Below are 288,358 nucleotides of genomic sequence, written 5' to 3' on the forward strand. Positions count from 1 at the left end.
GTTGAGCTTGCTGGAGATGAGTAGATAAATCCGCTTGTATCTTGCGTAACTACTCCAAACGATCCTCCGCGCACGGATTTGTGGACACCTCTGGGGTTTCAAGTACACTCCACTAGGGGTGACATCCCGTATAAGCATAAAATGGCATAACTTTAGTGGATGCATGGATAGAGTTGTTATAGGCAAATTCGGCAAAGTGGAGAATATCTGCCCAGTCATCTTGATGATAGCTGAGAAAGCACCCGAAACTCTAGAAGAATCCTTTCCATTCTTTGGCTATGTTTGGAAAGACAAAAACAAGATGACCACAATTCAGGGTATCCATCTAATACTACTGGGTCTCGGTGCCTTTTTATTAGTGTTCAAAGCACTTTATTTCGGAGGTTTGTATGATACATGGGCACCCGGGGGCGGGGACGTGAGAAAGATTACCAATCCTACCCTAAGTCCAAGTGTAATCTTTGGTTATCTACTAAAATCTCCTTTTGGTGGGGAAGGTTGGATTGTAAACGTAGATAACCTTGAAGATATTATTGGGGGACATGTCTAGTTGGGATCTATCTGTATTTTCGGGGGAATTTGTGGGTGGTAGCTGGAGGAGAGGTTACAAGTGACCTTGAGCATATTAAAAAGGTGCTTCCAGAATTCTGACACGAACTGGGCTCCACGGTTGCTGATGATACTATCGGGAAGTCCATGATGCCGACATACTTCACGCATGACAATTTCGGCAGTGTCTTCACTGGAGATCTCCTTAGTACATGGCAAGAAATGAGCCATCTTCGTATATCGATCGACCACCGTTAGAATCGCATTGAACCCCTTAGAGACTGGAAGATCTGTGATGAAGTCTAGAGCAATGGATTGCCACGGCTTGCTTGGAATTGGTAATGGTTCTAATAAACCATATGGATGATGCCTTGGCATTTTCGCTCTGCAGCATGTATCACAAGTCCGAACAAAATCCTCAACAAATTGTTGCATACAGGGCCACCAGAATGATCGTTGTACTAAATCTAATGTTTTAGTACTACCAAAATGCCCAACTATATATGTGTCATGACAGTTTTGTACTACTTGAAGGTAGCAAGAACCATTAGGAACATACAAAAGTTCTTTAAAGAAGAGTAATCCATCATGGTATTTGAATTGTTGATAGTCCGTACCTGGTGGTTGCGACTGTGAACACGACGCTCGAGAGGGATCAATTTGTGCTAGTATAGCTTGGGCGAACGCATCTGTCTTCAAGTCTTCACATATGGTATCGATAACGCAGGAATCCATGGGCATGTCAAAGATCTGTGTTGCTTATAGTCGTGTCGGTCCCAAAATGACTTGTTTTTGGTTATCGAAAGCTGGCTCGCCGGGACGGGGTGCTAGATACGAACGCTGTGATAATGCATCTGCCTTCCCTTGGTGCTTCCCCGAACGATATGTAATTTTGAAGTCGAAACGCGTGAGGAAGTGGGCCCACCAAGCTTGACGTCGATTCAATACACGAGCATCCTGAAAGTAGGCAAGATTCTTGTGGTCACTAAATATGGTCACTAGATGAGAGGATCCCTCCAGAAAATGCCTCCATTGCATAAAAGAATCCACTATTGCCAATAGATCCTTATCATGAATTTCGTAGTTGATTTTGGCGGCGTCAAACTTGCGTGAGTGAAAAGCCACAAGATGTAGCTTCTCATCATTCCCCTGTTGTGACAGAATGCTCCCCAATGCAAAATCCGATGTGTCAACTTCGATAACGAATGGTTTTTCCGGATCTACATGAGCTAGTATTGGAGCCGATGTAAATGCCTTTTTAAGACTCTCGAAAGCCATGTCCGTTTCTTCAGACCAGATGAACGGTTGTCCCTTCCTAGTAAGTTGTGTGAGAGGTAGAACGATCTTTGAGTAATCTTGTATGAACTTCTGGTAAAAATTGGCAAAGCCTAGGAAGCATTGCACATCCCGCACCGAACGTGGAGTCTGCCATTCTACCACCGTGTTGACCTTAGCTGGGTCCATGGAGATGCCTTCTGACAAAATGATGTAGCCGAGAAATTCCACTTGGTTGCACCCAAAACTACATTTTTCCAGCTTTGCATACAGACCATGTTCGCGAAGTCGTTTTAGTACTAATAGTACATGAGAATAATGTTCTTCTTTGGTCTTCGAATAAACTAGATCATCCAAATAGATGATCAAACAATCATCCAATAGATCTCGGAATATATCATTAGCCATGTGCTGGAAGACTGTCGGCGCATTAATGAGGCCGAAAGACATGACCGTATACTCGAAGTGTCCATATCTGGTGCAAAACGTGGTCTTCCATTCGTCTCCTGGTCGGATCCGTACGAGGTTATATGCTCCATGGAAGTCGATCTTCGTGAAGAACCTGGCACCATTAATCCATTCTAAAATACTTGAGATAAGGGGAAGAACATACCTATTCCTGATTGTAACCTTATTCAAGCCACAGTAATCTACAACGAGACAAAGTGATCAATCCTTTTTCTTGACGAAGAAAATGGGCGCGCTAGCTGGAGATTTCAAATGCCGAATGAAACCATTTTCCAAATTCTCCTCTATATAGGCCCAAGGACTTCCAGCTCGGTTGGTGACAAATTGTAGATCGGTCCCCATGGCGGCTCTTTTCCTGGTTGTAAATCGATGGGGCAATCGTACGGTCGATGATGAGGAAGTGTGTTGTCTTGTACTTTATCGAACACATCGGCGTAATGACGATACTTCTCGGGAAGTTGAATGGTGGATTCTTCTTTAGTGGTGCTGGAGGGGTTTACTGATATTGCAAAGAGGAACATTTCCTCCTTGCGCCCTTCTTTACGCAACTAAAATAGCGAAATGGTTGCCATCTTCTGAGTTGACCCTTGGGTTTGTCGACACCGGATTTCTCTTGTTCTCCAATCTATGTCTGGGTTATGTAACTCGAACCAGAGTAATCCTAAAACTATAGGATGTTCTGGGATACTAATAATATTAAATGATACTACACATGCTAAGTTATCTAGGACAATATTAATGGGCTCTGACTCTTCTATGATATTTCCGGAAGCAATGGGACGTCCATCAATGACTACTACAGAGGCTGGAGACTGGAGTTTTCTTAGGGATATCTTATGAGCTTGAGCAAATTTCTTATCCATAAAGCAAGAGTTAGCTCCAGAATCTAGGAGTGCTAGGACATGTACTAGAGGGGTACTTTTAGTACTAACTATTACTTGGGCTACGAACACATCACTAACTTGCTTAGAGGGAATGGAACCACTAATGGGCTGCACAGATCTAGGGCTATCCAACCAAACGGCTCCTATTTTGGCTGGACTTAGTCGTTTAACTCTTCTTCTAACTGACTAAGGACATTAAATTTGTTCGCTAGATCTGGGATATTAGTACTATTAGGACTATCAGATATCCTTACTGAAATAGGCTCGGGTTTAGTACAATTAGAACTAGCAACTATTTGGTTTACCTGTCTTCTTGGCCTATGGGGGGAATTTATTGCGATATGTCCTGGTCCACCGCAGTAAAGACATAGTCGATTTGTACGACATCACTGCTTTTCTTCTTCGGATAATGGCCCTCGATGACGTGTAGTGTCAATCTCCATCGGAGTCGAAGTATTCGTTGGAGACGCATTATATGACTCCCTCGGAAAAGGTCTTGCTACCACTGAGGCATAGGTGGGCTCTGATCTTGCCCTTGGCATCTATAGTTGTCGTTCCGAACGTCGCTCAAAGAGGCGGTTGTCACATCTCACCGCACGACCGATTGCTTCTGTTAAGGACTTTGGCTCTTCGGGGTAGGTCAAGAGTAAATCCTTGACGTCATTGTGTAAACCATATCGGAATTGCTCCATCAATGCTTGATCATCCCAAGGGATATCGGCGGCGAGTAGGCGAAAATCTGCAGCGTATGCAGAGGCTGGACGGTCACCTTGGCATAATCGCCGAATTTTGTTGATTGCGGTCCTGATGCTGTCAGTATCTCCGAAACATGCTTTAAACTCACCTAGAAACTCTTCAAAATTATTGAGTAACGGAGATTCCTTTTCTAATATTGGAGCGAACCATGCCAATGCTGAGCCACTTAACAAAGTGCCTACTAAACCCACTCGTGATGCATCGGTGGGATATCGGGAAGGATGCATTTGAATAACTAATCGTACCTGGTTAAGGAACCCTCTAAACTACGATCGCGTTCCATCGAACTTCCTGGGAAGGCCAATCTTGGGTTCTTTATGAATCCCTTCTGTTCCGGACCCTTGTTGTTGCATCGCTACGATGGTTGCTTCGAGTTGTTGCACGCATAACGCAAGTTCCCCATGCTGTTGTTGCGTTTGCTGCTTTTCTAAGGAGATTTGCTGAAGATCCCCCAACAACTGTTGGTTTTCTTGTTCCAAAGCATGGAACTTCTCTTTGAAGCATTGAAATTCCAAGAAAACAGATTGATATTCTTCAGCGCTAACAGTGGCCATGGGATGAAAGAAAAGAGGAATAAGAGATTAGTAGGAAATGAGAGAGACAGAAGGTAGGGGAAATTGGTTCAAACTGTTAGGAACAGTACTAAGACAGAGAAGGAATTAGTACTAAACGAAGGATTAGTACTATGAGAGGTGTAGAACTTCTTTAAGAGAAGGAAGAAGTGAGTGAGACGGAGAGAAAGAGAGAGATCGAGAGAGGGAGAGAGTGATGATAAGAAAGATATGTATTATGTGAAGAGAATATACAATGGTGGCTAAAAGGCTTAAGACTGGCGTTGAACCAATTTGGTTCAACATAATACCTAGTGCCCTCTTTTATAGTGTTTTCAGGAGTAATCCTGAAGCTTCTAGAATGTTCTAGAAAATCTGGAATATACATTAATTTCCTATAATAAAATGTAAATGAAAATAATATCCTACGTATTACAATAGATGATCTAATGGTCAAGAGTTCGACCCATATAACCTAAGATCATGGGTTTGAGTCTTGCCATATCATGACAATCACTCAGGTTCACCTTCATCAGTCAAGAGGATGTATTGACTACATACGTGGTCGGTGCTCTTCTTTCTCTGAGTGGGTATCTCCTTCTACTTGTTGTCGACTCTAGTTCGGATATCCCTACCGACCCTTCTCTTGGCTCAAATTCATACATGTCAATCGGTTGCCGAAGATTAGTCATCTTTGAATCTTATTTGTCGATAAATTTAATAGGTTCGCTACCTCCAACTCATCTAGTTAGTTGCTCCGAGTCGATCGACTCGGATTCAGCTGTGCCAACTAGCTGTCTCCGAACATCCAATTGTGTTGGTTCACTTGGACTTAAGTCGGTAGTAGTGGGAGTTGACTGGGAAGTCGATTTCGACTTCTGTTGCTTCCAGTCCTCCATCGTCTTGTCTTCCAAGAAGACAACATCCCGACTCCTCACTACTTTCTTATCGACTAAGTCCCACAACTTGTAGTCGAACTCGTCCTCTGAGTATCCCATGAATATGCATGGTTTCGACTTACTATCGAGCTTCGACCTTTATCCTTACCCACATGCATATACACTAAGCATCAACAACCTCGGGTGTTGATAGGAGACATCCTTGCTTGTCCACACCCTCTATGGAACATCATCTTTCAATGGTATTGAGGAAGACCTGTTGATCAGATAAACAACTGTATACATAGCCTCAACGGAATACGATTTCGGTAGCCTGGCATGTGAGAACATGCTCCTTACTCTCTCCATAATCATTTGATTCATCCTCTCTGCAAGCCCATTCAATTAAGGGGTCTTCGGTATAGTGTATTCGATTCGAATACCTTGGGCCTTGAAGTACTCCTCAAACTGCCCTTTATATTTGCCACCATTGTCGGTTCGAACAACCTTCAACTTCCGACCCGACACTCGTTTTGCCCTTGCCTAGAACTCCTTGAAGAACAATAGTACTTGGTCCTTCGACTTTAGTATGAAAACCCATGTCTTCCAACTATAGTCGTCAATGAACGTCGCGAAGTATTGTCCACCTCGATGCGATGGAGCATCTACATAGCACATGTCGGTGTGCACTAGTTCTAGTGGCTCATCCCTTCTTCTCGGTGGCTTTGAATGGAATGTTGCTCTGTTCTGCTTTCCAACTAAGCAGTTGACACACTTCTCCAAGTGTAGTCCTTTCATTTCTGGGAGAAGTTCCTAGTCGGCCAGGATGTGCATTCCCTTTTCACTCATGTGGTCGAGTCACTTATGTCATAACTCACCTTTTGAGTCGGTTGCCACATTCACTTCCGACTTGCATATTCGGGCATGCATCATATACAATGTGCCTTCTTTTTGTGCTCGGGCCACTATGAGGTTTCCACGGTAGAACTTCCACTTGCCGTTTCGACCATTGTAATCTTTGTCATCCAACCTTCCAGTCGATAACAGATTCAATATGATATCAGGGACATGTCGAACTTCTCTCAACATCAGTCGACAAGAAATCAACATCGTCATGCATACATTCCTATGCCAGTTATCTTGCACTTCCCATTATCTCCCATCTTTACATAGCCATGGTCCCAAGCTATGTAAGTCGAGAAGCACTCTCTCAACAGAGTGATATGGAAGGATGCACCGGAGTCGATCACCCAGGCACACTCTTCTCTTGCAAGATTTGTGCTTGCCTTCTCACAAATGAACAATTTCTCCTCTACACTCGTAGCTACGATTAATGTGCCCTTTTCATCAGGAATCTTCCTAGTTTCGACATTACTACCGACACTCTTGTCCAAGAAGACTATGTCTCGACTCCCCACTACCTTCTTGTCGACTAAGTCCCACAGCCTATAGCCGAACTCGTCCTCTGAGTATCCGATGAATATGCATGGTTTCACCTTACTTTTAAGCTTCGACCTTTAATCCTTAGCCACATGCATATATACCAAACATCTGAACACCCTCAGGTGTTAGTAGGAGACATCCTTGCCTATCCGCACCCTCTGTGGGACATCACCTTTCAATGGCACTAAGGGAGACCTGTTGATCAGATAAACACTATACACTTCTCCTCAAACCAATATGATTTTGGCAGCTTAGCATGCGACAACATGCTCCTTACTCTCTCCATAATAATTAGATTCATCCTCTCTACAAGCCCGTTCAACTCAAGGGTCTTCGGCACTATGTATTAGATTTGAATACCTTGGGCCCTTGCAGTATTCCTCGAACTGCCCTTTATATTTGCCACCATTATCGGTTCAAACAACCTTCAACTTCCGACCCGACTCTCTTTCTGCCCTCGCCTGGAACTCCTTGAAGAAAGACAGTAATTGGTCCTTTGACATTAGTACGAAAGCCCACAACTTCCGAATGTAGTCGTTGATGAATGTCATGAAGTATTGTCCACCTCGATGCGATGGACCATCTACATAGTACACATCCATGTGTACTAGTTCCAATGGCACTTCTCTTCTTCTTAGTGGTCTTGAGTGGAATGTTGTCCTATTTTGCTTTTCGATTAACTAGTCGACACACTTCTCCAAGTGTACTCCTTTCACTTATGGGAGAAGTTCCTAGTTGGCCAGGATATGCATTCCTTTCTCACTCATGTGACCTAGTCTCTTATGCCATAACTCTCCACTTGAATCAACTGCCACATTTGCTTCCGACTTGCACAGTTGGGCATGCATAATATATAATGTGCCCTCTTTTTGTGCTCCGGCCACTATGAGGTTTCCTCAGCAGAACTTCCACTTGTCATTTCAGAAGCTACCACTCTAGCCTTCGTCATCCAACCTTCCAGTCGATATCGGATTCAATTTGATAACGGGGACATGTCGAACTTCCCACATAGTCAGTTGACAACCTATCAACGTTGTCAGGCATGCACTTCCTATGTTGACTATCTTGATTTCCCCATTGTCTCTTACCTTTACATAGTCATGATCACCGGTTGTGGAAGTCGAGAAACACTCTCTCGATGGAGTTATGTGGAAAGATGCACCTGAGCTGATTACCCAGGTACACTCTTCACTTGCAAGATTTGTGCTTTCCCACTCACAAATGAACAGTATCTCCTCAACACTTGTAGCTACGCTGATGTGCCCTTTTCTTCAAAAATCTTTAAGGGTTCGACATCCTTACTGGCACCTTTGTCCTTCTTGGGGTGGCGGCAATCCTTCTGGAAGTGACTAGGCTTTCCACAATAGAAACATGTGAGCTTACATCTTTACTTGGATCTAGCATGGTATTTGTCCCTTCTTTGTGGACTTCTTTGCATGTTCCTTCCTCTACCGGTATGTTGAGTCAAATTTGACTCTAATTGGGACATGAAACCCTTGTCCTTCCTTCTTGTCTCCTCGTTCAGGATGCTTGTCTTTACAACTTGTAGAGAAAATTTCTCTTCTTGAAACAAGGTGTTGAGAGTCACCACCAAATTCTCCCAGTTATATGGTAGGGTACACAATAGTAGAATGGCCTACATTGCATCCTCAATAGGAAACTTGGTTGCCGCAATTTGGTTTACATACCCCATGAATGGGCTTATGTGCTCCACAATGCTATCTCGGTTCTTGTATTTCAACCTCACAGTCTTTCTCATCAAAGATGTTTAGTTGAGGGCATTCTTCCTCTCATATAGACCTGACAGCTTCCGCCACATCTCATAGGCATTTGTGCCATTCGCCACATGCTGAAGGACACTCACATCAACGCGCTGTTTGATGGTGGCCACCACCTTTCTGTTCAAAAGTTTGCATTTAGACTCTAATACCCCCATGGGTATTTCTACTCTATCGATGGGCTCGTATAGGTCTTTGACTATGAGAAGGTCTTCCATATTTATCTTCCAGTCCACATAGTTCTGAGAGTTTAGAACTATCATACCTAGGAAGCCACTCACACCTCCTTCCATGCTTGCACCTCAAGCTTTGATACCATTTTGTTGGGAGTTCACCTTAAGATCTATGAGAAATACCAACTATGAAATACACAATAACGCGGAAAATAGAAAATAACTAATGCATAGTACAAAGTGTTTAACGTGGAAACCCTAAACGGGGAAAAACCACAGGAGAACAAATCTTCCACTATACAATTGAGAATACAAGAATGGCTACAACTCTTCTTTGATGGTTAGAGGATAACCCCTTAGGGTTCTTGGCAGGTTCGCTAAACTCTACCACACGCACTCTCTACACACTTCACTAACACACTTTCTACAGTGCTTCGTTATGTTCTACCCTATTCTCTCACTACTGTTACTACTCCTCTTTTTGCCCTAAGTGTATTTATTCTTATACACTATATGGGCTATTTACATGCTACTATCATTCCTATTAATATACAAATAACAATAACAGTTAATAAGTTGATTGGTCGACTAGTGGATTCGACTAGCCAACGCTTATGTCGATTGTCCAGTTGACCCGATTGGTCCGCCTTGTCATCGACCATCTGGTTGGCCCGACTAGTCGATCATGTCTTCGACTTGGATCACTTACTGTATTGTCGACTACTTGTCATCGACTCTCGACTCGACCAACTGGCTACTCCTTGTCTTTGATTCTCGGCTCTCGGTTGACCAGTCGGCTCCTCCCATAGGAGGTACATGTTTCTAAGAAGTTCTTCTATCCGATCTATTTACCTTGTTTTTACTTTACTTTGATCTATTGATTAGTAATAGACTCTTAACAATTCCTATTTTGAGTAATAGGAATATTATAACCAGTTAGTGTCAAAAACTTATTTATGAGCATTAAAGTACTTGTTAGTACTTCGGTCCGCCCACTGTGAAAGGGGCTTCTATCAAAGGTGCTCAATGAGTACATTATGATGTATAGAGTATAGAACATGGTTGTAATAGAGATATTGTGTGTTGTCTGCACACCATGTCTCCCTCTCTGTATACTTATTGAAGAGGAGGATAAGCCGATTGTCGTAGCAAGAGAAGAATGGCCAACCTAGATTGTCGAGCCGGAGCCTATGGAACAGGGGCAGAGCAACAAGGAGGAAACACATTCGCCATGAAGGGGGTTCGACGAGGAATTTACGGAAGTAGCGATGCCGTGCCTTTTGGCGCCGGATCGTTGCCTGAGTCAGGTGGAAACCGCTGAGGTTATGGACTAGGAGGAGGAGAATTTTAAGGTTAATAGGAATATGAATAGATTGAAAGAGAAAAGATAGAAAACTTATGAATCCCACAAGTATAATGTATTATATTAATCACTCCTAGAACCTAATAATAGATTGGAATAGATTGATTGAAAGCTCATGAAGCCCACGAGTATAGTTTATTAGATTGTTAATATTTAGAACATTAATATTACCCGTATAGGTGTACGTGAGGCTTAAGGTGTAATGTGTATGGTGTGTAATGTGTAATGTGTAATATGAATGAGTGTGTGAGGATGAGTATGTGTATGAACACATGCACATTTTTGTGCATGTGTACAAAGGTGAGAAAGTGGGTAAGTAATGTAACTCCCTACTTGTCTCATTCTTTATTTGTAACGGTTACCTCTTGTACTATATAAACCCCTTATGGGGATGTAAGCGACATGGATTTTTCCCCTCTCATTTTGGTGTGTTTCTTTGTTTCACTCTCCTTCGCTCTCTCTCTATCGTAACCCCCTTGGGGGGGGGCTGGAGCCATTCTATGGTTCACCCCCCCACCCATTAACACTGGCACGCTTGAACGGCCGACCCTCCCTTGAGAAGAAGCCAGTCCCTCCCTCCCTCACTCTCCATCTCCATCACTGATCTCTCACTGTCCCTCTCAGTGAGTGTGGTTGGTGTGTGAGAGTAGGTCTGCGATGGAGATCTCAACACTACCCCATTGACAAGAAGTTCAGTTATGTCATCAAGTCTTACTGTTGTTTGAAGTGCGTCTGAAGAATCTAGGCCAGGTCGAGAGTTTATGAACGAAAAGGTGTAATTTTGAAGCTTGGAAATTCTTGCACCAGTGTCTTCTCTGAGTCTTTCCATTGGTGCACGGGGACATAAGCATATTCCTCAAAGGTTCCATCAGTCAGACGCTCATGCATCAGCAACAAATTACGGAGAGGGAGGCAGTCTCTAACCAGGTCAATGGAATCATCATGTAACCATCTTTGAAAGATGGAGCTATTCGAAGCAGAGACAATATGTATGGATCCGAGAAGACATGAACATCCATGTGGAAGGGTACCGTGTGTACAGAGAAGGCGATTCTTCATTGAGATCAGAGCTTATGAGTAGTAGTGAAGTTGTAGAAGCCTACAACGTTAGCACAGGGCATAATGGATCTGTTTTCTGTTATGGAGATACATGCACAAGGAAGACACACACTATGCTTGGAACCAGGGATTGGCAATGGCTCAACTCAAGCCTAAACCCTTTGTCTTAGACGGCTTTAAACGGCTTAGCGGCTCAGCTCGGCTTGAGTATCACCAAACCGTTTCAAGCCGTTTAGAAACTTTAGAGAGAGAGTGAGAGAGAGGGAGGGAGACAACAGACAAGAGGAAAGAGAGAGAGAGAGGGAGAGGGAGACTAAACAGACGATGGGAAAGAGACAGTGAGTGCGGGAGAACTACAATGCTCATTCGATTGTCTGACACTAACTACGAGACTATTAACTACCTAGCAGTCTAGGCTACTACTAGGTTTCCGATTACTGTTGGATCCGGCTGACCGACTCCCCAGCTCACCGGCTCACTTGCTCACCAGTTCACCGATCCGGCTCAGGCTTACTCAGCTGATCCGGATCTAGTTGAGCTTTCCGCTCAACACTTGACTACATCAACTTGTGGGTTGATGATCCACTTAGATCCATCATAAGCAAGGACCCTTATTTTAGAGAATGTGGCATATTGCAAGATCTCTGGATGTATCGTTCCTCTACATATAATGCCATCTTCCTCCACATCATAGTCTTGAAAGTGTCCACAAGGAAAATGTCCCCCCCAACACTTGAAGCCTCATAAATGTCCCTTTCCACTTGGCAAAATTAAAGGACCATACTGTAGAAAGTAGCGTGCGGAAGCAGGTATGAAGACCGAACAGAAGGAAGGAAACTTAGGTTCAATGGAGAGCTTGGGCTTACACGGTATACGCGGGAGAGACAGAGAGAGAGAGAATGCAGAAAACTATATTCAATAATAATACTCAGTCTGTACATAAGACGTGCTTAAGTGAACACTTTTATACAAGTCCTAGAAGGACTGACCGAAGTACTGACAGTACTTCAATGCTCATTAAGAGCTCCTACACTAACTCCCAAACATATTCCTCACGGAATATCTTTCCTAACGGCCTCCCGGTTTACGCACTCGGCCTAACCGATCGAGTCCTCGGCTTCTTCAGCCGATCCGGCCGATGTTGAGCTTGTCTCTCAACACTCCCCCTCAAGCTCAACTTGAGGCTCTTTGGGATCTTCACAGCGCCGGTTCCTCCTGGCTTCTCGCCTTGCTCGCGCTCCTCGACCTGTTCAACTACGCGCGCTTTGACCCTTCCGGTCTGCTTGTCTGCTCATGCGGCCTTTATCAACTCTTTTGCTATTGCGGTGTCGACACTTGTTCTGCGGCCTTTTCTTCCGCTTGGGCCTCGGTTGATTCAACATGTCTGAATCAAACATCCGAACCGACTCTGCTACCTCCGATTGGTTTTCGCTCTCGTCCGAGTTGGCTGTCTCCAACTCGTCTTCAGTCTTCTCACCCTCGATGGCGTCGTCTCCCCTATGCGTGGTTGGCTTCGGCTCTCTCTTTCGGCTGCTCCCCTTCTGTCCGCTTCCGAACTTTTCCGCGGGTCCACCCTCGGCTTCTTCAGCCAATCCGAAGTCGTCAACCGACTCAATGTCATGGTCTCCGCTCCTTTCCTGCTGCCTTGCTTGGTCGTTCGGGACTGTTCTCCCCCTCAAGTTTGGCACGTCGAGGTGACGCAATCTGAGTGCACCGGAGAATTGCCGCAACTTGTCCAGACCAAGGGGCTTAGTGAAGATGTCGGCAGTCTGCCGATCCGTTGGAATGTATTGAAGTTCGACTTCACCGGAAAGGACACGCTCACGGATGAAATGGTAGTGCACCTCAATGTGCTTGGTCCGTGCGTGGAAGACGGGGTTCTTCGCGAGCTGGATGCTGTTGAGGTTGTCGTAGTAGATCGTCGTCGGATCTAACACCTCCACCTGCAGGTCCTTAAGTAGCCGCTTCAACCATATGGCTTCGCATGTCACGACAGCCGCTCCTCGGTACTCAGTTTCGGTGCTCGACAGTGCAACTGTCGGCTGCTTCTTACTGCTCCACGCGATCGCGGCACTCCCGAGGGAGAACGCGTATCCAGACGTGGATCGGCGATCGGCGGCGTTGCCAGCCCAATCAGCATCGGAGTAGCCGACTAATTGCGCGGCTGCATCGGTCCGATATAGCAGTCCTCGGTCCTTAGTGCCGTTGACATACCGAAGTATGCGTTGCGCACACTGAAGGTGCTCCTCGGTAGGTCGCGCCATGAACTCACTGATCACTCCGAACGGATAACTGAGGTCGGGTCGGGTGATGGTCAAGTATATGAGGCTTCCGACAATTTGTCGAAACCTCGTTGGGTCGCATACCTTTCCCGTATCGGGACGAAGCTTGACGGTTCTGTCTAGAGGAGTCGAGACGGACTTACAGTCGGCCATCCCGAGTTTCAAGAGCATACTCAGCACGTAATGACGTTGGCTGATCAATATGCCTTCGGGGGTACGGATCACTTCGATCCCGAGGAAGTAATGAAGGTCCCCCAGATCCTTCATGTCGAACGATGCCGCAAGTTGGACCTTCACGTGGTCGATTTCACCGAGGTCGGCGCCGGTGATGACCAAGTCATCAACATATAGTAAAATACTAACCGGTCCGAGTCGACCTTTCCGGATGAACAGGGAAGAGTCCGATTTTGACGTGACGAAGCCCAACTGACACAGTTGTTGCGTGATCTTCGCGTTCCAGGCATGCGGGGCTTGCTTCAGTCCGTAAAGGGACTTCTTCAAGCGGCATACGGCCGAGGAGTTCGTTCCGGAGTGAAATCCAGGGGGCTGTACCATGTACACCTGTTCCTCAAGGTCACCTTGCAGGAACGCATTCTTTACATCCATTTGATGTAGGTGCCACCCCTTCGCCGCAGCTACTACGAGCAAAACACGGACGGTCGTCATTTTCGCGACCAATGCAAACGTCTCATCGTAGTCGATGCCGTGTTTCTGCACGTAGCCCTTTGCCACTAGCCGAGCCTTGTACCGGTTGACTGAGCCATCGGTGTTGTACTTGACTTTGTACACCCATCTACACCCAATCGGCTTCACACCCTTTGGTGCATCAATCAGGTCCCAGGTCTCGTTCTCCGCCAATGCGTGCATCTCTTCCTCCATCGCGGCACGCCAATTCGCGTCCTTCGCCGCTTCTGCGTAGCTCTCCGGTTCACGCACTTCCGCTATACGGGTCATGTACGCATAATGATGCGCCATGTACTCGTTGTATCCGAACCGCAAAACAGGATTCTTCTGGCGGGTAGATCGGCGTAATCTCTCATTAGCCGATGTCAAGGCCTTCTCGGTCGACGCGGTCTTCACCTTTAAAGACTTGTCACCGGTTCCCTCAGAGTCGGACTCGCGTCGGTCTGACTCGTTCCTTTCCATGCCGGAATCCGACACCCTCTTCTTCCCTTTCTCTTTGCGCGTAAGCCGTCTCCTCGGCTTCCTGCGCGGGGAATGCACGGCCGAGTCTCCACTACTCGTCGGCTCTTCATCGGACTGGTCGTACCGACTCAGTCGTCCAATCGGTCCACTTAATCGGAGTGAAATCGGACTCTCTTCGCGGGTCTTGATTTCAGGCTTATCCGGAGGCATCTCGGCCTCGCTGACCTCATCGTCAGAGCTCGGATTGGAGTTGGGGTTCGGAGTCGGAGGCTGGTACCAGGACGCGGGCTCGTCAAACACAACGTCGCGGCTGACACGCGCTTGTTTGGTGCGAGGGTTATAGCACTTATAACCCTTCTGCTCGTCCGAGTAACCAACCAAGATGTATTTCTCGGCCTTTGCGTCCAGCTTCCTCCTTTTCTCCTTCGGTACATGCACATACGCAATGCTACCGAACACCCTCAAGTGTCGCAAGTTCAGCTTCGTTCCGAAATATAGCTCGTGCACTGACACTTTGTCTCTGATCCGGTTCTGGATGTATACCGCGGTCCTTACTGCCTCGGCCCAATAGAACTTGGGCAAGCTCTTCTCCTCCAGCATTGCCCGTGCCCCTTCCACAACTGACTGATTCTTTCTCTCGGACACGCCGTTCTGCTCTGGCGTGTATCTACAACTGAATTCGCGCCGAATTCCCATTTGTTGTAGATAACCGTTGAATTGACCGGAAAAGTACTCTTTCCCACCATCCGACTGCAGACACTTGATCTTTTGTCCCGTTTCCGTTTCCACGAACCCTTTGAGGTCCCGGAAACAGTTGAAGACTTCGCTCTTCCTCTCAATGAGGTAGATCCACGTGTGCCGCGTGTGGTCGTCGATGAAGGAGACGAAATATCGGCTCCCGCCAAGACTAACGTTTTGTGCCGGCCCCCATACATCGGAGTGTATAAGGTCGAGCTTATTCCGGCTCCGATTTCGCTCGTTTGGGAAAGGAAGTCGGTGTTGCTTCCCGAGCTGGCAGGCTTCACAAATTTGTGCCTTTCGGCCACTAAATTTGGGCAATCCGAATACTACCTGTTTCGATTGCAGATCTTGAAGCCATTGGTGGTTGACGTGGCCTATCCGCTTGTGCCACAAGTCGATGTCTGACTCGGTCTTTTGTCCCTTTGCGAACATTGCGGTGCCGCCGTCAGTGGAGTCGAGGATGAACATCCTCCCGTCTCTGCGCCCTTGCGCAATCACACGGCCTTCTTCCTCAATGAAGCACCCGAGGTGTGTAAACCAAATCTTCATCCCTTGGTCGACGATCTGTCCGACCGAGACCAAGTTTTTCGTGATTGTCGGAACGTGCAACACGTTCATGAGTTTCCCTTTCTGCCCGACATGGCTAAGGGGAACTTCTCCGACATTCGCGATCGGATGCGGAGTGTCGTCTCCTGTTGCGACTACTCCAGGTTGTATCGGTTTTTCAAGGTACAAGAACCACTCCTTATGGCTCGTCATGTGGTTTGACGCGCCGGAGTCTACGTACCACACCTCGTCCGATCTCGGGGTGCTCTGTTTCATTGAGTTTGCTTCGTGTCTCATCACGAAGGCAGTCCCTTCTCCAATTCTCCCGGAGTCTTTGGCGTAGTGCGATCGCTGCCGATTTCCCTTGTCGGTATGTCTAGAGCCGCTCCCGGAACCAGTTCTTTCCGAATCGGCGCGCTTCTTCCAGCACTCACTTTCCCTGTGGCCTTTCTTGCCACAGTACCAACACTCCGCGATGGCCTTCCCTTGCCAGTTCTCATCGCTTCGACTCCCGGAGCTGTCGGCATCACTTCGGTGCCTTCTTCCTTGATCTCGTCGGCCACCTCCATTGCGCGCCGACTCGCCTCGTCCTCCACATCCACGGCGCCTATCTCCCTCCGTGCACAACATTCTGCTGTCGGTGTGCGTGCTTGTAGACGCACCCGCGTGGTTCTCCTCTACCAGGAGCATCGATTGTAAGTCGAAAAAGGACGACGTATTCTCCCGGGTATACACAGCCGTTCGGAACGCTCCGAACTTCGACGCTAAACCTCCGACACAGATCTGGACCATCTCGCTCTCCTCGATGTTCACCTCTATCGAGGCGAGGGAGTCGCAAATATCCTTGATCTTAGAGGTATAGTCCGCCACCGACAAATCGCGTTGTCGTAGGTTGCTCAACTCCTGTCGAAGCTAAAGCTTCCTGGCTGTGGTGCTCGCGGCGAAAATCTTCTTCAGATTTTCCCACGCACCCTTCGACGTCTTTGCATCCCGAACATAGCTCAATAGTTGTTCGCCCACACACGACGCGAAGCAGTATAATACCCTGCTCGCCGATTGCTCCCACGACGGGAAGTCTCTGAGTGTTGATTCGGGTGCCGCATCATTAGCTCCTTCGACATAACTCCAGTAGCCGTGTCTGAGCAGGTACTGGTGCATCTTGTAGGACCAAGACGCGTAGTTGGTTCTGTCGAGCTTCTCTGATGGAAGCGAGCTCGCCATGCCTCTATCCATCGTTCTTCTTGTTCTTCTTTGTCAAGTTGTGTCGACTGGAGAGAGGTTCTCAATCCTTGCACTCTGATACCATGTAGAAAGTAGCGTGCGGAAGCAGGTATGAAGACCGAACAGAAGGAAGGAAACTTAGGTTCAATGGAGAGCTTGGGCTTACACGGTATACGCGGGAGAGATAGAGAGAGAGAGAATGCAGAAAACTATATTCAATAATAATACTCAGTCTGTACATAAGACGTGCTTAAGTGAACACTTTTATACAAGTCCTAGAAGGACTGACCGAAGTACTGACAGTACTTCAATGCTCATTAAGAGCTCCTACACTAACTCCCAAACATATTCCTCACGGAATATCTTTCCTAACGGCCTCCCGGTTTACGCACTCGGCCTAACCGATCGGTCCCAACCGATCCAGTCCTCGGCTTCTTCAGCCGATCCGGTCGATGTTGAGCTTGTCTCTCAACACATACCGTAGAGGCTGAGTGCCCCAAAACCGACTTCACCTGGTCCCAGATAATCCAGCCCTCTCTCAAGGAAGAAATTTTTTTTGACATGTCATCTATATGTAAAGTATGAAAGGATTTCCATGTATCAACAGACGATGTTGACCCTGCATCGAGCTTGGCCCAATCCAATCTCGTACGGGACCCCGACATGAGCCCTAACGGTGTCGCGAAAATACGACGAGGATACGTAAACTTGAGGCAGGACCCCGGGGCCTTTGACCAGAAGATATCAGATTCGTATGCTTATATTTAACAATTAATGGAAAATGAGAAAGATTCACAAATTTCATTAATAAATAGAAAAGAAAAATTACAATCAATCCCAACATTGGGATTACAAAAGTTTGCTAATGGAGATGGCTAGAGTAATAGATTAGAAGAAATGAGATATGGATTTAATTAGAATATTAGGGTTTTTAGCTTCAATTCGAAAATTAGGGTTTTTGAGTTGTATGACTTTAAATTGGAAATTAGGGTTTATGACTTTCGTAAGGAAATTTAGGGTTCTTGGCTTCGATAAGATAAGAGAGCTCCCAAAGAAAAGAAAAAAAATTAAGATAATACGGAGAGAGCATGAGTGTAGGGAAAAAAAAATGGAATTTTATATGGAGTTTTCCCTTGATCATCTGCATGTCCACTTTTTGTTGCATGGCCTCTACTTTTAGTTGCTTAGCTTTTTCTTTTAGTTGCATGGCTTTTTCTTTTAGTTGCATGCGACCGTCCAGATGACCTTTACTTTTTGCATGCACTCCAACTTTAGTTGCTTGCATCCACATGGCCTTTACTTTAGTTCTCTTCACTTTACTTTAGTTTGTTGCATGATCCAATCTTCTGTCCGTCCACGTCCAACCTCGTCTGGTAGCCGGATCCGCCCAATCGCCGAATCCCTCGTCGGCTGGTTCCATTTTGCTTGCCGGTTCCAGTTCCGATTTTGCTTGCCGATCAATTCCGGTTTGATTACCGACTGGCTTCCGGTTTGCATACTGGCCGGTTTCCAGATTTGCTTACCAGTCGGTTTCAGATTTGCATACCGGCGGTTTTCAGATTTGCATACCGACCGGTTTTCGGATTTGCTTATCGGCCGGTTTCCAGATTTGCTTACCGGCCGGTTTCCGATTTTTGGGAACTTGGCCACCATCATCCATCAAGACAAAGTGGCCAAAGTGCTCTTAGCACAAATAAAAAATGAGGGAGCTCAAGGTGCTTATATAGCCAGGGCCTTAAGTTTCCTATCTATGTGGGATAGTTCTAATTTCCCTATCTTCTCAAACTTCATTTTCACATAACTTGATATGTATTTCTCCATTTTGTATATAGTAAAATACATTTTGAAGCTCTTGAGTATATCCATATTTCTATAGTAAGCTACTAATCTAATCTAAAATACTTATTTCATATTTTTTTTTACATAGTGTGTGAAGATTCACACGACAACAACAAACTCATATTCGGATTCCACACTAAGTATTGTCTCAAGTATTCCTCCTCACATATTGGTACACCATGTCCCCACCCTTTATGTACATGCTCCCAAGCTCTTAGCACATGATTGGCAACTATTGTTAAGAAAACGTGAAGAAGGCCCTCGGGCTCTTCTTATGTGCGCGGCGGATCGTGGTGTGCTAGATCGTTTAGTGCTCAAACACAGAAGGGAAGGGGGAAGGAGACTTACCTTTGTAGCAGCCAAAACTTCTTCTATTTCATTATACGTGGAGCTCTACTTGCTCTCGTCTGTCTCTCGCTTTTGCTCTCACTCTCAGAGTTCTTTCTCTCTATCTTCACTCTCTCTCTCGGAGTTCTACTTCCTATGTTTTTTTCTTTTACTTACCTACTCTCTTACTTTCTACCTAAGTAATAAGTTACTTACGTATGCAACTAATTAGCTGCCTATAGCTAATTAGCTGTCAGTCGCTAAATAGCTGTCAGTAGCTAATTAGCTGTCAGTCACTAAATAGCTGTCAGTAGCTAATTAGCTATTTCTCCTTTACGTTCACAAGTAGCTAAATAGCTACTATAGCTTATTTTCCAATAAGCATCACATACCATGTTGAGCTTGCTTCTCAACACTCCCCCTCAAGCTCAACTTATCCTTTCTTGGGGTTATCTACAACTTCTTTTCCATGATGCTTTTCAGCCATCATATCAATGTCTACAACTCCCATCATGTTCCGAAACTGTGTATGCTTTTCCACACTCAATCCCTTTGTGAGAATATCAGCAACCTGCTGATTTGTATTCACATACACCAGATCAACTTCTCCTTCAATCACTTTTTCTCTAACAAAGTGATAATGCACTTCAATGTGCTTTGTTCTTGCATGGAACACTGGGTTCTTTGCAAGCTGAATACTGCTCATGTTGTCACAGCAGATTGTGACAGTACCGTCTATATACTCTCCCAAATCAGCAAGCAATCTTCTGATCCATACCTCTTCACAAGTGGCTATGGCAGCTCCTCTGTACTCAGCTTCAGTACTAGACAATGCAATAGTAGCCTGTTTCTTGCTACTCCATGAAATACCTGCACTTCCTAATGTAAAGATATATCCACTTGTGGATCCTCTATCTATTTGGCTTCCAGCCCAATCAACATCTGTATATCCTTCCAAATTTATGTCCAAATCAGCCCTGTAAAACAATCCATAGTTCTGAGTAGCTTTTACATACCTCAGAATTCTTCTGATGCAGTCCAAATGCGGCTTTGTTGGCTGTTGCATAAATTGGCTGACTAATCCAACTGCATAACTCAAATCAGGTCTTGTTATGGTCAAATAAATAAGGTTGCCCACCATAGACCTGTACATGTTTACATCTTCTATTTTGGCTCCCAAATCAGCCCTCAATTTGCAGTTTTTATCTAGTGGCACTCCAATAGGTTTGCATCCAAGCATACCATACTTTTTCAACACAGTTGTTGCATATTGTCTTTGCAACATACATATACCACTTTCAGATCAGATGATTTCAATACCCAAAAAATATCTTAGATCTCCCAAATCTTTCATATGAAATTTCATTTCCAAATTTCTTTTCAGCTTACTTATCTCATCCATGAAATCACCTCCAATTATGAGATCATCAACATAAATCAGAATCACAACAATACAATCATCTTCCCTTTTAACATACAATGATGAATCAGCCTTTGACATTTTGAAGTCAAGTTTTTTCAGATAATCTAAAAGTTCTTTGTGCCATGCTCTTGGTGCCTGTTTCAGTCCATAGAGACCCTTTTTCAGCTTACATACATAATCTGGATGCTTCCTATCTTCAAAACCTGGTGGTTGACACATATACACTTCTTCTTCCAAGTTACCATGTAAAAAGGCATTTTTTACATCCATATGATGAAGAAACCATCTTCTGGCTGCACCTACAGCCAGTAATGTCCTCAATGTTGCCATCTTTGCAACCGGTGCAAATGTCTCATCATAATCAATTCCTTGCATTTGGGCATATCCCTTTGCAACCAATCTTGCTTTATGTCTACTTACATTCCCACTGGAATCATGCTTTGTCTTGTAGACCCATTTGCAACCTACCACATTTTTTCCTTTTGGTAACTTCACCAAATCCCATGTTCTGTTTTCAGCCAATGCATCAATCTCTTCTTGCATTGCATCCACCCATTTCTTCTCATTTTTAGCCTCATCAAAACTACTTGGATTAGGGATCTGTACCACCTTAGACATATATGCATAATGCATAGCCATATATGTATCATAACCAAATCTTTCAACAGTTTTTTTCTCTCTATCTGATCTTCTCAGTTTCTGATTTGCATCCTTCAATGCTTTTTCCATACCAGGGATTTTCAATCCTCTTATGCCAAGAAGATCATCCAATGACACATCTGAATCCTCATCTTCCATGTTTTTAGACAAGTCATCCAACATTTCATACTCTGGCATTTTCTATTTTCCTTTTTTATCATCACATTTTTTGTGTCCTCCACTTTTTCCACTCCAAGAATTCAAATCAGATTTACCATCTGAACTTTTTGATGGTCCAGAACATTCTGTTGATGTTGGACTTTGCTGTCCAACCTTGCTTCCATCTCTGTGGCAGTCTTCTACATTTTCAGATTTGTCTTTGTCTTCAATCTCATTGTCTTCATCAGTCTCTGGATTCTGTTTTGGACTATACCAGCTGGCTAACTCATCAAAGATTACATCCCTACTTGTCACAATCTTCTTTGTTACAGGGTTATAGCATCGATGCCCTTTTTGTTCTTCTGAATAGCCAACAAAAATACATTTTTCTGCTTTTGGATCCAGCTTACTTCTTACTTCTGTGGGCACATGTACATATGCAAGGCATCCAAACACTTTTAAGTGTTCTAAACTAGGTTTCCTTCCATAGAAACACTCTTCAGGAGTTGCTTCATGTACTCCTGATGTTATACATCTATTTAGAATATAATTTGCTGTATTTACAGCTTCTGCCCAATAGTACAATGGCATATTCTTCTCTGTCATCAAAGTCCTTGCAATGTTCACCAGTGTTCTGTTTTTCCTCTCAGCAACTCCATTTTGTTGTGGAGTATATCTACATGTGAACTGTCTTCTTATTCCCTGATTGCATAGAAAATCAGAAAATTCATTGGAGAAATACTCTCCTCCTCCATTAGATCTTAAACATTTAATTCTTGTACCTGCCTGCTTTTCTACCATGCATTTAAACTTACGAAAACATTCAAACACTTCACTTTTCTCTTTCATGAAATACACCCATGTTTTCCTTGAGCAATCATCAATAAAAGTTATATAAAATCTGCAGCCACCGATAGATGCATTCTTCGTTGGTCCCCATACATCCGTATGTACCAAATCCAACAAATTTTTACTTACATGTCTTTCATGAGGGAATGGCAACCTATTTTGCTTTTCATATTGACATGCTTCACATATCTTTCCCATTTCACAATTTTTCAGTTTTGGCAGTCCAACCACTGCATCTTTTCTCAACATATTCTTTAAGGTTTGCATACTTATGTGGCCAATCCTTTTATGCCACATTTCCACATCTGAGACTACACTCATTCCATTTGCAAACATAGCTGAAATTTGTCTAGGCATGTCAACATCCAAAATAAACATTCTTCCTTGTCGTTTTCCTTTTGCAATGAGCTTCCCATTCTTTTCTATATAGCATCCACTTTGCTTAGACTTTACTTGCATACCTTGCTCTACTATCTGTCCAACAGAAATCAGATTCTTAGCAAGATTTGGAACATGCATTACATTCAACATATATTTAGTCTTTCCTTTTTCTTCCCACAATGGGATGTCTCCAACATGTTCTATTTGGTGTGTACTATTATCACCCGTCTGTACATAGCCGGGAATCTCTGGTTCTCTTAACCTTTCAAACCAGTTTGCATGTCCAGTCATATGGTTAGATGCCCCCGAGTCTACATACCATGTAAACTCTTCATTACATTTCTGTGAGCTTTCAGCCAATGCTGCTATCTCATGTTGTACCACAAATGCACCATCTTTTTAGCAATCTTCACTAGTTTGGGCATAGTTATTCTGCTGTCTCTTTCCTCTTTGCTCATCATTTTGCTTCTTGTAGCATTCAACCTGTGTGTGGCCTGGTTTTCCACAATACCAACAACCATCATCATTTACATATGTTTGCTTACCTCTACCTCAGTTGCTCCCCCTGCCTCTGTTGTTGTTTCTTCCTCTAATGGTTTGTTGTCCTCTTCCTTGATAACCATTATTGTTGGTTCTTGCTGAGCCAAATCTTCCATGGCCTCTTCCTCGGCCTCTTCCAGCACTATTATATAGGGCTTGCCCCTCATTCTCAAGATTTCCTTTATTTACATCATCCATATGATTCCTTTCTTCTACTACAAGCATTGAAACCAGATCTGGAAAGCTTAGGATACTATCCCTTGTAAGCATAGAGGTTTTAAAGCTTTTGTATTGAGGTCCTAAGCCTCTTAAGCATATTTCTACCTTACCATCATCTTCTATCTTTACATTGATAGAAGCAAGTGATTCACATATGCTCTTTATTTTCAAAGCATACTCATTTATTGACATCTTACCTTTTTCTAAGGTATTTAGCTCAGTCTTCAACTCTAGCTTTCTAGCTTTTGTGTTTACTGCAAACAATTTTACCAAACTGTCCCAAGCTTCTTTTGGGAGCATAGCATCCTGTATGTGCCCAAGCATCGAATCTGAGATGCTAAGTGAGAGCCAATGCATTACCTTCCTTGCCCTTTGATTCCAATCTTTGAATGCTTTAATCTGTGCTACTGTGGCATTTTCTTCTGGAATCTCCGGAGCCTCTTCTAGGTCTCCTTCAATGTAATCCCAGTATCCTTTCCCCATTAGAAAATTTGTCATTCTAAATTTCCACGCCGGGAAATTGTTTTTATCTAGTTTCTCTGTAACTATTTGGCCCGCATTCTCTACAGCCATTATCTCTTCCAAACAAGGGTTTCTGCTACGATTACTTCAACAAGTACCTTTCTGATTCAGATCAGCAAATAGAGAAATACCTTTCTCAGATCTATGCACTTTTGTACTCTTCTTTATGAGCAACTCTGCTCTGATACCATGTTAAGAAAACGTGAAGAAGGCACTCGGGCTCTTCTTCTGTGTGCGGCGGATCGTGGTGTGCTAGATCGTTTAGTGCTCAAACACAGAAGGGAAGGGGGAAGGAGACTTACGTTTGTAGCAGCCAAAACTTCTTCTATTTCATTATACGCGGAGCTCTACTTGCTCTCGTCTGTCTCTCACTTTTGCTCTCACTCTCTGAGTTCTTTCTCTCTATCTTCACTCTCTCTCTCGGAGTTCTACTTCCTGTGTTTTTTTCTTTTACTTACCTACTCTCTTACTTTCTACCTAAGTAATAAGTTACTTACGTATGCAGCTAATTAGCTGCATGTCGCTAAATAGCTGTCAGTAGCTAATTAGCTGTCAGTCGCTAAATAGCTGTTAGTAGCTAATTAGCTGTCAGTCGCTAAATAGCTGTCAATAGCTAATTAGCTGTTTCTCCTTTATGTTCACAAGTAGGTAAATAACTACTATAGCTTATTTCCCAATAAGCATCACATACCATGTTGAGCTTGCTTCTCAACAACTATCACTATCCCGGTCAAAGATAGTTTAGCGTGGCTCCACAAGAATAACTTTTTCCTCAAAGTTATTCTAGGGCCACTCCAGGATATCGAACCGCAACTCCTCTTTGAGTCCATTAGAAGGTATGAGGTTGTGCCCAACAAGGCGGCTGCTCCTCGCTCACCCAAAATGCAACAGTTTTCTCCCAATTTAACTTAGCTCTAGACGCTATACAAACCTGTAACAAAGCCCCTTCTACTTGTTGCAAATTCGTTAGAGTCCCATCCACATATAATGCACTATCATCAACAAATTCCGAGTCCAATATATCTTGTCCCTGCATTGGCATCGCCGAACCACGCAAGCGTATAGATTGTGATGATATAAATACACGCATTGCTTCCACAAATAAAAGGAACAAAAATGGTGCAAAGCGACATCCCTGATGGACGGACCGAGTAATGTTAAACCAAGGTCCTAGTCCGCTTGCCAACAACACCTAACTATGTGCATTTCTATAAAGACAAGAATCCATGCCGTGTTGAAGCCAGGTAATGCTTAGTACCTTCCAAAAAGTTCCATTCAACCATATCATTTGCTTTCTCAAAATCCAACAACAACATGGCTAGGTTTTGTTTGTTTTTCACCACTACTATAGTGGCCTCCACAAACGTCAAAACATTATCCATAATACTCCCTCCCCGCATAAATCCAGTTTGCGATACATGAATTATCTTTGGTAATACCTCTTGTAATCGACAACTAAGCAGCTTAGCAAATATTTTATAACTAGTATTCAAGAGGGTGATCGTCCTCCACATACGAATTTATCTTCCGAAACCCCTTCTGTAAATAATCCACTCAGATAATGACTTGGGCATCTCTCCAGTTTCGAACATATGTTGATAAGCATCTCTTAAGTCTTTCTGCAATGTCCCCAATATTTCTTGTAGAATTTAGGTGTATGACCATCCACTCCATGACAACTATTGTCCAATAATGAGTGTAGCGCTTGTTCCAACCCCAACTCTGTAACAGGTGACATTAATGAATCTCCGCCCATACCTTCATTATATTTTGTCTGATATCCTCAGAAATAGACTCTTCTGATAAAATTTCGTGGCAATTTCCCTCACAACATTTGGGTTCATTTCAACTTTGCCATTTTCATTCCGCACACAATAGGTTACATTAGCTCTCTTAGGGCCTTTAATATTAGAAAATTGGCTCAAACATCTATCCCCAATTTGCGTCCATCTTGATGTAGAATTGTGTTAGCGAATTTGACTACGACATTCTTCCATATGTTGAACCTGTTTTCGAGCTTCTTCAAGATGCAAAGCTACCCATGCACACTCTGGTCGACCCTGTTGCAATCATTGCAAAGATATCAATGTTGCCCTCAACCTTCTTTCCTTCTCCTGATATTCCATATATTCAAATCTTGATTTCAACACAAAATATTGTGATAGCTCCGTCAAAGTAGAAGCCTCCTTGATTGTATTGGGAACATGCATATTATCTTTCTTTCGCCAAATATCTCTCGCTTGAATATACCAGTGATCATCTAACATTACTTTTTCGGGTATCCTAAATCGTATGGATGTCATTTTTGATTGACCAAAGGTTCTCAATATAACAGGAGCATGATCAGAGAAAATTGTGCTTGGCATAATCGTGATATTCCCCCCATTTAAGACAAAGGCCTCCCCCACATAAAAATCTATCCAATATTGAGTGATTGGTTCCACCAATTCTCCAATCAAAATGTGAGAAACTAAAGGAATCCTAAGATATATAGATATTAGGTTTATGCCATGCATCCAAAATACTCAATTTCAAACACATCCGTTCCCAGACTGCTAGTTCCTCCCCAAGTATCCGTTGTCACTCTCTCTCCTTTCTTAGCATCCGGGTTCTCAAGCATGTTACCAATGAGACACGTTTGGTAATGCATTTGTAATTTCACACCATAAGTGTTTCCTAGCTGATACATGATTTGGCACGTAAATATTCAAGTAACCCCTAGTTGTATGCATATCCTGTAACACAATATATTGTGCTCTTCCTGGCGCAATGATCTCTTTACATATAATACTTGATTTCCAGTGATGTGGAATTTCCATACACACCCTGCCTTGTGTTATTCACATATCCATATTTCCTTGGACCTTCACCATTGTTCCGATCCTCAAAGTTATCGATCCAAGCATCGGTAAATAGTCCTGACATAATCCCGGGAAGACAATCGTTAATGAAAATATCTAATCTCCTTTCCGTATTTAAAACCTTGTTTCTGTTGGGAAACATGTCCCTCTAGATGGGAAGAGAAGTACTGTGTTGGTGAGTATCTTGGCCAAGCCCAAAAGGCCGAGGCCAAAGCCGAAATCGAAATCGAAAACCGAAATCGTTTCGGAAGACTATAATTGTAAATAGTCTAAAATGCCCTTGTGAGCTATACTTGTAAATAGCTAGGAAGTTGCTTTTGTTTATAAGCAACTAGGGGAAACTTTAGCAAGGGTAGTTGATCATTATTGTAAAGTTAGAATGAGGTAGTTGCCTCTGAAACCGTGAGTGAGAGTGTAACATTGTAGCCCTCTATCAGAGGAAGGAAAACTCGAGGTCGTTGCCTCCAAGTTCCGTATTTGTACTTCCTCTCTACTATAGTGATATGTTTTCTCGGGGTTTGTGAACCCACATGGTTTTTCCCATTTCAGGTTTTCCACGTAAAATATCGGTGTCTCTGTCTGTGTCTTCACGTTTTTTTCGTCTGTGTACTAGCTCTTGGTTTCTGCACACGAATACGAATGAGTAACCGATTGTGGCCGGTCGATTCCTAACAGTTTCCAAGGCATCACAAATGCACGGGCACCTCTTTCATCAAGAGGACTATGTTCCAACATTATGGACACTAATTTGATCGTATACAATTCCACATGATAAAATCCTCTCCCCATAAATTGGACATCTATTATCCTACGAATTAAGCCATGCATAGAGGCTTGTAAGAGATCTTTGCATTCACCTCTATTCGGCCGAGTTGGGTTAGACGATGAACTTCCAACTTGAATTCAGCCTCCTCTTTAGGCAAGAATACTATCGACTGAGGCTTCTCCTCAGAATTTGTTGGTGGGGATACTTCTTTAGAGTTGCCCTGTTGTGTCGTTGAGGTAGTTGTCTGCTGCACTCTCTCTCTTCCTTGTTCCTCCATCTCGTAAAAAATCCATAAGATATGTAACTTGTTTGTATGTGTGAAAATTTGTAAGGGATATAATATGTAATCTTATGTATTAATATATGTGTATGTGTATATACATATAATATGTAATTTATTTATTTACGTATATTTTTTGTGTTTGGTATGTATACATGTATGCATTTGTATATAATTGTGTGTATAATGATATATGTGTTTAATATGTAATATATAAAATATGTTTGTAATAATGTGTAGTATATATGTATGCATATGTATATATATATAATATGGTTGATCATACATACATACATACATACATACATACATACATACATACATACATACATACATACATACATACATACATACATATATATACATGCATACATACATACATACATACATACATACATACATACATACATACATACATATATATACATACATACATACATACATACATACATACATACATACATACATACATACATACATACATACATACATACATACATACATACATACATACATACATATATGTATGCATATATTTATAAATGTAGTATGCAATGTATTTATGTATATGTATTTATATTTATTTTTCTGGAAAATATTTCATTAGTTATAAGAAGTTATTACCAGCATGTTAACCTACCGTCAAGCTACCATTGATATGTTGCATTCTTCCTTAGGTCCCCATCCCTAAAGGATAAATAGTATCAACACTCAACCACTCCATAACCTAGTTATGTGATTAGTGGTGGGAACAACCATACTGGTGGTGCTAAGCACCATTTGAGTCTTGCATTTTGTAATGTGAGAAAATGGGCATTCTTCTAATAGGTATTAAATTCGAGGCATTGCAACACTGCATCATTTGTCTCACATTTAATTTCATCATTACCGCCCTTTCAAGGTATGCCCCATTTGCATCTAGACATTCCGCACACTTTCCACTGGATGAACAATAGTATTACCAAACACCTAGCACACCTAGCAGTCCAAATAAAACACATTGTGGTGTTTTGCATAGCAACTCCCACACTTCTTGCATTGCCTTTAACATATAAGGAGCTTCCATATGACTTCTTTACACCATTGTTATCCTTCCTCTCTGAATTCTAAGAATCGTATCATTTGGACATGCCTCATATGGCTACATCATTTGTGCCACTGTAGCTCATACTATCATACCCCACAAAAAATTGCCATCCCTAAACATAAAGGTTAAAATTCGAAACACTCATCTCCAAACTTGTTGTGCAACTTGATATTCCAACAAGCAATGTTTCAATGTCTCCGCCTGTCAACTACACTAGATGCATGTGGTCGGTCCAACTTATTGTTGAAGCCACTGGCCGACTGGTAATGTTGTATGTATTACTAGCCATTGGAAGACATTTATTTTCATATCTTGCTTCATTTTCCATAATGCTCTCGAAAACATTGCTAGGAATTCGGTTGTGACCCCTTGATGGGTCCAAAATTGACTAGCCCGTGGTGTAGTCCTGCGTTGAGCTGCCAAAATGTGCCTTCCAATCTAAATTGAGTATTGAAAAACACCACAACTTTTCCCGCACGGTGTCATGAAGGATTTTGGCCATAGGAGGAAAATGGAGTTGGATGCGTGTGAACGAGGGTGTGCACAGATGCACGCAAATCTGACCTTATGTACAAATGGATGTAAATATATGTAGGGTATTTAAAATACTAGGTAGAGTAGAAAAGGGGACATTTTATGTCCCACACGTATAGAGGACAAAAAGAGGTTTAGAGTGGAGAGAATCGAAGGAAGATCTGAGAGAAAAGTGTCTGCCTTAACAACTTGATGTAACATCTTCTCTATCTCCTTGAACTATAAAAGGAGGGAGAGAGGACGTCGAGGGGATCGACGATTTGGGAGGTCGAAGTGCTATCAGTTTGAGAGCTGAACATTCGATTTTCTGTGTTCGTGTACCTATGCGATGTTGTGGAGTCCTCTGCTCGCGTAGGAAGCCCGAGTGCTCTCGACTAGAGGCCCACCAGTATTAGTGTCTGTGTGAGTGTGGGTATAGAGAGCTCGAAGTTCTTCTGCCGGTTGGGTCCGGTTATATCTCTTTTCTATTTCCTCTGATTAGTCATTAGTTTGTTGCTCCTCCTGTGTGTTTGGGCGTCCCTGTGCTTTATTCTTGCTCTGTTCCTGTTTCAGAGTGCGTTTCTGGGAGCGTGAGCCCGTGAGCTCATTGATGATATTCGGCATCCAGTTCGGAACAACATACATCTCTAAGCCCATGCGCTCATTGTTTGGCATCCGGGAATCGATCCGGATAGGATTACATGTTCGGACATCGTTCCGGTGAAGTCGTCAAGAGATCGATCCGGACAACCTTTCTTCTCGTGCCGACTCCTTGGTCCGAGACCTTGGCGGTCCCACCCCGTTCCAACATATACCTGTGGAAATCCGCGACAACCGTGAAGCGGATCTTTCCACCAAAATTCTCCTGGATCCCATTGCAACCTTATCAAAGGTTTCTTTTAAAAAATTCTCAATTTCCAATGCTCCTTGACTGCATCAATTTGTGGGTGATGATCCACTTAGTGATGCGTAAGTGTATGAGGATCTGTCTCAGTTCATACTCAGAAAAAAACACAGAAAAAGAAGCAAAGATATACACTGATTGAAGCTTTAATGGAAGCTCTATTACATTCTCTGTCTCACTCTCTTAGAGACTCGATATCCAATATATGGTCAAGAAGATATTCTTTACAACATTAGGCTATTGCTTCTATATTAAACCCTAACTATGTGGATGAGTTCACACTAGGATACAAAGTGGAAGGAGTCGGCCTTTTATGCCAACAAAATCCCCCATAAAAGGGCTACTCTTTTCTACACGTACATGTGTTTGGGGTTATCTCCTCCGTAAACCTAGATTACAAAATTAATCTAAATTTATATTACAAGTCAGTCGGCATATGGCCGAATCGGTAAAGGTATAGAATGTGTCATCATGGTTGATCCAATTAGCTCTCACCTTTTGCTCCTCATTCAACTTTCTTCTACTCGGTTGCTTGTTGTAGTCCCATATTTTTCCTTAGTTCTCCGAAGCGTTGATCTAGGAGTGGCTTTGTCTGGCAATCGGCGATATTCACCTCGGTGTCGATCTTCCGAACTTCGAGCTTCTTCTCGGTTACGAGCTTGCAGATGTGATGATACCGCACCTCAATATGCTTCATCTTTGCATGGTAGACTGGATTGTTGATGATGTGTACTGCGCTCTGTGAATCGCAATGGATGGTTGGTGATAGCCATCGTTTCTGCTTGTATCTGAGAAGTCAACAAACAGTTAGTGCAACCAAATTGCTTCCTTTGTTGCATCCAATGCCACTATGTACTCGGCTTCTGTGGTAGATAGAGTCGTGCACTCTTGAAGTTTTGACCTCCATGATATTGCACCACCACCATAGGTGAAGATGTAGCCTGATGTTGATTTCCAATTATCTATATTTCCAGCATAGTCGGAATCGGTGTAGCCTTCAACTTCGGTTGAGGTTGTCAAAACAAAAGTCAGGTGTGTATCTTCGGTACCTCGAAGACCTCCCAATGCTTCAATCCTGGGTTTGACATGTACCAGATGACCACCCCTACGGCATAGGCTAGGTTAGGTCGGGTCACCACCATTGCGTACATGATACTTCCTACGGCCGATGCATAGGGCATCTTTCCATTACGCTCTCTCTCCTTGTCCGTTGAAGGAGAGTCTTTGTCCAATAGTCGGATCGACGTCGGAAGTAGTGTTGGTGTTGGCTTCGCATTCTCGATGTTGATGCAGTTTAGTATCTTCCGGATATAGTCAGACTAGGAGAGTCAGAGAGTCTTGGTCATCCGATTTCGCTCGATCCTCATGCCTAGTATGTGTCAGACTTGTCCGAGTTCCTTCATCGTGAACTTGTCATGGAAGCTCCGCTTCAACTTTCTGATCTCTGCTTGATTGCTTCCTGCAATCAACATGTCGCCGACATATAGGATTGGAAAAATCCTAGACTCGTCAGCTAGTTGCCGAATATACATGCATGGGTCGGAGTCAGATCAGCGGTATCCAAGCTGCCTTAAGTAGGAGTCAAACTTTTGGTACCACATCCTCGGCACTTGTTTCAAGCTATATAGACTTTTCGTTAACCGACATACGAGGTGACTATCCTCCCTCGTCGGCGTGAACTGCTTCAACTTTCCGATCTCTGCATGATTGCTTCCTACAATCAGCATGTCATCGACATATAGAATCAGATAAATCCTAGACTCGTTGACCAGTTGCCGAATATACATGCATGGGTCGGAGTTAGATCGGTCGTATCCAAGCTGCCTGATGTAGGAGTCAAACTTTTGGTACCACATCCTCAGCGCTTGTTTCAAGCTATTTAGACTTTTCATTAACCGACATACGAGGTGACTATCCTCCCCCGTCGGCGTGAAACCTGCCGATTGAGACATATCGATGTCTTCTTCCAGATCTCCATGTAGCAATGCATTCTTTACATCCATTTGCTCGAGTTCCAAGTCTTTTATCGCAACAACTCCTAGTAGGAGTCAGAGGTTGGTCATCTTGACTATTGGTGAGAATATCTCGTCGTAGTCAACCCCGTGTTCTTGTTTGAAACCTTTTACGACAAGACGAGCTTTGTACTTGGGTGTCTCTGAGTCAGATACATATTTGTATCAGAAAACCCTTTTGCAAGGTAGCGGCTAGCTTCAAGCTGGTAGTTCAACCAGTTCCCATGTTTGATTCTTCTGGATTGAGGCCATTTCAGATTTCATGGCTTATAGCCATGTGTCAGTGTCCGTTGCAGCCATAGCTTCCTCATAAGTGCTTGGTTCACCCGCATTGGTGTAGTTGACATAGTCGAGGCTCGGTTGAAAAAACTCTGTCGGACTTCGAGCTCGTCCAGATCTCCTGGGTGCCAAGATAAGTGGTTTGGATTCTTCGATCGATTTAGTTGGGCGATCAGTATTTGTTGAACCATTTGTCTTAGGAGTCTTGTTAGGTGACCCATCCCCAAGTCAGGATTTCCGTGGTGTCACATTGTCGACTCGGTTTTGTTTCCTACTTGCATCTTGTTGACTTTGCCTACTTCGACTCTTGTCGAATCGGCTTTGTCGTTGATGGCTTTGTCTTCGAGTTTGACTAGTGGACTTCCTACCGATTTGGAGTCGGCACGTATGTTGTCGACTTGTTCGAGTTTGACTGTTTGTCGAATCTCTGAGTTAGCCCAGTGGGTCGGTCCTTCTATGACGTCTCTGTCGTCTTGGAAGGATACCTTTTTACCAACAATTTTCCGCTAAGAGAAGTTAGAGTCTTCATTAAAGACTATGTCACTACTCTAGATCAGTTTCCGGTTCTCAGAGTCCCATAGTCTATAGCCGAATTCCCCATCGGTTCCATAACCAAGAAATATGCATTTCATTGCATGGGGTGCCAATTTTATCCTTTTATCACTAGGGATGAACGCGTAGGCTTCGCATCCGAATATACGGAGCCTATCATAGGTCGGCAGTTTGCCTGACCATAGTGCTTGTGGCACTTCGAGCCTGATTGCTTTTGACGGCGCCAAATTTATCAGGTATACTGCTGTCTGCAATGCTTCCGCCCAGAATTCCAGCTTCAGTTCGGCTTGTTGAAGCATTGCCGTCACCCTCTCCTGGATCGTTCTGTTGATCCATTCTGCCACTCCATTTTGCATGGGTGTGTAGGGAACAATGTTTTGATGTCGGATCCCTTTGTTGGATAGGTACTGTTTGACGAATCTAGAGGTGTACTCACCTCCATTGTCGGATTTGAGTGTCCTCACTATGTGTCCTAACCGATTCTCCACTTCAGATATCCACTGAGTGAAGAGCTCGAGCGCTTCATCTTTGGACTTGATCAAGTAGGCCCAAACCATTCGTGTACAATCATCTACAAAGGTGATGAAGTACCGGGAGCCTCCTAGTGATCATTCTGGCATGGGCCTACATATATCTGTGTGCACGAGCTCTAGGGGCTATCGTACCATCTCGTAGTGAAGAATGTGCAGACTTCGGGTCTGTTTCCCATATCAACAATGCTCACAGAAGTCCATCTTCGCTTGGAGTTTTGGCATGTAGCCTACCACCATCAGCCGATCAAGTCCGGCTTGAGACATGTGACCGAGTCGGCCATGCCATAAAGTTTCAGTCGGTCTTTTCAGTTAAGTTCATGTCCCCTTCTGGATTGATTGCCAATAATGGATACAGGTTGTTGTACTTGTGCATGCCTCCTATCTTTAGGTTTCCTCAATTGATCATCCATACCGACTGACTTAGAGTCGCTTTGAACCCGTCTTCGGCTAGCATGCCGATGGAGACCAGACTCCTCTTCAGATCAGGTACATGCCGAACTCGGTGCAGGGTTATTGTGTTGCCATTTGGCAATCGGATGGGAACCTCTCCGGTTCCTGCAATTCTGCACTCATGCCCGCTGTCTAGACGGACTATGCTGTTGGCGTCGACTTAATATTCCAAAACCCATTCAATGTTGGGGGTCACATGGAATGTGGCATCGGAATCCAGTAGCCAGATGTGTGCATCCTGTGCACTGTAGAGGACTTCTCCAATCACTGAATCCTCTAACGAGAGAACTTCTCCTGATCAGGAGTCAACAACGTTGATTTGGTTGTCGATTGAAGAGTGGTCTGAGTCGGTTCGTCCTTGATTCCGCTCGGATCGCCGACCACTCTCTTTCCTCTTGATTGACCAGCAATCGAAAACATTATGGCCAGCTTTCATCTGATCGGCCCGTTCTCGACTTCGACTATTGTCGGTCTCCCCTCGTTTTTGATCGGTTGTTATTTTGACCGGTTCTGTTGGCTTGTTCTCTCGTACGTCTCTGTTGGTCGAACGGCTCAGATGAGTGATGGCCTTCTGCCGATTCATCGATGGTAAGTCCCATCGATTTTCGCTGAATTTCCTTGGTGAGGACTTGGCTGATCCTCTCATCTAGATTTAGAATAGGTCGACTACTGGCGTATGTCATACAGAATACCTCCCAACTCACTGACAAGCTCGGTAGGAGGACAAGGGCTTTCACTTTTTCTTCAAAGTTGATCCCTTGTGAGGAGAGTTTTGACAACACCCTGCTGAAGGTGTTGATGTGGGAGGTAGCCGGATCCATCTCTCTCATCTTCATGTTGAACAATTGTTTGATCAAAATCAGTTTTGAAGATTCTCGTACACGGCTTGTAGTTTCTCCCATAGTGAGAATGATGTCGTCTCTTTTGCCATGCTGAAGTAGACATTTTTGGCTAGGTGCATTCGAATGGTGGAGCATGCGATTGCATCCGTTGATCTCCACTCATTGCCTAACATTGAAGCAGGCTTTTCAAAGTGTCAAATGTCCTCGACCTGTCTTCAAATAATCAATACGTCCTGCATCATCTCCTTCCATAGGGCAAAGTTTTTGCCGTCGAATTTTCGGATCTCAACTCCTGTATCGGATGTTGATGCTATGATTCTTTGTAAATGAGATTTACTAACCTGGTCTTTTCTTTCAGCCTTTTCTGTTGTTTGTTGCCGCCAGGTAGCAGATCGTCTTTGATACTAGTTGATGCGTAAGTGTATGCAGAAACGTATGACGATTTGTCTCAGTTCGTACTCAGAAAACAACAGAGAAAAAGAAGCAAAGATATACACAGATTGAAGCTTTAATGGAAGCTCTATTACATCCTCTGTCTCACTCTCTTAGAGACTCGATATCCAATATATGGTCAAGAAGATATTCTTTACAACATTAGGTTATTGCTTATATACTAAGCCCTAACTATGTGGACGAGTTCACACTAGGATACAAAGTAGAAGGAGTCGGCCTTTTATGCCAACACTTAGATCCATCATAAGCAAGGACCCTTATTTTAGAGAATGTAGCATATTGCAAGATCTCTAGATGTATCAGGGCTCTACATATAATGTCATCTTCCTCCACATCATAGTCTTGAAATTGTCCGCAAGACAAATGTTCCCGTACCCCCACAAACACTTGAAGCCTTGTAAATGCCCCTTCCTAGTTGGGAGGATTAAAGGACCATACCGTTGACGGTGAGTGCCCCAAAACTGACTGCACCTGGTCCCACATAATCCAACCCCCTCTCAAGGAAGAAAAAAATTCTGACCTGTCATTTATATGCAAAGTATGATCAGATTTCCATGCATCAACGGACGCTCTTGGCCGTGCATCGAGCTTGGCCCAATCCAATCTCATACGAGACTCCAACATGTGCCCTGACGGCAAACTCATATTCGGATTCCACACTAAGTGTTGTCTCAAGTATTCCTCCTCACATGTTGGGACACCATGTCCCAACCCTTTATGTACATGCTCTCACACTCTTAGAAGAATATTAAAAAATTTGTCTTCCCAATTCCTCGTCATAACATGTTTCTTGTCTAGTATAAAGATTTATCTTATGCTATCACTCCATAATCCACCCATCATCGGAGTACAACGATACAATCATAGATTGACATATTCACATTCATGGGGTTTCCCATTCGAATGCATACGAATGCATCGTCAAGTATTCGTTTATCCCAAAAAAGAAGAAGGAGAGACTCCAAGAACTCCCTCGTTTTTTAATTTACTAGATAAAAAAACGGGACTTCACAGTAAAAAGGGACATTAAAAGAGGGACTATAAAAAGGAACATTAAGAGGTACTTCACACTAATAAAATTTTATAATAAATATAAAAGTATTCGTTTTATTTTTAATAAATAAATAAAATACAATAAAGGTTCATTAATTCCTCACTTTTTATACTCTAAAAAATTATAGATATTTTTATTTTGATATTAAAAATTGGACTTCACACTAATCATATTTCTATATTAAATATACAAATATTCATTTTAAAAAACAATTTAATTAATTAAAATAAAGGTTCATAAACTTCCCCATTTTTTATTTGACACTATAAAACAGAGTCAATACTAATCATATGTATATAATCTATTAATGAATGATTGTTCTTTTTCTAGTGAATTAAATTTATTTAAATAAAAAATGAATTAATTAATATTTTATATATTTTTGTAAAACGAATGGTTTTAAAATATTCTTGGGGCCATTTCATATTCTCGAATATTGGGAATATCACGCATGGAGAATATGACGAATATCACGCATGTGTCAATCTATGGATACAATCTTTGCATAAGTAATTGCTTGCAAGGGGCATGTCTTGGTAAAAGGCCATGAACTATTACCTTTGCTAAGAAGGCCATGGATTGGACTAATGGATCAATAATCCCCAGATCACCATATTGCTTCGGGGTTATCAGTTTACACCATGCCACCTTCGCTCTTATATGACTCCTATCCTCCAATGTCCATATAAAATTCTGAACCAGCCTTCGAATTTGTCCAATACATGATTTTGAAAAGATCCAAGATGAAGCTATATATCTATCACAAACATGACAATAGTCATGTCAAGCTTTGAACTCTTGACCTCTTGACATATATAGTCAACTGTTGTGTTTCAACCAAGAAATCCAAATATATGGCCATGTTATATATATCTTAGTAGATTATTAGTAGATTATCTATTTCAAGTTCTAGGAGTTTTTAGAAAGTTCTAGAACTAGAAGGTTCTAGAGGGTTCTACAATATTCTGCCGAATATTCTCCAAAATATTCTAATGCATGTACTTCGACTCACAGTATAAATACTTGTAACCTCCTTGGTCCTTTTCAAGGGATTCAACACCAGTCACTGACATGTCAATCTAATATTCTTGTTTAGCTCCATCTTCTCTCCTTGATTTACGTCTCTATCTTTATGCTCTTGTATTGTTCCTAGCATCTTAAGTTCCTCATCTCGTTGCTCCGAACTTCCCAAGTTTCTAGCCTCATCACATTGAGTTCCACGTTTGTAACCTTATCGGTCGTAGCCTCGTCATTCGTGCTTCTTCGTAGTCTAGGGTTGGTGTGTCCGTGACAGTTTGAATCCCTTGAAACTAGAAGCATTACCCATCTTCGTCATCGCCCTTCCTTCTAGAGTTACCATTGTCACTGTTATTGGTTCTAGAGTTACCATCATTAACATCCCTTCGTTTTCTATCTTCCTCACCATCTCTATCTCTTAGTTTCTTTTCATCATCGTCTTTGTCTTTTCTCTCCTAGTTTCTTGTCATCATCATCTCTATCTCTACACTTCTTATCATCTTCCATTTCCCTATCTCCTAGTTTCTTCTCATCATCATCTCTATCTCCTAGTTTTTTCTCATCCTTCACATCTCTATCTCCAAGTTTCTTATCATCATCATCTCTATCTCTACACTTCTTATCATCTTCCACATCCTTATCTTTGCATTTTTTGTCATTGTCATCCTTCCCCTTGTGTTTCCTACCATTTTCATCTCTATCTATGTGGTCCTTATTATCTTCGTCAGTTTCTCTACATTCCCTATCACCTTCATCCCTGTCTTTGAGTTTTCTATCATCCTCTGTATATATGTGTCTTTGTGTTTCTTCAGAACCTCAACATCTCAATCTCTATGTTTCTTATCCTCTTCATCTCTTTCTCTGCTTCCATCATTTCCATAGTCAAAGTTGTTGCTTCCAAAGTCGCTTCGTCAACATCATTGCCTTCATTGCTTCCTCTTTGACATCATCATCTTCAACCCTCTTGTTGTCTTCATCAACACTACTTTGCCTAACCGTCGTTGTCTTCAAGTGTTCCAGTTCCCGGTGAGGACCGTGCAGGGTCGCTCACATCCATTGGTGTTCGTGTCTCCTATGAGGACCAAACATGGTCGCTCATGCCCTTTGGTGTTCACGTCTCCGGTGAGGACCATACATGGTCTCTCACGCTCGTTGGTGTTCCAGTTCCATGTGAGGACTGCACATGGTCGCTGACGTCCGTTGGTGTTTGTGTCTCCAGTGAGGGTTGCTCATGCCCGTTGGTGTTCCAGTTCCTAGTGAGGACCGTGCAGGGTCGCTCACATCCATTGGTGTTCCTGTCTCCGGTGAAGACTGTACATGGTCTCTCATGCCTTTAGTGTTCGTGTCTCTATTGAGAACCGTACATGGCCGCTCACACCCATTGGTGTTCCAGTTCCCGGTGAGGACCGCACATAGTCGCTCACATCCATTGGTGTTCCTATCTCTAGTGAGGACTGCACATGGTCACTCACGTTGGTGTTCTAGTCTCCGATGAGGACCGTACATGGTTGCTCATGCTCGTTGGTGTACCAATTCCTGGTGAGGACCGTACATTGTCGCTCACACTCACGTTGGTGTTCCACTCTCCGGTGAGGACTGAACATGGTTGCTCACAAGATTTAGAAATTATAATGTACACTCTTTGATATGATTGAAAAATCCAAGATAACAAAGAGAACAATGAGGGGTGGTACGTTTTATTAAGAAAGAAATAGAGAAGTATGTGTTCATCATAAAAAATGATGAACATAAATGTTGCATATGGCTTGAAATAGAAACCCCTACTGATTTGCCAACTTTCGTAGTTGGATGTTACATTCCTCATCAAGTTTCTAACTTTTATGCTTATTTGGATAAAGACCAACATTTTTCCAATCTAGAAGATGATATTGCTTATTTCAAATCCGAAGGGGTAGTTATTGTCTTTCGGTGACATGAATGCCCATATAAGAAGTTTCCAACTTGATGCGCCACAATCTTTCATTCCACATATCTCAAGGATGCAAGAGGATATACAACATATAGTCTCTCTTCTATTGATGAAAAATATCTTGACCAAATTGGGAAGTTACTCCTACAAATGTGCAATAGTAACTGAATGCTTATTGCAAATGGTTTATCCTTATGGCCCAATGTTAATGGTTTTACATGTAGAAAACACAATGAAAATAGAGTGATTGACTATGTGCTACTTTCCAAAGGTATTTTGGATTTGATCATAGGACTTTATGTATTGACCTCAAATGTATGTATAGGTTTCATTATGAGAAGGCCATTGAAGATAATAAACAACTACCCTTGAGCATGAACCTTAAACAAACGGTCATGTATTCCAAGATGGTCAAGGATATGTTACAAATGACAAACATACAACATGGTGCCCCACTAGAATGCAAATTGGTGTTACAGTCTCCGGTGAGGACTGTACATGGACACTCATGCCCATGGGTGTTCTAGTCTCCGGTGAGGACCACACATGGTCGCTCACGTTCACCCGTGCTCCTATTTCTGGTGAGGATTGCTCATTGTCACTCACTCCTCAACGTACTTTGATTTTCTCTTTTAGCTCACCCCTACACCATGCTTTTGAAAAGGCGGCCATAAAGGGGAGGATAATGTCACAGACATGACGACACCAGTCATATCAAGATTTGAACTCTTGACCTCTTGACATATATAGTCAAGTGTTGTGTTCTAACCAACAAATCCAAATATATGGTCATATTATGTATATCTTAGTAGATTATTAGTAGATTATCTATTTCAAGTTCTAGGAGTTTTTAGAAAGTTCTAGAACTAGAAGGTTCTAGAGGGTTCTACAATATCATTGACACGTCAATCTAGTATTCTTGTTTGACCCCGTCTTCTCTCCTTGATTTCCGTCTCTGTCTTTATGCTCTTGTATTGTTCCTAGCGTCTTAAGTTCCTCATCTCGTTGCTCCGAACTTCCCGAGTTTCTAGCCTCATCACATTGAGTTCCACGTTTGTAACCTTATCGGTCGTAGCCTCGTCATTTGTGCTCCATCGTAGTCTAAGGTTGGTGTGTCCATGACAATATCACATCGTAGATAATAGCATAGGATTGGCAACTATGACTCTCCCGACAAAGATAGTTTAGCGTGGTTCCACAAGAATAACTTTTTCCTCAAAGTTAATAATAATGGTGCGGCATGTAATTCTTAGACCAAATAAATCCCAACCCGCACTCCAAGATATTGAACCGCAACTCCTCTTTGAGTCCACTATAAAGTATGATGGGGTGTCCAACAAAGCGGCAGTTCCTTGCTCACCCAAAATGCAACAGTTTAGGCCCAATTTAATTTATCTCCACGATGCTATACAAAACTATAACAAAGGCCCTTCCACTTGTTGCAAATTTGTTAGAGTTTTCATACATATATAATGCAGTATCATCAGCAAATTCCGAGTCCAATATATGTTGTCTATGCATTGGCATCGCCAAACCAGGCAAACCTATAGATTGTGATAATATAAATAGATGCATTGCTTCCGTAAACAAAAGGAACAAAAATGGTGCAAAGGGACATCCTTGATGGATAGATCGAGTAATTTTAAACCGAGGTCCTACTCCGTCTACCAACAACACCTGAGTATGTGCATTTCTATAAAGACAAGAGAAACCCTTAATCCATGCCGTGTTGAAGCCGAGGTGATGCATTATTGAGATATCAAGCTTAACTATATTTAGTTAGTTAGTCAACACACGTAACTTAAGTTACCTAGATAGAATCTAGTTAGTGTGTTGACCTTAAAGCCTTAAATAGGATTTTGTACTTGAGTGGGATACATTGTAGATCCTCCACTACCAAGTATATTTAATATAGGACTTACACCTTTGTACCTATATTCTACTCACACATGTGCACCTTTGCACATGAGCTGTATATATGCCTCATTGTGGGTATTTTTGTATTTGATGATGCTTTTTAATATAGAGGAAAGGTCTCCCATCTTGTCTCGTTGTTTATAAGTCTTCTTTTTCTCTTCCTCTCACACTCTCACACTCTCACATACGTACACACACATCACATAATCTTCCGCCACCTAATCACATCATTAGGTACTAATTAACCCGTAGTTAATTACCTAATTCTTAACCAAGTAATTCTTAACATGGTACTAGAGCGTGTGGTTTAGACATCCACTAAGCCCACCCGACTCTTCGTGATTGTGTGTTCGAAACGACGACAACAAATTCCGGTTATCTGCTACCGTAGTGCCGCTACGTAGCACGTGTACGTGACGGAATGAAGAAAAATGAAATAGGAAGACATTAAAATCAACATGAACACACAAATGGGTAGCTCGCTCCCTAGTGATCGGAGCAATTATTCATCTTGGCAGAACAAGATGAACCAATACCTAGTTGGCCAAGGGTATTGGAGCTACATCAATGGCACACTCGAAAGCAAACCCGACATCACAAACGCCAACTACCCAACGTGGGAGAAAGGACCAAGTTGTTAGGAAACAGGTCCCTCCGGATGGGAAGTGAAAAGAACCGGATGACGAGTACCCGGCAAGAGCCGGATGGTGAAGACCCAGTGAGAACCGGATGACGTGTGCCCGACAAGCGCCGGATGATGAAGGCCCAGTGAGGAGTGCTCACCGGATGAAGGGACATATTCGTAAATATGTTTATGAGAGTCCATCGGGGCTATATTTGTAAATAGCCGGAAAGTCATATTAGTATAAATATGACTTAGGGCAAACTTTGTTGTAGTAATCGTTGTCGCGTTTTGAGAGAGCAACTATGTACAGAGAGAGAGAGAGAGTGAGCTCGAGAGATAGAGAGGTTGGTGCCTCTGTTGTAACCGCTGCCTGTGGCGAAGATCGTGAGCACGAGGTCATTGCCTCCATGAGCTCACTGTTGGAATCATTGTGATATAGTGATAGTTTGGAGTCTGTGGACTCCCGTGGTTTTTCCCTCTCAGGGTTTTCCACGCTAATATCCTGTGTACTCTTCTCTCCATTGTGTCATGAATTCATTCCCGTTTTCTCTACGCTTGGTTGTGGCCGAGCGTTGTTCATCGGAGTGTGCAGTTCTTGTCAAAGTGGTATCAGAGCGAAAACGACACAGAAACTGGACGAATCGTTGGGAGGCATGTTCAAGCTCATTGGCTCCAACTATTCTGTGTGGAAGTCGAAGATGAGGGACATGCTCGTGGTTAAAGATCTTTGGTTGCCGGTTCAGTTCGAGGACAAGAGACCGAACAAAATCGACGCCACGATATGGGAGGTGATGCACATGAAGACAATGGCTTACATACGGTGATTCATCGACATGAGCCTATACAACAACTTCAATGAAGAGAGCAAGGCTCATGAGCTCTGGGAGAAGATCAACATTATGTTTCAGAACAAAAATGCTGTTAATGAGGTTTCGGTATTCCGGAAGCTAGTAAGACTCCGGTACCAAGATGGCTCCAGCATGACGGAGCACATGAATGCCTTCCAGGGGCTGATACACCAGGCAACATCATTAGAAGTACCTCTTGCCGATGAGGTACCAACGCTACTCCTGCTCGGTTCCCTCCCGGATAGCTGGGAGACGTTGGTTGTCATTTTGGGCAACGCCGGGCCGGAAGGGAAACGGTTATCCCTAGCAAGAGTGAAGTCGAGCTTGCTAGATGAGGAGGCGCATCAGAAAGATAAGGATACGAGCTTCGACTCCAAAGCGCTCCTTACCGAATCGGAAAGCGGAAGATAAAGGAACCGTAGTCCCCAGAACCGAGAGAAGTCGGGGACACGGTCAAAGTCAAGGGGAAGGCCTACTTGTTTCTATTGCGGCAAGCCGGGACACTTCTAGAAAAAACTGTCGGCACTTCCGAAAAGACAAGGAAACCAACGGCACCGATTCGAAGCGGACACCAGACCGAAACGGTAAAGACCGGAGGGGGCCGGACCGGAAGGGAACGACGGCAATCGCGGCAAGTGAAGAAGAGTTGAAGCTCATCACCGAGGAGAGTGAGCTAAACCTTGCCGGCGACGAGATGACCTGGGTGGTCGACTCCGGAGCGTCATTCCACCTTACCCCGGACCGGAAATGCTTCTCATCCTACTCAGCCGGTGATCATGGCTGTGTCCGGATGGGGAATGAAGGTACATGTCGAATTGTCGGTGTATGAGACGTGTCGGTGTATGAGACCCTAAACCCTTGGATGGAGACACACCGCAGAAGGTGTGGACCGGTAAGGAAGTGTCCTACCGGCATCTGAAGGTGTTCGGGTGTCTCGTGTACGTGAATGCTGTTAAGGACCGGAGAGGAAAGTTAGATCCAAAGACCTGGCCATGCATATTCCTCGGTTACAGCGACGATGAGTTCGGCTACCGAGTGTAGGACCCGGTCGACAAGAAGGTATTCTGGAGTCGAGATATTATCTTCATGGAGGACAAGACGCTTGCCGACTGGGAGTCGGAGAAGAAGATAATGAACTCCGAGTCGACCGATAAGGATCGATTCTATGATGGGCAGACGCAACCGGCAAGAGACCGGTTAGCACTCGATGAACTGGCCGATGACGGTAAGGAGACAAGACAGGCCGAAGAAGTAGAGGAAGCTGAAATCGGAACCGGCCAAGAGCCCGAATCGGATTCGGATGAAGAACAAATAGTGGAGCCGGTTGCCGAAAGCCAAAGACGGAGATATCCTCTCAGAGAGAGAAGGGCCCCCCAGAGATTTCCGGATGCAGAGCATGTGTTGCTGACCGATGAGGGGGAGCCAGAAAGCTTCGAGGAAGCTAAGAGTGACGCCCATAGCCGCAAATGGTTAAGCGCCATGCAGGATGAGATGGATTCCCTGCATGAGAACCATACGTACGAATTGGCGGAGTTTCCGAAAGGAAAGCGAGCACTCCGAAACAAGTGGGTGTACAAGTTGAAACTGGGAGATGCCAGAAATCCCCCGAGATACAAAGCCAGGATCATGGTGAAGGGGTTCAAGCAGAAGAAGGGCGTGGACTTCAACGAGATATTTGCCCCGGTAGTAAGATGACCTCCATCCGGACGGTGCTGAGTATAGCGGCAAGCATGGACCTCGAGGTAGAGCAGCTAGACGTGAAGACGACATTCCTTCACGGTGACCTCGAAGAGGAGATCTACATGCAGCAACCAGAAGAATTCGTGGAGAAAGGGAAGGAGCACTTGGTATGCCGGTTAAAGAAGAGCCTGTATGGACCGAAGCAGGCTCCCCAAAAATGGTACCAGAAGTTTGACTCTTTCATGACCAATCAAGGGTACCACAAGACGCAGGCCGATCACTGCGTGTTTGTGAAGAAGTTCGAAGGAGGTGACTTCCTGATACTCCTTCTATACGTGGACGACATGTTGATCATCGGACGGGACCAAGCCAAAATACGGATGCTGAAGAAGGCTCTCAACTGGACCTTCTCAATGAAAGACTTGGGTCCAGCAAGACAGATGTTGGGGCTGCATATTATCAGGGACCGGTCAATGAAGCAATTGTGGCTGTCACAGGAGAAGTACGTGACAAAGGTGCTTCAATAGTTCAACATGTCAGATGCGAAACCGGTTGGATCGACACTTCCGGCAAACTGCAGGTTATCCGGTAAGCAAAGCCCGAAGACAAAAGCAGAGAAGGTGGATATGATGAAGGTTCCATATGCCTCTGCTGTCAGGAGCTTAATGTACGCAATGGTGTGTACTCGACCGGATATTGGATACGCAGTCGAAGTGGTGAGCCGGTTCGTGAGCAATCCCGGCAAGGAGCACTGGAACACGGTCAAATGGATACTCCGGTACTTGAAGGGCACTTCGAACATGTGTCTCGGATTCGGCCCCGGTAAACCTCAACTTGACGGTTTTACCAATTCGGACATGTCGGCTGATGTGGATACCAGCCGGTCTACATCCGGGTATGTAATGACATATGCAGGGGGAGCTATTTCGTGGTAGTCGAGGCTACAGAAGACGGTTGCATTGTCAACCACGGAAGCGGAGTACATGGCAGCCGTGGAAGCCGGCAAGGAAATACTATGGATGAAGGACTTCGTCGGAAAGCTCGGTATCCGGCAAGATGAATACCGGCTCTATTGCGACAGTCAAAGTGCCATCCACCTTGCTAAGAACGCAGCGTACCACTCCAGGACAAAGCACATCCAGCGTAGGTATCACTGGATCCAGGAGCGAGTAGAAGATCCACACGGCCGAGAACGGGTCAGATGTGTTGACCAAAGTACTGATACCTGACAAGCTGGATGCATGTCGGAAGCGGATCAGACTAGTAAGACATCCCATGCTGGAGTGAAGGGGGAGTTTGTTAGGAAACAGGTCCCTCCGGATGGGAAGTGAAAAGAACTGGATGATGAGTACCCAGCAAGAGCCGGATGGTGATGACCCGGTGAGAATCGGATGACAAGTACTCGGCAAGAGCCGGATGGTGAAGACCCAGTGAGAACCGGATGACGAGTACCCGGCAAACGCCAGATGATGCAGGCCCAGTGAGGAGTGCTCACCAGATGAAGGGACATATTCGTAAATATGTTTTTGAGAGTCCATCGGGGCTATATTTGTAAATAGCCGAAAAGTCATATTAGTATAAATATGACTTAGGGCAAACTTTGTTGTAGTAATCGTTGTCGCGTTTTGAGAGAGCAACTGTGTACAGAGAGAGAGTGAGAGTGAGCTCGAGAGATAGAGAGGTCGGTGCCTCTGTTGTAACCACCGCCTGTGGCGAAGATCGTGAGCACGAGGTCATTGCCTCCATGAACTCATTATTGTAATCATTGTGATATAGTGATAGTTTGGAGTCTGTGAACTCCCGTGGTTTTTCCCTCTCAGGGTTTTCCACGCTAATATCCTGTGTACTCTTCTCTCCATTGTGTTGTGCATTCATTCCCGTTTTTTCTGTGTTTTGATTCTACGCTCGGTTGTGGCCGAGCGTTGTTCATCGGAGCGTGCAGTTCCTGTCACGAGTCGGGTAATGTATTGTTGGGCAACATTTGTCCACGATCACATGCTTAGCCACATTCGAGATGCCAAGACACCAAAAGAGGCGTGTGAGAACTTGAAGAAGATGTTCACCACAAACACGACCGCCCTCAAATTTCAACTCCGGCAACAGTTGAACAACAAAATGTATGTCTGTGTTGGACTACACCGACTACACTGCCAAGATCAAGAGAATTTGAGACTCGCTTGGTTCCATCAACATAAACGTCGACGAAGACGAGATGGTTCAAGTATGCTTGGGCAGCCTCGCACAATGATTTGACTCGTTAAGGATGACAATCTTGATGAGAGAAAACCCTCGTTCGTTCTTTGACCTTCAATAAATGCTAATGATTGAAGAGAACCACGTCAGTAAATAGACCAAGACATGGGAAGGAAAAAATTTCTTCTTGAATTCTGATGGTGGCCGAGGACGAGGTCGAGGCAGTAGAAGAGGTCGATTTGACTTATCACACGAAGGGAACTCAAACCTTCAACAACAAGATGGAAGCCATCGAGGAACCTTCGGAATAAGAGGAAGCTTCCATGCCGAACAAGGTCGGAAAACGAGGCCCCCAACTTGCAACTATTGCGGAAAAATCGGCCACTGTGAGTAGGAGTGTAAATCGAAAAGGAAGAAGTGAGTCAGTGTCAACAAGCCAACAACTCACAAATTACGCCACCAACTCCGAATACGACGACTATGGTGGGCTATTCGTAATGAGACATAGAGCGAACTCTATGACGACGTCTGACTCTACAAGCACCTCCAACTCGGAAGATGTGTGGTTCGTCAACTCCGGCACCTCACATCATATGATGTCACACCAAGAGTGGTTTCATGACTTAAGAATGCCGGATTGATCCGGCTTCATAGAGACGGGAGACAACACCACACATCCCATGCGGTACATCTGCAACAATGGCCAAAACAATTGCATCAAGAATGTCTTGCACGTGCCCAAAATAATAAATAATTTGGTCTCGGTTGGCCAAATCGTGGAGCAAGGTATGTAAGTTCGTTTCAACAACGAAGGATGCTTCATCGAGAAAGATGGCCAACTCATAGCTAAGGGATGAAGAGAGGGCCGAATGTTCATTCTCGATTCGAACGAGGTGAAATCAGCCATGTATGAAAAAGACCTCAAAGCTGACACCAACATAGAGTTGTGGCACAAGAGGATTGGCCACATCAATCTCAATAAACTCAAGACAATGCAATCGAAGGGAGTTGTCATTGGACTTCTGACCTTCCAGTCGAAACGAGTCGACTGAGTATGCGAAGCATGTCCACTCAGCAAACAACATCGCCTCCCATTCCCGAAGGACAACTACGTAAGGAAAGGCCTCCTCGATGTCATACATTTTGATGTATGGTCACCGGCTCAAACGCTGACGATCGACGGATGCCGATACTATGTCACCATGCTGTCGTGATGTTTTTGACACATAGTGTGAAACCACCCTGAAAAGAGAATAAAATAGTGGTCCAAATAAACTAATTTTCTTAAGTCAGCTGGAGTAATAAATGAAAGGATAAAAAGTTAGAAGAGGTTATCGAAAGTAGACAAAAATAGACAAAAAGATGGGAAAAGAAAAACTAGCCGTGGATATGAGGAGCAAGGTCGAGTAAAAAGCTCATAATTTCCTCGTAAAATGTCCAAATTAGAAATGAAAAGATGCATAAGAAAGCTAACCAAAAGAGATTTCCAAGATTATCTTGCATGTGAAATTTGAGGCTAGAAAACAGAAAAAGTGAGGAAAAGAAAAGTCGACTCATATAGAGAAGGTTTTTTTTAGGGGGGAAAGGCAAGCAATCCTAAACCTATAAATAAGAGCCTATTCTAGTGAAGAAGGGGGGGGAGGGAGAAGGAACGCAGAAGCTCTACTCAATTGGAAAGTGGAAGAAGAAGGATCAACAACATCGAGAGGCATCATCAACAAAGAAACTCCTTCTATACTCCACTCTCTTCTTTCCTCCACCTCTCTTCCCCCATTCCTTTATAAACAATCCTTCATATTCGCATCCAACCCATTCTAACATGATTCTCATATTATAAAAGAATCTATTATATTGATATAAACTAATGTTTTCTTTCATCTACTTGTCTTATGTGTAAATCTTGATTGTGTTTATTTGTTGTCATTTGTGCTTATTTGTTTGTGTGTCTTGCAACAAGGGAGCGTTTCGGGCTTGCCCATGCACGTCTCCTTTCACAAAGGCATTCAAACTTACGTGTCTTGTGTGTTAGTGTAAATCTTGCTTGTGTGTTCGTGTGACTTGTGGCAAGGGAGCGTTCGGGCGTGCCCATGCACCTCTCCTTTCACAAAGGTGTTCGAAATCGTGTCTTGCGTGTTAGTGTAAATCTTGCTTGTGTGTTTGTGCGACTTGTGGCAAGGGAGCGTTCGGGCTTGCCCATGCACCTCTCCTTTCACAAAGGAGTTCGAAATTGTGTCTCCCGTGTGTAAACCTTGTTTATGTGTTCGTGCGACTTGTGGCTAGGGAGCGTTCGGGCTTGCCCATTCACCTCTCCTTTCACAAAGGAGTTCGAAATTGTGTCTCCCGTGTGTAAACCTTGTTTATGTGTTCGTGCGACTTGTGGCTAGGGAGTGTTCGGGCTTGCCCATGCACCTCTCCTTCCACAAAGTCGTTTGAAATTGTGTCTCCCGTGTGTAAACCTTGCTTGTGTGTTTGTGCGACTTGTGGCAAGGGAGCGTTCGGGCTTGCCCATGCACCTCTCCTTTCACAAAGGCGCGAAATTGTGTCTCCCGTGTGTAAACCTTTCTTGTGTGTTCGCGTTGTAGTAGTGTAATTCGTACACTACGTGAAAAATTACATTTTTGGTCTCTCTGGATAGGACATGGAGTACCCGGTGAGAACCGGAAGAAGGAACCGGTAAGGACCAAAACCGGCAAGGAGACCCGGCAAGAGCCGGATGAAGAAGGCCGGTGAGAGTCGGTGAGAAATGGACAAAGAGATCGGTAAGGAGGTCCCGGTAAGAACCGGACAAAGAAAACTATCAAGCACCGGATAAAGCAGAACCAGAAAGAGCCGGATGAAGAAGGCCGGTGAGAGTCTCTCACCGGATGAAGAGACGTATTTGTAAATAGAAGAAAGTATAAAAATATATATATTGCATGCATAGGGCAATATTCGAACCTTGCACCTCCATGTTAATAATGTTAAGCCTTATCATTATAGTAGGGTATTATGAATTTTAAAGTTATACTAAACTTTATTCCATGTAAAATTTCTATACATGCATGGTACAAAAGTTATTCATGCATAGACACTCAAGTTAGAAAGAAAAGATGAGATAGAATGCTAATCATGCACATGCAGTGTGCATGAAAACTAAAGATAGAAAAAGCGTGATGCTTGCATGTGATAAACTTAGACTCTTCCAAGGGTTGATTAATATAAGATGTATAGAGGTTGTTGATTATTTTTACAAGGGTTGATTAATATAAGATAATTGTGGGATTCACGAATTTGTTAACTATTCTTTCTCTCTTAATTTGATTACCCACTACTACACTATACTCGTGGGATTCACGAGTTTTTCATATCTTTCTTTCTTACAATATATTTTATATTCTTAATTGCCTTAGAATTTTCATTCCTCCTAGTCCAAAACCCTAGCGGTTCCCACCCGACTCACGCAACGATCCGGAGCCGTAAGGCACGACAGCGTGTCTTGTAACAAGGGAGCGTTCGGGGCTGCCCATGCACCTCTCTTTTCACAAAGGCATTCGAAACTTTGTCTCTCATGTGTGTAAGTAAGCCTTTTCCTTGTGTGTTCGTGTTTCTTGTAACAAGGGAGCATTCGAGCTTTGCCCATGCACCTCTCTTTTCACAAAGGAATTCGAAACTTTGTCTCTCATGTGTGTAAGTAAGCCTTTTCCTTGTGTATTTGGGTGTAAGCCTTACTCACGTGCATTCATTCACCTTGTGACTAGGGGTTGATTCGGGCTTGCGCATGCACCTCTGCTTCTCACAAACACGTTCGAATACTTGTGCCTTGTTTGTGTAAACCTTCCATGTGTTGTGCATGTGAGCCCTATGTCCTTCCCGTCCATAACCTTGGTGGTTCTGCCTCACGATCTGCACATAGTGACAGATTTTCACGACAACGCTATGCGTGGATCTTCCCAATGAAGAAGACGAGTGAAGTGCTCTCCCACCTCCAGAAGCTCAAGGGCCAAGTTGAAAAAGAAACCAGTTAGCACATTTGATGCCTACTATCGGATGGAGGCATGGAGTACTTCTTCGACGAATTCATCTCCTACTTCCAAGGTGAAGGAATTCGGAGAGAATTCTCATGCCGACACAAACTCCAACAAAATGGAGTCGCTAAAAGGAAGAATCGGCACATACTTGAGTACATTAACTAACTCCATACGAGATCCTTGTCGGAAGGAAGCCAATCCTATCGCAGCTCAAGGTGTTCAGAAGCATTGCAAATGTACGCATCCCGAACGAAAACCAACAAAAGCCTGATGCGAAGTCAGAGAAATGTGTGCTCGTAAGATACTCGTCGGAGAAGAAGGCATACAAGTGCTATAACCCTTTAACCCGAGCAGATCTGGTGAGTCGAGATGTAATCTTCCACGAATCAACATCATTGTTGAGTAACAAGCTCAACATTGGGTGCGTAACATGGTGCATAACGTAGTGCGTAGACTAGGTGCGTAAAACAGTACGCATAACATGGCCATATTGGTGCGTAAACCGAAAGGCCGTTAGTATGGTATTCCTCGTATGGAATAATTTTGGGAGTTAGTGTAGTAGGCTCATTTATGAGCAGTCAAGTATTGTTAGTACTTGTGTCAGCCCGATAGTCAGGGCTTGTATAAAAGGTGCTCATTGAGCATGAAGTATGTACACACTGTCATTATTTTGAAATAGAACTGAGTTGTCTACTCTCTCTTTGTCTCTCCCTCTCCATTCCCATCTCTGCATTTTCTGTGTTTTACCAAATTGTCGTTCTCCGAATTGTGTACTCTATGTTTCGCATATGCTTCCGCGCACATATTCTTTTACATGGTATCAGAGCGCGAGAGTTGAAGTCCTTTGCAACCGACAGAAAAGCTTGCGACAAAGACATAGTTGAGTTGTTATTCTTGGTTTTCGGAAAAGATAAGACAACAACATGGACAGGGGAATGGAAAGCTCACTACCGACTGAGTAGCTTGACAGGAGAAACTACGCATCTTGGTCGTACAAGATGCACCAATTCCTGCTTGGTCATGGCTACTAGAGTTATGTCCAAGGAGCTAATGATACAACACCCGAATCGACACACACGGATTTTTCGGCTTGGGAACAAGCGGTAAGCAGAGTTCTCTACTGCTTTGCGTCCTCTGTGAGCGACCATCTATTGAGCTATATTTGGGATGCCAAGCCGCCAAAGGACGCGTGGGCGAATCTAAAGAAGATTTTTGCCACTAGCACAATGGCCAGGAAGCTGCAGCTCAGATAAGAGCTCAGCAATGTCCGACAGAAAGCTCTGTCTGTGGTTGATTACACGACCCGACTCAAGGAAATCTGTGATTCTCTCGCCTCCGTCAATGTGAACGTTGAGGTAGATGAAATGGTGCAGGTTTGTCTTGATGGGCTAGCATCAAAGTTCGGAGCGTTCCGAATGACGGTCTATACAAGGGAGAATACGCCTTCGTTCTACGAGCTTTAGTCAATGTTGCTTGTGGAGGAAAACCACGCGGGTGCATCGACGAGTACGCACACCGATGGCAAGATGCTATACATGGAGGAAAATAGGCCCCGTGGTCATGGTGGACGAGGCGGATCGGCGTGTAATGGAGGTGGCCAAAAAGACCAGAACGTACGGCATAATCGAAATGCCGGAAGCAATTCTGAACCCTCCGGAAGCAGGGGGAATCATAGTGGCGCCTGAAGCTAGCAAGATAAGAGCGCAACGGAATGATGGTACTGTGGGAAGAAAGTCCACAGGAACAACGAGTGCTGGAAGAAACAAGCCGATTCAGACAAGGCCGGACCGAGCGGGAGAGACGTAGGAAGGCGTCAAAAGTCACACTACACTGAGGACTCCAAACGTTCGTAATGAAGCACAAGGCCAATTCGATGGCTGTGAACACCTCAAAATCAAGCGCGGTGTGGTATGTTGATTCTGGAGCATCAAATCATATGACGAGTCACGAGGAATGGTTCTCATACTTGGAGAAACCGGAAAAACAAGTAGTGGTCGAAACCAGAGACGACACTCTGCATACCATCAGACATGTTGGTGAAGCTCCCCTCAGCCACATCGGGCAGAAAGGGAAGCTCATGAAAGTGTTGCATGTCCCAACAATAACCAAGAACCTTGTGTCGGTTGGACAAATCGTCGACCAAGGTATGCAAGTTCAATTCATGCACCTCGACTGCTTCATAAAAGAGGAAGGCAAGATAATCGTGCACGGACGTTGTGAAGGCAGGATGTTTATCCTCGACACTAATCAAGCCGGAACCTCGTTGTTCGCAAAAGGGAAGAAGGTCGAGTCGGACATCGACCTATGGCATAAGCGGTTCATCCATATTAACTTCCCGCGGCTTCGTGAAATGCAGACAAAGAACATTGTTTTCAACTCCCCGAAATTTCGGGGTTGGAATGGCGAAGTCTGCGAAGCCTGCAAGATGGAAAGCAACACCGAATTCTATTCCCCAACGAGCGAATGTGTGGGGACCATTGGATTTGATCCATTCGGATGTGTGGGGACCGACACAGAATGTGAGTCTCGGTGGAAGCCGTTACTTCGTAACCTTCATCGACAACTTCACTTGACACACGTGGGCATGCACAATCGTGAAGAACAGCGAAGTCTTCGCGTGTTTCCTGAAGGTCAAGAGCCTTGCAGAAAGGGAAACATGGCGTAAGATCAAATGCTTTTTTAAGATTTCCTAAAGTGTGCGGGAAAGAGTACTTCTCCGACCAATTCACAAATTATCTACAAAAGGAGGGAATCGACACGAATTATCGTGTAGATATACGCCGGAGTAGAACGGCGTAGCCGAGCAGAAGAATCGGACAATCGAAGAAGCGGCCAGGGCAATGCTTGAAGAGAAGCATATGCCGATATTTTATTGGGCCAAAGCCATGAGGATGGTTGTCTACTTGCAGAATCAGACTTCTGCTAATGGAGGAGTGTCGTCACATGAGTTGTATTTCAGAAAGAAGCCGAACTTGGCACACTTGAGGATTTTCGGCAGCATCGCGTATGTACACGTGTTGAAGGAGAAGAGGAGGAAACTGGATGCCAAAGCCGAGAAGTGTATCTTGGTCGTCTATTCAGACGAGCAGAAGGGGTATAAGTGTTATAACCCCCGAACAAAGGAAGTCCGCGTAAGTCGAGACCTCGTGTTCGACGAGTCCGCTTCATGGCACTTGCCCTCACCTCGAACACCTCTCCACTCCATTCTGAATTCTGAAGATGAGGTTAGCGAGGCCAAGATGCCTCTACGTGATGAAGAAATCAGAGCTCTGGAGGAGAGTCTGATCTCATTTTGGCTAAGTGAGCCAAATGAGGGGTTGGGCCAAGATGGCCAACCTAGTACGAGTATGTATATTACAAGGGAAAGAATACAACCCCCGCTTCAAGCCGGACCAAGGTAGGGTAGATCACAACAGCCGTCTGTTGCCAAGACGCCGATCGGGGAGCTCTTGGGCTTGTGGCGCCGAGCAGGGCCTTGCAGAGGAGACCAAGCAGAAGCAAACCCTACTGAACATACAAGCTCTTCACCAGACTAAACCCTAAACAGACGCGAAGGAGAAGAAGAACGCTACCAAAGAGAAACCCTAAACGAAATAAGAGTATGAGAACCTGCCTAACCTTAAACTATCGGTATACCCTCTAACACAAAATGGACAACCCCTCTACAAGGGACCATCCCTTCCTTTTATAGACCAAGGAGAGGGATGCGTTTCAATGTGGGATAAATCCCGATTTACATGGGATTCTCTGTCCCGACTTGACTCCCACTCAGCGCCATAAAGGCACCCCCATTATTCACATGTTTATACAAGGGTGAGTGCACATGATGCACTCCACCGATTCTCCCGATATTCTCTAATTCCTCCTAGGGATGGTTTTCTCCACGATGTCTGCCCCCACCTAACTGCACATCCACCGGTATGCGCCAAAATAGACTCTTGACGGAGAAGACCGGCCCACGCTTACCCTTCGTCCTCCGGATCCGCCATGTGCCATCTTCCACCCTTCATGTCCGGCACTGTCTGTACCGAACACTATCCCGTTCCCGTGCTTGCTTTGGTCCTCAATGGCCACACACACGTCTTTTGTTTCGTTTTCGGGTGTGCCCCTTTACGGCTTGGCACACCGCTCCTTAACCGGGTGTCCCCGGCAGCTCACTGGAAGATCACCCTTGCCACGTCCTGGCCCGTATCCGGTTCGTGGCCGCCTTTTCGCATCTGCCTTCGTCGTCCGATCACGTTTTCCTGCCGCCACCGTCCTTTCCTATAGGACTCACGTCAGCTCTCGGGCCGACCGCCGGATCGGTGTGAGGATCTCTGTGGGACCTCCCCCTTTGGCGCCTCGGTTGCCCGCCTTGCCGCCACCACCATTCTTCTCTCTAGGTCTTACGTCGGCTCTCGTTGTTGGCTACCGGAGTCTCGAGAATTGGTGTGTGTAAGGTCGTGGCTGCACCGCTTGCCGATTTCGCCGACTTCTACGTCGGTCACTTCTGCTGGTCACGTTCACCTGCCGCCACCGATCTCTCCTATAGGACTCATGCCGACACTCGGGCCGACCGCCGGATCGGTGTGAGGATCTCTGCAAACCGCCCATCCTGCTGTCACGTTCACCTGCCGCCACCGATCTCTCCTATAGGACTCACACCGGATCGGTGTGAAGATCTTCGTGGGACCTCCCCTTCTACCTTCTCGGTTGCCCGCCTTGCCGCCGCCACTGTTCATTACTCTAGGTCACACGCCGGCTCTCGGGCCGACTGCCAGAGTGTCTAGAACCGGTGTGTGTAAGGTCACTGCAGGACCGCTTGCCGTCTTCCCGACCTCTGTGTCGGCCTCTTCGGCTGGTCATGTTCACCTGCCGCCACCGATCTCTCATATAGGACTCATGCCGGCAGTCGGGCCAACCGCCGTATCGGTGTGAGGATCTCCGTAGACCGCCCATCTGCACTCCTTTGCCTTCGTCCGCTCGCCGCCACCATCCGTCACTCTAGGTCTCACGCCGGCTCTCGGGCCGATCGCCGGAGTCTCTAGATCCGGTGTTAAGGATCCTCCTCGGGCTTGTCGTTTCTCTGACCCTTATCCCGGGCCTTCCATCTTCGCAAGTCGAGAGGGTGGCTCGCACCACACCCTCTCCCATGGTACCGACATACCACGTTCCCGGGCTCTCTCTCTTCTTCCGGATTGGTTATCCGGAAGTCCGTTCCGCCCCGTTCTCATCCGGGTCCGCCTGTCATTCTCTGGATTGCCGGGTCCGGTTCTCCTGTCGCCACCGATCTCTCCTATAGGACTCACGCCGGCACTTGGGCCGACAACCGGATCGGTGTGAGGATCTCCGTAGGACCGGTCTTCGTTCTCCTCTTCATCCCTTGTACTTCTCCCAAACTCGTCTTCGTTGATCCCCTTTCTTGCGCTTCCCCACCATCTCCCTTTTCGGTCTCATGTTGCCATGTTGGCTTGAACTACCGAAGTCTCCGGTCCAGATGTGGGGACCAATTTCGTAGCGGTTCCCGACGACCCATCCGGGGCCACCGACCCTTTTAGTGGTGTCGGTGGATAGCATCCACTCTGTGATCAATCAAGCCTCGCCTGGGCTTGATTCTGCAATGTCTGGAGTTTCGGTTCCGATGTCGATCCTGCCGGACGCATTCCGAACCCTTGATCACCTCCCTTTCGATCCCCAACCTTCACTCGGTCGGTCTTTCTCCCTGTGTAAAAGAGGGTGGCTCGTTCCGCACCCTCTCCCATATCAGCACCCTCATGCCGATTCTGGCCCAGGTCAAACAATCCACAACCGGATCGCGCTCCACCCGAATCGGAGCACTGCACGGTTCGGCCCCCGATCGGGTCATTTCTTGTCTCCTCATCGACCTTCTCGTGGGCCATTTCCCATCCATCTTCGTTGGCATCGTGCCAGGACTCCTCGATACCGTCATCCATCTCCTCGGCTTCACATGGGCGTAAGGGCCCGAATGTCGAGTTCTCCGGAATCGGTCCCGAGGGCTCTTGTTCGTTCCTTCCCCGTATCATCTCGCTGGTGATTCTCGGTCTCTCGCCGTCGCCTTCCTCCTCTTGGGACTCAAGTGGGCACTCGGGCCCGACTGCCATCGTCTCGGGAGCAAGTGTGGGAAGATGCGAAGAATCGCCCGTCCATTTTTCGCCGTCGTTCGTAGCCACCGGCTCCTCGTGGTCGGTGGTTGTCTTCTTACCGATCGCGCAAACCCCGCCTAGGCTTGCTTCTCCAATGTCTAGGGTTTCGGGCTGGCGTGCCCGAAACCGCTGGTCCCAACGTTCCGATTCCTCGATCAGTATCTCGGCCTTGTCCTCGGCCGTTCTATCTCCGCAAGTCGAGAGGGCGTTTTGTTTCGCACCCTCTCCCGTGGTACCGTGGTATCGGTCTTCTGCCTTCTTGTGGGGCAAGTTAGTCTCCTCGGCCTCGGCTCGCGGCCTCGATCTTTCCTCTTCCTCGAGCATCACCTCGAGAGCTGCGTACGCCTCCGCAATCCTGGCCCCGAAGCCGAGCCTTGCCGACTCTCTTTGCTGTTCGGCCTCTTCCCGGTGTGATGGCACACCGTTGCGCGCCTTCCCCTTAGTCTTCTCGGCTCGCTCGTCATCTAGTCGTTGGCATACCCTTCTAACCTTTGACTAGTCCTCGGTGAGGCCATTTGCTCCGTCCTCGTCTTCGAGCTCAATCTCGATGACCTCCTGTTCCGCTTGGTCGATCGACTTAACGAACAATAGGACTTTGTCCGCCCCCACCAAACCTTGTTCCCGCTCCGGGAGTTAACCAAGTCGTAGCTCGAACTCTCGAAATGCCTTCGTTGCGCCTCGATGGGTGTTTGCCAATGCTACCCACTGGTCGAAGCCGCGTCGTCCCCGGCTCTTCCGCCGTCCCCCATATGCCTGCAGGAGTGCCTCTTCAAAGGCCTCCCACGAACTATGAGCTTTTCGGAGCTCCTTCACTTCCGCGTGCATACGGACGACGACGACCGGACAGAAGAACTCCAACCTCAATACCTCGGCTACGTCTCGCACCTCCATTTCCGTGTTGTAGGCTTCCAAGTAAAATGGGACTTTGTCCCCATTGAAACTGTAAAGAATCAAGAGATGGATTCTTGTGAAGTGGAATAGGTGTGAACTCTGTGTGTGTGTGTGTGTGTGTGTGTGTGTGTGTGTGTATGAGATAGAGATAGAGAGAGAGACACACACACGCACACACACAGAGTATACGCAAGGTTGAGTATATTAACAAAGGAGAAAGACACACCATTATACAAGGTGGGAGGAGGGTGCTTTATGTAGTCACCCTCTCTCTTCATTAACTACAAGCCTCACGGAGCATGGGGAATGTGAAAGCTCATAAGTTATGTGTCATAAAATATGATTCTATGACTCATACTAAATGCTAGAATACAAAGTGGTGACATAATGGTGACTCTTGACCGTTGGAGTGTCTCTTCACTCTCAAGGTGAGTTCACACACTAGACCAAGTTGAGCTTGATTCTCAACACTCAAGTCGGGTCGGTTTCAGATGGTATCCGAAATCTGCTTCAACTCGCGTTCCGGAGTCCGCGTGGTTGCGGAATCCACACGTTATTGCATAGTGTCTTTAGTAATCCCCCTCAAGCTTGGCAAGTCAGGGATCGTCAATCTGAGATCGGTCATGAATTGCCATAGCTTGTCGGCTCCTAAGGCTTTGGTGAAGATGTCGGCCGTTTGAAGATTGGTGCTAATGTGTTGTAGGTCGACATTGCTAGCCAGAACACGCTCTCGGATGAAGTGATAGTGCACTTTGATGTGCTTTGTCCGCGCGTGGAACACCGGGTTTAGAGGGAGTTGTCCGATTTTGACATACGGAAGCCGATTTGATGAGGATATTGCGTTATCTTCGAATGCCAAGCACGCAGTGCTTGCTTAAGGCCGTAGAGTGGCTTCTTCAGTCGACAAACAGCTTTCGGATGGGTGCTCGAGTTGAAGCCGGGTGGTTGGATCATGTACACCTCTTCTAATTCACCTTGTAGAAAGGCGTTCTTGACGTCCATTTGATGGAGGTGCCACCCTTTCGCCGCGACAATCGCTATTACGGTCTGCACCGTCGTCATCTTTGCCACCAGGGCAAAGGTCTCTTTGTAGTCGACGCCATGCATCTGAGCGTATCCTTTCGCTACGAGTCGAGCTTTGTAGCGGTTTACGGAGCCATCAACGTTATACTTCACCTTGTAGATCCATCTACATCTGATCGCCTTTTTGTGTGGTGAGGTGGGAACAAGATCCCACGTCTTGTTCTTCTGTAGTGCCTTCATCTCCTCGTTCATTGCTTCGATCCATTGCGGGTCCTTCGTGGCTTCCGAAAAGGTTTCCGGCTCCCGTATTGTCGCTACCTTCATCATAAAGGTGTAATGGTACACCATATACTCGCTGTAGCCGAATCAGCTTACGGGGTTCTTTTCACGAGTGGATCGGCGGAGCTCTTCATTTGCAGAGATGAGGGCTTTCTTTGCTCCGATTGGTACATCGAAGCCGCCGAACTCACTGTCGAGTGAGTGAGTCGATTCATCGTCGTCGAAGCGATCGTCTTCATATTTCGCCATTTTCGCCTTGCCTTTGTCCATCTTCGGGCGAGGCCGTGATGTGCTTTGATCGCTCAAAGGCTCTTGTGGTCCGCTCAGTCGGGTCGTGATCGGACTTTCTTCGATCATGCGCATAGGGCGATCTTCATCCTCGATCTCTTGTTCGGCAAATTCCGGGTCGAGCGGAGGCGAAGTTGTCTCTGGTGCGTACTAGGATGCGGACTCGTCAAAAATGATGTCTCGACTTACTCGATATTTTCGAGTTGAGGGGTTGTAGCACTTGTACCCCTTTTGCTCCAGTGAGTATCCTACGAGGATACATTTCTCCGACTTCGGGTCAAGCTTTTGACGCTTCTCATTGGGGATGTGCACGTACGCTATTGCGCCGAATATTTGGATGTGCGATAAATTCGGCTTCCTTCCGAAGTATTTTTCGTGCGGGGTGACATCATGCACGCCAGATGTTGTGCACTGGTACATTAGGTAGGTGGCCGTATTTGCAACTTCGGCCCAATATGACTTGGGGATATGCTTCTCGTTCATCATGGCCCGCTCTACTTTAAGGATGTGCCGATTTTTGCACTCGACTACTCCGTTTTGTTGCGGAGTGTGTTGGCAAGTGAATTCTCGCCGAATTCCTTCCTTTCGGAGGTACGCCGTGAAATCATCTGAGAAGTACTCCTTGCCGCCATCCGATCGAAGGCATCGTACATGTCGGCCCGTGGCTTTCTCGACTTCATTCTTGAAATTTTGGAAGTGTCCGAACACTTCGTTCTTTTGCCGCATCAGGTAGATCCAAGTGTGCCTAGAGAAGTCGTCGATGAAGAGCATGTAATATCGGCATCCGCCGAATGTAGCCATCTGCGTCGGTCCCCATACGTCGGAATGGACTACGTCGAGTAGACCTTTGCTCACGTTCCGCTCTTTCGAGAATGGGTGTCGGTGTTGCTTGCCGAATTGGCACGCTTCGCATACACCTTCAATCTCCTTTTCTTTGAATGTCGGGAGTCTGATGACGACTCCTTTCGATTTCATTGCTTTGAGTTTGTTGAGATTGATGTGGCCGATTCGCTTGTGCCACAACTCTATGTCGGAGTCGGCTTTCATGCCCTTTGAGAACATGGCCGATTTCATCTCGTGTGGGTCGAGAATGAACATTCGGCCCTCTCTTCATCCGCGTGCGATGAGTTGGCCCTCTTTTTCGATGAAGCAACCACCTTGATTAAATCGAACTTGCATCCCTTGCTCTACAATTTGGCCGACGGAGACCAAATTCTTCGGAATGGTCGGTACATGCAAGACATTTTTAATGTAATTTTGCTTACCTTCTTTTCCAAACGGAACATTGCCGATGTGCCGAATCGGGTGCGTAGTGTCATCTCCAGTTTTGACATAACCGGGTCGCTCCGGCTCTCGAAGTTCTTGGAACCATTCTTGATGCGATGTCATATGGTTCGAGGCACCGGAATCGACGAACCATACGTCTTCCGGACCAGAGGCACTAGTTGAGTTAGCGGCCGACATAGAGTTTGCTCTATGTTTCATCATGAACATTCTGCCACAGTCGAAGTTGTGTGCATACATTCTGCTATGATCTTTGTAGTCGGAGTTGTGCCCGTACATTCCGCCACGGTCGGAGTTGTGTGCATACATTCCGCCACGGTCGGAGTTGTGTGCATACATTCCGCCACGATCTTTGTAGTCAAAGTTGTGCTTGTACATTCCACTATACTCTTCGTAGTCGGAATTGTGCGCGTAATTCGTGAGTTGTCGGCTTGTGGAAGCCGATTCACGCATCTTCTTTCGGCACTCTTCTTTGTGCTGGCCGAGCTTTCTGCAAAATATCCGCATTCGGTTGCGTTTTGACGGCTCGGGCCAGAGTGGAAGCTCCCCCTTCTAGCGAAGGTTCCTCGTTGGCCTCCATTTTGCGGTCGAAATTGGGAGTTGTTGTCGTAGGTCGGACCTTGCCTTTTTGCGGTTGAATCGGCCTCTCGCTCGTCCACGTCCTCTTCCTCCGTTAGAGTGCGTGTAGAGCATGTGGCCTTCCGACTCATTGCTCCTTGTACGCACGTGGTTTTCTTCGACCAATAGCATTGATTGGAGCTCGAAGAAGGAGGGAGATTTCTCCCGTGCTAGAACGACGGTTCACATCGCGCCGAACCATGGTGCGAGGCCACCGAGGCATATTTGCACCATCTCATCATCATGTATACTTACGCTTATTGAGCCGAGTGAGTTGCTAAGCTCCTTGATCTTCAAGGTGTATGTCGTGATGGACATGTCCCTTTGTTGAATGTTGTTCAACTCTTGGCGGAGTTGAAGCTTCCTCGGGGTCGTGTTGGTGGCGAAAATCTTTCGTAGATTTTCCCACGCTTCCTTCGGTGTCTTGGCTTCTCGAATGTGGTTGTGAACACATGTCGCCAAACAATACATCACGCGGCTTGCGGCTTGCTCCCATGTCGCGTATTCGGGAGCCGCTTCGGCGGGTCGATCTTCATGCGCTCCTTTGATGTAGCTCCAATAGCCTTGTCCGACAAGGTATTGGTGCATCTTGTACTCCCAAGATGCGAAGTTGTTTCGATCCAACTTCTCAGTAGGGAGAGGGCTCCCCATTTGAGTATTCATTGTGTCGATTCTTCTTCTTCTTCTTCTCGCTTTGAATGCGTGGTATGTAGCGAAGCTACGATAGCGATGAGCCGGTTCTTGGTCGTCGGCGTGGAGCACAACACACGATCACAATGAGGTGAATGGGCTAGATCGAGCTACCAAATCACTCTAATACCATATAAAGAATCAAGAGATGGATTCTGTTGAAGCGGAATAGGTGTGAACTCTGTGTGTGTGTGTGTATGAGATAGATAGAGAGAGAGAGACACACACACACAGTATACGCAAGGTTGAGTATATTAACAAAGGAGAAAGACACAACATTATACAAGGTGGGAGGAGGGTGCTTTATGTAGTCACCCTCTCTCTTCATTAACTACAAGCCTCATATGCCACCCCTTTGCTGTAGCGACGGCTAGTAGAACTCGCACGGTAGTCATCTTCACAACCGGCGTAATCTACGCCGTGCTTCTACGCATAGCCTTTTGCAACTAAACGGGCCTTATAGCGGTTGACAGAGCCTCCGGTGTTGTACTTGACCTTGTACACCCATCGGCATCCAATCGGCTTTACACCCTTCGGTGCGTGAACCAGGTCCCAAGTCTCATTATCAGTCAAAGCGCGCATCTCTTCCTCTATCGCGGCACACTAGTTTGCGTCTTTCGCTGCTTTTGCATAGCTCTCCGGCTCACGTACTTCCGCTACTCGCATCATGTACGCGTAATGGTGTGCCATGTATTCATTGTACCCTACCTCTTTACGAGGTTCCTCAAGCTGGCAGATCGGAGTAATTCGTGATTACCCGACTTCACGGCCTTTTCGGCCGATTTTGACCTCTTCCGTGGAGGTTCCTTCTAAATTGGCTCGAAGTAAAATACGCTCCGATCTGATTTGGCACCGTCGAAGTCGTACTCCGACATCTTCTTCTTCCCCTTCTCCTTACACGTAAACCGTCTCCTCGGTTCCTTACGTGGGGATAATATGGCTAAGTCTCCACTACTCGTCGCCTTCTCAATAGGTAGGTACAACCCCCGGATTTCGATCTGAATGAAACACTTTGGCAATTTGCCGACTGAAGAAGTCACTCTACGAACTTAAGCAAGCCCTGCGAGCCTGGAATGCAAAGATTACACAACGGTTCTGTAAGAAGGGGTTTACGACGTTGAAATTGGACTCTTCACTATTTGTTCAGCAAGGTCAACATGGAACGGTTAGCCTTCTACTGTATGTTGATGATTTAGTCATCGCCGGTGCCGACCAGGACGAAATCCGCCGTGTAAAGTCTCAGCTTACGGCATCATTCGAAATGAAGGATCTTGGAGACCTTCATTACTTCCTCGGGATCGAAGTGATCCGCGCCCCCGAAGGCATATTGATCAGCCCACGTCATTATGCGCTAAATATGCTCTTCAAGTTTGGGATGGAAAACTATAAGCCCATCTTGACCCCTCTAGATAGAAACGTAAAACTTCGCCGAGATTCGGGAAAGGAGTGTGACCCGACATGGTTCCGAAAAATTGTCGTAAGCCTCATCTATTTGACGATTACTCGGCCGGACCTCAGCTACCCGATCGGACTGATCAATCAGTTTATGTCGTAGCCTACGGTCGAACACTTTCAGTGCACGCAAAGGATATTGCGATATGTTAGTGGCACGAAAGACATGGGGTTGCTGTATCGGATAGGCATAGCCAAACAGTTGGTTAGCTACACAGATGCCGATTGGGCCGGAAATGCCAGTGATCATAGATCCACATCTGGATATGCCTTCTCATTAGGAAGTGTGGCAATCGCATGGAGCAGTAAGAAGCACCTGACAGTAGCACTGTTGAGCACGGAGGCCGAATATCGAGGGGCGACTATCGCTACGTGCGAAGTCATTGGGCTGAAACGACTGTTATCGGATCTACATGTAGAGGTGTCTGATCCAACGATGATCTATTGCGACAAGCTCAATAGTATCCACCTTGCAAAAAATCCTGTACTCCATGCCCGGACCAAGCACATTGAGGTGCACTACCATTTTTTCTGTGAGTGGGTCCTTTCCGTTGAAGTGGAACTAGCATATGTTTCGACGGATCGGCAAGTTGCCGACATCTTCACCAAACCTCTTGGTCTCGACAAGTTGCGACATTTCTCAAGTAAGCTAGGTTTGTGTCACCTCGACACGTTGAACTTGATGGGAAGACATGAACAAGAGAGTGAAAGGAGCGGAGGTGATCATCACAACGGAAGTGACCGTGATGCGGAGTCGGATGAAGAATTCGATTTCGGGCCAGCTGAAAAAGCCAAAGAAGAGAGCAATGACTGTAATTGTAGGGAAGAGGCGAGGACAGTCGAATCAGGGGGAGGTAAGGCCAAGACCAAGACGTGGTTTGACATTGTCAAAGGCCTAAAGACTGAAGACGAATTAGAGACAGCCAACTCGGATGTAAGTGGAATTGAATCGGAAGAGACCGATTCAATCAAAATGTTCGATTTAGATATTACGAATCAACTGAGGGCCAAGCAAAGGAAAGGGTTGCGGAGGGGGCACCAACACCGCAACAACAAGGGAGCTGAGAGGGGCCAAATGAGCAGACTAGCCGAGAATCAACTGAGGGCCAAGCGGAGGAAAGGGTTGCGGAGGAGGCACCAACACCGCAACAACAAGGGAGCTGAGAAGGGCCAAATGAGCAGACTAGCTGAGAATCAACTGAGGGCCAAGTGGAGGAAAGGGTTGCGGAGGAGGCACCAACACTGCAACCACAAGGGAGCTGAGAAGGGCCAAATGAGCAGACTAGCCAACCAGAAGGGTCGAGGAATGTAGAATCGAACAGGTCGAGGAGCGCGACTGAGACGTGAAGCCAGGAGAAGCTGGAGTGAAGATCTGGAGAAGCTGGAGCTGGAGAAGCTGGAGACGTGAAGCCAGGAGAAGCCAGGAGAAGCTGGAGCATGTGGAACTTCAAGTTGAGCTTGAGGGGGAGTGTTGAGTGACAAGCTCAACATTGGGTGCGTAACACGATGTGTAACCCAGTGCGTAGACTGGGTGCGTAAAACAGTATGCATAACATGGCCGTATCGGTGCATAAACCAGAAGGCTGTTAGTATGGTATTCCTCGTAAGGAATCATTTTGGGAGTTAGTGTAGTAGGCTCATTTATGAGTAGTCAAGGATTGTCAGTACTTGTGTCAGCCCGATAGTCACGGCTTGTATAAAAGGTGCTCACTAAGCAAGAACTATGTCTAGAGTGTCATTATTTTGAAATAGAACTGAGTTGTCTGCTCTCTCTTTGTCTCTGCCTCTCCATTCCCAACTCTACGTTTTCTGTGTTTTACCAAACTGTCGTTCTCCAAATTGTGTACTCTGTGTTTCGCATACTGTTCCGCACACGTATTCTTTTACAATCATAGTATAAGCCCGATTTGAATCCACCTAACCTGACCGAGGAAGAGTTGAACGTCAACTTGGAAGACGATATTTGGACAAGTCCTCTAATAGAGGAAAATCCAAGCCCACCCAAGCCTTGAAGCATTCCAATCATGTTGCGGCCAAGTTTGAACTTGGACAAAGGCAAAGGTAAGATGCCCGAATACAAAGTCAACCACCTAGATGACAGTGATTCGGATGTGTCGGCTCGTTCACTAGATAGTAAGTTTGGTGTACCCATCATGCGGACACCCGGAGTACAAAAGGCACTCTTGTCTGCAAATGAAAAACTTTGACGCTCTTCTAAAGAGAAGAACCCCGACTCTAAGCTTGGCTACAACGAGTACATGGCCCATCATTATGCCTTTGCGATGAAGGTAGTGGCTGAACAAGAGCCCGAGAGATCATGACCCACGATGGGTGCAAGCACTCGGCCTTCGACCATTTAGCGCTACAAGCCTTCGTCACAGGCTTGAGGGGGAGGAACCGAGACTCCCGCCACGACGAAAGCCGCACAGAAGCCGACATCGAAAGTTGGACAGTGCCGAAAGAAAAACCGGATGTCGGATGCCTCACACTTGAGCTTGAGGGGGCATGTTGAGATATTTAGTTAGTTAGTCAACACACGTAACTTAGTAATTACCTAGATATAATCTAGTTAGTGTGTTGACCTTAAAGCCTTAAATAGGATTTTGTACTTGAGTGAGATATGTTGTAGATCTTCCACTACCAAGTATGTTTAATAAAGGTCATACACCTTTGTACCTATATTCTACTCACACATGTGCACCTTTGCACATGAGATGTATATATACTTTATTGTGGGTATTTTGGTATTTCATAATGTTTTTTAATATAGTTAATCATTCCCCATCTTCTCTCGTTGCTCATAAGTGTTCTTTCTCTCTTCGTCTTAGACTCTCACATACATACACACACATCGCATAATCTTCTGCAGCTTAATCACATAATTAGGTACTAATTAACCCATAGTTAATTACCTAATTCTTAACAATACCTTCCACAAAATTCCAGTCAACCCTATCATATCCTTTCTCAAAATCCAGCAACAACACGGCTAGGTTTTGTTTGTTTTTCACCGCTACTCCAGTGGCCTCCCAAAACATGAAAACATTATCCATAATACTCCTTCCCCGCATAAATTCAGTTTGCGATACATGAATTATCTTTGGTAGTACCTCTTGTAATTGACAACTAAGCAACTTAGCAAATATTTTATAACCAGTATTCAAGACGGTGATCGGCCTCCACTTACGAATATCTTCCGAAACCCCTTTTGTTTTAGGTATAAGATAAATAATCCCCTCAGATAACAACATGGGCATCTCTCCAGTTTCAAACATATGTTCGTAAGCGTCTCTTAAGTCTTTCTACAATGTCCCCCAATATTTTTTGTAGAATTTAGGTGTATGACCATCCACTCCAGGACAACTATTGTCCAATAACGAGTGTAGTGCTTGTTCCAACTCCAACTCTGTAATAGGTGACATCAATGAATGTTGCATTGCTTGAGTAACCTTGGGCTGAATTTCCGCACATACCTTCATTCTATTTTGTCTGATATCCTTAGAAATAGGCTCTTCTGACAAAAGAGTAACATAAATTTTCGTGGCAATTTCCCTTACTGCATTTGGGTCCATTTCAAGTTCACCATTTTCATTCCGCATACAACAATTTTACATTAGAGACTCTCTCGGGGCCTTTAATATTAAAAAATTGGCTCGTACATCTATCCCTGATTTGCGTCCATCTTGAAGTAGAATTGTGATAACGAAATTTACTATGGCATTCTTCCAGATGTTGAACCTATTTTCGGGCTTCTTCAAGATGCAAAGCTACCCATGCACACTCTGGCGACTCTGTTGCCATCTTTGCAAAGATATCAACGTTACCCTCAACCTTCTTTCCTTCTCCTGATATTCCATATATTAAGATTTTGATTTCAACGCAAAATATTGTGATAGCTCTGTCAAAGTAGAAGCCTCCTTGATTGTATTGGGAACATGCATATTATCTTTCTTCCCTCAAATATCTCTTGCTTGAATATACCACTGATCATCTAACATTACTTTTTTGGCTATCCTAAATCGTATGGATGCCATTTTTTATTGACCAAAGGTTCTCAATATAACAGGAACATGATCAGAGAAAGTTGTGCTTGGCATAATCGTGATATTCCCCCTATTTTAGACAAAGGCCTCCCCCACATAAAATCTATCCAATCTTGAGTGATTGGTTCCACCAATTCTCCTATTAGAACGTGAGAAACTGAAGGAATCTTGAGATCTATAGACAATAGGTGTATGCCATGCATCCAAAATACTCGATTTCAAACACATCCGTTCCCAGACTGTTAGTTCCTCCCTAGGCATCCGTTGCCACACTCCCTCCTTTCCTAGCATCCGAGTTCTGAACCATGTTAAAATCCCCTGTAACACACCAATGAGACACGTTTGGTAATGCATTTGTAATTTCACACCATAAGTGTTTCCTAGCTGATGCATGATTTGGTGCGTAAATATTCAAGTAACCCCTAGTTGTATGCATATCTTGTAACACAATATATTGTGCTCTTCCTGGCACAATGACCTTTTGACATATAATACTTGATTTCCAGTGAGGTGCTATTTCCATACACACACACCCGTCTTGTGTAGCACTACTGCAAATAGGCGAGATCCAAAACATGTCCCAACTACTAGGTAACATAGTGCCATAGTTCCTTATTCGTTGCTCATTCAAATGATGTTCTTGAAACATCATAATAACCAACAACCCATTCGTAAGACACTTTCGTAATGCTTGCCTTAACCTGCCTCTATATCTTTGGTAGAAGGGGCCTCCCAAGCCCTAAACATTCCAAGTGAGGAGCCTCATTAACAACCGCTAGAGGTTGAACCATACCCGAGCCTACGAGTCTTAGAGGATGGTTCCATGGAGCTTACCCCCCCTATCTCCCATAATCACCATTTGGCCTTTGAGTATGTCACAACCTTCTTTAATGAAACGCCAATGATGATGGGCCCGAGCCTTGGCTTGGCTTTTCAGTACCTCATCTTCATGAATATAAACATACCCAAAATCAAGCAACATGTTTGAAGTTACATCCAATACAACATGTTTGTGATTCTTGCATCCAAATATGGAACCACTAAACAACTTGCATTCTCTAGTCCGCTCAATAGTGCTTCCCCCAATTGAGGATTTTGCACATATTTGGCAAACTGCTAAACCTATCCTCTCATGGCCAATATCACATCCGGGTGATTCCATACATTTCTCTCATAACCACATAATGGAAAGGAGTAACCAACAAATGGGCTTTCCAATTGGTTTTTTCTAAATAAAACATGGACCCTTATTGCAGTGGGGTCATGAACATCCGTAACTCCCAGATGTTTTGTAAAATCATGCCCAAAGGGGGTTGCATAATCAAATATCGAAAAACCACCACTTCCGGTATCCTCCTTCAACATCCCACACGTTCTTATCGTGGCCGCATTACACAATTTTTGTGAACATAACGTTCTTTTTGAAGCAAATCTTCTAGTTACACATCGATCTTGTGGCTAGATGGTATGAACATTTTTCTCCCTTATCTCAGTAGTGGGTGTTGGCTGCTCTTGCATATTAGCTTCTATGTCCAATGCATTGTACGCATTAGGCGTGAGGCATGTCTCTTGCATAGGCACCGAATGTGTCTTGCACCCATGCTTAGCCTTTACATTGATCCATTTATTTTTTGTGTTTCCCCTTGTGCCCTTACACCCATACAATTTGAGTCTAGTTTGTCTTGGCAATTATCTACCTCAGGCCCGTCTTGTTTACAATACTTGTAAGAACTTCTTTTTTTCCGGGACCCCCACTTTAGCATTTCTCCTTGGACAATTCTTGGCTAAATGTCCCATTTGCCGACAATAGAAACATTGTCCAGGGAGTCTGGCAAACTCCACCTTTTGCTCTATAAAACCTCCATCATTTGGTAGCATTATGTTTGTAAGTAAGCTTTCGAGGGATCCTACCAAGATTCGGGCTGACTGAAATCCTGACATTTTAGTTATTCGCATAGCCATATTTTCTTGGACCTTCACCATTGTTCTGATCCTCGAAGCTATCGCTCGAAGCCTCAGTAAGTACTCCTTACGTAATCCCGGGAAGACAACCGTTAACGGAAATATCCAATCTCCTTTCCATATTGTCTCTATAGGATTAAAACCTTGTTTCCAAGGCATCACAAATGCACGGGCACCTCTTACATCAAGAGGACTATGTTCCAACATTATACCCACTGATTTGATTGTATCCCATTCCACATGATAAAATCCTCTCTCCATAAATTGGCCATCTGTTATCCTACCAATTAATCTATGCATAGAGTTTTGTAAACAATCTTTGCATTCACCTCTATTCGGTCGAGCTCTCACCACTCTGTAGATCACGGAGAGTTCGGTTAGCCAATGAACCTCCAACTTAAATTTAGCCTCCTCTTCGGGCGAGAATATGATCGACATCGGCTACTCCTCAGAATCTATTGGTGGGGATGCTTCTTTAGAGTTCCCCTGTTGTGTATGTATGTATGTATGTATGCTACTCCAAATTTGTATATATTGTTTGCTTAATAATTCTTTACTATTTCATTAAATTATCTAATATAAATATTAATTAATACCCTTATATATCAATTTTGTACCTCAGTGGTTAATTTAAACGGGTGAAAGCATGCAAGCATAAACAATTAGCTATGTCCTTGACATAGCTAATTAGCTATGCAAAAAGCTACTATTAATAAATAGTCATTTTTTGCAAAAAGCCACCATTAATAAATTAGCTATGCAAAAAGCTACCATTGAAAAGAGTAGAGATTTTAATTAAATAAATGAGCACCATAAATGTGCAACAAAAATTGATATGTGCACCATAAATTATATACCGAATTCCTAGGTCCATTATGCATGATCCTTTGCCACATCACGTGGGCCATCTTTGGTTGACTATTTTGGCTTAGATTACTACCATTGTTGCTAAACCCTATTGAGTCCACTCCTCCATAGCCGCCATTCTATACTCAGTTACCGACACTGAGTGGTCCAAGTATCATCTAGCACTGTTCGATTCAATGGATTTCACTCCTCCATTGCCGTCATTCTACACTCAGTTGTCACCACTGTTCAGTCCAAGCATCTTTTGTCAGGTTCACTCCTCCATTGCCGCCATTGTACACTCAGTTGCCACTATTGTGAAGGTCGTATATTGTTGCCACTTTTCGATCCGACGGAGTTAACTTCTTCTCCATTGCCACCATTTCTACTCTCAGTTACCATCAATGTGCGTTCCAAGCATCATCTACCACTGTTCGATCTGACGGAGTTCACTCCTCCATTGCCATCATTCTACACTCAGTTACCGCTACTATTTGGTGACCGGTCTTGGATTGTTGCCACTATTGTGAAGGTCGTATATTGCTGCCACTTTTCGATCCGACGGAGTTAACTCCTTCTCCACTGCCACCATTTCTACTCTCAGTTACCATCAATGTGCGTTCCAAGCATCATCTACCACTGTTCGATCTGACGGAGCTCACTCCTCCATTGCCATCATTCTACACTCAGTTACCGCTACTATTCGGTGACCGGTCTTGGATTGCTACCACTTTTCGATTTGACGGAGTTCAGTCATCCATTGCCATCATTCTACACTTAGTAACCACTATTGTTCGGTCGTGTATTGCTGCCACATTTCGATCTGAGGGAGTTCACTCCTCCACTGCCGCCATTGTACTCTCAATTGTCGTCACTGTGCGTTCCAAGCATCATCTGCCACTGTTCGATTTGACGGAGTTCAGTCATCCATTGCCATCATTCTACACTTAGTTGCCACTACTGTTTGATGGTTTAGGGAGCAGTTTGATGGTTTGCTGCTACACTTAGTTGCCGCTTTTCGATCTGAAGGAGTTCACTCCTTCTCCACTACTGCCATTCTACTCTCAGTTGTCGTCACTATGGATTCCAAGCACCATCTGCCACTGTTCGATCCGACGGAATTCACTCCTCCATTGCTATCCTTCTAAACTCAGTTGCCGCCATTGTTCGGTCCTAGATTGTTCGATCAAACGGAGTTCACTCCTCCACTACCGCCATTCTACACTCAGTTGTTGCCACTATTTGGCCCTAGATTATCGCCATTGTTCGGTCTTGGATTTGAATAATCATTCTGTCTATTGATTATCTTGTGTATTGTTCTGTATAATCTTGTGTATTGCGGAATATTTTTGTGTATAGTTGTTGCCCATAGGCATCTTTAATACGTGTCTTTTTTTCAGGAAAATTAGGGTTTAAACCCGTCAAGCCAAATGGAAGGGGAAGGAGGGTGTTTAGAATTACCCCTCAATGATCATCAGGATAGGGATGATGCTATCAGGACACAACAAGCAATATGAGAGTATTGGGTAGACAAAAAAAAAAGAAAACATCGTCAATTGTTGAAGGATATGAAATCCACACTCACTAAAGGTAAAGATAGTATTGGTTGGGATATAGGTCTAAATATCACTGAGAATGGAAGTAATGAGACTACTATCATAGAGAGAAAGGTTGTAGACTATTTCAATGTTCAAACCAAACACATCAGCAAAGAAGACAAGAAGGTAGTACTTTATGGAATATTAAATGATCCATCGATAAAGGAGTTAGTTGATTGTGATGGTCTTAATGCAAACATAACATCTGTACTAGTAAATAATCTCCGTAATAGTTTCGTATCCATGAGCAGGTCAAAAGATGATCTTGTCTTAAAAAGGTCTAGTCTAATGACGTTACTTAATAGTGATGTTGACGATATTAACATCAGTGTGCTATCTAAGGTAATAGGTGTTAGTAGAAAAAGTGTGTACAATACATTGAACCGAATAGTTTCCTCGGGTGAAGGAACTAGTCTGCTAAAGCTACCAACAAGATGTAAGCCAATGACACCCATAACATCAGAATCAAGGATATAATCACAATATTTTGGACTAATGAGAGTAGGTTTCCACCCAATAAGAAGGATTTATGCAGGAAACGTGCTGGAAGGAGTCAATACGAGGAGCATCCCATTCATCTTCTTGATGTACCTCAGGTATTTACATTTATCTCAACATTTGTTTTGACTTTTGAGCTTAGTTAGTTAGCTTATTAGCTACCTTTGAATATGACCATAACCGAATAGCTAATTACCTACCTCAGAATATGCCCATATCTCCCTAATTATATCAAAATAGCTAATTAGCAGAGTATGGCAGTAGCTAATTAGCTACTAGTTAGCTAATTAGCTATTGTACTAAACTATGGTAGTAACTAATTAGCTACCACTTCGCTAATTAGCTATTGTACTAAACTATGATAGTAGCTAATTAGCTACCACTTAGCTAATTAGCTATTGTATTAAACTCTGCTAGTAGCTAATTGCCTACCACTTAGCTAATTAGTGATTGTACTAAACTATTTAGCTACCATTTAGCTAATGTATTAAACTATGGTAGTAGCTAATTAGCTACCACTTAGCTAATTAGCTACTCAACTAATGTATGGTAGTAGCTAATTAGCTACCACTTAGCTAATTAGCTATTGTAATAAACTATGGTAGTAGCTAATTAGCTACTCGACTAAAGTATGGTAGTAGCTAATATGCTACCACTTAGTTAATGTATTAAACTATGGCAGTAGCTAATTAGCTACCACTTAGCTAATTAGCTACTCAACTAAAGTTTGATAGTAGCTAATTAGCTATTGTACTAAACTATGGTAGTAGCTAAGTAGCTACTAAACTAAAGTATGGTAGTAGCTAATTAGCTACCACTTAGGTAATGTATTAAACTATGGTAATGGCTAATTAACTACCACTTAGCTAATTAGCTACTGTACTAAACTATGGTAGTAGCTAATTAGCTACAACTTAGCTAAGTAACTACGCAACTAAAGTTTGATAATAGCTAATTAGCTACTGTACTAAATTATGGTAGTAGCTAATTAGCTACAACTTAGCTAAGTAACTACGCAACTAAAGTTTGATAATAGCTAATTAGCTACTGTACTAAATTATGGTAGTAGCTAATTAGCTACCATTTGCTAATTAGCTACTGTACTAAACTATGGTAGTAGCCAATTAGCTACTCAGCTAAAGTATGGTAGTAGCTAATTAGCTACCACTTAGCTAATGTATTAAACTATGGTAGTAGTTAATTAGCTACCAGTTAGCTAATTAGCTACTCAACTAAAATTTGATATTAGCTAATTAGCTACCACTTAGCTAATTAGCTACTGTACTAAACTATGGTAGTAGCTAATTAGCTACCACTTAGCCATAGACCTAATCAGTATGTCCATTTTATTACGCAGGTCGATTTATTTATTAGGTTTTAGGCGAATGCATCCAAATATCAAAGTTCAACTACAAACATTCGAGTCTCTTAAGCCACACTTTGTGAGATGCTCGAAGGATCGATACACATGTTGTTGCATTTACCATCTACAAATGGGTTTTCTCAAGGACTCTGTTAATCTACTACGTCACCATAGCGCCTTACCTAACAAATGTAGTTTGCACTTGTGTGTGCCCAAATTGCCGATTGAGCCCGCATGAGCACTGTAAATCATCTAAGCATGTCATCTCTTCCATGAGTTGTCTTTTAGATTCAGTGTTGTGTCCGACAGAAACCGAGGCCATCTTCCACAGTCATAAATGTGTCATGGGTTTAATGTCAAGATTGTGGCCCTAGTAGATTTAGGTGGTGACCAAATGAATTTAGTAGTGAAATACTAATCTCTGTCAAGTTATTTGAGTCAGTTGACACCAATTTCGAAGGAAAGGTGTGTAAAATAAAGGATCTAGTTATGAAGTCGCTTAAATGAGGGGATTTGGCGTCTCTATTTGTAGTATCTCTAGGAAAGTTCATTAAACACACTTCATTTATTCATGGCAAGCCAAATGATGTAGTAGACTCAGTAGTAGATTTTGCAGAGAATCTCTGTCAAGTTATTTGAGTCAGTTGACACCAATTTCGAAGGAAAGGTCTGTAAAAGAAAGGATCTAGTTAGGAAGTCGCTTAAACCAGGGGATTTGGCATCTCTATTTGTAGTATCTCTAGGAAAGTTCATTAAACACACTTCATTTATTCATGACAAGCCAAATGATGTAGTAGTCTCGGTAGTAGATTTTGCAGAGAATTATACTTTCAAGCAGCAGAATGAAATTCAATCTATGCATTGGTGTTCAACGCAGGTAACCATTTTTGTGCACATAACATATTTTTGAGTTTCAGGTGATGTTAAAAAAGTAATTCATTTTTTTATTTCTGATGATAAGAAGCATGACACCTTGTTCGTCCAACATTGTTTTAACTTACATTGGCAATGGTTATTAGCTAAATGTTTGGAGCTTACTCAACATTTTATTTTGTGGAGAGGTATCTTGCTATAACAAGTTTGGAGATGAGATGGAATTTTTTTGGGTCTGACCATGGTAAAGGTGAACATGATGGTGTAGGTGCTGTTATAAAGCGGGTACTTACCCATGAACAACTAAAGGCAGATGGTGTGCAGATGAATTGGCAATGGTTATTAGCTAAATGTTTGGAGCTTACTCAACATTTTATTTTGTGGAGAGGTATCTTGCTATAACAAGTTTGGAGATGAGATGGAATTTTTTTGGGTCTGACCATGGTAAAGGTGAACATGATGGTGTAGGTGCTGTTATAAAGCGGGTACTTACCCATGAACAACTAAAGGCAGATGGTGTGCAGATGAATTGTGCAACACATGTAGTTGAATTTTTAAGAGCTAATATGTCAACAAGTGCAACTGGTGTTTATTCCTCGCAGGTCCGAGATATCAAACGTCAATTTTGGGAAGTAAAGATAGATGAAATAAATAGGGAAAAGACTTGGGAGTGCCAAGGAATTCCCGAATTGCGATCTCTCCATGTTGTTCACGGTTATTCTAGGTTGGATGGTAATTGTATTGCGGTTAGAGAATTAACTTGTTTTTGCTTCCAATGTGTGCAAGGAAATTGGAGGTATTGTTTAAACAAAGCATATATTTAGAATTAGGAGTATCATACATTGAACAATAAGGAAGCAGTTGATAGGGAAATAGAAACGAATGTTGACTTCACATATCAAGCACGTGGAGATACTCTGAGTGATGTCTTAAATGTTGGGGATAATTTGGCTGTGAATGCAGAAAAGTGAAATTCAAAGGGTGCTGATTTCTATATATTGAAGTGCACAGTCAGTAAACAGTGTGCAACGCAGAATATATTAGATGCTCGGGGAAATGTTGTATCTACCGGGACATTCTACATTGAAGGTATTTTTTATGCAAGACCTAGATGATTACGATTATGTGTATAGGCTATTAGAAGACAAACCAATGGCGTACATGTACTCTCATTTGGTCAGGTGCATCAATGTCCCAATGTCGCAATACAATAGCCGCTCACGTTTATACACAGTTAATGCTAATGTGTATGAAACTATATACAATAGTATGCCATGGAATTTGTAGCTACAAGTAGCAATTACCAGTTTTCTTGTAAAACAAACAAAGCTCATGTATTGCAAATAAACAGTTAAATGGACCTATTTGGGAGTTCTTCTTTTTGTGCTTCTTCTATCAGTTTTCTATCTGATATACAGTTTAATAATATCGTTTAGGGTTCTTCTTTCTGAGATACAGATTTACTCAAGTGAACCATGTACAAGTTAAAATAGTTTGCATAATTTTAAGAAAAAACACTATCATGAAATTAGTAATCCTTAACATACTCTTAAAATTACATAGTAGATAAGTTACTCAAAACAAGCAATTTAATTATTCATTGATTAAGTGGTAGCAAATTACATATTTATAACATCCCATTGCCAATGTCTTGAAATCGTCTATAAACAGCTAAGCTCTTGCTGGTCAATGGAACTTCTCTACATATATGATCTGCATACCAAGCACGGTATGGAGTCCACAACCATGTAGTTAGTTGGCAGCTCAATGTTTTCACCAAATAGTGTTCAGGCATTTCATCAGGTAGAATGAGACAGCATCCGCGAATGTTGAAGTAATGTCGGAAATGTTTTATATCTAGAATCAACGTATTGTCAGCATTATAATCTGGCCAAGTGTCCCAAAAATCAAAAAGTCTTTTAAATCTTGCAACATCATTCTGCTCACAATTCTCTCGTGTCCACTGATCCTTGAAATGTTGTCGCCACTTCAGAGGGAATCTTGCTACACACTTCCACACATCTGTATGTGGTTTTTCGCTCCAAATAAACAAATCAAAATATTGCACAGCCCACTCCAGAAATTTATTTGCATCCCTCCTTGGTGTCATATATCGCACACTCATCAAGACTTTATCAAGCTCCAAGATCAAGGCTCTTCTTTCGACTTCTAATGGTTTAGGTTTCCATTCCTATAATTGAGCCTCTGTTACACCAATTACTGGTAGCACACGATCAAGGTCAATCAACTCAGGTTCTATCAGCACAATTGGTGTCATTTTCCTCTTTGAACCCCTGGTCGACTGTGTTGGGCCTGGCTTCACATTCTGGTGCTCTTGTGTTGTCGACTTAGTCATTGGCTTAGTGCATGTAGATATTGATCTAGTCGATATCAGCCCACTGGTATCACATGCTGCATCTACCTGCAAAATCAGATCATCTGTGCAACATGCTTGATCAACTTACGTGACCAGATCATTTGTGTCAGTTGCTACATCTACTTTCAAGATGTGGCCCTCTACACACGCAGCAACATCAACAGTTTCCACACTGCCATCGGCCTTAGGAGCAATAGATTCAAACCCTTTAGACTCTGCAACATCAGAAAACACCAACATATTCATAATCACAAAGTAACTAACAGTCTCACAAAACAACATAATGAACAAGGAATATTTTCCATCATAGAAACATGAACATAATTATCTTGGAGAAACATCATAGAGTTCCATTACATAATGTGGATCAAGCAACAACCAATCTGAGATTTTACTTGTCCAAATAGATCATAGTAAAAGATCATAAAACCCTAGGAAAATAGCTAACAATCATATCCCACTAATAAGTATTTCGCTCCAATTCAAGAGCCCCTTGACCGAGTAACTAATCTTGTCCCCGATCGTGGCCCCTTCTACACCCTTTTGCTTGCCCATTGCCCATTTAGCCTTGCTTCTTTGACCCATTGCGCAAGTGTGTCCTCCTCTGACAACCTTTCCATCACCTCAGTAGCGGCTTGCAGGTCAGCCGCGTCTTGCACTAGCTTTTCCAGTATAGTGGGATCTGTTTGGGCATTATCATTAGTTGGGATCAGTGGGGTGGAATCAAGGTTTTGGGATTCGAAGAAATGTTGCATCAAGTGTTCAAAAACACTATTGTTGTGAACCTTAGATTTACATGTTGTTTCCAGTATTTCATGGCTTTTCACATCGTTGCCTAATTCATTACCATCTTCCAAACGAATAGGGCGCCGCTAATCTGAAGGAGATGTGATAGCAGGACTCTTACTTTCAGCCACGTTAGCAACTATCTCCTCATCGGTTGCAGCTTCATCAGCACCAGATCGGTCATGCGCCCTCCTTAATCCACAAGATTCTACAACAACATGGTCGCTAATTAGCTACATCTTAGCTAACTAGCTATTCTTCAAGACTATGGTAGTAGCTAATTTACAACCACTTTGCTAATTAGCTACTATACTAAACTATAGTAGTAGCTAATTAGCTACCACTTAGCTAATTAGCTACTATACTAAACTATGGTAGTAGCTAATTAGCTACCACTTTGCTAATTAGCTACTCAGCTAAAATATGGTCGTCACTAATTAGCTACTCAGCTAAAATATGGTCGTCACTAATTAGCTACCACTTAGCTAATTACCTACTTTACTAAACTATGGTAGTACCTAATTAGCTACCACCTAGCTAATTAGCTAATTAGCTACTCAACTAAAGTATGGTATTAGTTAGTTAGCCACTATAACTAAAGTATGGTAGTAGCTAATTAGCTAAGTAGTAGCTAATTAGCTATTGTACTAAACTATGGTAGTAGCTAATTAGCTACCATTTTGCTAATTAGCTACTCAGCTAAAGTATGGTAGTCGCTAATTAGCTACCACTTAGCTAATTACCTATTGTACTAAACTATGGTAGTACCTAATTAGCTACCACTTAGCTAATTAGCTAATTAGCTACTCAACTAAAGAATGGTACTAGCTAGTTAGCCACTATAACTAGAGTATGGTAGTAGCTAATTAGCTACTATACTAAACTATGGTAGTAGTTAATTAGCTACCACTTAGCTAATTCACTACTGTACTAAAATATGGTAGTAGCTAATTAACTACCACTTTGCTAATTAACTACTCAACTAAAGTATGTTAGTCGCTAATTAGCTACCACTTAGCTAATTCGCTACTGTACTAAACTATGGTAGTAGCTAATTATCTACGACTTAGCTAATTAGCTATTGTACAAAACTATAGTATTAGCTCATTTGCTACCATTTAGCTAATTAGCTATTGTACAAAACTATGGTAGTAGCTAATTAGCTACTGTATTAAACTATGGTAGTAGCTAATTAGCTATTGTATTAAACTATGTTAGTAGCTAATTAGCTACTGCACTAAACTATGGTAATAGCTAATTAGCTACCACTTAGCTAATTAGCTACTGTACTAAACTATAATAGTAACAAATTAGCTACCACTTTGCTAATTAGCTACTGTACTAAACTATGGTAGTCACTAATTAGCTACCTCTCAACTAATTAACTAATGTACTAAACTATGGTAGTCGCTAATTAGTTACCACTCAACTAATTAGCTACTGTACTAAACTATGGTAGTAGCTAATTAGCTAACCGGTAGCTAATTAGCTATTGTACTAAACTATGGTAGTAGCTAATTATCTACCACCTAGCTAATTAGCTACTGTACAAAACTATGGTATTAGCTAATTAGCTACTGTACAAAACTATGGTAGTAGCTAATTAGCTATTGTATTAAACTATGGTAGTACCTAATTAGCTAAGTGGTAGCTAATTAGGTACTACACTAAACTATGCTAGTAGCTAATTAGCTACCATTTAGCTAATTAACTACTGCACTAAACTATGGTAGTAGCTAATTAGCTATTGTACTAAACTATGGTAGTAGCTAAACTAAACTATGGTAGTAGCTAATTAGCTATTGTACTAAACTATGGTAGTAGCTAATTAGCTACTATACTAAACTATGGTACTAACAAATTAGCTACCACTTTGCTAATTAGCTACTGTACTAAACTATGGTAATCTTTAATTAGCTACCTCTCAGCTAATTAGCTACTATACTAAACTATGGTTGTCGCTAATTGGCTAGCACTCAACTAATTAGCTATTGTACTAAACTATGGTTAGCTAATTAGCTACTTTGCTAATGTATGGTAGTAGCTAATTAGGTAACTAATAGCTAATTGGCTATTGTACTAAACTATGGTAGTAGCTAATCATCTACCACCTAGCTAATTAGCTACTGCACTAAACTATGGTAGTTAATTAGCTACTATCCAAAACTATGGTAGTAGCTAATTTGCTACCATTTACCTAATTAGCCATTGTATTAAACTATTGTAGTAGCTAATTAGCTAAGTGGTAGCTAATTAGCTACTGCACTAAACTATGGTAGTAGCTAATTAGCTACCACTTAGCTAATTAGCTACTGCACTAAACTATGGTAGTAGCTAATTAGCTATCACTTAGCTAATTAGCTATTGTACTAAACTATGGTAGTAGCTAATTAGCTACTGTACTAAACTATGGAAGTAGCTAGTTAGGTACCAATTAGCTAAGTAGCTACTGTACTGAACTATGGTAGTAGCTAATTAGCTACTCAGCTGAAGTATGGAAGTAGCTAATTAGCTATTATAGTAAACTATGATAGTAGCTATTTAGCTACTATTAGTACAACCATAATAGCTTAATAGTTTCCACACTTTATACAGCTTACCTTATTTGCAAAGACGGAACTAATTAGCTACAGTATGGTTACAAGCAACAATTTTACCTGTGTGTTTTCTCCATTCATCTGGGAGAGTTGTACTACAATCCCCCAAACAGAATGCAACAATGTGACAGGTATATTGAAAACAAACGATATGGTATGTGTGTTGGTATGGTTGTAAGTGAACCAACAGAGTAGCAAATTTGTCCTCTACATGTAATCCACAAGCGATGCAACGTGCCTGAACAATCAATATATCGTTTCCTGGTTCTCCTTCATTTGGTAAGGGAGCAAGAATGTTCAGGTCCAATTCTTGTCTGCTCCTTACTATCCCCTCTGCAAAATGTAGTTGCTTCTTAAGGCCGCTAACTACTTGTTCTTAACGGGAGTATTGTTCCTTCAACACAACCGAGAAATTTACCGATTAATTATTCCTTAATGAGGAAGATACAACAACAAGAGACAAGAATCATTAACTTACTTGTAGCTTTTCCAAACTGTAATCATCGATAGTATTTACACCTAGAAGGTCCAGGTTCATTGAAAGAACCTGGATCTCTGTCTGTAGTTGAATTTTTGTTGGGGATCCAACGACCCCTCAATTTCAAGTTCATGTTGAGCAACTTGTTCCAGATAATGCCTCAGTAGCACATTTTCACGTACAAGTTATTTATAACATATTACATAGTAGCAAAACAATAGGTACCTGAATCTTATTTCTGATTGTTGTAACTGCCAAAGTGACTTTGCTATCCATCGCAACAACCAATGTTGCTTTCTCTAAATCAGTCTTAAAAAACTCCAATGTCTTACAGGCTTCATGGACATTTTTTGGCATATAGTTAATCAATGTTTCACCTCTATCATTGACACTGGCTTTCATTGTGTGTCATTGTGGTGTATACTTGCGGGTTTGTTGGGAGTCGGCAGTTGCATCATCAACTACCATGCTCCAAAATCTTGCCATTTTTTGTTGCAAGCTCCCCATCTTCTGACATCTTTCTACCGATGCCTCACCATAAATTGCCCAAGCTACCCTGTACATTTCAGGGTCACGAGATTCCTTCGTTGTTTTCCAATACTCGTATGCAAAAGCTCTGGCAAATGAAACTGACAACTCGTTGTTGACCGGGACCTCTTGATGTACTTTCTGGTGCAGTCTCATGCAGTCGTCGTACAGGTCCAGTCGTACATGCTTGAGCTTGAGCTTGCCTTTCACTCTAGGCACTTTATATACTGACATCCAATCTACATCACTAATCAATCTATTAGCTAGAATAGCAGGGTCAATACCCTTGAGCGACAGACCATATATGTTGTAAAAGTCCTCCTTTGTCTCGCAAAATTTTGCAAAGTTTAGCATTGTAGAATAGGGAGGAATGAGCCACCTGAAATAGAAAATTAGTAATCAGAATTGGTGCAAAAATAGAATTTTTAATGTGAATTTGGTGCAATATTACAATACTTTGAGACAGTAATATGAAATTTGTAATCTGTTCTTTTCAACATGTATCAGAAATCAACCACTTAAAAAATCAAAAACCCTAATCAGAATTTGTCATGAGAATTGGTGCAAAATTACAACAGATTGCGACAGTAATTAGAAATTTGTAACCAGAAACTTGCAATCTGAAATTTGTAATCGGAAACCCTTAACCACTTAAGGGAAACATAAACCCTAATCATCACTAAAGGCAGAAATCAACCGTACTACGAAATTCTGTCAATCAGAAACACACCTGCTGCTACAGCCCGATCTTCAAGACATCCTTGTTTGGGACTCCAACGACTTCATCCTATTTGATTTTTGGGAAAGATGAACAGGCACCAAAGTTACAGATAGTGATAAATTAGGAAAAAAAAAGTTTTTAAAATATGTAGCTGATACATACCTGGACGAGGATCGACTAGCTCGTGTGTTGTAGCTCAGAAGGTGCAATGTCGATCTCAGAGTTTTTGTGCTACTGCGGGGGCTTCGTCTGCGTTCATGGTCAGAGTACTCCATCTGCTTGGAGTTCGAACTCAAACTCAGGATTATCAAGAATTTGATGACATTCAAGTCGGCCTTAGATGATGGCACTATTCCCCATGTTCCACTACGTCAGAAACCAAAGTTCAAATATTTGAGTATTCTCGTCAATTAAATGACATGTATTTAACTAATAAAACATAAAATTTCGTAAACCATCCTTATGATTTTCCCACAAAAAAACTAGCTAAACAAATAGCTAATTAGATGTGGCCATTTTAGTAGCTAATTAGCTATAATAGTGTTTCCACTCGCATGCTTTTACCCAAACCCCTTTTGATGAACTCACATGCCAGCATACAAGTTTGGACAGTGACACCCTTGGACTTTCCTTCATCCGTAGCACCTTCTATTTCTCCCTCTATGTCGATTATTAATTCCATCTCACTTTCTTCGCTTTCTGCACCTCCATGATCCATGTTCGATTGCTCCTCTGTGTCGGTTTGATCAAGGTTACGTAAGGTTCGGCGTCACTTTGCTTCTTGAAAATCTTCACCCGCTTCCCCGCTATAGGCACCTGCAATTATGTTCCATCCCGCTCACATAGTTGGTGAGTTCCATTGTTGAATACCTTTCAAACTTCGTATAGTACGAACCACCTTTTTGTGAACTTCTGTATCGAGTTGTGTTGATGATCCAAACTATTATCGTAGACTATCACCCAATCCCCTTCTTCAATCTTCCGTGGTTGAAGTCGGTGCTTTTTGTCGAATCGATATTTGCTCCGGAATCGCGTTTCTTGTTGTCGGCGTACCGCTTCCGCTGTGTCTTCTGGTCTTCCATTTAGTTGTTGTATACAGACCACTAGTAGTTCTTCCCAACACATCTCTTCCTTCCATTGTAGCACCATCCATGTCAAAATTGCAGTTTCCGTACGCATTATCAGAATTGATTCGGTCATAAGTTTAGCTGGCATACAACCAGTCATGGAACTATGCATTGTGCAATCCTCCCATAGCGCATACGAAAGCATCTGCGGCTAGAGCTTCACCCTTCCATCACACGCTTTTACCAATGCTTTTACAATTGGACTATGTCCACACTCGATCTTCTCGTTGGCTTCTAGATTGTATGACGTGGTTAGTGTGAATTGTACTCCGTGTTTGGCGAAGAGTTCCTTAGTTTCACAGTAGTTTCACCAGAGTTAAGTTCTCCCCAATCCACAATCACATGACCTACGCACCCATACCTACAGAACACTTCTTCCAAGAGAAATCGACATACTAGAGAACTTGTTTTCCTCCGTAGCACCTAACCTTCTACTTGGTTTGTCAGATCCTTTCGAGCTAGTACCAAGAACTTCTTTTGTCCAATCTCAGCGGGCATTGCCACGATGTCCACCATCCATTTGAAGTTGATTGCCGGTGAGAATGTCGGATGTAGTACGTCCCGGTGTTGAACTTCGGAGTATATTTGACATTTCTCGCAGCTCTCCGTAAACTCTACTACATTCTTGTATATATCTTCCACCAATACTTTTGCTTGATCTTTTCAAATGTCACCCATGTACCCCGATATCCAGCCCAATCAGATTCTTGAAATTTGGATATTATCTGTTTCTATTGTTCCTTTGTGCTGACTACTCGTAGTGGTACACCGTTTGGTCTTTTTGGCACCCTCTAGATTAATCCATTCTTCAGGAAGAACTTCCGGACTTGTCGCTTCTTCCTCCGGATCTCAGTTCTCTTTTCTTTATTATCCGATGATTCCTCGATCTCTCGTAGCACTCTTCCGATCATCAAGCTTTCTCCTTCATATTCGTCTTCCCAAAATGCTCAGATTACCTTCACCCAACATACATGCTATGAAGAAAAGTAGTCTTCCGAAACTTCTTCATTATTTGATTCGACTACGTCATCTCCGAACCGTGCCCTTGATAACATATCTGCTACCGCGTTGTCTTTTCTTGAGATATGTCGTACCTCTGGATTAAGCAACTTTACATATGCAATCCATTTTGATCCCAAGTATCAAATAATCCCGATCGGATTTTTTATCGCCGACACAACTCCCCATAATTCTCTTTTAACTTGTGCATATTTGTGTTGGCTTTTGCTGAGACCCTTTGCTCCGAATCAGATTGGATATCGTGAACCATCCGAATCAGCTTGGTTGATGACCTAGCCAATCCCGATTGGCCTTGTGCCAACCGTTACTATGATCGATCAATCATAGTTCGGCTTCTTAAGTGCTTCTGCCTTCCGTAGTGCTTTCTTGAGCTTCTTCATGGCTTGGTGTGTTCCGGTCTCCATTCCAACTTTTCCCTTTTCGCAGAAGGTGATAGAGTGGGTCCACAATGTGTGCATAGGGCGGGATCCATATGTGATAGAATGTGCATGCTTCAAGAAACCTACGTACTTCGGATTGCGAATCACACACTTATTTGAGAACTTGTATCGCATCGATCTTGACTGGTGACAGTCTTCGGTTGCAGGGCCGACATAGATGTCCGACTACCAGTATCTCTTCTTATCCAAATGGTGATTTCTCTCCGAAGAGTGTTAGGTGCACATCTTCTAACTTCCGTTGCACTTTCTCACAATCACGAATATGGTCAACTACAAATTTTCGGCATCCCCGATCATCCACGGTCTCATTCTTTTCTTCCTTCTCACATCCTTTCATCGGAATGTCGTCTAAGAACGACATTGTTATCTCTAGAATGCAGTCCCAGAGCACCTTGTTCATTGCATTCATCATATATGCGACCAAGTTCATCGCTCCTTGTGGTGTCCACATTGTAATGATATCATACAGAAGTAGTTGGAACTGTTCATACCCGAAGTATAGATCTTCGATCGAGTATATTGCTCAACTAACAAATGCCTCTACGAAGTCATCGACTATCGGTTCAACCCCGACATTCCGGATTGTGATCTTATTCACCGGTGGCAAGTAATGGATGAACTGTTGTCGCGGAAATCCGTGCATGCAGGTCGGTCAAACGGGACAACTGGGGAGGATGCATCGGGTGACTTATGCTTGTAAGGAATCAGCCATTTAGGATTATCGTCTTGTCGTTCTTTGCTGTCAAAGACACTTGTGTGGGTTGGCCACCCCATACTGTAGTTGAGAGAGAGAGAGAGAGACGGAAATTGAGAAAGTATTTAAGATAGATAGGTATATAAATAGATAGATAGAGATGGACAGAAATTCCAATTCTGGGTTTGAATCCTTGACTTCAATGTTAAGAAACAAGACACGTCACCAATAAGATAACTAGGTTTTTTATTATTAATCTTTTGATTCAGTACATGGTTTCCCCCCTCCTTTCTCTTCTGTTCTTTGTGATATAGATGCCCCCATGCATATGATGCATGTGAGGGTATAAGACATGCATAAAATGCATGATTGCCATTTGGCGCTCATGCATCACATGTGATGCATTATAACCATGTCACTCATTCAAGCTCTCATGTATGAGAATTTACATGTGAAAAGTACAATGATGAAAATAGACTTTAAAGAAAGCATCTTAGCTTAATGGTATGTCAATTGTCCCTTATCTTGGAGGTGTAAGGTTCAAAACCTATTCACGTGCACATTAATGTGCTGACATATGAGTATAACTATCACCCCTTTCATACATGTGCACATTGCACCTTCTCAGTTTTCTCCATTCCACATGATTTTCACACCGTTACTGAAAATCTTCACGATATCTTTGCGATATGCGTGTGGTTATGGAGGATTGTCAAATGGTGAAGTTCATAAAAGGAAGACAATATGAACATATGAGTTGAGTGCACTTGAGAAGAAGAAGGAGAAGAAGATGATGATGGTGATGGTGATGGTGGTGGTGACGATGATGATCTCACAAAGAAGAGGATTAGTGAAACCCTCAAGTTTCTTTTCTTGATAAGAAGAACTATACAAAATGAAGAAGGATATGATGATGGTGATCCTCCTAATCTTTTACCCCCCCTTAACATAAGAAAAGAGGCTCTTTATACAGGGTGTCACATGCACTAAGAGCTTAAGAGCATGTAGACACTTGTCTCTCATGCTTTGCTTACATATAGTGGTCTAGAAATATACAAAATTTATATATAAAATAGTTTATTCTAGTGGTATTTACATTCTTTCATAAGAAAAAGGTAGTGAGCTCAAAACTCATCTCTTTCATGATACTTCGAAAATGAATGAATTATTTGGTTTGGAAGAGGTTTCTGATCGTGTGCCATGGGTAACACGACACCGTAGCGACCCTTCCTTCTTTGGAATTGTAAACCACCAATTTGAGTACGAAGCATTTGATGGCTCTAGAATCCCTATCGATGCCTTCTCCTTGAGCAAGTCAATGATTTTCGGAATATGCGCCTTTGACACCAGAATCGACTTCAGATTCCACAACATGTGATCAATCGTGAAAATTACCATCCACTCAACTTTCTTTGGATTCACGCATCCGATTTCCCTTGGCATGAATGCAAATGGCTTGCCATGTTGTTCCAACATTTCCCGGAATCATTCTTCTTCACTCGGTAAGAGGAACCCGCCTCCACCGATCCGGAGTTTCTTTCGAGTCTCATCTATAAATGTATGCCCAATATCCATGGACTTATGAAGTGTCAGATCTCTTGAGACTTCTTTCCTCTTTTGTTCACTATTGGCGGGTAACGGTCCTGCAAACGGTTTCACCTTCTTTTCCATGGTCTTCTATTTCATACAAACCATTGCTTCTTCTTTGCGGGGTGCATCCGGCCCTATTTCCGCAAATTTCATACATCTCGACCGATTCCACCGGAACTACCCAGTCTCCTTGGCTATCCTGTTCTGCAAGCTCTTCGAGCCGTTGTAGCGTGCTCCCATAGAATACTTCTTTGACTACGCCCATGATTTCTTCGTCTTCTTTTATTATTGATGCAGATCGTAGCTCATCCTACATATTTCGGAATTCTTTCTTCATTACTGTGGTCACGACCATGTACATAGATGCCCCATCTGAACTTATTCACACTTGTTTTGCTCTGAGAGTTTTCTTCCTGCGTGGGGTATCAGGGCTTCTCGTACTGTCACTACCCCACTCCACAACAATCTACTTTAAAAATCCATTTTCTTCTAGGAAAAGAGCTCTCGCTTGTTCCTTTTGTGATTTGATGGCATAGTAAAACATTGAACAACTTTCACAGCTTTCCCTCCGCTTGGGCTCTGGATCTGTGCAAAAGCCGCTCCGCTGTCGGGCATCTTTGTTTCCATTTGTGAAGCTGTAATGAAGAGTTGCCCGAGTATTATAGAATGTGAGACCTCATCTTGCACGAAGAAATTTTGGTCAATCTCCACATCTCCGATCTTTACCGTCAGATTCGAACAAGTCGTAAATAGATCCGTTATGGCTTTTGTGGTTGCCCGGATCTTCGATCCATGATTGTTGTTAATAGGCCACTTCCTCTTCCGGTTGAACTCCATGGACATCAAATTGATCTCTGATCCATGATCAATCAACGCTAGTACGGGCTCTTTGATGTTTCGAATTCGGATCAGAGTCTCTATAGTTGCTTGTGCCGAGTGTGGCTTTGTGTAGTGGGAATTTGGAATCTCATCCTCCACTCCCGTCTCATTCATTAGAACGGTATTCGCATTCACTCTTGGAGCATTTGATTCCTTCGTAGCCCGCGTCTTTCTTTTTACTAGATCCACGAGGAGATCATGGAACTCCTTCTTCGCAATTCTGAGTAATTCTCGGAGGGAAAATTCCGCCCGACTATCAAGGATTCTCACTTCGAACACTTTTTTAAAGTCTGTCTATTGTTCAATGTCCGAGGCGAGTTTGAATGCCAGAATCGTTTTCCCTTTTCCCTTCCCTTTGGAGTTCCAGCTCTCCGGTGTCTTCGATGGTCCAACCGCATCATTCGTGCGCTGTCGCGTCTCAACTACATACACCTCATGTAATTGACATAAGGCGTATACACTATTTTTATTTACGGGGCACTCCCATCCTGTAGCTACCTGGATGCCTTCCACAGTTCTCCAGATTTCATCAAAGTCGGTCTTCACTGAGATTCGACACGTATTCTTGCGGTTGTTGTGTAATTGCTTTTTGCCGTTATCTCCTCCTCTAGGACCTTCTTCATGTCGCTTTTCAGAAGTTTAGACTGAGTGGCTTACGACAGTCCATTGAATGGATCCGATTTCCCTCATAGTAGATGAGATCTCATCGTAAAGCCTTCTTGTGCATATCACAATCTTTGCAGTCATGTTCGGTGCTATGACACCATATACACTAATGATCCATATACTTGGAACTTTTAGGCCGATCCTCTATTTTCATTCAGAATTTGTTCAACCATGGATGTGTCTATTCCCTTTTCAGTTGTGGTCTCATGGATCTGTGACTGGTGATCTTCCAATCCGGCTCTTGGTCTTGGAATTGGTTCCGAAACCCTCTTCTCTTCATTACCAAGACATTGTCTCCTTTTTGTGAACTGGGCAACACTAGCCATCACGTTCTCCCAATTATTTATGGGGCCACTATTTGTGGTTATATCTTCCAACAACATCCCAAGATCGTTTCGGTCTCAGCCATCTACAACTCGTAAGAACATGATCACTTTGTCTGGTACGAGGATAGCTTGATCTCTTGTGAGCAACCTCCTGAATCAACTTTTGAATGCTAAGAACACAATCCCCTTGTCTAGTGTTTCCACCCAATCTTCGAATCCCCTTCACATTGCCTTGTGTCATGAATACATAAACATCATGGCTTCACTTGGGCTTGAACCCAAGACCTTGTAATACATAATCAAGAACCCAACCATTAAGAGAGCCTATGGTCATATGAAATGATAAAAGCTACTTTTTGTAATGTACTGATTATTGTAAATACTCTGGAACATTCTAGACTATCCTAGAACATCTTAGAATATTCTAGATGTAGAACATTCTAGAACATTATAGAAATCTCTAGTCTATTCTATAGGAACCTATAAATATAGACATACAATTATTCTCAAACCAATTCGAATCAACACCAGTCTTTAGCTCTCATTGCATATTTTGCATCCATTCTCTTTCTATTTCTATCTTAATACACCCATTCTTCTCTAATCATTTCGTCCCTTTTCTTCTCGTGTTCTCTTATATCCTTCTTCCATCACTCTATCTTTTATTTTTGGCTCTGACCATTTGATTAAAATTTTCTCTCCCTGATCTATGAGACTAACCCACGCCTTTTACGACTATGATTTTGGAATTGCAATGGATACCCATGGAATGCGGGATTTGGCATAGAGGAGTTCACCAATGACTCGGATATCACACTTCTTGTTGAAACATGGGAGCATGATACTCAAAGGATTCAAGGTTTAGGAAACTATAATGTACACTCTTTGATATGGAAGAAAAATCCAAGACAAAGAAGAGGACAAGGAGGGGTGGCATGTTTGATTAAGAAGGAAATAGAGAAATATGTGTCAATCATAAAAAATGATGAAAATAAATGCTACATATGGCTCAAAATAGAAACACCTAATGATTTGCCCACTTTTGTTGTTGGATGTTACATTCCTCATCAAGATTCTAACTTTTATGCTTGTTTGGATAAAGATCAACCGTTTGCCAATCTAGAAGATGATATTGCTTATTTCAAATCCAAAGGGGAAGTTATTGTCTTTGGTGACATGAATGCTCGTACAAGAAGTTTCCAACTTGATTCACAAGAATCTTTCATGCCACATATCTCAAGGATGCAAGAGGATATGCAAATGTATAACCGCTCTTCTAGCGATGAAAAAGATCCGGACCAATTTGGGAAGTTACTCCTACAAATGTGCAATAGTACCGGATTTCTTATTGCAAATGGTATTTCCTTATGGCCCAACACTAATGGTTTTACATGTAGAAAATACAACGGAAATAGTGTGATTGATTATGTGCTACTTTCCGAAGGTATTTTGGATCGTATACATAAATTCTCACTTGGTGAATGGACACCGGAATCCGATCATAGGCCTTTATGTATTGATCTCAAATGTATGCATAGGTTTGATTGTGAGAAGGCTATTGAAGATAATAAACAACCGCACTTGAGCATGAACCTTAAGCGAGCACCCATGTATTCCAAGATGGTTGAGGATATGTTACAAATGACAAAGATACAACATGGTGCCACACTAGAATGCAAATGGGAAACTTTCAAGAAAGTCATTCTCTCATGTACAAACAAATGTTTTTCGACCAACCGCACATCTTGGAAATGCACCAAGAAACTTAGGAAAAAATGGTTTGATAAAGAATGTCGTGAAGCTCGAAAGTGCCTTATGGTTTTGGATGTAGTTAAGGATAAAGAGAATTACCAAAAGCATTTGCATGAGTATAAAAGGCTTATTCAAAGAAAGAGAAGAATATGGGAAGTTACTCAACAATTTATCCAAACGCAAGAGAAAGCACATGCATGTGCTAAATTTTGGGGAAATCTAAAGGGAAAACGTGTTGAGAGTTATGGTGACTTAACTCTTCACGACTTGTCTATGCATTGTAAGAATTTATATGAGTTATCTCTTGCCGGAAAGATGATGTGTTATGGTTCTCTTTCACAAATGCATTCCTTCTTTACAATTGAAGATATATGCATAGGACTTAAGAAATTGGCCTCTCGAAAGGCAAGCGATATTCAATGTATAAAGGCTGAAATGCTCAAATGGACGGGAAATGATGCACATATATGGATAAGCGATATGTTTAATGATGCATTGCAACATGGTATGCCGTACGATTGGACTACAAATTGGATCAAACCTTTACATAAAGGTGGAGATATAAATAATGTAAACAACTATCGAACCATCATGGTTGGCTCATTAATGGCAAAACTATTTGGATGTATAATGGAATCAAAGATAAGTGTATGGGCTGAAAAAAGTGATAAGAGAGCTTATGGACAAGCTGGCTTTCGGAAACACCATAGCACCATTGATCACCTTATCACCCTTCGAGTATTAATGGAGGAAAGTCGCCTTAGAGGTAAAGGTTTATATTGTTGCTTTGTAGACTTCAAGAAAGCTTTTGATATGGTACCTCGTGAGCATCTTTGGAGGCGAATGGAAGAACTAGAGGTGCCAAGTGAATATATGCTTGCAATTTCCCGAATTTATGAGAAGGTTATATGTTGTGTGCGCATGAGAGATAAACTTTCAGATTTTTTCAAAAGCACTATTGGTGTTAAGCAAGGATGCCCACTCTCACCAACACTATTTGGTCTATGCATTGATGAATTGGAAGAAATGGTTACCAAGTTTGCAAAGGAAGAATGTGTTGAAGAAGTTGCCATTGGGAATGTTGTGATTATGCTTTTGCTATATGCAGATGACGTAGTGCTTTTTGCAAATACTTTAGGAGATGCACAAAAGCTTATGAAGGCATTGGAAAAAATTTGCATGCATACTAAATTAAGTGTCAATAGCTCTAAAACAAAGATTATGCTTGTGAAGAGCCAAAAAAGAGATAAACCATGCATTATGTACAACAATGAGCCACTTGAATGTGTGGAAAGCTTCAAATATCTTGGCCTTGAAGTTCCTTCAAATCATAGATGGAATGAATGTGCTACACGCCGCTTAGAGGCGGGCAAACGAGCATACTATGCATTTGAGAACACATGCAATCTTGGAGATATTAAGTGTTGGATCCTCAAGAAATATCTTTTCGACACTTTGGTGACACCAGTTCTTCTCTATGGGGTGGAAGTATGGGGCGGTAGCATCCCTAAGTCTATGTGGAAAGAGTTTGAAAATGTCCAAAAGCATTTTCTTACCAAGTTTCTACAAGTTAAGAAACAAACGCCCTACACCCTCCTCCTTGAGACGGGATCGCTTCCCATTGAGATCATGGCCATGGAAAGGGTTGTTGAATACATGCTTAAGGTTCAAAAAAGTCCCTCACATCGACTTCCTAGAATTGCGTGGGAAGCAAGCAAAAAGATCCAAACGACGCATAAAAGCAAAATTTTGTGTTCCGGTTGGATGCAAGATATAGAAAAATGGTTTGGTAGATGGGATGCGAGACACTTGCTTCATGATGCATCATTAGATTCCTCTGTAAATGAGGCATTTTTGCAACGCCAATGTATCATGACATGGGACAAATGTGGAGGCTCACGCTTCACACATTATACTACACATGTTGCACCTAACTACAAAACCATATTCTTTGCGGAACGGGGAAATCGTACACATCCATACATGTTAGAGCCCATACCGTTATCTGCCATTCGAACCATTGCTTCCATGCGACTTAGCTCACATGCATTGCGATGTGAAACAGGGCGTTGGGGTACAAGTGATGAGAGTGGTCGGCTATGCACACTTTGCCCTAAACAAGTTCGCGAGTCTGAGTATCCCACTTTGATACAATGCTCTACCTTTGATCATATTCGACCATGCTTTCCACATCTCTTCGATCGAGCCCAATCTTTGCATGAATTCCTCTCACAACCACAATGTGCACTCTCGATTGCAACATTCATTGGTAAAGTTCTTGAACATCGAGAGTCACTACCCACTTTCACACGTATCAGGTGAAATGTAATATTTTTGGTCTCATAGGTCATATTTGATCTCCGAAGACGATAATATAATCTATCTATCTATCTATCTATAAACATCACGAAACTATGACCGCCGTCAACTCAGAAGAATATCTCACCCTTCTTGCAGAAATGGAGAATCTTAAAACCAAGTTCGCATCTCTTGAATTAGAGAATCAAAGTCTTCTTGGAGGTCTTAAAAAGGTTATTGTGGAGAAGCAACCACAACAAGAAGAATTTATGCGATGGGTTCAACAATTGGAGTCGACAATCGTAGTTTTACAACAGCCCAAAATCAGCCACCTAGCTAAATTTGATGGTTCGAGGGCGCATTTCTAAGGTTTCTTAAATCAAGTACGGTTGATAATTCAAATGAATCCTACGCATTATCTGATAGATGCATCACGAGTTGGGTTAGTGGGCATCCTATTGATTGGTATAGCGTTGTCGTGGTTTGCTCCATTACTAGAGACAAATTCTCCTCTACTACATAATTTCGAGGAATTTATCAAAGATTTTAAGGCTTGCTTCGGAGATATAGATGGGGCAAGAACTACAATTAACAAGATTCATACCCTACGTCAAGGTGATCAGCCATCATCGACATATGCAACCAATTTCCGTCTAATCCCAAGAGATATATTCCTTGGGATGAACAAGCCCTAATGGCGCAATTTTGTCTCGGCCTTCGTAGTGATGTGAAAGACTTACTTCTTACCTTCCCTAAGGATCCAAAATCACTTACAAAAGCTATTAGTCGAGCAATACGGTGTGATAATCGTCTTTTTTAGCATCCATGTGAGCATCTCCAAGGCAAACATATAGCCCTAATCCAACTCCAAGGAAAACACGTAGTCCAGTCTCAATGAATAGGCCTACACCCATGGAGATTCATATGACCCAACGATGAGGACCGTTGTCGGAAGAAGGGAAGCAATGACGCCGAGAAAACCATTTGTACTTATGTTGTGGAGGTCCATGACATATCGCCATTCATTACTCCCGTAGGCCGAGATGTCAGGTAAATCAAATTCACTATGACAATAAAAATGAGTCCAACATTTTAGAAGTAGTTAATGATTCTAGTATTATGAATAATCCACCCCTGTCCAATAAGTTTGAGTTCCTAAGCCAATTAGAAGAGGAGTCAAACGAATAAGTCCGGCCAAAATAGGAGCCATTTGGTTGGACAACCCTATATTTGTACAACCTAGTGTGGGTTCCATTTCTTCGAAGCATGTTAGTGGAGTCATGTCAGCTTAAATACAAGTTAGGATACCGAGTTGTTAACTTCAGGTCCAAGCCCTCTTAGATACCAGAGCCAATTCTTGTTTCATGGATAGAGATTTTGCCCAAAAACACCAAATGTCCTTGCATACCCTTCCTTGCCTAATTTCCGTAGTAGTGATTGATGGACGTCCCATAGCTTCTGGGAAGATATTCGAAGAGTCTAAGCAACACACATACGCTTAGGTGATTTAGGATGTATAGATTCCTTTAACATAATATGTAGCCCCGAGCATTCAATTGTCCTTGGTTTGCCATGGTTGAAGCTACATAACCCAAGAATCGATTGGAGGAGACGAGAAATTTGGTGCCCTTCAACAGCAAACATCATTGACAAGGATCGAACCCAGGACTATTCCCTTGAAGAATAAAGTTCTAGAAAACTATGATAGAAAAAGTTATTCATGCACATCTAGTGAGCATGAACATGTTAGAATAAAAAGCATGATAGAAAAAACTATTCATGCACATCTAGTGAGCATGAACATGTTAGAAGAAAAAGCATGATAGAAAAAACTATTCATGCACATCTAATGTGCATGAACACTTTAGAATAAAAAAAAATCATGATAGAAAAAGCCATTCATACACATCTAGTGTGTATCAATACATTAGTAAGAGAAAAAGCATAATGTTGCATGTAGTAAGTCTCTCCCATCACTATATAAGGGTGGGGAGTAAAATATAATAGGTTGTTGATTCTTGGGCAATGTTAATGTTCTAAATATTAACAATCTAAAAACTATACTCGTGGGATTCACGAGCCTTCGATCAATCTATTCCAATCTATTATTAGGTTTCTAAGGAGTGATTAATATAATACATTAAATAATTGTGGGATTCACGAGTTTCTTATCTTTTTCTCTTTCAATATATTCATATTCCTATTAGCCTTCAAATTCTCCTCCTCCTAGTCCATAACCTCGGTGGTTTCCACTTGACTCACGCAATGATCTGGTGCCGAAAAGCACGACATATTTGGTGAACCCAATGTGAAACTGGGTGGTAAGGATATGGAGAATCGACAAGAGGCGAGCAATATGATGAAAATGTTCGAGTAGATGTTGCAGGAGCAACACATGATGTCGGAGGTCTTAGCGGCAGTACAACGACTCTTGCAATGGAACGGGCAATTTGATGGAAAGGACGTATCACACTATCTACAAGACTACAAGGCGGCAATGCTGCGATGAGGGATATCGGAAGGATTGCAACTGACATCCTTCAATCAGGTGGTTACGGATGGGCTTCAAGGGAGTATCCATGGGATACGACAACAAAATCTGATGTGGGCGGCGTTTGAAGAAGCGCTGAAGATGACATACGCTATTGAGGACTCCACCAAGGTGTCAGAACCAAGAATAAAAGATAGAGTGATGGAAGAAGGATATAAGAGAACACCAGAAGAAAAGGTACGAAATGACAAAAGACGAATAGGTATATTAAGATAGCAAAAAAAAGAGAGTGGATAAAAGATATGCAATGAGAGCTAAAGACTGTTGTTGATTCGAATTGGTTTGAGAATAATTGTATGTGTATATGTATAGGTTCCTATAGAATAGACTAGAGAGATTTATATAATGTTCTAGAATGTTCTACACCTAGAATATTCTAAGATGTTCTAGGATATTCTAGAATGTTCTAGAATGTTCCAAAGTATTGACAATAATCAGTATATTACAAAAAGTAGCTTTTATTATTTCATATGACCATAGGCTATCTTAATGGTTGGGTTCTTGAGTATGTATTAGAAGGTCTTGGGTTCAGGACCAGGTGAAGCCATGATGTTTATGAATTGATGACACTATCTCCCCTTTGAGAACGACGAGTGACAGTCGGCGTTAACAATGTAGGGCCCGATTTTTTGGATAGCGTCGATGGAAAAGTCGTCGACAAGAGCTTGAGCATTAGAAACATTATTGAAGGGTTCCCAAGTGTGATCACTCGGAGGATAGCCTACCCAATCAACTAAATAATAGAGCTTATTGCACACAATCTTAGAATCGAACATAGCAACTACCTCATATTCGGGCCGTCAACAAATTTGATAGAAGGCAGAGGTGGCACAACACGATTAGGAATGGAAGCGGTGCAACAATGTTCGAAAACGGAACTATGAAAGATTGGGTGAAGCTGCATGTGTGCTGGAACATTAAGACGGAATGTTGCATCATTAATCCACGGAAATGAGAAATTACAATATCATGTTAATATCTCAAACTGAAGAAGAGCATGGTGACCAATTATATGTAAATACAAACTACGGTTCCAATAATGATTAAAAAGGGAAATTATGAACAGGTGAATTTAATTAAACGATAAACAATTACAGATGTTCTCATATACAAATATAATATGAAGTGATGGTGAACATTATGCCTCAAAATCCTCAATTTTTACATTACGCCATCTACATCAATCTATAAGCAAATCAGGCAGAGCAGGCTCCTCTGGCGCTGATTGTTCTAGACTATTTTCATTCGTGTCATCTCCAAGCTCTCCCGAATCTGATGTATGGTCAAACTGTGCTACATCTTCCAGGTCCACCAGCTCCCCTGCTTCTTCATCAATTGGTTCCATTGGTTCTCGTGAAGTCATCTGGAACATCTCTGTCTCGTTGATGTGTTTTGCTCCGACTTCTTGATCCTGATCTGGACAGTCCTAGATTCCTGTGATCCTCATTTTGATGAAGTTAACTTGAGCAGGGTCCTTCTCCAATGCAACACAGTTTCTAAACATCTTCAATGCACAAGCTGTCGTTGTACCTAATGGTCGCATGAACACAAACAAGTATATATAAGAAGTAACGTCTTAAACTTGATCGACAGGATTGAAATTAAATATATATATTATACCTGTGCCAGAGAACAAGTCTAGGACCCAATCATCTAGATTCGAGAAGAGCTCTATCAGGCGGTTGATCAATCTTTGAGGTTTTTTATAAGGGTTCACCATACTTTTATCCCCTGACACATATCTTAATTTTTTGGTTACAGCTGGGCACATGATGTAGTTAACCACGTTACGCTCATTGACATGTGCTCTAGCCTTCTTCTTTGTAATTGAATCATAGTAGCCCACACAAAAATGTTTGACCGCACTAACCATTCGATCGCCAAGGCTACGTGTAATATTTGTTTTGATCCTATACAGAAAGAAAATCAAGTATTAGAGGTGTAAATGTGTACATATAATAAGAAGTATTGTAATGAGTAAAAGCGAACTATAACGCACCAATGCATGTGTTTAGTGGCATGACAACGGGACTTCAAAGCTGTTGTGACTGACATTGATTGCCCCATGCTATGAAATATGACTATCCTCCACAAGGGGGCCAATGTCAGTTCTGCGAAATCCTTTACCATTTTCTCGATCTGAGGGTACTTGAAAGGCACATCATCATATGTTGATCCCGCAATACGGAAACCATATGGTATGTCAGCTATCAGCAAAGTGTAGTGCCTTCTCGGTAACAGTTCGAGCATTTGGGGTACTTCGCCATTGAAAATACTATAATGAAGCTGTTTGAAAGGATCGGACCTATGCAAAAAACTCTTTACAGTCTCCGAATCCTCGGGCAGTTCCATTTCCTTCCCTTTGGTCATTCTCTTCTCATATTTCGCACGTTCTAAGTGCGTGATGAAGGCCGCTGGAATACCGTTGTCGTGAAGATCCGTCACTACGCGCGGATCGTGAGGCGGAACCGCCGGGGTTCTGGACCGGAAGGATTCAAAGTCGGTACAAGCTTTGGCGCAAGCTTTAGCGAGAAAGTACTTAAGATAGATTGGGAAAGAGAGAAGTTGAGATTACACTATTGAGAGAGATTGATTGAACTTTTAACTTTAGATTTAAGAAACAAGTTACACCATCAATTTGATAACGAATTTCTTCTTCTTAATTTCATAATAAAAAAAAACCGTGTTTTTTCTCCTCCCCCTTCCCTCTTTTATAGATGCTCTCATGCATATGATGCATGTGAGGGTACAAGACATGCATAAATTGCATGTTTGCCATTTGGCGCTTATGTATTACATGTGGTGCATGATAACCATGTCACTCATTTTAGCTCTCATGTATGAGAATTTACATGTAAAAGTACAATGATAGAAATATAATTTCAACTAAATAGCATGGCTTAATGGTAAGCCAATTGACTCCTAACTTGGAGGTGCAAGGTTCAAATCCTTACCTGCCCTCCTTGTATATATATTTATCTAGGCGCCGGACGTCGGTTCGCCGGTGCCTCGTCGGTTACCGGTGCGTCGTCGGATCACCGGCTCCATTGCCGGTCCGGTTTTGGTTGGCCAAAACCCTTTACGAGTAGCTAGCCCACCTCCACTCTTAGTTCAAGTTACCTTGAACTCTCTATGCTCCACACATAGACACAAAGATAATATCTTTTGCTCCACCTTATATATGATGAGAGCTGTATTTGTCGTGCCTATGTGGGATATCTCACAATTTTCTCTTTTCCTTTCACAAACTTTATACCCTCATATCTTGACATTTAGTTGTCTGTTTCTCGTGTAATAAAGTGCATTCGAAACCTCCATCATTTTGTACTTAGATATTAAATCTATTTAAAATGTTATCTTCACAATTATTGTACTATGTGATTCATACTCGATTTCTTACGTTTTATGGGATTTTCACACTATTGCCGAAAATCTTCACGACATCCACCCCCACCAAACCGCACGTCCTCCGGTACGTGCCAAGAAGAGAGAAAGTGAGATTTCGGCTATGATGATCAATTAGATTCCTCCATGTCTTCATTTTCATCCGGCCTATTATGTTCATCGTCGAGGTAATCGAGATCAGGATCCTGGTCTTGTCTTTTCTTTAAAATCTTTACTCTTTTTCCCGCAATGGGTACAGCCAACCTTGATCCGTCTAGTTCCGCAAGGTGGCATGTGGCATTATCGTTGGCACTTGTCACCACATACGGCCCGAACCATCTTCTTGCAAACTTCCTTGTTGTACTGTGTTGATTGTCAAGGGTGCTGTCGTAAACCAAAACCCAATCCCCTTCTTCAATCTTCTTGGGACGAAGTCGATGCGTGTTGTCGAACCGAACTTTGTTCTTTACTCGGGCTGCCTTCATCATCTTTCGCGCTTTTTCTCAATCTTCAGGTCTTCTTTCAAGTTACCTTATCCGCGCCGCTAATAACTCTTCTCGGCTCATCTCGTTCTCCCACGGTATCGCTACCCATGAGGCGATCGTCCTTTCGATGGGCATAATCGGCTTTTGTCCATACATAAGCTCCGTCGGCATATACCCTGTCACCGAGCTATGTGTCGTTCTATCGGCCCACAAGGCATAGGGTAATAGTCGTGGCCAATTCCCGACTCGACCGTTGCATGCCCGTACGATGGCTTTAACGATAGGTCCATGCCCTCGCTCGATCTTCCCATTTGCTTCCGGATTGTATGCAGTCGTGAGGGAGAGCTTCACGCCTAGTCTTTCGAAGAGCTCCGTCACTTCGTGCGCGTCCAACTCCTCTCGGTCGGCCACTATCTTCCCTACACATCCATATCGACAAACAACATCTTCAAGTAGAAATTTGCAAACGGCTGAAGTCATCTTATTTGTCAAGGTTCGTCCTTCCACTTGATTTGTCAAGTCTTCCCTTGCCAGCGCTAAGTACTTCATTTGTCCCACTCCCATTGGCATCGAGACCAGATCCACCATCCATTTGAAGTGTATGGTGAGTGGGTATGTCGGCTTTAACTCATCACGATGACGTATATTTGAATATACTTGGCAAGTTTCGCATGTGGACACGAAATGGAGTACATCTTTGTACATGCTTGGCCACCAGTACTTCTCCTTCAACTTTTCGAACGTCGCCCATGTTCCTCTATGACCTGCCCAAGCACTCTCATGGAATTCGGTCATCAGCGTCTCTTGCTCTTCTTTCTTTACCACCACTCGACGTGGTATTCCTGTCCTTCTTTTTGGATGTCGCCAAAGGAATCCTCCCTTCAAGAAGTATCGGTAAGCTTTCTTTCTGATTCGTAGGGTCTCCTCCTTTGTCAACGAAGCATCTGTTGGGATTACGGTCCCTCCGGATGGGATGGTCGGATGTTCGGGAATCGGGAATGAAGACCCGAATGAGGAGTACCCGGCTACGGAGCCGGATGATGAAGACCCGGTTCCGGATCCGGATGATGAAGACCCCGGCTACGGAGCCGGATGACGAAGACCCGGTTCCGGATCCGGATGATGAAGACCCCGGCTACGGAGCCGGATGATGAAGACCCGGTTCCGGATCCAGATGATGAAGACCCCGGCTACGGAGCTGGATGACGAAGACCCGGTTCCGGATCCGGATGATGAAGACCCCGGCTACGGAGCTGGATGACGAATGTACCCGGAGAGAGATCCGGATGCGGGGACATATTTGTGAATATGTTTGCCAAGGGCCCTTGAGGCTATATTTGTAAATAGCCCGAAAGTCATATGTGTATAAATATGACTTAGGGCAAACTGTTTATGGTTGTTGTAGGTTGTTGCCCATTGTGTATTGCCACTCTTATGTGTGCAAGAGTGAAGAGAGCAACCGAGTGAGAGAGAGAGACGAAGAGGTCGTTGCCTCTGTGTATTACCGCCGCCTGTGGCGAAGACAGTGAGCTCAAGGTTGTTGCCTTGTAGCTTCACCATTGTACATCTCTGTTTAGAGTGATAGTTGGAGTCTGAGGACTCCCGTGGTTTTTTCCCATTTAGGGTTTTTCCACGTAAAACATCCTGTGTACTCTTCTCTCTATTGTCTTCGTGTATTTTGTATTTCCTGTTTTCTGTGAGTTGATCCTATTTCTCGGTTGTGGCCGAGCACTGTGTTTAACAAAGTGGTATCAGAGCAAGTTTAACACAGAAAATGGAAGGCGGCGGTAGTGGGCCTCCGGGCATGATGGTGTTGAACTCACAGAACTACGCCGACTGGAAGATAAAGATGGAAGACCTTCTCATCGTCCGAGACCTGTACGAACAGATCGACAATGCCGAGATACCCAAGGGGGTAATAGAGTCGGAGTGGAAGCTCCTGAACCGGAAAGCCGTAGCGACGATCCAGCAATATGTCGATGTAAGTGTTCTGCAACATGTGGCGAACGATACGAACGCCTATGAGATGTGGCAGAAGCTGTCCGGACTGTATGAGAGGAAGAATGCTCTGACCCGGACCTCCCTGATGAGGAAGATAGTGAATCTCAAGTACCGGGACGGCGAGAGCATGGTCGAACACGTCAGCACGTTCATGGGATTCGTGAACCAGCTTGCGGCGATCAAGTTCCCGTTGGATGACGCAATGCAAGCCATCATGCTGATGTGTACCCTTCCGGAGAGCTGGGAGAACTTGGTAGTTACTCTCAGCACCTCCTGTAAGGAAGAGAACTTGTCTTTACTAACGGTAAAGACAAGTATTCTAAATGAAGAAGCGCGTCGGAGAGATAAAGAACCGGCCTCCGACTCGAAGGCGCTGCTTACCGAATCGGAACGGGGAAGACAACGGAACCGGAGTCCGCAAAGACGGGAGAAGTCGGGGACACGGTCGCAGTCGAGGGGAAGACCTACATGCTTCTACTGTGGGAAGCCGGGGCACTTCCAGAAGAACTGTCGGCATTTCCGGAAAGACAACGGAACCGACGGTACCGATTCGAAGAAGTCACCGTAGCGAAACGGTGCATACCGGGGAGCCACGGACCGGAGAGGTCCGGATCGGCGAGGGCAGGACGGGAAAGGAACGACGGCACTCGCGGCAAGTGAAGAAGAGATAATGCTCATTACCGAAGAGAGGGAGCTGAACCTTGCCGGTGAAGAGATGACCTGGGTGGTCGATTCCGGAGCGTCGTTCCACCTGACCCCGGAGAAGAAATACTTCTCATCCTACACAGCCGGTGAGCACGGCTGTGTCCGGATGGGAAATGAAGGTACATGCCGGATTGCCGGCATAGGAGACGTGTGGCTGATGACATCAACCGGATGCAAGATGCTGCTGAAGGATGTCCGACATGTTCCGGAGGTTCGATTGAACCTGATTTCGGCCGGGAGGCTAGACGATGAAGGCTACACGGGTAGCATCCGGAACGGTGTCATGAAGTTCAGCAAAGGGAGCCTGATAGTGGCTCGGGCCCGGAAGGTCGACACACTGTACCTGATGAATTCCCGGCTATGTCCGGAGGAGCTGAACGTGGCAGCTGACACTGCCGGTGAGCTATGGCACAAGAGACTGTGCCACATGAGTGAGAGGGGGATGAAGAGGCTTGCAGAAGACAGCCTTATTCCAGTGAAGCATGTGCACCTGGAGAAGTGCACCGATTGCCTGGCCGGTAAGCAGAACCGAACCTCCTTCCACTCAAGGCCACCGACGAGACGTAGCGCACCATTGGAGTTGGTGCACACTGACGTGTGTCAAGTAGAAACGAAGTCACATGGCGGAGCCCAGTACTTTGTGACATTCATTGATGACCACAGCCGGAAGCTGTGGACGACACCGTTGAAGACAAAGGACCAAGTATTGTCCGTCTTCAAAGAACTCCATGCGAGAGTGGAAAGGGAATCCGGCAAGAAGCTGAAAACGATACGAGCGGATAACGGAGGGGAATACCGGGGGCAGTTCGAGGAGTACTGTCGCTCGAAGGGAATCCGGCTCGAGTTTACTGTGCCGAAGACGCCGGAACTGAACGGGCTGGCCGAGAGGATGAACCGGACCATAATGGAGAGGGTCTGGAGTATGCTGGCGCATGCGAAATTACCCAAGGGGTTTTGGGCTGAGGCAATGTCGACGGCGACATACGTGATAAACAGATCACCCTCAATACCTTTGGACGGAGACACGCCGCAGAGAGTGTGGACCGGTAGGGAAGTATCCTACCGGCATCTGAAGGTGTTCGGGTGTCTCGCATATGTGCATGTGGCAAAGGACCGGAGAGGAAAGCTAGATCCAAAGACCTGGCCATGCATATTCCTCGGTTACGGCGACGACGAGTTCGGCTACCGAGTATGGGACCCGGTCGACAAAAAGATATTCCGGAGTCGTGATATCATCTTCATGGAGGACAAAACACTCGCCGACTGGGAGTCGGAGAAGAAGATGAAGAGCTCAAAGTCGACCGGTGAGGATCAACTCTACGAGGAGCAGTCCCGACCGGCAAGGGACCGGTTAGCACTCGAGGATCCGGCCGAAGACGGTGAAGAAACAGAACCGGCCGAGGAAGATGAAACTGATACCGGAACCGGCCCCGATCCCGAAATGGATTCGGATGAAGAGGAAACGGAGGAGCCGGTTACCGAAGCTCCGGAACGGAGATATCCTCTAAGAGAGAGAAGGCCCCCCCGGAGATTTCCGGAACCAGAGCACGTGCTGCTGACCGACGAGGGGGAGCCGGAGAGTTTTGAAGAAGCAAAGCTTGACACCCATAGCCGCAGGTGGTTAAGTGCCATGCAGGAGGAGATGGATTCCCTGCAGGAGAACCACACATATGAACTTGTGGAGTTGCCGAAAGGAAAGCGGGCACTTCGAAACAAGTGGGTGTTCAAGCTGAAACCGGGAGATGCCGGAAACCCCCCGAGATACAAAGCCAGGATCGTGGTGAAGGGGTTCCAGCAGAAGAAGGGCGTCGACTTCGACGAGATATTTGCCCCGGTAGTGAAGATGACCTCCATCCGGACGGTGCTGAGCATAGCGGCAAGCATGGACCTCGAGGTAGAACAGATGGACGTGAAGACGGCATTCCTTCACGGTGACCTCGAAGAAGAGATCTACATGCAGCAACCGGAAGGATTCGAGAAGAAAGGAAAGGAGCACCTGGTATGCCGGTTGAAGAAGAGCCTTTACGGACTGAAGCAGGCTCCCCGGCAGTGGTACCGGAAGTTCGACTCCTTCATGACCGACGAAGGGTACCACAAAACGCAGTCCGATCACTGCGTGTTTGTGAAGAAGTTCGAAGGATGAGACTTTCTAATACTCCTCCTGTACGTGGACGACATGTTGATCGTCGGACGGGACCAGGTCAAGATACGGATGCTGAAGAAAGCGCTTCACCGAACCTTCTCAATGAAGGACCTGGGTCCGGCGAGGCAAATACTAGGGATGCACATCATCCGGGACCGGAAGAAGAAGCATTTGTGGCTGTCACAGGAGAAGTACGTGACAAAGGTGCTTCACCGGTTCAACATGTCGGAAGCAAGACCGGTCGGGTCAACCCTCCCGGCAAACTGCAAGTTGTCCAGCAAGCAAAGCCCCAAGACAAAGGCTGAGAAGGAGGACATGATGAAAGTACCATATGCCTCTGCCGTCGGAAGCTTGATGTACGCAATGGTGTGTACCAGACCGGACATAGGATATGCAGTCGGAGTGGTGAGCCGGTACATGAGCAATCCCGGCAAAGAGCACTGGAACGCGGTCAAGTGGATACTCCGATACCTGAAGGGCACGGCAAACGTGTGCCTCCGATTCGGCTCCGGTAAGCCCGAACTCGATGGCTTTACCGATTCAGATATGTCGGCTGATGTAGATACTAGCCGGTCCACATCAGGGTATGTGATGACATATGCAGGGGGAGCTGTTTCGTGGCAGTCGAGGCTGCAGAAGATGGTTGCGTTGTCAACCACGGAGGCGGAGTACATGGCAGCTGTTGAAGCCGGCAAGGAAATAATATGGATGAAGGACTTCATTAGAGAGCTCGGTATCCGGCAGGAGGAGTACCGACTCTACTGCGACAGTCAGAGTGTCATCCACCTTGCGAAGAACGCGGCCTATCACTCCCGGACGAAGCACATCCAGCGAAGATATCACTGGATCCGGGAAAGGATAGAAGACCAGGAGTTCGTGCTAACGAAGATCCACACGGACGAGAACGGGTCAGATATGCTGACCAAAGTGCTCACACACGACAAGCTGGAAGCGTGCCGGAAGAGGGTCGGACTGGAAAGACATCCCATGCCGAAGTGAAGGGGGAGTTTGTTGGGATTACGGTCCCTCCGGATGGGATGGTCGGATGTCCGGGAATCGGGAATGAAGACCCGAATGAGGAGTACCCGGCTACGGAGCCGGATGATGAAGACCCGGTTCCGGATCCGGATGATGAAGACCCCGGCTACGGAGCCGGATGACGAAGACCCGGTTCCGGATCCGGATGATGAAGACCCCGGCTACGGAGCCGGATGATGAAGACCCGGTTCCGGATCCGGATGATGAAGACCCCGGCTACGGAGCCGGATGACGAAGACCCGGTTCCGGATCCGGATGATGAAGACCCCGGCTATGGAGCCGGATGACGAATGTACCCGGAGAGAGATCCGAATGCGGGGACATATTTGTGAATATGTTTGCCAAGGGCCCTTGAGGCTATATTTGTAAATAGCCCGAAAGTCATATGTGTATAAATATGACTTAGGGCAAACTGTTTATGGTTGTTGTAGGTTGTTGCCCATTGTGTATTGCCACTCTTATGTGTGCAAGAGTGAAGAGAGCAGCCGAGTGAGAGAGAGAGACGAAGAGGTCGTTGCCTCTGTGTATTACCGCCGCCTGTGGCGAAGACAGTGAGCTCAAGGTTGTTGCCTTGTAGCTTCACCATTGTACATCTCTGTTTAGAGTGATAGTTGGAGTCTGAGGACTCCCGTGGTTTTTTCCCATTTAGGGTTTTTCCACGTAAAACATCCTCTGTACTCTTCTCTCTATTGTCTTCGTGTATTTTGTATTTCCTGTTTTCTGTGAGTTGATCCTATTTCTCGGTTGTGGCCGAGCACTGTGTTTAACAGCATCTGCCGTCAATGTTATTAGGAATCTACCGATTAGTAACCACTCTCCTTCGTACTCGTTCTCGTTGAAGGCGTGGAGGGTTTTCGTGTCCTGGTCTTCTGCCGACAATCGAGCCATCTTGAAGAAGTCGAGGGTGACATCTTCATCTTCCGAAACCATGTTACTTTCATTTGAAAATCTTGCCCTTGACAGCATGTCAGCCATGGCGTTCTTCTTCCCTGCAATGTGACGGATCTCTGGGTTTAAAGACTTGATGTAGGCGATCCACCTTAGCATAGCAAGATCTGGGGTCGCACATCCCGAGACCATTCCGAGATTTGGGAGACAATCTGTCTCTATTATCACTTCTGACCTGATCAGGTAATCTTTGTCCGTCTTCACTGCCGACACAATACCCCAAAGTTCCCGCTTGACTTGGGCATATCTTTGTTGCCGTTCGCTAAGAACCTTTGCTCCGAACCGGACGGCATATCGCGCATTATCTTCACCTTCTTGGTTGATGACCCACCCGATTCCGGTTGGACTCGTATCTACGGTCACGTAAATTGGTTTCCCTTCGGCATAGTCGACCTTCCTTAGTGCCGGAGCTTCAAGAAGCAGTTTCTTTAATCTTCGCATCGCCTTTGTGTGCTCGTCTCGCCATTCGAACTTTATTCTTTTCTTTAGTAGTCCATATAACGGTTCGGCGACATGAGCGTAGTGAGAAATCCATATATGATAAAATGCGCACTCTCCAAGGAACCTTCGAACCTCCGTTTGGTTTTCACATTCTTCTTTCATGTCTTGGATTGCGTTCACTTTGGATGGCGAGGGCTTCCGGCCGTATGCTCCACACAAGTGACCTACCACCAAGATCTCCGGTTGCCCGAATGCGGATTTTTCTCCCGAAAATGTCAAATTCGCATCTTCAAGCCTTTGAAGCACCTTCTCGCAATCTTTCATATGATCCGCAACGAACTTTCTACAACCTTCCTTATCTTTCGATTCATCTTTCTCCTCATCCGAACATCCTTTTATCGGAATATCATCCAAGAATGGCATCGTGATGTCCGGAATGCAATCCTTCAAGACTTTATTCATGGCATTCACCATATGAGCCACCGAGTTCGTTGCGCCTTGGGGTAAGGTACACATCCGCACAAGCCCGATCGGAGTCCTCATGGTTGTAATGTCCCGACTATCAATCGCCAATTGGAATTGGTCATATCCGGAGTAGAGATCGCCAATGGAGTAGATGGACCGGCCCGCAAATGCTTCGGCAAATTTGTCCATGCTCAGACCGATTCTGGCATTTCGAATTGTAACCTTGTTGACGGGTTGAAGATCCTGGATGAATCGCAATGATCCATTTTTCTTCGGCACCGTGAACCACCTATTGGAATAAGGAGCATTCGACGGTTCTAGAATTCCCATACTCACCTTCTCCTTTAAGAGCTCGATTAGCTTCGGAAGGTGTGCTCTCGGAACCGGTATCGGTTTCAAATTCCAAGGCACATGAGGCACCGTGAAGATCACCATCAGCTCTATAACCTTTGGGTCGGCACATCCGATTTCTCGTGGGAAGAATGCGAAAGCCTTCCCATGTCTCTCAAGCATATCGCGAAACATTCACTCCTCTTCAGGGAGAAGGAAATCCTCCTTTCCAACTCGTAGCTTCCCCTTCGTCTCTTTGGTGAAGTCATGACCTATCTTCTTCGGATCTCTTAAGCTTGGATCGTTAGCGACTTCCTTCATCTTTTGCCAACTATCTTCCAGTAGCAGAACCGCAACTGGCTTGATCTTCTTATCCACCGTTTTATATTTCGTGTTGATGTCAGCTTCCTTCATCGAGATGCCACGACGGTATTCATCGATGATAGCGTACATGTTGACGGAGTTAACCGAAATCACGCGTTGGTTGTGAAAATAGCTCAAGTCCACGACGTCCTCGATTTCGCCGATGGTGTCGTTAAATGAGGCTTCTTCCATAATATGAGTCACGAAATCTCCTTCTTCTATTATGTTTTCTTCTTTCAGCATCTTCTCGAATTCTTGTATCTGGCGCTTGTGCTTCTTGTCGAGTAGTACTAGTTTACATGCGCCACTAGGTGTGACACATGTTGCTTCTCCTTGCAATCCACGCACTCTTCTTTCTTGTGGGGTCTTGTGATTACTCGGACTATTTGTGCCCCATGCTTCAATAGTCTGCTCTAAAAATCCGAGGATTCGCCTCCGAGACTATCTCGATTCCTTTCATGATTGGCTCGCACCGTTAGGAATTGGACCGATCTTTGGTTGTCAAGACTCTTTATTCGTGCGAAGGCTGCTCCATTATCGAACACTCTGGTCTCCATCCGAGATGATGTGATATAAGGTTGCCCTAGGATGACAGGATGCGACGCCGATTCTTGTACGAAGAAGTGTTGATCCATCTCCACATCCCCGATCGTGACTTTGACATTGGGACAAGCTCCGTACAAATCCTCCGTAGACTTTGTTGCCGCGAGAATCTTCCATCCGTGGTTTGTATTGATTGGCCATCTTCCTTTTTTGTAGAAGTCGGTTGACATGAGGTTGATCTCCGAGCCGTGGTCGATCAAGGCTACCACGGTCTCTTTCTTCTCCCCGATCTTCACCGGCGTCTCCGTTGTCGCTCGTGCCCAATGAGGTCGAGTGTAGTGGCTGTCCACCATATCTTCATCGATTTCGTTTCTTGCCATCGTTATGGCATTCGTTTTTGCTTTTTGCGGCTTCTCTTCTTCCTCGTCCGATTGTTGTCTCTTTCTCTTACCAAGGTCCACGATCGTGTCATGGAACTCCTTCTTCGTAATGCCAAGCAATTCCCTCACGGACAAAATTACGTGGCTATCAAGAACTCGTTCTTCGAGAATCTTCTTTAGGTCCGTCGTCTGCTCTATGTCCGACCTTAGCTTATAGGTAGGTATGGTCCTTGTCCTCCGAGCGGGGTCTTCGACACCAACCTTCACGGGCCGAACCGTTTCTTCAACTCATATGCTCGGCTCCCCTTTTCGGCTTGATTCTCGTTCCTCCGTTTGTAAAGGTCGACTCGTCTCCGCATCGTCCTTCTTTTTCGCGTTCCTTGTTTCATGTCTTTTTGATGGCCATTGCTCTTCTATTCTCTTTCTCTTTTCTTCGACGAACACCTCGTGGTTGTCGCACATCACCTCTGTGAGTATGGTGTTGTCGTCCACCGGATCCGACCACCCGGTTATGCTTTGCACACTTCGGTCCGCAAGCTCTACCTCGTTCGATGTGACTTTTCCCTTCTTCTCATATTCGAGAACGGAAGTCCAAAACATTGCTCCCGCTCTAGCAGCTTCAGTCTTGTCTTTCCCGACTCTTATTCCGGCCGACGCAGCATAGTGCATCGCATCCACATGAGTCGCATCGGCATCCTCCATAGATTTCTTCATTCCTCCTCTTCCGAAATTCACCCGTAGGGGTCTTCTAGTCTCGCTTGAGCAGATCATGTTGTCCTCTATGTATACGATATTTTGTCAAATCGCCTCTCGAAGGCTCGCACAATCCCTTCTCATGTGGTCCATGCTATCGCACCACACACATCTAAAGGGTTCTTTTCCTTTAGGGCCCCGACGATTCATGTTGGCTAGAGTGACCTTCTCGAACTTCTTCGCTAGCTCTTCAATGATGTCGTCGTCAATCTTCTTTTCTTCCACGTTACTTCGTCTTGGCGGCTCAGCTACTTTCGGTGGTCTTGCTTTCTCCGTGGTAGTCAGTCCCGTCAAGTCGGTGTCATCAACCCATTGGCGACGCTTGTCGAGCCTATTGCATGCCCGCTTCACCGCGATCCAGTCCGCTACGAGCCCATTTGCTTGGGTATCATCTTCGAGAAGAGTCCCCAACTCCCGTCTATCCTTTATGTCCACGGCCTTCAAGAAGTACAAAGTCTTGTCCTCTTCAAGCAACACTTGGTCCGTATTGGGGAGACGACTAAACATCTAGTCGAATTTGTCGTACACCCTCGAGACGCTCATCTTCTTATTCTTCTTCTCTATCCACTTCATCAGGGCATGTCGAGTCATCCTCGTTGAGTCTTCAGTCACGAACTCTGCTAGTATCGTTTTCTCGAACTCGGACCATGTTGTCTTACCTTCTTGAAGCTCGATGACGCGTCTTTGGATGTTGTTGGCGACAACTCTCTTGAAGCTTGCGATTTGACGTGCCTCGGACACGTCCCTTTGATTCATCTCCCTTCTATATGCATCAAGGAACTTCGTAACGTTCCTTCCGTCGAGTTGGCCCTCGAGCTCTACGACACGATCGACAGCCTTCTCCATGCTCGCATCGTTGTCCCGAGATCTTATCATTTGCTCGACGATTAGCATCATCCTTTCAAGCTCTCCCACTTGGTTGCTTGAGGACGCCATCTCCAAGTATTAATCTCGACTTGATCCTTCCTACCGCCTCGTTCACGTCGGGTTCACCACTTTATTATGTCGTGAAGATCCGTCACTACGCGCGGATCGTGAGGCGGAACCGCCGGGGTTCTGGACCGGAAGGATTCAAAGTCAGTACAAGCTTTGGCGCAAGCTTTAGCGAGAAAGTACTTAAGATAGATTGGGAAAGAGAGAAGTTGAGATTACACTATTGAGAGAGATTGATTGAACTTTTAACTTTAGATTTAAGAAACAAGTTACACCATCAATTTGATAACGAATTTCTTCTTCTTAATTTCATAATAAAAAAAAACCGTGTTTTTTCTCCTCCCCCTTCCCTCTTTTATAGATGCTCTCATGCATATGATGCATGTGAGGGTACAAGACATGCATAAATTGCATGTTTGCCATTTGGCGCTTATGTATTACATGTGGTGCATGATAACCATGTCACTCATTTTAGCTCTCATGTATGAGAATTTACATGTAAAAGTACAATGATAGAAATATAATTTCAACTAAATAGCATGGCTTAATGGTAAGCCAATTGACTCCTAACTTGGAGGTGCAAGGTTCAAATCCTTACCTGCCCTCCTTGTATATATATTTATCTAGGCGCCGGACGTCGGTTCGCCGGTGCCTCGTCGGTTACCGGTGCGTCGTCGGATCACCGGCTCCATTGCCGGTCCGGTTTTGGTTGGCCAAAACCCTTTACGAGTAGCTAGCCCACCTCCACTCTTAGTTCAAGTTACCTTGAACTCTCTATGCTCCACACATAGACACAAAGATAATATCTTTTGGTCCACCTTATATATGATGAGAGCTGTATTTGTCGTGCCTATGTGGGATATCTCACAATTTTCTCTTTTCCTTTCACAAACTTTATACCCTTATATCTTGACATTTAGTTGTCCGTTTCTCGTGTAATAAAGTGCATTCGAAACCTCCATCATTTTGTACTTAGATATTAAATCTATTTAAAATGTTATCTTCACAATTATTGTACTATGTGATTCATACTCGATTTCTTACGTTTGATGAGATTTTCACACTATTGCCGAAAATTTTCACGACATCGTCATTATTGTCGTTCTTTTTCGATTTTGATGGTTTTTGCAAGTGTCATTGTTGTTAGCAGGGAACATTAGTTTCTAACATATCAACATTCAAAAGACACATACCCATTCTCTAAATACAATAAAATATTCCTCCAATGCCTTGTAGGAAGAAGTTATCCGGCAGGCTTGTTCAACTTCTTCCCATGTCGATAAACTCAGTTCTTGCATCATCAACTCCTGAATCTTCATGTATACCTTGTGACCGCACAATCAATATGAAATTAGAGATAAGATATTCAAAATAATTGAAGACTTTCATGAAAAGGTATACTATAAACACTTACTTTTGCAAGTCTGTTACCATCTCGTCCAAACTAAATTCCTTGGCGACCACTCGAGATAGCACGGATATTAACAATCTATCATCTTTGATACCTTGTAATGATCTCCAAGGTAAAAGTTTCATGTCCTCTGGTAACTCCTCGATTACCAAGTCGCTTTTTCCCTTGGTCTTTGATTTCATCTCAACTTGTGGATCAATTCTTCCCTTTTTTGATCTTTGCCCCTTGACTTCTTTCCGCTCCCACATAGAGAATATTTTGTCTTGGAGATCCCACACCTCTCCGGTCCGAAAAGCTAGTTGAAACCAAGAATCATATTTTCGGAGACCTTCGGATTTCGTACTCTCATCCACTGCAATCCCTACTTCCAATAAACACTGACGTCGCAATCCAGGCCACAATCTTGGACCAAAATGATTCAAGGCATCTAGGTATTCATGATGAAAAAATCTTATCCTCTCTATACATGACATCTTTTGCCTATAATTGTTGTCATTGTTATGGTCCCATGCGAGCAGCTTTGCCTCCTCGTGAGTTAGTCCTGCATATACCTTACATTCGGCGTACTTGAAGAACGGCGTGAAAGGATATTCTTTGACAAGCTGTCGTCGAGCTTCGGCCAAATGTGATCCTCCGATTACATAGTATGTGTAATCGTCTGCAGAGCTATACTTGAAATCTGCTACTGTTGGGCATTGTTCTTGATCAACCATTACCAAAAATGGCACCACAGTAGCGTGAAGATTGATTTTCATTTTGCTTTTCAGGTTTTGCACATGGACGGAGTGCGGTTCCCTAATTTCCAAGGGACGTCTTCCAGTCATGGGGTCAATGGGGGGCCTTTGGATAGAAGTAATGGGCAAATGAAATAGTTGGCCCGTGCGCACAAGTTTAGTCTTCACAATATTTTCTCTTATTTTATTTTGTTCTGACGTCAGGACACCAGAAGATAGTTGTCCGCCTGGAGCCACGACGTCGACTTGTTGGTCATCTTTTTCTTCCACGAACTCTAATATTTCTTCTTCTTCTTCTTTGGGTCGTGGTCGTTTAGTATATTTCTTTTGAACAGGATTTGTCTTCCTAGACTTTTTCGGTGGAGTTTCTGCTTCACCAGTCATCATCTCTCCTGTCACGTACGGCCGAAGAGCTACCAACAAGTTATTTTTCGTTTGCAGGTCTTTACGCAAAGCCTTGGGATTGCAAGATTCGGATACTAGGTTTCCCTCATCAAGTCGCAATCGCCTGTTGCCAACTGAGCTCGAGACGTCGATTAAAATACTTGTAGAGTCAATGTCTTCGTACTCTAGGTTGGTTACATGCCCGTAATTAAATGTTTTTCCAAGTTGAAGTTTCCCTTCCCCGTCCGATTTTGCCGTTATCAATAACAGCACCCCATCCTCCTCGACATAGGAGAGACACCATTCAAGTTCGGGGTAATCCTTATATTTCACCTCAACCGTTTTCTCCTCTTGCGTACTACCTTTGTTGATTTTGGTAGTAGCCATAGATGACTTGGATCCTCCTTCCCCCGTTGAGTCAAATAAAATCTTTTTACTCGTGTCCTTGATGAAGGAGCCAGAATCTTGTTTTGTCGGAGATCGAATCTTCAATCTAAATGAAGGAACTTTTTTTCTGGGTTCACTGAAATTAAAAACGTTGGTGAAAACATAGAAACAACGTACAATTTTATCTAAATCACGCAAATTATCATCTAAATTACGTCAATTTTATGGTCCCATGCGATAGTTTTTTATCGCAAAAACAACATTTTTTTCAACGCAAATCCGTTGCACTACATCGGATTTGCGTTGAAAGTCATGCCTTTCAACCAAAATCGGATTTCTGCATCGGATTTTGGTTGAAGGTCCTGCCTTTCAACCAAAATCCGATGCAGAAATCCGATGCAGTGCATCGGATTTGCGTTGAAAGGTAGGACCTTCAGCGAAAATCCGATGCACTGCATCGGATTTTGGTTGAAAGGCAGGACCTTCAACCAAAATCCAATGCAGTGCATCGGATTTGCGTTGAAGGTCCTGCCTTTCAGAATTGCTTTCGAAGTTCGTTGTACAAAATAAAATAAAATTTCTATGTGTTGAGGAAAGGAATCTTTAAGGAATCTTTAGGAATCTTAAAAAATGTAAAGAATATTACTAACCTAACGATTTTCTTTCCCTTGTTCATGATTCGTGCCGGAGGTAGTGCTGTCGATGATGTGCTTTTGAGTGCTCGAAAATTGGCCTGTGCTCTGAGCTCGATGGATTCTTTCACGTGATAATGAAAATGAAATTTCTAACCTCCTTATATAGATGACTTTAGCATTCCTTTTAAAATAGAAAATAATTTTTAATTATTTGTTTTTTAGGAAAATGTCGGAAAATAATATAGTTAATCTAAGTGTTCGGGTAGTTATATAGTTAGGCTTTAGCATTCCTTAATTTTCTCAAAAGAAGGTTTTAGAATACAGTTAGACTCCCTCAAATGTCTTCTTCTACAAGTAGAACATCTCTTTTTTCTATTGCCCCCTTTTCATTGTCAGATAACTCGTATTTCTCAATAGAAGAGTACGACCACAAAAAACATTCGCGGCTTAAACAGAAAAGTGTGGCTCCTAGTACTTCGAATTCTCTGTTTTCAATTGATCCTGTTGATGGCCCTGTTCATGCAAGCTTACAAGCGGACGATTCTTCGTCGATAGATAACAATAGCATTACTAAACCTCTAGCATTTAAAAGAGTTCCTCGACAAGTTAGTGAAAAGAGATTTAATTTCTTATGTTCTGATCGTCAACTTCTATGCGACATGAACAAATCGTGTTGTGCGAATCTCTGTCTATCAACTTATGGAAAGTCAAGGTTACGTGAAACACGACAAAAATACTTGTCGCTTAATGGGGAAGAGCAAGATACATTTCTTCTTTCGCATATGCAACTTAAATTGGATCACAAAGCAGGGCCTAATTCAACGCAAGTTGAATATTTCCTTGGACTAAATACCAAGTGTTGTCGAGCAGCTTTTCAAATCACTCATAGCATTGGAAATATGCGGCTGCAATGAGTTCAAGAGCGACTTCTGAAGGGCTCCTGGGTACAGTTCGATCAAAATGGTTCTAGATGTAAGGGTCAAATTGGGCAACAGGCAATTAGGTGGATGGAGGTATATTTTTCAAAACAGTGCGAAGTTATGCCAACGACAGGAAGACTTCATTTGTCAAATAACTTTACTCGAAGGGAAGTTTACCAATCGTACAAGGACGACATGCCTTCCGATGTTGAGCCTTACATACAGTACAGGCATTTTAATCGACTATGGAGGTTACAATTTAATAACGTGGTTATCCCACGAAAGGTGCGAATGGGAGTCTGCTCAATATGTGCGAGTTTAAAAAGTATGGCCAAGGGTGGAAAATCAGATGTAGAGATCAAGAATTACAAGAACCTGTTAAAAGAACATCGTGAAAGTCAGGCATTGGAACGCACTAAGGCTATGCATCACCAACAAAAAGCGTTTCAATCTCCCGAAAAGTATATGTGCATGATTATTGACGGCATGGATCAAAAGAAAACTTGTTTGCCGCATTTTCAAAGACTCCCCAAGGATATTGGAGATGAGTGTCTCGTGCAAATGCATCTATTGGGTTGTTTGACATATTGTCAAACTATAAGACCGCAAGTGTTCTTAACTTATCCCAATATCCACAACGACCCTAATCTTACTGTCACTGTCATGCACAGGGTATTGCAATCATGGTCACGTATACTCCCGCCAGTTCTATATGTGCAACTAGACAACACAGCAAGAGAGAATAAGAACTCAACTGTCTTCGGCTATCTAACCATGCTAGTAGAGAGGGGCATATTTAAAAAGATAAAGGTTAACTTCTTGTTGGTTGGTCATACCCATGATCACATAGATCAAATGTTCAGTGGGTTCTCAAAGAAACTTGCTCGCTGTAATGCTTTCACACTTCCCACGCTATCCAAATTGATTAGTGAAGCATATACACCAAAGCCTGAAGTACAACACTTGGAAGAAGTATACGACTTTAAGCGTTTCTGCATGGATAGTGACGGGACTAAAGGTAGGGTGCTTGCACCTCTTAATAATATAAGTTTCAACCATGTCTTCCTCATAAAACAAAGATCGGCCCACCTCAAGATGACGGTGTTGTTTGCGAAACAATACTCATCTAGTGCACAATGGGAGCCCCAAGAAGGTTGTAGGCTCCTTCTTCATATCCCAGATGAACCTCTACATGGTGCCCAACAAATGCCATATGATGATCGTAAAAATGTAGCACCAAATAGTACTATTGATGAACAAAGGGCATATTGGTTGAGATGTCTAGTAGAGAAACAAAATAATATTGATCGGACTAAGAAGTATGCCGGTGATGAGGATGTTGAATGGTGGGAGATTTTCTTCACCCATCAACGCACCATTTTAGATAATTACATCGCCGGTTTATGGCCAATCCGTATCCCATTCACATGGAACATTGGGATGACATCAACAATATCGCAGACTCATCACCAACAATCGAATAATATGGAGCTTCATGATTTAGTTTGGCCACTGCAAAGAGATATTTATGTGGGACCAAGAAAGTCACGTACTGTTGAGGCAAGATGGCAAGGTAATTTGCAAGAACTACAAGTGGGAATGTTGGTTGCAACATTAGCAGGGGACGATACCTTGGGCCATCCATTTTGGATTGCAAAAATTATTGAATTAGTAAGGGATGAAGAAAGTAGTCAGACAAAGTCAATAGTAGTCCACTGGTATCGGACAAATTCACCTGATGCATTTACAGGAAAGTATTCTTTAGAGATGGTTAAGGATGTCGGATGTTCAAGCAGAAGGAGAAGAAGAAAGAATATACCGAGCACGGCTACTCTCGCACTAGACAGTGTTGACATACTAGTATATGACTTCTCATTGACAAATTTAGGTCATCTAAGACAAGCAACTATCAAGATAATAAAGGAGAAAATCCCAAACATGGTGTCAAACGAAATACAGAGAATAACCAGAAGCAATTCTCATAACCACAAAGATGTTGGGTTGGAATTGGATGAGGATAATGCTTTGATTGCCACTGATGATGAGGATGAGACGTCAGAATGCTCTTCTAGTCCATCAGACATGTCTTAACATATTGGTTTGGTTCAAGCTGGGGATTGTTTTACTACATGATCGGAAACTTTGTAAATTTGTTTTGGATGTAAACTCACGAATATGTATAATTGTAACTGGTAGACATGTTGTACATTATTTTGTACTTTTGGTGATGTATTTTTGGAGGCATTTTACTTATGCCTCAAAGTGGTAGTCATGTTGAAATTCAATATATTTTGCCACCTTTTCTGAAAAGCTTTACGCATGCGTCGTGTCTTTTTGAAAACTACGTGCTTTTGTGCCCTTTTTCGACATAGTGTTCCCATAATGCGACATATTACCTATTTCAAATGACCCGGTGTTTCATTCGATTCCTCCATGCCAATACGATGTCCCGGATCCGCCCCAACCCCATCTTTGACTTGTTTTCCGCGGCCTATTTTTTGTTCGTGAATTGTTTGACCAAGCTTGCCGTTGTCACTTCTTGGCTTCTGTAGTGCATGAGTTGGGTCTAATATGTTGTCTAAACTCTGTTCAGAGCCATTGTGGCGCGCTCCGTTTCCACATGGTGCTATACTTGCAAGTCCAGTCGCTCTTTCGTTGTTGCCGCTAGTTGTTTCGCTTGTTCGGCTCCCTTCGACTGCTCTTCCATCAATGCCGTCGTCAACCGGTTAACTTCCTCCCGGAGTTCTCTGCACTTTTCATACTGTCGGTCACTGTCGGTAGTCAATTTCTTATGATCGGCATCCAAATGCTTATAATCCCGGTGCAGTCGGTCGAAGTCGTCAGTTTGAGCTTTGAGCTTTTGATTTATAAGCCGGTGAGCACGGTCGTCATGGTATTTTTGTTGCCAAAGCTCTTCTTTGAGACGCTCAATCTCTACTTCCGCCGTCCTCCGGAGTTTCTCTTTTTCTTGCAGGATTTTGTCTTTCTCTTCTTTTAGCCGATCATACGCTTGATGCCCTCTTCTCAAGCTTTCCTCTGTTCGGCGGAGGCTGTCGGCCGTTCCCCTTTGTTCCTCCTCCGCCGCCTTTTTAAATTCTCGTTCCCTGGCACGTAAGGCTTCTTGTGCTGCCAGGTCTTCCCTTAGTGTGGCGAGCTCTTGTGCGGACGATTCATGAGTATCTGGGCCCGCCGCCGTCACCGGGTTTTGATCGTTTTGTTGAGTTACCGGGGCCACTGGTTTTGATTGATGTGGTCCTTCTATGACCAACTTGGCCATGTCCATTCTGGCCTTCTCTATGTCTTCTTCCATGCTCCGGATTCTTGACCGGGCCCTCTCTAACTCCTCAGTTGTGGCTAGCAACCGGGCTTCCTGCGCTTTTTTTCCCTCTTCTAACTGGCCGACAACACCAGTCACTTGTTCTGCTACCCATCGGAGCCATCGACTGTCGGTGCCTTGTGGTCGTGACGGTTCTAGTTGTGGGATGGCGTTTCCACTGGTCATGAGCCCACTATTGACGGTTACGTCACACAGCCGCTCCGGTTCTGGCTGTTGCTGCTGCGGCGGTGATGCCGACAATTCAATGACCGGTTCTTGATTCACCGGTATTGCCGTGTCCTTGACCGTTGGTTCTGCGATGTCCTGTTGCAACCCTTGCTCCGTTCCCAATTCTTGTTGCGCCAATTCTACCACCTTCCTCAGCTGCGGCTCCTCAGGGGAGGGTTCTAGTCTATTGTCCTTCATTAGCCTTGATGTTCCCCCTTCATGGCCCTTTTCTCTTGTTTGGCGACGCCGTAGCAGCGTCTCGGTTGGCTCGTCTTCCTGTTGTTCTTCTTCCAGGGTCTCGTTGCTGAATACCGCCGTCAAGGGGTCCTGTGCCTAGGTTTTCTCCGGTTGCTACTCTACTTGTTGTTCCGACAGGCGCAACTTGATTTTCAACGGTCTCCCCGAGGTGTCCACCAATGTCTCCTTCTCCGCCAGCCGCTTTCAATTAGGCCATTCCTTCGCGTGGGTAACCAGGAGTTGCTGCCGTCTTGAAGCTGTTTTGGGGGTCGCTTATGTCGGTCTTCTCCTCTTCCTTTGTTTTATGGGCTCCACGGGTGCTGCTAACAGAGTGAGCCATTGCGCCACTGCTGTCCACATCTTTTTGCCATCTTTTATCGAGATGATGGCAGCGCTCAGGTTGTCGTCAATCTTTTAGCGACCAATCCACCTGTACTCCCTCGTAGGTGGCTATGATCTCTTGGGCATCACCGGTGGTCGGGGGTACACATGGCCATATTTGTGGAGTACCCAAGCAATTTCAAGAAACAAGAGATCTTCACCGCCTTGCGTGCGGTACGCCTTCCTGCCAGGGGAGTATTCCCCAAAATACCTCGTCAGCAGCTCCAACGAAGGGTTGTCGATCGAGTAGATTCCCCCTTCTAGTAGGCCGGTCATGGCTCAAATGGCTTCCTCGGTGATGACCTCCGTGTCGATGTTGTTAACGACATTTTCCGCATCTCCGTGTGGCGGTGCTTCGACGATCCGCAAGAATCCCTCCAGACCGTGTTGCTTCAGCCATTTCTTAGCCGCTTCTGAGAGTACCATGCATTCCATGTCGTATTCGGCGTCGGTAGGTTGTGGTAATATGGGTGCGCCTACGTGCTCTGCGTGCTCTCCCCTGATCACTCATAATCGCCTGTGGACGCTGAGATCTCTGTGTTCGCGAAATGAAAGGGACTCTGGGCGGTGTGGGTTCTCTTTCTCCATGCATGGCGCCTTTTCTTGATTCCCGCGCATGCACTTCCTGTACTAATATAGCAGTCGGTTGACACGTGGTGCGCCTGTCTTTAAAAGCTTTAATTAGCCACCCACCCCACCTTTTCAAAGTGCCCATTCGCTCCTCACCTCTGCATGATGACTTTTTCTTTTTCTTTTCGTTTTTTTTTTCTTTTTTTTTTCAACTTGAGTTTGAGTTAACCGGAAGCACCGGGTCCGTATCCCGATTTTTCCCCATATTCACTTTTGCCGGTAACCTGTTTGTTGTTATCCGGTAATGCCGGCTTTGCCTACCTATCGGGTAATTTTTCCCTGCTTCCTACTGTTGTATCAGCCTCCGTCTGTTCAAACGGGTTCTATGCCATCGGTCCATAATATAGTTTAAGTCGAAACCCATTGACCCATTTGCCCATTATCTCACCGGCAAGCATTCCGAGCTGGTATGAACCATTGAATTCCCGTGTTATCCAATACGGTCCGGTCCACCAGAACCATAGCTTTCCCGGCTTGCCGATCCCGAACATCTTCTCATTGGCCTTCCGGTGCCGATCGACAAACGCCTTCTTTCATCATTGTTCCAGTTCCAACTGCATGAGACTTGCTATCCAATGTTCCTCGAGTTCGCATAATACGGCTAACCGGATTTTTTCCGATTCCTTTTCACTTAGTTGTTCTTTAACCTGTATCCGCAAACTCGGAACCTGAAATTCGATTGGCATGACTGCTTTAAGCTCAAATGCTAACCGGAATGGTGTCCGGTTTTCATTGACGATCTTTCAGAGGATGTTTTGGAGCGTTTTGTTTGTGGACTCGGCCAATCCATTGGCCTGTGGATAAATAAGGGGTAATGCGCTTTTGTAGCACTTCATAGAATGTCGTTAAGCTCTCCACTACTTGACCGAGAAAATGTCTGCCTTGGTCTCTAATTAATTCGATCGGGCATCCATACCGACACCAGATGTACTCATATAAGAACTTTGTCGTTGATGCCACAGTGTTGTCCCGCAAAGCCTTGGCTTCTACCCACTTGGTGCAATAATCGGTGGCGACTATGACATACTCGTCGGCCACCATAGCCCGCTGTGCCATATCTTTCTTGTCGTAGCGTCCTCGGCATAGTGCCCTCCGACAATGCCACAGTGCACTTCTCGTAATATTGTGTCCTTTTCGTCGCTTCGCACTGCTCGCTGCCATATGCCATCCGCGCTTTTGTGGTACAGGGTGTCCTATTGTAGACAAAAATGTCGGCTTGGCAGCGCTAACCGCTTCCGCTCATCGCGGTTCATCTCCTCCGGTCGAAGTCTCGTGCTTAGGAATTGATGCATGTTGGTTAGCCACTTGTCTTCGTCGACTACTGTGCTGTCAGTTGCCGTTTCAGCTATTACTTTAAATAACTCAGCATCCGGAAACTCATTTGGCACTCCGTCTCCGGTCTCACCGAAGTCTAACTGGCTCAGATAATCGGCAACCGCATGTTGTATCCCCGGCCGGTGATATATTTTGAACTCGAACTCTTGTAGCAACAATGTCCATCAGGCCAGCTTGCCGGTGAGTGATGCCTTTGAGACCAAATATAACAGCGCTGAGTGGTCGACATGGAATGACAATTTCCTTCCCAATAAATAGTGCTTGAACTTGGTAACATTGTAAATCATCCCTAAGGCTTCTCTTTCCATTGTTGAATAATTTTGTTCCGCCTGGGATAGCTTCCGACTAGCATAATAGACCGGTTGGTACCATTTCGGTTCAGTCAGTTGCATTAGTGCGTTGCCGATTGCTATGTCAGACGCATCCACGAACACGTGGAATCCTTTTGACCAGTCCGGTGGTTGCACCACTGGTGCTTCTGATAGCAGTACTTTTAGTGCCCGGTAAGCCTCATCCTCCATATTCGTCCATTGGAAGTGTCCGGTGAACCGCAACATGCAATGGTGTAGCAAGATCGGCCAAATACCGGAGCATCCGACTATGCCACCGGATTTGCCCTAGAAACCGACTCAAGTCTTTCGCTGTCGATGGTGCCGGTGCTTCTAAGATTTCTTTCACCATATCGGGGTCTACCGCGATCCCGTCCTTTCTGACCAAATGGCCCAACAATGCACCGCTTGTTACTCTAAACACACATTTTGATGGATTCAGGCTTAACCGATAACTTCTGCATTTCTCAAGACATAACCGGAGGTGTTGGAGATGTTCTCCTTCTCGGCTATACACGACGAAGTCATCCAGGAATACCCACATGAATGCTGGAATGAACTCGCCAAATATTTCCATGATTATCCGTTGGAAGGTTGCCGGTGCGGTCTTGAGCCCGAACATCATTACCACTGCGACAAAGACTCCCCATTCGGTGACGAATGTCGTCTTGTCTTGGTCGTCAGGCTGCATCCTTATTTGATTGTAGCCGCTGAAACCGTCTAGGAAGCTATACACTTCATGACCGACTACCGCGTCCAACACTCCATCTGTAAACGGCAGTGGAAAGGCGTCGATCACAGTCGCCACATTGAGTTTCCGGTAATCAACGCACACCTGGATTTTACCGTTCTTTTTTGGCACGACGACTATGGGACTTAACCATGTAGCTTTTTTCACTGGTCGGATAAAACCAACCCGTAGCAACTTGTCAATTTCCTCTTTGACTTTTGCCGCATAATTAGAGTTCATCCGGTAACACCGTTGTGCTACCGGTTTGGCATCCTTACTACGGTGTATTTGGTGTTGGTAGAACTGAGGATCTAGCCCCCCCATGTCTTCATAGGACCAGACAAATACGCCCCAGAATTCCTTTAATAAGGTGATCATCGCCGTCTTATTGTCCGGTGACATTTCCTTAGCAATATGAACTGGTTTGGCGTCGTCCCCGGTCCTTAAGTTCACTTCCTCTAACTAGGATGCTTTCACGTGTTGGGATACCGCCATCTCCTTCTCCAGAGCTTCATGTGCTTGCCATAATTCTCTGATAGCTTCCTGATCCGGTTCCTCGATGGCGTCGTCTGATTGCATTCTATATGGTGGCACTGCTTCCGCCAGATCGATTTCAAATAGGGGTACAATTTTTGGGTTTTCTTCTAAGTACTAGTCGACCTCTTCGTCCGCAAGCCCCTCGAGCATGTTTACACTTTCCGCATATAGCGGTGTCAGCTCCTTGGCGGTACTGGCTTGAGGGTGGGTAGGTACCTTTGTTTTTGTCTTCCCTCGTCGAAAGGTAATCATGTTTTTCCGCTAGTTTTGTTTGATATGCGCCGTTTTTAGCCATGGGCGGCCCAGTAACAGTGGGTAAGCCCCTTGCTCATTGAGCTGGAGAACCACTGCCGAAATGCGGAATGCGTGACCTCTGATAGTTACATCTAGATCCCGTATCAAACTGGTAGGTCTTACCACACTTGTATCCACCATTCGGAGCCAAAACGGGCAAGGCTCCCAGTCCTGTATTCCAAGGGTATTACAAGTCCGTAAACTGATCATGTTCACGCCTGATCCTCCGTCCACAATCGTCCTTTGATGATAACGGTGATTTTCGGACTGTTCGTGTCTACCAATGCTGGCCCTTCTTCCAAATTTGAGAAGAACGTAGGAGCCGGCAACGGAATTGATGTGGTCATTCCTGATGTCAGCCCTTCCATAAATCAGGGCACTAGCTGTAATAACCAACCGAATGGCAGCGTAATCTGACATTCTTGTAACGCTTGCCATGTTGGGTTTTCCGGCTGAATCATGTCGGTGGCCCATTCCGGTTTCTCCTTTTGTTGTTCAAGCTAAGCCACATTGTGCTCATTTGTCTTCTTCACCCACTCGGTGGCTTGCTTTCGGATTGCCTCCTGTGTTTCCCACTCCGTTGTTTTGCCTTTTGCCCTGGTGGTGACTTGTTGTATATCAGCAACTTCTGCTACCACCATATTTACGGTTGGTCTTTTCTCGTAGCTTTTAACCGGACACTGATTATTGTAATGTCCTTGCAGGCAATAGTAGTAGTATGCCTTCCGGGTGTTGCTAGATTCGGCGTTCGCTCCGGTACCCGGTTGAGGTCCTATTGGTGGTCGGTTAGGTGCTTGGCCCGGTTGGGTACTTGGCGTGCCCTTGTCTGGCTGCCATTGGCGGTCCTCCTTTCTAGCATTCCATTTTTTGTTGAAGCGTTTTTTGTTCCGATAACCCTGTCGAGGCCGGTTTTCATAGTTGCCTTGATCCTCCCTCCACTGGTTTTAACCAGGGGAGTGATCTCAGTTGTATCGCTTGTATGGTTCACTGTTGTAATCTCGGTAGCTATCCTACCGGTCTCAGTCGTGACCGTCCTTTCTGTCGTTGTTCCAGATATCTTGCGTCGGCTGGTAACGCTCATCTCGCTGCCAACGTTCTTCTTCCTCTTCCCGGTTGCTCTAGGGTTCGATTTGCCTTATCGGTGCCGCTTGCCAGTTCAGCAAGTTATATTCGCATCGGTCCATTGTGTGCGTTCTGGAGTGGCATAACATGTACTGTGTCCGCATGGTACATTCTATAGCCGAGTGCACGACATTGAGACAAGTCGTAAATTGTATAGCTTGCCGAAACCGTAGGTCCTCTTCTGTCGGTAATGTATGCTGGACTGCCCCGATTGTTAGCCACGAGCTTGTTTTCTCCATCTCCTTGAACTGTTCTATGACTTGGTCGATCATGCTGGTGCGGAAATCGATCACTGCGCACCCCATACGCAGGGGTTCCCTGAGTGCGGCTGGGAATATTGATTTCGCCTCTTCCTCCGGCGGTGCCCTATTGAGCTGACTATGCATTCGCTGGAACCGGATTACGAATTGCTAAATGGTTTCCATAGGTTCCTGCCGAATGGTGTAGAACAGGTCGACCATCTCCCATTGATCCACCTCTTTGGTGAAGAACTGTAAAAATCTAGTTTTTAAGTCCTCAAACGTCGTGACGGTGCCGGGAGTGTGCGTCAAGCGCCATCGCGCGGCTGGTCCTTCCAAGGTCATACCAAACTCTCCAATGTTTGAGCGTTTTGCTTCGGCGGCGGTCAAGCGTTGCGACACATGGTTTGCTTCCCATGTTTGCAGAAATGCATAGACATGAGCTTCTGTGTCCGGATCATCCCGGTAGTTGGGATATTGGAATTCCATGTCGTCGTCCGGTGTCGGAGGTCTCCCCTCCTCTTCTTTTGGTGTCGGAGGTTTTTCCTCTTCTTTCAGTGTCGGGGATTTTCTCTCCTCTTCTTCCAGTGTCTCACGTGGTGGTGTCAGAAGTTGATCTGCCACTTGCCGATCTGGGGCTTCCAGTTTCGTTAACTCTAGTTTTGGTGTCGGCAAGGTATCCGACTACTCGTCCTCCGGTCCGTTTGGGGTGTTGTGGCTGCTACGGTAATTCGAATGGGCGCTGAATTCACCGTCCGAATCCGATTCGAAGGCCGAGAATGGTTCTGAATCGCCTCCCCCTATCGCTAGTGCCTGCAGAATGGATTCAGCACCCCGGAGACTGCTCAAGTTGCTTCCTTCATCCGGTTGGGAATTTTGCTGTCCGCGGAATGACTCTGCGGCCACTCGCCGGATTACTTTGGAAAATGAGCGATCCGCATGGATCTCTTCTGCCGCCTGTTGGAAAGCCTCTCGCTTTCGCAATCATTCGGCAAGTCTTCTTATACGCTCCGTAACCGGGTCGTTTGTTGGTCTAGTCATCCATGCCCACCGGTGTTTGTTGCATTTGTGCAAGAATCGTGATCGCCAAAAACTGGGTTATCGCTAGGGCCGGACAATGGCCTAACACAGGGTGTCCCTTTGAGACACTTCACCAAAGGGGTGTTGCAGTGAGATAGAGTTAGACTGAATATTAATCGAACCTTGAGGAGTTACTAGCGGCAATATCATTAGTCACAATACACGTGTAGGATAAATTATACTTAGCACAGAATAGTAATTAACGATGATTAAGATACAGAACAACAACACTCTATTAATTATCCACTAACGATTACAATCTAATGGGTCCTTTTTATAGGTCTCTGCTTTTAGGTACAAACCGGTGCCAACCGGCAACCGACTACGAACTTGGTAATACTGATTCCGTGTCCATCCGTTTGCTTCTCAAATCATAATAATTCTATAAATATATAATCAACTCCCGGTTATTAATTATTCCCTCGTTTCCCATTCTGGACTTCCCTTGCCGGCCGGCGAACACCATGGTCTTGGCAATACCAAAATGTCCAGTCATAGGGACATCATGACAATGCTTTAACTGTTAAAGGTGGGGTGATCCATCAGGGACGTAAAGGATATGCTTGTGAAAAAGTAAGCCATCTTGCCACTTGAATTCCTGAGATGACCCTTGCAATGTGGAGCAAGATGCATGGCTTGGACTAATGTGAGCTAAGACATACTTACCGAAATCGTCAGAGTGAAGTCGCTACCGAATAGTATCAATAAGGCTTGAATCAAGCGGTGTGGCATAAACCGTTGTTGTTTGTAGCTTTGATGGTCCTAGAAGAATTTGCTTTTGATTGTCAAAGGCCAGATCTCCAGGTCAAGGTGTGAGATATGAAGGCCGAGACAGAGCATCTACTTTCTCTTGTTGTTTTCCGAGGCGAAAAATGATCTTGAAATCGAAACACATTACAAATTGGGCCCACCGAGCGTGTCGTCTATTTAATACTCGAGCTGTTTGAAAATATGTGAGATTTTTGTGATCACTATAAATGATAATCTAATGAGACGATCCTTTTAGAAAATGACACCATTGCTCAAATGAGTCCACCACATCTAGGAATTCCTTGGTTGGTTATGATAGGACACTCCCCAATGCAAAGTCTAGCGCATCCGCATCAATGGTAAATGGCTTTTCGGGATCAATATGTGATAAGATAGGAGCTGAGGTGAATGCATCTTTGAGCTGAGTAAAGGCTATGTCTGCTTCAATATTCTAAACAAACACTTGGTTTTTCTTGGGGAGTTGGAGAGAGGCAACACAATCTTTCAATAATTCCATATGAATTTGCGATAGAAGTTAGCAAATCTAAGGAAACATTGGACGTCTCGAACAGAACATGAGGGCTGCCATTCCAATATTGTTTTGACTTTTGTTGGATCCATGAAGATACCCTTGGATGAAATAGTATGACCCAAGAATTCAACTTGTTCGTTGTGAAAACAACACTTCTCAAGTTTGGCACTTCTCAAGTACTCTTCGGACATGTATATCATACTCCTATGTTTTAGAATAAATCAACAGATCATCTAAATAGCTGATGAGAAAGATATCTAGAAAATCCCAAAAATGTCATTTCTCATATGTTGGAAAACTATGGGCGCATTTATGAGTCCAAAAGGCATGACTGTATACTCGAAATGACCATACCGAGTGCGAAATGCAGTTTTCCTCTCATCTCTCTGTCAAATTCAAACAAGATTATATGCACCCCTTAAATCGATATTTGTAAAATGCTTTGCCCCACCAATGCGCTCTAAAAGAGTAGAGATTAAAGGGAGAGTATACCTATTTCTTATGGTGACTTTATTTAATCCCCGATAGTCTACAAGATTCTCCTGGATGTATTCTCGATGGACCCCAAGCTTAGTTGGTGATAGATTGTACCCTAACCCCCACGGTGGCTCTTTTCCTGGTTGGAGATCAATGGGACAGTCCTACAACCGATGCGTTGGAAGTACACAAGCTTTGACTTTGTCGAAAACATCAACATATTCTTAATATTGTTTGGGAATTTGGATGTCTGAATTTCCTTGAGTGGCACTAGAAGGTGTCACTGATACTGCAAATAAGGAATGTTCCTCCTTTCCTCCCACTTGGGACAATTGTTTCAATGGGATGGTTGAGATTCGATGAAAAGGAGATGGTACACAGCTTTCCCCTTGAAGCTTCACTCTTATTCTTTTCTTCTTGACCATCTTCTCCCTTTCCACAACATACCTAATATATTAGGCTTTAACTTTCTTTTTTGTCTTTTTCTTGTCCAAAAAAATATACTCCATTGGTATTAAAATGAAAATGGCCAAAGGCAATATACAAATTGTCCAACAGTCCAATGTTTATAGGTAAAGATAATTCCTTCAAACAAACATGAGGAATAGCCTTCCATATTTCCTTCGAATTCTTTTGCAATAAATTATCCACGATCACAAAACCAGTCTTTGACATGCGAAACAAACATAAAGCAAATAATGACTATTATTTTGTGTGCATGCCAAATAAACATGAAGAATAGTCTTCAATACTTCCTTCGATGTTATCCTCAGGAGATCATCGACAATCACTCAACCCATCTTTGATATTATGAATTGGTTTACACTATCTGCTTCCTCATGAAAAATTCCCAACCAATTTTTCATTGACTTGCATCACAAGATCTTGGGCAACTGCTACATTTGCAGAGAAGAAACCTACCATGATACGCATGCACTTGGAATTCCTTCATCTCCACAATCCGTCAACATTCCGCTTTATCACAAGAGAATAATCCATCAACAGTCCGGTTTATCACAACTTTCATATTCTCACATTAGCCATGTCGACTTTCGCTTTATCATAACCTCAAAAAAAGTGCTTCGACCCCCACACCATCTTCACTCATCCTTATCCCACAAATTTTTTTTCTTCATCAAGTCTGCATCAACTATCTCGCCGATTATCACCACTTTCTTGTACTGTAACAAATAACAAACAAAATAAATGTAGAGTGTTTCCTCATCCCTCATGTTCTGCTTTGGCCCCCACAAGGTTATCACTCATCCTCTCATCATGTCGATATTCATTAATCATAGGCTTCAATCCCTACCACCACACCAACATCACTCGTCCTAATGATCAACATAAATCTTCTTCTTCTTCTTCTTCTTCTTCTTTTTCTTCATGAAATTTAGGGTTCTTAGTTCATGTTTAATTTCTGAAATTTACCATCATTGTAATAAAAAACCCCAAAATCTTGTAATCCTTATTTTATAAAGAGAATTTCTTTGTTAATCTAGTAATTTCTGATCCAATATTGTATTTAATCTACTCATAATTTCATGAATTTTGGGTTAATTATGGGATTGAATCCTAATCCTACGTATAATTCATTGTTCGGGTCCTCGCTACCTTCGACTCTAAGGATCCGTCAACTCTGAAAAGTCTTCAACTTTTACCTTCGACTCTCCAGAACGTTCAATTCTGACCAACCTTTGACGTTGTAGAGTCGTTGACTTCGTAGAACATTTGACTCTGACCTACCTTCAATTGTGCGAAACCTACCTAATTTCGTGAGAACATTCAATACTCGAGATTTGAGTGCTCAAAGGCTCCACTCAAATTGAGCATTTCATCTTAACTTGAGCATTGAGCTCAAAGATTTCACTAGACCAGAGCATTCCGCTCTACATGTTACACAAACAAACTAATTGACACAAGTTTGATGATACCTAAGAGCTAGGTTAGATATCCTACCTCGTGCCATCCCTAACATGATAATTAGTTCAAGGACGATGATATGACATCCAAACAACGTTCTACCTCTTAGAGCAGATTTGTTAGTAACCTCTTATGCACATTCTCCATGGATTTGAAAAATGTCTGATAAGAGTGGGAGTTTACTTTTTCTTATTTTACTCTTTTACATGAATTAAGCCATTTCACACCCTTGAGCAATTAACACTTATTAGGCAGCCCCCTTAATTATGAAATTATTTGGTTGAATTGAGAAGTATATCTTTCCTGGAAGTCTCTTACCTCGGAGGGTAGAAGAGCAACCATGGTTGGAATCATGAATAAGAGGTCAAACTAATATTTTGCCAATGATTACTAACAACTTTTACACCACTTTATAAAGTCACTTTGATGGTTATTGTTTAAGAATGAGTAGGAAATGAACAAAACTATTACTATAGTCGATGGTAGTAGATGTTACAATTGCAAGATAGTTCCCATAATTTCATAGAATATCAAATTTCTTGTTAGATATGGGATTACATTAGTAAGATTTGCCATTATTTTAGGTTGTTACCTAACACCAAGATAATAAGTATTTAACAAATTGCATAGCTACTCTAAAGTCAATGATTGAGTTCATATTGCATCTTGATTGGGGTATGCCTAATCCTTCCATGTTTGATGGCAAACATGGAGTTAAAACACATCTACAAAATTGGAAGGTTGTATTGATGTAGTAGCAATTTTGTAAATTGAAGTACTCGTCAAAATTCTCTTAGCGAAAAAATGTTCTTCTTGTGTATCACTGCTTCTATGTCTCTTGCTATCTTTATCGCAGCAAGATTAAATTAGTTGTAGTAACATTGTCGTGTTTGTCATACGTAATTAATATAGCGATGTTTTTTTCACAAAAAACATAGAGACATAATACAACTTGAGGATTGTAGAGAGTGGTAGAGTGTAAACAAGGGTGCCACAAGTGGTGACTTGAAAGTGGAGCCTATAATGAGAGAGTTTCATTGATTAAACTCTGGTGTCTACCGATTTTGAGTTTACATTCCAAGTACTAAGTTTGTAAATCAAAAAGCTAGTTGTCTCTTTAATATTCTCAAAAGTTGTTTAGGATAAAATATTTGTACTTAAATTCTTTATTCCTTTTACCGTTAAATGATGTTTGGGGAGATCGTGATGCTTGTAATGGTGATTTAAGATGCACTTTAATATTGAATTGAAAATTAAAAGTTATATTGGAACTAACTAGTCATATTATTGAATGGTCAAGTTGGAATACATGAAATTCATCATGACGATATTGCCATGCACGCCTTCGGAGCTTTACTTCCATGATCGTGTCACGATGAAATTAAAATATCATTTCATGCTCACAAAAGTAAGCATGGCATACAATTAAACTACGCTTCTACATGCTCTATTTAAAGCTAGACAAATCTTTGCAAAGGTCATTCCATATCTCTCTTGAAAACCTCATCATCAGTACTTAGAGTTCATCTCAATACTTATAGCAATGGCGTCTAGATATAATGTTTCCTACATGAAGATGATGGTACTCATGGTGCTTCTAATGGCGTCATGTGTTGCAGCAAAAAAGAAGGTGGTATTGAAGTACTACACACAACAACAACTTGGGGTGAATGAGTTTGGGATGGTCTCAGCAGCCGTTCCTCCAGCCAAAGGCACATTCACTGGTGTTGGCCTTCAAGTGGTTTATAACTACACATTGACCAAGACAGGAAACCCAACATCCCAAGTATTGGGCGTCATTCGCGGCACCTCTGTGGTCACCTCTAACACTGTCAATGCTACCATTTTTGTTGTCAACACTGTTGTGCATTACGTTAATCCCAAGAAAGGGGGTCTCAAGGGCACTTTCACCACACAAGGTGAGGCCAACTTTGGTAGTGGACAACCCTTCGAATTAGCCGTGACAGGCGGCACTGGTGACTTTCGTGGTGTGTATGGTTACACTATTGCCAGTAACTTCAATTTTACGCCACCTACTGGCAACTCAACTGCCAAGGTCACAAAATTTTATCAAACTAGCCTTTGGTGGCTCTAAATTATAGATGCTTGGATTATCTTCCTCATTTCTAAGATTGATAAAAAAATACATGGCTTTAGGAAACTCTTTCTTTCATACAAATTAATATGAATTGGTGAATGCGTTGTCTTCCTATATGTAGGAAGATTTATTTATTTATTTATTAATAATGAAACTACAAAACCATGCAAAGACCAATTTCTAGTTTCATTCAATGATGATAAATTATGTTACACAATGTTTCACTATACATGCAAGATGATTGTGTTCCATATTCGAGGATTCTCATTTCTTTTGTTTAAGCATGCGAATGTGCAACAATAAACAATGGTGTAGTGAACATTAGAATAGACCTCTCCCCTTTATATACATTTGTTTTTTAATTCGAGAATGAAACCACTAATATATGTCCCACTAGATGGCTAACAAGATGGGGTATGGTGAGACCCATCAATCAAACCACATGCTTCCACTTTACCCTAACCGAAAAATCGGGTTTCAAATTACAACGTGAAGAAATCCAAATGTCTCCTAATGTAAATCACCACTTTACCAACCTCAAAAACCTTCTCCAAGTCCACATCAATCCTCAGATGGCAACTCTTATCGACGGAAACTCCATCGGTCATCCCATCGGTAGGAAATCTCTCGACCGGATCATAACTCTACGATCGATAACTTTGATCGGAGCTTTGTTTGACTTGCACCTTCTCGTTCGGTCAACACATCCTTCTGTTGGATCACACACCAATCGGTTTGTCCACTGCGGCATGGGTCGTAAAATCATTGTGTGTGTGTGTATTCTCTGGTTTCTTCATGTGAGGTGAGTTTTATGTTTTGTACTCCTTGTTCTTTGAAATTTTCATTTTTTACCCTCAACGTTTTGAAATTTTATCATATGCCCTTATGAAATTTATTCGTATGCCCTCATGTTTTGGAAATTTTGTTTTATGCCCTTTCTTTTTCTTCTACTTTCTATCCTTGCTTTCTTCTTCCTCTTTTGTCGTCAAATTCTCCGTTTCCTACACATGCTCATTTGTGACAACTTCAACTTTCTTTTCCTTTCTTGTGTAATCTCGAGCTTCATCTAATAATGTCTTTCCCCATTCTCTCCTCTCTGCCTTTGCTCTTCCTTCTTCTTCTCTCTTTCTGTCTTCTTCTTCTTCTTCTTTCTTGTCTGATTTCTTCGTCTTTCTTGATTTTCTTCTTCTTTATTTCATACGTTGAGTAGAATACTTTTGTTTGTCGTCCGTCTTCCCTCATGTGGTCTGCCCGTCGTTGTTCCCTAGTCAGCACTCAGACCATCTATCCGGCTAGTTGTCTAGCGGCCATATGTATGTTTGGTTGACTGTGCCTGCCATTTGTTCGGTCGTCTTTTTGTTCGGCTTGTTGTTCAACCGCCTAGCCGGATCTATCCGGTCATCGTTGTTCGACAATTGTTCGACGGCTGCCGAACGTTTGTCTCCGTCCAGTCATTGTTGTCCACCTGCTATTCGACCGGATAGGCGTCACTTTTCAGTGGCCAGCTCTGTCGTCGTCCATCCGCTGAATCAGATGTCATCCGTCACTATCTGTCTTGCTGGTTGGCTGGCTCTACCACTCGTCGCCGTCCACCGGCATCGGCGTTAGTTGTTTGGCCGAATGTGTCTGTCCGACCTTCTTCATTCGTTGGCCATCTCAGACTTCGACCAACTAGCCGGTTGTCGGGTGCCCCTTGGTTGTCACTCAGCCATGCCTATTCGTTGGCTGTCTCTCTAACCGTCCGACTTTCATTAGATTCATTCATCTGTTGATTGCCATAGCCATTATCTTCTTTTTCTGTGATTGTTCGATCTATCTCCAACATGATCATTATTCTTCGGTTTTTCTTTATCTTCTTCATCCTTCCTTGTATCCACCATCATCCCTATCGAAGTCATATTCTTCACCTACCACTTCTAAGGACAAAAGCAAGCTCATTGGCTGCATTAAGGTTTCTCTTCCACCATTATAGGTACATCAATCGATCTATCACTCCTCTCCTCAGTTTACCTATCTGTCTGTGAAAATATTAGCGTGCGGAAGCTAAAACAAACACAATCGTTTTAGCCGGACAGCAACAGAAACCGTAGAGAACAATGGAAGAACATAAAGAGTATGTTGGAGAGACAGAGATCAAAACAGTAAAAACAATTTCAAAAAACCACTTCATACAATGAATGTGCTCTGAGAGCACTTTTTTACAAGTCCTTAAAAGGACTGATAGAAGTACTAACAAGTACTTCAATGCGCGTAATTGAGCTACTGACACTAACTCCCAAAACTATGATTACCTACTAATCTAGGTGTGTAGGCCTACCGGCTCACGCAAGGATCCATCTCTTCAATCCACATGTGGATCCGGCTCTTCGAACCGACTCACCCATCCGATCTGGGCCTAGCTAATCGGTCTTCATCTGATCCGGCTCTCATTTAGGTTGCACGCTAAACACTCCCCCTCAAGCTCGATTTGAGGTTGGTCTTCTGTGTCCGCATTTGCTGGTCCTTATCTCCAGCTCCTCCTGGCGTCTTCATGCCTTGCTCATGCTGTCAAGGAAATCCTCGCGTGTTCACAAAATGAAGCAGAACCACCGGGGTCCTGGACCGGAAGGATTCGAAGGTTGTACTAGCCTTAGCGAGAAAGTATTTAAGATAGATACAGAGAGATTGAGAGACGAAGATTCCAATTATGAGACAGATTGAGAGAGAGTGATTGAGATAGAGATTGGACTCTTGATTTCAATTTTTAGAGACAAGATACATTACCAACAAGATAACTAGATTTTATTATTGTTTTCTTAATTCAGTACATAACTCTCTTGATCAATTGATTGATTCCTGGGTGAAAGCATGCCAGTAGAAACAATTAGCTATGCAAAAAGCTACCATTGATAAATTAGCTATGCAAAAAGCTACCATTGAAAATAATAGAGAGTTTTAATTATATAAATGAGCACCATAAATGTGCAACATAAACGTGCAGCATAAATTGATATGTGCACCATAAATTTATATACCGAATTCCTAGGTCCATTATGCATGATCCTTTGCCACATCACGTGGGCCATCTCTGGTTTAGTATTCTCGCTTAGATTACTACCACTGTTGCTAAACCCTATTGATTCCACTCCTCCATTGCCGCCATTCTACACTCAGTTACCGGGACTGTGTGGTCCAAGTATCATCTACCACAATTTGATCCGACGGAGTTCGCTCCTCCATTGCCGCCATTTTACACTCAATTGTCGCCACTATTCAGTCCAAGCATCGTCTGCCAAGTTCACTCCTCCATTGCCACCACTCTACACTCAGTTGCCGCTACTCTGCAGGTCGTATATTGTTGCCACTTTTCGATCCAACAGAGCTAACTCCTTCTCCACTGCCACCATTCTACTCTTAGTTGCCGTCAGTATGCGTTCCAAGCATCATCTGCCATTGTTCGATCTGATGGAGTTCACTCCTCCATTGCCATCATTCTACACTCAGTTGTCGCTACTATTCGGTCCTGGATTGCTACCACTTTTCGATTTGACAGAGTTCACTCATCCATAGCCCTCATTCTACACTTAGTTATCGCTACTGTTCGGTCGTGTATTGCTGCCACTTTTCGATCCGAGGGAGTTCACTCCTTCTCCACTGCCGCCATTATACTCTCAGTTGTCCTCACTGTGCGTTCCAAGCATCATCTGCCACTGTTCGATCCGACGGAATTCACTCCTCCATTGCCATCATTCTACACTCAGTTGACGCCATTGTTCGGTCCTGGATTGCCAAAACTGTTCGATCAAACGAAGTTCACTCTTCCACTTAGCAAATAAACTGTGTATGACTAGCTAATTAGCTACCAGAATAGCTAACTAACTACCATAATAGCTAATTACCTACCAATCATAGCAAATTAGCTACCATTCTCAGCTAATTAGTTACCATTCTCAACTAATTAGCTACTAGAATAGCTAATTAGCTACCTCTGACTATAGCTAATTAGCTACCTAAGAATATGAGCATAACTATTTAGCTACTAGCATAGCTAATTAGCTGTGTATGACTACCTAATTAACTACTAGAATAGCTAACTAGCTAATTAGATGCATATGACTATAGCTAATTACCTACTAGATTAGCTAACTAGCTAATTAGATGCATATGACTATAGCTAATTACCTACTAGATTAGCTAACTAGCTATTCGCAATAACTAATTTAGCTATTACCACCTAATTAGTTGCTAGGATAGCTAATTAGCTACCAAAATAGCTAATTAGCTAATTAGTTCCTAAGATAGCTAATTAGCTACCAGATTAGCTAACTAGCTATTCCCAATAGCTAATTTAGTTATTACTAGCTAATTAGCTACAGTTACCAGAATACCTAATTAGCTACCAAAATAGCTTATTACCTACTATAACAGGTTTGGAGCATAGTTAATCAGCTAATCAGTATGTCCATTTTCGCAGGTCGATTTATTTATTAGGTTCAGGCAAATGCATCCAAATATCAAAGTTCAACTACGAACATTCGAGTCTCTTAAGCCACACTTTGTGAGACGCTTGAAGGATCAATACACATGTTGTTGCATTTACCATGTACAAATGGGTTTTCTCAAGGACTCTGTTAATCTATTATGTCACCATAGCGCCTCCCTAACTAATGTAGTTTGCACTTGTGAGTACCCAATTTGTCGATCGAGCCCGCAAGAGTAAATCATCTGAGCATGTTATCTCTTCCATGAGTTGTCTTTTAGATTCAGTATTGTGTCCGACAGAAAATGAGGCCATCTTCCACAGTCATAAATGTGTCATAGGTTTATGTCAAGATTGTGGCCTAAGTAGATTTAGGTGGTGTCCAAATGAATTGAGTAGTGAAATATTAATCTCTGTCAAGTTATTTGGGTAAGTTGACACCAATTTCGAAGGAAAGGTATGTAAAAAAAAGGATCTAGTTAGGAAGTCGCTTAAACCAAGGGATTTGGCATCTCTATTTGTAGTATGTCTAGGAAAGTTCATTAAACACAACTTCATTTATTCATGGCAAGTCCATCAGTTTAAGACTTGCATATCTGATTTTCGAAATGATGTAGTAGTCTCAGTAGTAGATTTCATAGAGAATTATACTTTCAAGCAACAAAATGAAATTCAATCTATGCATTGGTGTTTAGTGCAGGTAACCATTTTTGTGCACATAACATATTTTTGAGTTTCAGGTGATATTAAAAAATGTAATTCAGTTTTTTATTTCTAATAATAAGAAGCATGATACCTTGTTCGTCCAACATTGTTTTAACTTACATTGGCAATGGTTATTAGCTAAACTTTTGGAGCTTACTCAACATTGGGTCTGGTCTGATGGAGTTGCGTCACAATTCAAGGCTAGACGTCCATTTTATTTTGTGGGGAGGTATCTTGCTATAACAGCTTTGGAGATGACATGGAATTGTTTTGGGTCTGACCATGGTAAAGGGGAACATGATGGTGCAGGTGTTGTTATAAAGTGGGCACTTACCCATGAACAACTAAAGGCAGATGGTGTGCAGATGAATTGTGCATCACATGTAGTTGAATTTTTAAGAGCTAATATGTCAACGAGTGCAACTAGTGTTTATTCCTCGTAGGTCCGAGATATCAAACATGAATTTTGGTAAGTGAAGATAGATGAAGTAAGTAGGGAGAAGACCTGGGAGTGCTAAGGAATTCCCGAATTGTGATCTCTCTATGTTGTTCGCGGGGTTGGATGGTCATTGTATTGCGGTTAGAGAATTAACTTGTTTTTGCTTCCATTGTGTGCAGGGAAATTGGAGGTATTGTTTAAACAAATCATATACTCAGAATTGGGAGTGTTGAACAATATACATTGAACAATAAGGAAGCAGTTGATGGAGAAACAGAAAAGAATGTTGACTTCACATATCAAGGACGTGGAGATACTCTAAGTGATGTCTTAAATGTTGGGGATAATTTCGCTATAAATGCAAAAGAAGGCAATTCAGAGGGTGTTGATTTCTATATATTGAAGTGCACGGTTAATAAACAGTGTGCAACGCAGAATATATTAGATGCTTGGGGAAATGTTGTATCTATCGGGACATTCTATATTGAAGGTAGTTTTTATGCAAGAATAGATGATTACAATTATGTGTAAAGGATATTAGAAGACAAACCAATGGTGTACATGTACTCTCATTTGGTCACGTGCATCAATGTCCCAATGTCACAATACAATAGCTGCTCAAGTTTATACACAGTTAGTGCTAATGTGTATGAATGTATTTACAACAGTTTGCCATGGAATTTGTGTGAATATGAACGTGCAGAAGCGTATTACAAACCGGCTCTACCAGATAGCAACAGTTAGAGACAAAGGTTCAATGGAAGCTTAACACAGAGAATATGCGCGCGCGCGCGAGAGGGAGAGAGAGAGAGAGAGAGAGAGAGAGAGAGAGAGAGAGAGAGAGAGAGAGAGCATAACATAAACTCTATTAAAAAATAACACTCTAGATGTACAATATGCTTGACAACACTATTTATACAAGTCCTTGGAGGATTGACAGAAGTACCATGTACTTCAATGGTTATACGAGCAACTAACACTAACTACGAGGACTCTGACTACTTAGTAGTCTAGACGCTTCTAGGCTACTACTAGCATTCCGGTTCTCATTTAAATCCGGCTCCCCGATCCGTCTCTCCGATACGGCTCCTAGTTTCGGATATCATCCGGTTCTTCGTCCTGGATACCGATCTGGATCTGTTAAGAGTCTATTACTAATCAATAGACCAAACTAAAGTAAAAGAAGGAAAATAGAATGGATAGAAGAACCCATTCCACCCGACCAGCCCTGAGCTATGATCTAGATATAGCCAACCTACCACCGACGTCCCATACCGCCGGATATTAGGATGACTAATACCTTGGAAGAGATAAACACGATAGTCAAGACGAAAGCCTAGACCACACCACCGGTGTCTAAGATAGCAGCCTTCCGACGTAATGTCCTTATGAGGGTAGCTAAGCCTCATATTTATACCTTTTCCTAGGCCCCTTGAATAGATGTTCCTTTCTAAAAGGCTCTCGATTCATTGGTTGTCCAAATCATGATAGTGCATGTGCCTATCATTCCTTCTATCCAATCAGTAGTCCCTTTTTTAACATTAGTGAACATACACTTCACTAATGTAAATATTGGTAACCTACCCTCACCAACGTTATGTGTACATAACATACTCCCCTACTTCAAAGATTGCACTCTTGCAATATAAAGTGAGGAAATTTTTCCTTAAGAGTATGCTCGCGTTCCCATGTGGCATCATCAATAGGTTTATCCATCCATTTGATCTTGAATAGCCGAATCTCTTTAGAACGTAAACGTTTAGTACGAGAATCAAGAATTCGTTCAAGAACATGAGGTTTGTAAGAAAAATCCTCTAATGTTACAAGATCTTGGATTGTGATGGTGTTATCACCAGAGCCTAAAACTGGTTTTAGACGACTAACGTGGAAAACATGATGAATACCAACATTACGGGGTAAGGCAAGGTGATAAGCAGATGACCCCACACGCTTAAGGATTTCAAATGGGCCACAATATCGTGGAGCTAACTTAGCACACTTGCCCATAGACAATGACATACAGTCAGTAGGGATACGCAAAAAAACTTGTTGACCAATAGTAAATGCATGAGGACGTCTATCCTGATCAACATAAAATTGAGCATGTTCTTGAGCCGTCTTGACATTCTCTTTGGCAATATGCAACATTTGGTTCATGTCTTGCAAAAAATTGCGTGTACTGACTAATGTATCACGATGAATCGTGACATCAACTGGGGCACGTGGCTCAAAACCATACATCAACATAAAAGGACTATATCAAGTGGATGTATGTTTAGAGCTATTATAGGCAAATTCTAAGATAAGAAGGTATTGCTCCCACTTAGAAGGGGTTTTGCTACATAAGCTGGAAGCATGTCCTCAATAATTTGATTAACTCGTTCAATTTGTCCATCAGACTGAGGATGATGTGACATCAATTGGGGCACGTGGCTGAAAACCATACATCAACATAAAAGGACTATATCCAATGGATATATGTTTAGAGCTATTATAGGCAAATTCTAAGATAGGAAGGTATTGCTCCCACTTAGAAGAGGTTTTTGCTACATAAGCTCGAAGCTGTCCTCAATAACTTGATTAACTCGTTCAGTTTGTCCATCAGACTTAGAATGATCTGCAGAACTCATGCTCAACGTAGTTTCTAGTTTCTTAAAGACCTGAGTCCAAAAGTCACTAGTAAACTTGGAATCTCGATCACTAGCAATATGCATCGGTAATCCATAAAAGCGAAATAACTCATCAAAATTGATAAGCCAATTGTTGAGCAGTTACCGTGGCTTTCGTAGGAATAAATCTAGCCAATTTTGTTAGTCTGTCAACGACAACCCAAATGGCATCATGACCCCTCTGTGTACGATGTAAACTAACAATAAAATCCATCGAGATACTTTCCCATTTGTTGTTCGGAATATCTAAGGGATGTAAAAGACCCACAGCTTTAAGTCATTTCGACTTATTAATCTGACATTGTAAGGATTGAGTTATGTATTTATGCACGTCAGAGCGCATCTTAGGCCAGGAAAAAGTACTCGAAATGAGAACGAGTGTGCATTTTATTCCAAGATGACCAGCAGATGGTGCATCATGACATTCATGAAGAATTTTCTGTTTTACATTTGGTAAATCTAGAACACAGACCTTTCCACTACGGTAGAGCAAACCGTTTGTAATGTGAATGGTCGCCTTCGAGGGTAGGGTGCCAGTATCGGCATCTAAACCAAATTTGGCTTTCATCCAGTATTTTGAGAAATAACTGTCATCATGGTATTTCCCTCGAAGGTGATCTAAAAGATCAGATATTTTTTCTGTGAAGCTGAGCATGTTAACTTCTTTAATGCAACTAAGACCATCCGCAACAATGTTCATAGAACCCTTGCGATACTGTATGGAAAAATTAAAATCTTGCATAAGGTCAGCCCAACGGCATTTACGACCAACAAGATCTAGTTGGTCACAAAAATACTTCAATGATTGATGGTCTGTTGTAACCACAAATTTATTTCCATAGAGATAGTGCTTCCATGTTTTAAGTGCATGTATTACCGCAAACAATTCTTTCTCTTGAACTGAATACTGAGATTGAGCAACATCAAGCTTCTCACTTTTAAAAGAAATAGGGTGACCGCCTTGATAAAGAACAACACCAATAGCATAATCACTAGCATCGGTTTCCATTGAGAAAGGCTTAGACGGGTCTGGTAATAGAAGAGTGGGAGCCTGACACACATGCTCTTTGAGTGTCTCAAATGATTTGACAAGTTTTTCATTCCATGTAATTGGTTTGACAGACTTACATGGATGACCTTTTAAAAGGTCAGTTAGTGACGTAGTCAATTTGGAATAGTTACGAATTGATTTTCGTAAAACTCCAACAAACCCTAAGAATGATCGAAGTTCGCGAATATTATGAGGAATGGGCCAAAGTTTAACCTTTTCAATACGAGAAGGTTCAATTTCAACACTATTTTCCGGAATTAAATGACCTAGGTACACAATAGATTTTTGGAAACAATCACGTTTTAAATGTTTTGCATAGAAAGAGTTGTCACGCAACTTTTGCAAAACAAAGCAAACATGTTGACCATTATCTTGCAAGGTACGGCTATATATCAAACTATCATCCAAGAAGACGACAACAAAATCACCGAGTTGATCTTGAAAAACGTCATTCATCGCTTGTTGGAATGTGGCTGGAGCATTAGTCAATCCGAAAGGCATGACTAAAAACTCATAATGGCCATAGTGCTTACGAAAAGTGGTTTTAGGAATATCATCCTTGGCAATGCGAATCTAATGATAACCTGTCGATAAGTAAATTTTCGTAAAATATCTGGCCCCGTGCAAACAATCAATCCAAGCATCGCCAAGGTAACGGATATGCATTTTAAATTTTCGTTTTATTCAAACGGTCATAATTGATACACATTCGCCATGAACCTTCCTTCTTCTTAACTAATAGAACTGGCTCACCGAAAGGTGATTTACTATACCTAATGTGGCTCATACTCAAGTATTGCTTAAGTTGTTTAGCGATCTCATCCTCTTCTAATCGACTAAGTTGGTAAGGTGGAATGCGCACAGGAGCAGCACCAGGAATGAGTTCAATTAGATGGTCCACATTATGTTTTGGTGGTAAAGTAAGTGGCAATTCATTAGGGAACACATCTTGAAATCATCTAAAATAGAGTCAAGTAATCGTTGTTCATAATGTGGTAATTATGTGGCATCAATATTAAAATAATAAAATTGAAGCGTAGGATCAATTACACACGAATAAATTAATGAACTAGAATACTCACTTTAAGATTTAGAAGACACAAGTGAACAAGAAGGAAGTCTAGAACATTGAATAAAATGTTTACAATTATTAAGTTCAAATGTGATTGAGTGATTAACCCAATCAATGGACAAAGAAGGGTTTGTATTAAAAAACCAAGGGTATCCTAAAATGACATCTGCGGATTGTAGTTTCATAACATGAAAATCTAGCTTCTCCAAATAGGTATCTATTTGAATTAGCAATTGACAAACAATGCCACTGATGTATTGAATGCTTCCATTTGCCATGTGAACTTGATAGATATGATCACTTGGTTTTATGTGGAGTTCCATTTGTTGCACAAAGTAATAATTAAGAAAATTGTGAGAACTATCGGAATCAAACAAAAATGTGCTTGTGTTCCATTGATATACCCGACTGCTCGGAGTAAATCATGAGGTCCAAGTAAATGTGAAGGAAAAGTGCATTCACATGAACTCAAGTGGTTGGTATGAACTTCAACAACATCAAAAGACTCACCTATGTGACTCGTAGATTTGTCTTGAGGAGGAGTGTTCATTGACTTCCTCTCAAGACGATGACATGTATCGTTTGTGTGGCCCCACTTCTTACAATATGCACAGAAGAGGTTCGGTTTCTTGGAGTCGCGGTCAAGAGTGTCACTGGATTGCTTACATTTCCCAATGAACTTAACATTCTGAGTTTTGGCGAACTTAGGTCCTTGGCATGGACAATCCAATGGTAATCCCCATTGGGAATACCATTCAAAAAGCAAGCAACAAACCATTTCTCACCTGTAAGTCCCGATTTTTGGATCTGGGACCCAACATGATGCACATAATCCTCGAGAGAGGTAGATGGCTTACTCGACAACGTGAGCAAGTGTTGCGCTTATTCAGTTTAAGAAGGTGGCTGGAAAAACGTTTTCTTAAAAACATCAACGAAAACTTCCCAAGTTGTGGGTAAGTTCTGTGCAGTCCTAAGGCCGCGGCACCAAGCAGCAACTCGGCCACCTAACTCACGACCGGCATAACCAATTTTTACAGCATTGGGCTTTGGGTGGAGCTCAAAGTGAGACTCACAATGACCAAACTAAGTGCTAATGGTGTCCTTGGTTCTTTCTTTCTTATCTCCCTTGAATGAAGTTACTACGAAAGAAGGTTCACCTTCTTTCTTGGACTCAATAGTCAATTCTTTGAATTTCTTTTCAATGCTATATTGGCTTGCCTCATTTCAGCCATTTGATTCAAGGTAGTAGTGAGCAATTGCTCAATAGTGATCTCAGCTTGTGTGCGAGATGCAAATTGGAGTTGAGAGGCCTCGGTCGGAGAGATTGCTCCAACAACGTTCAAAACTTGTTCCATCATGCAAGTTGTGGTTATGCAATATAAATAAGGAGGTTCAGAAAATACACAAGCAAAATGAATGCTTGAAATTTTGATTGGAAGAACTTTACCAAGAAAGCATCTCACGTCTTTACCTCTCTAGACATATGAGATCTGATTCGAGATCCGATAACTATGGTAACACTATGGTGTTTTAAAAACCATGGGGGCAAACATAGCTAAGATGTCTTTCTTGGATCTCTGTCTTGAGTAATCATGGCGGCTCCCCAAGGCGCAACCATGGTTCCAACATCAATGTAATTTCCTAGTTAGCCTTATATTAATGCCAACCCAACATGTATTGATATGGTCGAGAAAGTGTATTACGTGAAAAAAACAAGTGCACTCGCAAGTAATATTCCAGTCTTGCGAGTAACAAGCAAATGTGATGATAAAATGATAAAATAAGGCACTACCCATTAGAGGCAAGTAGTGACAAAAACAAGGGTCAGAAAACCCATGTACTACCTACTAAAAAAACAATGTCACAAATAAATGGGAGGTGTGAGGAATGCAAATATACATCCCAATATGATGGTTGTAATTTGCACAATTGTGACATAAGCCACAAATTGATACGCAAAGATGTGGTACTCAAATCCAGGAAGATGTGTAATTTTACTCGAGTTCTAAGGCTCGATAATATGAGTTAAACGTAGATGATTCATTGGAAAAAATCATTAAAAAAAAATGGGATAATGCCCACTCCATACGAAAAAAATAGTCTACTCGGAAGCGTTACATCATAGGTAAACGCATGTAAATACTTTATACACGAAAAGGAAGGGGGAAAAGGAGACTTAATTGTGGGCTAGTAAACAATAATTACGAGATAATCATATAAGTGAAATGACAATTTGTGGAATTAGATATTAATTAGAATAATAAGCAATTAGGTGTATGGAACATTAAGCATGCCTTAAGGTACGAAACCCTAGAGTAGTCGACATGCACATCCTCAAGACCACCACATCTCCCTAGTATCGGCCAAGTGATGGATCAATAAAGAGTAAAGTGACATAGGTAAGCGACATATACCTCGTCAAGGCCACAACTTCCCATAGAATCGGCCAAGTGATGGCTCAATAGAGAGTAGAGTGGCATAGGTAGACGACATACACCTCGTCATGGCCACAACATCCCATAGACTCGGCCAAGTGATGGCTCAATAGAGGGAAGAGTGGCATACTCAACATCATATGCAAAAGGTTCATGAGGTGAATGTGTGCGATTAGGGCAAACACGCTCGACCCAATGCACAACAATAATTAATATCATAAGAGAAGGCTCAAGAGAGGGGAGCATAGGAGATACATCGCAATATACAAAAGGGCCATGAGTTGAGCGTGTGCGATTAGTGCAAACACGCTCGGCCCGATGCACAAGAATAATTAATACAAATTTGATTCGACCAACAAGAACACATCATAGAAAGAAGAGAGATCAAGAAAGAAGAATACCGGGTTTAGAGTGTTGTTTTGATCCTGAGAAGAGCATGACGAGTCTTGTTAGATCCCCATTGCTCACACGCAAAAAATATCAAAACAACAAAAAAATTGCTAGTAAAAGATTTGATACCATTGTTAAGAGTCTATTATTAATCAATAGACCAAACTAAAGTAAAAGAAGGAAAATAGAATGGATAAAAGAACTCGTTCCACTTGACCACCCCCGAGCTATGATCTAGGCATAGCCAACCTACCACCAACGTCCCACACCACCGGATATTAGGATGACTAATACCTTGGAATAGATAAACCGAGTCTTGTTAGATCCCCATTGCTCACACGCAAAAAATATCAAAACAACAAAAAAATTGCTAGTAAAAGATTTGATACCATTGTTAAGAGTCTATTATTAATCAATAGACCAAACTAAAGTAAAAGAAGGAAAATAGAATGGATAAAAGAACTCGTTCCACTTGACCACCCCCGAGCTATGATCTAGGCATAGCCAACCTACCACCAACGTCCCACACCACCGGATATTAGGATGACTAATACCTTGGAATAGATAAACACGATCGTCGAGACGAAAGCCTAGCCCGCACCACTGGTGTCTAAGACAACAACCTTTCGATGTAATGTCCTTCTGAGGGTAGCTAAGCCTCATATTTATACCTTTTCCTAGGCCCCTTGAATAGATGCGCCTTTCTAAAAGGCTCTCCATTCATTGGTTGTCCAAATCATGATAATGCATGCACCTATCATTCCTTCTATCCAATCATTAGTCCCCTTTTTAACATTAGTGAACATACCCTTCACTAATGTAAATATTAGTGATGTACCCTCACCAACGTTATGTCTACATAACATCTCGAGCTCACACACTTCCACCACCTTAGTCATGTACGCATAGTGATGCGCCATGTACTCATTGTACCCGTACCTCATGACGAGGTTCTTCTGGGGGGTTGACCGGTGTAACTTGTCATTACCCGGTTTGAGACCCTTCTTGGCTGCTCTGGACTTCATTTCTGAAGATCCGCCTTCTCCCTTTCCGGGATCAGACTCACTTCGATCTGACCCTTCACTACCGGTATTGTATTCCGACATCTTCTTCTTCCCCTTCTCTTTTCGCGTGAACCATCTCCTACACTCCTTGCACGGGGAGAGCACGACAGAGTCTCCACTACTCGCTGGTTCTTCAACCGAATGGTCATCCTGACTCAGCTACTCATTCAGCCCACTTAGCCGGAATGAGATCAGACTCTCTTCTAGAGTGCCAAAGTGTTCATCTTCTACCTGGACCTCCTCGGGCTCACTAGCCTCCTCTTCCAGAATCAGGTCGGAGTCGGAGTTTGGAGTCGCTAGAGAGTATCATGATGCCAACTCATCAAACTCGACATCTCGGCTTACTCGGACCTGCTTAGTTCGGGGGTTATAACACTTATACCCCTTCTGCTCATGCGAGTAACCGACAAGGATGCACTTCTCCGACTTCGGATCTAGCTTCCTCCGCTTCTCATCCGGTTCATGCACATATGCTATGCTACCGAATATCCGAAGGTGCCTCAAATTGCGCTTGCGCCCGAAATACAACTCGTGTGGAGACACCTCGGCTGCCCGGATCGCCTCAGCCTAGTAGATTTTGGGCATGCTCTTTTCCTCCAACATTGCTCTCGCTGCGTCAACAATCGATTGGTTCTTTCTTTCGGCCCCACCATTTGTTCCGGTGTGTACCTGGAGCTGAATTCTCTTCAACTCCCTTCTACTACAGATAACTATTGAATTGGCCGGAAAAGTATTATTTTCCACCATCTGACTGCAGGCATTTTATCTTCCTCCCTATTTCCCTTTCGACTAAGCTTTGAAGGTTCCGGAAATAGTCGAAGACTTTGCTTTTCTTCTCGATGAGGTAGATCCACATATGTCGGTTGTAGTCGTCGATGAAGGAGACGAAATACCGACTCCTATCAAGACTAACGTTTTGTGTTGGTCCCCATACATCTGAATGGATTAAGTTGAGATTGTTACGGCTCTGGTTTCGTTCGGTGGGGAATGGAAGCCGGTGTTGCTTCCCGAGCTAGCAGGCTTCACAAATTTGGGCCTTCAGGCCACTGAATTTCGGAAAACTGAACACAACTTGTTTCGATTGCCATTCCTGAAGCCTCCGGTATTTGACGTGGCTGATCCTCTTGTGCCAGAGATCGATGTCCGATTCAATATTTTGTCCTTTGGCAAACATGGTGGTGCCGACGTCATTAGTGTTGGGGATGAACATCCTCCCTTCTCTGGTTCAACATATGTGCGGATACTGTTACCGATTAGGAACAAGGTCTGTGGTCAGTCCTTCGACCTAGACCTCCAAGTGGTTGTGGAACATCGAATAGGCGTCTATGCGTAATGCGTAGGGGAATGTTCCTTGTAGCCTATTAGCGTATAAGGGAGACGGCTACAACCGACTCCTTAGCAATGGTTACACTTACGTTCTTACACGCTCTGGTATTCCAGATATACAGTAAATTAGCCCTAGCTATACACAGACTTTCAGAGAAGATAGAATTCTATTATGATATGTTCCTTTACATTCCAAAATTACATGCTCCCTCTATCAAAGGTTTTCTGCCCTTTATATATGCAGGGTCTATTTAGCCGTTCACACTTCCTGCGTGAACCGTTACATGCGTTATGATCTTATATTACTTCTTATTCCTACGCTCTTGTCCATCGGTTACTATTCCGGCGTACAACACTTGGCACACCTGTGGGACAGTGCCCTAACACGTCGGACCCATCCCGTTACTCTTCTTCCAGAATGGCCCGGATGTTTGGCTCTGTTGCGGTGTCCGCGTCGAGAGGCGACGTAGGGCCCGTAGGTGCATCGTGGTGGGGCTCCCGTGTTTGGTCGGAATGGTTTCTCCCGGTGTCGCAGTCGTCATGTGTGGTCGGTCCGGGTATGGTGGGCTCTTCTTGAGCTAGTGGGTTGGCCTCCGCCGTCGTCATGCTTGAGGTCGGCCGCGGCGTTGTCTCAATCATTACTTCCTCCGCGGTGTCGGTCGTCTTTGTACGTTCCGAGGAGTGGGGCTACGATTCCGCCTGGCCCACACTATTCTCCATGTGGTCCGATGATAGCGTGGGTTCGTGCGGATGAACCTCCTCTTGGGCAATGGTTTCGCTGTCTGGTACTGTGGGGGACTCCGCTCGTCGGTCCGCGCTGTACAACGTCGTTGTAATTTCTGGTGATCTGGCCTGAGGTTTCTGATCTTCGGCCGTGCCCGGAATTGGCGTCGTGCTGCATTCCTCATTTGTTCGCGTGTTGCCGGCTTGTGTGATCTGGTGAAATAGCTCCTCCTTGCTTTCACCAAAATCGTCTAAGAGTTGCGCCAGTTCTTCGGAGTGTTGGTTCGCTAGTGCACGATAGTCTTGCGCTAGGTCCTCTCGTATGGCCGCAATGCTCTCCTCATTTAGTTTATAGAAACCTCGACCGTCTTTTCACCAGTTCTCCCAGTCCGCACGATATGCGTTGTCGTGCCTTTCGGCTCCAGATCATTGCGTGAATCGGGTGGGAACTGCTGAGGTTTTGGACTAGGAGAAAGAAGAATATGAGATAAGGCTCTTTATGAATCGATTGTAAGAAAGAGAAATATTTGAAAGAAGATATGAACCTCGTGAATCCCACGATTATAGTGTATTAATTGATACTTAGAATGTAAGAGAGAAATAGATGGAATTGTTGGGAACTCGACGTTCTTTATGTCCGACGCTCGGCCACAACCGAGATTCTTTTCACACACAGAAAACAGGTAATGAAACGCGACACAAAAGAGGAGAAATGGTACACAGGAGGTATACGTGGAAAACCCCAAAATAGGGGGAAAAACCACGGCAGCCCACAAGCTGCAAACTGTCACTATCACTATGCAGAAATATACAACAGTGAGATCACTAAGGCAACGACCTCGTGCTCTCAGATCTTCGCCACAGGCGGCGGTTACAACAGAGGCTTCGACCTCGTCTCTCTCTCTCTCTCTCTGTGTCTCTATACAGTTACGCGCTCTGATTTCTTCTTACACCAACAACGAAGAATAATCACAAAACCACAACTCTATTAAAAAGTTTGCCCTAAGTCATATTTATACTAATATGACTCTTCGGCTATTTACAAATGTTACCTCGATGGGCTCTATCCGACTCTCTGCAGTCGGGTACTCCTCATCCGGTTCATACCAGGCCTACACCATCCGACTCTCAGCAGTCGGGTACTCCTCATCCGGTTCATACCGTTTCGGCCTCGGCCGAGTTTGTTCGTCGGCACTGTTCTTCTACCTTCCCATCCGGAGGGACCTGTCTACCAACAAACTCCCCCTTCACTCCGGCATGGGGTGTCTTTCCAGCCCAATCCTCTTCCGGCATGCGTCCAACTTGTCGGGTGTCAGCACTTTAGTCAGCATATCCGACCCGTTCTCAGCCGTGTGGATCTTCGTAAGTGCGAACTCCTGGTCATCTACCCTTTCCCGGATCCAGTGATACCTCCGCTGGATATGCTTCGTCCGGGAATGGTAGGCCGCATTCTTAGCAAGGTGGATGGCACTTTGACTGTCACAGTAGAGTCAATATTCCTCTTGCCGGATACCGAGCTCTCCGATGAAGTCCTTCATCCATAATATTTCCTTGCCGGCTTCTACAGCCGCCATGTACTCCGCCTCTGTGGTTGACAATGCAACCGTCTTCTGCAGCCTCGACTGCCACGAAACAGCTCCCCCTACATATGTCATCACATACCCGGAATGTAGACCGGCTGGTATCCACATCAGCCGACATGTCCGAATCGGTGAAACCGTCCAGCTGAGGTTTTCCGGAGCCGAATCGGAGACACATATTTGAAGTGCCCTTCAAATACCGGAGTATCCACTTGACCGCGTTCCAATGCTCCTTGCCGGGATTGCTCATAAACCGGCTCACCACTCCGACTGCGTATCCAATATCCGGTCGGGTACAAACCATTGCGTACATCAAGCTCCCGACGGCAGAGGCATATGGAATCTTCATCATATCTGCCTTCTCTCCTTTTGTCTTCGGGCTTTGCTTGCCGGACAACTTGCAGTTTACCGGAAGTGTCGGCACTATTCTTCTACCTTCCCATCCGGAGGGACCTGTCTACCAACAGGAATAAAATCGTGAATCCCACGAATATATTAGATTGATCAAAATCCTTGTAAAATAATCAACAACCTCTATACATCTTTCTCTCTTCCTTATATAGTGTTCGAAGAGTCTAAGTTTATCACATGCAAGCATCATGCTTTTCCTATCTTTAGTTTTCATGCATACTGCATGTGCATGATTAGCTTTCTATCTCATCCTTTCTTTTAACTCGAGTGTCTATGCATGAATAACTTTTTGTACCATGCATGTCTAGAAATTTTACATGGGATAATGTTTAGTATAACTTTAAAATTCATAATACGCTAGCATAATGATAAGGCTTAACATTATTAACATGAAGGTGCAAGGTTCGAATCTTGTCCTATGCATGTAATATATAATTTTATACTTTCTTCTATTTACAAATATGTCTCTTCATTTGGTGAGAGACTCTCACCGGCCTTCTTCATCCGGCTCTTGCCGGTCTCCTTACCGATTTCGGTCCTCACCGGTTCTTCCTTCCGGTCCTCACTAGGTACTCCATATCCTATCCAGAGAAACCAAAAATGTAATTTTTCACGTAGTGTGTGAATTACACTACGACATTCGCCCCCTCCGAACCCGCACATCCTCCGGTATGTGCCGAAGTCCCCGATGCTTGCTATTCACCTTCATCCAAAACTTCCTCCAATTCTCCCTTTATGTCGACTATGAGTTGTAATCCACTTTCCTCGCTTTCCACATCGCCGCGATCTTCGTCCGATTGCTCCTTCTTGTTGGTCTTGTCTAGGATCACATAGGGTTCTTCTTCAGTCCGCTTCTTGAAAATCTTCACCCGTTTCCCGGCTATAGGCACTCGTAGCATCGTTCCATCCAATTCGCATAGTCGGTAAGTTCCGTTGTCGAAAACTTTCCGAACCTCATATGGGCCGAACCACCTTTTTGCGAACTTCCTTACCGTTGTATGTTGATGATCCAAACTACTGTCATAGAAAATCACCCAATCTCCTTCTTCAATCTTCCGTGGTCGTAGTGTTACCCCGTACGAGATGTACGGAGAGTCAGTGTGATGAGCGAGGGTCGAATGTTATCATGATGTTGTTGTGTATGTGTAGGGGACATAAATGTAATTATGAGTCTATACGTATGTGAACACATGCACACGTGTGTGCATGTGGATGGATACGAGGAGGTGTGAGTGAGTGTCCAGTATGAATGCTCGAGGGGGCTTACACCCCTATGTATCTACCCCCTCTTGTACTATTTAACCCCTTATGGGGAATGAATGAAAGATGAATGAATCATTTCTCTCTATCTCTCTTTTCATCTCTCTCTCTCTCTCTCTTTCTATCTCCCCTTACGTTGAACCCCCTTGGGAGGGGGGTGGAGCCATTCTAGGCACCACCCCCCACCCCACAATGCTTCTCAACGATTCTCAACATCTTCATGCCAATCTCTCTTACCATCATACTCTCCATTATCTTCGCTATTACGCCATGTCTATCTTTGTCATTGATAATCATCATCGTCCTTAACCCTAACCCTAAAACGTATAACACCTTTTGGCGACCACAACGGCGGACCCCCTTTGATGAAGAAGTCTAAGAAGAGAACGTGGCAGCATGATGTGCGAGAAATGACAGAAACATGCAAATGACGGCGACGATGTTCAATGTATGTGCAAGCGAAGAAATGGAAACGATGACGTTTGTGTACGGGTGCAAGAAATGATGATGCGATGGAGGAATGCATGAATGGCAACAATGGTTGTGCGAGGTTGCGATTAGTGTCAATGTGCGGGTTTCCGATGCGGTTAGCGACAATGTGCGTGTTTTTGAAAGCGTGGTGCAAGATGCACGGCTGTACAAACTGCGATGCAGTGGGAACCGGTGCCAGCACGACCGGAACGAGAAGCCCACCAGGAGACTGCGGAGAAAGTCGCAGTGTGTGGAGCGGAGACCGGCAGGATGTGCTGAGAATGCACGAGAGGTGGTTCTAAAAGAAGCAACACAGAGAGAGTCGGAACCGGAATCGGAACCAGAACCGGAGCCGGTTAACACTGAAGGGTTGAAGAAGACCCAGACATTGACCAACAAAGAAACCAACAACGCAGACCAAACATCTACGACCAAAGAAACCAACAACGCCAGAAAGAGACGATCGGATGCACCAGACAAAGACAGACAAAGACGACGAAAAGAGACTACTCAAACAGACAGAAAGAATGGAACAACGAAGGAGAAACACGACTAGAACAAATGCTAAGAACCAGTACAACAAAAACAGGACCACATGTGCCCTCTAGGTCATCGGCATCAACTGGGAAAGCAGAAAAAAAAAAAAAAAAAAGAAGCAACTGCGACCGGAGCGGCAGCCGACCAAAATGGCCAGATATGGGAGCAGCCGGACAACATTCAAACTGACTACCGGAAAACCGGCCGGAACAGACCAGAAGACGACGGACGGTGCCGGACTACGACAAACCAACAGAGGAACGAAGGCCGGATGGCCACCGTATGGGAGCGGTTGAAGCACGGCGGAAGAGCGACCGGTATGGCGGCCAGAATGCGGGACAAATGGCCGAACGACGACGACGCTATACGACAGAGGCCGGACAGTGGCGGTGAATGGCAACCCGAAACCCTACACAACAGTCAAAGAGTGGCCGAAGAGCAGCGGCCAGATTGTGTGCAGAGCGGGCAAGCGACGGACGAGGTTGGACTATGACGAACCGGCAGAGACGACAACAGAAACGGAAACAGGGTTGGATGGAAAGGCGCCGGACAAGACCGAACAACTTGAGTGAAGGACGAATGGCGACAGAAATGACCGGAAAGCCAACGACCGAACGGAGAACGGTGATGAAGACGGAAGATGACGGGACGGTTGCAGAGATGGAGAGACAACCAGAGTGGTAACGGTCGGCACAGTGACAAAGCAATGACCAGAACGGACCGGACAACCGGACAAACGACAAAAACGACCGGAAAGACGAAGGGACGATCGAACATGCCAAACGGACGAAGCGGCCGAACAACGATAGTTGGAGACAGGGACGACCGACCACAACTGTGAGGGAGACAGGGACGAAGCGGCCGAACAACGATAGTTGGAGCAGTGCCCCGATTGCGGCCGAACAGTGGCGGCAAAAAAAAAAAAAAACGAACATACAATCGACAATGATGAAAGAGAAGAAGAAGATGAAGAAGAGAAGAAGGAAGGGAAGGAAAAGAAGAAGCACAAGAGGCAGCAGAATAACCAAGAAAGAAGAGGAAACAGAGAAGCAAGAAAGAGAAAGGCATAGAAGAAAGAAGAAGAACAGAAATGAACAAGAAGAAGAAAAACGCAGACCAAAGCAACACGAAAGAAGGAAACAGAGAGGAGCAAAGCAAGATTCGGGCACTCGTGATAGAGGCATGGACAGAGAGAGAATCAAGCGGGAGAATCAGAGGGAGAGAAGAAGCAGAAGGAGACATAGACAAACAGGAGTAAGAGAAGAGAGAAGAAGACAAATACAGAAGGGAAGGTAAAAATGACCTAAAAGCAAAAGAGAGGGAAAAAGATAAAATAGGGGTACGAGACAAATTTTGAAACCCTGAGGGTATCGAGTAAAATTTCAAAAACTAGAGCGTACATAATTAAAATTTTAAAAATCAAAGGGCACCTACGAAATTTCGAAAACTCACCAACCTAAAAGAAATGGATGTGATCGACACACAACTCACAAAATCAACAAAAGGAAGATACACATACACAACGTTTTTGGACCCATGATATCAATGTTCGTGAACCGACAGAACGAGAATGTTCGTGTCGCTGAAGTCGCTGACCGAAGGAGATATTCGAGTCAAGCGCTCCGATCGAGGGAGTCGATCATTGAAAGGACCGATGGAAGTTCCGGTCAAAGAAATATCATCATCAAGGCATGTGGGATCGACGTGCAAGGCACTCTCCCACGGGCGTGCCATATTGTGTTACCCCGTACGAGATGTACGGAGAGTCAGTGTGATGAGCGAGGGTCGAATGTTATCATGATGTTGTTGTGTATGTGTAGGGGACATAAATGTAATTATGAGTCTATACGTATGTGAACACATGCACACGTGTGTGCATGTGGATGGATACGAGGAGGTGTGAGTGAGTGTCCAGTATGAATGCTCGAGGGGGCTTACACCCCTATGTATCTACCCCCTCTTGTACTATTTAACCCCTTATGGGGAATGAATGAAAGATGAATGAATCATTTCTCTCTATCTCTCTTTTCATCTCTCTCTCTCTCTCTCTTTCTATCTCCCCTTACGTTGAACCCCCTTGGGAGGGGGGTGGAGCCATTCTAGGCACCACCCCCCACCCCACAATGCTTCTCAACGATTCTCAACATCTTCATGCCAATCTCTCTTACCATCATACTCTCCATTATCTTCGCTATTACGCCATGTCTATCTTTGTCATTGATAATCATCATCGTCCTTAACCCTAACCCTAAAACGTATAACACCTTTTGGCGACCACAACGGCGGACCCCCTTTGATGAAGAAGTCCAAGAAGAGAACGTGGCAGCATGATGTGCGAGAAATGACAGAAACATGCAAATGACGGCGACGATGTTCAATGTATGTGCAAGCGAAGAAATGGAAACGATGACGTGTGTGTACGGGTGCAAGAAATGATGATGCGATGGAGGAATGCATGAATGGCAATGGTTGTGCGAGGTTGCGATTAGTGTCAATGTGCGGGTTTCCGATGCGGGATTACGTCAATGTGCGGGATTACGTCCACCCAGCATATGTGCTCTGAAGCAAAGTCGTCTTCAGAAACTTCTTCATTATCGGATTCGGTTATGTCATCTCCGAACCGCGCCCTTGATAGCATATCCGCTACAGCGTTGTCTTTTCCAGAGATGTGTCTTACCTCCGGATTAAGTGACTTAACATATGCAATCCATCTTAGCATAGCCACATCCGGTATAGTGCAACACCGCATCATCCCGAGTATCGGAAGACAATCCGTTTCAATCACTACTTCGGCTCCGATCAAATAATCTCGATCCGATTTGATTGCCGACACGACCCCATAATTCTCTTTTAACTTGTGCATATCCGCATTGCCTTTCATTGAGAACCTTTGCTCCGAATCGGATCGGATATCGTGAACCTTCCGGATTGGCTTGATTGATGACCCATCCGATTCCGGTTGGACTTGTGTCAACCGTTACTATGATCGGTTGGTCATAGCTCGGCTTCTTTAGTGCTTCTGCCCTCCGTAGTGATTTCTTGAGCTTCTTCACGGCTTTGGTATGCTCCGGTTTCCATTCAAACTTCTTACCCTTCCGCAACAAGTGATAGAGTGGGTCCGCTATATGTGCATAGTGCGGAATCCATATGTGGTAGAATGCACATGATCCAAGAAACCTTCGAACTTTGGATTGTGACTCGCATACTTCTTTCATAGCTTGAATCGCATCGATGTTGGTTGGTGACGGTCTTCGGCCGTAGGGCCCACATAGATGTCCGACTACCAATATTTCTTCTTGTCCGAATGCCGATTTCTCTCCGGAAAGTGTTAGATGCACATCTTCTCACTTCCGTAACACTTTCTCACAATCACGGATATGGTTGACTACAAATCTTCGGCATCCCCGTTCATCCATAGCTTCATCTTTTTCTTCCACCGCACACCCTTTCATAGGAATGTCATCTAGGAACGGCATCGTTATCTCTGGTATGCAATCCTGTATCACCTTGTTCATCGCATTCATCATATGTGCGATTGAGTTCGTCGCGCCTTGTGGTAGCGTACACATCCGGACTAATCCTATCGGTGTCCGCATGGTAGTGATGTCTCGGCTCTTCACAACTAGTTGGAATTGGTCATATCTAGAGTATAGGTCTCCGATGGAGTATATCACGCGACCGGCAAATGCTTCCGCAAATTAGTCCACTATCGGACTGACTCTGGAGTTCCGGATCGTGACCTTATTCACCGGTTGCAAATCTTGAATAAATCGTAGTGACCCATTCTTCTTTAGAACCGTAAACCATCAATTTGAGTATGGAGCATTTGATGGCTCTAGAATCCCCATCGCCACCTTCTCCTTGAGCAAGTCGATGATTTTCGGAATATGCGCCCGTGGCACCGGAATCGGCTTCAGGTTCCACGGCACATGGTCAATCATGAAGATCACCATCGGCTCCACTATCTTCGGGTCAACGCATCCTATTTCTTTCGATGTAAATGCAAATGCTCTCCCATGTCGCTCTAGCATCCCACAGAATCGTTCTTCTTCATTCTTTAATAGGAACCCACCTCCACCGATCCGAAGTTTCTTCCGGGTCTCATCCGTGAAGGCATGTCCGATATCCATGGACTTCCGAAGTGTCGGATCCCCCGAGACTTCTTTCCTCTTTTGTTCGCTATCTGCGGGTAACGGTCCCGCGGCCGGTTTCACTTTCTTCTCCACGGTCTTGTATTTCGTACTCACCATTGCTTCTTCTTTGCGGAGTGCATCCGGCCCAATTTTCATAATGATCTCGTACATCTCGACTGACTCCACCGGAATTACCCAGTTTCCCTGGTTTGTATCTTCCGCGAGCTCTTCAAGCCATTGTAGTGTGCTCCCATAGAACACTTCTTCGACTATTCCCACGATTTCTTTGTCTTCTTTTATTATTGATGCCGACCGTAACTTATCCTCCACTTTTCGGTATTCTTTCTTCATTCCTCCGGTTACGGCCGTGTACGTGGATGCCCCATCCGGACCGATTCATACTTGTTTTGCTCCGAGAGTTTTCTTCCTGTGTGGGGTATCAGGGCTTCTCGGACTATCACTTCCCCACTCCACAACAGTCCGCTCTAAAAATCCATTCTTGTTTGGGACAAGAGCTCTCTCTTGTTCCTTTCATGATTTGCCGGCACCGTTAGGAATCAGACGGATTTCCCTTCGTTTTGGCTCCGAATTCGCACAAAAGCCGCACCGCTATCGAGCACCTTCGTCTCCATCTGTGATGCCGTGATAAAAGGTTGCCCGAGGATCATGGAGTGTGAGACCTCGTCTTGTACAAAGAGATTTTGGTCGATCTTGACATCCCCGATCTTCACCATCACATCCGGACAAGCCGCAAATAGATCTTCCGTTGCTTTAGTGGCCGCCCGGATCTTCCACCCATGATTCGTGTTAAGAGGCCACTTATCCTTCCGGTAGAAATCCTTGGACATCAAGTTGATCTCCGATCCGTGATCAATCAATGCTAGCACGGGTTCTTTGATGTTACCAATTCGGACTGGAGTCTCCGTAGTTGCGCGTGCCCAGTGTGGCTTTGTGTAGTGAGAATTCGGTATTTCGTCCTCCAATTCGGTGTCATTCATTAGAATGGTATTTGCATTCACCATCGGCACATTTTCCTCTGTATTTTGTCTTTTTCTTTTTACGAGATCCACAAGAACATCATGGAACTCTTTTTTCGCTATTCCGAGTAGTTCCCGAAGCGAAAAATCTACCCGGCTATCGAGGATTCTCTCCTCGAACACCTTTTTCAAGTCCGTTTGTTGTTCGATGTCCGAGGTGAGCTTGAATGCCGGAATCATCTTTCCTTTTCCCTTTCCTCCGGAGTTCCAGCTTTCTGGTGTCTTTGATGGACCGGCCGCCTCATCCGTGCGCCGTCGCTTCTCATCTACATACACTTCATGCAATTGGCATAAAGCAAACACACTATTCTTATCGACGGGGCACTCCCATCCCGTAGCTTCCCGGATGCCTTCCACGGTGCTTCAGATCTCGTTAGAGTCGGTTTTCTCGGTGTTTTCTAGCACTTCCAGCCAAAAAGACACCTTTGCTCCCGCTGACTCCCCGACACGTATTCCCGCGGTTGTCGCGTAATTGTTCTTTGCCGCTATTTCCTCCTCTAGCACCTTCTTGATGCCGCCTTTTTGGACGTTCGGTCGGAGCGGCTTCCGAGAGTCCATTGAATGAATCCGATTTCCCTCGTTGTAGATAAGATCCTGTCGTAGCGCTTCCTTGTGCTCGTCGCAACCCCTTCGATCATGTTCGGTGTTATCGCACCATATGCATCGACGGTCCATATACTTGGAACTTGTACGATGGTCATCCGACTTCTTCACCATCACGATTTTTAGATTCTTCATCTCCTTCAGCAATTGCTCCACCATAGTTGCGTCGATTCCTTTCTCAGTCGTAGCTTCCCCAGCCCACGGTTGATGGTCTTCCGATCCGGATTTCGGTTTCGGAATCGGTTCTGAAACCCTCTTTTCTTCGTTGGCAAGCCATTGCCCCCTCTTTGTGTATTGCGCAACAATATCCCGCATGCTTTCCCATATTTCGGTGAGGCCGCTCTCGGTAGTCGTGTCCTCTAGAAGCACTCCAAGATCCTTCCGGTCCCGGACATCTACGGCTCGTAAGAACATGATAACTTTGTCCGGTGCGAGGATAGCTTGATCTCTCGCAGACAACCTCCCGAACCGACTTTCAAATGCCGAAAACACATCGAGGACCTTCATCCCCTTGTCCGGCGTTTCTACCCAATCCTCGAATCCTCTCCGCATTGCCGTGGAGGAGTCCTCGATAGCGAACGTGGTCTTTAGCGCATCTTCAAATGCTTCCCACGTCGGATTTTGTTGTCGTAGCCCGTGGATACTTGATTGAAGCCTGTCGGTAGCCATATGGTTGAAGGATGCCAGTTGCAGTCCTTCCGAAATTCCGCACCGTAGCATTTCCGCCTTGTAGTCCCAAAGATAGCGTGATACGTCCTTTCCATTGAATTTCCCGATCCGTTGCACGAGCTGCTCTACTGCCGCCGCTATCTCCAGCATCCCACGTTCTTCCTGAAGCATCCGCTCGAACATCATCATCATGTTGTTAGCCTCCGGTTGATTTTCCATCTCCTTGCCACCCGTGTTCGCGTTGGGTTCACCACTTGTGTCGTGCCTTTCGGCTCCGGATCGTTGCGTGAGTCGGGTGGGAACCGCTGAGGTTTTGGACTAGGAGAAAGAAGAATATGAGATAAGGCTCCTTATGAATCGATTGCAAGAAAGAGAAATATTTGAAAGAAGATATGAATCTCGTGAATCCCACGAGTATAGTGTATTAATTGATACTTAGAATGTAAGAGAGAAATAGATGGAATAAAATCGTGAATCCCACAAATATATTAGATTGATCAAAATCCTTGTAAAATAATCAACAACCTCTATACATCTTTCTCTCTTCCTTATATAGTGTTCGAAGAGTCTAAGTTTATCACATGCAAGCATCATGCTTTTCCTATCTTTAGTTTTCATGCATACTGCATGTGCATGATTAGCTTTCTATCTCATCCATTCTTTTAACTCGAGTGTCTATGCATGAATAACTTTTTGTACCATGCATGTCTAGAAATTTTACATGGGTTAAAGTTTAGTATATCTTTAAAATTCATAATACGCTAGTATAATGATAAGGCTTCACATTATTAACATGGAGGTGCAAGGTTCGAATCTTGCCCTATGCATGTAATATATAATTTTATACTTTCTTCTATTTACAAATATGTCTCTTCATCTGGTGAGAGACTCTTACTAGCCTTCTTCATCCGGCTCTTGCCGGTTCTGCTTCATCCGGTTCTCGCCGGTTTTCTTTATCCGGTTCTGACCGGATCCTCCATATCGGTCCTCTTCGTCCGTTTCTCACCGACTCTCACCGGCCTTCTTCATCCGGCTCTTGCCGGTCTCCTTACTGGTTTCGGTCCTCACTGGTTCTTCCTTCCGGTTCTCACTGGGTACTCCATATCCTATCCGGAGAAACCAAAAATGTAATTTTTCACGTAGTGTGCAAATTACACTACGACAACGTGCAATTCCGCTGCGTGGGTTTCCCACGCCATCCATCCTTTGTCCATCGCCGTTTTCAATTGCGCTGTGAACCTCTCTCGATTTGTGTGGAGAAGGATACGTATGTTGTCGCGTTACTACGCGCGTGCATGGAGAAACGAGGCGGGACCACCGGGGTCTTGAACCGAAGAGCAGGTGATAGGAGGGGAAAGAGAAAGAGAGAGACGACCGGTTATGTATGAGCAAAGAAACACAGGGACACGGCCCGTCAATGCAGAAAACACGAATGGACACAGAGACAGAGAGACACGAATGTTTGTATATTAACAAATGACACAAAACAACACAGCACGCGAGCGGTTACAACCGAACAGGCCGGCGAACAGATGTCGATGCCTGCTCGTCTGCGCACGAAAGGGGATAGGATGGAGGTGTTGCCGGAAGCACACGGGCGTTCCTCAAAGCAGCGCGAGCCTCCCGAAATCCTGTAGAGAAGAGCGATGGAGAATGAACAGAGGAGAAGCGTTCGGTTACGGTCCAACAGCACTTCGTCCTCCCTCTCTTTTATAGCTTCAAGAAGGGAGCCGCTCCCCTCATTAACTTCCTACCTACCGAATCTAACTACCTGGGATATGCCTTTGTACCTAATCCTCTATTATATACATTAAAGGGCGCGCACGCGTGAAGAGCCGGTTCACGCGCGCTATACACCGATTGCGCTAAGGGACGGTTTTCTTCACGACATCCGCCCCGACCTAACCGCGCATCCACCGGTATGCGCCAAAATTGGGTTCTGGTTGGAGAAAACCGGTCCTAGTTCCGGTTCTTCGTCCATCGGCTCGTCCTCCGTTTAGGACTGTTCGTCGTCGCTGTCCAGGCCCCTTAGATCCGGTTCGCCGTCGTGGCGCTTCTTGAACGCTTTGATCCACTTCCCTGCCACCGGTATCGCCATCCTTGAACCGTCGAGTTCCCCCAGGTGATACGTCCCGTTGTCGTTGGCGCTTGTTACCACGTAAGGCCCGAACCACTGGTTTGCAAACTTCCGTGTTGCCCGGTGCTGGTTGTCGAGGCTGCTGTCGTAGACTAGCACCCAGTCGCCGTCCTCGGTTTTCTTTGGTCGGAGCCGGTGCGTTCGGTCAAACCGGGCTTTGTCCTTCATCCTCGCCGTCCGAAGTCTTTCCGCCGCTCGCTCCACATCCTCTGGCCTCCGCTCGAGCTGCCGTATACGTGTCGCTAGCAGTTCTTCCCGGCTCATCTCGTCTCTCCAGTCCACTGTCGCCCAAGAGGAGATCGTCCATTCCAACGGCATGATCGGCTTCTATCCGAACATGAGCTCTGACGGCATGAACCCGGTTACCGAACTGTGCGTTGTCCGGTACGCCCACAAGGCATAAGGTAACAGTCGTGGCCAGTTCCCGACCTGGCCTCCACATGCCCGGACTAGCGCTTTGACGATCGGTCCGTGTCCGCGCTCCACCTTCCCGTTCGCCTCCGGATTGTACGTTGTGGTGAGCGAGAGCTTGACCCCTAACCGGTCGAACAGCGCCTCGACCTCTTCGGCGTCCAACCCCCCGCGGTCAGCCACGATCTTCCCGACGCACTCGTACCGGCATATCACGTCCTCGATCAAAAACCAACACACGGCCGCGGTGGTTTTGTTCTGCAGGGCTCGGCCTTCCACCTGGTTCGTCAGGTCCTCCCGGGCCAGCACCAGATATCGCATCTGCCCTACGCCCATCGGCATCGTCACCAAATCTACCATCCATTTGAAGTGGATGGCCAGAGGGTATGTAGGGTGAAGCTCGTGCCGATGTCAGACTATGGAGTGTATCTGACAGCTCTCACAAGTTGTCACGAACCGATGCACGTCCCGGTACAGTCCCAGCCACCAGTACTTCCCCTTTAGTTTCTCGAACGTGGCCCACGTCCCACGGTGTCCAGCCCAAGGGCTGTCGTGGTAGGCCTTCAGCAACTCCTCCTGTTCCTCCTTCATCGCCACTACTCGGAGCGGGATGTCGTTTCTCTTCTTCGGGTGCTTCCACAAGTATCCATCCCGGAGATAGAATCGGTACGCTTTCTTCCGGATCCGGTTGGCCTCGTTCTTTGTCCATGACGCATCCGGCATCATGGTCCTTCAGAATCCCCCAATCTGCAGCCACTCCTCGTCGTACTTGCTCTCGTTGAAATCGTTAAGCGCCGGAGTGCTCCCCCCCTTGGTTGTTACGTAAGCCGCCTCAAAGAAGTCCACGCCGACTTCCTCGTCCTCCGAAACCATGACGCCCTCGTCGTCGAATCGCGCCCTTGAAAGCATGTCGGCCATGGCATTGTCTTTCCCGGAAATGTGTTGTATTTCCGGGCACAGGGACTTGATGTACGCTATTCACCTGAGCATTGCCAGGTCCGGGGTTGCGCATCCGGAAACCATGCCGAGAATCGGCAGGCAGTTCGTCTCGATAATCACTTCTATCCCGATCAGATAGTCTTTATCGGCCTTCACCGCCGAAACGATACCCCAGAGTTCGCGTTTAACCTGGGCGTATCCTCGCTGTCGCTCGCTGAGGACCTTCGCGCCGAACTGGATTGGGAACCGAATGCCGTCCTCATCTTCTTGGTTGACGACCCATCTGATCCCGGTCGGACTCGTATCTATCATCATGTAGATGGGAGTACCTTTCTCGTAGACAGCCTTCCGGAGTGCCGGAGCTGCAGCAAGAGCCTCCTTCATCTTTCGGACCGACTCCGTATGCTCGTCCCGCCACTCGAATTTTTACCCCTTTTTCAGCAACCCGTATAGCGGCTCGGCAACGTGGGCGTAATGCGGGATCCATATGTGGTAGAAAGCGCATGCTCCCAAGAACCTCCGTACCTCCGTGACCGAGTTACAGTCGGGCTTCATTGCGGAGATGGCTTCTACCTTAGCCGGAGACGGTTTCCGGCCATACGGTCCGCATAGATGTCCGACGACCATGATCTCTGATTGCCCGAAGGCCGATTTCTCCCCGGAAAAGGTGAGCCTCGCGTCCTCTAGCCTCTGCAGCACCCTCTCGCATTCGTCAATGTGTGTCGCCACGAATTTCCGGCATCCGTCCGGTCCGATCGTTTCGTCCCTTTTTTCCACCGGACATCCCTTGATCGGGATGTCGTCCAAGAATGGCATGGTGATGTTCGGGATTAAATCCCTTAGCACCTTGTTCATCGCATTCACCATGTGGGCCACCGAGTTCGTCCCTCCTTGTGGCAGGGTACACATCCGTACTAGGCCGAGAGGAGTCCGCATCGTCATAATGTCTCTGCTCTCTACGGCTAGTTGGAACTGATCGTACGCCGAGTACAGATCACCGACTGAGTACATCGACCTTCTGGCGAAGGCCTCCGCGAACTTGTCTATCGTTGGTCCGATTCCTGCATTCCGAATGGTCACTCTGTTGACCGGTTGCAGGTCTTGAATGAAGCGCAACGTCCCGTTCTTCTTCGGTACGGTAAACCACCGGTTCGAGTACGGGGCACTCGACGGTTCGAGGATGCCCATATCGACTTTCTGTCTCAATAGCTCCATCAGCTCCGGGATGTGAGCTCTCGGTACCGAAATTGGTTTGAGATTCCACGGCACATGCGGTACCGTGAATATCACCATCGGCTTCACGACTGTCGGGTCTATGCACCCGATCTCTTCCGGTGAGAATGCGAAGGATTTCCCGTGCCTTCCGAGCATTCTCCGAAACCGGTCTTCTTCCGCCGGCAGTAGGAAACCGCCCCCACCGATTTTGAGCTTCCGTAGCGTTCTGTCGGTGAAGGTGTGTCCTATGCAGGCCGGATCTCGTAAACTGGGGTTCGACGCGACCCCCTTGATTCGCAACTCGCTGCCCTCCAGTAAGGGTGCCGCGACTGGCCTTACCTTCCGGTCCACAGTCTTGTACTTCGTGTTAACCCGGGCCGTCCGATCCGACTCGAGCCCCCGACTGAAGTCCGCGATGACTTCATACATCTCTTCTGAACAAACCGGTATCGTCCGGTCCTCTTTAAGGTCTTCTCCGACCACCTCTCGCAGTATTCCCAAGGTATCGTCGAAGGAGACCGCCTCCACAGCTCCGTTGATTTCCTCGTTGGGCCCGAGAACTCCGCACGCCCGAAGTCGCTCTTCCGTCCTTGTCTTTTCTTGGCCAACGACGCCGACTATCGTACACCCTCCGTTGTTGGAGAAACAAAACTTCCTACTTATGGTACAAGGTTTCTTCGGTTTCGCCTCTATCGTACATTTGTGGGGTTTTCCCGGAGTGTCTGGACTGTCGCGGCCCCACGCCTTCACAGCCCTCTTTAAAAATCCTCTCGGTTCTCGCCACCGAGGGACTCACGGTTTCGCTCGTGGTTCGGTCGCACCATTAGGAACTAGACCGAATGACACCCGTCCTGACTTTTGACCCTCAAGTAAGCCGACCCGTTGTCCAACACCTTGGTCTCCATCCGCGTTGCGGCAATGTACGGTTCTCCCAGTATGACCGGGTGCGAGGACGTCTCCTGCACAAAGAAGTGCTGATCTATATCGACATCGCCAATCTTGACTCGCACGTTTGGGCAGGCCCCGTGTAGTTCCTCGATGGCGCGCGTCGCCGCCCGTATCTTCCACCCGTGCTTGGTGTTGATCGGCCATTTCCCCTTCTTGTAGAAGTCCATGGACATCAGGTTTATTTCTTAACCGTGGTCCACCAGCGCTACCACCGGTTCCTGAACATCTCCGATCTTTACCGAGGTTTCCGTGGTCACTCGGGCCCAGTGTGGCCTCAAGTAGTGGCTCTCCGCCCACTCGTCTTCCAGCGCCATGTCCTCCATGTGTGTCGTCTGCACCTCCACCGGCCTTTCCGGTTCGGTCTCCATCGACAGCCTCTTCCTCTTCACCAAGTGTAAGATGGAGTCGCGGAACTCCTTCTTGGCGATTCCGAGCACCTCCCGCAACAACAGCTCCACCTTGCTATCGAGGACTCGTTCTTCCAGGACCTTTCGTAGGTCCGTGGTCCCTTCGATCTTCGTGCCCAATTGTTATCCACCCTTCTTGTGGTTATCCCGGGCACTGGTCTCACCGGTCTCGTTCTGTTTCGGCCTGAATCGGGTTTCGTATCTCTGTGAGGGTTCAGCCCCTCCGGTTTTACCTACCCGTTTGTCTTCAACCAGAGCCTCGTAGTTCTGGCAAGCTGCTTCGACGAAACCCGTCTTTTCTTCGACCGGGTCACTCCACCCAGTTACCTCCTGGACCCGCTTCTCCGCGCGGTCCGCCTCGTCTTTCTTTAGTCGGGCACCGGCGAGGCCTTCCAGCACCGTCGGCCAGAACCCGGCTTTGCTCTCCTTCTGGGCCTCGCTGCCACCGACCCGAATACCGGCCGATGCCGAGTAGTGGAAAGTTTCCGCGTGCCGGGCCGCCGCCTCTTCCATCAGCTTTTTCATTCCTCCTCGACCGTCATTTCGGTTCAGGGCCCTCCGGGTATCGCTGGCGTGCACCCGACCTTCCCACAGGTACACTACCCGGCTTCTCAAAGCCTCCACAAAGTCCCTGCAGTCTTTCCGGATGTGGCCGACCTCGTCGCACCACATGCACCTATTTCCTGCCGGAGGCCGTCGGTCACGAGCCTGTTCGCCACCTTCCCTCCGAGCCTGGGTGATCTGGAGATCCTTCACCGCCCGTGTCAACTCCTCCAAAGTTGTCCCCCCAGACGAGCCTCTGACCACGCCGGTCGAAGCCGAACCGGTTTCAAGCCACTCCCGGGTCTCTTCCCGTCCCGCTTGCGGTATCGGTTCGAGCTTCCTTGCTGCGACAGGAACCGCCCCTGTATCAGCCCACTCCCACCGTTTGTCAAAATGGCTGCAGACTCTTTTTAGCGCGGCCCAGTCGGCCGTCAGCCCATCTTCGATTTCCAGTAAGGAGCCCACTTGCTCCCGATCCCGTGCGTCAACCGATTTGACAAACAGTAGGACACGACTTGTGTCTAGAACGGTCCGATCGAGCGCCGAAAGGCGCGCAAACCGATCCTCAAACTCCCGAAGGAGTGCCGACGCATTTCTTCCTTTGTCGGGGGACTCCACCCACTCCATGAAGCCCCGCTTCGAAAGTCGAAGCGCGTCATCCAGCCCGTATTTCTCCAGGAGCCGTCCTTCGAACTCCTCCCAGGTCCGGCTCTCCACCCGGACCTCGAGCACCTCCGCATGGATGCCCGACATCGCCACTCGAGGGAATCCGGCAAGACGCCTCTCTTCCGGAATATCCCTCATCAACATCTCCGCCCGGTAGGACGCCAAATAACTCGTGGCATCCTTTCCACTGAACCGGCCGATCATACCGACGATCGCCTCAATAGCCCTGTCAAGGGCGCCGGTGCCCTCGCGCGCGCTCACTATCCGGTCCACGGCTGAAGCCATGGCCTCTCCAAGATCCGACCCCCTCATCTTCTGCTCCTCTGCCGCCTTTCACGTCGGGTTCACCAAATATGTCGTGTTACTACGCGCGTGCGTGGAGAAACGAGGCGGGACCACCGGGGTCTTGAACCGAAGAGCAGGTGATAGGAGGGGAAAGAGAAAGAGAGAGACGACCGGTTACGTATGAGGAAAGAAACACAGGGACACGGCCCGTCAACGCAGAAAACACGAATGGACACAGAGACAGAGAGACACGAATGTTTGTATATTAACAAATGACACAAAACAACACAGCACGCGAGCGGTTACAACCGAACAAGCCAGCAAACAGATGTTGATGCTTGCTCGTCTGCGCACGAAAGGGGATAGGATGGAGGTGCTGCCGGAAGCACACGAGCGTTCCTCAAAGCAGCGCGAGCCTCCCGAAATCCTGCAGAGAAGAGCGATGGAGAATGAACAGAGGAGAAGCGTTCGGTTACGGTCCGACAGCACTTCGTCCTCCTCAATGCGCGATCCCTTTCTCCCCGCGCCTCCCTCTCTTTTATAGCTTCAAGAAGGGAGCCGCTCCCCTCATTAACTTCCTACCTACCGAATCTAACTACCTGGGATATGCCTTTGTACCTAATCCTCTATTATATACATTAAAGGGCGCGCACGCGTGAAGAGCCGGTTCACGCGCGCTATACACCGATTGCACTAAGGGACGGTTTTCTTCACAACAACGTTGTTTGTGATGGCCTGGCAATGGTTGCGCGTGTCCTCCATCGACTTTTGGAGGTTTACAATTTCTTGTTGTTTAACCACCGCCGCTTATTCGTACGTGGCCTTCAAGCCCGCCCACAGCTGGGATTCCTTTGCATGTTGTTCTTCTAATTTCCCCATTTCATTGTTTAGGCAGATTTCGAGCTGATGCCTTCTTTCCTGTTCGACCACCAGCCACTCGTCGAACCATACCTTCTTTTTCTCTAATAAGGCCCGAAGTCTTGCGATTGCCGCCTCCGATTTCTTCGCTTCATCCTGTAATTGGGCATTTTCGTCTTTTGTCTGAATGTGCTGAGCTACCTCCGTAGCGAGTTTCTCTTCAAGGATTTTTACTGCCTTCCGGCGGTTAGCCTGGATCTCCTTTTCTTTGTGTGAGGATTGGCGCAGTTAAGCTTGAAGGCGGTCAATTTCTAATTCCGCAAGTTGCACGACCCTTTTTGCTTTCGAGGCGATGGCGGTTTGAGCCTCAATTTCTTTCTTCAAAGAGTCGATGGCGTGGTTTGGTGGTGGAGTTGTGTGTTGCGTTGTAGTCGTGTTAACTTCCAACTCTGCGATGCGTTCGTTGGCTTTTTGCAACTCGGCTTGGGTCATTTTAATCTTCTTCGAGACATTCTTATTTTTAATGCCCATCTCCTTGGCGCCCGTGCTGACCTTTGCCAGTTCCATATGGACTTCATCTAGGGCCGTGTTTAATGGGGGTAGCTCCATCCCTACTCAGTGTACCTCGGTGTTCCTCTATCTGCCGACCCTGGCTAGCCGGTCCTCATTGTCGCTGTCCACCGTTTGTGTCAGGGCGCGCTCGATCATCTGGCGTTGTGCGTGCTCCTCGGCCATTCGTTGGGAGGCTTTTATCTGTTGTGTTGCTAGGAATTCCATGATCTCAAAAGAGGTTCCGAATTGTAAGAGGGCGTTGAACTCATGGCCCGTATCCAAGATATCTGGATATGCCAACACCTCGCTTTCCGCCGTCAATACGGCTTTCCCTCATTGGGACTGGGTCGTAATGATCGGTCGTGGTTCCCGGATGATTTCGAAGTGACGGAAACTCGGCATTCCTTATGCGCAACGCTCGGCCACAACCGAGCTTAGAATGATACACAGAAAACAGGAAATAAAACACGACACAAAGGAGAGGAAGATACACACACACTACACAGGAGGTTTACGTGGAAAACCCCAAACTAGGGGAAAAACCACGGCAGCCCACAGGCTACAAACTGTCACTATGTAGGAATATACAACAGTGAGTTCACTGAGGCAACGACCTCGTCTCTCACAGATCTTCGCCACAGGCGGCGGTTACAACAAAGGCAACTACCTCGTCTCTCTCTCTCACTCTGTACAGTTACACACTCTCTCTTCTTCTTGCATCAACAAGAAAAAATGACAACAACCACAAACAAAGGTTTGCCCTAAGTCATATTTATACTAATATGACTTTTCGGCTATTTACAAATATAGCCTCAATGGGCTCTCAGAAACATATTTACGAATATGTCTCTTCCTCCGGTTCTCACCGGTTCTGCACCATCCGGCTCTTCGTAGCCGGGTACTCCTCATCCGGTCTTCACATCAGGCCTGCACCATCCGGCTCTCCGTAGCCGGGTACTCCTCATCCGGTCTTCACACCGGGCCTGCACCATCCGGCTCTCCGTAGCCGGGTACTCCTCATCCGGTCTTCACCGGGCCTGCACCATCCGGCTTTCCGTAGCAGGGTACTCCTCATCCGGTCTTCACCGGGCCTGCACCATCCGGCTCTCCGTAGCCGAGTACTCCTGATCCGGTCTTCACCGGGTCTGTATCATCCGGCTCTCCGTAGCCCGGTTCTCCTCATACCATTTTGGCCTCGGCCGAGTTTGTTTGTCGGCACTGTTCTTCTCCCTTCCCATCCGGAGGGACCTGTCTCCCAACAAACTCCCCCTTCACTCCGGCATGGGGTTTCTTACCAGTCCGATTCTCTTCCGGCATGCATCCAGCTTGTCAGGTGTCAGCACTTTGGTAAGCATATCTGACCCGTTCTCGGCCGTGTGGATCTTCGTCAGTGCGAACTCCTGATCATCTACTCTTTCCCGGATCCAGTGATATCTTCGCTGGATATGCTTCGTCCGAGAATGGTAGGCCGCATTCTTAGCAAGGTGGATGGCACTTTGACTGTCGCAATAGAGTCGGTATTCCTCTTGTCGTATACCGAGCTCTCCGATGAAGTCCTTCATCCATAAAATTTCCTTGCCGGCTTCCACAGCCGCCATGTACTCCGCCTCTGTGGTTGACAATGCAACCGTCTTCTGCAGCCTCGACTGCCACGAAACAGCTCCCCCTCCATATGTCATCACATACCCGGATGTAGACCGGCTGGTATCCACATCAGCCGACATGTCCGAATCGGTGAAACCGTCCAGTTGAGGTTTTCCGGAGCCAAATCGGAGACACATATTTGAAGTGCCCTTCAAATAACGGAGTATCCATTTGACCGCGTTCCAGTGCTCCTTGCCGGGATTACTCATGAACCGGCTCACCACTCCGACTGCGTATCCTATATCCGGTCGGGTACACACCATTGCGTACATCAAGCTCCCGACGGTAGAGGCATATGGAATCTTCATCATATCTTCCTTCTCTCCTTTCGTCTTCGGGCTTTGCTTGCCGGACAGCTTGCAGTTTCCCGGAAGTGTCGATCCGACCGGTTTTGCTTCTGACATGTTGAACCGGTGAAGCACCTTTGTCACATACTTCTCCTGTGACAGCCATAATTGCTTCACTGACCGGTCCTGAATGATGTGCATCCGTAACATCTATCTTGCCGGACCCAAGTCTTTCATTGAGAAGGTCCGGTTGAGAGCCTTCTTCAACATCCGTATTTTGACTTGGTCACGTCCGACGATCAACATGTCATCCACGTATAGGAGGAGTATTAACAAGTTGCCTCCTTCGAACTTCTTCACAAACACACAGTGATCGGCCTGTGTCTTGTGGTACCCTTGATCGGTCATGAAGGAGTCAAACTTCCGGTACCATTGCCGGGGAGCCTGCTTCAGTCCGTACAGGCTCTTCTTCAAACGGCATACCAGGTGCTGCTTCCCTTTCTCCACGAATCCTTCCGGTTGCTGCATGTAGATCTCCTCTTCGAGGTCGCCGTGAAGGAATGCCGTCTTCACGTCCAGCTGCTCTACCTCGAGGTCCATGCTTGCTACTATACTCAGCACCGTCCAGATGGAGGTCATCTTTACTACCGGGGCAAATATCTCGTTGAAGTCCATGCCCTTCTTCTGCTGGAACCCCTTCACCACGATCCTGGCTTTGTATCTCGGGGGGTTGCCGGCATCTCCCGGTTTCAACTTGTACACCCACTTATTTCAGAGTGCCCGCTTTCCTTTCGGCAGCTCTACCAATTCGTACGTATGGTTCTCATGCAGGGAATCCATCTCGTCCTGCATGGCACTTAACCATTTTCGGTTGTGGGTGTCTTCCTTCGCTTCTTTGAAGCTTTTCGGCTCCCCCTCATCGGTTAACAGAACATGCTCTGCATCCGGAAATCTCCGGGGGGCCCTTCTCTCTCTGAGAGGATATCTCCGTCTTCAGGCTTCGGTAACCGGCTCCTCCATTTGCTCTTCATCCGAATCCGATTCGGGGTCTTGGCCGGTTCCGGTCTCAGCTTCCTCTACCTCTTCATCTGCCGATTCGGTATCCTCACTGTAGCCGGCTGGTTCCTCGAGTGTTAACCGATCTCTTGCCGGTTGGGTCTACTCATCGTAGAGTCTATCCTTACCGGTCGACTCGAAGTTCATTATCTTCTTCTCCGACTCCCAGTCGGCGAGCGTCTTGTTCTCCATGAAGATAATATCTCGACTCCGGAATACCTTCTTGTCGACCAGGTCCCACACTCGGTAGCCGAACTCATCGTCACCGTAACCGAGGAATATGCATGGCTGGGTCTTTGGATCTAACTTTCCTCTCCGGTCCTTTGCTACATGCACGTACGTGAGACACCCGAACACCTTCAGATGTCGGTAGGACACTTCCTTACCGGTCCATACTCTCTGTGGCGTGTCTCCGTCCAAGGGTACTGAGGGTGATCTATTTATCACGTATGTCGCCGTAGACAGTGCCTCAGCCCAAAACTTCTTGGGTAGTTTTGCATGCGCTAGCATACTCCGGACCCTCTCCATTATGGTCCGGTTCATCCTCTCGGCCAGTCCGTTTAGTTCCAGCGTCTTCGGCACGGTAAATTCGAGCCAGATTCCCTTCGAGCGGCAGTACTCCTCGAACTGTCCCCGGTATTCTCCTCCATTGTCTGCTCGAACCGCCTTCAGCTTCTGGCCGGTTTCTCTTTCCACTCTCACGTGGAGCTCTTTGAAGACGGATAACACCTGATCCTTCGTCTTCAGCGGTGTAGCCCACAGCTTCCGGCTGTGGTCATCTATGAACGTCACGAAGTACTGTGCTCCGGCATGTGACTTCGTGTCTACTTGACAAACATCCGTATGCACCAACTCCAGTGGTGCATTACGTCTCATCGGTGGCCTTGGTCGGAAGGAGGTCCGGTTCTGCTTACCGGCCAGACAATCAGTGCACTTCTCTAAGTGCACGTTCTTCACTGGAATGAGGTTGTCTTCTGCAAGCCTCTTCATCCCCTTCTCACTCATGTGACATAGCCTCTTGTGCCACAGCTCACCGGCAGTGTCGGAAGCCACGTTCACTTCTTCCGGACATAACCGGGCATTCATCAGGTACAGTGTGTTTACCTCCGGGCCCGAGCCACAATCAAGCTCCCTTTGTTGAACTTCATGACACCGTTCCGGATGCTACCCGTGTAGCCTTCATCATCTAGCCGACCAGCTGATATCAAGTTCAGACGAACTTCCGGAACGTGTCGGACATCCTTCATCAGCAACTTGCATCCGGTTAGTGTTGTCAGCCACACGTCTCCTATACCAACAATTCGGCATGTTCCTTCATTCCCCATCCGGACACAGCCGTGATCACCGGCTGAATAGGATGAGAAGCATTTCCGGTCCGGGGTAAGGTGGAACGACGCTCCGGAGTCTACCACCCAGGTCATCTCGTCGCCGGCAAGGTTTATCTCACTCTCCTCGGTGATGAGCATCAACTCCTCTTCACTTGCCGCGATTGCCGTCGTTCCCTTCCGGTCCGGCCCCCTCCGGTCTTTACCGTTCCGGTCCGGGGTTTGCTTCGAATCGGTACCGTCGGTTTCCTTGTCTTTACGGAAATGCCGACAGTTCTTTTGGAAGTGACCGGGTGTCGTGAAGGATTTGCTTCACGATATAAAAATAAATTTAAATATAGAATTCAATAATATTTCAAACACTTGAACCTACAACCTTATAAGCCAAGCACAATGTATATACCAATAGGGTAAGCTATTTGTTTTTAGAAATGTTGTCAAGAATGTGCTTCACTATATAAGAATAAACTTAAATATTGTATTCAGTAAAGTTGAGGGACTTGAACCCTCAACCTTGTATATCAAGCACAAAAGCATACACCACTAAGCTAGGCTATTTGTTTTAAAGTTATATCCATCATTATACTTATCCCAATACATGGGAGCTCAAATGAGCATGATGGCTATCATGCATCACATGCAATGCATGTGCGCCAAATGGCGATCATGCATAAGATGTAACTCATGCATTACATGAATGCCATTACCATATGCATGGAAATACTTATAAAAAGAGGGACAAGGAAAACAAGAAGGGAAAGCAAGAGAAAGTTAGAGAAATAAGATACTCAAAGAAACAAACAAGTTAGCTTGTTGGTGAAGAGGCTCGTGTTTCAAAGTTGGAGTCAAGAGTTCGAATCAAGGGTCGGTAGAGAAAGGGTTCATCTTGCTACCAAACATTGTAAAGTTGGTAAAATCTTGTATTCGTAATATACATCATGTTCATATCATATACTTTTTTGTCTTAAATCATACTTTGTCTCTATCTTGCGTCTTGAATCATACATTGCCTCTATCTTTTATCTATACTAGTCTCTCTCTCACACATATTACTTTAAACTATTATTCTTCATATCCTTTATCTTCCTAACATTTGCGTGCAAGCCTAATAAAAGTTCCTTCAACTCCCCTTAACCTTAGTCCCTGCGACCTCGCCGCACGAACCACAACTACCCCGACACCGGCTTGCCGCAATAGAAGCAAGTGGGCCTCCCCCTTGACTTTGACCGTGTCCCCAACTTCTCCCGGTTCTGGGGACTACGGTTTCTATGTCTTCCGCGTTCCGATTCAGTAAGAAGCGCTTTGGATTCGGAGCTCGTATCTTTGTCTTTCAGACGCGCCTCCTCCTCTAGCATGCTCGACTTTACTCTTGCTAGGGATAACCGTTTTCCTTCCGGCCCAGCGTTGCCCAAAGTGACAACCAACGTCTCCCAGCTATCCGGGAGGGAACCGAGCAGGAGTAGCGCTATTACTTCATCGGCAAGAGGTACTTCCAATGACGTTGCCTGGTGTATCAGCCCCTGGAAGGCATTCATATGCTCCGCCATGCTGGAGCCATCTTGGTACCGGAGTCTTACTAGCTTCCGGAATACCGAAACCTGATTAACATCACTTTTGTTTTGGAACATTATGCCGATCTTCTCCCAGAGCTCATGAGCCTTGCTCTCTTCATTGAAGTTGTTGTACAGGCTCATGTCAATGAAGCACCTCCCATATCGCGGCGTCGATTTTGTCCGGTCTCTTGTCCCCGAACTGAACCGGCAGCCAGAGGTCTTTAACGACGAGCATGTCCCTCATCTTCGACTTCCACACTGAATAGTTGGAGCCGGTGAGCTTGAACATGCAGCCAAACGATTCGTCCATTTTCTGTGTCGATTTCGCTCTGATACCAATTGACGGAAACTCGGCGTTCCTTATGCGCAACGCTCGGCCACAACCAAGCTTAGAATGATACACAGAAAACGGGAAATAAAACACGACACAAAGGAGAGGAAGATACACACACACTACACAGGAGGTTTACGTGGAAAACCCCAAACTAGGGGAAAAACCATGGCAGCCCACAGGCTACAAACTGTCACTATGTAGGAATATACAACAGTGAGTTCACTGAGGCAACGACCTCGTCTCTCACAGATCTTCGCCACAGGCGGCGGTTACAACAGAGGCAACTACCTCGTCTCTCTCTCTCACTCTGTACAGTTACACACTCTCTCTTCTTCTTGCATCAACAAGAAAAAACGACAACAACAACAAACAAAGGTTTGCCCTAAGTCATATTTATACTAATATGACTTTTCGGCTATTTACAAATATAGCCTCGATGGGCTCTCAGAAACATATTTACGAATATGTCTCTTCCTCCGGTTCTCACCGGTTCTGCACCATCCGGCTCTCCGTAGCCGGGTACTCCTCATCCGGTCTTCACACCGGGCCTGCACCATCCGGCTTTCCGTAGCCGGGTATTCCTCATCCGGTCTTCACCGGGCCTGCACCATCCGGCTCTCCGTAGCCGGGTACTCCTCATCCGGTCTTCACCGGGTCTGTATCATCCGGCTCTCCGTAGCCGGGTTCTCCTCATATCGTTTTGGCCTCGGCCGAGTTTGTTCGTCGGCACTGTTCTTCTCCCTTCCCATCCGGAGGGACCTGTCTCCCAACACGAAGGTGGTATTGTGCTCCGTAGCTGCGGAGCTATCGTCGTCAGTCGTTGTTTCTGCCGCCGTGGGGACGTCTTTGACCAATCCCCGCCCATCTTTCCTGTCCAATCTACGCGGTTTTGGTCTGGGGCTATCCTGCCGTGTTTCGGTGTCGGGCTCTGGGGCTGCTGCCACGGAACGTGTCGGTTGTTCTTCCTGCATTGTCCGTGTGTCTGGCTGGGCGGGTTGGGGTTACTCTTCCCACTCTGGGGCCGCTAACTCCACTAACCTTCGTTTCGCGGATCGGGGCGGGGGCGTGGATCGGCTGGGCTGGGAATAGTACCGTAAGGTACTATTGTATGATCGGCCTGAGCTTTTTTCCTGCCTGATACGCATGCAAGCCTTCCCGTAACGCCGGCCCTATGATGACCCCCCAGTCGACTGCACGTCCTTCAAAGGTATCGATAATGATGCCCGCCTTCTACTTGGGCATCCCATATGTGTTGACATGTACGCAGCGGACCTCTAACAGGAACTTGGCAACTTCACGGAAGAAGGGATCTGGGATCTGCTTCGTTCTATAGGCCTTGGTGGAGGAGGAGTATGGCCTAAAATATTGTTGCAGCGCCTCTACAGGAGGGATTTCGAAATGCCTTTCGCCTAGCAATGACAGGTCCAACTTTTTCCGGATGGAAGAGTTGATGACCGTGTCTATGTTCAGTTTCCTGGCGATGTCCATGGCATCCGGGTGTGGGGGTGCCTCTGCGACCCGTATGTACCCGTCTAGGCGCTTCTCCACGAGCCATCGGCGTAAGGCAATAGAGATGAAGATCGGCATTGCTAGAGTAGGTTCGTGGGAAGGAGACTGGTGGTTGCGGTGGGCTGGAGCTCTGTGATAGGATGGAGGAGAAGGTGAGGGGGAGGAGCGATGGGAGCGCTGATAGTTAGAAGGTGGGTTTCTGTTTTGTGCAGAAGATCTTCTATTTCCTTCGTTTTGTGGCTTAGGGTTCATTGGGCGGTGAGCCATCGTGGTGTCGCGTGTTCTTGAACTAGGAGTCTGTGCATGCATTTAGTCCTTTTAATAGTCGCTATCTTCTCTTCTTTTTGTTTTTTTTTTTTTTTTCCGTAACGGTTATATACAACCTATTTTTATATTATGGTACAAGTGGGGCCGCCCATTTACGTTGCGGGTTCGCCAGCTTTGTCCTATTTGGCGGTGAATGGGTTAGGTGGCGTAGAGCCCAGGTAAGGTTTAAGGCGAAACCCATTCACCTTTTGCCATACTACTTCCCCGGCCAACGTACCTAGTTGGAATGTGCCTTGTTCCGCTCAAATTATCCAGTATGGGTCGATCCAGCCGAAGCGTAACTTCCCTGGCATATGGCCCATGCGGGTTTGGAAAACCAGCACCGCCCGACCGACAACGAACTCCTTTTCTCTTGCATTCTGATCTCGATCCACAAACGCTTTACGCCGTCGTTGTTCCTGCTCCAACATAGCCATGCTGTGTATGCGTTTTTCCCCGAGTTCAAGTAGCTAGTGGAGCTGTACCTCCTCCGACTTGGCTTCCGATAGTCGGTCCCGTACCTGAATTCGCAAATTGGGTACCTGAAATTCGACCGCCATCACAGCCTCCAGCCCAAACACTAGTCAAAACGGTGTTGACTGTATACTTGTTTTGTAGCTGGTTCTGTACGCCCATAACGCACTCTGTAATTTGGTATCCCAGTCCGTTCTATTTTCATTGACGATTTTCTTCAAGATGGTCTGCAACGTCTTGTTGGTGGATTCCGCTAACCCATTCGCCTATGGATAATATGGCGTACTCTTTTTATGGACTACGGCGTAATGATGTGTTAGTTCCCGAACCACCGTATTGAGAAAGTGACTCCCCTGATCACTGATGAGCTCAATCGGACAGTCGAATCGGCACCAGATGTGCTCGCAAAGGAATCTAGCTGTGACGGCCACTGTATTTTCACGTAGTGCCTTTGCTTCTACCCACTTGGTGCAATAATCCGTAGCTACCAATATGTATTTATTGCCCGTACGGGCTGCCGCCGGTGTGAAGGGGCCCACAAAATCCAATCCCCACTTTTGGAAGGGGTCTAGCGGTAATACGTGCTAGTGTGGCATCCTTGCGCCCTCCGCGGGCTAGCCCATCCGTTGACACAAATCACACTTTCTACAATACTCGGATGCGTCCTTTTGCGTTGTTGGCCACCATAAGCCCGCCTGCCATACTTTCCGGGCTGTAACATCGCCCGCGTAATGGCCACCTGCCATGCCGCAGTGCTCCTCCTGTAAAACTACTTCCTTCTCATCCTGACGTACCCCATGTCGTCAAATGCCGTCACTTCCTTTGTGATATAAAACTCCTTCTACGAGGCAGAAGTGACAGCTTCGGACGACCAGTCATTTCTTCTCGTCTGTGCGTAATTGGGGTGGAGGCAGACCTGTAGTCAAAAAGTACGTCATTTCCATAAGCCACCGGTCCGGAAAGGTCGATTCCGTTCTTTCTGCTAGTGTTGCTACCCGCAGGATGTCGGCGTCCAGAAAATCGTCGTCATCTTTCTGTATTGTTTCTCCATTCTCGAGTCTTCTCAAAAAATCCACCACTCCATGTTGCGCCCCTGGTCGGTGCTGGATTACGAAATCGAATTCTTGGAGCAGCAACATCCATCGCGCCAATTTCCTCGTCAAGGTTTGTTTCTCCACCAAATACAACATCGCCGAATGATCCACGTGGAACGTGAATTTCCTCCCTAGTAAATAATGCCGGAATTTATTGATGTTATAGATCATCCCTAGCGCCTCCCGCTCCGTTGTGGAATAGTTACGCTCTACTGTTGATACTTTACGACTAACGTAGTACACTGGCCGGTACTAGTTTGGTTCGGTGAGCTGCATTAGTGCACTTCCTATTGCTATGTTCGAGGCATCGACGAACACGTGGAATGGCTTCGCCCAAACTGGGGGTTGTACGACGGACTCCAGTGTACGGGAGCATTATCTTAATTGCCTCATAGTCCATTGGAAAGGAGTCCGGTGTACGGGAGCATGTAATGGCGTGGCGAAGTTCGCCAAATATCGTATCATCCGATTGTGCCACCGTATTTTTCCTAAAAACCGGCTGAGCGATTTAGCGTTTGTCGGAGTTTTGGCTTGTGTAATCACGAAGATCTTGTTCGGATCGACCGCTATTCCCTCCTTGCTGACTATATGGCCCAGGAGAGTCCCGCTGGTCATGCCGAAAGCACATTTCGCGGGATTCAGGCTTAAGCGTGCGGTGCGGCAACGTTCCAAGCAAAGTTGTAAGTGCGTAAAATGGTCTATTGTTCTCCCATATACCGCAAAGTCGTCTAAAAAAACTTGCATGAACGCCGGAATGTATTCCCCAAAGATCTGCGTAATTGTCCATTGAAATGTTGCAGGCACCGTCTTTAGTCCGAACATCATGACGACTGCCACATAGACTCCCTAGTCCGTGACAAATGCCGTCTTTTCTTGGTCTTCGGGATGCATGCATACCTGGTTATACCCATTGAAGCCATCTAAAAAATTGTACACCTCATGTCCTGCGACGACGTCTAGTACGCTATCAGTGAAGGGTAAAGGAAATGCGTCCGTAATGGTTAGGGCGTTTAATTTTCGGTAATCTACGCATACCCGTATTTTGCCGTTTTTCTTTGGAACGACCACTATCGGGCTTAACCATGTCGCTTGTTTAACTGGCCATATGAACCCCGCCTTCAAGAGCTTGTCAATTTCTTCTTTCACGCAGGTCGCGTAGTTTGGGTTCATGCGGTAGCGGCGCTGCTGGACGGGTTTTGCGTCTGTTGCTAAATTGATCTTATGCTGATAGAACTTGGCATCTAACCCCTTCATGTCCTCGTGAGCCCAAGCGAACACATCTTTATATTTCGTGAGTAGTGCGATCATCGTATTTCTCTGGTCCGGCCTTAATTCCTTTGCGATGGAGAGGAAGCGGGGTTCTGACTCCATACCCACATTTACTTCTTCCAGGGCGGAAGCGGTGACTCGTCGTGAAATCTCCATTTCCCTTTCGAATGCCTCCCGTGCTCTACTGAGTTCCACTATGGACTCTGGGTTTCGTTCATAAGCCTCGTCGTGGAGAATAGTGGCCATGGCATATGTTGCCGCGGTTGCGATGACATTGATTTCGAACAGCGGAATGATCCGTGGGTGCTCATCTAGATATGCCTCTAATTCTACATCCTCCACCCCAGCCAACATATTTATATCTTCTGCATATAATGGTGTTATACCCTTGGGTTGTGGCGTGCTTCCTTCTGTAGGTACGCGAAACCTTGGTGCGTCCATGTCGGAAACTGATACACTTATGTTGCCAGCTCTACTTGATATTTGTTGCCCGAAGCCATGGTTTTCCCAGAAGCACTGGGTACGCCCCTGGGGCGTCCAAGGCGAGGACGACCGTCGAGATGTCGAAGCGATGTCCGCCCACGATAATGCCTATTTTGCGAATTAACCCCAATGGTCGTACTGAGCGGGTATCTGGCATTCGGAGCCAGAATGGGCAAGCCTCCCATTTTGAAATGCGTAACTGCTCGCAAGTTTTTGCACTAATTACATTGACGCTTGAGCCACCATCAATTACGCATCCAGGAATTTCCTGTCCGTGTAATATTAATGTAATAGTCGGGTTGTGCTGATCCACTACCGGCGGTCCGTCGCTAACGTCTGTAAGGTTTGTAGCGACGCTCACCCTGGGTATGCCTGTCACCCATTCTTCCATGGTCTGGCGGAAGCGTGGGACTAGCTGCAATAGTTTCTCCATGGTTAATGTTATCTCGCAGCCCGCTAATGCCTGTCAAATCGGGTCTGGGACCTGTCCTTCGTCCTCTACTCGCTCCCTCGCGTTCGCGGAGTCCTTCCGCATGCACTCTATATTGGTCGCATTTTCTTTTTCCACCCATGCTTGGGCTTGTCGTCGTATCTCGTCTTGCGCAGCCCAATTAGCCATTTTTGTTTGCTGGCATGTCGTGACGTGTTGCACTTCCGCCGTAATCGTATTGATGGCGGGCCCCTTTCCCTTGCATGCTGGGCATTGTGTGGGATAATGTCCGAGCTACTAACAAATAAAACAATGTATGCTTGATTCACCCTTCTCGGCTCCTGGTGGTGTGTGCCGCTCCCCTGGTGCTACTTGCTCCTCGCGGTCCGGCCTTGTTTGTTGGAACGCACGCGGTGGTTGCTGTTGGTCCCGTCGTTGTTCCTAGTGTCCCTCATCTCCCGATCTTTCGTCGTAACGCTGGTGATCTCGATATTGACGCGGCTTACCACGATAACCATTGAAGCTGTCCCGTTTGTTTGTTGGCCGGTGATTCTCGTAGCGCCGGCCCCCTTTAGCATAACTCGGATATCCACGATAATCCTCGTCCTCAGAGTCATTGTGATTTCGGCGATTCCAGTGGTGCCGGTCATCCGTGGGTTGCGATCCACATACCGTGGTCGGTTTTCTTGCCTCCTTTGTTCAATCTAGCAAGGTGGACGCTGGGTGTCCATGCTGCAGACTGCGGGAGTGGCTCTGTTCAGCATATTGTATTCGCATTGTTCGACTGTGTGAGCCTTCGAGTGGCAGATTGGGCAGTGGATTCTCATATTGCACTCCACTGCGGAATGCCCCGAGTTCAAGCAAATCGTGCACTGGATTGCTTTACGAAACTAGCATTCCTCGTCCTGGGGTAATACTTGTCGTAAGGAGGACATAGAAAACCTTTCCTCCTCCTCGTCCAACTCGAGCTGTAATGCTCGTTCAATGACCATATCCGCCGTTTCCCCTTTCACGCTATTGTTGTTGAGCGTTGCCCGGATGGGTCGGTGTAATGCTGCCAGAAATGTTTCTCAAGCCTCGTCCTCCGCAGGGCTCCGTTCTAGTTTCCACCGTAGATTTTGGAAACGTAAGCTGAAATCTGCGATCGTCTCAGTCGGCAGTTGCTTAAACGTGAAGAATTGTCCGAGGATTTCGCATTGTAGAACCCTCTGATGGAAGAACCGCAAGAAAGTGAACTGCAGCTGATCGAAGGTTGTGATTGCTGGTAAATCCATCTGTGAATGCCAAAACGCCGCTTGCGCATCCAATGTTAACCCGAACTCCATCATTTTTGACTGGTGCGCTACCGCCTCCGAAAGGCTCTGCGCCATGTGGTTCTCATTCCAGACATTAAGGAACATGCGAATATGGGTTGCGGCGTCAGTTGCGGCGTTAAAGCGGGGGTAGGCAAAGGCCATGCTGGGGGCTACGGCGGGTCGAGAAAGACTAAAGGGTGGCGGTGGTGAGCGTACTCCCTCCGTCTCGCCGAGTATTTGGAGAGCGAACACTCACCTTTGTAATCACTGCAGGCAGTACTGAGGTCGCTGAGGTGAGGCTTATGCCGTGCGCATTCTTCTGCCTAGTGTGACGGACCTTGTGATTGGCCAGTCTTGTCGTATTGGTTCTCTGGGGCGTCTGTAGCAAAACATCCATTCGTCGTTGCTCGTCTGTGAGAAGACACATATCACCAAGCGTGCCAAAAGTGTTACCGATTAGGAACGCGGTCTGCGGTCAGTCCTTCGACCTAGACCTGCAAGTGGTTGTGGAACAACGAATAGGCATCTATGCATAATGCATAGGGGAATGTTCCCTGTAACCTATCAGCATATAGGGGAGACGGCTACAACCGACTCCTTAGCAATGGTTACACTTACGTTCTTACACGCTCTGGTATTCCAGACATTCAGTAGATTAGTCGTAGCTATACATAGACTTTCAGAGAAGATAGAATTCTATTATGATACGTTCCTTTACATTCCAAAATTACACGCTCCCTCTATCAGAGGTTTTCTGCCCTTTATATACGCAGGGTCTATTTAGCCGTTCACGCTTCCTACGTGAACCATTACATACGTTATGATCTTATATTATTTCTTATTCCTACGCTCTTGTCCGTCGGTTACTATTCCGGCGGACAATAGATACGAAGTCAAGATGGGACAAGCTCGGTTCAATTCCTCACGGTACGACCGAACCATGACTGAAATAAGCATAACTTAGGGAGGATTTTTACTTCGGGCTATTAGGGAGAGGGAAAACAATAGTCTGGGACATCTAACTATGTTCCCAATTCAGTGTAATAAAAGTTGTCACCCCATTAATGAAAATGAAGTCTTGTTTTCTGAAAATGGGATGTGTAAATTTAACAACATAAATAGAGGAGATATTAAAATAGGAATCCTAGAGGAACAACTTAGAGAAATCAGGATTATGAGCGAGGAAGAGGCAATAAATGGGTACACTCTTGGGGAAATGGAGAAAGTCATCAAATCGAAACTGCAATTGAGCAAAATGATTCCAATCAACTCTGTCGCCTTATACACCGCCATCGACGAATATGAACAAGGTGTCGCGATGGATGAAGTCCAAGTTGATACCAAATACAAGATTGTGGATAAGAAAGTCAAACTTGTGGATGCTCCCTTTCCTGAAGATAGTTGGCAACGAATAAAGGAGGTAGCACGAGATCCGTGCCTTAAAGACCCGAAAGGAGTAGGGCATGTCTTCACCAACAAAACTCGACGAAAGCTCAAAGTTGGTGGGGGTGAGTTTTTGCTTCCCAAAGAAGAGTCCAAGTTCCGGGAAATGTTGGAGCAACACGGGAAAGCATTTTCCTTTTCCCCATAAAAATCGGATGTGTTGACCCAACGCTTGTGGAACCAATGGTTATCTTTACAATACCCCATGTGCCATGGAACTTGAAGCCAATTCTCGTTCCAAGGGCTCACATTCCAAGATTGTTGGAGCTGTTAAAAGAAAAGATTAGAATGGGAATCCTTGAGCCATCGAATGCGCCTTATTCAAATAGGTGATTCACAGTGCCGAAAAAGAATGGAGCGCTTCGATTTATACAAGATTTGCAACCGGTAAACAAGGTCACCATTCGTAATGTTGATATTGAACCTAGTGTTGATGAGTTTGCTGAAGCTTTTGTAAGAAGGTCGATTTACTCGATTGGAGACTTGTATTCTGGATACAACCAATTTCAATTGTCTTTAGATAGGCGAGACATCACAACGATGTGGACCCCCATTGGACTAGTAAGGATGTGTACATTACCGCAAGGGGCAACTAACTCGGTGGCCCACATGATGAATGCCATGAACAAAGTACTAAGAAACTGCGTGCTAGATATTACGATGCCTTTCCTCCATGATATCCCTATAAAGGGGTGCCCTGAATCAAAGAAGGATGAGTCTTTAGATCAAGATGGATGTTGAAGATTTGTCTCAAACCATATTAAAGACTGTGGAAGAGTGCTAGAAAGACTAGAAGGTGCAAGGGTCACATTCTCCGGAGAAAAAACAGCATTTGGCCAACGCGAGATCCTAGTAGTGGGACATCTTTGTGCACCATATGGGCGAAAACCCTCTCACGAGAAGGTGAATGCTATTCAAGAGATGCGAGAGGAATGTGGAACGCAGACTGAGGTCCGAAGATTCTTAGGAGCATGTGCGTTCTACCACATTTGGATTCCGCACTATGCTCATGTGGCGAACCCTTGTATAGCTTACTGAAAAAAGGGAGAAAATTCAAATGGGAACCGATACACACAAAGGCGATGAAGAGGTTAAAAGGGCTACTAGTGGCAGCACTAGCTTTAAGGAAAGTCGTCTACAAAGAAGGGATGCCCATCTATGTCACGGTAGATACGAGTCCAACGGGAATTGGATGGGTCATCAACCAAGATGGAGAAGATAGCTTACGGTACGCCATCCGGTTCGGAGCAAAGGTTCTTGGCGAATGACAACGAGGATATGCCCAAGGAAAGCGGGAACTCTGGGGTATCGTGTCTACAGTAAAAGTAGACAAGGATTACATGATGGGGTCAGAGATGGTAATTGAAATGGATTGCCTCCCAATCCTTGGGATGATCTCCGGATGTGCGACACCAGATCTAGCTATGTTAAGGTGGATCTCTTATATCAAGTCTTTGAACCCGGAGATTCGCCACATTACTGGGAAGAGCAATGCCATGGCTGACATGTTTTCAAGAGCAATATTCAAGGATGAAAGTGACATGGTTTCAGAAGATGAAAACGTCACCCTCGACTTCTTCAAAGCAGCCCAACTATCGGCAAAGGACAGAGGCACACCAACCCTCCACGCTTTCAACAAGAATGAGTATGAAGAGGAGTGGTTACTAATGGCATATTCATGAGAACGATGATGGCAGATGCTTCATGGACGAAGGAGGAGGCTCTACAAATACAAAAGAAAGCTTACCAGTACTTTCTGAAGGGAGGATTCCTCTAGCGGCATCCAAAGAGAAGGGCAGGGATGCCACTACGAGTAGTGGTGAAGAAAGATGAACAAACAACGTTGATGTCTAAATTCCACGAAAGTCCATGGGCAGGTCATAGAGGAACGTGGGCAACGTTGGAAAAGCTAATGGAAAAGTACTACTGGTCAAGCATGTATAAAGATGTACTACATTTCGTATCCACATGCAAAAGTTTTCAAGTACATTCGAACGTATGTCACCATGATTGGTTGCGATCAACATACCCACTCACCATACACTTAAAATGGATGGTGGATCTGGTCTTGATGCTAATGGGAGTGCGATAGATGAAGTACTTGGTACTAGCGAGGGAAGACCTGACAAACCAGGTAGAAGGATGAGCCTGAGCAAATAAGACGACAATAGTCGTATGCAAATTTCTACTCGAAGAAGTCGTCTGCCGATACGGATGTGTGGGAAATATAGTATCCGACTGAGGGGACCTAGATGCACACGAAGCAATGGAGCTCTTCGAGCGACTAGGTGTAAACCTCTCCCTCACAACTGCCTATAATTCGGAAGCAAATGGGAAGATCGAGCGAGGGCATGGGCTGATAGTCAAAGACATCATACAAGCATGCGATGGTTGAGTTGGGAATTGGTCGTGATTATTGCCCTATGCATTGTGGGCCGATAGAACTACGCACAGTTCGGTCACATGCTATATGCTAGTAGAGATCATGTATGGACAGAAACTAGTAACGCCCATCGAGAGGACGATCGCCTCATGGGTAGCAATACCATGGGAGAATGAGATGAGCCGGGAAGAATTATTGGCGGCACGAATAAGGCAACTCGAAAGAAGACCTGAAGACCTAGAGAACGCGCGAAAGATAATGGAGACAACCTGCGTGAAGAATAAGATTTGGTTTGATAAGACACACCGATTGCATCCCAAGAACATCGATGAAGGAGATTGGGTATTGATCTACGACAACAACCTGGACAACCAACACAGGATGACAAGGAAGTTCGCAAGAAGGTGGTTCGGACCGTATGTGGTGATGGTGCCAACGACAACGCCACCTACCACCTCGCGGAGCTAGACGGATCAAGGCTGGCCATACCCATTGCTAGGAAAAGAGTAAAGATATTGAAGAAAAGACAAGATGAGGGTCCTAACCTAGATGAATTCAACAATGAAGATGGTACGACGGGACCCACAAATGTGAGAGAGGTTGATGAGGACATGGAGGAAATTGATCGATCACCGTAGCCGAAATCTCACACTCAGTTCTTAGCACGTACCGGAGGACGTGCAGTTTGGTGGAGGTGGATGTCATGAAGATTTTCGGCAACAGTGTGAAAATTGCGTGGAACAAGGGAAATCGAGAAGGTGCAATGTGCACACGTATGAAAGGAGTGATGGTTAGACGCGTATGTTAACACATTAATGTGCGCGTGTTATGTGTGTTTAGGTTTTCATTACACAAATATATAAAATAAACCTAAACGCATACAATGAGGTGCAAGTAAGGGTTTGAACCTTACATAGGAGGCAATTGACATACCATTAGACTAGGTTATTTCCTTTAAAACTTATTTTCTGCATTGTACTTTTCACAGGAACTGCTGGTACATGAGGGCTTGGATGAGGTACATGGTCATCATGCATCGCATGTGATGCATGAGTGCCAAATGGAAATCATGCATTTCATGCATTGTATGCATGTACTACACCCTCACATGCACATATGCAAGGGGGCATCTATATAAGAAGGAGAGGAAGGGAAAAGAAATCAAGTAATGTAAGCAATCAATAATAATTAATAAATCCTAGTTATCTCAGTGGCAATATGTCTTGTATCTCAACTTTGAATTCAAAAGTTCAAACTAGGAATTCGTCTGGTCCGTATTAATCTATCAATATATCTTTAATACTTCTCGCATGCGCTATTCCTTCCACCGTTTCATTGTCTTGAACGATCCTTCCGATCCTCCATCACCACTTGCGGATAGACGCTTGTGCTTGTCTGCACATGTGTAACACGCACATCTCGACGTTTGGCACATGCGTCACGTGCTTCACGACATCTTTGTGGTGCAGTATGATGAAGTGTTAGGATCTTGGTCCCTCCGGATGGGATATGCAGGCCCGGCATCGGAAGACCCGGTGAGAACCGAATATTGCAGGCCCAGTGAGAAACTCTCACCGGATGAAGGGACATATATGTAGATATGTTTCTGAGAGCCCATTCGGGCTATATCTGTAAATAGTTCTAATGTCATATTAGTATAATGTGACCTAGGGCAAACAGTGTTTATACTCTTGCTGTTATTATCTTCGTATAGTGTAATTTGGTGTAACGACTGTACAGAGAGAGAGAGAGAGAGAGAGCGATACAAAGCATGTCTCTGTTGTAACCGCCGCCAGGCAAAGATCATGAGCAAGAGGTCGTTGCCTCTGTGCTCCCTGTTGTAATCATTGGCATAGTGATAGTTTGGAGTCTGTGGACTCCCGTGGTTTTTCCCTCTCGGGGGTTTTCCACGTTAACATCCTGTGTATTCTCTTTTCTATTCATGTACTTACCTCCATTCCCATTTCTTCGGTGTTCGATTGTCATCAAGTGATCTGCGCTTCGGTTGTGGCCGGAGTTTATTCCGCGTATTTTGTGGCAAAGTGGTATCAGAGTGAAACAACACAGAAAAATGGATGATTCATTGGGAGGCATGTCTCACCGGCTCCAACTACTCAGTGTGGAAGTCGAAGATGAGGGACAAGAAACCGAACAAAATCGATGCCACGATATGGGAGGTGATGCACATGAAGACAACAGCGTACATACGGTGCTTCATCGACATGATTTATACAACAACTTCAATGAAGAGAGCAAGGCTCATGAGCTTTGGGAGAAGATCGACATTATGTTTCAGAACAAAAATGTTGTTAATTAGGTTTCGGTATTTCGGAAGCTAGTAAGACTCTAGTACCAAGATGGCTCCAGCATGGCGGAGCACATGAATGCCTTCCAAGGGCTGATCCACCAGGCAACATCATTGGAAGTACCTCTTCCCGATGAGGTACTAGCACTACTCCTGCTCGGTTCCCTCCCAGATAGCTGGGAGACGTTGGTTGTCACTTTGGGCAATGCCGGGACGGAAGGGAAACGGTTATCCCTAGCAACAGTGAAGTCGAGCTTGCTAGATGAGGAGGCGCGTCAAAAAGACAAGGATACAAGCTCCGACTCCAAAGCGCTCCTTACCGAATCGGAACGCGGAAGACAAAGGAACCGTAGTCCCCAGAACCGGGAAAATTCGGGGACACAGTCAAAGTCAAGGGGGAGGCCTACTTGCTTCTATTGCGGCAAGCCGGGACACTTCCAGAAGAACTGTCGGCACTTCCGAAAAGACAAAGAAACCGACGATACCGATTCGAAGCGGACACCGGACCGGAACGGTAAAGACCAGAGGGGACTGGACCGGAAGGGAACGACGGAAATCGTGGCAAGTGAAGAACAGTTGATGCTCATCACCGAGGAGAGTGAGTTGAACCTTGCCGGCGACAAGACAATGTGGGTTGTTGATTCCGGAGCGTCGTTCCACCTTACCCCGGACCAAAAATACTTCTCATCCTACACAGTCGGTGATCACTACTGTGTCCGTATGGGGAATGAAGGTACATGCTGAATTGTCCACATAGGAGACGTGTGGTTGACAACACCAACCGGATGCAAGCTGCTACTGAAGGATGTCCAACACGTTCCGGAGGTTCAACTGAACCTGATATCAACCGGTCGGCTAGATGATGAAGGCTACACGAGTAGCATCCGAAACAGAGTCATGAAATTCAGCAAAGGGAGCCTGATAGTGGCTCGAGCCGGGAAGGTCAACATGTTGTACTTGATGAATGCCCGGTTATGCCTGGAAGAAGTGAACGTGGCTTCCGACACTCCCGGTGAGCTGTGGCACAAGAGACTGTGTCACATGAACGTGAAGGGGATGAAGAGGCTTGCCGATGACAACCTCATTCCGTTGAAGAACGTGCATCTTGAGAGGTGCACTAACTGCCTAGCCGGTAAGCAGAACCAGACCTCCTTCCAATCAAGGCCACCGATGAGACGTAATGCACCATTGGAGTTGGTGCATACCGATGTGTGTCAAGTGGACACGAAGTCCCATGCCGGAGCGTAGTACTTCGTGACATTCATAGATGACCACAGCAGGAGGCTGTAGGCCACACCATTGAAGAAGAAGGATCAGGTGTTATTCGTCTTCAAGGAGCTCCACGCAAGAGTGGAAAGAGAAACCGGATGGAAGCTGAAGGTGGTTCAAGCAGATAACGGAGGGGAATACCGGGGGGAGTTCGAGGAGTACTGCCGCTCGAAGGGAATCTGGCTCGAATTTACCGTGCCGAAGACCCCGGAACTAAACGGGCTAGCCGAGAGCGACCATAATGGAGAGGGTCTGGAGTATGCTAGCACATCCTAAACTACCCAAGACGTTTTGGGCTGAGGCACTGTCGACAGCGACATATGTGATAAACTGATCACCCTCAGTGCCCTTGGATGGAGACACACCGCAAAAGGTGTGGACTAGTAAGGAAGTGTCCTACCGGCATTTGAAGGTGTTCGGATGTCTCGCGTATGTGCATGTTGCTAAGGACCGGAGAGGAAAGTTGGATCCAAAGACCCGGCCATGCATATTCCTTGGATACGACGATGATGAGTTCGGCTACCGAGTGTGGGATCCAGTTGAGAAGAAGGTTTTCCGGAGCCGAGATATTATCTTCATGGAGGACAAGACTCTTGCCGAGTGGGAGTCGGAGAAGAAGATAATGAACTCCGATGAGATTCGGACCCACCCGACTAAGAGCCGGTTGATACTTGAGGAACCAACCGGTTACGTTGAGGATACCGAACTGGCAGAAGAAGAAGTAGAGGAAGTTGAAACCGGAACCGGCCAAGACCCCGAATCGGATTCGGATGAAGAACAAATAGAGGAGCTGGTTGCCAAAAGCCAAAGACGGAGATATCCTCTTAGAGAGAGAAGGCCCCCCCGGAGATTTCCGGATGCAGAGCATGTGCTGTTGACCGATGTGGGGGAGCCGGAAAGCTTCGAAGAAGCGAAGGATGACACCCATAGCCACAAGTGGTTAAGTGCCATGCAGGACGAGATGGATTCCCTGCATGAGAACCACACATATGAATTGGTGGAGTTGCCGAAAGGAAAGAGGGAACTCCGAAACAAGTGGATGTACAAGTTGAAACTGGGAGATGTCGGCAACCCTCCAAGGTACAAAGCTAGGATCGTGGTGAAGGGGTTCCAGCAGAAGAAGGGCATGGACTTCAACGAGATATTTGCCCCGGTAGTAAAGATGACTTCCATCCGGACAGTGTTGAGCATAGCGGCAAGCATGGACCTCGAGGTAGAGCAGTTAGACGTGAAGACGACGTTCCTCCACGGCGACCTCGAAGAGGAGATCTACATGCAGCAACCGGAGGGATTTGTGAAGAAAGGGAAGGAGCACTTGGTTTGCCAGTTAAAAAAGAGCCTCTAGGGGTTGAAGCAGGCTCCCCGACAATGGAACCGGAAGTTCGAGTCCTTCATGAACGATCAAGGGTACCACAAGACGCAGGCCGATCACTGCGTATTTGTGAAGAAGTTCAAAGGTGGAGACTTCCTGATACTCCTCTTGTACGTGGATGACATGTTGATTGTCGGACGAGACCAAGTCAAGATACGGATGCTGAAGAAGGCCCTGAACCGGACCTTCTCAATGGAAGACTTGGGCCCGGCAAGACAGATGTTGGGGATGCATATCATCCGGGACCGGCCAACGAAGCAATGGTGGCTATCACAAGAGAAGTACGTGACAAAGGTGCTTCAGCGGTTCAACATGTCAAATGCAAAACCGGTCGGATCGACACTTCCGGCAAACTGTAGGTTATCAGGTAAGCTAAGCCCGAAGACGAAGGTAGAGAAGGTGGATATGATGAAGATACCATATCCCTTTGCCGTCAGGAGCCTAATGTACGCAATCATGTCTACCCGACTGGATATCGAATATGCAGTCGGAGTGGTGAGCCGGTGTATGAGCAATCCCGGCAAGGAGCACTGGAATGCGGTAAAATGGATACTCCGATACTTGAAAGGCACCTCAATTATGTGTCTCCAAATCGGCTCTAGTAAACCCCAACTTGATGGTTTCACCGATTCAGATATGTCGGCCGACGCGGATACCAGCCGGTCAACATCCGGATATGTCATGACATATGCGGGGGGAGTTGTTTCGTGGCAATCGAAGCTGCAGAAGACGGTTGTGTTGTCAACCACGGAAGCGGAGTACATGGCGGCTGTGGAAGCCGGCAAGGAAATACTATGGATGAAGGACTTCATCGAAGAGCTAGGGATCCGGCAAGAGGAATACCGGCTCCATTGCGATAGTCAAAGTGCCATCCACCTTGTGAAGAACGCAACGTATCATTCCAGGACGAACCACATCCAGCGGAGGTACCACTGGATTCGGGAGCGAGTAGAAGACCGAGAGTTCGTGTTGACTAAGATCCACACGGAGGAGAACGGGTCAGATATGTTGACCAAGGTGCTGACACCCGATAAGCTAGACGCATGCCATAAGCGGATCGGATTGACGAGGCATCCCATACCGGAGTGAAGGGGGAGTTTGTTAGGGTCTCGGTCCCTCTGGATGGGATACGCAGGACCGGCATCGGAAGACCCGGTGAGAACCGGATGACGAGTACCCGGCAAGGAAGACCCGGTGAGAACCGGATGTTGCAGGCCCGGTGAGAACCTCTCACCAGATGAAGGGACAAATATGTAGATATGTTTCTGAGAGCCCATTGGGGGTATATCTGTAAATAGTCCTAATGTCATATAGTATAAATGTGACCTAGGGCAAACAATGTTTATATTGTTGCTGCTATTATCTTCGTATAGTGTAATTTGGTGTAACGATTGTACAGACAGAGAGAGAGAGCGGTACAAAGCATGTTTCTGTTGTAACCGCCGCCAAGCGAAGATCGTGAGCAGGATGTCGTTGCCTCTGTGCTCCCTGTTGTAATCATTGGCATAGTGATAGTTTGGAGTCTATGGACTCCCGTGGTTTTTCCCTCTCGGGGGTTTTCCACGTTAACATCCTGTGTATTCTCTTTTCTGTTCGTGTACTTACCTCCATTCCCATTTCTTCGGTGTTCGATTGTCATCAAATGATCTACACTTCGGTTGTGGCCAGAGATTATTCCGCGTATTTTGTGACATGACAGAACGCCACATGGGCCTTCTCCACACAAACCTTTATTGGATGACATAATCCGATATTCCTCTCAAGGGGAAGTCTTCCTTGTAGGAGATTTCAATGCGAGAACCCAACCCCGACAATGCACAATATTTCAGATGGATAGAAACCTAGAAATGGTGAATGTCGACCCGTTAGCCATAGGCATAACACATACATCAAAGGATCAAGGTGCGGGCACCACAATCCTTGGCCATCATTTGGTTGTTGGAAGTTGACACCAGATGATCATATATAATGGCTTAGCCAAGTGGCCGGGCTCGGAAGAGTTCACATGTTTCCCACATGGAGGAGGGGAAAGCACAGTTGATTACTTAATACGACGCGTTGAAGCTACCCACATGGTTAACTCCTTCTGGGTGGCCCCATGCCCCATTAGTTCAGACCATAGCTTCCTATACATTGAGCTAAAATGTGACAATTCCCATGCCACCAACTCTAGTCAACCAAACCATCACACCATAATATACTTCACGCATGAGCTCGCTGACATCTACTCTCGACATGTTCAAGCCCATCTCTCCTCGTTTGATTCTTTCTTGCCTTTATAGAACCTCACTACAAAACTCACACACATCCTTCACTCAACAGGAATTAGTAGATTCCCATACACGAAAGACTCTGGTCATAGTAGAATAGGGTCTATGCCATAGAACAAGTGGTATAATGAGGATTGTAGAGAGTTGTATAGAAAACTTAAAGTGTCGCGACTTAGTGGCACTATTTCCTCAGTACAGGCTGGCAAAGAGATGCACAAGATGACACGTCGTAAAAGACGAGCTTGGGAAGCATCTCAATATTGGGAACTCTACCATATGCTCATGAGTAGGGACTGCGCCCTTGCATGGAAGAGACTACGGGAACCGAGACCACAAACACCCATCGAGGATCCCAATATTTGGCACACATATATCAAGAGACTCTACCATGTCCCAGACCAACCACCCATTCGAATGCCTTCCACACCTCGACCTACCATGGGGACACTTTTCACGAAGGTCATAAAAAAATTACAACATAGGAAATCCATGGACCACACATGATTGCGAGCCGAGCACATCAAATATGCTCGAGAATGCCTAACGCCCCTTCTCACTCTAATCTTCAACCGCGCCCTCGCCAAGAGTTTTCCACCACAATGGGCCATGAACACAGTGGCCCCTATACATAAAGGAGGGGACCCAATGGACCAAAATACATATAGGACCATTATGATAGGTCATACGCTCGCTAAACTATATGGTGCAGTATTGGAAGCGGAGCTCAATGATTATATGGAAACATTAAGCCTTCGAGCACCTGAGCAGGCTGGCTTTAGATGAGCCTTCTCCATTATTGACCATATCTTCACACTTAGGTGCTTAATTGACCAGACGAAGGATCATAAGAAGAAACTATATTGTTGCTTCGTGGACTTCCATAAAACCTTTGACACAGTTCCTAGGGAGAGGTTGTTTCATAGACTTAAGGGCTTGGAGATACCAAATGACATGATCTGGGCCATTTATGCCCTATATGAGCAAGTTTCTAGGTGCCTAAGATGCCCAGGTGGCCTATCTGATTGTTTCACTAACACCATTGGTGTAAAACAGGGTTGCCCCCTATCACCGACTCTTTTTGGGATCTACATTGATGAGATCATTGATTTTATTGCTCGTAAGGGAGTCAAGGAAGTAGCTATTGGGGATACATGTTGGGAGTATGTTCGTCCAGTGGGAGGATGATCCGACTGTTCGGAAAGCCGACAGTCGAAGAGTCAGAAAACAGGAGCCAAGTTGATGAGGAGCTATATTCAGAAACCTGAATTGTGTATATAGCCAACTCGGGAGAATATATTTGTAAATAGTCTTAGTGTGCGCCCCATGAGGGCTACGTATGTAAATAGCCAGAAAGTTGCGTAATTATATATGTAACTAGGGCAAACTTTAAGAGTGTCCAGAGTGTGTAGAAACTGTAAGTGCAGAAGTTGTAGAATGCAAGTGAGCGTGAGAGAGAGAAGGTACAGTCGCGCCATATCTGTGTGTGTAACAGTAGACACGAAGAGCGTTGTGCGGCTGATACATTCGATAGAGTTTTGTAATCATCTCTGTATTGTATATCCACTATACTATAGTGAAGAAATCTCTTCACCTGTGGTTTTCCCCGTTTTAGGGTTTCCATGTAAATCTCTGTGCACTGTGGTGTATCTTGTCTTGTTTTTCTGGCATTTTTGTAAATCGTATTTCAGCGTGTAGTTCGTTTATTGTGATCTATTCCGCATCAATTTCTCAACAAACTGGTGTAAGAGCTTGAGGGGCAAGCATGGAAGGAGGTGTTAGCGATTTCCCAGGTATGATAATTCTAAACTCACAGAACTATGCAAATTGGAAGATAAAGATGGAGACCTTCTCATAGTCAAAGACCTGTACGAGCCAGTCGATAGAGTAGAAATACCCAAGGGAGTATTGGAGTCGAACTGGAAGCTTCTATATAGGAAGGCAGTGGCCACAATCTGACAATGTGTCGATCTAAGTGTCCTTCAGCATGTGGCGAACGACACGAATGCCCACGAGATGTGGCAGAAGTTGTCGGGTCTGTACGAGTGGAAGAACACACTAAACAGAACCTCGCTAATGAGAAAAATCGTATGGCTGAAATACAGAGACGGTGAGACCATCGTCGAACACATCAACACATTCATGGGGTATGTGAATCAACTTGCAGCGACCAAGTTTCCCCTAGATGACGCAATGCAAGCCATCCTGCTGATGTGCACACTGCCGGAAAGTTGGGAGAACCTGGTGGTTACTCTCAGCACCTCCTGTGAAGAAGAGAACTTGTCTCTACGGATGGTGAAGACAAGCATCCTAAACGAGGATGCAAGACAAAGGAGTCATGTCCCAAACGGAGTCGAATCTTACTCAACATATGGATAGAGGAAGGGACCGGGGAAGAAGAAGTCCGCAGCGAATGGACAAATCCCACGCCAGATCGAAGTCCAGAGGTAAGCCTGTGTGCTATTATTGTGGAAAACCTGGACACTTCCAGAAGGACTGCCGACACATGAAGAAAGACAAGAGTGTCGGAAACAATGTCGAACCCAGGAAGATTCCGAATGAAAAGAATAGTTCGGCCATTGTTACGAGCAATGAGGAACTCATGTTCATCTGTAAACAAACAAGTGCAAACCTTGCAAGCGAAGTGTGCACTTGGGTGATTGATTCTGGCGCATCCTTCCATATTACTCCGTCAAGAGATTATTTCTCGACTTACATAGTCGGGGATCATGGCTATGTAAAGATGGGTGATAGTGGAAAGTGCAAGATAACCGGAGCCGGAAGTGTATGCTTAATGACGTTGACAGGGTGTCGACTAATGTTAAAGGATGTTCGACACGTCCCCGATATCATATTGAATCTAATATCGATTGGAAGGCTTGACGACGAAGGCTACAGTGGTAGTTTTCGGAATGGCAAGTGGAAGTTCTGCCAAGAAAATTTCATAGTGTCCTGAGCACAGAAAGAAGGCACATTGTACATGATGTATGCCCGACTTTGCAAATCAGAAGTAAATGTGGTAGCCGACTCGGTAGGGGAGATATGGCATAAGAGGCTAGGCCACATGAGTGAGAAGGAAATGCACTTGTTAGCCAACCAAAAACTTCAACCAGAAGTCAAGGGAATGCACCTGGAGAAGTGTGTCGGCTGCTTAGCCAGAAAGCAGAACAGGACAACATTCCACACAAGACCACCAAGGAGAAGAGAAGTTGCACTGGGACTAGTGCACACGGATTTCTGCTATGTGGATGCTCCATCGCATCTAGGAGGACAATACTTTCTAACGTTTATTGAGGACTATAGTCGGAAAACATGGGCCTTCATACTGAAGTCGAAGGATCAAGTACTGTTGGTTTTCAAGGAGTTCCAGGTAAGAACCAAAAGAGAGTCAGGTCGGAAACTGAAGGTTTTCCGAACCGACAACGATGGCGAGTACAAAGGGCAGTTCAAGGATTACTACAAGTGCCAAGGTATTCGGATCAAATACACAGTGCCAAAGACCCCAGAGTTGAACGGGCTTGCAGAGAGGATGAATTGAACGATCATGGAGAGAGTGAGGAGCATGCTCTCTCATGCGAAACTGCCGAAATCCTATTGGGCTGAGGCAATGTACACAGTTGTTTATCTTATCAACAGGTCTCCCTCAGTACCTCTAAAGGGTGATGTCCCACAAAGGGTGTGGACAGGGAAGGATGTCTCATACCAACACCTGAGGGTGTTCAGATGTTTGGTGTATATGCATGTACCAAAGGATCAGAGGTCAAAGCTCGAAAGTCGAAAGCCTGCATATTCATGGGATACTCGGAAGATGAGTTCGGCTACAGGTTATGGGACCTAGTCGACAAGAAGGTAGTGAGAAGTCGGGATGTAGTCTTTCTAGAAGACAAGATAATTGAAGACTGGAAGCAACAGAAGTCAGAACTGACTCCCCAGTCAACCTTGACTACCATCGACTTAAGGCCAAGTGAGTCGTCACCGACAGCTACAAGGAGACAGATGGCCGACAGAGCCGAATCCGAGTCGGTTGACTCGGAAAGACCGACAGATTATGAGTCAGAGTCCGCAAAGCTGCTGAAGTCAATTGATGAATATGAGTTATCCAACCTGGAGATGCCGATTGACGAGCAGAATCCCGAGCAAAGAGAAGAGTCAAGGGAATAGAGCCAACAGCGAGTGGACGAAGGTACCCACTCAGAGAAAGGGAGGCACCGATTACATATGCCAATCAATACATCCTCTTGACTGATGTCGGTGAACCGGAGTGCTATGAAGAAGCCATTGCCGACGAGAGCAGACAAAAATGGCTGAATGCGATGCAAGAGGAGATGGAATCCTTGCACGCGAATTACACTTACGACCTAATAGAGCTACCGAAAGGTAAGAGAGCACTCAGGAATAAATGGGTCTACAAGGTAAAGACTGGAGAAGTTGACAATGAGCCCAGGTATAAAGCCCGCATAGTGGTAAAGAGTTTCCAACAGAGGAAGGGCGTTGACTTTGACGAAATTTTCGCACCAGTCATGAAGATGACATTGATTCAAACTATTCTTAGCATAGCGGCCAACATGGATCTGGAGATGGAACAGTTGGATGTCAAAACCACATTTTTGCATGGGGACCTAGAAGAAGAAATTTACATGCAGCAACCCGAAGGCTTTGAGGAGAAAGGAAAAGAGAATTTGGTGTGTCGACTGAGGAAAAGCTTGTATGGACTGAAACAAGCTCCACGCAATGGTACAAGAAATTCGAGTCCTTCATGATAGAACATCGGTTCCAGAAAACACAGGCCGATCACTGTGTGTTCGTAAAAAGGTATGAGGAAGGAGATTTCTTGATTCTCTTGCTATATGTTGATGATATGTTGATAGTTGGCCAAGATGCAAGGAAGATTGGAAGCTTGAAGAAAGCTCTCGGCAAATCATTTGCCATGAAAGACCTTGGATCGACAAAGCAAATCCTAGGAATGCACATAACCCGAGACAAAGCTCGGAAGGTGCTATGGTTGTCACAATAGAACTATGTGACGAAGATCCTAGAGAGGTTCAACATGTCAAACGCAAAGCCGGTCAGCTCAATGTTGCCCACAAACTGCAGATTAGAACTATATAGCTTAAACTCTATTTTTATCTTATTTTTATTTTTACTTTCGATGAATGGGTAAATATCTCATTTTTTTGTAAACCATTTGTCTCATGGGCCAATTTTGGCCTTAGAAGACATTAATATATCTTTCTTTCTCTCTCTCTTTCTCTCTTTCTCTCTTTCTCTTAGTCAACCCACACAAGCATCTTTGACAACAAGAATGAACCGATTGTAAACCTAAACGACAATCGATTCCTTAGAAGCACAAGTCTCCCGATTCATCCTCCTTGGTCAAAGACCCCGATGGTACCGTACGACTGACCCACAGGTGTGGATTTCCGTGACAACACAGAAGCATGACGTAGATTACGATGAGACCTTCGCCCCAGACACGAAGATGACTATCGTGGGAGTTCTACTAGCCGTAGCTGTGGCGAAGGGGTGGCATCTACATCAGATGCATGTTAAGAATGCATTCCTGCAAGGTGATCTTGAGGAACAGGTGTACATGGTACAACCCCCCGGATTTCTATCCGAATAGAACACTTCGGCAACCTACTGATTGAAGAAGGTGTAATACGGACTTAAGCAAGCCCCATGACCTTGGAACACAAAGATTACCCAACGATTGCGTAGAATGGGGTTTACGACGTCCAAATGCAGTTTGTGGGCAACATTGAGCTGATCTGCACCCCCGAAGGCATATTGATCAGCCAGCATCACTACAGGTTGAATATGCTTTTTAAGTTCGGGATGGCAGATTGTAAGCCCATCTCGACCCCTTTGGATAGAAATGTAAAGCTTCGCCGAGATTCGGGAAAGGCATGCGACCCGACACAGTTCTAACAAATTGTCGGAAGCCTAATCTACTTGACGATTACACGGTCAGATCTTGGTTACCCGATTGGCTTGATCAGTCAATTTATGTCGTAGCCCACGACCGAACACTTTCAGTGCATGCAAAGGATATTGCCATATGTCAGCGGCACTAAGGACATGGCATTGCTGTATCGGGCAGGCGTAGCCGAAAAATTAGTTGGCTACACGGATGCCGATTGGGCCGGTGTCGTGTGAATCTTCACACACTATGTAAAAAAATAATGAAATAATTATTTTAGATTAGATTAGTAGCTTGTTATAGAAAGATGGATGTACTCAAGAGCTTCAAAATGCATTTTACTAGATACAAAATGGACAACCACATATCAAGTTATGAGAACATGAAGTTTGAGAAGATAGGGAAAATAGAGCTAAGGCCCTGGCTATATATGCGCATTGAGATCCCTCATTTTTCATTTGTGCTAAGAGCACTTTGGCCACTTTGTCTAGACGGATGAATGTGGCCAAGTTCCCAAAAACTGACTGACAATAAAATGGAACCGGCCGGAAATCAATTCGGAACCGGGCGATAAGCCAGAAACCAAATTGCAACCGGTCGGAAACCAAACCGAAACTGGCCGATAAGCAAACCGGAACCTGCCGGTAATCAAATCGAAACCGGCGAAACCAACAATCAGATGGAGTCGGAAACCGGGCAAATCCGGCAACCGGCGACCGGGCGAAGCCGGCAACCGGAAACTCGCGATCGGACGGAACCGGTGATCAGGCGGAACCAGCGACCGGAGGAGGTGGGAAGCAGACCGGATGGATTGGATGGGCGGTGATCGTGACAGACGGATTGGATGGGCGGTGATCAAGAAGGACGAATTGGATGGGCGACGATCGAGACGGATGGATGATAGGATCATGTGGCAAATTAAAGTAAAGTAAAAAGTAAAGGCCATGTGGACGCATGCAACTAAAGTTGGAGGGCATGCATAAAGTAAAGATCATATGGAAGGCATGAAAAGAAAAATTGGAAAGATCATGCAACTAAAGTAAAAACGCCATGTGGAACACATGCAAAGAGATGGGAGATGCAAACTGAAGTTCCTTCATGCAAGTGTATGGGTGAGAGAGAAAAAGGAAGAATCCGAATTTTCTTAGTGGATCTATCACTCATAATTCTAAATTTTCCATACGGAAGCTATTCAACTCATAAACCATATCTCTTATCAAAGCCAAAAAACCCTAATTTTCCCTACGGAAGCCATATCTCTCGTATAACCTAATCCTAATTTTCCTTACAGAAGGCATATCTCTCATAAACCCTAATTTCCTTACGGAAGCCAAAAACCCTAAATTTCCCCACGAAAGCCATATCTCTCAAAATCTAAAATCTCTTATCAAAGCCCAAAACCCTAAATTTCTATTGAATCCATATTTAGTTTCTTCTAATCTATTATTCTAGTAATCTCCATAAGTTAAAACTTTTGTAATCCCAATCTTGGGATTGATTGTAATCTTTCTTTTCCTTTGTTAATGAAATTTGTCAATCTTTCTTATTTCCATTAATTGTTTAATATAAACATACGAATTTGATATCCTTTGGTCGGAGGCCCCAGGGTCCTGCCTCAAGTTCACGTGTCCTTGTCGTATTTTCGCGACACTGGAAATGCCCACGAACGTAGATCCACATCCGAATACGCATTCTCTTTGGGCAGTGCGGCGATTGCGTGGAGTAGTAAGCAGCAACCGACAGTAGCGTTGTCGAGCATGGAGGCCTAATATTGATGTGCAACTGTTGCTACGTGCGAAGTCATTTGGCTGAGACGGCTATTACAGGATCTGCATGTGGAGGTGTTTGATCCGACGATGATCTATTACGACAACCTCAACAGCATGCACCTTGCGAAAAATCCTATATTCCAAACCCGGACCAAGCACATTGAGGTGCACTATCATTTTGTCTATGAGTGTGTCCTTTCTGGTCAAGTCGAACTAACATTGAGGTGCACTATCATTTTGTCTATGAGCGTGTCCTTTCTGGTCAAGTCGAACTAGTGTATGTTCCCACGAGTCGGCAGATTGCCGACATCTTCACCAAGCCCTTCAGTCTCGACAAGTTGCAACATTTCTCAGGTGAGCTGGGTTTGCGTCACCTCGACACGCCGAACTTGAGGAGGAGACAATAGGAACAGGAGCGTGAAAGGTGTCGAGCCTTGAGAATAGGAGAGAGAAAGATAAGATGACGATAGAAAGTATATATATATATATATATATATATATAGAGAGAGAGAGAGAGAGAGAGAGAGAACACTAGAAATGGAAAGAGAGTTTATATTATAAGAGAGCAAGGATTACAAAGAGTAACCTAAGGGGCTACAAACTGGTGTTGAACCGAATGAGTTGTGATGAATGAATAGACACCTATTTATAGTCCTTATCAAGGTTGTTAGGTACGTTAGATATGGTACGGATACCATACGTATTTAACATATTAATACGGGTATCGTACCTCCCAATTTAAAAATACGTTAAATACGTTTTTTAATATATTAAATACTTACAAAATACGTAAAATACGCATTTTACGTATAGTACGTTAAATACTTCTAGAATTTGAAAATTAATTATCTTTCAAAAAAATATTTGTAATACTATAAAAAGCATCTATGTTTAAACAATTTTGTGATGTACATTATAGTTCTACATCCTAAAATGCATATAAGACATTTGAACATTTCACATCCTAAAATACTTATTAATATGGATGTCAACATTCACTTGTTCTATAAATTAGTGTGTGTATCACGATGTTCTACTTCAAATTGGAATTATTTATGATTATGCCCTTATAGATTGAGGAATCGTCTACAATTATCACACTCACTTTACGTTTCTGTCTTCTTCATCATCCTTCTTCTTCTATCTTCTATAATTATCACATTTAGAGTCAGGACAAGTTTCAGTCTTCTTTTCTCTCTTTTTCTTCTTCTTCTTCTTCTTCTTCTTCTTCGTCATCTCTTCTGTTCTTCTTTCTTCCTTCTTTTTGCTTCTTTTTCACTATTTTCTTTTCTTTTGCTTTTTGTTGGGGTTTGACTTACATTTTATTATAAATACGTATTATACTTGTTTTTCAAATGTACGTTAAATACCGTATTGGACAAATCTACATGATATTTGACTGAACAACATTGAGGTATAATACGTACTATACAAATTATGAGGTATTATACGTATTTAAACATTAAGTACGGGTACATAACCAACCATGGTCGTTATGGAGCATTCTAGATTGTTCTCGAATATTTAGGATATTTAATATAATCATGGAATATCCTAGAATGTTCTAGAATACTCTAAATATCTTGTAATAACTAATAATATACATCACATATGTTATTATAATGGTTAAAGGTCTAACATATAGACCAAGACATCTTGGGCTCGAATCCTTATAAGACCAAAATGTATGTCTTCATGACATTATCCCCGCTTTTCGACGACGAGTTCCACGAGTTGGAAGACAAGATTTCAGACTCTGCTTATGGGGATATTTGTTGCGAAACGCAACAACCATTTTGGAGGCATTAGCAAGATTCTCGAGAGGTTCGATCATTAGGTGTATAACCTAACCAGTCAACCAAATAATATAGTTTGTTGCGAATGATCTTGGAGTCGAGAATGGCAGCAACTTCATATTCGGAGCCATTCGAAACTTCGATTGGAGGTGGGGGAGATGTAAGACGGCCTAGAATAGAGCTAGTTATGTATGGCTCCAAAAGTGAAACATGGAAGACCGGGTGAAGATGCATATGAGGGGGATGTTCAAGGCGAAATGCCACATCATTTGAGGGGGATGTTCAAGGCGAAATGCCACATCATTGATCTTACCAAATATCACATATGGGCCAAAACATTGATAATCCAATTTGCAGCAAGGTCGGGTTGTTTTAATGTGACCTTGTAAAAGCCATACTCGATCTCCCACTTGAAATGTAGTTGATAAATCACATTGATGACGGTCGGCAACCTTCTTTTGAGTGTTTTGAGCATCACATAAATGTTGCAAAAGGAAATCTTGAACTTCTTGGAGTCGGGTGAGCCGATCTTCAGCAACAGAGTTTGTCGAGAGTTCGGGATGTTCAAGCATAGTCCAACGAGGCTGGTACCCAATGTTTGTAAAAAATGGGGAATATCCAGTAGAAGAATGTTCCTAGTTGTTGTAAGCAAATTCCACCAAATGTAATAGATCAACCCAATCATCTTGTTGATAGTTGACAAAACAACGAAGATGTTGTTCTACTGTTTGGTTGGTGCACTCACTCTGTCCGTTAGTTTCTGGATGGTAGCCGAAAGAGAGTTTGCAAGAAGTATTTAAGAGTTTGAACATGTGCCGCCAAAAATTTGAGATGAACTGGGGACCCCGATCCCTGATAATTATCACGAAGACCATGATGCCGAAACACCTCTCTCATGAGTAACTCGGTTGTCTCTTGGCTCGTAATGGCCTTTGTGCAGGGAAGAAAATGTGTCATCTTGGTAAAACGATCTACTACTGTGAGAATAGAATCAAAACCCTTGGAAGGTGGTAGATCTGTAATGAAGTCGAATGAAATAGATGTCCATGGACTCTAAGGAATAGGCATTGGCTGTAATAAGCCATATAGATGATGTCGAGGTTTTTTGGATCGGCAACATGTATCACAACTATGAACATAATCCGTAACAAAATGGCGAAGTCGTGGTCACCAATACCTTCGAGAAATTAACGCCAACAATGCTTGGAGCGATAACTTTGAGGATCGGAACAATGATGAAGGTCCAAGAAAATATGGATATGTAAATAACACAAGGCGGGTGTGTATGGCAATTGCACATCACTGGAAATCAAGTATTATATGTAAAGAGATCATTGCGCCAAGAAGCGCACAATATATTGTGTTACAGGATATGCATACAACTAGGGGTTACTTGAATATATACGCGCCAAATCATGCATCGGCTAGGAAACACTTATGGTGTGAAATTACAAATGCATTACCAAATGTATCTCATTGGTGTGTTGCAGGGGATTTTAGCATGCTTGAGAACCCGGATGCTAGGAAAGGAGGGAGTGTGGCAACGGATGCTTGGGGAGGAACTAGCAGTCTAGGAACGGATGTGTTTGAAATTGAGTATTTTGGATGCATGACATACACCTAATGTCTATAGATCTCAGGATTCCTTCAGTTTCTCACGTTCTGATAGGAGAATTGGTGGAACCAATCACTCAAGATTGGATAGATTTTATGTGGGGGAGGCCTTTGTCTTAAATGGGGGGAATATCACGATTCTGCCAGGCACAATTTTCTTTGATCATGCTCCTGTTATATTGAGAACCTTTGGTCAATCAAAAATGGCATCCATACGATTTAGGATACCAGAAAAGTAATGTTAGATGATCAGTGGTATATTCAAGTGAGAGATATTTGGCGGAAGAAAGATAATATGCATGTTCCCAATACAATCAAGGAGGCTTCTGCTTTGACGGAGCTATCACAATATTTTGCATTGAAATCAAGATCTGAATATATGGAATATCAGGAGAAGGAAAGAAGGTTGAGGGCAACGTTGATATCTTTTCAAAGATCGCAACAGGGTCGACCAGAGTGTGCATGGGTAGCTTTCCATCTTGAAGAAACTCGAAAACAGGTTCAACATATGGAAGAATGTTGTAGTCAAATTCGTTAACACAATTCTACATCAAGATGGACGCAAATTGGGGATAGATGTATGAGCCAATTTTCTAATATTAAAGGTGCTAAGAGAGTCTCTAATGTAACCTGTTGTGTGCGGAATGAAAATGGCGAACTTGAAATGAACCCAAATGTTGTGAGGGAAATTGCCACGAAATTTTATGTTACCCCTCTGTCAGAAGAGTCTATTTCTGAGGATATCAGACAAAATAGAATGAAGGTATGGGGGGAAATTAAGCCCAAGGTTACTCAACCAGTGTAAGATTCATTGATGTCAGTTGTTACAGAGTTGGAGTTGAAACAAGCGCATTATATGTGGATGGGACTCTAATGAATTTGTAACAAGTAGAAGGGGCTTTGTTACAGTTTTGTATAGTGTCTGGACCTAAGTTAAATTGGGAGAAAACTGTTGCATTTTGGGTGAGCGAGGAGTCGCCGCCTTGTTGGGCACCACATCATACCTTCTAGTGGACTCAAAGAGGAGTTGCGGTTCAATATCTTGGAGTGCAGGTTGGGCTTGATTTGGCCCTAGAATTACATGCCGCACCGTTATTATTAACTTTGAGGAAAAAGTTATTCTTGTGGAGCCACGCTAAACTATCTTTGGCCGGGATAGTGATAGTTGCCAATCATGTGCTAAGAACTTGGGAGCATGTACATAAAGGGTGGGGACATGGAGGATTACTTGAGACATTACTTAGTGTGGAATCCGAATATGAGTTTGCCATTAGGGCACATGTTGGGGTCCCGTACGAGATTGGATTGGGCCAAGCTTGATGCAGGGCCAACGTCATCGGTTGATACATGGAAATCCTTTCATACTTTACATATAAATGACATGTCAAAAAAAAATTCTTCCTTGAGAGGGAGCTGGATTATCTCGGACCAAGTGCAGTCGGTTTTGGGGCACTCAGCCTCTACGATATGGTCCTTTAATCCTGCCAGGTGGGATATGGACATTTATGAGGCTTCAAGTGTTGTTGGGGGTAAGGGGACATTTTCCTTGCGAACACTTTCAAGACTATGATGTGGAGGAAGATGGCATTATATGTAGAGGAACGATACATCTAGAGATCTTGCAATATGCTACAAGGTACATGTACATTGACATATGCATATATGCACACACATACATAGATTACATATGTACATACATATTCTATATATATACATACATTATACATACACACACATTGGATATATGTATACTTACACATACATTGGACATATGCATATATATTATGTGTATATTGTAAACATACATCCTTATATGAGCCATACACATACTAAATACGAAAATACCCCGAAATTATACATACATTACATATTACATATATACACATATGTACACTCGTACATGTACATGTACATACATATTTTCATTTATACATTGCGACATGTATATACGTACATATGCCTACAATGTTACACATATAAATTTTACAAACATACATCCATACACATATATACATACATTATTACATGCATACACATACATACATTGCATATGTATATTACATACACATACATACATACATTACATATGTACATAGATATCATCACACACACACACACACATGGTCATACACGCTATAATAGTGCATATATAAATACACATACATACATTAGATATATACATAGATATCATGCACATATTACAATCACACATCCACACACATTGAATCCTGTACATTGACATATGTATATATACACACATGCATACATACATACATTACATATGCATATATGCATACACATATGTACATTCGTACATGGACATACATGTATTCATTCATACATTGCTACATGTATATACATACATATGTCTACAATGATACATTTATAATTTTTCCAAACATAAATACATACACATACATTCATACATAAATGTTCCACATATTAGATATATACACATATGTACATTCATACATGTACATACATATATTCATATATACACTAAATAGTACATATATACATACATTAGATATATACATAGATATTATGCACATATTGCAATACACATCCATACACATTGAATCATGTGCATTGGCATATGCATATATGCAAACACATACATACATACATACGATATGCATATATCCATGCACATATGTTCATTAGTACATGGAGATACATATATTCATTTATACATTGCTACATATACATACATACACATACATACACATACATACATACATACAAACATACTATATGCATATATGCATGCACAAATGTTCATTAGTACATGGACATACATATATTCATTTATACATTGCTACATATACATACACATACATACATTAGATATATACATAGATATTATGCACATGTTACAATCACACATCCTAAATATTGAATCATGTACATTGACATATGCATATGTGCATACACACACACACACACACACACACACACACACACACACACACATACGTTACATGTATGCATACACACATGTACATTCATATAGGGACATACATATATTCATTCATACATTGCTACAGTATATACGCACATATGCCTACAATGATACACTTATAAATTTTACAAACATACATCATTCCCTAAAAATATGTGTAGACAAATACATGTGCATACACACACACATATATATATATCCATACATTGTTCACGTATATACATACACATGCCTTCCATGATACATGTATAAATGTTACAAACTTACAACCATATGTACATACATACATACATACATACATACATATATACATAGAACATACACACAAGCACAAAACACATACCTTACATACTCACATGCCATACACACAATACATACAATACAATATGTACATACATACACACATGCCATACATACAATATATACAATACAATACAATACAATTGTACATATATATACACATGTATATACACATCTACTCATGTACATATACACTGACACATGTGTATTGTTAGACTATTTTAATTGCGTTATTAAGAAATGTTTTGCATATTTAAAATTTCACAAGTCCACACATACAATAACACAGATAACTCCAATCTTCTATCTTGTAGTCCTCCATCAATGGATCTTGGAAAACTGAATGTATTGATGCCCAAACCCAAAAAAGTAGTGGCACCGATACTAAGTTTGAGATGCCAGATTGAACTATACATAAGTGATTGTAGAGACACTCAGATGTGAAGCCTAATGACTTGATGTGCCCTTATAAATTGCCATTTTTAAGCAAAGAAGAGCCTGATTTTTTAGCAGGTATTGTTTAAAAGAAAAAGGGATCGTTCATCTGTCCAAATGTTTTATTTGTTTGATTATGAATAGTGATATGCATAAGGAATGTTACATATTAATACTAGGGACAGTACTGATGACATCATCAACAAAGAAAGAACGACTTCAAGCATAGAAGCAAAATGTCTCTAAAACAAATGTGTGAAAAAGTATTTTCCACATGTTCACAATTCCCAGACTCTTCATATGAGTTCTTGTTTGAATCAACCATTGGGCTCATCAAATATATTAGAAGATGTAGAACAGATTTTGCCACAAAGAAGATTATGTTCCACATATTTCTTAGAGTCCTTAGCTTATTCAAATTAGTTCTGCTTTGGTACCACAATTGGGCCCATCCAATGTCGGAAGATGTAGAACACATTTTAAAATATCAATCCTATATTGAGGCAAGCATAGATGAAAACTTTATAGCACCTATTGCCCTTCATCATGTTGGTAAGCATGCAATTCAAGGGTTGTCAAAGACAATTAATCATACCCTGCAATTAGTTTAAGAGGAGGTTCACCATGAGTATATACGGAGTATGAGGACATCTATTGTCAATTATATACTTTAGGTTTCTGCATTATCTATCCTAATTTAATTATCTTTTTAAACCACTTGTATTATATAATAAATCGTTAAGGCAATGTCAAGACTCGATTTTAAAAGAGCAATTTCCTAGCCACAGTGGGATAAGTCAGAGCGGGATAGATTTGCACTTACAAATATAGAAAAGGTCCTTCAAGTAATTACATCATATTTCGCAAGATCCCACATGATCCGGATTTTATTACTAGAGTGGTGAGTTATTGTCTTGAATGCACATGGGGCAATGTTAGGATCATTGAACATACTACATCCATTAACTTTAGAGGTTGCATATATGCATAACACATAGATACATACACACATGCCATGCATCTAAGATATATAATACATACAATACAATACATACGTAAATAAACATGGAATACAATACAATACATACGTAAATAAACATGGAATACAATACAATACATACATATGAGCATATGCAATGCAACACAATATGTATATATACAAACACACATGTATAAAACATACATGTCTCTTCTATGTAAGGGCATTTAAAATGAGTTGTTGTCAAAATATATATTGACACTAAGGGGTATTTATAATAACCAATTTTTTATAGAAGGGTATCTAAAATAGTAAAAAACATACTTATAAGGGGTTTATAAAAGATTTCGTGAACGCACGTGATATAACCTCTTTATATATAGTGGAGCCCCTGAGAAGGAGAGTAACAAGCACTAACAACTTCGGCACATACCGGAGGATGTGCAGGTTCGGAGGGGGTGAGTGTCGTAGTATACATCGTACACTACGTGAAATACGTATGGAGTACCTGAACGAATACAGATAAAGAAATAGGAGAAAATACTAAAATAATTATGTTACATGCATAGGGCAAGATTTGAACATTGTACCTCCATGCTAACAATTTCAAACATTACCATTGTAATAACATATCAAGAGTGTTAAATTTGTAGATTTTAGCTATACAAATCTTTATTTACGCATATATTCTAGAAAACTATGATAGAAAAAGCTATTCATGCACATCTAATATGCATGAACACTTTAGAAGAAAAAAAAAGCATGATAGAAAAAACTTTTCATGCACATCTAGTGTGTATGAATACTTTAGTTAGAGAAAAAACATGATGTTGCATGTGGTAAGTCTCTCCCATCGCTATATAAGGGTGGGGAGTAAAATGTAATAGGTTGTTGATTCTTGGGTAATGTTACTTGTTAATGGGTGGGGGGGGTGAAGCATAGAACGACTCCACCCCCCTCCCAAGGGGGTTATGATAGAGAGAGAGAGAGAGAAGGAGAGTGAAACAAAGAAACACACCAAAATGAGAGGGGAAAAAGCTATGTCCATTACATACCCCATAAGGGGTTTATCTAGTACAAGAGGTAACTGTTACAAATAAAGAATGAGCCAAGTAGGGAGTTACATTACTTACCCACTTTCTCACCTTTGTACACATGCACAAAAATGTGCATGTGTTCATACACATACTCATCCTCACACATTCATTCATATTACACATTACACACCATACACATTACACCTTAACCCTCCCGTACACCTATACGCGTAACACTTGGCACACATGTGGGACAGTGCATTGGACGTTGAACCCAAAAGCCCATGCCAAAAACTCTTGTTGACTAGAAATCCATCGGTCTTCTCTTCTCTCTCGGTCAAAAATCCCTCGATCGTATTACTGTTCTACGATTGATAACTTCGATCGGAGCTAGCTTTACACAAACCTTCTCGTTCGGTCAACATATTGCACGATTGGATCGTACACCAATCGACTTATCTAGTGTGGTAAAGTCATTTAGGTTTAACAATGATTGTGGGCATATGTGGGTGTATATTTATATATAATATATCTATGTTTTTCTTCCTTACTGTGAGTAGTGATGAGATTTTGTACCCTTGTGTTTCCGAAATTCTATGTCATACTCCGCAAGTGTTTTTAAAATTTAACTACCCTTACGTTTTTTAAATTTCTTCGACTGCCCTCAGATTTTTGAAAATTTCCTCATCGTACCCCTCTTCTTTTTCTTCTTTCCTCTCTGGTGTTTTCAATTATGCTTTTTCTTTCTGTGGGCAGTGTTTCTATTTCTCGTCCTCCTTTCTTCTGTGTTGCTTCTATTGCGGCTTCTGCTATTGCTCTTCTTTGTTTCTGACTTCTTTGTGGGGTCTCGTTCTTCTTTTCCTCTTTCCACTTTTCCTTCTGTCCGGTGGCCGTCTCTGTCTGCCTAGTTGCCTCTCTCGGCCGACCTCTGTTTGGCTGTCTCTTGGCCAGCTCTCGACTCCCGGCCGTCATTTATTGGGCATCACTCGGCCTCGCGTCTCTCGGCCGTACTCTCAACCGTGTGTCTCGGCCGTGCATCTCAGCCGTACTCTCGGCCAGCGCTCAGACAATTGTCTCTCGGTCATCGCCAGCAGACTAATTGCTGGTTGTCTGACCGGCTTTGTCCGACCGACTGCCGGACGTGTATCCGACCGGTTCCATCTGTACGACCTTCTTCATTCCTAGACAGTCTCGCTCACTGGGGTTCGGCATATTGCAGTGGCATTTTGTGGTGTTGGAGTAAGGGTAGGAGATTGGCGTGCCACCATGATTGCGCTGCTCTCCATGGACAACAATCTCTACTACATTTGTGGCTACTGATTCTCTTTCTGCACTTCAAGCCACGACTTGGTTTGATCTGATTCCAATTCTGGCACTTGAATCTCCACGTTAGTAGAACATCCCATTAATGTTGGTATGGATTTGCTTTGCTCTATTAGCCCAATGAAGAGTGTTATGTGTCTCTCCAAATGACATAATGCTCAGACGAAGTTAGCAATCATAGAAGTCTGGCAAGCAGCACCTAGTGAGTCTTTGAGGAGTAGTGTGAGCTTCGAGCTCCTGAATAGAATGTGCCTCTTTCCCTCAAGCAGGGCATTGATGCAGTTGCTTAGAGCAAGGATAAAACGAGTAATGTTGGCTCCCTCGAGTGACCTAATGGATCGTTGCCTTCTCACAAACTCGTTATATACTTCGAGGTAGGAAAGCTAGGCCACGAAGTCTCTGTCTCCACATGGTTGGTGAAGCTTCAGGAACAGATCTTTGAGAGCGAGCACCATAACTCTAGGATTGTTGGTAGTTCCAAGTAGGGATCGACAACGGTTTGGTTTAGGCTTAGCCGGTTTGGCCTGATCCAAGCCAAACTGCCTAAGCCTAAACCGTTTAAGGGATCTCAAACCTAAACCGAACCGGTTCACAAACCGGTTTAGGCTAAACCGGTTTGTGAACCGGCTTGGTAACCATCTTGGAAACCGGTTTCCAAACCGATTTGGAACCCCCCCCCCCCCTCTCTCTCTCTCTCTCTCTCTCTCTCGGATAATCCACTATATACTATATAGTATACATTGTACAAGCTCTCCCTCCCACTCTCTCTCTCATGTCTGTGGTCTCAACTCTCTCCCTCTCTCTCTCCCCTTTGTGTAGTCTCTCTCTCTCTCTCTCTCTCTCTCTCCTCGTCTGTGTAGTTCTCCCTCACTCCCTCTCTCTCTCCCATCGTTTGTTTTGTCTCCCTCCCTCTCTCTCTCTCTTTCCCCTTGTCTGTTGTCTCCCTCCCTGTCTAAAGTTTCTAAACGTCTTAACCGGCAAACCGTTAACGCAAGTTCAAGCCTAAACCGAGTCGAGCTGAGCCGCTAAACTGTTTTAAGCCGACTAAGCCAAACGGTTTAGGCTTCAGCCGAGCCGTTGTCGATCCCTTGTTCCAAGCATAGTGTATGTCTTCCTTGTATTTGTATCTCCATAGCAGAAAGCAGATCCATTACGCCCTTGTAGAACGCCTTCTACAAGTTCTGTTGTGCTAACGTTGCAGGCTTCTACAAGTTCAGTATTGGGAGTATGTCCCTCTAGTGGGAGGATGATCCGACTGTTCGGAAAGCCGACAGTTGAAGAGTCATAAAACAAGAGCGAAGTTGATAAGGAACTATATTCAAAAACCTGAATTGTGTATATAGCCAACTCGGGAGACTATATTTGTAAATAGTCTTACTGTGCGCCCCATGAGGGCTACGTATGTAAATAGCCAGATAATTGCGTAAGTATATATGTAACTAGGGAAAACTTTAAGAGTGTGCAGAGTGTGTAGAAATTGTAAGTGCAAAAGTCGTAGAACGCAAGTGACCATGAGAGAGAGAAGGTAGAGCCGCGCCATAGCTGTGTGTGTAACAGCAGACATGAAGAGCCCTGTGCGGCTGATACACTCGACAGAGTGTTGCAATCATCTCTGTATTGTATATCCACTATACTATAGTGAAGAAATTTGTTCACCCGTGGTTTTCTCCGTTTTAGGGTTTCCATGTAAATCTCTGTGCACTGTGGTGTATCTTGTCTGGTTTTTCTAGCATTTCTGTAAATCGTATTTCAGCGCATAGTTCATTTATTGTGATCTATTCCGCATCGATTTCTCAACAAACTAGTATCAGAGCTTGAGGTGCAAGCATGGAAGGAGGTGTTAGCGGTTCCCAAGTATGATAGTTCTGAACTCACAGAACTATGCAGACTGGAAGATAAAGATGGAAGACCTTCTCATAGTCAAAGACCTGTACAAGCCAGTCGACAGAGAAGAAATACCCAGGGGGGTATTGGAGTCGGACTGGAAGCTTCTGAACTGGAAGCCGATTGACGAGCAGAATCCCGAGCAAAGAGAAGAGTTGGTAGAGACATCCGGAATAGAGGCAACAACGAGTGGACGAAGGTACCCACTTAGAGAAAGGAAGGCACCGATTACATATGCCAGTCAATACATCCTCTTGACTGATGATTGTGAACCGGAGTGCTATGAAGAAGCCATTGCGATGAGAGCAGAGAAAAATGGTTGAATGCAATGCAAGAGGAGATGGAATCCTTACACACGAATTACATCTACGACCTAGTAGAGCTGTCGAAAGATAAGAGAGCACTCAGGAATAAATGGGTCTACAAGGTAAAGATTGGAGAAGTCGACAACAAGCCCAGGTATAAAGCCCGCATAGTGGTAAAGAGTTTCCAACAGAGGAAGGGCGTCGACTTTGACGAAATTTTTGCACCAGTCGTGAAGATGACATTGATTTGAACTGTTCTTAGCATAGCGGCCAGCATGGATCTGGAGATCGAACAGTTGGATGTCAAAACTGCATTTCTGCATGGGGAGCTAGAAGAAGAAATTTACATGCAGCAACCCGAAGGCTTTGAGGAGAAAGGAAAAGAGAATTTGGTGTGTCGACTGAGGAGAAGCTTGTATGGACTGAAACAAGCTCCACGCTAATGGTACAAGAAATTCGAGTCCTTCATGATAGAACATCGGTTCCAGAAAACATAGGCCGATCACTGTGTGTTCGTAAAAAGGTACGAGGAAGGAGATTTCTTGATTCTCTTGCTATATGTTGATGATATGTTGATAGTTGGCCAAGATGCAAGGAAGATTGGAAGCTTGAAGAAAGCTCTCGGCAAATCATTTTCCATGAAAGACCTTGGATCGACAAAGCAAATCCTAGGAATGCACATAACCCGAGACAGAGCTCGGAAGGTGCTATGGTTGTCACAACAGAACTATGTGACGAAGATCCTAGAGAGGTTCAACATGTCGAACGCAAAGCCGGTCGGCTCGGTGTTGCCCACAAACTGCAGATTAAATGCGAAGCAGTGTTCGAAGGAACAGAAGGAAAAGACTGAGATGAAGATGGTACCATATGCCTCAGCCGTCGGTAGTCTAATGTATGCTATGGTCTGTACGAGACCGAACATAACATTTGTTGTGGGAGCAGTAAGTTGATATATGAGTAATCCAGGGAGAGAACACTAGGCAGCAGTGAAGTAGATACTCAGGTACTTAAAGGGCACCTTGGGGGTGTGCCTAAGGCATGGTGTCGGAAAACCTGTGCTGGAAGGTTTTACCGATTCGGACATGTCTGGAGATACCGACTCAAGCTGATCCACGTCAGGGTACGTGATGACCTATGCAGGGGGGGCAGTGTCATGGCAGTCACGACTGCAGAAGTCGGTAGCCTTGTCGACTACAGAGGCAGAGTCTATGGCAGTAGTAGAAGCCGGAAAAGGGCTGATGTGGATGAGAAATTTTCTCACCGAACTAGGCATGAAGCAAAAGGAGTTCTTGCTTCACTGTGACAGCCAAAGTGCCATACACCTAGCCAAGAACATAGCATACCACTCCTGGACCAAGCACATATAGAGAAGGTATCACTCGTTGCGGGAGAAAGTCAAAGAAGGAGAGTTTTCCTTTGTGAAGATCCATACCGACAACAATGGATCTGACATGCTAACGAAGAACCTACCTATGGACAGACTCAGAGTCTGTCAACAAAATACAGGACTGACAGATTTCCGCCCACAGGAGTGAAGGGGGAGTTTGTTGGGAGTATGTCCCTCCAGTGGGAGGATGATCCAACTGTTCGGAAAGCTGACAGTCGAAGAGTCGGAAAACAGGAGCTGAGTTGATGAGGAACTATATTTAGAAACCTGAATTGTGTAAATAGCCAACTCGGGAGACTATATTTGTAAATAGTTTTAGTGTGCGCCCCATGAGGGCTACGTATGTAAATAGCCAGAAAGCTGCGTAAGTATATATGTAACTAGGGAAAACTTTAAGAGTGTGTAGAAATTGTAAGTGCAGAAGTCGTATAACGCAAGTGAGCGTGAGAGAGAGAAGGTAGAGCCGCGCCATAGTTGTGTGTGTAACAGCAGACGCAAAGAGCCCTGTGCGGCTGATACACTCAATAGAGTGTTGTAATCATCGATGTATTGTATATCCACTATACTATAGTGAAGAAATCTGTTCACCCGTGGTTTTCCCATTTTAGGGTTTCCACGTAAATCTCTATGCATTGTGGGGTATCTTGTCTTGTTTTTTTGGCGTTTTTGTAAATCGTATTTCAGCGCGTAGTTAGTTTATTGTGATCTATTCCACAACGATTTCTCAACATTCCGTACTACTCATAAGCTGTAATCTCAATGAAGAATCGCCTTCTCTACACACACGGTACCCTTCCACATGGATGTTCATGTCTTCTTGGATCCATACATATTGTCTCTACTTCGAATAGCTCCATCTTTCAAAGATGGTTACATGATGATTCCATCGACTTGGTTAGAGACCACCTCCCTCTCCATCATTTGTTGCTAATGCATGTGCGTCTGACTGATGGAACCTTTGAGCAATATGCTTATGTCCCCATGCACCAATGGAAAAACTCAGAGAAGACATTGATGCAAGAATTTCCAAGCTTCAAAATTTCACCTTTCTGTTCGTAAACTCTCCACATGGGCTGGATTCTTTAGACACACTTCAAACAACAATAAGACTTGATGACATAACTGAACTTCTTGTCAATGGGGTAGTGTTGAGATCTCCATCGCAAACCGGCTCTCACACAACAACCACACTCACTGAGAGGGAGAGTGAGAGATTAGTGATGGAGAGGGAGAGGGAGAGTGAGGGAGGGAGGGACTGCCTTCTTCTCAAGGCAGGGTCGGCCGTTCAAGCGTGCCAGTGTTAATGGGTGGGGGGGTGAAGCATAGAACGACTCCACCCCCCTCCTAGGGGGGTTATGATAGAGAGAGAAGGAGAGTGAAACAAAGAAACACACCAAAATGAGAGGTGAGAAAAGCTATGTCGCTTACATACCCCATAAGGGGTTTATATAGTACAAGAGGTAACCGTTACAAATAAAGAATGAGACAAGTAGGGAGTTACATTACTTACGCACTTTCTCACCTTTGTACACATGCACAAAAATGTGCATGTGTTCATACACATACTCATCCTCACACATTCATTCATATTACACATTACACACCATACACATTACACCTTAAGCCTCCTGTACACCTATACGGGTAATATTAATGTTCTAAATATTAAGAATCTAATAAACTATATTCGTGGGATTCACGAGCTTTCAATCAATCAATTCCAATCTATTATTCGGTTCTAGGAGTGATTAATATAATACATTCTACTTGTGGGATTCACGAGTTTTCTATATTTTCTCTTTCAATCTATTCATATTCCTACTAACCTTAAAATTCTCCTTCTCCTAGTCCATAACCTCGGCGGTTTCCACGTGACACACGCAACGATTTGGCCCCAAAAGGCACGACACTGCTACTTCCGTAAATTCCTCTTCGAGCCCCATTCGTGGCGAATGTGTTTCCTCCTTGTTGCTCTATACATGGATCCTCCTTTTCAATAAGTTTGTAGAGAGGGAGACAAGGTGTGCAGACAACACACAATATCTCTATTACAACCATGTTCTATACTCTATACATCATAATGTACTCATTGCACACCTTTTATAGAAGCCCCTTTCACAGTGGGCGGACTGAAGTACGAACAAGTACTTTAATGCTCATAAATAAGTTTCTGACACTAACTGGTTATAATATTCCTATTACTCAAAATAGGAATTGTTAAGAGCCTATTACTAATCAATAGATCAAAGTAAAGTAAAAGAAAGATAAATAAATCGGATAGAAGAACTTGTTAGGAACATGTACCTCCTATGGGAGGAGCTGACTGGTCGGCCGAGAGTCGAGAATCGAAAACAAGGAGTAGTCGGTTGGTCGAGTCGAGAGTCGAGAGTCGATGACAAGGAGTTGACATGGAGAGTCGAAAGTACAGTAAGTGATCCAAGTTGAAGACACAACCGACTAGTCGGGCCAACCTGATGGTCGACGACAAGGCGGACTAGTCCGGTCGACTGGACAATCGACATAAGAGTTGGTTAGTCAAATCCACTAGTCGACTAGTCGGCTGATTAACTGTTATTGTTATTAGTATATTAATAGGAATGATAGTAGCATGTAAATAGCCCATATAGTGTATAAGAATAAATACACTTAGGGAAAAAAGAGTAGTAATAGTAGTGAGAGAATAGTGTAGAACATAATGAAGCATTGTAGAAAGTGTGTTAGTGAAGTGTGTAGAGAGTGCATGTGGTAGAGTTTAGCGAACCTGCCAAGAACCTTAAGGGGTTATCCTTTGAGCATCAAAGAAGAGTTGTAACCATTCTTGTATTCTCAATTGTATAGTGGAAGATTTGTTCTCCTGTGGTTTTTCCCCGTTTAGGGTTTCCACGTTAAACACTTTGTACTGTGCATTAGTTGTTTTCTGTTTTCCGCGTTATTGTGTATTTCGTAGTTGGTATTTCTCACAGATCTTAAGGTGAACTCCCAACAAACTGGTATCAAAGCTTGAGGTGCAAGCATGGAAGGAGGTGTCAGTGGCTTCCCAGGTATGATAGTTCTAAACTCTCAAAACTATGTGGACTGGAAGATAAATATGGAAGACCTTCTCATAGTCAAAGACTTGTACGAGCCCATCGATAGAGTAGAAATACCCATAGGGGTATTAGAGTCTAAATGGAAACTTTTGAATAGAAAGGTGGTGGCCACCATCAGACAGTGTGTTGATGTGAGTGTCCTTCAACATGTGGCGAATGACACAAATGCCTATGAGATGTGGCAGAAGCTGTCAGGTCTATATGAGAGGAAGAATGCCCTCAACTAAACATCTTCGATGAGAATGATTGTGAGGTTGAAATACAGGAACCGAGATAGCATTGTGGAGCACGTAAGCACATTCATGGGGTATGTAAACCAAGTTGCAGCAACCAAGTTTCCTATTGAGGATGCAATGCAGGCCATTCTACTACTGTGTACCCTACCATATTAACTGGGAGAATTTGGTGGTGACTCTCAACACCTCGTTTCAAGAGGAGAACTTGTCTCTACAAGTTGTAAAGACAAGCATCCTGAACAAGGAGACAAGAAGGAAGGACAAGGGTGTCATGTCCCAGTTAGAGTCAAATCTGACTCAACATACCGGTAGAGGAAGGAACATGCAAAGAAGTTCAAAAAGAAGGGACAAATACCATGCCAGATCCAAGTAAAGATGTAAGCTCACATGTTCCTATTGTGGAAAGCCTAGACACTTCCACAAGGACTGGTGACACCCCAAGAAGGACAAAGGTGTCGGTATGGATGTCGAACCCTAAAAGATTTCTGAAGAAAAGGGCACATCAGTGTAGCTACAAGTGTTGAGGAGATCCTGTTCAATTGTGAGTGGGAAAGCACAAATCTTGCAAGTGAAGAGTGTACCTGGGTAATCAACTAGGGTGCATCTTTCCACATAACTCCATCGAGAGAGTGTTTCTCGACTTACAAAACCGGTGATCATGACTATGTAAAGGTAGCAAACAATGGGGAATGCAAGATAGTTGACATAGGAAGTGCATGCCTGACAACGTCGACAGGTTGTCGACTGACTATGTGGGAAGTTCGACATGTCCCCGATATCAGATTGAATTTGATATTGACTGGAAGGTTGGATGATGTGGAAGTTCTGCTGAGGAAACCTCATAGTGGCTGGAGGACAAAAAGAGGGCACATTATATATTATGCATGCCCGACTGTGCAAGTCGGAAGCAAATGTGGCAGTTGATTCAAGTGGAGAGTTATGGCATAAGAGACTAGGTCACCTGAGTGAGAAAGGAATGCATATCCTGGCCAACTAGGAGCTTCTCCCACAAGTGAAAGAAGTACACTTGAAGAAGTGTGTCGATTGGTTAATCGAAAAGTAAAACAGGACAACATTCCACTCAAGACCACTAAGAAGAAGAGTAGTGTCATTGGAACTAGTACACATGGATCTGGACTATGTAGATGGTCCATCGCATCGAGGTGGACAATACTTCATGACATTCATCAACGACTACATTTGGAAGTTGTGGGCTTTCGTACTAATGTCAAAGGACCTATTACTGTCTTTCTTCAAGGAGTTCCAGGCGAGGGAAGAAAGAGAGTCGGGTCGGAAGTTGAAGGCTGTCTGAACCAATAATGGTGGCGAATATAAAGGGCAGTTCGAGGAATACTGCAAGGGCCCAAGGTATTCAAATCTAATACACAGTGCCAAAGACCCTTGAGTTGAATGGGGTAGAGAGGATGAATCTAATGATTATGGACAGATTAAGGAGCATGTTGTCGCATGCTAAGCTGGCAAAATCATATTGGTTTGAGGAGAAGTATATAGTTGTTTATCTGATCAACAGGTCTCCCTTAGTGCCATTGAAAGGTAATGTCCCACAGAGGGTGCGGACAAGCAAGGATGTCTCCTACTAACACATGAGGGTGTTTGAATGTTTGGTATATATGCATGTGGCTAAGGATCAGAGGTCGAAGCTTGAAAGTAAGGCGAAACTATGCATATTCATTGGATACTCAGAGGACGAGTTCGGCTATAGGCTATGGGACTTAGTCGACAAAAAGGTAGTGGGGAGTCGGGACATAGTCTTCTTGGACAAGAGTGTTGGTAATAATGTCGAAACTAGAAAGATTCCTGATGAAAAGGGCACATCAATCGTAGGTACGAGTGTAGAGGAGAAATTGTGCATTTGTGAGAAGGCAAGCACAAATCTTGCAAGAGAAGAGTGCACCTGGGTGATCGACTCCAGTGCATCCTTCCATATCACTCCGTTGAGAGAGTGCTTCTCGACTTACATAGCCTGGGACCATGGCTATGAAAGATGGGAGATAATGGGAAGTGCAAGATAACTGGCATAGGAAGTGTATGCATGACGACGTCGATTGCTTGTTGACTGATGTTGAGAGAAGTTCGACATGTCCCTGATATCATATTGAATTTGATATTGACTGGAAGGTTGGATGACGAAGACTACAGTGGTAGTTTTTGAAACGGCAATTGGAAGTTTTGCCGTGGAAACCTCGTAGTGGCCTGAGCACAAAAAGAAGGCACATTGTATATGATGCATGCCCGACTATGCAAGTCAGAAGCGAATGTGGCAACCGACTCGGGAGGTGAGTTATGACATAAGTGACTCGGCCACATGAGTGAAAAGGGAATGCACATTCTTGGTGACTAGGAACTTCTCCCATAAATGAAAGGACTGCATTTGGAGAAGCATGTCGACTGCTTAGTTGGAAAGCAGAACAGAGCAACATTCTATTCAAAGCCACCGAGAAGAAGGGATAATCCACTAGAACTAGTGCACACCGACGTGTGCTATGTAGATGGTCCATCACATCGAGGTGGACAATACTTCGCGACGTTCATTGACAACTATAGTTGGAAGACATGGGTCTTCATACTAAAGTCAAAAGGACTAAGTTCTATCATTCTTCAAGGAGTTCTAGGAAAGGGCAAAACAAGTGCCGGGTCGGAAGTTGAAGGTTGTTCGAACCGACAATGGTGGCGAATATAAAGGGAAGTTTGAGGAGTACTTCAAGGCCGAAGGTATTCGAATAAACTACACTATACCGAAGACCCTTGAATTGAACGTGCTTGTAGAGAGGATGAATCAAATGATTATCGAGAGAGTAATGAGCATGTTGTCACATGCAAGGCTACCAAAATTTTATTGGGTTGAGGGTATGTATACAGTTGTTTATCTGATCAACAGGTCTTCCTCAATACCATTGAAAGATGATGTTCCACAGAGGGTGTGGACAAGCAAGGATGTCTCCTACCGACACATGAGGGTGTTTGGATTCATAGTGTATATGCGTGTGGCTAAGGATCAAAGGTCGACGCTCGATAGTAAGTTGAAACCATGCTTATTCATGGGATACTCAGAGGATGAGTTTGACTACAAGTTGTGGGACTTGGTCGATAAGAAAGTAGTGAGGAATCGGGATGTAGTCTTCTTGGAAGACAAGACGATGGAGGACTGGAAGCAACAGACGTCGAATTTGACTCCCACTACTACCGACTTAAGTCCAAGTGAACCGACACAATTGGATGTTCAGAGACAACTAGTTGGCATAACTGAATATGAGTCGGTCGACTCGGAGCAATCGACTAGATGAGTTGGAGTCAGCGGACCTATTAAATTCATCGAAGAATACGAGTCAAAGAAGGCTAATCTTCGGCAACCGATTGACATATATGAACTTGAGCCAAGAGAAGAGTCGGTAGGGATATCCGAACTAGAGCCGACAATGGGTAGAAGGAGATACCCATTCAGAGAAAGAAGGGCACCGACCACATATGCAATCAATACATCCTCTTGACTGATGAAGGTGAACTTGAGTGTTATGAAGAAGCACAAAGAAAAATGAGAACAAAGAAAAATGGTTGAGTGCAATGCAAGACGAGGTGGACACCTTGCATGTAGATTACACTTGGAGCCAAGACAAGAGTCTGCAGGGATATCCGAATGAGAGACGACAACGGGTAGAAGGAGATACCCACTCAAAGAAAGAAGAGCACCGACTACATATGCAGTCAATACATCCTCTTGACTGATGAAGGTGAACTTGAGTGCTATGAAGAAAAATAGCCAATGAGCACAAAGAAAAATGGCTGAATGCAATGCAAGACTAGATGGACACTCTTCATGTAGATTACACACACCTATGAGCTGGTGGAGTTACTGAAATGTAAGAGGGCACTCAGAAATAAATGCGTCTACAAGGTGAAGACCGGAGAAGCCGATAGTGCACCCACATATAAAGCCCGCATTGTGGTGAAGGGGTTTCAATAGAAAAAGGGTGTTGACTTCGACGAGATTTTCGCACCAGTCGTGAAGATGACATCCATCCAAGGAAAGACGGACTCGATCGGTTAATGGCGGTTGGCTACATTTCTAAACTCCAAGCAAAGACGGACTTCTGCGAGCATTGTCGATACATGAAACAAACCTGAAGTCTGGACTCTCTACACTATGCGACGGTACGGAAACCCCTAGAGCTCATGTTCACACATATATATGTGGGTCGTTGAGAAGCAAACACAATTTCCAGTGTGTGGGAACATCCTACCTCCTTGTATAGTAACTAGTGTGTCGTAGAAGTTAATGTTCCATGACACATATTCCTTAGGTAGTTAAGACACGACCTGTTTCCCAAGAGGCGGTACTAATAAGAGAACTTAGAGAGAAGATGACTACATAAGAACCTCCTCCTTCTCTTTGTAATTGCTGGCTATTCTTGTTTTTCCTTGTTAATACAACATTCTGTTTTTTCGTTAATCACGAGCCCTCTCTCCTTCTCTCTACACACACACACACACCGTTCTTCCACTATGTAGAATCATCATTGATTCCCTACATGGTATCAGAGTGCATGGTAGCTTGATCGAAGACCATTGCTTTTGTGTGTATTGTGCCTAATTCCGCGTTCGGAAAGAACCGGTTGATCGTTGTAGCAACAATCTGCACAATTCGCATAAAAGAAGAAGAAGAAGAAGCTCGACATGAACACACAAATGGGAAGCTGAAAAGCTCGGAAAAAATAACTTTGCATCTTGGGAGTACAAGACACACCAATACCTTGTCGACCAAGGCTATTGGAGTTATGTCGAAGGGGCAAACGAGAATCAACCCAACCCAACACATGCCGACTACCTAGCTTGGGAGCAAACAACGAGTCATGTGTTGTATTGCCTTGCATCATGCATCCATGATGACATGCTCGGCTACATGAGGGAGGCCTAAATGCCGAAGGAGGCGTGGGGGAACCTCAAGAAGATTTTGCGGCCAAGAAGATTTTGCAAACAGGAATCTCAAAGATCGAACCGAACCAACTTTGATCCGACACCGGAAGTAAGTACACCTCCCGAGCTTCCAAACAGTACATGTCCGACAAAGGCATCAGACATCAAAAGACTGCTCCATACACACCCATGCAGAATGGATGAACTAAACAATCCAAGAGAGGGTGACGGAAATGCTCTAATAAGCCGAACTAAAGCTGGAGTTCTGGGCCGAATCATTGCAAATGGCGGTATATCTGATCAACCCGTCCCTGTCGAAAGAAATTAGGCTCGAAGTGCCACAGGCACTATGGTCAAGAGTAAAGGAGAAAAGGAATAAGTTGGCACCCCATGCAACAAAATGTATATTTCTTGGTTATGGAACCGATGGGGAATTCAACTACAAACTATGGGACCTAGAGAACCGGAAATTGAGCCATAGTACTGATGTAGTCTTCAATGAAGACTCTATCCTCTCTAAGCAGAGCCAACAGAAAATAGTTGGTAAAAAGGTATCCTTAGAAATCAATAGAGATGTCATAGAAGGACCGTACCCCTAGGCCGAATCGGAGATTCGACAACTAGTTGAACTTGAAGACAAAGCCATCAAAGGCAAAGCCGAAGCAAAAAGAATAAAAAAAGGTAAAGTAGAGAAAGTGCAAGTTGGAATCAACAAGAGTTCGAGCCAACTAAAAACACCCAAGGCTAAGTCCCCTAACTCAAATTTAGTCAATCCCAAAGAAGGGGAGGATGAAGTGACATCGCCGAACTCCTATTCCAAGGGCAATTCATACAACAAGACTCTTGACATAAGTGCTTCAACAAATATTGATTGACCGACAGAGCCGATCGAAGTATCCGAACCGATCACTTCGGCACCCAAGAGATTCGAATGAGTTCAAGGGCTAACAAAGTTCTATCAACTAGGCCTCGACTACGTCAACTACACCGATGCAGGCGAACAAAGCACATACGAAGAAGCTATAGCCGCATCGGACGCTGATACATGGCTACAAGCTATGCAATCCGAGTTGGACTCAATACGACACAATCAAACATGGGAGCTGGTCGAAATACCACCAGGAAGGAAGGCGCTATCTTGCAAATTGGTCTTTCGGGAACAAATATGTATCCAACTCTGAGAAGCCCAAATACAAAGCTCCGCTTGTTGCGAAGGGATTCAAACTGTTACTCCTAAGGGCCGGACAATAGCCTAACACAGGGTGTCTATGGAAGACACTTCACCAAAGGGGTGTTACGGTGAGATAGAGTTAGACCGACGATTAATCCGACCTATATCGGTTACTTAAGCAACATATCATGAATCTTAATGCACGCGTAAGATAGAAAGTAATTAGCACAGAACGTCAATCAATACACAAAGATTAGACAATAGAGCTTTATTAATTATCCGTCTTCATTTACAATGTAATCGGGCCTTTTTATAGATCACCGGCTCTGCATACAAAACGGTGCCAACTGGCACACTAATATGAACCGGTCCGGATCCGGATCGGCATACCGATTCCAGTCCGTCCATTCACTTCTCAAAATATACTTAATTACTTAATATCCTAATCACAGCTTCCGATTATTCCTGCCCTTTCACATTCTAGACTGTCCTCGACTCCTTGCCGGCTGGCTAACACAACCACAAACACAGGGTAAAAAAGAGGCGGGACCACGGGGTCTCAGACCAAGGAGCCGGTGAGAATAGGAAGGTTCTCCGGAAATCTTCGCCGGATCAGTTAATGGTCACACGTCCAATCTCGATCAGATTAGGGTTCTTGAAGATGAGCACACAGACTCCGAGACGCGTAATGTTTCCGGACCAGATGGCAGTTGGCAACGGTGAGGTCTTAGCCTCCCTGGCTCAGACACACAACACGACAGGAATACACCAAAGACAAGACATGGGAAATCCAAAACACATGGAGAAACTCAACAAATTAACGATTAAAAGAAGAAACGAGAAGAGATTTCAACCGGCCACGGCCAGCAAAAGAGCTTCAAGCTGACTATAATTACACACAAACACTAGCAAACCTCCGATCAGAAGCACACAGGCTACTAGCTCACAACAGAGGCCTTGCAGCATGACGATAGGGAAAACTAGAAACAGAGAGTAGGAAGGAAACCTGAAAAGCTCAGTCGGGCAGAACTTCGTTCTCCAAAACGTGGATCCCTAAAACAATCTCAAACCTGCCCTTTTATAGAACAAAGGGGAGGCCGTTACATCACCAATAAAGACAACCCCTTTTGGAGAGAGATTTCCCTGGATCCTCTCCGTCAAATATTAATATTATTCTCTAAGCGTGTGGCCTTGACGTACCCATCAAATCACTCCTACCTAGTATTTCTCAACACTTAGATTGCCACTATACTTATTTACACATGACTATACAAAAGACATTTTGAGTGTACCAATGCACACCCTTGTTCACGCGCTCTCCGGCCCTTTTTCCCTAGTAGTCGGAAACCCTCACGACATCCACCACCACCAAACCACACATCCTCTGGCATGTGCCAAGTAGTGAAACGATGGGGATTCCGGCTATTCTCTAGGCCTACTCCTTCGATCCGTTGTCGGTCTGGTCTTCATTCGATTCCTCGCCATCATTGATGCTTCCATCTTCGATCTCTAGATCGATCCGTTTCATGCCGTTTCTTGAAGGCCTTGATCAGTTTCCCTACAACTAGCATCGAAATTCTCGTTCCGTCGAGCTCCGCAAGGTGATATGTGGCATTGTCATTGGCGCCCGTCACTACATACTGTTATGCGAATTTTCCGAGTTGACCTATGTTGATTGTCAAGGTTGTTGTTGTAGACCAACACCCAGTCACCTTCCATGATCTTCTTTGGCTAGAACTCGTGTGTCCAGTAAACCGGCTCTTGTTCTTCTTCAGCGTTGCCCCCATATTTGCCTTTGCTCGAGTTTTCGGATCCTTGCCTAGTCGACCACCATCCACGAAGAGATTGTCTGCTCCACCGGGATGATCGGCTTCTACCTGAACATAATTTCTACCGGTATGTACCCGGTTACCAAACTATGCGTAGTTCGGTCGGCCCATAATGCATAAGTAGTCTCGGCCAGTTCCTGACTTGTCCGTCGCATGCTCGCACCAATGCTTTCACAATCGGCCCGTTCCCACACTCGATTTTCCCATTTGCTTCCAGATTGTAAGAGTAGTGAGGGAGAGCTTTACCCCTAGCCGGTCAATTAGCTCCTTAGCTTCCAGCGCGTCCAACTCCCCTCAATCGGCTACAATCTTCCCTATGTAAGTACTAGCAGATCACATCTTTGATCAGGAACCGGCATACCGCAACAGTTGTCTTGGTCATTAAGGTCCGACCCTCCACCTGGTTCGTCAAATCTTCTCTTGCAACCACCAGGTACCTCATCTATCCTACCTTCCTGATTCGTTCGTCGCATGCTCACACCAATGCTTTCACAATCGGCTAGTGCCCACACTCGATTTTCCCATTGGCTTCCAGATTGTAAGCGTAGTGAGGGAGAGCTTTACCCCCAGCTAGTCAAATAGCTCCTCAACTTCCAGCGCATCCAACTCCCATCGATCGGCTACAATCTTCCCCACGCAAGTACTAGCAGATCACATCTTTGATCAGGAACCAGCATACTGTGACAGTTGTCTCCCTCGTTGCCACCTGGAGTGGTGCACAGTCTGTTTCTTCGGGTGCCTCCATATTTGACCGTTCCGGAGGAAGAACTTGTAGGCCTTCTTCTGGATTGGCCTCTCCTCTTCCTTCGTCCATGTTGCATCCGATGCCAACGTACTAAGGAACTTACCGATTTGGATCCACTCCCTATCGTAGTCGTTCTCGTTGAACTCGTTCAAGACCGGAGTGCTCCTCTCTTTTCTGACATTCCAGCCGACTCGAAGAAGTCCACGCCGACCTCTTCGTTTTCCGAAACCATGTCATCCCCATCATCGAACCGCGCGCTCAAAAGCATATCGGCCATAGCGTTGTTCTTTCTAGAGATATGTCAAATCTCCGGATTCCGGCACTTTATGTAGGCGATCCACATGAGCATCGCCAAGTCTGGAGTCACACATCAGGAAACCATGCCGAGAATCAGCAAGCAGTCTGTCTCAATTATTAATTCCACCCCTATCAAATAGTCTTTGTCGGCCTTAACAGCCGAAACGATACCCTAGAGCTCACGTTTAACTTGGGCGTATCCTCATTGTCACTCGCGTAGTACCTTCACACCGAGCCGGATGGGGAACCTCGTGCAGGCCTCGTCGTCATGATTGATCACCCATCCGATTCCGGTCGGGCTCGTGTCCACCGTCACGAAAACCGCAATGCCCTTCTTGTACACCACTTTCTGGAGAGTCGGTGCCGCCGTTAGCTTTTCCTTCAGTCTCCGAATCGCCTCCATGTGCTCGTTGCTCCATTTGAATTTCCGGCTTTTCTTTAGCAAGCCATAGAGCGGCTCGACAATATGTGCGTAGTGCAGAATCCAAATGTGGTAGAAGGTACACTCCCCCAGGAATTGTCGGACTTTCGTGACCAACCGATACTCTTCCTTCATCGCTGAGAAGGCCTCTACCTTCGGCAGAGACGGTCTCCAGCCATATGGCCCTTATAGGTCATTGACTACCAGGATCTCTGATTGTCTGAAAGCCTACTTCTCCCAAGAGAAGGTAAGTCGAGCGCCCTCAAGCCTCTGCAGTATCTTCTCGTAGTTGGAGATGTGGTCTACGACAAATCCCAGGCATTCGTCCACCACGATCGACTCATCCTTCGTGTCCTCCGAACATTCCTTGATCAGGATGTCATCCAAAAATGGCAGGGTGATGTTCGGGGTGTAGTCCCTTAGCACCTTGTTCATCGGATTCACCATGTGCGCCACCGAATTGGTTCCCCCTTGCGGTAGGGCAGACATCCGAACTAGGCCGACAAGGGTTCGCATTGTCGTGATGTCTCTACTCTCTATGGCTAGTTGGAACTGGTCATACCCGGAGCATAAGTCGCTGACCAAGTAGATAGACCTTCCAGCGAAGGCCTCCACAAACTTGTTGATCATCAGACCGACTCCTTCATTTTCAATGGTCACCTTGTTGACTTGATGCATGTTCTGAATAAAGCACAGTGTGCCGTTCTCTTCGGCACTGTAAACCACTGATTCAAGTATGGGGCGCTTGACGGCTCAAGGATACCCATATTGACCTTGTCCTTGAACAGCTCCATCAACTTCAGGATGTGAGCTCTCGGTACTAGAATCAGTTTGGGGTTCCACAGTACATGCGGCACTGTGAAGATCTGATGGGAGACAGGTCCCTCCGGATGGGAAGGGAGAAGAACAGTGCCGATGAACAAACTTTTGAGGAGGACCCGACTACGGAGAGCCGGATGATACAGACCCGGTGAAGACCGGATGAGGAGTACTCGGCTACGGAGAGCCGGATGATACAGACCCGGTGAAGACCGGATGAGGAGTACCCGGCTACGGAGAGCCGGATGGTGCAGACCCGGTATGAACCGGATGAAGAGACATATTCGTAAATATGTTTTTTTCAGAGAGTTCATCGAGGCTATATTTGTAAATAGCCGAAAAGTCATATTAGTATAAATATGACTTAGGGCAAACTTTTAGTTGTTGTTGTCATTTTCTATTTTGCACGAGATCAGTGTGCGTAACTGTACAGAGAGAGAGAGAGAGAGAGAAAGAGGTCATTGCCTCCGTGGTAACTGCCGCTTGTGGCGAAGATCTGTGAGCACGAGGTCGGTGCCTCAGTGAGCTCACTGTTGTATATTCTTACATAGTGACAGTTTGCAGCTTGTGGGCTGCCGTGGTTTTTCCCCTAGTTTGGGGTTTTCCACGTGAACCTCCTGTGTATTATCTTCTTCTTTGTGTCGTGTTTTATTTCCCGTTTTCTGTGTATCATTCTAAGCTTGGTTGTGGCTGAGCGTTGCGCATAAGGAACGTTGAGTTCCCGTCAAGATCACCATCAGTTCTACGAATCTTGGGTCGACGCACACGATCTTCCCGGACAAGAACGAGAAGGCTTCCGCATGCCTCTCGAGCATCCTCTGAAACTGGTCCAACTCCATCGGAAGTAGGAAGCCAACCCCAGTGATCTTCAGCTCCCATAGCATCTCGTCGGTGAACCAGTGCCCTATGCTAGCCAGTTCTTGTAAACTTGGGTCTGTCGTGACCCCTTTCATCTAATCCCAGTTGTCCTCCGGCAAGGGAGCTACGACTGGCCTCACCTTCCAGTCCACAATCTTGTACTTTGTGTCTACTCGGGCCGTCTAATCCGACTTGATCATCTTCCCAAAGTCCGCCATGACTTCCTAAATCTCGACGGAATTTACCGGAACAACCCGGTCTTCGCTAAAATCCTCCTCGACTACCCTCTTGATCTCCCCAAGGGTGTCATTGAATGAGACCACCTCCATGACACTGCTACTCGAGTCGTCAAGGTCCAAGGCTCCACCTTGCTTCAGACGCCTTTCAACTTCCTTCTTCTCCCGGCCTCCAATGTCAGCTATAGTACAACCTCCATTTCCAAAGAGCCAAAATTTCCTACTTATGGTACATATCGTGGCCCCATGCCTTGACATTCCTCTCTAAAGATCGTCTCGGCTCTCGCCGCCGAGAGAATCTCGGTTTCGTTCATGATTCGGCCTTACTATTAAGAAGTGGACGGAGTGCTTACCGTACTGACTCTTTACCCTCACATATGTCAAACCGTTGTCCAGCACCTTCGTTTCCATCCAATGCGCCGTAACGTAAGGTTTGCCAAAAATTACCGGGTGGGAGGATGTCTCCTACACGAAGAAATGTAGGTCTATTTCAACATCACCGACCTTCACCTTGATGTTCAGGCACACACCATGAAGCTCTTCGGTAGCGCGGGTTGTCATGTGTATCTTCCAACCATGCTTCGTGTTGATCATCCACTTCCCCTTTTTATAGAAGTCCATCGACATCAGATTGATTTCTGATTCGTGGTCGATCAACGCCACCACCAGCTCGTTCACATCCCCGATCTGGACCAGGGTGTCTGTCGTCACTATGGACCAGTGCAGGATCATATAGTGGCTATCCGGAAACTCCTTTTCTGTCCCACCTCTGGCTCTGGCTTCTCTGGCTCTAGTTCTGTCGAAAGCCCGACAACTTCTTCTTCTCCTGTGAGCTAGCTGGGCCTTCATCATTCTTCTTCGGCCCACTCCGGGTCTCATACCGGTTCGAGGACCGGCCTTTCCGAACTGCTTATCTTCTACCAGAACCTCATAGTTCTAGCACGCAGCTTCCACGAAGCCGGTTTTCTCTTTTACTAGATTATCCCATCCGGTGTCCTCTTGGACCCTCTTCTTCCTTCCTTAACCACATGCTAGATAGGCCCTTTAGCACAAGTGACGAGAGTCTGGTACTACTTCCGGATCCGATGCCCTTCTCTTTGCCTACCCAAATCCCTGCCGACACCGAGTAGTGAATGGCCTCGGTGTTCCGAGATGCGGCATCCTCCATTAGCCTCTTCATGCCACATCTTTAGGTGTTCACCTCGAGAGGCCTTCACGTGTCGCATACGTGCACCCGTCTATTCCAGAGGTACACAACATTGTTGTAGAGTGCTTCAGCAAAATTGGTGCACTCTCTTCGCATGTGGCGGACGACATTGCACCACATGCACCTCTGGTCGTTTGGTGGGCGCCGATCATGTGATTCGCCGTCGCCTTCCCTCCGAGCTTGGGCAATCTGGAGTTCTCGTACCATCCTCGTTAGCTCCTCCAGAGTTGTGCCCCCGAATAGGCCTTTCACCACGTCGGTTGGAACCACGCCCGACTCGAGCCACCTCCTAGTATCTTCCGACGGAGTCGGAATCTCCTCCGTCCTCTTCCCGGTGGTTGGTCCGGCCGTTGACACCCCCGCATCGTTCCACTCCCGCTGCTTGTCAAAATGACTACATACTCTCTTAACAATAGTCCAGTCAGTCATGAGCCCTTTATCCGTGAGGAGACCCACCTTCTCCTGATCACACATTGTCGTGAAGGTATGACAAAGACACGTGAAGTTGAGGCGGGACCTCGGGGCCTTCGACTAGAGGATATCAAATTCGTGCGTTTATACTTTAAGAATTAACGGAAATGAGAAAATTTAGTAATTTTTTATTAGGAAAGAAAAGAAAATTACAATCTATCCCAAGATTATGATTATAGAAGTTTAGGATTAAAAAGATTAATAGATAAGAAAAATTAGGGTTTTTGAGAGATATCGCTTCCGTAAGGAAAATTAGGGTTTTTTGAGAGATATGGCTTCCGTAACGAAAATTAGGGATTTTCGAGAGATATGACTTCCGTAAGGAAAATTAGGGTTTTTGAGAGAGATATGGCTTCTGTAAGGAAAATTAGGGTTAGGGTTTTCTCTTTGATAGATTTTTCCTTTCCCCCAAATTCTAAGATTTTCTGAGCCACTCCCTCGTTGTAGGATTTTTCTTTGTTACCACTCGAAGGTACACTTGCATGAAGGAACTCCAGTTTCCATCCCTCCAATTCAGTTGCATGCGTCCCACATGGTGTTTCTTTAGTTGTATGGACTTCACGTTCAATTACGGCATCCCAAATAACGTTTACTTTAACTGCATGGCCTCCACGTTCAATTACGTGATGGCCCGTGCATCCCGACCAATCTGCACGTCCCATGCATCCTGACCCGTCGATCCCATTCCAAAATCGTTTTTAGTTCATCCGCATGAGGCCATCCAGGCAATTCCGTCTCATCCGTTCGTCTAAACAGTTTGGCCTTAATCACCACAACTGTTATATGCTCCAAACACACAAATACAAAGTAATGGGTTCTGGGTCTACTTATATATTGCTAGATCCGATGTTTTCCTATTTACCTTACAGTTCTGTTTCCCATCTTCTCAAGCTTTATACTCACATAACTTGATAGGTAGTTGTTCGTTTCATATATAGTTTCGGAAGCTCTTGAACACGTCCATCTTTTCATACCAAGCCATTAAGCTAATCTAAAATAATTATTTCATTATTTTTCATATCATGTGTGAAGAATCACAACACATTCACCCCCACCAAACCTGCACATCCACTGGTATGTGCCAAGTGTGGTACTGAGCTACATCCGCCTAGTTGAAAACTTTATTCCTTCTTTGAATATTTTCCTTTCTTCATAACCTAACTATCTATGATTGAGACTGACCTTGAACCCGCTCATTGCCTACTTAGATCTCTTCCAATGCCACCACGACCACTCTTTCCACCATAGCCATGGGGACCATCCAAACCTCGACAAAGCTTTGCATCATCTGGTAGTCTAAGGGCCTAAATGTGAGCATGTACTTGAAGCATGGGCTACAAGGAATAGTCACAGTCAATGTTCGGATGAGGCTTAACAAAGACAAGCTTGGATTGATAGAAGAAGGAAGACTGAAGTGTCTTGTCCATAAAGGTGATCGAAATGAAAGCAACACAGGCATGGTGCATGAAGGGTTATGGTTGGGGAAGGCGGAGGAGGCCATGACAACGCATGTTTTCCGCTTCTTCCTTTTTCATAGTATGCTCTCACGTGAGAGTTGACCATCGATGGTTCGATCTTTGTAATGGTGTCCTCTTTCGAGTTAGATATTGTGATCAAATCCTACAGAATGCCCTTCGAATTCACTTCGTTCGTTTGGCCCTCATCATGCACTATTGTGCTTTGTTTGACCTCTTCATCATATGTATTAGCTTTGACCTTCGCTTCCTCACCGCCACCTTCCATCTCTGGACTTATGTTGGTTCTCGGGCATAATTGCAAAACTCTCCGGAACCTGTGTGGAGGGATTCTCATCTTTATCGGCTTTTGCTTTTGTCATCTTGTCCATAGCCATCTCTTTGGCTCACTCTCTGTCACACGCATCTACGTCGGCCCTTGCTTCCTCACTGCCATTGTCCTTCTCTTGGGTCTTACATTGGTTAATGCCCAAGTTTCTCGAACAAGTGTGGAGGGTGTCATGATAGCACTCACATCATGCATCGAAAGGATCATGACACTCATATTATGACTCGAAAGGATTTGCTTGAATCTAATATTGGTCGGACGGCTCGATGACGAAGGTTATAGCGGTCACTTCCGAAATGGCACATGGAAATTCTGCAAAGGGAACTTGATCGTGGTTCGGGTCAAGAAGTAAAATACATTATACGTGATGCATGTACGACTGAGCCGAAATGAGGTAAATGCGGCAGCCGACACAACCGGAAAGGTGTGGCATAAGAGGCTATCTCACATGAGTTAGAAGGGTATGGAGATGTTGGCCGGAAAACAACTCATGCCGGAGGTGAAGAATGTGCATTTGGACAAATGTGTCGACTGCCTGGCCGACAAACGAAATAGAGCCACCTTTCGATCTAGGCCTCTGATGTAGAGGAAAACTGCCTTCGAACTTGTACAGACCGATGTGTGCTAAGCAAATGCAAGGTCTCATTTCGGTGGACAGTACTTCGTAACCTTCATAAATGATTATAGTCATAAGTTGTGGGCTTACGTGCAAAAGACGAAGGATCAAGTAATGAGTGTCTTCAAGGTGTTCCAGGTGAGAGCCGAGAGAGAAATTGGATGGAACTTGAAGGTGGTCCGAACGGACAATGGCAGTGAATACCGAGGGCAGTTCGAGGAGAACTGTCGGTAAAAGGGAATCCGGCTTGAATATATTGTGCTGAAGACGCCAATGTTGAACGGGCTAGCCGAAATTATGAACCAGACCATCATGGAGAGAGTTGCCTCTTTAATATTCTCAAAAGTTGTTTAGGATAAAATATTTGTACTTAAATTCTTTATTCCTTTTACATTAAATGATGTTTGGGGAAATCGTGATGCTTGTAATGGTGATTTATGATGCACTTTAATATTGAATGGAAAATTAAAAGTTATATTGGAACTAACTAGTCATATTATTGAATGGTCAACTTGGAATACATGAAATTCATCATGACGATATTGCCATGCATGCCTTCGGAGCTTTACTTCCATGATCGTGTCACGATGAAATTAAAATATCATTTCGTGCTCACAAAAGTAAGCATGGCATACAATTAAACTAAGCTTCTACATGTTGTATTTAAAGCTAGCCAAATCCTTGCAAAGGTCATTCCATATCTCTCTTGAAAACCTGATCATCAGTACTTAGAATTCATCTCAATACTTATAGCAATGGCGTCTAGATATAACATTTCCTACATGAAGATGATGGTACTCATGGTGCTTCTAATGGCGGCATGTGTTGCAGCAAAAAAGAAGGTGGTATTGAAGTACTACACACAACAACAACTTGGGGTGAATGAGTTTGGGATGGTCTCAGCAGCTGTTCCTCCGGCCAAAGGCACATTCACTGGTGTTGGCCTTCAAGTGGTTTATAACTACACATTGACCAAGACAGGAAACCCAACATCCCAAGTATTGGGCGTCATTCGCGGCACCTCTGTGGTGACCTCCAACACTGTCAATGCCACCATTTTTGTTGTCAACACTGTTGTGCATTACGTTAATCCCAAGAAAGGGGGTCTCAAGGGCACTTTCACCACACAAGGTGAGGCCGACTTTGGTAGTGGACAACCCTTCGAATTAGCCGTGACAGGTGGCACTGGTGACTTTCGTGGCGTCTATGGCTACACTATCGCCAGCAACTTCAATTTTACGCCACCTACTGGCAACTCAACTGCCAAGGTCACAAAATTCTATCAAACTCGCCTTTGGTGGCTCTAAATTATAGATGCTTGAATTATCTTCCTCATTTCTAGGATTGATAAAAAAAATACATGGCTTTAGGAAACTCTTTCTTTCATACCAATTAATATGAATTGGTGAATGCATTGTCTTCCTATATGTAGGAAGATTTATTTATTTATTTATTAATAATGAAACTTAATATCGTGGATCCTACAAAACCGTGCAAAGATCAATGTCTAGTTTCATTTCAATGATGATAAATTATGTTACACAATGTTTCACTATAGATGCAAAATGATTGTGTTCCATATTCGAGGATTCTCATTTCTTTTGTTTAAGCATGTGAATGTGCAACAATAAATAATGGCGCATTGAACATTGGAATAGACGTCTTCCCTTTAAATACGTTTGTTTTTTAAATCGAGAATGAAGCCACTAATATATGTCCCACTAGATGGCTAACAAGATGGGGTATGGTGAGACCTATCAAACCACATGTTTCCACTCTACCCTAACCAAAAAAATTGGGTTTCACATTACAATGTGAAGAAATCCAAATGTCTCCTAATGTAAATCACTAGTTTACCAAGCTCGAAAACCTTCTCCAAGTCCACATCAATCCTCAGATGTTTGGTTTTGGTTGTATTTTCAACGTTGTAGATAGTATTTAGATAGTGAGAAAAACCTTCACCATGTGCTTTTGAGGCATCTCAAATACTTTATGAGTCCGGATATACTAGCTCTTGGTATAACATGATGGTGAGTTGGCTTCTTGCAAATTTTAATCTCTCATGAGGACCGTAATAAATTAATATGCCAAGAAATATGCCAAATTTACACTCGGTATAAATGGATCACCCCATTAGAGTCACTCCCATCTAAAATGTTGTACTATAAGGAACACTTCATCCACTTCTCTAAGTTAGGTTTTATTACACGACTAAAATACTAGATACATTCTTACCAAATGCACTAAGGGTTGCCATTGGATAACTTCGAATATCATCTCACCAACTTGATATTGAGAATGGTCGTACTAATGGGGTCCCTAGAGAGGAACGGATATGTAGATTATGTCACATGGAAATAGAGGTGAGTACCACTTTACATGCAAGTGTCCAACTTACGCCGAGATAAGGGAAAAATACCAAGACATACTCGGACCTTCTCCCACCCTCTCCAAACTATTAGATACTCTAGATATAAAGAAGTTAGGGAGATATATCTTAGAGCTAAAACAACATAGAGAGAATAAACTACAAAATATTAACAATAACTTTTCTAATACTCACCAACATGTAGCCAATGAAGTTTTTAATGGACAAGGGAAGACGATGAATGTGGACACACATGCACCACTCGTCCTCTTCTTTGATGAAGTAGAAAACCAAAGAAGAACCAAACGCCCTCAGATGTCGGGTTTCAAAGCAACTCGACATGGTGTAGAACCAATTAAGAAAATAAGGAAATGTGAGCTACACCGCCTAGAAGCCATGGTTGGGGTAGTTTCTACATCGGGACCATGGGCCACACCTACATCGAAACCCTTTGACCTCCTCTTTCTTTTCGAGAGACTTGGATTGTCTCATATGGATTCTCTCACTCACACACAAATAGTCTCTCTCTTTAATAGTAATTGAAACGGGTTTCAAAGCAACTCGACATGGTGTAGAACCAATTAAGAAAATAAGGAAACGTGAGCTACACCGCCTAGAACCATGGTTGGGGTAGTTTCTACATCGGAACCATGGGCCACACCTACATCGAAACCCTTTGACCTCCCGTTTCTTTTCGAGAGACTTGGATTGTCTCATATAGATTCTCTCACTCACACACAAATAGTCTCTCTCTTTAATAGTAATTGAATTAATTTTGAACTATAGTAGATGAGGTGCAATACAAAGTCAAACCCATCTAATTACCCATTGTGTCCCTTATCACTTAATTCCTCTAGATGAACCTATTTAGTGGACACGATTTCATATAATCCTTCTAACATCTACTAAGTCATGGCTCTAACCACTATGCCATTATATATTTATGCCCCCTTTTTCTTCCCCTTGCTTTTCTCATGTATTTTAGACATTTCCTTATTGCGTTCCCACCTTCCTCATGCCCACATCATGATATCCACTCCCCACAAAACCAAAAATCCTCCGGTATGTGCCTTGAATGGTTGTTGATGGGTGGGGGGTGGAGCCAAGAACAGCTCCACCCAAGGGGTTTACACGTGAGGGAGAGGGAGAGAGAGAAAGAGACACATAGAAAATTAGAGGGAAAAATTATATATGCATTACATGCCCCATAAGGGGTTTATATAGTATATAATGTAATAGTTGCATAATATGACTGTTAGAAAAGAAGATCGTTACATTCTTGTTCACATGCACATAATTGTGGATGTGTTCATACATATATTTATCCTCACTCACACTCGTATACATTACGCATATACCACAACCCCTTTATCGCGTTTGACCCTTACACCGCCCCGTACACTCCTATGAGTAACAGATGGCACGCCTGTGGGACAATGCATTGCAAGGTGAACCTAGTTGCCATGTCAACTCTTATAAACCAGAACTCTATCGGTCGTCTCGTTGGTCGAAAATCCCTTGACCGGATCACAACTCCACGATCGATAACTTCGATCAGAGGTTTGCTTGACCCAAACCTTCTCATTCGGTCAACACATCTCTCGGTTGGATCACACACCAATCGGCTCGTCCGCTACGGCATGGGTCGTAAAGTCGTTGCGTGTATGTGTATTCTCCGGTTTCTTCATGTGAGAGTTTAATGTTTTGTACCCCTTGGTCTTTGAAATTTTCATTTTTTACCCTCAGATTTTTGAAATTTTATCATATGCCCTCTTGTTTTCGAAATTTTGTTTTCTACCCCTTTCTTTTTCTTCTACTTTCGTTCCTTGCTTTCTTCTTCCTCTTTTGTCGTTGAATTCTTCATTTTCTTGACATGCTCATCTATGACAACCTCCGCTTTTTTTCCTTTCCTGTGTAATCTCGAGCTTCATGTCATGGCTTTATCCATTCTCTCCTCTCTGCCTTTGCTCTTCCTTCTTCTTCTTCTTCTTTGTCTTCTCTCTTTATCTCTTCTTCTTCTTCTTTCCTCTTCTTCATCTCTTTCTTCTTCTTCTTCTTCTTCTTTCTTTTTTGATTTCTTCTTCTTTCTTGATTTTCTCCTTCTTTACTTCATATGTTGAGCGGAGTACTTTTGTTTATCTCCGTCTTCCCTCCTGATCTCTGTCCATTGCCATCTTCATCGTTGTCTATCGGCCGTCATTATCCGTCAGTCGGCTCTAGGACCGTCTATCTGTCTCTATGTCCGACCGGTTTTGTCCCCCATTTGTTTGACCGTCTCTCTATCTGGTCGGTTGTCTGACCACGTATTTGGCTCCATGCGCTGGTCATCGCTATCTAATGTTTGTCCGACAATTGTTGGTTATCTGACCAGCTATCCGAACTGTCTTTACAAGCATCGCCTTTCGGCAGCCGGCTCTGTCATCATCTATTTGCCCAATCACACATCGGCGGTCACTATATGTCTAGCCCGTCAACCAGCTCTACTGCTCGTTGCTATCCATTGGCCTCAGCCTCGGTTTTCAAGTCGTATTTCTCTATCTGTCCTTCATTCATTGGCCATCTCTTAGTCCGGCCAACTAGCCGGTTGTTGACTGGCCCACGTTGAGCTTGCTCATGCAACACTCTCCCTCAAGCTCAATTTGAGGTCGATCTTCTGTGTCAGCATCCGTCGATCCTTGTCTCCGGCTCCTCCTAGCATCTTCACGCCTTGCTCACACTCCTCGACTCGTCCGGTCCTGCGCATCTCGGCCTCATCGATCGGCTTATCTACTCATCAGGCCCATCTCAGCTCCCTTGTTGTCGTGATATTGATGCTTCTTGACCCGTTGGCTCCTCGGTGTCGGCGTCGACTTCAGTTTCCCTCTCGCCCGCTCCACCTTTATGTGATTCAACTCATCTGAATCGAACTACTTGACCGAATCAATCCCTCCGATTCGTTCGCTCTCTTGTCCAAATTGGTTGTCTCCAATTCTTCTTCTTTTTCCAGGCCCTTGACCACATCAGAACATGTTTTGGTCCTCATCTTTTTTTTTCGGTTGGCTCTGTCTCTTTTGCTGCCAGTTCCAACTCTTCGGGCGATTCCGCATCTTATTCGGCTTTCTCTTGTTGCTCTCCCCTTGTTGTTCCACCTATTCTCCCCCTCAAGGGCAACACGTGGAGATGTTGTAACCCAAGCATCTCTGAAAAGTGCTACAACTTGTTTGATCCGAGCACCTTAGTGAAGATGTCGACCACCAGCCGATCCGTTCAAACATATCGGAGTTCGACTTCACCACTCAAGACCCGCTAGGACACAAAGTGATAATGCACTTCTATGTGCTTCATGCGAGCATAGAAAAGGGGGTTCTTTGCCAACGGCATGCTACTGATGTTATCGTAGTAGATTGTGATCGGAGTGGGAACATCGTGTTAGGAATATGTCCCTCCTATGGGAGCAGTCGATTGGTCGGGCCGAGTGCCAACAATCGAAGACATGAAGATTCGACTGGGGGAGTTGACAGTAGGACAATCTAAGTCGAATACACCACCAACTAGTTGGGTTGACCAGATGGTCGAAGACAAGGCCGACTAGTTGGGCTGATTAGACTGTTGACATTGGGGTCGACTAGTCGATCAGTCAGCTGAATAACTATTATTGTTATAATAGGAATGACAATAGTAGTGGCAACATTTGTAAATAGCCTATACGGTGTATAATTATAAATATACTTAGGGCAAACATAGTGAGTGTAAAACAAAATAGTTGTGAACCTTTGTTGTTGAGTGTGACAGAGAAGAGAGAACGGCAACAAAGTTCAATGAACTTGCTAAGAACCCTAAGAGGGTTATCCTCTGTGTGCATTAGAGAAGATTGTAACCGTTTTCTGTATTCTCTTGTATAGTGGATCTCTATTTCTCTCGTGGTTTTTTCCCGGTTAGGGTTTCCACGTTAAACACTGTGTATCTTGTTCATTTTGTTGTTGTTTTTTCTATTTCCGAGTTGTGTATTCTCGGCATATCTTTCTCATGAACATTCAATTTGAATTCAACAAACTGGTATCAGAACAAAGTTGAAGATGGATTGAGGTGTGAGCGGTTTCTCAGGCATGATAATTCTAAACTCTCAGAAGTATGCCGACTGGAAGATAAAGATGGAGGACCTTCTCATAGTCAAAACCCTATACGAGCCAATCGGCAGAGCAGAAATACCCATAGGGGGTATTAGATTCGGAATGGAAACTTCTTAACAGAAAGGCGGTGGCCACAATTTGACAATCCGTCAATGTGAGTGTCCTTCTACATGTGGCGAACGACACAAATGCCTACGATGTGGCAGAAGCTATCAGGCTTATATGAGATGAAGAATGTTGTCAACAAAACATCCCTGATGAGTATGAAATTGTTTTAAGAATTCAAGCCATTAAACGTTAGAAGAATAAAAGATATGGAGCATAGTATGAACCATACGTACCATATCTGCATTCGCATTCGTGAATGTTTCAATCATTCGCGTAAGAAAAACACCCTGAAAGAATGATAAATACCATACTTTTGGATTAACTATTTATTATGAGGTAAATAAGCCTAAAAATGAAAAATAAAAAACAAAAACAAACATTTAAAAAATGGGGAAAAAACAAAAAAAAAACACAAGAATGTTTGAATAACATTCGAATTCGTTTTCCAACATAGGAAAACGAATGTTATGCTAGAAGAACATGAATTTTATGTACTATGGTATGGAGAATTCACATTTAGAGACAAAGAACATGAACCAATATCTTAAGAAGAAGTCAAAAGTAAAAGTAAGATACAAAGGGAATGGTCATAACTCTTTCGTTTGTGAGCCAAATATCACGTTTAAATATGGGTTAGAAATCTTGTAAAGAGAGTTATCTATATCTTTTTAAATATCTAAATTTGGAGCTCGGATGGGGGAGATATGACGATTAGAAGGTCATTGTGTCTTAACTAAAAATAGGAGATAAAAAGCTTCTAAAAATAGCATGAACGGGGAAGAAGAAGATTATAAGAAGTGACAAAAAGGAAGATTATAAGGGGGGTGAGGAGGAGAGGTCTTGGTAGGGGAAGGAAGAGTCTTAGAAGAGAGGAAGAGGGCCTAATAGAGGAGGAGGAGTCTTGGGAAGAGGTGTCTTAGTAGAAGAGGGGTCCTAATAGAGGAGGAGGCGGCTTGGGAAGAGGTGTCTTAGTGGAAGAGGACAGGTCTTAGTAGTGGTTTTGAGTGATTGGAAGTAAGAAGGTCTTTGGTTTTTTAGTTCAATGTGGAGTTTATCTTCTTTGTATAGTCTTGATAATCGAATATTACAACATGCTTACCCCTTTCTCATCCTCGCTATGTTTTATGTTAATTTTTTGAGTCTCCCTCTCTAATTCGTAGTTACTTTGGTCATTATAATCTATTTTAATTCACAACTCTCTCTAATCTACTTGGTCAAGCCCTCATATTGGGTACGAAAATCCTTTGTCTTATACACCCTATGAATGAGGAAGATCGTGAGGCTGAAATAGAGGGACGGGGAAAGCATAGTCGAGCACGTCAGCTCATTCATGGGGTATGTGAATCAACTTGCTACAACCAAGTTTCTCCTTGAGGATGCAATGCAGGCCATCCTCCTATTGTGCAGCCTGCCGAACAGTTGGGAGAATCTAGTGGTGACTCTTAGCACCTCGTGTCAGGAAGAGAACTTGTCTCTACAAGCGGTAAAGACAAGCATCTTGAACGAGGAGACTAGAAGGAAGGACAAGGGTGTCCTGGGCCTGTCGGAGTCAAACTTGACTCAACATACCGGAAGAGGAAGGAACTGAGAAAGGAGTCCACCACGGAGAGAAAAGTCCCATGTCAAATCCAAGTCCAGAGGTAAGTTAACATGCTTCTATTGTGGAAAGCGTGGACACTTTTAGAAGGAATGTCGATACCTTAAGAAGGACAAGAGTGTTGGCAATAATGTTGAACCTAGGAAGATTCCTGATGAAAAGGGCACATCGGTCATAGCTACGAGTGCAGAGGTGATTATGTTTGTTTGTGAGCAGGCAAGCACACATCTTGCAAGTGAAGAGTGCACCTGGGTAATCGACTTGGGTGATCATTTCGCATAACTCCCTCGAGAAAGTGCTTTTTTACTTACATAGTTGGTAATCATGGCTATGTAAAGATAGGAGATCATGGAGGGTGCATGCAAGATAGCCGGCATTGGAAGCATGTGGCTGACGACATGGACTGGTTGTCGACTGATGTTGAGGGATGTTCGCCATGTCCCCGATATCAGATTGAATCTGATATCAACTGGAAGATTGAATGACGAAGGGTATAGTGGTGGCTTCCGAAACGAAAAGTGCAAGTTCTCTTGCAGAAATATCATAGTGGCACGAGCATCGAAAGAAGGTACAATGTATATGATGCATGCCCGATTATGCAAGTCGGAAGCGAATGTGGAAGCTAACTCGAGTGGAGAGTTATGGCATAAGAGGCTCGGCCACATGAGTGAAAAAGGAATACACATCTTGGCCGACCAGGAACTTCTCCCAGAAGTGAAAGGAGTAGACTTGGAGAAGTGTGTCGACTGCTTAGCCGGAAAGCAAAATCGAGCGGCATTCCACACAAGACCACTGAGAAGAAAAGAAGCCGCACTGGAACTAGTACACACGGATTTGTGCTATGTAGATGCTCCATCGCATGGAGGTGGACAGTTCTTCGTAACATTTATTGATGACTATAGTCAGAAGACATGGGTCTTCCTACTAAAGTCGAAGGATCAAGTATTGTCAATATTCAAGTAGTTCCAGGCAAGAACCGAACAGGAGTTGGGTCGGAAGCTGAAGGTTGTCCGAACTGACAATGGTGGCGAATATAAAGGGCAGTTTGAGGAATATTGTGACGGGAACTAAACGCGCCTTAGGCGCAATGCTCGTCCACAACCGAGCTTAGAATCATACACAAAAAAAACAGGATTGAGTGCACGACACAGTGAAGAGAAGAGTACACAGGATGTTTACGTGGTAAACCCAAACACGGGAAAAACCACGGCAGCCCACATGCTGCAAACTATCACTATGTTACAGTGTACAACAGTAAAGCACTGAGGCAACAACCTCGAGCTTTCTATCTTCGCCACTGGCGGCGGTTACAACAGAGGCAACGACCTCTTCCTCTCTCTCTCTCTCTGTACACAGTTACGCGCTCTAATCACGCTTCAAACAAGAATGACAACAACACTAAAAGTTTGCCCTAAGTCATATTTATACTAATATGACTTTTCCGCTATTTACAAATATAGCCACGATGGACTCTCAGAAACATATTTACGAATATGTCTCTTCATCCGGTGAGCACTCCTCACCGGGTCTTCACCATCCGGCTCTCCGTAGCCGGGTACTCCTCATCCGGTTCTCACCGGGTCTGCACCATCCGGCTCTCCATAGCCGGGTACTCCTCATCCGGTTCTCACTGGGTCTGCACCATCCGACTCTCCGAAGCCGGGTACTCCTCATCCGGTTCTCACCGGGTCTGCACCATCCGGCTCTCCAAAGCCGGGTACTCCTCATCCGGTTTCGGCCTCGGCCTATCGACCTCGACCGATTTTGCTCATCAACACTGTTCTTCTTCCTTCCCATCCGGAGGGACCTGTCTCCCAACATATTGCAAGGCCGAGGGTATTCGAATCGAATACATTGTACCAAAGACCCCTAGTTTGAACGGGCTTGTAGAGAGGATGAATCAAACAATTACGGCGAGAGTAAGGAGCATGCAGTCGCACACCAAGCTGCCGAAATAATATTGGGCTGAGGCGATGTACATGGTTTTTTATCTGATCCACAGGTCCCCCTCAGTACCACTGAAAGGTGATGTCCCACAAAGGGTGTGGATAGGAAAGGATGTCTCCTGCCGACACCCGAGGGTGTTCATACGCTTAGTGTATATGCATGTGGCTAAGGATCAGAGGTCAAAGCTCGACATTAAGTTGAAACCATGCATATTCACGGGATACTCGGAGGACAAGTTCGGCTACAGGCTGTGGGACCTAGTCGAAAAGAAGGTATTGAGGAGTCGGGATGTAGTCTTCTTGGAAGACAAGACAATAGAGAACTAGAAGGAACAGAAGTCTGAATCGACTTCCCAGTCAACCCCTACTACTACCAACGTAAGGTGAAGTGAACCGACAGGTGTCCGAAGATAGTCAGTCGGCACAACCGAATCCAAGTTGGTCGACTCAGAGCAACTGACAAACACAAGAGAGTCGGAGTCAGCGGACCTATTGAAGTCGATCGAAGACTTCGAGTCGGAATAAGGCCAACTCCCAACAACTGATTGACACATGTGAATCTGAGCCAAGAGTAGAGTTGGCAGAGACATCCAAACTGGAGCTGACAACAAGTGGATGGAAATACCCACTCAAAGAAAGGAGGGCACCGACGACATATGCCAGTCAATACATCCTCTTGACTGATGAAGGTGAACCTCAGTGCTATAGCCAATGAGCACAAAGAAATTTGGCAGAGTTCGATGCAAGATGAGATGGACTCCTTGCACGAAAATTATACGTACGACTTGGTGGAGCTACCAAAAGGCAAGGTGAAGACTGGAGAAATCGACAACACACCAAGGTACAAAGCCCGTATTCTGGTGAAGGGGTTCCAACAGATAAGGGGTGTCGACTTTGGCGAAATATTTGCAACAGTCGTGAAAATGACATCCATCCGAACTGTTCTGAGCATTGTTGTGAGCATGGATCTAGAGACCGAACTGTTGGATGTAAAAACAACATTCTTGGACAGAGAGCTGGATGAAGAGATCTATATGTAGTAGCCCAATTGGCCAATCGACATAAGCATTGGTTAGTCGAATCCACTAGTCGACTAGTCGGCTGATTAACTTTTTATTGTTATTAGGATATTAATAGGAATGATAGTAGCATGTAAATAGCCCATATAGTGTATAAGAATAAATACACTTAGGGCAAAAAGAGGAGTAGTAATAGTAGTGAGAGAATAATGTAAAACATAACGAAGCATTGTAGAAAGTATGTTACTGAAGTGTGTAGAGAGCGCATGTGGTAGAGTTTAGCGAACCTGCCAAGAACCCTAAGCGGTTATCCTCTGAGCATCAAAGAAGAGTTGTAACCATTCTTGTATTCTCAATTGTATAGTGGAAGATTTGTTCTCCTGTGGTTTTTCCTAGTTTAGGGTTTCCACGTTAAACACTTTGTATTGTGCATTAGTTGTTTTCTGTTTTCTGCGTTATTGTGTATTTCATGGTTGGTATTTCTCACAGATCTTAAGGTGAACTCCCAACTAACTGGTATCAGAGCTTGAGGTGCAAGCATGGAAGGAGGTGTGAGTGGCTTCCCAAGTATGATAGTTCTAAACTCTCAAAACTATGCGGACTGGAAGATAAATATGGAAGACCTTCTCATAGTCAAAAACCTATACGACCCCATCGATAGAGTAGAAATACCCACGGGGGTATTAGAGTCTAAATGGAAACTTTTGAACAGAAAGGTGGTGGCCACCATCAGACAGTGCGTTGATGTGAGTGTCCTTCAGCATGTGGCGAATGACACAAATGCCTATGAGATGTGGCAAAAGCTGTCAGGTCTATATGAGAGGAAGAATGCCCTCAACTAAACATCTTTGATGAGAATGATTGTGAGGTTGAAATACAGGAACCAAGATAGCATTGTGGAGCATGTAAGCACATTCATGGGGTATGTAAACCAAGTTGCAGCAACCAAATTTGCTATTGAGGATGCAATGCAGGCCATTCTACTACTGTGTACCCTACCAAGCTCATTTATGAGTGGGAAAGCACAAATCTTGCAAGTGAAGAGTGTACCTGGGTAATCAGCTCGGGTGCATCTTTCCACATAACTCCATCGAGATAGTGTTTCTCGACTTACAAAACCGGTGATCATGACTATGTAAAGGTAGCAGACAATGGGGAATGCAAGATAGTCGGGATAGGAAGTGCATGCCGGACAACGTTGACAAGTTGTCGACTGACTATGTGGGAAGTTCGACATGTCCCCGATATCAGATTGAATTTGATATCAACTGGAAGGTTGGATGGCGAAGGCTAGAGTGCTAGCTTCTGAAACGGCAAGTGGAAGTTCGGCCGAGGAAACCTCATAGTGGCCGGAGCACAAAAAGAGGGCACATTATATATTATGCATGCCCGACTATGCAAGTCGGAAGCAAATGTGGCAGCTTATTCAAGTGGAGAGTTATGGCGTAAGAGACTAGGTCACCTGAGTGAGAAAGGAATGCATATCCTAGCCAACTAGGAACTTCTCCCACAAGTGAAAGGAGTACAGTTGGAGAAGTGTGTCGACTGGTTAATCGAAAAATAAAACAGGACAACATTCCACTCAAGACCACTAAGAAGAAGAGTAGTGTCATTGGAACTAGTACACATGGATCTGGACTATGTAGATGGTCCATTGCATCGAGGTTGACAATACTTCATGACATTCATCAACGACTACATTTGGAAGTTATGGGCTTTCGAACTAATGTCAAAGGACCTATTACTGTCTTTCTTCAAGGAGTTCCAGGTGAGGGCAGAAAGAGAGTCGGGTCGGAAGTTGAAGTTTGTCTGAACCAATAATGGTGGCGAATATAAAGGGCAGTTCGAGGAATACTGCAAGGGCCCAAGGTATTCAAATCTAATACACAGTGCCGAAGACCCCTGAGTTGAATGGGCTTGTAGAGAGGATGAATCTAAAGATTATGGAGAGAGTACGGAGCATGTTGTCGCATGCTAAGCTGGCAAAATCATATTGGTTTGAGGAGAAGTGTATAGTTGTTTATCTGATCAACAGGTCCCCTTTAGTGCCATTGAAAGGTGATGTCCCACAAAGGGTGTGGACAGGCAAGGATGTCTCCTACTGACACATGAGGGTGTTCGGATGTTTGGTGTATATGCATGTGGCTAAGGATCAGAGGTCGAAGCTTGAAACTAAGACGAAACCATGCATATTGATCGGATACTCAGAGGACGAGTTCGGCTATAGGCTGTGGGACTTAGTCAACAAGAAAGTAGTGGGGAGTCGGGATATAGTCTTCTTGGACGAGAGTGTCGGTAATAATGTCGAAACCAGGAAGATTCTTGATGAAAAGGGCACATCAAACGTAGGTACGAGTGTAGAGGAGAAATTGTGCATTTGTGAGAAGGCAAGCACAAATATTGCAAGAGAAGAGTGCGCCTAGGTGATCGACTCTGCTGCATCCTTCCATATCACTCCGTTGAGAGAGTGCTTCTCGACTTACATAGCTCGGGACCATGGCTATGAAAGATGGGAGATAATGGGAAGTGCAAGATAACTGGCATAGGAAGTTTATGCATGACGACGTCGATTGCTTGTCGACTGATGTTGAGAGACGTTCGACATGTCCCTAATATCATATTGAATCTGATATCGACTATGTAAAAACGAAGGTGCAGAAGCATTAGACAACCGGTTTAGCCAAATAGCAACAGAGAGAGAGAGAGAGATTAATACACAGAAGGTACATAGGAGAGACAGAGGAAGAGCAGAACAACTTAAATCTATTATCAACAACTCTGTAAAATTCTCTATGTATACAACGTGCTCAACGACACTTTTTATACAAGTCCTAAGAGGACTGACAAAGGCGCAGTGTACTTCAATGATCACACAAGCATCTGACACTGACTACAAGACTTTAACTACCTAGCAGTCTAGGCTGCTACCGGCTCACCGATCCGGCTCATCCTTTCGGATGCCGGTCTGACTCGGGCTTATTCAGCCGATCCGGATCTGGTTGAGCTTGCCGCTCAACACTCCCCCTCAAGTTCAACTTGAGGTTGGATCGTAGTGTCACTCTTCCACCTGGCTCCTTCTAGCGCCACTCCGCCTTGCTCAAGCTCCTTGTATGGTCTGGTCTTGTTTGCCGCGAACCTTCTGATTTTGCGCACCTTGACCTCCTCGGTCGGCTTGTCTGCTCAATAGGCCTAATTCAGCTCCTTCACTGCTGTGACTTTGGCGCTTGCCGATTCACCGATTCCTTCGTGTTGGCGTCAACTTTCGCTGCCTTCTCATCCTCTTCACCTTGAATTGATACGGTTCTTCTGAATCCGTCTGTTGAACCGAATCGGCTGTCTCCGATTCGTTCCAGCTCTTGTCCGAATCAGTCGCTCCCAATTTGTCTTCCGGTTCCATGCCCTTCACCACATCGGACCATGTCCAAGTCTTGGCCTTCTTCTTCCGGTCGGCTCTGTCCTTCTTGACTCTGCCGCCGCTATTGGTTGTTCCGACTTGTTCGGATTTGTCAACTTCCTTTGTCAACTCGGCTCCTTTCTTCTTCTTGTCTCTCCCTTTGTCAGTTCTTCCCTCACCGGCACAATCGGTAGTTTCATTGCCTTTGGTCGTTCCTGTGTCTTTGCCCGTTCTCCCCCTCAAGTGTTGCACGTCGAGATGCTGAACACCAAGCATTTCGGTGAAGTGCTTAACTTGTCCGATCCGAGCGGTTTGGTGAAAATGTCGGGGCAACTTGTCGATCCGTATGAACATACCGAAGTTTGACTTCACCACTCGGGACACGCTCACGCACGAATTGGTAGTGCACTTCTATGTGCTTTGTGCAAGCATGGAATACGAGGTTCTTGGTGAGCTGCATGCTGCTTATGTTGTGGCAGTAGACTAGGATCGGGGTCGGCATTTCGATCTGCAGGTCGTGCAATAGTCGCCAAAGCCAAATGGCTTCACAAATGGCAACGGTAGCGCCCCGGTATTCAGCCTCAGTGCTCGAAAGGGCCAGTGTTGGCTGCTTTTTGCTACTCCACGCAACAACCGTGCTATGAAGCGAAAACATATAGCCGGACGTGGATCGGCAATCCGATGCATTGCCGGCCCAGTCGGCATCGGTGTAGCCAATTAGCTCTTCGGTTATACCATGCCGGTATAACAGTCCCCAGTTCACATATTGCAAAATTCGATACGTGCACAGAAGGTGCTCCACGGTCAGCTTCTGCATATATTGGTTGATCACGCCGATTGGATAACTGATGTCGGGTCAGGTAATTGTCAAATACATAAGGCTTTCGACGATTTTTCGGAACTCCTTCTCATCGTAGGCCGGTCCAAAGTCCGGACGGAGCTTCTGGTTCTAGTCCAGGGATGTGGAGATTGGTCAGCATTCTGTCATGCCGAACTTGTACAACATATTCAACACATAGTGTCTTTGTGAGAGCAATATGCCGTCGGGGGTTCAGATCATCTCGATCCCAAGGAAATAGTGAAGGTCCCCTAGGTCCTTCATTTCAAATGCATCCGATAAGTGGGACTTGACTCGGCTGATTTCATCGAGTTTGGGTCCGGTGATGACTAGATCATCAACATACAGCAAGATGCAAACCGGACCGTCCGGACCTTCTCGGATGAACAACAAAGAGTCGGACTTGGAGGCCTCAAACCCCATCTTACACAACTGGTGCATGATCTTCCCATTCCAAGCTCAAGGGGCTTGCTTCAGGCCATAAAGTCATTTCTTCAGCCGGTATACCGCCGACTTGTTCATCTCCGTGTGGAAACCGGGGGGTTGGGTCATAAAGACCTCTTCTTTAAGATCACCTTGAAGAAATGCATTCTTCACTCCCATCTGGTGAAGATGCCACCCCCTTGCCGCAACAACCGCCAACACCACACGAACCATCGTCATCTTCGTTACCGGAGCGAAGGTCTCGTCGTAGTCGATTCCGTGGGTCTGCGCGTATCCCTTTGCCACTAACCAGGCCTTGTACTGGTTAACCGAACCATCGGTATTGTACTTAATTTGTACACCCACTTACATCCAATCGGTTTACAGTGTCAGGGAGGGTCAACTAGGTCCCATGTGTCGTTGGCATCAAGTGACCACATTTCTTCCTCCATAGCGGCATGCCAATTTGCGTCCTTTGCCGCTTCTACGTAGCTCTCCGGCTCACGCACTTCCGGCACCTTGGTTATGTACGCATAGTGATGCGCCTTGTACTCATTGTACCCGTACTACTTCACGGGGTTCTTTTGGCGGGAAGACCGGTGTAACTTATCGTTACCCAATTTGAGGCCCTTCTTGCCCGGTTCGGTCTTCGTTGCCGAAGATCCGCCTTCTTCTTTTTCGGAGTCGGATCTGCTCCGATTCGACTCACCATTTCCGAGCTCGTGCTCCGACATCTTCCTCTTCCCCTTTTCCTTGCGTGTGAACCGTTTGCTCGGTGCCTTGCGCGTAGGGAACACGACAGAGTCTCCACTACTCACCGGTTCATCTTCTGACTGGTCTGTCTGACCCAGTCGCTCATTCGGCCCGCTCAACTGAAACGATTCCGGACTCACATCTTGAGTCTCGAACCCTTCGTCTTCTAACTAGACCGGTTCAGGCTCACTACCCTCATCCTCCAATATTGGGTCGGGGTCGAAAGTTGGAGCCGGTAAGGCCTACCATGATGCCGTCTCATCAAACTCAACATCCCAACTAACTCGGACCTGCTTCTTCTGGGGGTAATAACACTTATACCCCTTTTGCTCATGCGAGTAACCGACCAAGATGCATTTCTCTGACTTTGCATCCAACTTCCTCCTCTTCTCATCCGACACATGCACATATGCAATACTACCGAATATCCGAAGGTGTCTCAAATTCGGCTTGCGCCCGAAATGCAGTTCATGCGCGAACACCTTGTCACCGATCCGGTTTTGGATGTAGACGGCCGGCCGGACTGCCTTAGCCCAGTAGAATTTGGGCATGCTCTTCTCCTCCAGCATTGCCCTTGCCGCGTCGACAATTGACCGGTTCTTCCTCTCAGCCACACTGTTTTGCTCCGGGGTGTATCTGCAGTTGAACTCTCTCCGAATTCCATTTTGTTGCAGATAACTATTGAATTGGCCGAAAAAATACTCTTTTCCTCCATCTGACTGCATGCACTTGATCTTCCTCTCCGTTTCCCATTCAACCAGGCTTTGCAGGTTCCGGAAACACTCGAAGACTTTGCTATTCCGCTCAATGAGGTAGATCCATGTGTGCCGGCTATAGTTGTCAATGAAGGAGACAAAGTATCGCCTCCTGCCAAGACTAAAGTTCTCTACTGGTCCCCATACATCCGAAAGGATTAGATCGAGCTTGTTGCGGCTCCGGTTTCATTCAGTGGGGAATGGAAGCCGGTGTTGCTTCCCGAGTTAGCAGGCTTCAAATACCTGGGCCTTCCAACTACTAAACCTCAACAAACCGAAAACAACTTCTTTCGTTTGTAGGTCTTGAAGCCTCCGATAATTGACGTGGTCGATCCGCTTGTGCCAGAGATCAATATCCGATTCAATCTTCTGTCCTTTGGCGAACAAAGCGGTGCCGACGTCATTGGCGTCGAGGATGAACATCCTCTTGTCTCGGCGCCCTTGTGCAATAATCGGCCCTCTTCCTCGATGAAGCACCCAAGGTGTGTAAACTGCACCTGCATCCCCTGATCAACAATCAGACCGACTGACACCAAGTTCTTCGTGATAGTCGGATCGTGTAATACGTTCATCAGCTTCCCCCTTTGTCCAACGTGGCTCAAAGGGACTTGTCCGACATGCACGATTGCATGAGTGTCATCTCTGGTTTCGACGACTCCCGGTTGTTCCGGTTTCTCCAAGAAAGAGAACAACTCTTTGTGGCTCGTCATGTGATTCGATGCATCGGAATCAATGTACCACACTTCCTCCGATTTGGAAGTGGTCTTCTTCATCGAGTTATCCTCGTGTTTCATCACGAAGGCTGGCCCTTTACCAGCTTTTCCGGTTTTGGATCCTCTCGATCATTCTACGTAGTGCGAATATTGACGATTCTCTCTGTCGGATCCGGATCTGTCCGAATCAGCGCGCTTCTTGCAGCACTCGCTTTCTTTGTGGCCCTTTTTAGCACCAGCATTCCGTGTCGGCCTTTCCTTGCCGACCTCCGGCGCCGCCTTGACTCCCCTTGCTTGTGGAGGGTCTGGAACTGTTGTCGGCACGTTCTCTGTGCCTTCGGTCTTGTTCTTGCTGGCCGCTACCATTGCGACCCAACCCGCCACGTCCACCACGCCCACGGGGCCAACTCGCCTCCGTGTACAACATCCGGTTGTCGGTGGGTGCACTTGTTGACGCACCGGCATGGTTCTCCTCTACAAGGAGCATCGACTGTAAGTCGAAAAATGGCAGCATGTTCTCCCTTGTACATACCGCCATTCGGAATGCTCCGAACTTAGACGCTAGGCCCCCAAGACAGATCTGCACCATCTCATCTTCCTCTACAGTGACATTCATAGAGGCGAGTGAGTCACAGATCTCTTTGATTCGGGCCGTGTAATCGGCTACTAACATGTCCGTTTGTCGAACATTGCTCAACTCCTGTCGGAGTTGCAGCTTCCGGGCCGTAGTGCTTGCTGCAAAAACCTTCATTAGGTTTCCCCAAGCTTCTTTGGGTGACTTGGCATCTCGGACATGGCTCAGCACCTAGTCTCCGACACTGGACGCGAAGCAGTACACCACTCTGCTTGCCGCTTGTTCCCACACTGGGAAGTCCTTGTGTCCCGCATTAGGTATTGTGTCGTTAGCTCCGTCGACATAGCTCCAGTAACAATGCCCAAGCAGGTACTAGTGCATCTTGTATGACCAAGATGCGTAGTTGGATCTGGCGAGCTTCTCCACCGGGAGCGAGCAAGCCATTCCTCTGTCCATCACTTCACTTTCTATTCTTACCGGGTCTTAGGGTTTGTCTTCAGATGTTAATGTTGGTTGTAGAGGTTCTCAACCCTCGCGCTCTGATACCATGTAAACACGAAGGTGCGGAAGCGTTAGACAACCGGATTAGCCGGTTAGGAACAGAGAGAGAGAGAGATTAATACACAGAAGGTATGCAGGAGAGATAGAGAAAGAGCAGAACAACATAAATCTATTATCAACAACTCTATAAAATTCTCTATGTATACAACGTGCTCAACAACACTATTTATACAAGTCCTAAGAGGACTGACAAAGGTACAGTGTACTTCAATGATCACACAAGCGTCTGACACTAACTACGAGACATTAACTACCTAGCAGCCTAGGCTGTTACTAGGCTTCTAGTTACTGCTTGATCCGGCTCCCCAGCTCACCGGCTCACCGATCCGGCTCATCCTTCTGGATGACGGTCCAACTCAAGCTTATTCAGCTGATCCGGCTTTGGTTGAGCTTGCCGCTCAACAGACTGGAAGGTTGGATGACAAAGACTACAGTGGTAGCTTTTGAAACGACAAGTGGAAGTTCTGCCGTGGAAACCTCATCGTGGGCCGAGCACAAAAAGAAGGCACATTTTGTATGATGCATGCCCGACTATGCAAGTCGGAAGCGAATGTGGCAACCGACTCGGGAGGTGAGTTATGACATAAGTGACTCAGCCACATGAGTGAAAAGGGAATGCACATCCTGGCCGACTAGGAACTTCTCCCAGAAATGAAACGACTGCACTTGGAGAAGTGTGTCGACTGCTTAGTTGGAAAGCAGAACAGAGCAACATTCCATTCAAAGCCACCGAGAAGAAGGGGATAATCCACTAGAACTAGTGCACACCGATGTGTGCTATGTAGATGCTCCATCACATCGAGGTGGACAGTACTTCGCGACGTTCGTTGACGACTATAGTTGGAAGACATGGGTCTTCATACTAAAGTCAAAGGACCAAGTTCTATCATTCTTCAAGGAGTTCTAGGAAAGGGAAAAACCAAAGTCGAGTCGGAAGTTGAAGGTTGTTCGAACTGACAATGGTGGCGAATATAAAGGGCAGTTTGAGGAGTACTTCAAGGCCCAAGGTATTCGAATCTAATACACTATACCAAAGACCCCTGAATTGGACGGGCTTGCAGAGAGGATGAATCAAATGATTATCGAGAGAGTAAGGATCATGTTGTCACATGCCAGGCTACCAAATTTGTATTGGGTTGAGGGTATGTATACAGTTGTTTATCTGATCAACAGGTCTTCCTCAATACCATTGAAAGATGATGTTCCACAAAGGGTGTGGACAAGCAAGGATGTCTCCTGCCGACACCTGAGGGTGTTCGGATGCTTAGTCTATATGCATGTGGCTAAGGATGAAAGGTCGAAGCTCGATAGTAAGTCGGAACCATGCATTTTCATGGGATACTCAGAGGACGAGTTCGACTTCAAGTTGTGGGACTTGGTCGATAAGAAAGTAGTGAGGAGTCGGGATGTAGTCTTCTTGGAAGACAAGATGATGGAGGACTAGAAGCAACAAAAGTCGAAATTGACTCCCACTACTATTGACTTAAGTCCTAGTGAACTAACACAATTGGATGTTCGGAGACAGCTAGTTGGCACAGCCGAATCCGAGTTGGTCGACTCGGACCAATCGACTAGATGAGTTGGAGTCAACGGACCTATTAAATTCATCGAAGAATACGAGTCAAAGACGGCTAATCTTCGGCAACCGATTGACATGTATGAACTTGAGCCAAGAGAAGAGTTGGCAAGGATATCCAAACTAGAGCCGACAACGGGTAGAAGGAGATACCCAATCAGAGAAAGAAGAGCACCAACCACATATGTAGTCAATACATCCTCTTGACTGATGAAGGTGAACTTAAGTGATATGAAGAAGCCATAGCCAATGAGCACAAAGAAAAATGGTTGAGTGCAATGAAAGACGAGATGGATACCTTGCAGGTAGATTACACCTGGAGCCAAGAGAAGAGTCGGCAAGGATATCCGAACTAGAGCCGACAACGGGCAGAACGAGATACCCACTCAGAGAAAGAACAACACCGACTACATATGCAGTCAATACATCCTCTTGACTGATGAAGGTGAACTTGAGTGCTATGAAGAAGCCATAGTCAATGAGCACAAATAAAAATGGCTAAGTGCAATGCAAGACCAGATGGACACCTTGCATGTAGATTACACCTATGAGCTGGTGGAGTTATCGAAACGTAAGAGGGCACTCAGAAATAAATCCGTCTACAAGGTGAAGACCAGAGAACACGATAGTGCACCCAGATATAAAGCCCGCATTGTGGTGATGGGGTTTCAACAGAAAAAGGGTGTCGACTTCGAGAAGATTTTCGCACCAGTCGTGAAGATGACATCCATCCTAACTATTCTGAGCATAGCTGTGAGTATGGATCTGGAGATCGAACAATTGGATGCCAAGAAAATATTCTTGCACAGGGAGCTTAATTAAGAGATCTACATGCAACAACCTGAAGGCTTTGTGGAGAAGGGGAAAGAGAACATGGTGTGTCGACTGAAGAAAAGTGTGTATGGGTTGAAACAAGCTCCACGCCCATGGTACAAGAAGTTTAAGTCCTTCATTCTAGAAGACGGGTTCCACAAAATACAGGTAGATCACTATGTGTTTGTAAAAAGGTACGATGAAGGTGACTTCTTGATTCTCTTTTTATATGTGGATGACATGTTGATAGTCGAACAAGACACAAAGAGGATCGTGAGCTTTAAGGAAGCACTAGGCAAGTCGTCTTGGACTGGCTAAACAGTTGGGGATGTACAAAGTTCGAGATAGAACTAAGAAATTGTTGTGGCTGTCACAAGAGAAATATGTGACAATGATCTTGGAGAGATTCAACATGTCAGAAACGAAGCCGGTCGGCTCTATGTTGCCATTGGGAACGGACACAAATATAATAATTTGTATCCAATGACGGCGATCAATCCAAAAGGGGACATGACCGTATCCAAAAAGATTGACCCAAACTTATGGCATGGCCGACTCGGCCATATGTCACAAGACGGACTCGATCGGCTGATGGCGGTTCACTACATTCCAAAACTCCAAGCAAAGACGGATTTCTGTGAGCATTGTCGATACAGGAAACAAACTTGAAGTCTGCACCCTCTCCACTATGCAACGGTATGGAAACCCCTAGAGCTCATTCACACATATATATGTGGGTCGTTGAGAAGCAAAATCAATTTCCCGTGTGTGGGAACATCCCACCTCCTTGAATAGTAACTAGTGTGTTGTAGAAGTTAATGTTCTATGACACATATTCCTTAGGTAGTTAAGACACGACCTATTTCCCAAGAGGCAGTACTAATAAGAGAACTTAGAGAGAAGATGACTACATAAGCACCTCCTGCTTCTCTTTGTAAGTGTTGGCTATTATTGTTTTTCCTTGTTAATACAACTTTCTGTTTTTTCGTTAATTGCAAGCCCTCTCTCCCTCTCTCTCTCTACACACACACACACACACACACACACACACACACACACACACACCATTCTTCCACTGCACAGAATCGTCATTGATTCCCTACATGGTATCAGAGTGCATGGTAGCTTGATCTAAGATCATCGCTTTCGTGTGTGTTGTGCCTGATTCCGCGTTCAGAAAGAACTGATTGATCGTTGTAGCAACAATCTGCACAATTTGCATAAAAGATGAAGAAGAAGAAGCTCGACATGAACACACAAATGGGAAGCGCTCTTCCTACTGAAAAGCTCGGAGAAAATAACTTTGCATCTTGGGAGTACAAGATGCACCAATACCTTGTCGGCCAAGGCTATTGGAGTTATGTCGAAGGGGCAAACGAGAATCAACCCAAGCCAAAACATGCCGACTACCTAGCTTGGGAGCAAGCAGTGAGTCATGTGTTGTATTGCCTTGCATCATGCATCCATGATGACATGCTCGGCTACATCAGGGAGGCCTAAATGTCGAAGGAGGCATGGGGGAACCTCAAGTAGATTTTGCAGCCAATAGGGCGGCAAGAAAGCTTCAACTCCATCAAGAGTTCAATGGTATACAACAGAGGGACATGTCAATCGACAGTGACACCTTGAAGATCAAGGAGTTGTGTGATGCCCTCGAGTCGATCAATGTTTGCATTGACGACGATGAAATGGTGTAGATTTGCCCCTGAGGCTTAGCACCTCGGTTTGGAGCCATTGGGTCGGCAGTCCTCGCAAGGGAGAATCCTCCCTCCTTATTCGATCTCCAATTGATGTTGCTAGTCGAGGAGAATCATGTTCGAACAAGAAGGAATGCACAAGAAAGACAAATGCTCTATTCGAACTTCGATGGAGGAAGAGGACAAGGTAGGGGAAGAACTAGCTGATTTGGCCAAGGCCGACACAACCAAGAGCAACCTCAAGAACATAACTTCTATTACCGACAAGACGCGTCGAACGCGCGAGGTAGAGCGTCTGAAAAAAGGGGAAGGAATCAGTCAGACCTAGCCTCCAACAAAAAAATCTTGCTAAGTGCGGATACCGTGGTAAATTCGGCCACTATGAAGCAAAGTGTCGGAAAAAGAAGAGTGATTCAGCCTCCACAAGTCGACAACTCACAAACTACACCTCAAATTCCGACTATGACAATCATGGTGGAATGTTTGTGATGAGGCACAGAGTGAACTCCATGATAGCCTCCAACCCGACCAACACCTTCAAACTAGAAGATGTATGGTTTGTCGACTTGGGTGCATCCAGCCACATGACATCCCACGAGGATTGGTGGAAGGAGCTATGAAAGCCTGAATGACCCGGCTATGTGGAAATTGGGGATGGTACAATTCACCCCATTCAGCATGTCGACAATGTCCCATTTGGGGAAGAAAGCAACAAAACCTACATCAAGAACGTTTTGCATGTTCCTACAATAACAAAGAACTTGGTCTCACTTGGCCAGATAGTCGAACAAGGCATGCAAGTCCGCTTCAATGATGGAGGATGCTTCATCAAAAAAGAAGGCCGAATCATCGCTCGCGGTCGCAAAGAAGGTCAGATGTTCATCCTCGACTCTCACGAGACGAATTTGGCAATGTATGCTAAGGGCCATAGAGTCGACACTGACGTAGAACAATGGCAGAAGTGAACTGGCCACATTCACCTCCAAAAGCTCAGAGGAATGCAGTCAAAAGGAGTTGTCTTCGGACTTCCGACTTTTACCAAAAAGGAGAGAACAAGTGTGTGCAAAGCTTGTCAATTTGGCAAACAACACCGTCAACCGTTCCCAAAGGAGAGGATCGTAAGCAAAGGGATCCTAGATGTAATACATTCAAATGTATGGGGACTAGCCCAGACGACAACATTCGGTGGTTGCCGATACTACATAACGTTCATCAACAACTTTCTCCAGACATACCTGGATCTACCTTATGCGGCAAAAAAGCGATGTGTTCGGACACTTCCAAAAGTTCAAAAATGAAGTCGAAAAGGCAACAAGTCGGCATGTCCGATGCCTTCGATCGGTTGGCGGCAAGGAATATTTCTCCGACGCGTTTACAACATATCTTTGAGAAGAAGGAATTCGATGGGAGTTTACCTGTAGACACACACCTCAGTAGAACCGAGTAGCTGAACGCAAGAACCGGCACATACTTGAGGTGGCAAGGGAAGTTATGAACAAGAAACATTTGCCAAGGTCATAATGGGATGAAGCGGCGAATGCGGCCGTCTATTTGATGAATCACTGCACAACATCAGGAGTGCACAATGTTACCCCCTACGAAAAGTTCTATGGGAAGAAACCAGATCTATCCCACATCAGGATATTCGGTTCAATTGCATATGTACATATTCCCGACGAGAAGCAGCAGAAGCTTGATCTCAAGTCGAAGAAATGTATACTCGTAGGGTACTCACTTGAGCAAAAAGGGTATAAGTGCTTCAACCCTTTTACAAAGAAGGTACGAGTGAGTAGGGATGTAGTATTTGATGAGTCAACATCCTGGTATACAATCAAATCAGCTCCATCTGACACAGTCAAGACTGAGTTCGACACACAGAAGCAAAGGAGGATGATCGACCGAGGCCCACATCATATGAAAGTCCAATCTCAACCAGGTTGAGTGGACCACAAGAGCCTCCAGGCGGCCAAAGCACATCACAGCCTACTCTAAAATAAGACAAAGGAAAGGCCAAAATGCCTAAGTAAGAAGACTCAGATGGAAACGAATCAAACCACTCACCTGACAATGAGCATGGTGGACTGGATGTGCCCATCATGAGGACACGAGGAAAACCACAGTGTCGTGAAGATAATGCTTCATGATGTCGAAACAATGTTAAAAGTCTATAGAAAGGCATTTCCCATCTGGAGCATGTGCGATTTTTCGCTTCGTGAATCGGAGTTTAGAAGTCCAAGATATAGCCTTCCGAATGATGAATGCTACAGTTCATGACACAAACGTAATTATGTCAAAAGGGAGATTCGAAATTAAATAAGAGCGATTTTGTAATTTCTCAAATGTACAATTACAAAATTGAATTTGCAAAATTTATCAATAAATAAATCAAAATAAAATAAATAATAAATATATAACCGCCCCTATATGAGGAGGTTTGTCAACTGCCTCAAGAGGGTGGTTGGGCGGTTGATCCCCCTATATAAGACACCCCCATGGGGAACGGGAGAAAGAGAAGGGGAAGAGAGGAAGGAAGAAGAAAAAGGGAGTGAAGAAGCTCGCGTGGGTGCGGGATGCAGAGTTTGCCCAAGAAGATGGTGACTTGCATAAACCAAGACAAAAGTTAAAAGAAATAAAAAGTAAGAAAAGGAAGAAGTTGAAGTGGTGACTTTGATTCCTCTCAAAGCAACTTCTGATGCCGGCTACAGAGCCGACCGACGATTGACATCCGGATTTTTTTTCCCTCTCGACGGTGGTGCGATATCATGGAGTAGTAAGAAACAGCCGACAATCGCACTGTCGAGCACCGAAGCCGAGTACAGGGGTGTGGTTGTAGCCGCAAGTGAAGCTTTTTGGCTCAAGTCAATATTGAAGAACCTAGGCGTTCCCATCAAGGATCCGATTCTCCTCTACTGCGACAATATGAGCAGCATTCACCTAGCTCGGAACGCCATCCTCCACGCTCGGACCAAACACATTGAAGTACACTATCACTTCATCCGAGAGCATGTTTTGGCCAGAGATGTGGACATGCAACACATCAGCACGAATCTGCTCATGGTCAACAACTTCACGAAGGCCCTGGGTCTTTCGACCATCGACCAGCCGAGCTTGAGGGGGAGCAGGAATCTCGAACAAGAATCTCAAAGATCGAACCGAACCAACTTTGATCCGACATTGGAGGTAAGTACACCTCCCAAGCTTTCAAACAGTACCTGTCCAACAAAGGGATCAGACATCAAAAGACTGCTCCATACACACCCATGCAGAATGGAGAGTGGCAGAATGGATGAACTGAACAATCCAAGAGAGGGTGACGGAAATGCTCTAATAAGCCGAACTAAAGCTGGAGTTCTGGGCCGAAGCATTGCAGACGGTGGTATATCTGATCAACCTGTCGTTGTCGGAAGCAATCAGGCTTGAAGTGCCACATGCACTATGGTCAGGAGTAAAGGAGAAAAGGAGGAAGTTGGCACCCCATGCAACGAAGTGCATATTTCTCGGTTATGGAACCAATAGGGAATTCGGCTACAAACTATGGGACGTAGAGAACCGGAAATTGATTCGTAGTACTAACGTAATCTTCAATGAAGACTCTATCCTCTCTAAGCAAAGCCAAAAGAAAATAGTTGGTAAAAAGGTATCCTTCGAAAACAATAGACATGTCGTAGAAGGACCATACCACTAGGCCGAATCGGAGATCCGAAAACTAGTTGAACTTGAAGACAAAGCCATCAAAGGCAAAGCCGAAGCGACAAGAATAAAAAAAGGCAAAGTCGACAAGGTGTAAGTCAGAATCGATAGAGTTCAACCTGACTAAAAAAACCCAAGGGTAAGTCCCCTACCTCGAATTTAGTCAATCCCGAAGAAGGGGAGGATGAAGCGACATCGCTGAACTCCTATTCCAAGGGCAAGTCATACAACAGGAACTCTTGACATAAGTGGTTCAACAAATATTGATCAACCAATAGAGTTGATCGAAGGATCCGAACCGATCACTTCCGCACCCAGGAGATTCGGACGAGTTCGAAGGCTAACAGAGTTCTATCAACTAGGCTTTGACTATGTCAACTACACCGATGCAGGCGAACCAAGCACATACGAAGAAGCTATAGCCGCATCGGAAGCCGATACATGGCTACAAGCTATGCAATCCGAGTTGGACTCGATACGAAACAATCAAAGATGGGAGCTGGTCGAACTATCACTAGGAAGGAAGTCACTACCTTGCAAATTGGTCTTCCAAGAATAAATATGTATCCGACTCTAAGAAACCCAAATACAAAGCTCCCCTTTTTGTGAAGGGATTCAAACAAAAACATAGGGTCAAAAAGAGGCAGGACCACTGGGGTCTCGAACCAAGGAGCCGGTGAGAGTAGGAAGGTTCTCCGGATCGGTGTCCGGATATCTTCGCCGGATCAGTTAGTGGTCACATGTCCGATCTCGATCAGATTAGGGTTCTTGAAGATGAGCACACGGACTCCGAGACGCGTAATGTTTCCGGACCAGATGGCAGTTGGCAACGGTGAGCTCTTAGCCTCCCTCACTCAGACACACAACACGACAGGATTACACCAAAGAAAGACACAGGAAATCCAAAACGCATGGAGAGATTCCACGAATTAACCATTAAAAGAAGAAACGGGAAGAGATTTCAACCGGCCGCGGCTGGCAAAAGAGCTTCGAGCTGACTATAAACACACACAGACACTAGCAAGCCTCCGATCATGAGCACACGGGCTACTAGCTCACAACAGAGGCCTCACAGCACGACGATAGGGAAAACCGGAAAACGGAGAATAGGAAGGAAACCTGCAAAGCTCAGTCTGGCAGCACTTCCTTCTCCAAAACATCGATTCCTAAAACAATCTCAACCTGCCCTTTTATAGAACAAAGGGGAGGTCGTTACATCACCAATAAAGACAACCACTTTTGGAGAGAGATTTCCCTCGATCCTCTTCGTCAGATATTAATATATTCTCTAAGCGTGTGGTCTTGAAGTACATATCAAATCACTCGTACCTAGTATTTCTCAACACTTAGACTACCACTATACTTATTTACACATGACTATACAAAAGACATTTTGAGTGTACCAATGCACGCCCTTGTTCATGTGCTCTCCGGCCGTTTTTCCCTAGTAGTCAGAAACCCTCACGACATCCACCCCCACCAAACCACACATCCTCTAGCATGTGCCAAGTAGTGAAGCGATGGGGATTCCGGCTATTCTCTAGGCCTCCTCCTACGATCCGTCATCGGTTCGGTCTTCATTCAACTCCTCGCCATCACCGGCGCTTCCGTCTTCTATCTCCAGATCGATCCGTTTCATGCCGTTTCTTGAAGGCCTTGATCAGTTTCCCTGCAACTAGCTTTGAAATTCTCGTTCCATCGAGCTCCGCAAGGTGATATGTGGCGTTGTCGTTGGCGCCCGTCACTACATATGGCCCGAACCACCGTTTTGGGAATTTTCCGAGTTGACCTATGTTGATTGTCAAGGTTGTTGTTGTAGACCAACACCCAGTCACCTTCCTCGATCTTCTTTGGCCAGAATCTATGTGTCCAGTCGAACCGGCCCTTGTTCTTCTTTTGCGCCGCCTACAGATTTGCCTTTGCTCGTTCCACATTCTCCGGCCTCTGCTCGAGTTGCCGGATCGTTGCCTAGTCGACCGCCATCCACGAAGAGATTGTCTGCTCCACTAGGATGATTGGCTTCTGCCTGAACATAATTTCCATCGGTATGTACCTGGTTACCGAACTATGTGTAGTTCGGTCGGCCCATAACGTATAAGGAAGTAGTCTCGGCCAGTTCCTGACTCGCTCGTCACATGCTCGCACCAATGCTTTCACAATCGGCCCGTGCCCACATTCGATTTTGCCATTGGCTTCTAGATTGTAAGCGTAGTGAGGGAGAGTTTTACCCCTAGCTGGTCAAATAGCTCCTCAGCTTCCAACATGTCCAACTACCCTCAATTGGCTACAATCTTCCCTATGCAAGTACTAGCAGATCATATCTTTGACCAAGATCCGGCATACCGCGACAGTTGTCTTGGTCGTTAAGGCCCGACCCTCCACTTGGTTCGTCAAATCTTCTCTTGCAACCACCAGGTACCTCATTTGTCCTACCTTCCTAACTCGTCCGTCGCATGCTCTCACCAATGCTTTCACAATCGGCCCATGCCCACATTCGATTTTCCCATTGGCTTCCAAATTGTAAGCGTACTGAGGGAGAGTTGTACCCCTAGCCGGTCAAATAGCTCATCAGCTTCCAGTGTGTCCAACTCCCCTCGATCGGCTACAATCTTCCCTACGCAAGTACTAGCAGATCACATCTTCGATTAGGAACCGGTATCGTGTGAAATGGCAAGTACTTTATATTAGCTTAATGGCATGTTATAGAAAGATTGATGTTTGAGAAGATAGGGAAAAAAAAAACTATGATTTATCCCACATAGATAGGAAACTTAAGGCCCTGGCTATATAAGCACTTTAAGACCCCTCATTTTCATTTGTGCTAAGAGCACTTTGGCCACTTTATCTTGATGGAAGATGGTGGCCAAGTTCCCAAAAATCGGAAGCCGTCGATAAGCAAAACCGGAACCGGGCCGGTAAGCAAACTGAAACCAACCGGAAAGCAAACCTGAACCGACCAGTAAGCAAATCGGAACTGGCGAAATCGGCAATTGGATGGTGTCGGAAATCGGGTGGATCCGACAACTAGCAACGATCGAGACGAACAAATGATAGGATCATGTGGCTAATTAAAGTGAAGTGAAGAAAACTAAAGTAAAGGTCGTGTGGACGGCCGCATGCAACTAAAAGAAAAAGCCATGCAACTAAAAATAGATGCAACTAAAAGAAAAAGCTATGCAACTAAAAGTAGAGGCCATGAAACAAAAAGTGGAAAGGCTATGATCAACGGAGAACTCTATATATATTCCATTTTTTTTCCTACACTCATACTCTCTCCATTATTTTTCTTTTCCTTCTCAGTTCCCTTATCTTATGGAAGCCATAACTCTCATAATCCCTAAATTTCCTTATGGAAGCCATAAACCCTAAATTTCCTTACGGAAACCAAAATCCCTACATTTCCTTACGGAAGCCATAAACCCTAAATTTCCTTACGGAAGTCACAAACCCTAAATTTCCCTACGAAAGCCATATCTCTCAAAACCCCTAATTTTTCTTTTCTATTAATCTTAGTAAACCTAAAAATTCTAAATTCCAATCTTGGGACATATTGTAATTTCTTCTTCCTTTGTTAATGAAAATGATTAAATTTCTTATTTCCGTTAATTGTTAAAAAATATAAAAGCACGAATCTGATATCTTCCGGCCGAAGGCCCCGGGGTCTTGCCTCAAAGTTCACGTATCCTCATCATATTTTCGGGACATCTTTGGTGAACCCGACGTGAATCGAGGCGCTATGAGGATATCTCATGCAGGCATATAGATACAAAGAGCCGAAGAGATGCAAACTATACGAGTTCGATCAATGGGTATCATCATTAAAGACCCACCAAAGTGCCATGCATGCTTTCATTGAGTTCAAGTGTCGCTTTGCACAACTCTGAGAGTGGGATCCAAGATTGGTGGGGGTGGACAAAGTCCTAATGTTTGTGAAGTCAATCAATCGGAATGCCATTGAAATCTGACTTGAGGATGACGATGGTGCAAATGGCCTCACAGAAGATTGGACTAAAGTAGAAAGAGTATGTCGACTTCACGATAAGAGGAAGACAAGATTCTCATCGGCAACAACACAACCCATGACGGATGGTGAAAGGAGTACAGGAAGCAACAATAAACTACCACCTAAAGAAGATAGCTTGAAGAGGGAAGGTTCGACGTTACTCGACATAGAGGCCTTCATAAACGAGGCATATGAGAAATTAAAAGTGAAACTCGAGGCCAAAGAGAATCTTATAATGGAACCAAAACCGATTAAAATGGTTATCAAGGAAGAAGAGACCTCCCAACAAAGGTGGAGTCATGATATGACCAATACGAAGGCCCAAGTTCGGTACGACAGCATCATGGGAAAAGATGTGGAACAAGACGAGAAGGCGTCTTGTTCCACAAATGAATCGAGGGTGGCGAATGCCACTTCAAGCGAAGACAAATGTTTCGGAACACACACGTGTCTGAAACATCAAGTAATGAAGGTGCTAGAATGAGCAAAGCTTCCATGATTGAGGGAGATAAAAAGTGTGAGGCCGACATGATTGAGGAGATAGCCATGAAAAACGACATCGAGTCAGTGTTAGGAATAGTACTAAATAGAGATAGGATTAGTACTAAACAGAGAGAGAATTAGTACTAGAGAAGGGAAGTACTATTAGAACTAAGGATGGGACTACGTAAGACTCCCGAGAGAGGAAGAGAGAAGAGGAGACAGAAAGAGATAGCGAGGACAAGAGATGATTATAACAGATTATATATTATAAGAAGAGTAAGTACAAAAGGGCTATGAGGCTAAAGACTGGCGTTGAACCAATTTGGTTCAACATAATGCCTAGTGCCCTCTTTTATAGTGTTCTCAGGAGTAATCTTGAAGCTTCTAGAATGTTCTAGAGAAATCTTTAATTTCTTATAATAAAATGTAAATGAAAATAATATTCTACGTATTACAATAGATGATATAATGGTCAAGAGCTCGACCCATATAACCTAAGATCATGGGTTCGAGTCTTGCCATATCATGACACTATCCCCCCTTTAAAACAACGAGTGTCACGAGTCGTTTTGGATGGAGGACCCGGTTTGTGTGGATATTGCCGATGGAAGTCTTCAAGAAGCGCACGAGCATTGGTCACATTCTCGATCGGTTCCCAAGTACGTTGTCGCGAAAATACGACGAGGATACGTGAACGTTGAGGCAAGACCCCGAGGCCTTTGTCTAGAGGATATCAAATTCGTGTATTTATATACTAAGAATTAACCGAAATGAGAAAGATTAACAAATTTCATTAATAAAAGGGAAAGAAAGATTACAATCAATCCCAAGATTGGGATTACAAAAGTTTATCTTATGGAGATGATTAGAATAATAGATTAGAGGAAATAAGAGATTATGATTCTTGAGTGATATGGCTTTAACAAGGAATTTTGGATTTTGAGAGATTGCTTCCGTATAGAAATTATGGTTTACTTGAGAGATAACTTCCGTAGGGAAGATTAGGGTTATTGGCTTTGATAATATAAGAGAGCTCCCCAACAAAAGAAAAAAAATTTAGATAATATGGAGAGTGAGTCCTGGTGTAGGAAAAAAAAATTGGAATAAATATGGAGTTCTCTCTTGATCATAGCCTTCCACTTTTTGTTGCATGGCCTCTACTTTTAGTTGCCTAGCTTTTTCTTTTGGTTGCATGTGACTATCCACATGACCTTTACTTTTTCCATGCACTCCTTCTTTAGTTGCTTGCGTCCACATGGCCTTTACTTTAGTTCTCTTCACTTTACTTTAGTTTGTTGCATGATCCAATCTTTCGTCCGTCCGCGTCCAACCTCGTCCGGTAGCCGGTTCCATTCTGCTTGCCGGTCGGTTCCGGTTCCGGTTTTGCTTGCCGGCCGGTTCCAGTTTGTTTGCCAGTTGCCGGTTCTGGTTTAGCTTACCGGCCGGTTTCCGGTTTGCCTACCCGTTCCGGTTCCGGTTTTGCTTGCGGGCCTGTTCCAGTTTTGCTTACCGGCCGGTTTCCGGTTTGCATACCCGTTCCGGTTCCGGTTTTGCATATTGACCGGTTTCCGGATTTGCTTACCGGCCGGTTTCCGGTTTTAGGGAATTTGGCCACCATCATCCATCAAGACAAAGTGGCCAAAGTGCTCTTAGCACAAATGAAAAATGAGGGAGCTCAAGGTGTTTGTATAGCCAGGGCCTTAACTTTCCTATCTATGTGGGATAGTTCTAATTTCCCTATCTAATCAAACTATATTTTCTCATAACTTGATATGTATTTCTCCATTTTGTATATAGTAAAATATATTTTGAAGCTCTTGAGTATATCCATCTTTCTATAGTAAGCTACTAATCTAATCTATAATAATTATTTCATTATTTTTTTACATAGTGTGTGAAGATTCACACGACATTCGCCCCCACCAAACCTGCACATCCACCGGTATGTGCCAATTTTGGTGAGGATTCATTTTTGTTTACTATACTTTTTCATCGATGCTTAAGACTGAATCGTCAAAAGTTTCAAATCCAATTTCTATTCTATCTCTACTCTTGAAGATCTTGATTCTTTTATCGGCAATTGGCAAGGCAAGTGGTGTACCATCCAGTTCTACTAAATGATATGTTGCATTATCTTCCACTTTCTTCACCACATATGGCCCAAACCATCGTTGTGAGAATTTTCGAGCCGTACTATGTTGGTTATCTAGGCTACTGTCATAGACTAGCACCCAATCTCCTTCAACGATTTTCCTCGGCCGAAGTCGATGTCGTTTATCGAAGTCTTACTTGTTCTTTAGCCTTGCATTCTTTAGCCGCGCTTTAGCCACCTCTACGTCTTCCAAATTCTGCTCTAATTGTCGAATCCTCAATGCTAGAAGATCTTCTCTACTTATCTCATCTTGCCATGGCAATGCAAACCATGAAATAATACTTTGTTCTACGGGCATTATTGGCTTTTGTTCGAATATGAGCTCTGCCGGCATGTTTCCCGTCACCGTGCTATGAGTAGTCCTGTCAGCCCATAATGTAAATGGTAATAGACGTGGCCATTCTCCTATTTTCCCATGGCAAGCTTTCACTAGAGCCTTCACAATCGGTCCATGTCCACGTTCCACCTTCCCATTTGCTTCCGGATTATACGCCATGGTAAGAGATAATTTGATTCCCATCCTCGAGAAGAATTCTCTAGCTTCATTGGCGTCCAACTCGCCTCTATCAGCCACTATCTTGCCGACGCATCCATATCTGCAAATAACATCTTCAAGAAGGAATCGGCATACCGATGATGTCTCCTTAGTTCTTAATGCTCGCCCTTCAACTTGATTGGTAAGATCCTCTCTCGCGAGCACAAGATACTTCATCTGCCATCGTCCCATTGGCATCATCACTATGTCCACCATCCACTTGTAATGCATAGCCAACGGGTAAGTCGGATGAAGTCCATCTCGATGGCGAATATTCGAAAACATTTGACATTCCTTACATGTTTCCACATAAGCTGCTACATCTTTGTAGATGCCCGGCCACCAATATTTCTCCTTAAGCTTCGCAAATGTAGCCCATATTCCTCGATGGCCTGCAAAAACACTATCATGAAATTCGGACATTAGTTTTTGTTTGTCTTCTAGCTTGCAGACAACTCTCATCGGAGTCCCATTCTTCTTTTTTGCATGCTTCCAAAGAGCTCCATCCTTAAGGAAATATTTGTATGCTTTCTTCTGAATTCGATGGAAGTCTTCCGTCGACCATGCTTCATCTTTTTGGAGAGAACTCAAGTATTTCCCGATCTCCACGAATTCACCTTCGTAGTCCTCTTCTATGAAAGTAGTCAACACCCGAGCATAGGAACTTGCAAAGAAATCCAAGCCAACATCATCTTCATCAGAATGTCGATCTTCTTCTCCGTCGTATCTCGCTCATGATAGCATGTCTGTAACGACATTACGCTTCCCAGCTACATGACGGATCTCCGGGTTGAGTGATTTGATATATGCAATCCAACGCAACATGGCAATATCCGGTGTATTACAACCAGATATCATACCCAAAATTGGTAGGCAATCTGTCTCAATTATGACTTCTGCTCCAATAAGGTAATCACGATCAGATTTGATTGCCGAGACGATCCCCCATAGCTCCCTCTTCACTTGGGCATACCTTCTTTGCCTGTCACTTAACACTTTCGCGCCAAACCGAATTGCATATCGGTTGCAATCTTCATCTTCTTGGTTGATAACCCATCCAATTCCGATTGGACTAGTATCCACAGTCACGAAAATGGGCTTGCCGTATGAATAGTCCGCTTTCCGTAATGCAGGTGCCTCCATCAATAATTTCTTCAGCCTTCGGATGGCGATTGTATGCTCGCTCGTCCATTCGAACATCCGCTTCCTCTTTAGTAGACCATATAATGGCTCAGCAATGTGGGCGTAGTGTGGAATCCAAATATGATAAAACGCGCATGCTCCAAGGAACCTTCGAACCTCCGTTTGGGTTACACATTCTTCTTTCATGTCTTGAATTGCATTCACCTTGGATGGCGAAGGCTTCCAACCGTATGCTCCACACAAGTGACCTACCACCAGGATCTCTGGTTGCCCGAATGCGGATTTTTCTCCCGAAAATGTCAAATTCGCATCTTCGAGCCTTTGGAGCACCTTATCGCAATCTTTCATATGATCCATGACAAACTTTCTACATCCATCCTCATCTTTTGATTCATCCTTCTCTTCATCCGAACATCCTTTTATCAGAATATCATCTAAGAATGGCATCGTGATATCCGGGATGCAATCCTTCAAGACCTTGTTCATGGCATTCACCATATGAGCTACCGAGTTCGTTGCGCCTTGAGGTAAGGTACACATCCGCACCAACCCGATTGGAGTTCTCATGGTTGTAATGTCACGACTGTCGACCGCCAACTGGAATTGATCGTAGCCAGAGTAAAGATCGCCGATGGAGTAGATGGACCGGCCCGCAAACTCCTCGGCAAATTCATCCACACTCAGACCGATTCCAGCATTCCGAATTGTCACCTTGTTGATGGGTTGAAGATCTTGAATGAATCGCAACGATCCATTCTTCTTCGGCACCGTGAACCACCTATTAGAATAAGGAGCATTCGACGGTTCTAGAATTCCCATCCTCACCTTCTCCTTTAAGAGCTCGATCAACTTCGGTAGGTGTGCTCTCGGAACCGGTATCGGTTTCAAATTCCAAGGCACATGCGGCACCGTGAAGATCACCATCGGTTCTACCGTCCTTGGATTAGCACACCCGATTTCTTGTGGAAAAAATGCGAAAGCCTTCCTCTATATTTCAGGGAGGAGGAAATCCTCCATTCCAACTCGAAGCTTTCCCTTCGTCTCTTCAGTGAAGACGTGACCAATTGTATTTGGGTTCCTTAAGCTTGGATCTTTTGCAACTTCCTTCATCTTTTGCCAGCTATCTTCCAGTAGCGGAACTGCAACTGGCTTGATCTTCCTATCCACAGTTTTATATTTTGTGTTGACTTCGACTTCCTCTATCAAGATGCCTCGATGATATTCATCGATGATAGTATACATGTTGATGGAGTTAACCGAAATCACATGTTGATGGTGAGGATAGCTCAAATCCACGACTTCCTCGATTTCGCCGATGGTGTCGTTAAATGAGACTTCCTCCAGAATATATGACACGAATTCTTCTTCTTCGATTATGCTTTCTTCTTTCAGCACCTCCTCGGAGTCTTGTATCTGACACTTTTCCTTCTTGTTGAGTAGTCTAAGTTTGCATGCGCCGCCAGGTGTGACGCATGTTGCTTCTCCTTGCAATCCACGCACTTTGCTTCCTTGTGGGGACTTATGATTGCTCGGACTATTTGTGCCCCATGCTTCAATAGTCCGCTTTAAAAATCCGAGGATTCGCCTCCAAGGCTATCTCGGTTCCTTTCATGATTAGCTCACACCATCAGGAATTGAACGGATCTTTTACTATCAAGACTCTTGACGCGCGCGAAGGCTGCTCCATTATCGAACACCTTGGTCTCCATCCGAGACGATGTTATATATGGTTGTCCTAGGATGACGGGATGTGAAGCCGAGTCTTGCACGAAGAAGTGTTGATCAATTTCTACATCCCTGATCGTGACTTTAACGTTGGGGCAAGCTCCGTACAAGTCCTCCGTAGCCTTCGTCGCCGCTCGAATCTTCCATCCGTGGTTTGTATTAATCGGCCATCTTCCTTTCTTGTAGAACTCGGTCGACATGAGGTTGATCTCAGAGCCATGGTCAATCAAAGCGACCATGGTCTCTTTCTTCTTCCCGATCTTCACCGGTGTCTCCGTTGTCGCTCTTGCCCAATGAGGCCGCGAGTAATGGCTATTCGCCACCACTTCTTCTTCTTCCTCCTCTTCCGATCTTGTCATGGTTATGGCACTTGTTTTCACCTCCTCTTCATCAGATTGTTGCCGCTTCCTCTTAATAAGGTCCACGATAGTATCATGGAACTCCTTCTTCGCGATCCAAAGTTGCTCTCTCAAGGTAAGGTCGACATGACTATCTAAAACCTTCTCCTCAAGGACCTTCCGCAAGTTAGTTGTTTGTTCTATGTCCGACCTTAGCTTGTAAGTCAGTGCCGCTCGTTCTTTTCCTTTCTTCGTTGATTCTTCGACTTCCATCCGAGCAGGTTGGCTCGATCCACCGGGCTTCATGTTTGTTTCACCAATCTCTTTTCTTGGGATAGGTTGGGGTGGCCCTTCTTTCCCTCCGTTCCTCGTGTTAGGTCGCTTTGATGTGCCATCTTCTTCACCGGTTCTCTTCCTCTTCTCTTCGACAAGGGCTTCATAGGTGTCACACACAACCTCCGCAAAGCTTGTGTTTTCGTCGATTGGATCTGGCCATCCGGTTGCTCGTCGCACGTTTCAGTCAGCAAGTTTTAGATCCTCCGAATTGATTTTGCCTTTTTCTTCGCACTCGAAGACCGTTGGCCAAAACCCAGCTCCTGGCTTGATCATTTTAAGATTCTCTTTTCCAACTCATATCCCAGCCGAAGCGGCATAGTGCATAGCCTCCACATGCCTTGCATCTTCTTCTTCTACAATCTTTTTCAGCCCACCTCTTCCGAAGTTCACTCGTAGTGGCTTCCAGGTCTCGCTTGAGTGAATCATGTTGCCGTCCAAATAGACGACATTCTTGCGGATCACATCTTGCAAGTCAGCACATTCCCTTCGTGAGTGTTCAAAGCTATCGCACCACACACATCTATACGCTTCTTTTCCCTTGGGCCCGCGTCGACCTAAGTTGGTTAGCGATACCGCTTCAAACTTCTTGGAGAGCTCTTCGATTATAGACTCCTCCATTGCTTTCTTGTCGAAATTGTTGATCGGCTTACTAGGCTCAATCGTCGTAGGTGCCTTCTTCCACAATTGTGGATTCTCGACCTCAGCTTCCTCTTGCCATTGTCGCCGCTTATCAAAACGGTTGCAAGCCTTCTTCACCGCCACCCAGTCCGCTACCAAACCATTTGGTTGTGTTTCGTCCTCCAAGAAACTACCCAATTCTCTCTGATCTTTCGCATCCATTGCCTTTAGGAATAGTAAGACTTTATCTCCGTCGAGAACTCGTTGCTCGACACTCGGAAGTCGGTTGTACTTCTGGTCGAATTCGGCATAAATTCCCGATGCACACAGATTCTTCCCTTTCTTCTCAATCCAATTCATTAACGTATGCCGAGTCATCCGCGATGCGTCTTCAAGCATGTATTCAGTGAGAAGAGCCCTTTCGAACTCCACCCAAGTTGCATGCTCGTTTTGGATCTCCATCACGTGCTCACGGATCCCGGGTTCTACAACACGCTTAAAGCTTGAAATTTGTTTTGGATCATGGACATCTCTTTGTTGCATCTCATTCCGGTAGGTAGCAAGGAAATTTGTGATGTTCTTCCCACCGAATCTTCCAGTTGTCTCCACAGTTCGGTCAACAGCTTGGTCGACTAAAGCCTCCCGATCTCTCTCTTTCAGCATGAATTCGACGACAGACACCATGCCTTTCGTCAATTCTTCTCCTTGAGTTCCACTTGTCGAAGCCATCTTCGTACTTGATATCCTCCTACTACCTCGTTTCACGTCGGGTTTCACCAAAGATGTCGCGAAAATACGACGAGGATACGTGAACGTTGACGCAAGACCCCGGGGCCTTTGTCTAGAGGATATCAAATTCGTGTATTTATATACTAAGAATTAACCGAAATGAGAAAGATTAACAAATTTCATTAATAAAAGGGAAAGAAAGATTACAATCAATCCCAAGATTGGGATTACAAAAGTTTATGTTATGGAGATGATTAGAATAATAGATTAGAGGAAATAAGAGATTATGATTCTTGAGTGATATGGCTTTGACAAGGAATTTTGGATTTTGAGAGATTGCTTCCGTATAGAAATTATGGTTTACTTGAGAGATAGCTTCCGTAGGGAAGATTAGGGTTATTGGCTTCGATAATATAAGAGAGCTCCCCAACAAAAGAAAAAAAATTTAGATAATATGGAGAGTGAGTCCTAGTGTAGGAAAAAAAAATTGGAATAAATATGGAGTTCTCTCTTGATCATAGCCTTCCACTTTTTGTTGCATGGCCTCTACTTTTAGTTGCCTAGCTTTTTCTTTTGGTTGCATGTGACTGTCCACATGACCTTTACTTTTTCCATGCACTCCTTCTTTAGTTGCTTGCGTCCACATGGCCTTTACTTTAGTTCTCTTCACTTTACTTTAGTTTGTTGCATGATCCAATCTTTCGTCCGTCCGCGTCCAACCTCGTCTGGTAGCCGGTTCCATTCTGCTTGTCGGTCGGTTCCGGTTCCGGTTTTGCTTGCCGGCCGGTTCCGGTTTTGCTTGCCGGTCTGTTCCGGTTTTGCGTACCGACCGGTTTTCGGTTTGCATACCCGTTCCAGTTCCGGTTTTGCTTGCCGGCCGGTTCCGGTTCCGGTTTGCTTACCGGCCGGTTTCTAGATTGCATAACGGCCAGTTTCCGGATTCGCTTACCGGCCAGTTTCCGGATTTACTTACCGGACCCGTTTTCCGGATTTGCTTACCAGCCAGTTTCCGGTTTTAGGGAATTTGGCCACCATCATCCATCAAGACAAAGTGGCCAAAGTGCTCTTAGCACAAATGAAAAATGAGGGAGCTCAAGGTGTTTATATAGCCAGGGCCTTAACTTTCCTATCTATGTGGGATAGTTCTAATTCCCCTATCTAATCAAACTTTATTTTCTCATAACTTGATATGTATTTCTCCATTTTGTATATAGTAAAATATATTTTGAAGCTCTTGAGTATATCCATCTTTCTATAGTAAGCTACTAATCTAATCTATAATAATTATTTCATTATTTTTTTACATAGTGTGTGAAGATTCACACGACAACGTTCGATGGGACTATAGCCTAGCCAATCGACTAGATAGTAGAGCTTGTTGCGAACAATCTTGGAATCAAGGATGGCGGCAACCTCGTATTCTAGTCCATCTTCAAGCTCGATCGGGGGTGGAGGTTGTATAATACGCCCTAGGATGGTGCTCTCATGATAGGGTTCGAGGAGAGAACTATGAAACAACGGATGTATCCGAAGTTGAGGAGGTAGATCGAGACGAAAAGTGACATCATTAATCTTCCCGATAATACGGAAAGGACCTAATCGCCGATAATCCAACTTCTCACATGGGCGAGTAGTCTTGATGTGTTGTCGTAGCAGCCACACCCGATCTCCAATGTTAAAACTAGATGGAAGTCGATGACGATCCGCTTAGACCTTGTGTGTTTGTTGAGCTTGCTGGAGATGAGTAGATAAATCTACTTGTATCTTGTGTAACTGCTCCAAACAATCCTCCGCGCAAGGATTTGTGGACACCTCTAGGGTTTCAAGTACACTCCACCGAGGGTGACATCCCGTATAAGCATAAAATGGCGAAACTTTAGTCGATGCGTGGATAGAGTTATTATAGGCAAATTCGGCGAAGTGGAGAATATCTACCCAGTTATCCTGATGATAGTTGAGAAAGCACCGTAGATATTGCTCTAGCGTTTGATTTGTTCGTTCGGCTTGGCCGTCGGTTTGTGGGTGGTAGCCGGAGGAGAGGTTACAAGTGACCTTGAGCATTTAAAAAAGGTGCTTCCAGAATTTTGACACGAATTGGGAACCACGGTCGCAGGCGATACTATCGGGAAGTCGATGACGCCGACATACTTCACGCATGACAATTTTGGCGGTGTCTTCACTGGAGATTTCCTTAGTACATGGCAAGAAATGAGCCATCTTCGTATATCGATCTACCACTGTTAGAATCGCATTGAACCCCTTAGAGACTGGAAGATCTGTGATGAAGTCGAGAGTAATGAATTGCCATGGCTTGCTTGGAATTGGTAATGGTTCTAATAAACCATAGGGATGATGCCTTGGCATTTTCGCTCTACAACATGTATCACAAGTCCGAACAAAATCTTCGACAAATTGTCACATACGGGGCCACCAAAATGATCGTTGTACTAAATCTAATGTTTTAGTACTACCAAAATGCCCAACTGTATATGTGTCATGACAGTTTTGTACTACTCGAAGGCGGCAAGAACCATTAGGAACATACAAAAGTTCTTTAAAGAAGAGTAATCCATCATGGTATTTGAATTGCCGATAGTCCGTACCTGGTGGTTGTGACTATGAACACGACGCTCGAGAGGGATCAATTTGTGCTAGTATAGCTTGGGCAAAAGCATCTATCTTTAGGTCCGCGTGTATGATATTGATAACGTGGGAATCCATGGGCATGCCAAAAACCTGTGTTGCTTGCAGTTGTGCCGGTCCCAAGATTACTTGCTTTTGGTTATCGAAAGCCGGCTCGCCGGGACACGGTGTTAGATAGGAACGCCGTGATAATGCATCTGCCTTCCCTTAGTGCTTCCCTGGACGATATGTAATTTTGAAGTCGAAACACGTGAGGAAGTGGGCCCACCGAGCTTGACGTCGATTTAACACACGAGCATCCTGAAAGTAGGCAAGGTTTTTATGGTCACTGAATACGGTGACTTGATGAGAGGATCCCTCTAAAAAATGCCTCCATTGCATAAACGAGTCCACTATTGCCAATAGCTCCTTATCATGAATTTCTTAATTGATTTCGGCGGTGTCAAACTTGCGTGAGTGAAAAGCCACAGGATGTAGCTTCTCATCATGACCCCGTTGTGACAGAATGCTCCCCAATGCGAAATCTGATGCGTCAGCTTCGATAATGAATGGTAGTTCCGGATCGACATGAGCTAGAATTGGAGCCGATGTAAATGCCTTTTTAAGACTCTCGAAAGCCATATCTGCTTCTTCAGACCAAACGAACGATTCTCCCTTCCTGGTAAGCTGTGTGAGAGGCAGAACGAGCTTTGAGTAATCTTGTATAAACTTCCGGTAAAAATTGGCAAAGCCTAAAAAGCATTGCACATCCCGCACCGAGCGCGGAGCCTGCCATTCTACCACCGTCTTGACCTTAGCTGGGTCCATGGAGATGCCTTCTGATGAAATGACATAGCCGAGAAATTCCAACTGGTTGCACCCGAAACTACATTTTTCTAGCTTTGCATAAAGACCATGTTCTCGAAGTCGTTTTAGTACTAACAGTACATGAGAATCATGCTCTTCTTTGGTCTTTGAATAAACCAGTAGATCATCCAAGTAGATGATCAGACACGCATCCAAGAGATCTCGGAATATATCATTTGCCATGTGCTGGAAGACGGCTAGCGCATTAGTGAGGCCAAACGGCATGACCGTATACTCGAAGTGCCCATATCTAGTGCAGAACGCAGTCTTCCATTCATCTCTTGGTCGGATCCGTACGAGGTTATAGACCCCCCCGTAAGTCAATCTTTGTGAAGAACCTGGCACCATTGATCCGTTCTAAAAGATTTGAGATAAGGGGAAGTGCATACCTATTGCGGATTGTAACTTTATTCAAGCCACAGTAATCTACCACCAGACGAAGTGAGCCATCCGTTTTCTTGACGAAGAAAATGGGTGCGCCGGCTGGAGATTTCGAATGTCGAATGAATCCATTCTCCAAATTCTCCTCTATATAGGCTCGAAGGACTTCTAGCTTGGTTGGTGACAAATTGTAGATCGGTCCCCATGGTGGCTCTTTCCCCGGTTGTAAATCGATGGGGCAATCATATGGTCGATGGTGAGGAAGTGTATTGGCTCGTACTTTATCAAATACATCAGCATAATGATGATACTTCTTTGGAAGCTGAACGATGGACTCCTCTTTAATGGTGTCGGAGGGTTTTAGTGATATTGCGAAGAGAAACATTTCTTCCTTGCGTCCTTCTTCCCGCAACTGATGTAGTGAAATGGTGGCAATCTTCTGAGTAGATCTTCGGGTTTGTCGACACTGGATTTCTCTTGTTCTCCAATCTATGTCTGGGTTATGTAACTCGAACCATGGTAATCCCAAAACGATGGGATGTTCTGGGATACTAATAATGTTAAATGATACTACACATGCTAAGTTATCTAGGACAATATTAACGGGTTCTGACTATTCTATGATATTTCCGGAAGCAATGGGACGACCATCAATGACGACTACAGAGGCTAGACACGGAAGTTTTCTAAGAGATATCTGATGAGCTTGGGAAAAATTCCTATCCATAAAGCAAGAATTAGCTCCGGAGTCTAGAAGTGTTAAGACGTGTACTGGAGGGGTACTTTTAGTACTAATTGTTACTTGGGCTACGAACACATTGCTAACTTGCTTAGAGGTAATGGAACCACTAATGGGCTGCACAGATCTAGGGTTGTCCAACCAAACTAGACACGGAAGTTTTCTAAGAGATATCTGATGAGCTTGGGAAAAATTCCTATCCATAAAGCAAGAATTAGCTCCGGAGTCTAGAAGTGTTAAGACGTGTACTGGAGGGGTACTTTTAGTACTAATTGTTACTTGGGCTACGAACACATTGCTAACTTGCTTAGAGGTAATGGAACCACTAATGGGCTGCACAGATCTAGGGTTGTCCAACCAAACGGCTCCTATTTTGGCTGGACTTAGTCGTTTAACTCTTCTTCTAACTAACTAAGGACATCAAATTTGTTCGCTAGATCTAGGCTATTAGTACTATTAGTACTATCAGATATCCCTACTGTAATAGGCTCGGGTTTAGTACAATTAGAACTAGCAACTATTTGGTTTACATGTCTTCTTGGACTATGGGGACAATTTATTGCAATGTGTCCTGGTCCACCGCAGTAGAGACATAGTCGATTTGTTCGGTGACACTGCTTTTCTTCTTCGGATAATGGTCCTCGACGACGTGTAGTGTCAATCTCCATCGGAGTCGGAGTATTCACTGGAGGCGCATTTTATAGTACTCCCTGGGTAAAGGTTTTGCTACCATTGAGGCGTAGGTGGGCTCTGATCTTGCCCTCGGTATTTGTAGCTGTCGTTCTGAACGTTGCTCAAAGAGGAGGTTATCACATCTTACCGTGTGACTGATTGCTTCTGTTAAGGACTTTGGCTCTTCAGGGAAAGTCAAGAGTAAATCCTTGACATCGTTGTGTAAACCATAACGAAATTGCTCCATCAACGCTTGATCATCCCAAGGGATGTCAGCGGCGAGTAGATAGAAATCTGCAGCGTATGCAAAGGCTGGACGGTCTCCTTGGCGTAATCGCCGGATTTTGTTGATTGCGGTCCTTATGCTTTGAACTCACCTATAAAATCTTTAAAGTTGTTGAGTAATGGAGACTCCTTTTCCAACAATGGAGCGAACCATGCCAACTCTGAGCCACTTAACAGCGTCCCTACTAAACCCACTCATGATGCATCGGTAGGATATCGGGAAGGATGCATTTGAATAACTAATCGTACCTGATTAAGGAACCCTCTAAACTGCGATTGTGTTCCATCGAACTTCGTGGGAAGGCCAATCTTGGGTTCCTTATGAATCCCTTATGTTCCGGGGCCTTGTTGTTGCATCGCTACGATGGCTGCTTCGAGTTGTTGCACGCGTAATGCAAGTTCCCCATGTTGTTGTTGCGTTTGCTGCTTTTCTAAGGAGATTTGTTGAAGATCCCCCAACAACCATTGATTTTCTTGTTCCAAAGCAAGGAACTTCTCTTTCAAGCATTGAAACTCCGAGAAAACAGATTGATATTCCTGAGCGCTAATTGTGGCCATGGGATGAAAAGAAAAGAGAAATAAGAGATTAGTATGAAGGGAGAGAGACAGAAGGGCAAATTGGTTCAAACTGTCAGGAATAGTACTAAACAGAGATAGGATTAGTACTAAACAGAGAGAGAATTAGTACTAGAGAAGGGAAGTACTATTAGAACTAAGGGGACAGGACTGCGTAAGACTCCCGAGAGAGGAAGAGAGAAGAGGAGAGAGAGAGAGAGATAGCGAGGACGAGAGATGATTATAATAGATTATATATTATAAGAAGAGTAAGTACAAAAGGGCTATGAGGCTAAAGGCTGGCGTTGAACCAATTTGGTTCAACATAATGCCTAGTGCCCTCTTTTATAGTGTTCTCAGGAGTAATCTTGAAGCTTCTAGAATGTTCCAGAGAAATCTTTAATTTTCTATAATAAAATGTAAATGAAAATAATATCCTACGTATTACAATAGATGATATAATGGTCAAGAGCTCGACCCATATAACCTAAGGTCATGGGTTCGAGTCTTGCCATATCATGACAGTTAGAGATGGCTATGGACGAGTCAATGGCGGATGGCCGTGTCGAGATTTTCTCCACACTTGTTCTAGAGACTTGGGCAGTTGCATCAAAAAGTAAACGTGAGACCCAAGAGACGGAAGGTGGTGGCGAGGGAGTGAAGGCCGAGGATAACACATGCGAAGGAGATGTCAAGATGAAGAGGGTAGACGATGATCATGAAGAGACTTTCCCCACAAAAGTTCTTGAAACTTGGGCATTAACCGATGTAAGACCCAAGAGACAGAAGGTGGCGGCAAAGAAACAAAGGTCAAAGACAATGCGAACAACCATAAGGTGAAAGTGGCTAAGGGTAGCACGACAAAGGCAAATGCCAAACTACAAAATTCCTCCACACTCGTTTGAGAGACTTGGGCATTAACCGATGTAAGACCCAAGAGAAGGACGATAGTGGCGAGGAAGCAAGGGTGAAAGCCAATGTGTTGAACAAGGAAGTAAAGCAAAGCAAAATGATGAAAGTCCATGCGCGCGACAAAGAGGTCAAGCAAAGCAAAATGATGAAAGTCCATGCACGCAACAAAGAGGTCAAGCAAAGCACGAAGACAAAAGCTAATGTGTGCGACAAAGAGACCAAGCAAACCTCAAAAAGAAAAGATATGGGCCAAGTGAGCCAAGCGGATACGAAAGATGTGATCACAAAATTTAACAAGGATAATACTAGTGTAGAAGTCATAGTCAACTTAAAGACGAGAGTATACCACAAAAGTGGACAAAGTGGGAAGCATGCAATGTAGTTACTTAAGGACCTACAGGAGAGCATGTCGTTAAAGAATGGACCACTAAGAGTACTCAACCATAGTATTTCGATAAGGCTTTTGAAAGACATGCATGGAACAAGAAAGAATGATAAGAGAAAATTAGATGGCTGAAATGAAGGTGGCACAAGCATAAGGAGTGAAGCATTATGCTCTAGAGGAGCAAAGAGAGCCATGACAAATGGTCATGGAAATGCAAAGACTCAATGAAGAATATGGTGGATCGGATGGCAATGACGATTCGGGTACATCAATAAAAAAGTAAACTAATCAAAAGTGGAGCCTCACCAAAATTGGCACATATCAGTGGATGTGCAGGTTTGGTGGGGGTGAATGTCGTGTGAATCTTCTCACACTATGTAAAAATAATAATAATAAAATAAGTACTTTATATTAGCTTAATGGCATGTTATAGATAGATTGATGTTTGAGAAGATAGGGAAAAAAAGAACTATAATTTATCGCACATAGATAGGAAACTTAAGGCCCTGGCTATATAAGCACTTTGAGACCCCTCATTTTCATTTGTGCTAAGAGCACTTTGGCCACTTTGTCTTGATGGATGATGGTGGCTAAGTTCCCAAATTCGGAAACCGGCCGGTAAGCAAAACCAGAACCGGGCTGGTAAGCAAAACCAGAAATCGGCTGGTAAGCAAAACCGGAACCCGACCGGAAAGCAATCTGGAACCGGCGAAATCGGCAATTGGATGGTGTCGGAAATCGGGTGGATCCAACAACTAGCGACGATCGAGACGAACAGATGATAGGATCATGTGGCTAATTAAAGTGAAGTGAAGAAAACTAAAGTAAAGGTCGTGTGGACGGTCGCATGCAACTAAAAGAAAAAGCCATGCAACTAAAAATAGATGCAGCTAAAAGAAAAAGCTATGCAACTAAAAGTAGAGGCCATGCAACAAAAAGTGGAAAGGCTATGATCAATGGAGAAGTCCATATATATTCCATTTTTTTTCTTACACTTATACTCTCTCCATTATTTTTCTTTTCCTTCTCAGTTCCCTTATCTTATGGAAGCCATAACTCTCATAATCCCTAAATTTCCTTATGGAAGCCATAAACCCTAAATTTCCTTACGGAAGCCAAAATCCCTAAATTTCCTTACGGAAGCCATAAACCCTACATTTCCTTACGGAAGTCACAAACCCTAATCTTTGACAGGAACTACACGCTTCGATGAACAACGCTCGGCCACAACCGAGTCTAAAATCAAGCACAGAAAACGGGTAATGAACACACGACACAAAAGTGAGAGAAGAGTGCACAGGATGTTTAACGTGGAAAACCCTGAGAGGGAAAAACCACGGGAGTCCACCGACTCCAAACTATCACTATATCACAATGATTACAACAGTGAGTTCACGGAGGCAACAACCTCGTGCTCACGATCTTCGCCACAGGCGGCGGTTAAAATAGAGGCAACGACCTCTTCCTCTCTTTCTCTCTCTGTGTACACTGTTACACACTCTCTAGTCTTGCACCAACAAGAATGACAACAACAACAACTAAAGTTTGCCCTAAGTCATATTTATACTAATATGACTTTTCGGCTATTTACAAATATAGCCCTGATGGACTCTCAAAAACATATTTACGAATATGTCCCTTCATCCAGTGAGCACTCCTCACCAGGCCTGCATCATCTGGCGCTTGCCGGGTGCACGTCATCCGGTTCTCACCCGGTCTTCCATTGCTGGGTACCCCACATCCGGTTCTCACCGGGTCTTCACCATCCGGCTCTTGCCGGGTAATCGTCATCTGGTTCTCACCGGGTCTTCCGTAGTCGGGTCTTCGTCATCCGGCGCTTGCTGGGTACACCACATCCGGTTCTCACCGGGTCTTCCGTAGCCGGGTTTAGGGATTGTTCTTCTCACTTCCCATCCGGAAGGACCTGGTTCCTAACAATTTTCCCTATAGAAGCCATATCCCTCAAAACCCCTAATTTTTCTTTTCTATTAATCTTAGTAAACCTAAAACTTCTAAATCCCAATCTTGGGACATATTATAATTTCTTTTTCCTTTGTTAATGAAAATTATTAAATTTCTTATTTTCGTTAATTGTTAAAAAATATAAAAGCACGAATCTAATATCTTCTGGTCGGAGGCCCCGGGGTCTTGCCTCAAAGTTCACGTATCCTCGTCGTATTTTCGCGACACCGGCATACCGCGATAGGTTTCTTGGTCGTTAAGGCCCGACCCTCCACCTTGTTTGTCAAATCCAGAGGGACCTGTTTCCTAACTAACTCCCCCTTCACTTCGGCATGGGATGTCTTACTAATCCGATCCGCTTCAGGCATGCATCCAGCTTGTCGGGTATCAGTACTTTAGTCAGCATATCTAACCCGTTCTCGGCCGTGTGTATCTTCGTCAGCGCGAACTCCTGGTCATCTACTCTTTCCCGGATCCAGTGATACCTTTGCTGGATATGCTTCGTCCGGGAATGTTAGGCCGCATTCATAGCAAGGTGGATGGCACTTTGACTCTCGCAATAGAGCCGGTATTCATCTTGCCGGATACCGAGCTCTCCGATGAAGTCCTTCATCCATAATATTTCCTTGCCGGCTTCCACAGTCGCCATGTACTCTGCCTTTGTGGTTGACAACGCAACCGTCTTCTGCAGCCTCGACTGCCACGAAACAGCTCCCCCTACATATGTCATTACATACCCGGATGTAGACCGGTTGGTATCCACATTAGTCGACATGTCCGAATCGGTAAAACCGTCAAGTTGAGGTTTTCCGGAGCCGAATCGGAGACACATATTTGAAGTGCCCTTCAAGTACCGGAGTATCCATTTGACCGCATTTACAGTGCTCCTTGTCGGGATTGCTCATAAACCGGCTCACCACTCCGACTGCGTATCCAATATCCGGTCGAGTACACACCATTGCGTACATTAAGCTCCTGATAGCAGAGGCATATGGAACCTTCATCATATCAGCCTTCTCTGCTTTTGTCCGCGGGCTTTGCTTACTAGATAATCTGCAGTTTGCCGGGAGTGTTGATCCAACCGGTTTCGCTTCTAACATGTTGAACCGCTGAAGCACCTTTGTCACGTACTTCTCCTGTGACAGCCACAATTGCTTCGTTGGACGGTTCCGGATGATATGCATCCCTAGCATCTGTCTTGTCGAACCCAAGTCCTTCATTGCGAAAGTTCGGTTGACAGTCTTCTTCAGCATCCGTATTCTGGCTTTGTCTCGTTCGACGATCAACATGTCATCCACGTACAGAAGGAGTATCAAGAAGTCGCCTCCTTCGAACTTCTTCACAAACATGCAGTGATCGGCTTGCGTCTTGTGGTACCCTTGATCGGTCATGAAGGAGTTGAACTTCCGGTACCATTGTCGGGGAGCCTGCTTTAGTCCGTACAAGCTCTTCTTCAACCGGCAAACCAGATGGACCTTCCCTTTCTCCACGAATCCTTTCGGTTGCTGCATGTAGATCTCCTCTTCGAGGTCGCTGTGAAGGAATGCCGTCTTCACGTCCAGCTGCTCTACCTCGAGGTCCATGCTTGCTGCTATACTCAGTACCGTCCGGATGGAGGTCATCTTTACTACCGGGGCAAATATCTCGTCGAAGTCCACACCCTTCTTTTGTTGGAACCCCTTCACCACAATCCTGGCTTTGTGTCTCGGGGGGTTGCCGGCATCTCCCGGTTTCAACTTGTACACCTACTTGTTTCGGAGTGCTCGCTTTCCTTTCGGCAACTCCACGAATTCGTACATATGGTTCTCATGCAGGGAATCCATCTCACCCTGCATGGCACTTAACCATTTGCGTCTATGGGGGTCACTTTTAGCTTCCTTGAAGCTTTCTGGCTCCCCCTCATCGGTCAGCAGCACATGCTCTGTATCCGGAAATCTCCGGGGGGGCCTTCTCTCTCTGAGAGGATATCTCCATCTTTGGGCTTCGGTAACCGTCTCCTCCATTTGCTCTTCATCCGAACCCGATTTGGGATCTTGGCCGGTTCCGGTTTCAACTTCCTCTACTTCTTCTGCCGGTTCGGTATCCTCACCGTAACCGGCTGGTTCCTCGAGTGCTAACCGGTCTTTTGCCAGTTGGGTCTGCTCATCGTAAAATCGATCCTTACCGGTCGACTCGGAGTTCATTATCTTCTTCTCCGACTCCCAATCGGCGAGTGTCTTGTCCTTCATGAAGATAATATCTCGACTCCGGAATACCTTCTTGTCGACCAGGTCCCACACTTGGTAACCGAACTCATCGTCGCCGTAACCGAGGAATATGCATGGCCGGGTTTTCGGATCTAGTTTTCCTCTCCGGTCCTTAGCTACATGCACATACGCAAGACACCCGAATACTTTCCGATGCCGGTAGGACACTTCCTTACCGGTCCAGACTCTCTGTGGCGTGTCTCCGTCCAAGGGTATTGAGGGTGATCTGTTTATCACATATGTCGCCATTGACAGTGCCTCAGCCCAAAACTTCTTGGGTAGTTTTGCATGCACCAGCATACTCCGGACCCTCTCCATTATGGTTCGGTTCATCCTCTCGGCCAAACCGTTTTGTTCCGGCGTCTTCGGCATGGTAAATTCGAGCCGGATTCCCTTCAAGCGACAGTACTCCTCGAACTGTCCCCGGTATTCTCCTTTGTTATCTGCTCGAACCGCCTTCAGCTTTCGGCCGGTTTCTCTTTCCACTCTCGCGTGGAGCTCTTTGAAGACGGATAGCACCTGATCCTTCGTCTTCAACGGTGGGGCCCACAGCTTCCGGTTGTGGTCATCTATGAACGTCACAAAGTACTGCGATCTTGCATGTGACTTCGTGTCCACTTGACACACATCAGTATGCACCAACTCCAGTGGTGCATTATGTCTCATCGGTGGCCTTGGTCGGAAGGAGGTTCGGTTTTTCTTACCGGCCTGACAATCAGTGCACCTCTCCAAGTGCACGTTCTTCACTGGTATGAGGTTGTCATCTGCAAGCCTCTTCATCCCCTTCTCGCTCATGTGACACAACCTTTTGTGCCACAACTCACCGGCAGTGTCAGATGCCACATTCACTTCCTCCAGACATAACCGGACATTCATCAGGTACAACGTGTTTACCTTCCGGGCCCGAGCCACAATCAGGCTCCCTTTACTGAACTTCATAACACCGTTCCGGATGCTACCCGTGTAGCTTTCATCATCTAGCCGACCGGCTGATATCAGGTTCAGATGAACCTCCGGAACGTGTCGGACATCCTTCAGTAGCAGCTTGCATCCGGTTGGTGTTGTCAGCCACATGTCTCCTATGCCGACAATTCGGCATGTACCTTCATTCCCCATCCGGACACAGTCGTGATCACCGGCTGAGTAGGATGAGAAGCATTTCCGGTCTGGGGTAAGGTGAAACGACGCTCCGGAGTGGACCACCCAGGTCATCCTTTCGCCGGCAAGATTTATCTCACTCTCCTCGGTGATGAGCATCAACTCTTCTTCACTTGCCGCGATTGTCGTCATTCCCTTCCGGTCCGTTCCCCTCCGATCTTTACCATTCCGGTCCGGTGTCTGCTTCGAATCGGTATCGTCGGTTTCCTTGTCTTTTCGGAAATGCCGACAGTTCTTTTGGAAGTGTCCCGGCTTGCCGCAATAGAAGCAAGTAGGCCTCCCCCTTGACTTTGACCATGTCCCCGACTTCTCCCGGTTCTGGGGACTACGGTTCCTTTATCTTCCGCGTTCCGATTAGGTAAGGAGCGCTTTGGAGTCGGAGCTCGTATCCTTATCTTTCCGACGCGCCTCCTCATCTAGCAAGCTCGATGTAGAAAGTAGCGTGCGGAAGCAAGTATGAAGACCAAACAGAAGGGAGGAAACTTAGGTTTAATGGAGAGCTTGAGCTTACACGGTGTACGCAGGAGAGACAGAGAGAGAGAGACACACAAAAAACTATATTCAACAATAATACTCAATCTGTACATAAGACGTGCTTCAGTGAACACTTTTATACAAGTCCTAGAAGGACTGACCAAAGTACTGACAGTACTTCAATGCTCATCAAGAGCTCCTACACTAACTCCCAAATATATTCCTCACGGAATATCTTTCCTAACGGCCTCCCAGTTTACGCACTCGGCCTAACCGATCGGTCCCAACCGATCCGGTTCTCGGCTTCTTCAGCCGATCCAGCCGATGTTGAGCTTGTCTCTCAACACTCGACTTCACCCTTGCTAGGGATAACCGTTTCCCTTCCGGCCCGGCGTTGCCCAAAGTGACAACCAACGTCTCCCAACTATTTGGGAGGGAACCGAGCAGGAGTAGCGCTAGTACCTCATCGGCGAGAGTTACTTCCAATGATGTTGCCTGGTGGATCATGTTACGGGCATGACCATATAATATCCCGTGGTAAGAATTTACCGTAGTATTCTATACACATGGATAAGTGTGAGGGTTAAATGAGAGTGTAAAGAAGGGGAGGATTACTTTTAATCCTCGGGATTGAGACAACCCATTAGGTCAAGTGTGAACTTGCCTGGGGGCCTTGGGTTTCGCTATAAATAAGAGGCCTAGCTACCCTCATTTGATCATCTTTTGACTACATCGAGACTCTGCTCGTGTGGCGGGTCAACTCTTGTAGCGAGCGCGCCAGCACCAGGTACGACTCGACGCCACGGCGGTGGTATGGGACGCCGATCGAGGCTCGAGTCCGTCTCGATCCCTTCGCTCGGGGGTGGTCGGGTGGATCGGCACCCTTCTTTCTCTTTCTCCTTTCTATCTTTCATTTCTTTATCCTTATCTTAAGCTTACGTTAGTACCAAGATCTATAATATTTGGTATCAGATTTTTGTACTAATGTTTCTTTGTTTTTCATTTGTCTTTTGATTCATGCTGATCGATCGTTGTGCGGTTGGCCTTGATCCAGACAACGATCAACAAAGAACTTCGGTAACTCTTTCCATAATTTTCTTTCTATTCTCTCTTCTCCCATCTAATCATGTGTTTAGTTTATATGTAATTTTTTTTCATTAAGTCAATGATGTTGTAGTGGTCTTTAATTGATTATCTAAAACGTTTACATATGTGCACGAGTTCAATACCTCGTTTGACATGTTAATAATATGTGATGAGTGTCGTATGCGTACGAGGTTAATATCTCAATTACGTATTACGTTCACGAACATATGTTACGTTTGCATATGAGTTTAATACCTTGATTTGTTGTAAACGATATGCGTTTGGTCTCGTATGCGTAAGAGGTCAATACCTCCATTGCGTATTACGATGATCTCTTATTTGTGGATGTTTCGTGTGCGTAGAGGTATATACCTCGATTACGTATCTCGATCACATCATTTGTGGCTATTTACTATAACGATATGTTGAATATAGGCATATGTGGTCACATATATACGTATTTGATCGTATATATGTGATAAGTAAACATATGTGTATATTCGTTATTACGTGATTATATCGAAAGTTGTCATGATCGGGAAAAGGATGTTGGTGGCCGTCCTCACATTTTTGTGAGAATGGCGTTGTCACCATCCCTTTTTCAACATTTTTTTATTGTTGATAACCCCGTTGACGACCTCGATTTCGTTACGTAAAGAAACGCCAATAGCCAAAATGATGTTGAGTACGTAGGGCTTGACCCACTTCAAGTGAGGTCGCTCCAATGACGCGCGTATCCAACATCCCTCCCTCGTTACATGGATACGATGCCACCATGAGCTCGTTCTTACGAGAGGCATTCGTAATGACGTGACCATGTGATGGCGCACGTGAGCCTACTACGAAACGAGGGCTCATTTGGCTTGACCATTAGGTTGCACTTTGGCGTATGCCATCGTAATTACGAGACTTGAGGTTAGGTAACGTACCAACATAGTTTTGGTAAATGAGGGCGAAATAAGGACCCTTGACATATATGTTCTTTTAAAAAAACATATATGATCAATTGCCTCGCATATCTCTTATACGCATCAAACATTAAACATTCGAGAAGACCAACTTACTTGGTTGGCTCAAGTGTTTAATGTATTTGTTCTCGAGGTCTCGAGTTCAAATATGACCAAGACCATACGACATCCTTGATACATATGACTATACCACATGTTTAGACTTAAGGTCTAAGTGCACCTCGGGGTCCTCGTAATAGGACTTAAAGAGCCGAAACCACTTATGTGGGCACCAAAACATAGTTTATTGTTAACATTTTTTTCGTGTATAAACTATTCATGACGCGAACATACATGGTTGAGCCTCGGGGAGCCACCATGAAAAAATCGATATAGAGATCAGGGAAAGACATTTATTTGTCACCCCCATGGTTTTTAAAACACCTTTGTGTTACCATAGTAACCTGATCTTGAACCTCATCTCATACGTCTAGAGGGGTATTGACGTGAGATAATGATATCGATTAATGCTCGCCCATGATATGTTTACATCACGACATGATGTTATGACTATATCTCTGACCTTATCCTATTTCTTTTCCAGAAATAATCTTTAATGGCTCAAATTAACGACCCGATGTCATCCGCTCAAGCAGAAGGAACTCAAGGGAATCCTCCTGGACAAATGTCCACTGAGATGTATTTGGCACAAATAACCCAATACCTTAGTTTCACCGCTCAACAGATGACCGAACTTCGGCAATCTCAGAGTGCTCTTGAGGCACGTGTCATTAGTCTACAACGTGAGACTAATAGACCTGATGAGCGACAGGGTGAACCATCATTTGTCGTTAAGCCATTTACGGGAGACAAAAAAGAAAGAACCGAAGAAGCAATCTGCACATGGCTGGGACGATGGGAGTCTCATTTTGAGCTCTATCCCACGCCAGATAGTACGAAGATTGCATATGTCGGCTGAGAACTCGGGGGTAAGGCCGCCGCCTGGTGGCGTGGCCTCCGTACTATGGGGAAATTGCCCGATACCTGGACAGATTTTGTCACGGTTTTTAAGGGCCAATTTCTGCAACCTCCCTCTCGAACCGAGGCAGCACAAGCTTTAATGAACCTCTCTAGCAGGAAATTTTCCTCGCTAGAAGACTATGTTCACCATGCTAGAACCCAAATCCAAAAATCGGGTCTAGAAGGGGACAATTGGTTGATAGCTTGTTTTGTCAATGGCATCCCCAATTCGGACTATCACTGGATAGTGCACGATAAGGATCCAAAATCCTTCGAAGAGGCCGTTGAAATAGTTCTTCGCTATCAACACACTTCGAAGAAGGACCATAACAAACCCAACGAAGCGCCCGGGACTAACCAGTTGCAATTTGTTGGGAAACGCAAGACACCCAACGAATTCCTGGATCGCGATTGTAAGCGACAACATCCTTTTTGTGTATTCTGCAAAAAGAAGGGTCATACAAAAGATCAATGTCGAAAGCTCCAACGGAAAGAGCACGACAACAAAGCTAAAGCTGCAGACCATAAAGGTCAGATTCCTAATGTCCTTCAGGTCTATACACATCATTTAAGTAATTGTCAATGTTCTTTCCCTCACTATGTATTGGGTCCCAATGATTTACTACGTGCAAACGGGTATATCAATGGATCTCCCGTACAATTTTTATTTGATTCGGGAAGCTCACACAATTTTGTGAATGATCGTTTGGTTCGGATATGGGGAATCCAACCCACCGTAAGTGATCACACCTACACGGTGCACTTGGCTGATGGAAGAGTACAATACTTCAACGGGGCGATTCATTCATTAGGAATTTCTATTGATACTTATATAGAGGAAGTAGACTTCCATGTAATGAATCTTTGTACCACCGATGTAATACTGGGTTATCCCTGGTTTTATAATAAAAACTCTTCTTTATTTATTGATTGGGTTCGTCATTCCATTTCTTTTGTACTGAACGATTGTACGCATTTTATTCAATGTGTAAAAAAACAATCCCTCTCGATTGTTTCCTCGTGTCCATCAATATCCGAGTTGTCTTGTTCTACGTTATTTTATTGTGTACTTGATCTGGACATTCACGTTTACAATATCGATAATGTCCCGATTCAATTAACATATTTTGAACAACAACAACTTGATGAAATCTTAAATGATTTTCATGGTGTTTTTCCAAGTGAACTACCTGATGGGTTACCTCCTAAACGTAATATAGACCATCGTATAGATATTGTACCTGGTGTTGCACCAATAAGTATACCTCCGTATCGCTTAAGTCGATCCGAAGAAGATGAGGTATCTAAGCAACTCAAGGACTATTTACGAATGGGTTATATACGTTATAGTAAATCTCCATGGGGTGCACCAGTTCTCTTGGTTAAAAAGAAAGAGGGCAC

The 288,358-nt window shown here is 44.6% G+C and overlaps 1 protein-coding gene across 1 annotated transcript; it reads left to right on the plus strand.

Moving 5' to 3' along the window:
- Positions 1-232,359: 232,359 nt before the first annotated feature.
- On the plus strand, positions 232,360-233,141 carry LOC147867409 (uncharacterized). Its single transcript, XM_087339603.1, has one exon. It carries the CDS (start codon positions 232,406-232,408, stop codon positions 232,955-232,957), a length of 552 nt encoding a protein of 183 aa, XP_087195729.1. The 5' UTR covers positions 232,360-232,405; the 3' UTR covers positions 232,958-233,141.
- Positions 233,142-288,358: the final 55,217 nt, after the last annotated feature.

This window comes from Azolla caroliniana, unplaced genomic scaffold (genome assembly GCF_043228905.1).
Source record: "Azolla caroliniana isolate FFs.n. ecotype wild unplaced genomic scaffold, voAzoCaro1.0.p SCAF_2, whole genome shotgun sequence".
NCBI classification, from domain to species: domain Eukaryota; kingdom Viridiplantae; phylum Streptophyta; class Polypodiopsida; order Salviniales; family Salviniaceae; genus Azolla; species Azolla caroliniana.

Bases quoted from the DNA above. Each gene is read 5' to 3' on its own strand.
- LOC147867409 (XM_087339603.1), top strand. From the start codon at position 232,406: ATGGCGTCTAGATATAACATTTCCTACATGAAGATGATGGTACTCATG.